This window comes from Peromyscus californicus, unplaced genomic scaffold (assembly GCF_007827085.1).
Source record: "Peromyscus californicus insignis strain IS unplaced genomic scaffold, ASM782708v3 Scaffold_3__1_contigs__length_106647218, whole genome shotgun sequence".
In the NCBI taxonomy this organism is placed as follows: domain Eukaryota; kingdom Metazoa; phylum Chordata; class Mammalia; order Rodentia; family Cricetidae; genus Peromyscus; species Peromyscus californicus.
In genome coordinates, this window is record NW_026294551.1 from 77,112,208 (window position 1) to 77,400,565 (window position 288,358).

Sequence of the window (288,358 nt, forward strand, 5' to 3'; positions counted from 1 at the left end):
CCTAACTAAGACAGAGACCTAATTCTTTTTTTTTCTTTTTGAAAATTTACCTTCTTTACTGATTCTTTGGGAGTTTCACATCATGAACCCCAATTCTGCTCACCTCCTGGTCACCCCATATCCTCCCCTCACCACTGCAGTGACCCCCCACAAAAGAAAATTTAAAAAAGTCAAACCAAAACAAAAAAGCAAGCAAACAAAATAAACAAACAAACAAAACAAGACACTTCTTCACTTCTCTATTTTTCCTGACTCCCCAACATCTCATTTGTCCTGGTGGCATTGGGAGCAGTGTGTCACATAGTGTACCCTTTTGTCCAATCAGCTTTACTAGCAAATGTTCATTGCAATGAGTCACTGTTCTGGTTCAAAGCCTCTGGTTTCTGGAACACCACCATCATTACTGGATCCTCACTGGAACTCCTCTGGGATATCCTGTGACTACCTGGAGTCATGGAGATCCTGCAGGCATTGTTCCACAGGACCAGAAGGGACCTAATTCTTGAGTATGTTCTTCCCCGGTGAAGGCAATGTGAACACGTATGTAGCAATTCTAATGGAAGAGAAGCCCAATGGGAAACACTGAACTTGCTCATTGACCTGGCTTGAGTTGGATATGCATCTCTGATTCTCTCCATCCATGTCTGAGAGACTGGGAAGGCCACCACAGATATTTGTACTCATTACAGAGAGGACAAGCAGGGTATCCAGAATGGGCTGTATAGACCAAACCTTCTCCTAGAAAAGGTCTAGGTCTGCTTGGGGAGGGGAACTCATTCCTCTGTGCTAATTTACACTATGCTCACCCTGGAGCAAAGACAAGAAAAGGTTATCTTTGCCTGAGTCACATAGTATGCATATAGGAAGAGATTGTTGGACTGTTATGACCTAAACATAGGAAGATAATGATGGGTAATCAAAAACTATGGCTATCTACTTTGTTCCTTAAACCATGAAGAAGCAGGGTAGTACAGATGACACTGGCTACAGTTCTAGAAGCCAGATGCTAAAAAGCCACTTCATTAACCCCCACCCCCACAAACTGTTTCTTTTAGGATGTTGAGGATCTCTGTCTTGACTCAACTTTAGACTCATTGGGAGGAAAAAGTGAGATCCTGTATGAGAGAATAGTTTGGAAACTCTTGGCTTCTACCTGTGTGATGGTTAGACCCTGTTGTCAATTTAAATGAGCTTGAAATCCCCTAGGAGATACACCTCAGGAGTGTGTTTTTTGAGGGACTTTCCAGAGAGGTTTGACTGAGGAGACAAGACTCAGCCTGAGTGTGGATCTCACAATCCCCTGTGCCAGGGTTCCAGGCTGAATAGAAAGGGAAAGAACAACTTGAGTACCAGCACTCATCTCTCTTGCTTCACTGCAGATCCAATGTGACTAGCTGCCAAAAGCTTCTGCTGCCATGTGTTTATCACCATGGCAGACTGTATCCCTTCAAACAGTGAGCCCAAATCAACTCTTCCTTCCTTTCTTTTTTCTTTGTCGGTATTTTCTCACAGCAGTAAGAAAAGTGACTAACACATCCTGGAAGTTATTGTCATTGTTTATTATAGCTTTCCAGACAAGTATTCCCTCTCACATATCAGAGTTGTTCAGTAGATTTTTATGAATTGTCTTATCCATGACATGAAGATTCCTGTGCTCTGGGTACTTTTACAAAATCTTATACAAGCAAACTGCCTAGGCAAAATGTTCATTCAACACCACAACAGAAGATTCCAGGAGCCTATGAAACAAACTGTCAGACTCGTGTTGGGTCTCAATTTAAATGTTTTGTCAGGGAAAAATTCCATGGGTAATCCTAGCTCCCTAAACAGGACAGAGACTGCAATATGCCTTAAAACATCATCTCAAGAGACCATAAGCTCCATTAGGCAGGCACCATTGGCATGTCATTGTTTCACTGGACATGCAATGTAGTGGGAAGTTAGGGAATATTTGTCCAGCGATTGAGTTCATTCATGGAACAAATGCAGCAAAAGTCTAGTAGACTAGAAAAGCATATCTAAGTCCATTTTTGTTCTCCTAACTTCTTTCCCCAACCCTCTAGCAACTAAATCCTTCTGGAATTCTGCTGAATAGAGCAGTTGACCAAATATATCCATTTAAGGACACACAATCAATGACTATCTTAAAATAAAATTCACTCATTCTGAGCTATATAAAAAAACACCTTAAAATACAAAAAAAAAATCTCAAGGCTCTGTAATTACTCACTTCTAGAATATTCATTCCAGATGTCCTAACCTTGTGCATCCTGGAATGTCCTAGTGCTTTTCTCTGTTTGAAAACTATGACAGGACTAAGCAGCCCTTCCTGGAAGCACACCCATGACTCAGAAATTGGATTAGAGTGGTTCAGAGGGAGAAGGAGAGTTTGGGGGCGATCCTTCTTCCCCTCTTCCACCTGCATCTCATTTGCATAATGCAGCTCTTAGGGAAATTGAAATGAGTCAGCATGGAGGAAGACAAACTGAAATATGACTTCCATACCAAAGCCAATTACTTCTCCTTTCATTAAAGTGGTCTTTGAAGTAATAGAAATAATTAAAAAAATGTAGACCATAAATACCTGTCATGCTCAGAATTCTTTATTTTTAATAGTGGAAAAACATACATAAAATTTACCTTTTTGACCATTTTTAAGAATATAATTCAGTTAAGTACAACCACATTATTGTGAACCAATCCCAGACCTCTTTTCATCTTATAAAACTAAATCCTGCATCTATTAAACAAAGGAACTCTCCATCACCCTCTCCCCCAGCAACCAGTGTTGTACTTTCAGTCTCTGTGGACTTGACTACCCCAGGCATGTCGCATGATGCAACCACATGCGATTTGTGTTTTTGTGGCTGGCTTAGTTTATGTGGTGTGGCACCCTCAACGTTCAGCCATATTATATAGCACATGTCAGTGTTTCCTTACTTTTTCAGAGTGACTAACATCTTGTTATAAATCCGTACCACATTTCATCTTTCCTATTCATCCATGATTGGACATTTGGGCTATATCCTCGTCCTAGCTATTGTCCTGGGTGTACATATACCTCTTTGGAATCTAAAACAGATTGCATATCCAAACAAAATCCAATATCCCTTCAGGATAAAAACCCTGAAGGAACTTGGGATGGAGGGAATATATCTCAACACCTGAAAGCTATCTATATGTGACAAATAGATCACCACCATTATGTTAAATGGAGAAATAAAAGTCAAGCCTTTCCCCACTAATCAGGAACAAGACAAGGGTGTCCATTCTCACCACTCTTATTCAGTAGAGTACTTGAAGTCCTAGCTAGAGCAACAAGACAAACAAGGAATTAAAAGGGATACAAACAGGAAAGGAAGAAGTCAAAGTATCTCTATTTGTGTATGACATGATTCTATTCCTGAGAGACCTCAGTCTCTACCAGGAAACTCCTAAAGCTTATAAGCACTTTCAGGAAAGTGGCAGGCTACAGAATTAGCACATTCAGTAATCTTCCTAGAGGGAAAGCTATCAAGGAAGCAATCTCATTCACGATTAGCCAAAACAAACAAACACAAAAACACAAAACGAAAGACCTTGGAATAAACCTAACCAAGGAAGTGAAAGATCTATACAATGAAAATTTTAAGTAGGGCAGTGGTGGTGTGTCGAATGCCTTTAATCCCAGCACTTTGGAGCCTGAGGAAGGTAGTTCTCCAAGTTTGAGGCCAGCTTGGTCTCCTGGTGAGTTCCAGGAGAGCCAAGGTTACATAGAGAAACCCTATCTTGGGAAAGAAAGAAAGAAAAAGAAAGAAAGAAAGAAAGAAAAAGAAAGAAAGAAAGAAAGAAAGAAAGAAAGAAAGAAAGAAAGAAAGAAAGAAAGAAAGAAAGAAAGAGAAAGAAAAAGAAAGAAGGGAGGGAGGGAGGGAGGGAGGGAGGGAGGGAGGGAGGGAGGGAGGGAGGGAGGAAGGAATAAGAAGAAAATTTAAAACACTGAAGAAGTTGGTTTGGGTTCTTTTGAGTGTGAACCCCAAAGTAGAATTTCTAGTTCATGTGTTAATTGTTTTTTTCACAAAACTCTACTGCCACATTCCCTGCGTGCTGAGTTTTACAAGGCAATTTTGTGAGTTCAAAGAGACTTAGAACTTCTGTGCCCTCCCTCAGAGGCTGGTTCTTTGTGAGTGGGTCCTCCGGGACACGCCCTGTTTGAGGATAGGTGGCATCTAGTCATCTGGCAAGTCTGTCAACTTCCTGTTTGTTTTTCATTGTCTCCAAAAGATGTTGTACATAACTTGTACATAACTGACACACAAGAAGAATGATTTCCAACATGGAGGCTGGGGGATGAATCGAGATGCTGTATCTTGAATATGTGGCTCAGTATCAAGTAATTATGGTAGATGGTAATTAATTGAGGAGATAATATGATGCTAGAAGTGTAGCTTTGATCCCTATTTTTTTAAGCTTCTTTTTCATTTTAAAGCTACTTTTCCATTTGTAAAATGGGTTTTTTTCTGAGGATAAAGAGATGACCCTATTGGACACGGTGGCACATACCTTTTATCCCAGCACTCAGGAGGCAGGGGCAGGCAGATCTACAAAGCAAGTTTTAGGCTAGCCAGGCTACATAATGAGACTCTCTTACCTGCCTCCAGCCCCCTAAACAGGAGAGCTGACTATGAAGGGCTATTAAACAGCATCATCCTGCACTTGGAAATGTTCAATAGACGGGAACTATCTGTATGATCACTGGGTTGTGACTCATCTTAACTTGGTAGATGAAACATGAAATGCTATTTATCAATTGATTTTTCAGTTTGTGCATGCACTAAAACGCACCCTGTCAAATTACTGATTCATCCTTCATCCACGTCATTGGCAGATCCAGTAATATTTCATTCGCTTTGATGACTTGGCCTCTGATTTTGCTGTTCCATTCTGTGACCTCAGTGCTACTGGAACCTTACTTCTCACTCTGCCCCAGCACAGACCATGCTTTCTGCTGAAGGGCTTGCAGTAGGAGATGGGGGCTACTCTTTCATTCTGCTCCCACCCACCCGATTGGAGTGGAGCTGGGATACCTGGGTGGGTTCCAAGATTCTCTGTACAGCTGCTCTCTTTTCAAGACATGAGTGCTGTGGAGGCTTGGGTGGGAGGGGAGGCAGAACCCTCCTTAAGTCTGTATGTAGCCTTTGGCTTTTAGCATTTAGGCCAGAAAGTGCATGCGGAGTTGTTGTGCTGGGACATTTAGTACCACCCTGACCCTCCACTGTTATTCAGGTTTCTTGGAGTAAGAACAGCTTTAGCTCTCTTGGGCCACACCAGCTGTCTGTCTCCAACTTCACCTAAGTTTGCTCAGTGCTCCCACAGGCAACTCCCAGTTCCTGACACCACCCCCCACCCCCACCCCCCCCCCACCAACCTCTGAGACCCTTACTAGACCTATCATGACCTTTCCTAGGACTCACAGGCTGTGAGGGAAGGCAGTGATGTAATCCCACTCTGTCTGCAGACACACAACACCTGTCTCCTCTTTTGGGCCAGCTACTCAAGAGAACTAGTCACCGGCTTCAACACTCAGATACAGACACCAAATTCAGGAGACTCATGGAGAAATGAAGACTTCCAGGCTCTGTGGGTAGCTCTCCTGGTGCCTTTTTTTTTTTTCAATGATAACACGGAAAATGCAACAAGTCCCAGATTCCTTTTGGGAAGCGAGGGAGCTGTGCACCCTTCTTAGCTTCCCTAGGAGCCTCCACAGTCCAGAACCACCTGTTCCTGCACTGGGGACATGAGTAAGGCCAGTGACAACGGGGAAGAGTACACACAGGCAAGGGAGGATCATTTTACTGTTGTGTGACATTTAGATTGCATTCTGACAATAAAGTTTGTTTTGAATCAGAGGGCAGAGCTAGTCACTAGCTGACCAAATTAACCATAAAGGTTTTGGAAGACTGAGACCAGACAGAGAGACAGAAGATCTCAGCCTTTTTTTTTTTGGATGGAGAAATGGAAGAGGTAGGAGGTCATTGGTGGCTTCTCTGATCATTCAGGTTCTTACACCATATCTGACTCCCAATTTTTTTTTTTTTTTTTTTTTTTTTTGGTTTTTCGAGACAGGGTTTCTCTGTGTAGTTTTGCGCCTTTCCTGGAACTCGCTTTGTAGACCAGGCTGGCCTCAAACTCACGGAGATCCGCCTGCCTCTGCCTCCCGAGTGCTGGGATTAAAGGCGTGCGCCACCACCGCCCGGCTCCAATTTTTTATTGATAAAGAATAATTAGATAAATGCTTCATTTTACCAAAAAGTCTCAACACGTTTTCTGGTCTCCTTCCTTTCCCTCTCTTTCTATATGTTTTTCTATATGAGCTGTGCATTATTCAAGATAACTATCTTATAACTAACTAACTAACTAACCAACCTAACTTACTCATTGTGCACCAAGATCTACCCCTGATGATACTTCCAGCCTGTCCATTAAAGCAGTGGTTTGCAGAAATGAGTCATTGCCTTACCCCCAGGCTGCCCATATCATTATGCTAAAGAAAGAAGGTACAAACAGTTAAAAACAGGAACAGACGTAAAAGAAAAAATGTAAAGGAGAGTTAATGTTTCTAGAGGATGGATAAGGCTTGCATAAACAGCTCAGATCTTATACTGGTTGGTCTGTGAGACTATCAGGGTAACAAAGCTGATATAATTGTAGTATAATGCAGATGAAGCTAGAGGTCTGGAGGCACATAGGGAACTTCCAGGACATACTAAAATCAACACAACAGACACATGTGGTCCTGGAGATGGCGACGGAACCCACTTTGATGATCTTAGAAGTGATGAAGACACTGATGACACCAACCCCCCATCTACACTGTGCTGTAAATTCTCTGAGGTCATTCTACGTAGTCTTTCAAACCATTAAGAGTGAAATTTCACTTAGCTAGAGCACAGTGTGTTGAAGCATTAATTTTTATTTTAAAATATTCTTTGAAAACTGCATGTTAATACTTTGTTCTTTTAGTGTAATGGGATTTAGGGTGAAACATTATAATGAACCCTTTCAAAAGAAAGGGAAAAAGCCTTTCCATCTTTGGCTACTTTCTTTCTGGCAAATGAATGTCTTGAATTAATTGTCTTCCCCAGTTCCAGCAAATCTGCTTACCCAGCTTTAGTTTCTCATCAGTAGATGCTCTTTTGAGATTTTTTTCATCAAGTTTAAGGACAGCATAAATCCACATGTGGAGCCAAAGAAAACAGAACTATTTTCCATATTTATGTAGACTGATTGTTTTTGTACTTTCATATCTTATACATTTATTTTATCGTTTACATCACCCTGTCACCCAAACATATCAAACATTAAGTGTCTAATCATGGGTAGGTATTTTGAGCATGCAAAATTAGTGCTTGCAGAAACTGAACACTGGGCGTTAACCTGTTACCTTGACATTAGAGCCACTGACGTACTAATTGAGAGTATTTTTATTTGATGTTTGCTTTTGTAAGGTATACCTAAAAATAGGACATGAAAACAAGATGAGAAATAAGTATGTTGTTCTAATATTTACACAGAAAACCTTTAAAATACAGTTTTTAATTTTTTCTTTTCTTTTTGTTTGTTTGTTTGAGACGGGGTTTCTCTGTGTAGCTTTGGAGCCTGTCCTGGAACTCATTCTGTAGACCAGGCTGGCCTCGAACTCACTGAGAGCTGCCTGCCTCTACCTCCCGGTTGCTGGGATAAAAGGCATGCACCACCACTGCCCAGCTAAATTTTTTAAAAGATTTTACTTTAAGTGCAAGTGTGTGTGTGTGTGTGTGTGTGTGTGTGTGTGTGTGTGTGTGTGTGTTTGTGTGTACACCACATGTATGCAGGTTTCCACAAAGACATTGCTGATTCCCCTAGAACTTGATTTACAGGTGGTTGTGAACTCCCATGTGGGTGCTGGGAACTGAGTCCAAGCCCTCTGCAAGAGCAACAAGTACTCTTAACCACTAAGCTGTCTCTCCAGCCCTTCACACATTTTAAACATTTGTGTATTTGTCTGTGTGTCGGGGGGACCTGCATGCCATGATGTGCACTTGGGGGTCAGAAGACAACTTGGGGCAGTGGGCTCTCTCCTTTCTCCACGTGGTGTTCCAAGGTTCTAACTCGGGTCATTCCAAGGTTCTAACTTGGGTCATCAGGCTCGGTGACAGGAACCTTTTCCTGCCCAGCCATCTTGCCAGCCCAAGACCATTTTTAATAATGCATTAAATATTTTTCACTTTGCAAAATGGGTTACACAAAGAGGTGCTGGTTTATTTTCAGTGCCATCTGCTGTAACTCTCAGTTTGGGTCTTCATGGTTGATCAAACAGCAATGTAAAAACAAATAGCTGATTTTTATAATAAATTCTATAATCTAAGCTTTTCTCAAAATAAGCTTAGGTTAAGGGAAAATCGGCCAAATCTTAATGAAGTGGTTTCTGAATGAAAGTGTCCCAGAAATAGAAATATAACAAAAACATGTTGGCATTTAAAAAAAAAACAAAACCGAAAAAATTCCCCTTGTTGGTGACAGCCAGGCGCCAGGCTAAAAGAACTGCATGTCCTCACGTCTCCTGAAGATAAGAAAGACCAGAAATAAGTAAGCAGAATTTGTCCTGCTTTAGTGAAAAACCCATAAAGAGAAATGATTCATGGGGAGGTATGGCCTTTGGCTGCCTTTTTCCTTTCTTCTGCCTGTCTGGAATCAAGAGGCAGTGATCACACCCGTAGCCACCGGAGACAGAAGCTGCATACCAAAACTGGAGGCCTCAACCTCTGAGGGCCATGTGCACAGTGTGTGAGCTTGTGTGTGAGATGTGACTAGTTCATAGCCAAGCACTGAGAAGATCCTTCAAAATGGACCAGATAAAGTTACAGCCACGGGATGTCTGTTTGGATTTTAAGGTATTTTGGCAGGAAGAGACATAATTTCTCTCTATGTACATATAGAAGAGATGAGAAACCAATACAATGTATGTCCCTATGGCAACCATTAGAATTAATCTAACATTCTGCCACTTTCGTCTTTTCTGGCAACCTATATTTACCTTGCCAAATACTTCCAGTATCTCCCAAGATTAGTCTCCTATACAAGCACATAGTTGTTATCTTCCATAAGTCCCTACTTTTGATTACTGAACCTTTCCAGTGGATTACATTACTGTTACATTACTTACTTTCCCCTTCTGTGTAGGAGGATAATACTCCCCTGCTGGCTCCAAGGCCCAGGGAACATCATGGAAGGGAGGGCAGAATGAAAGATGGAGAGGAGTGTTATGAAACACTGTCTTCTGATAATGGGGCGGCCATCACAATGAGGAACACTCGCAGCTGTGGCTACATGCACAAGACCTGTGCCAAGAAAAACAAGGTATGGAAGTAGGTGCAGGAGAAGAGTTGGGGAAGAAGGGGGCTCATGAGGGGTGTGAGACAGATAAAGACAATAATGGGGAGTAACGATGATCACAAAACATTGTGTTGTTGTTTGTTTTTGCTCTTTTATGGGGCCCCGCCACCCAGCTCTGAAATAAATCACACACAGAGGCTTATTCTTAATTATAAATGCCCTGCCTTAGCTTGGCTTGTTTCTTGCCAGCTTTCCTGAACTTAAATTATCCCATCTACTTTTTACCTCTGGGCTTTTCCCGTTCTCTTACTTCTGTAAATCTTACTCTTAATTGGCTTACTGTGTAGCTGGGTGGCTGGCCCCTGGAGTGCTCCTCCTTCTCTGGCTCTTTTCCTCTTTTCACTCCTCCATCTCTTTTCTCCTTCTGTATATTCTTTCTGCCTGCCAGCCCCGCCTATCCTTTCTCCTGCCTCGCTATTGGCTATTCAGTTCTTTATTAGAACTTCAGGTGTTTTAGACAGGCAAAGTAACACAGCTTCACAGAGTTAAACAAATGCAACATAAACAAAAGTAACACACCTTAAAATAATATTCTACAACATATGCGTATGAAACTGACAAAAATAGAAAAAAATAATGAACAGCAAAAAAAGATGCTGCACCACCCAGTGGTGAAACTTCTCAAATCACTTCCGAGATTTTGCATTGAGACAATTTGGGGATCAAAATGCCCCCCTCAAGAAAAAGCAGTGATGAGCAAGAAATAAACTCAAACAGACAGTGGTGATTAATGACAGCTTATAATTAGACTACCCCCAGTGTGTTTATAGCAGTTTTGAAGGTAGTACTGAGTCAGAATTTGTACACTGTGTTTGGTTTGACTTTGAAGTCCTTTTCAATCTGGAACAGCATGCTGGGTAGCTTTTGTCATCTTGACACAAATTGGTGAAGAGGGAACCTCAGCTGAAGAACTGTCTCCATCACTTGGGCCTATCTGTGGGAGCATTTTCTCGATTAATGTTCCATGTGGGAGAGCCCAGCCCACTATGGACAGTGCCATCCTGGGCAGGTGGTCCTGGTTTGTGTAAGAAAGCAAACTGAGCCAGGCATGGTGGCACATGCTTTTAATCCCAGCACTCAGGAGGCAGAGGAGGAAGGACCTCTGTGAGTTCGAGGCCAACCTGGTCTACACAGTGAGTTTCAGTTTCAAGACACCTAGAAATACATAGTGAGACCTATAGGGAAGGAAGAAAGCAAACTGAGCAGCAAGCCAGCTTTCCATGTCAGTTCCTGCCTCCAAGTTCCTGCCTTGACTTCCTTTGACACTGGGCTGTAACCTGTAAGTAAAATAACCCCTTTCCTCCCCAAGTTGTTTTGAGTCACGGTGTCTCACCACAACAGTGATAGCCCTGACTAAGATAACTATGACAACTGTATTATTAGAGCACAGGCTTTCTCCCCCAGGCTTTCTCCTGGATATCATGAAGTGAGCTCCATTAGACCCTCCCCCACCACGGTGAACTGAAATCATATGCTGGATAAATTCTTCCTATTTGGGCTTATTTATTACAGCAGCAGGAGTCTAACACAACCAAGAAGAATAAGTGAGACACAAAAAGCTGCATTTTTTTCTCTCATATGTGGACTTTAAAAAATAAGTGTAACTAGAAGAGGAAATAGTAAGGAAAGGAATGGGATCAAGCAGAATATGTGTGATGAATAGGGGAGTATACCGGGGGATGAATATAATCAGAATATGTTACATGCATGTATGAACATGATGTCCATTATTTTGTATGACTGCCACACACTAATAAAAACATTCATAGAACAAATACAGTAGAACATTAGTAATGGCCCGAGTTCCTGGAGACTCCTGTGGTGAATGCTACCTCATTTGTGGCAGAAATCAGAAAAGTAAACACAGTTTTAAGTTCAACTTACAAACCAATAGAAACCTCAGAACCACTACAAAACCACTAAGGATTTGATAGATAAGTGGATGGGAAGAAAGTGGGAGTTTCTGGGCAAGTCATTACTAGGATTTGGTGCACATCTTGACACAAACCTATGGAGTACACCTACCCAATAACTATGGTAACTTACCCTACCATCCTAGTATGCATGCTGAGGTTTTCATCTGGGTTTTTTTTTTTAACTTTTTAAGTCTTAAGAGACGAAACAGGTGTGGCAGAGATGGCTTATTGGTTAAGTGCACTTGCTGCTGTTTCAGAGGACTGGAGTTCAATTCCCTGTACCCACATCTGGGGGTCTCACAAACAACTGTAACTCCAGCTCCAAGGGGCCTCACACCCTCCTCTGGTCTTCTTGAGTACACATGAGTACACAAGCAATAAAAAAAGAAAATCTCGCCGGGCGGTGGTGGCGCACGCCTTTAATCCCAGCACTTGGGAGGCAGAGGCAGGCAGATCTCTGTGAGTTCGAGGCCAGCCTGGTCTCCAAAGTTCCAGGAAAGGCGCAAAGCTACACAGAGAAACCCTGTCTCAAAAAAAAAAAAAAAAAAAAGAAAAAGAAAATCTCTTTTAAAAAGATGCATAGAGAAAATTATTTAAAAGAAAGAAAATGCACTGTTGCCTGGCTCATACTTGAAAAGGTTCTGTAGGAAGCCTGGGACTTGGCAATTTCAAGAGTATCCTCCGATTTTAAGATGTGGAGAAGACTGTGACCTATTGGTTCAATACGTCAGTCAACTCTAACCAACCTTGTGTGTCTGTCATGTTGCACTGACCAGGATCTCCAGTGGCGGTAGGTTTTAGCAAAATCAATGGCACTGGCTTGGTGACTGGCTGAAGGTAGCGAGTGCTCTTGCTTATGACTGTGATTTTCTTTTTTGTGATTAGCAAACAATTTGTGAGACAATACCACCAGATTTGGAGAACATGGCATTTTTTTCACAAATTATAAAAATCAGTTTTAGTATCCATTAGTGATCCACGTTTGAATTATTTCATAGAAAAACCTGATCATCTGAGCCCACCATTCCATATTTGAAGCTAGTCAGCATTCTTCTGTAAAGTGCTTTCCCTCGTCACTTGGCATTGAATTATAACTGAGAAACAAGGCAAATGCCTTGTTTCTTTTAATAACCAATCACCAGGCTGGGCGATGGTGGCACGCCTTTAATCCCAGCACTTGGGAGGCAGAGGCAGGTGGATCTCTGTGAGTTAGAGGCCACCTTGGTCTACAGAATAAGTTCCAGGACAGGCTCCAAAGCTACACAGAAAAACCCTGTCTCGAAAAACAAAAACAAAACAAAAACCAAAGAAATTAGTGTAACAATTACCTCAAACACTATCAAATACAGCTTTCCTTGTTTGGGTATTGTTATGATGTTGTGGGCTTTGACCTTTGCTGTGTGTCATAATCAACCACCGTAGTTCACGCTCGAACCATCTCTAATTTTCCTGGTGGAAGCACTCCTTACAAAGGCTCCTTTTTGTCACATCCTCTTATTACTCTGAATGGTTCTTTCTCTTCTGCTGCAACATGTGTCTCAGCCTCACTTTGCGTTTTCTGTGACACAGCTAACTTGGAGGCAGTTATTGCTTCTAGGAATTTACTCTAACAAGGAGTGGCGTTGGCAACCGAGAACCGACGCTTACTGCTTACAGGGTGCCATTTCATCTGTGTCAACAGGCAGAGCTGGGAAACGCATTTTTAAAATTCATGAGTTCAAGCCTGGGCAGATGGCTCAGTAATTCAAATGCTTGCCAGGCAAGCATAGAGACCCAGGTTCAAATTCCCAGCATTCACTTAACTAGTGGGACATGGAAGTTTATACCTGTAATCCCAGCACTAGGGAGGCAGAGACAGGAGGCTCCCTAAAACTTGCTGGCCACCTAGTCTAGCTGAATCATCGAGAGACAGTCTCAAAATTAGGATGGAAAGGGACTGAGGAGGACACCTGATGTCCACCTCTGACTGCCACGTACACATAAACACAGATGCACACAAGCTCATACACGTACAAAATTACTTTATGTTGATGAGTACAAATTTCATCTAATGGCATATGGCAGGATAGCATGCCTCAGGTATTAGCTACCAGGAAGCCCGAGGAAGGAAGGTCCCACCATGTGGCTTCCAGGGACCAAACTTTTTAAGTCATCACACTTGGTGTCAAGTACCTTTATAGACTGAGCTGTCCTTTCTTTGTTTAAATCACACTTCTTCGGAACAACCAGTACATAAAACTGGAAAAAACAAACAAGGTCAATGGAGGAAAATACAAAACTGTACAGAAGACTGATTTCTATTTTATGTTCCTTGTTTAAACTTACCGAAAAGAATCTGGAAGGCCCTATCCACAGAGCTGTAAAGTGATAATTTAGTGTATTTCAGTCTTTGCAAGGAATTTATAAATGCTATTTAGAAATAATTTGTAAATACTATTTAGAAATAAGAGACAAAAGAGTCACAACTACACTTTCAAACTTGGTCACGAAACGTTTGACAGCTTTGTGGGAGTAATTTGTTCCAGGCTGGAGAACACAGTCCTGGCAACTTGCTGATGTGAAGACAGGAGAGTCGAGAGAGAAGCCTCCACCGTGGCTAGAGCGGCTCCGTCAGCGACAGGAACTTCCGGGGTGGGGCCCGACCAGTGCTTGCCCATGGGGAATGTGGCCTTTCAACGCTGCTGAGATCGGCAGTCGCTTGGCCGCTACTTCCGTTACTTTGAGACGGTTCCTGAGGTTTGGGGGTGACCATGGCCAAGAGCAAGTTTGAGTACGTGCGGGATTTTGAGGCTGACGATACCTGCTTGCCACACTGCTGGGTTGTGGTGCGGCTGGACGGCCGGAATTTCCACCGGTGAGCTGATGGGGCGGGAGACCGCGTGCGGCGCCTGCACTTCCGGGAAATGCGCGGCTCCCAGTTACTGGGGTAACGCAGCAGCCAATGAGCACTCAGCATTGAGCGTCACCGGAAGGGCTTGCTACGGTCAGAATTTGCTGCCCCCTGGCTGGGATACTTAAAAGAAGCCGGATAGTGTAATTAGTGAAGAGCCCTGCTACTTAAGTAGAAACCAGTTTGCAAGAAATTTGTCAGGGGAAAAGTCACTTCCCGGGCCACTACTTTAAACTTCAGCCAAGTGTACAGCCCTTCTGTTTTCTTTGAGGGCTGACTGTTAAGAGGCCTGCGGAAGCCTAGCTGTGGGCAGGAGTTGATAGTATATCCCTTTCTCATTGTCAGCTTCATATTTCATGGACTGACCGCACTACAGTCAGTGGAAAAAAGAGGGAGACAAAGTAAACCAATGGGGAGTTAGTTTCAGAAAAGTGTTACGTTATTGCTAGTTATTATTATTTTCTAACTGTATAAGTCCATATAGCTATAATAATGTGTACCGAGCACTTCATAAGAGCCAGGCATAATTACATCTTGATCTCCTAATCATCAGGACTAATAAGGTAACATCCTCTATTTACCCAGTAAGGTGAACGTCACAGGAAAGTGAATTGAAGCCCAGCAGTTGTATTCCTTTTTGTCAGTTGGTCAAAAGCAAGGAAAAAAAAAAAAAACCTTGCAATTTGTGTGTGTGTGTGTGTGTGTGTGTGTGTGTGTGTGTGTGCGCGCGCGCGCGCGCTTATTTGTATGTAAGTATGTGGTCAGTTTTTGGGTGTCACTCCTTATACCTGTCCACCTTGTCTTTTTTGAGACAGGGTCTCTCATGAACCTTCCTTAGAACTCACCAAGCCTGGTGGTCATCTAGTCCCAGGAATCCTCTTGTCTCCACCTCCCCAGCATTGGGATTACAAGTGGGTGCCAGAAACACCGCCCCCCTTTTATGATTCAGGGATAGAACTTGGTTTTCATATTTATAAAACAGTTTACCTGCTGAGCTATTTCTCCATCTCTGCTGCAGTTCTCAAGGAAATATGTTAAGCTGTAGCCAGCAGCACGCTTGCAGCATCATCCTCTCTTAACTGCTCTGTGAGCTGATGTAGTAATGACCGACTCTTCACTGTCTGTGCCCTTCTCTTTCCTCTATGAAGGTTTGCTGAGAAACACAACTTTACAAAACCTAATGACAGTCGAGCTCTCAATCTGATGACCAAATGTGCCCAGACAGTAATGGAGGAGCTGGAGGACATTGTGATTGCATATGGACAGAGTGATGAGTACAGCTTTGTGTTCAGGCAGAAAAGCAATTGGTTTAAAAGAAGAGCCAGGTGAGTTTCAAAACCAGCCCTCCATTAGGGTGTTTTTTTTCCTGTTCTCTGCTCTTCTGTTTATCTTGGCAACAGTTGAGAGCTTAATATTTTGGGTGATGTTGCATCTACAGAGTGCACATTTTCTATTTTGGCTGTTTCCTTCAACTGAGGTCTGAGCATTCTTGTGCAATCTATTTTTTTCAGATGCTTTCTTTATCTGATTCTTTCCCGTCTGTATCCCGTCAGTCCAGCTCCCAGGCTGACTTACATTGACTATTTAGACTGTAAACAGAGAGTAGAAAAATAGAGTATTAGTGATTCATAGGTAGCTTGGCCAGTGTCATTCTTTCCATGCATTAAAGTATTATTTAAACTTTTTTTTTTTTTTTTTTTTTTCGAGACAGGGTTTCTCTGTGTAGCTTTGCGCCTTTCCTGGAACTCACTTGGTAGTCCAGGCTGGCCTCGAACTCACAGAGATCCGCCTGGCTCTGCCTCCCGAGTGCTGGGATTAAAGGCGTGCGCCACCACCGCCCGGCTTAAACTTTTAACTAAGAAGATAAATTTGATACTTAATTTGGTAGTATGTTAAACTCTTAGATTATTGTCTCTGTGCAATTCAGCTCAGGCTAGAAAAAAAAAAGAAAGAGAGAAAGAAACTCTTAGAGGAATCAAATTATATGATGAATTGGTATGTTTTTAAAATATTGGTTCCCTTTCTTCCAAGACTGAAAACAATACCAAAACCCCAAAAGAAAAACAACAAAATCTTGAACCATAAATTTATACTACATCCTATGGAGGAAAATTTGGAGTGTGCCGGATAGTTTTATGTCAATTTGATCCAAGCTCAAGGCCTCCGAGAAGGAACCTCAATTAAGAAAATGCCTCCAGAAGATCCAGCTGTAGGCAAGCCTGTCAGGCATTTTCTTAGTTAGTGATTGATAGAGCAAGAGCCCAGATCATGTGGGTGGTACCATCCCTGGGCTGGTGATCCTGGATTCTGTAAGAAAGCAGGCTGAACAAGCCATGGTGAGCAAGCCAGTAAGCAGCACCCCTCCATGGCCTTTGCATCAGCCTCTGCCTCTAGGCTCCTACTCTGCATGGGTTCCTGTCCTGGCTTCCTGTCCTGACTTCCTTTGATGATGAACAGTTGTAGATGTAACCAACGGTCTTATTAAATAAGAAACACAGAGCCGATTCAGAGAAGAAAGCCAAGAGGTCAGAGCTAAGAGCCTCACCCTTCCTGATTCAGGGATCCTCTTCAGCCAAGAGAGCTCTCCGAAAAAGGGGCTACTTCCTGTGCGTATGTCTTTATATAGTCTAGCTGTTCTGCCTTCTCATTGGTTGTAAACCCAAACATGTGACTGCCTCATCGCTGCCTGAATGTACTGCCCTCCAGGTCCTTAAAGGCGTGCGCCACCGCCGCCACGCACTTGCTATGGCTCTAATAGCTCTGACCCCCAGGCAACTTTATTTATTAACATACAATTAAAATCACATTTCAGTACAAGTAAAATACCACCACAAACAGTGATATGGAAGTGTAAGCCAAATAAACCCTTTCCTGCCCAAGTTGCTTTTGGTCATGGTGTTTCATTGCAGTAACAGTAGCCCTGACTAAGACAATGAGTAACTTACGTAGAGGCAGGCTACATTCAAAACATACAGCCAGAATGTTCAAAGTTTGTCTTAGCTGAATATCTTTTGTCTTCTGGCTGGTTGGACAGTTTGTGTAATTTCTCTGTTGCATCCACAGGTCCTATCTTGGTGTCGAATTAATATCAAACACTTTCTCTTCCCTTCTTCTACCCGACCTGCCTTGCGTTTGCAAGTAAGTTCATGACTCTCGTGGCCTCCCAGTTCGCCTCCAGTTACGTGTTTTATTGGCCGGATTACTTTGAGGACCAGCCCCTTCTGTATCCCCCAGGATTTGATGGAAGAGTCGTGTTGTATCCTAGCAACCAGACCTTGAAGGACTACCTCAGTTGGCGGCAGGCAGACTGTAAGTGGCACGATGGACACAGTTCAAGTCACACACCAAATCTGTACATTAGAGCTGTGGATCTGATACAAGTTTGGCTCATTGGTACATTGTTTGGAGTCAAGCGTTTAAAAAAAAAAAAAAAAAGGTTCTTTTTTTCTCTTCAGTAGTCTTTCTCTATAGCCCAGGCTGACTTCAAATCCTGCCTTAGCTCTAAAAGGTCTGTGTAATAGTGTGTGTGCCACCACACCCAGCTCGCTCTCATACACTAGTTAACAATATTTGAAAAGTTAGGTGATTTTACAAGGAAATGACCTGTAGTTGTTTGCGCTCTGTGTGTGTGTGTGTGTGTGTGCAAATGAATGTTTCTATGTGAATGTATGTGTGCATGCATGTGCTTACCTTTGCTTGCCTCTACAAGTGTTGTAGAGCCAGAGGAGGAAGTAGGATGTCCTGTTCTGTCACTCTGCTCTGCCTTATTCCTGGAGCAAGTCTGGCAGCCAGCACGCCCAGAGATCCTCCTATCTCCAACAGCTCTGGGGTTCCAGGTGCATGTAGCTGTGCCCAGCTTCTTACACAGGTGCTGGCATCCGAACTCAGGTCCTCTGGCTTGCACAGCAAGACCTCTTACCCATTTAGCCATTTCTCCAGCTCCTGTTTGCTTTTTAAAATCAGAAGATAAGGCAGTCTTGCATTTCCACGCAGTTTATGCAGAGCCTCTGTGGTGGCAGCTACCTTTTTGCTCTGAAACACAAACTCACAGACACACACACATGAAGTCATAAGCTACACAGTCCCTGCTACTCCCTGCCAGTCCCCTGCAGTTACCCACTGCTCTGTGAACTTACAGAGCACCAGTGCCAGCATCAGTGGTATTTGTGTTGTGATGCCTGCTGTACACGACTACAGTGAGGCTGGTAGTTGCATGTTTTTGTTTTGCCAGAAAAATTGGAAACAAAATGGAAATAGTATGAATCCAGTAGCTTGGAAAATGTTTCTAGAATGAACACCTAAGTCAACATATTTGCATAAGGCATTACTGAAATGACCACTGGAAGCTGGCTTCAGGAAATACGTTTTACATGCTTAGCCCTTTCCCCGTCTGTTCCCTGTGTAGGCAGACTGGGCAAGCCACTGAACGTCCCTGAGATCTGTGTACTCTAAAGTGGAGAGAAGCTGGGTTGTGGGTTCCTGGAAGCATAAATAGTCTATATGTAAAACACAGTACATATACTATAATACATAATAATATATGTTTATATATAACTAAGATTCAGTATATATAAATGTTATTTTGTTTTCCTCACAGGTCACATCAATAATCTTTATAATACAGTTTTCTGGGCCCTTATCCAGCAGTCTGGACTAACACCAGTCCAAGCCCAGGAGAGATTAAAGGTATAAAGATCCTATGACAGAAACACAGCTGGTCTCTCATAACATTCCTGGAGGGTTCTCTGTGGTTCCTTAGCTTCCTTTACAGGTCCATTTTGAAAGGCTATAGAGCTCTCCGTGGCAGGAGCTCTTGCCTTGCTTGCTGTCGGCAGGGATTGGTTATTACTCCCCGCTGAGCTGCTGTGACAGCGTGCTTACACTTGGCTACAACTGCGTCTTAGCTCCCCTCTTTAACCGGTGCATGCGCTCTTCTCCATAGTCCTGCGCAGCCTCTTCCCTCATGTCAGGTCCTCTTGGGCTTTTGTTGCTTCTTAGGTTGAGAACCCCTGAGTATAGTGACAGTCAGTGTTCTGGGAATCAAATAACCATACTTCTGTGTATCCTTTCCGCTCAGTACAATTTAGAAGTAATAGTTCTTACCTCATAGGTTTATAGAAAGAACATGCCCTGATGCATTAATCCATGGAGAAGTAAGTGCTGAGTAAGTCCTGGCCTTCTTCTGAGATGACACTGTTGCCTGTGGGGTGACTGGTTCTCCAGTGATTGACGCACTGTGACCGGTCCTGATAGATCTCCTCCTTTGTGATTACTGAGGTGGTTGTCTTTGCTAATACTGTCAGTAGCAGAGACTTCACACCAGTAGGAACGCCAGCAGCCATGTCTAGTTAGAGCCCACCTCAGAGTTTGCTTCCTCTTAGAGGGGTAAAGACAGCCTTCCTCTGCTTGTTCTTCCTGGAAATCAAGTAAGAAACATTAACACCAAGTTTAGATACAGAGTTCTTGTTTACTGTTAGCAAACCCCACATAGTCTGGACAGTGCAACTGGGGTTTACAGCAGAAGGGCACTTGATGAATGTAGACATCTAGATTAGATGAGGATATCAGGGGCTAGTAATAATCCCCACTAGATTAGAATGCCAGGGGCTGGGGTATAGCTCAGCGGTAGACTGACTGGAATTTTAATTCAAATGAAAATCTATTAGTAACAGTACGATGAGCTCTAACAATCCTCCTGGGTGGTGGGAGTGTAGGAGAAAGACCAACTGAGCTTTTCCTCTCTCCACGTTTCCTCAGGGAACTGTGACAGCAGACAAGAATGAGATCCTGTTCTCTGAGTTCCACATCAACTACAATGATGAGCCGCAGATGTACAGGAAAGGGACAGTGTTGGTGTGGCAGAAGGTAAGGCTACATATTCAGAGAAAAATGGTGATCAGAATGTGGGAGCCCTAGTCTCCCCCAGGTAAGGTTTTGCCCACCACCCCATGTGTGGGTACGGTGCTGGTTGCTAATGTGGCATCGATACTTTCCAATAGGAGACTCTGGGGAGGAACAATTTGGATGCTCATTTTTTCAGTCAGCAGTGGCCTGGAATCTCTCAGGGTTGATGTAAACAGTATCACAGAACTTTAAACTAGTCCTTGTTTTCTGTGTCCTCATATCAAATAAACCCTCTTAACGGGCAAAGTATGAGCTGGAGAGATGGCCCAGCAGTTAAGAGCATTTGTTCCTCTCTAGATCGCTTGGGTTCAGTTCCCGGCACCCACATGGTGGCTCACCATCATTTGTAACTCTAGTCCCAGGAGATTGAGTTCCTCCTTCTGACCTCAGGCACAGCATGCATGTGGTATGCCTTTGTACATACACAGAAGCAAAATACTCATAAAGTAAAAATAAGCCAGGCGTGGTGGCGCACATCTTTAATCCCAGCACACAGGAGGCAGAGACAGACAGAACTCTGAGTTTAAGGCCAGCCTGGTCTACATGATGAGTTCTAGGCCAGCCAGGGCTACATAGTGAGACTCTATCTTAAAAAATAAAATAAATATTTTTTAAGGAGTAGACTATAGATCGGAAGAATTTTGCTTTCATAAAACATTTAAAAAAATACTCTTCCCCGTATCATTAAGTGGTCCATCCACTCCAAGCCAGCCAAAGTACTGAGCACTAAGAGATACTATAAAATGGGGATGGAGGGAGCAAAAGAGACTTTGGCTTTCAGCAATTTCCTGAGATTCCCCCAGAAATTCATAACTTGCCTTAGTATTCTTGGATGCCTCTATACTTACTTCCACCAATATTTTCTCTGCTCTCAGCTCATAGGCATACTTATTTCTCTAAACTGATTTCTTTTCATGTTAGTTATTTCTGAATGAGTGCTTTCAAGAACTAAAGGGTACCTTAAGAGCCATCGGCCCCACTGGCAACCTCAGCTCATTTATTAGCTTTTTCTTACATGTTTGTTCTTTGGTACAGCTTTGGATGTTTATGTGGGCAGAGGAAAATGCCTTCAGTTCCATAGTCAGTGATAACTAGGAAATGAGTCCCCTTGGTTCCTAAGTCTGCTGTGGTAGTGGGTGCCTCTGGAGAAACAGAACAATAGGATGAATATAAGTATAAATATGTACTCGTGTGTGTGTGTGTGTGTGTGTGTGTGTGTGTGTGTGTGTGTGTGTGTGTGTGTGTGTGTATTATTAAATCAACTTACACTAACATAGTACAACTGTTGTCTCACACCTAAGAGGATGAGGACCCGTTAGTTACCTGGTTCTTGGGCTAGGTGTCTCAGCAGTTAGAGTTGTCCCTCAGGGCCTGTCTCACACTGGCAAGGGAGAGAACCCTGTAATTGCACAGCTCACTGGGCTGGGTGGCTCAGTAGTCCCACCCCGGCACTGAAAACCTGCAAGGCTCCTGCAAGGCTCCTGGGTTGCTGGTCCCAAGTCAGTGATGGGAGCTGGGTTTGGTATCAGAAAGTGCTTCCCACACTGAGAATCAGGTAAGACAGTCTGGAAAATTCCTCAGTGAGTCTTCCTACTCAGATGATTCTAATTGGTGGCAAGATGACATTAACGCCAGTCATCACAGTCACTTTTCACAATACAGTAAAGTGATCTTTTTACGAGATTTGTTGTTGTTGAAAATTTTGTGTTGCTAAGCATCAACCCAGGGCCTTACATTTGCTAGAGAGGAACTCTACCACAAATCTCCAGCCACAGCCCTAAAAGTACTGTTTCGTTCTGTTTGTTTCTGAGTTAGGGGCTCACTGTGTAGCCCTGGCTAGCCTGAAACGCACTATGCAGGCCTGGCTAGACTTGAACCCATAAAAATCTGTCTGCCTCTCAAGTGCTGGGATTAAAGGTGTATGCTCCATGCCAACCTAATTTGTATTTCTACTTAGAAAGAAAGATGTCTACCTTGTTGATAAAACTCTTAACAGTCAGTGGCATATCAAGTAAAAAGGTGAATTTCTCCCATAATTCTCTTTGTGTCCCTCTCCCACTCACAACACTGTCCCTACTTTTGCCCATAGGTGGATGAAGTCAAGACACAAGAAATTAGGCTACCAGAAGAAATGGAAGGGAAAAAGATGACCATAACACGGACCAGAACCAGGCCGCTGCCCTTGTACTGCGACCTCATTGGGGATGCTTTCTGGAAGGAACACCCAGACATTCTGGAGGAAGGGAACTGACCCTGCACCCTGCAGTTCTTCTGTGCTCAGCCATGCAGGGCTCCCTGAGTCTCCTCTCCTTAGGTGGCTCGAGCATTCCTAGCCCCAAGAACACTGGAAGGAGTGATGTGGCTGGAGCTGGGTGGAGACAGAGAAAGAAGCAATGGACGGGGGCGGTATATCTTACTGTGCTGAAGCAGAATACCTTTTTTTTTTTTTTTTTTACGGTGTTAGAACATGACTTCTTTGGCTCTTTTCAAAATCATGATCCTATTTTTATAAAGGAACTATTCATGCTTTGCTGGCGGAGTCATTTTTAGCTGTGGCATAAGCCTTATAAAAACCTGTCGTCTCTTTTCACCCCTGATAGAAGAGGAGCCCAAACTTTACCCTCACCCACCTTTCTTAACTAGAGAACGTGGTGACTGAAAATTCCACTTCTGACAGCCGTGTACTTGCGCTCATCTTTGGCATGAAGTTAAATATGGGTGCCTGCCTGCACGATGCCTCCAGATTGAGGAATCCCAGGGAACACTTGAGGCTTTGTGCCAGTTCCTCGGGGTGGCAGCTGCAGCCGAACAAATGAGGGGTGGTTTGGGTGTCCTGCACCATTCCAGAATTGATTTTTCTGCAACTGTTAGCATGATCATCATCATCTCTGACCAGGGACATAGTTTCCAGTCACTTAACTCTTCTGAAGAAAAGGTATTTTAGGGAGCTATATGTGTGTGTATGAATGAGGATGGAGAAACAGCTACTCCATGGACACTGGAAGTACTTCAGTTGGAAAAGCTGACTTCGGCTTAGACTTCTGGGCAAGCATTTCCAAATAGCCTCCATGTAGTCAGAACTGTAACATTTGAATTCAGGAGCACCAGGAGGCCTGATACTGTGGTTTAGCCTAATCCCAGTTCTCAGGAGGTTGAGGCAGGAAGAGTAAATGTTTGAAGCCAAGCTGGACTACATGGCAAGACTGTAAAAAGGTGGAGTTGGGGTTGGGGGCTCTACTGATTTCAGAGTTGGTTTTTTTTTTTTTTTCAAGACAGGGTTTTTCTGTGTAGCCTTGGAATTTCAGAGGTTTTAAAATAGCCCCTCCTGCCAGTCGGTGGTGGTGGTGCACACCTTTAATCCCAGCACTCGGGAGGCAGAGGCAGGCGGATCTCTATGAGTTCAAGGCCAGCCTGGTCTCCAAAGCGAGTTCCAGGAAAGGCGCAAAGCTACACAGAGAAACCCTGTCTCAAAAAAAAAAAACTAAAAAAAAAAAAAAAAAAAGCCCTTCCTCCTGCTAATGGTGGGATGGAGTCGGCAAGGGGACAGAGAGTAGTAATGGAAATCATTTGTTGCCGAGGTGTGTTGGATTCAATAGGAAAGTCACGTTTCCTCTTGACCTTGTTTTATATTTTAAAGGAAAAAGATTATTTGCCCCCACCAGGAATTAATTAAAAGACAGCCCATGTCCTGCTTCCTGGTCTGGATTGCAGAATTTACAGCCAAGAAAATGTATTTTTGAAAGTGCAGCGTCTGGCCTCATCCCTCACTAATTGACACCCCATCTGCTGATGCCATTTTTTTCCTTCCTGTTCTCCCCACTCCCCAGGAAGAAGCAAGAGAGCTCATGTTTGGTAACTGCTAAAATCTTTTTAAGGGGAAAAAAAGTATAATAAAGATTTCAACTCCTTGGCCTACTTAATTGGTTTCTACAGAGTGAGTCTAACTTGTGTGTATGTCTTTGAGAAAGTTAGGATGTATGTACCCACATGGCAGACATCCAGAGACTTCTGGGTACATTTTAAGAATATTCGTTTGAATGCTTAATTTTGAAGTGCCAATGTAAGACACCCATGTGGATATTTGGGACTCAGCAATGTGATTTTTTTTTTTAAGCCCAAAGGCTTCTGATACATGGCCGTCAGCATTATAGCATTTTTGGCAAGCAATTCCCTCTGCATACTGATGAAGCAGTGAGATCGTTAGCTCCGATGAGCAAATTTAACTTAATGGTAAGTTGATAGCATTTTATATCAAAGTTGGACAAGTAGGGAATAAAAACCAAGTTTCATGACAACCCCTAGAGAAAGTTTGTGCTTTCAGATACTGGGAAGCCTATCTCTGGACTTGTCCTAAGACAGTCATTTACTGGTAGTTATGTGGCATGGAGGTTTTCACCCTCGAAGGGGATTTTAAAGCAATAAACTAGGTTTAATACCAGTGCCATCAAGAAACGATTACTGGACTGGAGAGATGGCTCAGCAGTTAAGAGCACTGGCTGCTCTTCCAGCGACCTGGGTTCAATTCCCAGCACCCACGTGGCAGCTCACAACTGTCTGTAACTTCAGTTCCAAGGGATCAGATACCCTCACACAGACATACATGCAGGCACACCCCAGTGCACATAACAGTAAATAAATATTTAAAAAAAGGAAACCATCGCTGACCTAATGCTTGATTTTTATTTTGTGTGATTTCATCCCACTGCGTTTCTCATAGTCGCATGTTAATTTTCGTCTTTGTCTTGAAGATATTCAAGTATCCTTTTGGGTCACATTTTCAAACTCAGAAAGTAAATAAAACCCCAAAGCAGCTAGTGTAGCCTTAAGACTGGGTGATACTTTGAGAAGGTGGTGGCGGTGAGGAGAGTGACTTGGGTGATACTCTGAGAAGGTGGTGGCGGTGAGGAGAGTGACTTGTGTGATACTCTGAGAAGGTGGTGGCGGTGAGGAGAGTGACTTGTGTGGCTGGAGATGGCAGGAAATAGGTCGGCCCTGCTGGATTGAGGTACTATTACAGGAGATGCACTTAAAAGAAATTAGTTTGGGACTGGAGAGATGGCTTGGGGTAAGAGCACTGGCTGCTCTTCCAGAGGACTGGGGTTCAATTCCCTGGGCCCACATGGCCACTCACAATCATCAGTAACTCCAGTTCCAGGGGATCTGACACTGGCCTCTGCTGGCACTGATCGCACATGGTGCAGACATACACAGGAGCTATAGCGTGGCTTTGCTGAATTAGAGCTGTCAAATAGTGTCAGTTCGCTCACAGGATCCTTTGGAGTTTGCAGAACCCAGGAAAACGGTGACGGAGTGAATTTCCTTTTCTTTGATACTAAGGGGTCTCCAGTCTTAGTGAGCAGAGAAAGGCGATGAGGATTGGAGTCACCCATCTTTTATAGTGTTTAACCAGCTAACGTGCACCCACTGTGTGCTCTGTACCCTTCCTGTCATATTTCAGATGACAGGAAAAAACCAAAGAGGCTCAATAATTTGAGCCCAGATGAGCTAACTCGGCCCATGTCAGGAGTAGTACTTAACGGTATGGGATATGCCTTGTTGTCCTGTCCTTTGTCTCCAACTCAAGTTGGACAACAGAGAATGTCCTCGGACTTTAAAATGCGGGACTCGGGGTCCAGCCCGCAGCATCAAACGCCCTAAAGCTGTCAGTTAAGTATCAATGAGTTTTTTAAAATAAATGGTCAATTTTTGTACAGCCCCCAGAATGTTGGCTTTGTTTTTGAATAATTTGTCCCTAATTGCGTATTTTGTTGACGTTAGATCTCAAATTCAGAAAAGATAGTAAATGTCAATGGGAGTGGGAAAATGAGAACTAAGAAATAGTATCTACTTCAGTAACAAAACAAAAAGGTCAGAGGACAGCCTCAACCTGTCAGCCATCTGTGGGGGCGGAGCGAGGCCCGGGCAGGTCACGCCTCTCACCACGCCCCCACCCCGCGCCACGCCCCCTGCAGCTCTCCGGAGCTGGTCGATGCTGCCCCCTGGTGGCAGCGGCTGCACAGTGCGTTCTCCCCCGACACACCCCCAAGCCGCGGCTGCGGCTGCGCAGTGCCGCCCTCTGCCGGCCCGGCTCCTTCCTCCCTCCCATCGGCCTCGGCTTGCGGGCCTTTCAAACATGGAGGAGCGCGAGTGGGGGGCGAGGTCGGCTCGCGCCGGCAGCCCAGCCAGCCCGCCCAGCCCGCGGCTGGACGTCAGCTCCTACAGCTTCGACCCGCTGCTGGCCCTGTACTCGCCGCGCCTGCCTCCCATCCCCTACCCCAACGCGCCCTGCTTTAACAACGTGGCGGAGTACGAGAGCTTCCTGAAGGGCGGGCGCACCGGGCGCGGCCGGGCGCGGGGCACGGGGGAGCCGGCCTCGGCGGGAACCTCCACCGGCACCTCCACGGGAGCCGGGACCTCGAGCAGGGCCCGTCGCCGCGCCGCGCCCACCCCAGATCCCGAGCGCATCCAGCGTCTGCGCCGCCTCATGGTGGTCAAGGAGGACGCGGACGGCGCGGCCGGGGCTCGGCGCCAGGGCCCGGGGCGCAGCAAGAAGGCGCCACGCAATGTGCTCACGCGAATGCCCTGTGAGTGCTGCGGCGCGGCGGGAGGTCCAGGGAGGGTTTGCAGAGGTCATCTACGGGGGTCTCGGGGGGGGGGGGGTTTGCGGGGAGGGTGGCACAGAGGCTCTGCACGAGTTGAGGACGAGGGAGAGTGACGACCCCCGGGGGAAGATCTGCAGGGGCCGTTGATGTCTGGAGGAGTGTTCCCAGGTGGAGAGCTGCTGCAGAGGGGCTGCGGGAGTCATGAGGCATGCGGAGCGATCATGGGGCTTTGCAGACAGAGTTTGGGGAGCATTAGAGGTCTACAGAAGTGGTGACAGGTCTTGGGGACCCACTGCAGGGAGGTGAGCAGGAGACGTGTAGAAGTTGTGTTGAAGCACAGGCAGTCTTAAGGTGAATGGGATCTGAGGGTCAGGTGGAGAGTGAGGCGATAGATCTGTTCTCATAGCACGAGAGGCATTTCATATCCCAGCATGGGAAGTGACAGCTCCGCCTGGGGTGCCGTTTGCAAAATTGGCTGCGGGGACTTGATCCACTTATGTTCATATTAACTAAATCACTAGTGTTAGAATGCCGCAGACACAGGATGCCACCAAATCACAGGTGTGGTTTTACAGCCACTGGCTGGGGCAGAATATCTGTCAGGCTCAAGTTGGCCAGTGTGCAGGTTGTTTTAAATTCTGAAGGTGTAAATGGCACAAAGGAATTTCTTGCAGCTTCCTAATCGATCCTCAGGATGAAGCTGTAAACAGCAAAGGTTCTAATGTGCTAGTTAGGTCTTGTATAAATGGAATAAAAACAGCCTAGGGTTATACCAAATAGTTCTGACATGTGCCCTGTGAACACAGTGACCTACTTAGCCAGTCAGAGCTTCTGTAGCCGGCTAATTAAAGCGTTACAATGTTAAAGGGACTTCTTTTGGACGAGAGGAGTGAACTCAGCAGGAGATTTTGTTTTGTCATGTTCCTAGAAATTTGTTTATTAAGAGAGAAACATCCTGAAAAGCTGTGTGCTGCTGCTGGTGCCTTTGTTGGATGACAGACTGTACCAGAGCCTCCCTGCCCAGCTCCGATTTTTCAGAGCCGACTTGCACAGCAGTAGCAGACAGACAGAAAGTGCATGGTTCTGGAACGAGCAGTCACAGTCCCTTCTTTTGCTGTGTGTTTTGCCTCTGTTAGCTTGTTGAATTGCACCCAAGTCGCAAGAATGTAACATTTATTCCCATCGATTCTTCTTACTGCCTTGCTGCCAAGATTGTCGAGGGAAGCACTCAAGAGTGGTTCTCCAGTGTTAGGACTGTGTGAAGACCAGCTTCATCTGGGTTCTCTTAAGTTCATTTCTGGAGTCAAGACCTCGTAGCATTAGCCCTCATCACTGGAAAACCGTGAAGCAGTTGGGAGTACCGTGAGAGATGGGTAGATACCACAAAGAATCACCTTCAGAAAGCGAGTAAATGATTAAAGTCAGCGGATTCTATTTGTTAAGGAGTTTTCCAAGGGTCACCTTTATGATTTGAAGTTAAAGAAGGACGTAGATGAAAACACAGTTTTCAAAACTCAAGTTATTCAGTGTACTTAACATGTAGCAGAGGCCAGAATTTTCACAGATGTATAGTGTTCCCCTTGGTTTGAACGCTGGCTTCATCGACTTCCAGTTGTTGTATTTTAGGGGAGTTACACCATTGGACCTGACGTTTCCAACGTGGTAATGAAAGTAGTGCCGCTCTGTCTGTAAGGGTTAAATTTATCAACACTTTGAAAACATTTGCAACAGTGACATTCTCTAGTAGGGGAGGTTTCTACAATGTCTGCTGTCACTTTCTGTAGGTTCCTGTAGTGGCGGTCATTATTATTTCCAAGTTGACATAATTAAAGGTCAGAACACTTGTGACTGATTGTTGTGTAGAGGGTTGGCTGAACAAATTACTTTCATGCTGTTGAGCCTCTTCGGCCAGAAATTGGAGTGAGATAATTGTGAGCACCAGGAGGACCTTGGGTTAGACAGTACTAGATAAAGCTCACCAGAAAAGCAGGTGAACTTTGTGGTAGGTCTTTGCTGTGAGCATGTCTTAATATTTTGTTTACGTGTGGTGATATTTTATTTGTGCTCTAACAAATAAAACTTATCTGGGGATCAGAGGACAGAGCCAGCCACTAGATTAGACATAGAGGCCGGACAGTGGTGGCACACGCACCTTTAATTCCTGTTCAAGGCCACACAGGGAACAGAGCCAGGCGTGGTGGCACACACCTTTAATCCCAGCACTTGAGATCTCACTGTTGCTTGGAAAGAACACACGCCTTTAATCCCAGGAAGTGATGGCAGGAAGCAGAAAGGTATCTAAGGCGAGAGAACCAGGAACTAGAGGGTTTTGAGCAGCAGTTCAACTGAGACCCTTAGGGGTGAGGACCCAGAGGCTTCCAGTCTGAGGATTCATGGAAACAGGATTGGCTGAGGAGTCGGCGAGGTGAGGTTGGCTGGCTTGTTCTGTTTCTCTGCTTTCACCCCAATGTCTGGCCCCGGGTTTTTTGTTGTTGTTGTTGTTGTTGTTTTTTAAATTAATAAGACCGTTTAGCAATCCGTGTTACATTTACCTTTTTAAATGACTGAAGTTGTGAACGTGTGAGCATTTCAGTCTCTTAATTGGCAGCTGTCAGAACCCTCCCAGCGTCCTTCTGTAGCCCACACTGCCTGGGCAGCCAACCCATCATGTCGGGCAGCGTAGTAGGTCAGATAGGAACTTCTGTTGTTATCTGTGTGGTCCCTAGCCCGGTGATGCTGTGAAGGACCTTGTTGCCACTCCTGAGGCCTACACCAGGGAAGGTGGTGACTGTACTCTTGCTCCAGCACCACCTTCTCAGAAACTCTGGAGCTGTCAATCAACCAGCCACTTGCACAGTTGGAGGACAGTTGTTAGGAACGATGGCTACTTTTCTCCCTCTTTGATACAGTTTCTCTCCATAGCTCTGGCTGTCCTGGAACTCACTCTGTAAACCAGGCTGGCCTCTGACTCACCGAGACCTGCCTGCCTCGGTCTCCTAAGAGTGCTAGGATTAAAGGTGTGCGCCACCGTCCAGCTGGAACTATGGCTACTTTTAATGCCTGGTGTCTGCCCAGCAACACTTTGTTTCAGCCACCTGGGACATGTCACCCCCAGTTGTGGTCAATCTGATCACAGAAATCTCTGTAGCTGTTAGGCCTGTTTGGAGGCCATCATACTGACAGCTGTCACCTTGGTAGACAGGACTTCAGCCCTACAATGTTACTCTATAATGGCTCCAGGAGACACTACTTCAACCCCACAACCTGTCCGGATGACCTCATCCATCTTGCAGATGTCCTCAGACAGGGGAGGATTACCTCCTCTACTCATGACAGCCATAAGTGTGCCCTGTGTGACTGAGTGCGAAGTTAGCGGTTAGCGGTTAGCAGACCGGGGCCCTTGCTGTAGACGGGTCCCTTGCTGTGGACGGGGCCCTTGCTGTGGACAGGGAAATGGCTGGAAAAGAATGTTCAGTCTTAGAATGGAAGGTTCATTTCTGCCTTGATAGCTTGTTTTCATAGGTGGTGCTAATGTTGTATTTTAACCATTTATGGAAAGAAATGAATGCTTCCTGGAACTACAGCTTGTTGAGTCTTTGGAAGAAGAGAAATCAGAAGAACATTACAGATGTAAGAATTAAGATCCCCGAGTTGTTGTTTGCTTAGTTAAGATGCGTGCTTGCTCCCCCTGTCTTAGGAAGCTACAGTAAGGCCCTTTGTTTTGTTCAAATTAGAAAGAGAACTTCCACTTTGTGAAAACACATGCGTAGGAGACAGGACAGTACATATTTGTGTGCAGAGGGTCTAACCGAGACACTGTGATGCGTTTCAATAAGTTGAATTACAGAGACTTATTCCCAAAAGTGATCTAGAAGGTCACTAGTCCAATTTCCTTTTACAAATGAGGAAACTTAAACTTATAAGGAAAAAGTCACTTACCAAGGTTGCTCTGAGTAAGGTCTGAATGCTGCTTACATACCTGATTTCAGAAAGTCTGTGACACACACAAATCTATGTACAGGTGTGTGCATGCACATGCACACATACACACTTAACAAGGGTTCAACGCCATTGCCAAAAGGCACGTCAATGACCAGCAGCATTCTCTGCTTCCTTTCTGAGACCGATGTTTCTATCACTTTGCCTGCGACTGTACTGGGTTACCTCATTTCCAATCTGTCAGTTTTTGCCTGCGACTCTACTGGGTTACCTCATTTCCAATCTGTCACATAGACTCCCACTTTCGTCTGTTGAGTCATTTCCTTCCAAGAGGATTTTCCTTCATTTGTCACAGTATTCATTTCTACGCCAACTCATGAATGAGGAAATCAGTTATCTGAACTGAAGTCCAAGACTGTTCTCTCTTATGCTCCTAGCAATAATGAAGTTTTTATTTAAAAATGTATTGGGGTTCTTTGGGGGAAGTGTCTGTCTGTTTGAATGCTAGAACCAGCAGAGCACAAAAGAGAAGCTGACGTGAAGTAAGAAAAGCCTGTCACTGCCCCAAGCTCTGCAAGAGAATCTCTCACCCTGAAAACTGGGTCTTTCTTGCCCGTTATTCCTCCCTTGCATGGTCACATTGCTGTGTTCACAAGGTGCTTGTTAGGACTCTGAGGAGCCGGATGCTCAGCAGACATCCATTCCCTCCCAGTGTGAAGATGTGCATTGAAATACCAGTAACTTCAGGAGCTCCTACAGGCTACACATCAAAAGGCCATTCCACAACAAAAACAAACAGGATGTCATGTTTGAAACCTAATATTATATATGACAAATGGAAAAATAGAAATTTTAAATTTAAAAAATATATAATTCATCTTAAAGGCAGCCATAACAACGTATTGATTAAAATAAAATAGATAAAATTATAAACATCGAAACAAATTTACATTTTCTGAACCGCTAAACTTGAATTTATAGAGATCTGCCTGCATCTGCCTCCACACCCAGTTTACAACTTTAGACTTTGACGGCACATAATATAAAATTACTCAGATGAACAACTCTCTGCACCCGTAGAAATAACTATAATGGTCATATTTATAAAATAGGTTTTTATTTTTATATTTATTTATTTTTGTTTTTTTGAGGCAGGGTTTCTCTATGTAGCCCTGTCTGTCCTGGAACTTACTCTGTAGACCAGGCTGGCCTTGAACTCAGAGATCCTCCTGCCTCTGACTTCTGGATGCTGGAATTAAAGGTGTGTGCCACCATGCCTGGCTTAAGATACGTTTTTATTTTAATGAATAATATTAAATTCTCCGAAGGCCATTTCCTTTGAGGGGGTAGCATGGATTTAAAGGCATCATGAGGCAGTTTATTGCTTTCAAACACTTGAATTGGCTTTTGGTTCCCAAGAGGATTGACCCAGGGTTACAGTTCACCAGAAGTATCCTGAAAAACACAGGACTCGGAAGAACCCAGCAACTAGTGCGAACATTCCCCTTTATTTCTTTTTTTTGCCTGCAGACATTTTTTAAGAGTGATGGTACATCTTAGAATCACTGTCATCATCAAGTAGAGGAGACATTTATAGATAGTGAAAGATTTAGATCTGAGTTACGCATGTGGCTTTTCCACAGTCTGTTGGAATCTGGCCTCTCTTTGGAGTGTGTTGGCGGTACCAATCCTGCCACTCACAAGGCTTTTGTTGGTGAAAGTGAGGTTGCCTTGGGTGTGCCGAGTGTGGCAGGAGGCCCTGGCTGGTCTGCCAGTGGAGGCAGGTGTTACCCTTCACTGACCAAGGGCTTCTGTTTCAGTGCATGAAGGTAGCCCTCTGGGGGAACTCCACCGCTGTATCCGAGAGGGAGTCAAGGTGAATGTCCACATCCGCACCTTCAAAGGACTTCGGGGTGTCTGCACAGGCTTCCTGGTTGCATTTGACAAGTTCTGGAATATGGTAAGTAGCCTTTCTTAAGTCTCCTATGTGTCTAAAGGGCATGCATAACCTTGTTAATCAAAGCCCTAAGAATAACTTCTCAACTGAAATCTTATACATCTTGACAGTCACCCATGAAAACAGCTTCTCTGCTCCCTTCCCTTAGAGCAGGGGTGTTTGGCCTGGGCAGTTTGGCTCTTCTCTCCCTCCCAGGATCAGGGGACAGTGTATGGAGATTTAATTATCTTTTTAGTAGTCCCGTCTGTGGGAGATGCTGGAATGCTGCCTTATAAACATTGACAGCAGACAAGACAGCCTCCCTCCACCAAACAATGAACTAACTATGGTGTCCTGTGTGCCCTTGGTGCTCAGGTTGAGAAACCTAACCTTAAGGAACGATTATGTCAGCATTCAGTCATTTTGAATAGGCTGACTACCAGCCATTCTTTTTGTTTGTTGGGTTTGGGGTTTTTGTTTGTTTTTTCTCAAGACAGTGTTTCTCTATGTAGTCCTGGCTATGCTGGAACTACTCTCTAAACCAGGCTGTAAATAAAGTCTCGCTATGTACTCCTGGTGGAACTCACCATACAGACTAGGCTGGCCCAGAACTCAGACTTTGGCCCACCTTTGCCTTCTGAGTGCTGCCATTAAAGGCGTGCATCACCCTGCCTGACAGCCATCCTTCTGTTCCTGTCTCCAAAACCAAGAGGAACAGCTTCTGAGGAATGCGACACCCGGGTTTGACTTCTGCCCTCCTTGAGCACACACACCCTGTAGTGGAGCCTGGCCTCAAACTTGCAGCCCGTTCCTCCCCTGTCTCCCTTCCTATCTCTTCATGGATGAGCTGCTAGTTCTACTGTACCTTTTATAGATGAAGACTGAGTCCAGAGAAGTTGGATCCATGCCCGATCTACTGTTAAGAAAGTACCAGGTTCTAGCCTGAGTCTTCATGGCTCCTAAAACCCAAACCTGGCTTTATTATTTGTTTGTTTGTTTGAGACGGGGTCTCTTTATTATGTAGCTCTAGCTGTCCTGGAACTATCGCTGTAGACCATGCTGGCCTCAAACTCACAGAGATCCTCCTGCCTCTGCCTCCCGAGTCCTGGGATTAAAAGCGTGCGTCATCACCATGCCTGGTTTGAAACCCTTCTTTTAATTGTTGTGGAATTTGAATCCTAGAGGTTTCATCATTTGGTAATGCCTCTGAGCCTCAGATTTCTCATTTCAAAAAGTAGGCTAACATCCTGTGGTGATTTTATTGTTGATAAGAGCCAAGTTTCTTTGTCTTTCCGGACAGGATCTCACTCTGTAACCTGGAACCCATTATGCTGCCTAGACTGGCCTTGAATTTACAGCAATCATCCTGCCTCAGTCTCCTGCCTGGGATTACAGGGGTGAGCCACCATATCTGGCCCTGGGGGAAGAATTAAAGAGAATGTATTTATTGACAGTAGTGGTCATAATTACTGTTTCTTTAGATGTGTAGGGTGAGTTTGCATTTTTCAGAGTAAATTGCATAATTTCATTGATCCTGACAGTTATTCTGTGAGGCTGATGCTGATCTTGTTGATGAGAACTACCTGCTCATTTTTCCTGTCACCCTGGTGAACCTCAGACTCACTGAAACTGAGAAGTATAAAGGAGTACTCATGCTTCTTAGCATGTGGTTTATAGCTGTCCTGCAGCAGAACCACCTAGGGTTTCTGTTGAACAGTACACATGGGATCTCTAATAATGGCCTTGGGGCTGATGAGATGACTCGGGCAGGTAAAGTCGCTGGCCACCAAGCCTGAAGACAAGATTTGATCCCCAGATCCCACTGGTGGAAAGCAAGAACTGAGTCCTGATCGTCATCTGACTTCTGTGCCCACCTAGCACATGTGTGTAGGGTAGAAAGCCTGCTTCCAGGGCTTGAAAACCCCCGAGTCCCTGAGATCAAAATCCCACCAATATCTGAGTTCACCCAAGCTCAGGACTTGAAATCTCACCAATGCCCACCCTGGAAATCTCTACCTTGGAAAACTCTACCCCCAAGAAACTCTATATAAGCCTTCCTTGTAGGGTAAAAGGTCCAAGCCCACTTCTTGGTCCCCAAACCCACCAGTCCCTAAGCTCAAAAACTCACCAATCCCTGAGCCCAAAATTCCACCAAGTCTCAATCTGGAAATCTCCATCCTGGAACCGCCCCCCGCAGAAACCCTATATAAAGCCTGCCTCCTGCTCAGTTCCCTGCCGCTTCTGGCCACCCTCTTGTGTCTCTCCCAATGATCTTTTATGTGAGGTGTTGCTAGAGTTTTTCTGCCTGGTCCACAGTCAGGGCAAATCTCTCTCACCCGCCAGTCCCAAGCCGCTCAAACCCGATCAAGTAAACACAGAGACTTATTTTGGTTACAAACTGTATGGCCGTGGCAGGCTTCTTGCTAACTGTTCTTACAGCTTAAATTAATCCATTTCTATTAATCTATACCTTGCCACGTGGCTTGTGGCTTACCGGTACTTTACATCTTCCTTGTCCTGATGGCGGCTGGCAGTGTCTCCTTGACTCAGCCTTCCACTTCCCAGCTCTATTCTCCTCCTTGTCCCGCCTATACTTCCTGCCTGGCCACGGGCCAATCAGTGATTTATTCATTAACCAATCAGCAACACATTTGGCATACAGACCATCCCACAGCACCTCCCCTTTTCTTTTCTTAAAAAGGAAGGTTTTAACCTTTACATATCTCCAAAGTCAGCTTGGTATATTTGGGAATTTGGGCGTAGCTTCTCTTACTACTTCCTGCTGGAGGGGGGCGCTGTATCTTCTGGGGAAACAAATAAAATTTTAGGATCATGGAGTAGTCCGTGAGGCTGTATCGTCTGAGCCAGTTGCCTTGAAACCATTCTGGATGTTGGATCATCTGGGCCTTGGTGTCACCTTTCAGGGGGTCTTGGCTGGTCAAACCTGATGTATCTTAATCTGGAACAAATCCATAGCCTCTGGCTTTCTGTGGAAACAAAAGCAGAGTCTCCTTTCCAAAGTAACATATCCTTATATCCAAATTTTGAAGTCAAGGTACCTTTAAAATATACATTTTGGCATAACTCAACAGCTTTTGTAATCAAATGTTTTTCTTTAGTTACGAATATCAAAGATAACATAATCCAGATTCTCTGTGTGGTAGCCATCTTTACGTGGCTTATTTTTTATATTAATTTTACTGTCTCTTTAAAGACTTTATTTTTTAAAACCATGTATTTGTTTCTATACTGTATATATCACCTTTTTTTGTCTCTTTCAAGCCTACGTATATTTTACACACATTTTAAACTATTACATCTGAATCTGTCTTATTGTGAATCTATTGCTTTAAGCTGCAGCAGCTGTGGCTGCTGGCTCCGCCCACCTCAGCTTCCCAACATGGCGTGGTACTTTACCGCCAGCTCTGGGAGCTATCGTGGGTCTATGCTTTTATCCAAGCAGCGTGTAGCCCAGAAACCTCTTTTTTTGTTTTGTACTAGCAAAGGCTAAATCCACAATGTAGCTTAATGTGCCACTTGCAGAGGCCTCATTCCCGCCATACCGCAGGTTGAGCGCGCACACCAGAAACCCACCAGTAGCTCAAACCGGCAGCTGCCGCTCATTTGAGAGAGACAATTAGGAACTGTTTTTAGCTCCGTTTTAGAATCTTTTCTCAGTTTTTAGGTGGAAACTCTTGCCCCACGTTGGGCGCCAGTGAGGTTTGTTGTGCAGTGTGACTGTGTTGTCTTCCTTGGCTCCCGACTGCCAGGATACCTTTCCTGCAGAGCTGTAACACTTCTGTCAGGAAAGTCTGCCCCTCAGAGCTGTAACACTTCCATTGGGAAAGTCTGCCCCTCAGAGCTGTAACACTTCCATTGGGAAAGTCTGCCCCTCAGAGCTGTAACACTTCCATTGGTTCCGGATAAGCTCTTCTGTGCCTGAGCCACACCCCCCCACCCGGGTCTGCAGCACTGGGACCCTATCCCTCATCTCCAGTCCACCCGCAACACACTCACCCTCCAGCTCACTGATCCCTTGACACCCCATCCACTAGTCTGAAGTTCTCCTTTAGCTTTGTGTAACGGCTACCCTAAGTTCAAGGAAGTGAGTGTTGAGCATCTGACACTCTCCTGGTACTCTTGGAGGCAGAGGTACCCCCAGCCACACTCTTTGAGCTGACCCTCTTCATGTGACCCCCACCCCCACCCCCGACACACACACACACCTTGGAGCTGCATTCCTGCAGTTTCCTTAGGCCCAACTGTGCTGTGGGATGTTCTGTATGTCAAATGTGTTTCTGATTAGTCAATAATTAAATCACTGATTGGCCATTGGCTAGGCAGGAAGTGTAGGCGGGACAAGGAGGAAAATAAAACTGGGAAGTGGAAGGCTGAGTCAGAGAGACACTGCCAGCCGCCACGATGAGAGACAGCATGTGAAGATGCTGGTAAGCCACGAGCCATGTGACAAGGTATAGATTAATGGAGATGGATTAATTTAAGCTGTAAGAACAGTTAGCAAGAAGCCTGCCATGGCCATACAGTTTGTAACCAATATAAGTCTCTATGTTTACTTGGTCGGGTCTGAGCGACTGTGGGACTGGCAGGTGATAGAGATTTGTCCTGACTGTGGGCCAGGCAGGAAAACTCTAGCTACACAACTGGGCTATTGCACCCCTTTCTGTTCCCTCCTTTTCCATCTCTCCCTCGAAGCTGCCTGTAATCACACAGCTTCTCTCGGCCCTCCTGGCTTTTTTGACTTGGTTCTTGATGGTTCCCTGTTGATGAGACCTCATCCCTTAGCTCAGTTTTCTCATTGCTTCTAGGCAAGCCTTCAGGCCTTCTGGAAAGCCCTGGGACTCCTCATCGGGTTGTTAGTCATGATCCCTGTTGAGTGTAGTGATAACCCATAGTCATGACCCCTGTTGAGTGTAGTGATAACCCATGGAATGGCTTGGTCCTCCTTCAATCCTCCCTGAGCCCTGTGGATGTCCTGGACTACAGGCTGCAGTGACCTTTCTTCCTCTCACCCTCACCCCCATCCATGGGAACAGTGTCTTCTATACCCTCTCATTCCCCACCCCACCCCCGCCCTCCCCAACCCTTGGATGCCTTTTTAATAACCTTCAGCCTCTCTCTACACCTGGCACCTGACCTGAAGGCCTTAAACTTGTTCACCTTCACAATCAAATTTGGCCTTAATACCCCTTAGATAATCAGCCCAAATGGCCTCCTAATGGCACCCCAGATTGTAATATATTCTGGACCTTTACAAATACTGAGAGTGATGAGGAAATGGAAAAACATTCCCCATTCCCTGTATTCAAGCTTTCCCTTTTTTCAGCTCTAAGCCCTGTTTGTTTTTGTCTGGTCTCACCCCACACCGTGTAAATGCCCTGTTTTTTTAAGTTACTGTTACCGTGAGTGGGTCTGTAAGTGTGGTGCAAAGTGGGAGCCAGAGCCAGGGAGGAAAGCAAAGGAGTAGGGCAGCTGCAGCATGTACATCCATGCACACACCCTGCACACCCATGCACACACCCTGCATCATCCTCTGTCTGTAGCCAGGGCTCAAAACTTTCCCATCTCTAAGCCTTCTTGGTTCTCAGCTTACAGGGTTCAATTTTTTAGGCATCCAGGTGTCTTTTCGGTATGGGTGGCATTAAACCGTTGTTTTATGCTGTCCCACTTCAATTAAATGCTGGCTCTGGAACTGAGGTTATGGCTCCCTCTCCTTTAGACCCAAGCATGCTTGTTGAAAGGCTTCCTCCAAGATCTCTGTCCCATATCAGGTGAGCCATCTGCTGTGTGACAGAGAAAGGAGAGCAAAACGAAATAAAGAGACAGACCGTTCCCAGTAGAGACTGTTGCTACTCATCTCATACCCTTTGGGTTTTGGTTTAACTCTCTAAAACTTTGGCTGTGGTGTAAATCTTATCTCAAGATTTGTAAGACTGTTGTGCAAACTTTTTGGAGTGTAAGGGCTGGAGATGTTGGTCAGTGGTAAAATGCTTGCCAAGCTGTATGAGGGAAGCCCTGGGCCAGCCCCTCTTGATCCCTCTTCTCATTGTTTTGTGTTTGTTTGTTTCTCTGTGTAGCCCTGGCTGTCCTGGAATTACTTTGTAGACTAGACTGGCCTCCAATTCCGAGATCTGCCTGCCTCTGCCTCCCGAGTTCTGGGGTTAAAGGCATGTGCTACCACAGCCCAGCTGTGTAAACTTTCTGTTCCTCAAGATTTGTAAGCATATTGGGTATGATTAGAAATCTGCAAACTCTGCAACAAAAGGGTTAATTTAACACTTGTAATATTGAGCTGGGCGTGGTGGCGCATGCCTTTAATCTCAGCACCCAGGAGGCAGAGGCAGGCAGATGTCTGTGAGTTCGAGGCCAGCCTGGTCTACAAAGTGAGTTCCAGGCCAGCCAGGGCTGTTACACAGAGAAACCCTGTCTCAAAAAACAACAACAACAAAAACAAAAACAAACAAAAAACAAAAGCCTCGTAACACTGGGGTTGACAGTTAAAAAAATCTATACATAGGTAATCTTAAAGGAAACGTGGCATGCCGCCGTCTTAGCCACTGTCCCCCCACTGGGATGGAGGCAGCCATATGACTGATAGCCATCTTTGCTAGGGTTAGAAAGAATGTATTTTGCCATATGACTTCACTCCTAGATTGATTAAAAGTGACCACCCCACCCCTGGCTTCTTGGGTCTCCCTTTCTCCCTCCTCAGCAATAGGCTGCCACCTAAATCAACCCTCTCACGGTGCCCACTCTCAACTCACTGGCAACCCTTGGTCCTCCCGCTACTCACTTCTGCTCCACTACAGGACCCCCTCTGTCTCCCCTTACCCAGCCTAAACCAGCCACGGCTCTCCCTCTGTGGGACCTTCCTTTACATCTGTTGCATCTGTTGAAAAAATGAGACCACACTGTCCAAGGATGGGCACCTTGTCTGCATTCTGGCTGCAGCCGAGCTTCTTATATTCAAGTCAAAGAAGTTACCCTTTGGGTCACCTAGTACTGTCATCTCTCTACCACCTGTCCCTGCTTCTCCAGACATTACCTCCTTCCTGAGTTCTGTCTCTTCAGGTGGCATTGGTAAAGGATGCCACACTTACCTTTCCGCCATGCCCACGCCTTAGCATTGCAAACTGGCTCTCTTAAGGTGTACACGAGCATTTGTTTCTGCTGGCCTCTGCCACCCACCATACTTGGTTCCAAATTCTAGAGTCTGCCTCTTCAGCTGCTTCTTCCTCCACCTGCTCTAACCATCCATCTCTCCTCCCCTACTCTGTAAGTGTCCTCTCTCTGGCTCCTGGAGCCTGCTAGCCCTCCAGGGCCCCCCACCTCGGGGGCAACTCTCTAGCCTGTTTCCTGGCCTCCTCCCCCAGAAGCTGCCCGCTAAGTCCTGCAGCCTCCCTCCGTAAGCCCTTCTGGGCCTCTGACCTTGTCCCTCCTGTCTCTCTGCTCTTCTGGAAGTCTCACAGCTCCTCTACGCCCTCCTGGGCTTATTCCATGTCTCTCAGCTCTCACTTGGAGCTTGTAGAAACTCCCTCCAGTGGAGTTCGTTTTGCGACCCTTTCTCTCTTTCTCCATGGTCTCAGATTTTATTAAAGTCTCACTCTGTTACTACAAACAGCTTGGCTTCAGTACAGTGCAATGGTCAAAATTGGCATCCTCAATTTTCAGTGAGAGCAGCTTCTGCCACTGCATAAACAGATGATTGGAAAACCTTTTATATCTAAACTTGCTCTCTCCTTCTCTATTTGTTCCCATCTGCATATATCCATGGCAGCTCTTACATGTGACTATTTATCATCCAAGAGACCCCCCCACACACACACACCTCTAACCAATAGCCCATCTTAAGAGGGTCCGGAAATTGCTCTATATCAGGCTGTCAGAGGCGAATTTAGTTCCCTGTAACTCCCTTATCCATCTCCCCTTCTCCAGGACATTCCCATACTTGTTTTCTCTGTTACTGTATGAAAATTCCTGTTCTGAAAACAAAAATCATAAAAACAGGGTTTATGAAAGATAGGGTTTAAGAAACAATGCCTGTTTAATAAGGTATACTCATATATAAGAATGTACCTCGCCGGGCGGTGGTGGCACACGCCTTTAATCCCAGCACTCGGGAGGCAGAGCCAGGCGGATCTCTGTGAGTTCGAGGCCAGCCTGGGCTACAGAGTGAGTTCCAGGAAAGGCGCAAAGCTACACAGAGAAACCCTGTCTCGAAAAACCAAAAAAAAAAAAAAAAAAAAAAAAGAATGTACCTCAACTGGTAGCTGGAATTTGTAATGTAAGAGTCACCTGGGTGGTATTAGTTTTTAAAAATGATATGAAGGGGTCATGGAGAGCAGCTGAGACTTGTCACTCACTGTGTGGCAGGACCGAGGTTCCTAAAGAGAACCCAGAAGAGGCTGTTGGTGAAAATGCAGCCCAGCTGCAATGAGAATCTAAGAAAGTGAATAATGGTCTGAGGATGGGAAAGTTTCAGTAAGTTCTGAGGGTCTAAGAAAGTGTAAAAGATCTGAGGATTCGAAAACTTAGTTTTGAAGGTATAATAAAGTGCATTAAGGTTATAAAAAATATTTCGGTTATCTTTCTCTCCCTCTGCTATTGTTAAGATATCAAAGGCTCAGGAAACCTATATGCAAATGATATGCAGCCCACATACATGGTGGAGTCTGGAGACTGCTCACCAGCAGGTTGCCAGACGGAGATACCAGTCCAATAGAGAACTGGATATTGCCTTTCTTAACTCCCTTTCACCTCCTCCTTTTAATTCTACTGATCGCACCCTGCCTTGTGAACTTTTTGTCTAGATTTCTTCAACAATAGATCCAAAAGATTTCTAAACAGACTTTTAGTCAGCTGCTGTTAACACTATTATTAGCCCCTGGCTACGGAACCAGAGGCCTGTGACCTCAGACTATACCCTGATTGTGAAGGTCAAGTTCACCCCAAGAATTTTTGGTGCCCCCAATCAACAGGAAGTAGTTTAATAATGATGTTGCCCTCTTCTTGACCCCTAATTGTTTATTAATAATAAACAAAAAGGGGGGATATGTAGGGTAAATGAGCTCAGAGTTCCAGGGCTTGAAAAACCCACCAATCCCTGGGCTCTAAAACCTACCAATCACTGAACTTGAAATTCCACCGATCCCCACCCTGGAAATCTCTACCCTGGAAAACTCTGCCCCTAAGAAACCTTTTATAAGCCTGCCTCCACTTGGTTCTCTGCTGCTTCTCTCCTGAGCAGGGGCAGCCACCATCTTGTGTCTTTCTTAATAAATCTCTTGTGTGAGGTTTGTTGTACAGTGTGACTTTGTGGTATTCCTTGGCTCCCAACTGCCAGACTTTCCCCTCTGAGCTGCAACATTTACAACGTGTACCTTCTCCCCACATATAATCAAATGTAAAAAGCTTTTCAGCTGTGTGTTAGTGCACACTTTTAATCCCAGCCCATCAGAGGCAGAGGCAGGCGGACCTCTGTGATTTTGAGACCAGCTCTGTTTACATAGAGAGTTCCAGGGCATCCAGGTCTATATAATGAGATTCTGTCTCAAAAAAAGGTGGGTGGATTGGGGTAGAAGGGAAAAAAACCAAACTAACCAAACGAAAAACCTTACTTTTTTTTCTTTTAAAAGAGCAGCTTTGTGTTTGTATTTTCATAAGCTTCCTGCATACTTATGCACACTGAAATTTCTGAATATCTACCATGGGGTTGTAAAGCCTTGCCGTTGTCAAAGAAGTGCATCTAATACGCTGGAAGAAGCTTGGAAATCCTGGGCAGCCGTGTCAGGCCTTACCATGTTGTGACCACGCTAAGTCACCTGTTCTGCTGTAATGAGATGCTCTCCTGCCTTTTCTCAAAGTCTCTATAAATAACATCCTTTTCCCTTTCTTCCCTTTGGGCTCCTCCAGGCCCTCACCGATGTGGATGAGACTTACCGTAAACCTGTGTTAGGCAAAGCCTATGAACGGGATTCTTCGCTGACTCTCACAAGGGTAGGCAGCTCCCCCTGACCTCCTGGATACCCACCCTGCCTTCTAGCTTAGACGCCATGATCACAAGCCCACTGCCAGGGAGCCAGGTGTCTGGATCAGAGTCTTAGTCCCTCACTGCATGCTTCCAGCAGATCCCAAAAGCACCTGCTTCTTACCTGCATATGTGCCGTTCAGCTTTGTATCACAGAGATAAGGGTACCTTTTCTCTAGTCATAGTTGTCTGAGTCATGTCTGGAAATTGGAAAGTGACCATTATCTTTAAGAAAATGTCAGTGCAAGGAGTTCACAAGATGTAGCTAAGGAATCTGACCTTGTTGTGTATGTTGACAAGAGTTATATTGTAGGCATTACCACAGCTAATAGTTGTCACTGTTTTCCTTATAGCTGTTTGATCGGCTGAAACTTCAAGATTCCTCCAAAAAGGAAGCAGATTCCAAGTCTGCGGTGGAAGACTCCACCCTGTCTAGATACTCGCAGACATCCACTTGGAAGGTGGCTTCAGTGTGGGGACGAGGAGACACTGACCGGGGCTCACACAAGCGCTCCCGCTCCGTCCCTTCCTCCCTGCAGGCTTCTGCAAGGGAGGAGTCCAGGTCTGAGCTGTCACGGACAGAAGGGTCCAGTGCGGGAGGTACCTTCTCCAGGGCCACCACTCTTTCACGGGGCCAGTCCCGAAGGAAAAAGAGAAAGCCCAAGGTGGATTACCAGCAGGTGTTCACGCGACACATAAATCAGATTTTCATTCGAGGCGAGAATGTCCTGCTGGTTCATCTTGCACAGTGACCAGCTCGGCCCCACGTGACCTTCGGGTTTTAGAAATAAAGTGCATGAACTGTTCTTATGCTATATCCTAGTATCCCAATCAAAGTGTGAGTCGCAGTGATTCCCACTGGTCCTGCCCGTACAGAGGACAGAGCTGGCTCACCCTCTGGAAGCCGTGTTGAGGGGAGGACAGGTCAGCAACCCTAACCAGGCAAAAGCCATTCACAGTGCATGCATGTGTCCGACAGGCTGTCATCGTCTGCTCCAGAGTCTCAAGCATAAGCTGCTCCCTTTGACTTAGGGTTGTAGTATGAGTGGAATCTACTCTGTGGAAACTGTAAGAAATGCCTGAGAAAGAAAGATTTCATTTTTTAAAAGCTAGTGCTCTGAGCACCAGGAATTTGATCTATGAGCGACAGTGTAAATTGCCTGAGAGCCCTGCACCCATGTCTTGGAACTGACCTTTGCTCTATCTACATCCTTCTCTCTTGATCAAGAAGTGAAATTTCTCATCCTTGAATCTTAGTAAGGTCTAGGAAAGTTACCGGCTTATGCAGGAGTGAAGCACAGCTCGGTGGTTGCTCTAAGCAGCCCGAGGTGACAGCTCCGTTTTGAGCCCCCTCTTCTCCTGGGCAGGAATGCAGAAGCTTGTCAGTGTTCTCCTCACCAGAGGTGGCCTCTGCACATGGCATACCAGATGGGACTGTGCCGTGCTTGTGGCTTGTCGTCCTCTCTGATTCCTGTGGCATGGTGCTAGTGTGCATGTGCTCTGTGGTATCACCCCATGTGTTATGGGTGAACTGTCCTGATGTGACCTTGGCGTCTGACTTCAGAGAGTTCTGCATTAACTCAGTAATACACATATATCACATGCCTGAGAGTCCCCTTTCTAGGCGGGGCTGGCCTTGTGTAGAAAGTCTCTCAGAATGGTCTTGCTATGAAAGAGGGGTCGTACGCTTTTATTCCCTGTGTCACACCAGTGAGGCTCTTAGAGGTCAAATGGGTGTGTTCTAAGGGCACTTGACTCCCATTTATACTTGAGTACAGGAATACCAAAGGACCCAGGGACGCTCCTACTTGAATTATATCACCGTATGCTTTTCAATCACAATACAGAATGGGCTACATCTTGACATTGACTGTTAGGCAATATTGATTTTCAAAATTTTGTTTATACTTGCTTTATGTTAGATAACTTATGCTCAAAGTAAGAATAAGAAATAGATAATTAGTCCAAGTGTATGTATGAATAGAACATTTTCCCCGCTGGGTTTGTGGATAGTGTGAGTAAGTCTCCTGAGGAGCAGGGTAAATAAAGTTCGGTTAGCTGGACCACTGCCTCATCAGACAATGAAAAGTGAGCAAATGTCCCCCTTTCCCCCATCAGACACCTACCTCACCAGGGCATTGTGGCAGAATTTTAGGAAGATGTCTTACAGCCTCTAAGCATATCTAAATGCCATGAGTAATTTTTCCTTACTCTATTGTATAGCTCTGTAAAAATCCTTTTGTCCTATGAACAAGGCAGGTGCTATATAAGAAAGATATCTTCCCACTGTCATTTGTGGTCTAGTAACCATCATCAGAAGGCTGCGAGAACTTCAGCAGCTGCGTGTCATGGTCTGTTCTTTCCTCCAGAGGGAAGCAGGTCTAAGGAACAGCTTCATTAAGGAGAGAGTGACTCTCTTTGCTGCTCCCCACATCCCGGCCCCTGCTTTTCAGGGGTGTCTGTGGTGGTACTGAAGGGAGAATGTGCAGCTAAAGACAGCGTTGTTCCCAGAGGGGGCTCTGTGGGCTTCCTGTCTGTTTTCTGTTTGCCTGCTCTTGTTTCTAATTGTGTTTAAGTGGGAAGGCAGGGCAGATGCTCTGAGGTCCGGGAGGCTCTGGGTACAGACTCCGGCTCACCACTCTTGTCTTCTAGCCTAAATTCCTGTCTGCCTCCTGTGTCCATCTCCGTTACCCAGTCATCATCAGACTGTACGGCCTCCATCTCCACCGGTGTTCCCTGTGTGCCGTCTTCGCCTGTCTGCCCTTTTGTCCCTTGGCTAGAAGCTGTAATGGATGCTCTTCTTTCCTGACTCTGTAGAAATGTGCAATCAAAAGGAATAGAAAGAATTTCTGTTCATGCTAGTGACCCTCCTGATTTATTTTATACACATGACAGCTTCATGTTGCTGTATAATTCTCCCATATTTCTCTAAGGATTGATTTATAGTTTTCCACTCAACATGACAACTCTAAGCCATGAAAATTGTGTGTGCTGTATCTTTAGCTCCTGTCCATTTATTTGTTTAATTTGGACAGTGATTCCAAAATGAATACTCTCTAGGAAATGTGTAATTTTGTGCAAAGCGTGGTAATTATTTTCAGACAAGTCAATTTAATAAATTATTGCCTTTTCTTTATTATTGGAAAAATTTTCAAAAATAAAGAAAAATAGGTTCCAATAACGTATTGCTGCTCAAAAATGCTATCATGTAGGTCATAATGAGTCACTGTAGTGGCTGGACTGGGCTGGTTGCTTAGTGGTAGGCCCTATGCTTGGTGTTCATGAGACTCTGAGTTCAGTTCCTGGTGTGAATGAGAGTGAAGGAGTCAATCAGTCAATGAAAGTTGCTGTGAAAACAGCTGAAGTTTTCCTTAGGAGAAAGACAGACCCTGGGGAAAGGGGTTGGTGGATTGAGTACTAGAAGACACTAGAAGGCCCCTTCCTTCTGGAGCCCCACAAATAGAGAATGGAGTAGAGCTTCCTCACTGGTATTCTATGGGGATTAGAGTTTTCTTTTAAATAAACACTTTCACTTTTGAATAAACAGCTTTGATTGTTCAAACTCATCTCTAGACACCTGAATAAGTCACAGAATATTCCTGTATTCTTGTTGAGGTCTTTTCAGGAGTATGTGGCTTTATTAGGTGGTAATGTTGCCAGCAATTAGCGTGGCTGGCGATTGGCTTGCTTTTTTTGTTTTTGTTTGTTTGTTTTGCTTTGCTTTGTTGTTTTTTGTTTTGTTTTGGTTTTTTTGTTTTTTGTTGTTTTTTTTGAGACAGAGTCTCAGGCTGGTCTGAAACTCATGATATAAACCAGTCTGGCTTCAAACTCACAGATCTGCCTGCCTCTGCCTGCTGTGGGCTGCAGGTAATGGGTGCCCTACCCCTGGCTCAGCTATTAGTGTTACCAGTTTTGTTTTGGTGGACTTTTGAATAGAAATTACAAGTAGGCAAGCATCAGCATCTGAACAAGGTTGTTAACGGTTCCTGCTCAAGGCTAAGGGAGGTACCATCCAGGACAGGGGTCCTGGGCGATGTCCAAGGACTAAGGTCTACAGCTTAAATAGACAAAGGAAGCCAGGCTCCCACAGGAACAGGCAGCCATGCACAGATGCCAGGATTTCTGCCAAGGTCTCGGCGACTGGCTTCACAGAGTGGTCTGCTCATGTTTGTTGGGTTTGTTTGTGCTCGGCTTGCAGAAGCTGCTGGTGGTGCTCACACCACCTGGGAAGACCACACCTTGGTCAAGGTCAGACATGTTGTGCTGGTAGGTTACAGGAAGCTGGGGAGGGAGCCAGCAGCTTCTGAACCTGGTCGTGGGCGGAAATACTGTTTTGAAAGTAGCAGGCATTAAATGGGCAATGTTAATGTGGAACCAGGGTGCTCTGCTGTGTCACGTGATTAAGAAATGGCTGCCAGAGCCCTGCTGCATGCCATTCTGTGCATGGAGCTATGCTTGTGCTCCACACCAGCACAGCCTTCGCCTGGGTTGTTTGTTTTAGTGTCTGGGAAGCTTGATGGTTTCTTTCTTAGGACAGCAGGCAGCTTGTGAAGTTAGCTTCTGAGGCAGGGGATTTGGAGCAGTCTACACCTTGCTCTTTGTCTGGCTCTTATCAAGGCAAAGAACATTCCATTGTGGGTGAGCCTCGGTCAGATCAGGAGCAGCCCCATCTGTCTTGACAGGGAAAGAGTGCCCCTTCCTCAGCCTCACAGAGATCTGTGCCGACACTTCTACCCTTTAAGAGAAAAGAAGTAGACCCAGCATGATGCGAAGTGGGTGTTTGTGTTTCTGTTTACGCTCTCTCCATGACAGCCACCCAGGCGAAGTCATGAAATACAGTTGGCTCTATTAACTGCTTCTTTAACTGTCCTGTAGGTTTTTCCTGTAGGAAAAAATTAAAATTCAAAGACAGCTAGCTGTCACTGGTGCTCTCCCAAAGCGTTTCATTCCCTTCTGTACTTTTTATGAATGAAATGGTTGCTGTGCGTAGGTCAAGTTAATAGGGAAAAAAGAGTCTGGTGGTATAAATTGAGTAGTTTGAGAGATATTTTTATTTTTCTCTTCCTGAACTACATCTGGAATGCATGCAGCCCGTTGTGAATAACTCTGTTCATCTGTCCATGTTTGTCTTGCCCAGAAGGCTTTTTCTCAGTGGCTGAAAGCAAAGCCATCTCCTCTGGCCTGTGTGGGAAAGTCAGCTGTTACTTTCTGGCAAACTGGTGGATTTAAGATAAGCCTCAGCCTCCAGTCCCAGTTATCTGAAGAAGGGTGGGGCCCCCGTCACTCCCAGTGTTTCAAGGAGTTTTCAGATGTTCGTCATTTCACTCTTCTAATAAAAGTGAAAGCCCTCTGTCAAGAAAGGGCATGGGTGGTCTGAAGATGGGGGCAAGAAAACTCTGGGCACCCGGGACCCGTGGGGTCTTTAAGCTGTCAGAGTCCAGGCTCCATCCAAACACTTTCTGCAAACACAGGGTGTCCCTTAGGAAAGCTGGGAATGTGGTTCCTGGCACATGGAAATCGCTTTTGATTATGAGTCCTTGGGAGCAAATGTCTGATGTGTTTTCAGAGCCCTGAAGGAAATGTCTGGACACTCCCAGGGTCGCTACACGTGACTACCTGGCCGTGTCGTGTGGAGCTGGGTTCCAGAGCAGCTCTTCCCCTCTTTTTCTGTTCTCCCAACAGGAAGGCAGACAGTAAGCTGTATCCTAAACCACTCACACCTGTAAACCCAGCCCTTAGGAGACTGAGGCAGGAGGACCACTGTGATCCAGGCTAGTCTAAGCTACAGAGGGAAAGTGTTTCAAAAATAAACAATAAAAAAAGACAGTAACAAAAAGTGATTTGCTTATTCAGTATGGACGTGTAAAGGCTGTGCCAACTGTGTCCCCGTGCACCGTGACTTGGTGATGGTTTACAGACAGGGCTGACGCTGGATGACTGTGGTTTCCGTGCTCATACGGCAACTGGTAAACCCCGAACTGACCTCCTCTGTACCTTACCCCTTGTTCGGTTAACCGAGACCCTTCCTGTTGAGGGGCCTGCTGCTAGTAACCTCCAGTTGCAATGTGCTGCTTTTGGTATGTGTCGAATGGGAGTCTGGAAACTGTAATAAATATGATTGTATCCATTCGCTTGCTGCTTGGTCTCTGCTAATTTGGGGAGTCCTGGAAAAATCGTGGGTCTCTTACCAAGAGAAGACAGGCATCTAGAAAGTTAAAGTATTTCAAGAGCAGGCTGGAGAGATGGCTCAACAGTTAAGAGCTTCCCAGTCATAAGGACCAGAGTTCAGATCTCAGCACCCACGTAACAAGCCAGGCGTCCCTCATACACCTGTAACCCCAGTTCCGGGGTGGACAGACAGGAGACTTGGGCTGGCTGGCTTCTAGCCTAACTGAGAACAGTTGAGCCCTGGTTCAGGGATGAGACCTCACATGAAAGAGGGAGGCTGGAGAGATGGCTCAGAGGTTAAAAGCACTGGCTGTTCTTCCAGAGGTCCTGAGTTCAATTCCCAGCAACCACATGGTAGCTCACAACCATCTGTAATGAGATCTGATGCCCTCTTCTGGCCTGCAGGTATACATGCAAACAGAGCACTAGATATACAATAAATAAATCTTTAAAAAAAAAAAAAAGAAAGAAAGAGGGAGAGTGAAGGAGGAGGACCACAGTGCCCTGGGCATGTCCACAAATGCATACACATGTACACACACGTGTACGCACAAATAACTAAATAAAATCTTTCTAGCCAAGTGCAGTCCTGTTGCTGGGGTCTTGGGGCCTTTTGATGCCAAAGCTCACATCTGGGTCCCCATCACTGAGAGCTTTGTTCCCCCAAGTTTGACTCTCCCACCCCCAAGCTGTACTAATTGCCTTCTGGATTTCTTCTCCCTGGTCGTCACTGGCATTAATCCAGTCTCCTCACGATCTGCTGATATCACCATTGAGTCTGTTTTACCACACTGGAGTGATAGATCTACACACACTTCCAGAAATCTGTGAATGGAGCACAGCTTCCCTCCATGCATGGAAGGAAACTGAGTGGCCTGATGGCTTGCCATATTGATGACTTATTTTCTCCTCTGTGCTTTCACAGTACCCAGTGGAACAAATAAATATCAGGTTGGCTCAAACATGGCATACGCCTGCCATCCTGGCACTCAGGAGGTGGAGTCAGAAGGGTCAGGAGTTGGAGGCCAGCCTAAGCTACATAGCACGATCTAATCTCTAAAGCTCCAAAGACAGCATGTGCAAAACTCTGGATTCCATCCTTGGCGCGCGCGTGCGCGCGCGCGCGCGCACACACACACACACACACACACACACACACACACACACACACACTCACACACACACACACTGATTCTTTCTCAAATTAACTTGACATGCAATGCCATGCTCTAAAAGAAATGAGTTAACCTGAGCTCAACTGCATTTGTAATTTCCTAACCACCACAAAAGGAGAGAGGGAAGCTGAGCAATGGTGGTGCATGTCTTGATCCCAGCACTCAGGAGGCAGAGGTAGGTGGATCTCTGAGTTTGGGGGCAGCAATGTCTACAGAGTGAGTTCCAGGACAGGTAGGGCTGTTATACAGAGAAACCCTGTCTCAAAAAAAAAAAAAAAAAGGAAAGGTCAAGACCCACAGCTCTAGGTCTGGTTTTTCCCAGTTTTCTTCATACCTCAGAGATTGGCCAGAGTGTAGAAAGCCAGTAAATCTATCTTTACCCAGGCTTGTAAGCAAGAACTGAAAAAACAAAAAAAAAACCCAAAACTTGTCTTCTAGGTCTTGAATAAAACTAAATGTCTTTCTCAGTCTGCTCAACCGCCACTAGGTGGCAGTAGGTTAAAGAAAACTGCTTCACTAGGTCTCAGAAGGACCCACGTCTCCAGCTGCAAGCCATACTTAAATGTGTACAAGCTTTGACATCAAGAAAAAAAAAAAAAATTGTGATCCTCCCTGTGGCAATGTGGATTGCTGTCTTTACCTAATCTAAAGCTCAGACAGCCCAACTGCTGGCAGTCAGCGAGGGAATGAACTTAGAATGAGGAAAGAGGTTCCCCAGTATCCCGCTTCAGGGGGGCTGTCACTGTTCTCAGCTCCCCCTGCTGGCAGGAGATTGGCCCCTGCACTACTGCCTTGAAGCCCTAGTTTCTGGGCGGTGCTGTGTGGAAAGTTCCAGCCGTGCTGTGTGAAAGCCCAGTTGAGAGAGCAGTTGCCACTGTCTTTAGGTTTCTCTCCATCCCCAGAATGGAGCGACCACTGCAGAACGGGATGCAAACATGCTCTCGAGTCAAACAAGCGTTTATAATTTACCAAGGAAAGCTGCGGGTTTAGGGTGGGGGCGGGGGTGTGTGTCAATGCTTATCTACCTCCTAACACATGCCAAGGCCTCCAGAAGACTTCCCTACCCTACCTGAAGCATGATTTACTAGCAACAAACATGGCGAAGAGAAATGTGGTGTGTGAAATAGTAGCTGATTTTGAAAGGAATCACTAAAACCAAGAATACGGTTATGTTTGTTTGCTTTTCATAACTACAAGGAAAAACTCAAGTTGGTCAACTTACAAAGAGGAAGGTTTTTATCTGACTCCTAATTTTGGAGGTTCCTGCCCATAATTGATTAGCCCTGTTGCTTCAGATCTGTAGTGAAGCAGTGTGCCCACAGCAAAGTAAAGCCTTTTCTACTTCACGATGTATTCATTTTCACAATGTGGTGCTCCTGGGAGGATCTTTGACCCTCACTGATTACTTCCAAGCCTTAGCTCCCTCATCTCTAGAACAGGCACACACCGTTTTCATCTTTAAAAGTAGGCAGTAGGGGCTGGAGAGAGGGCTCTGTGGTTAAGGGTGCTTACTAGTCTTCCGAGGACACAACTTCAGACCCCAGAAACCATGGCCGGTGCCTCACAACCGACTGTACCTCCAGCCCCTGGGCATCCGATGGCTACTTGTGGCCTCCTTGAGCTTCTGCAAGTGTGTGGCAGCCACAGCCACAGCCACATAAATAAAATAAATCCTAAAATGTTGGTGACATACCCTGCTAATCTGATAGAGCACACACACCCTTGGCGCCATTTACACTTGAACTTGCTGTGTGATATTTTGCAGTTTCTGCACTCGCCTGTGCTTGTGTCTTAAGACCAGATCCACCACACTGCTGCTGTGTCCTCCTCCTTTCTCCCAGCATGCAGGCGTCCGCGAGGTTTTATCCCTTGGCTCCCCAAACTGTCTGTGCTCCATCAGTTAGCTCTTCCTGGGTTAAACCTTTAGAAGATCCCATCTGCTGCTGACGGAGCTGCATGCTTCCCCAGGAAGGACATTAGACTCCATGGGACATTCATTAGTTGGGGTTGCAAGAGGGCCATGGGGCACTGGAATGGTAATTTCCTACAAGAGACCCCAGTGACCCAGTGCGAGCTAGCTCAGCTGGTCTGAGCATGTGGCTAATGAGGGAAGGGTCATGCTTTCACTCCTGTGTGGGCCAATTAGAGTCACGTGGAAAGTACCCTCTGGAGGCAGCAGGCAGCAGCTCACACATTAGGTGCTGGTTGCCAGGATGGCTTGTCACCAGCTATCACCACAGTCAGAGACCCAACCCAATGCTTACCTCATCTTTCCCGTGACTGCATGGCCCAGTGTGCTCACCACCCAGTTAACTCCGAGCATCTTCACAGTTTCTGTCTTGGTCATGAGCAGACCACCTGCCATATTTTTATTTAGCTACTGTTTCCCTGTACGTTGACTTACTTTTGAACTTTGACTGTAAAGGAAGCTGAGAAAGGAAAATGGAGAAATCTGAATGGGGAGTCTGGCATTGACATATGTAACTATTCAAATTAAAGTGTTTATCTTCGGGCCACCGACAAACAGCTCCTGTGACAGCCACAGCGATCAATGACAACGCATGGCAATAAACGTTGTAGCTGTAGAGTGAGCATGTGCTGTGAAACACTGGACAGTAATCAAATGCCATCTGCAAAGATAGTGTTAGAAAACATTTGCTTCTAAAAAAAATAAAACCAATTTGCCATCGTGGGGGAACGCAGGACCAGTGACCTGGATGTTTCATATTCCATTTTGATAAAACTATTATCCTAGCGGGAATCTCGACACCAAAGGCCTTTCTGGAAACCATAAGTGAGCAGCTATTAAGCTGGAATAAACCCAGGGCTTTATTTACATGCACCTTTTTCTCCAAAGTCACAGATTCTGTCCCCCTCACTCTCCATAACCTTGTGTAACTTCTTATGTAGCCCACCACCCGTTCAATGCTAAAGCACGTGCAACGCGGGTGTTTGCTGCCTGCATAGGCCCTTTCGTTCTTCCAGTCATCATCCAGCTTCTGCCCTCGGCCAACTCATGGTCCTCCTGCCTCGGCCTCCTGAGGGCTTCAATTATAGGCATACACCACACCTAGCCATTTGATTTTCTTCTATGATATTAAGAGTACTTGCCAGGGATGGTGGTGCTCTTTAATCCTAGCTCTATCGAGGCAGAGGCAGACAGATCTCTGTGAGTTCAAGGCCAGAATGGTCTGCAAAATGAGCTCCATGCAAACCAGGGCTACACAAAGAGAGCCTGTTTAGGGGGTGGGGGGAAGGACTGAAGGGTTTTGTTTGTTTGTTTGTTTATTTGTTTTTATCAGCTCTCATATGTGTATCTCAGATCCCCTCCAGTTTATCCCAGTGTTGTAGCTTAAGTTTTCTCTGGTCCTGCCCAGCCCCACAGACCCCGCCGCTGCAGCAGCCACTTATAGAAATCATTCAGAAGCTTATATTAATTAAAATTGCTCAGCCATTAGCTCAGGCTTATTACTAACTAGCTCTTACACTTAAATTAACCCATAATTACTATTTATGTTTAGCCACGTGGATTGGTACCTTTTCTCAGTTCTGCTTTCACATCTTGCTTTGTCTGTGTCTGGCTGGCAACTCCTGACTCAGCCTTCGTCTTCCCAGAATCCTCCTCTCTGCTCATCCCACCCATACTATACTTCCTGCCTGGCCACTGGCCAATCAGCACTTTATTTATCAACCAATCAGAGCAACACATTCACAGCACACAGAGCAATATCACCCATCCCAGTGTGTACTGTGTTTCCTGTGTGTGCTTTGAAGCAGGACCTGGAAGCAATACTCTAACCTCTGCTCTCTCAGGCAGTCTGCAGGATTAGGAGGAACTGGCATGCTTCCACCCACTGGGCATGGGAGACGCTGCTGGCTTTGACTTGGAAAATGAAACCAAATCCTGGTGATGGCTGATGGTATTCACAGTATTCTGTGGCCAAAGTCATCCCACGAGATACTGAAGAAGGGGTGCATATAACTATGCCCGGAGCTTAGGGGACACTCAACAAAGGGCAGTTGCTGTGCCCAGAAACGAGGTAGCTGAACATTGACACGTCCTGTCGGCTGTCTGTCCATGAGACCTCAGCCTTGTCTTCGCCCTCTTGTCTCTTTCCTCCTTCCATGGGGCCACAGTTTAGAAGTTCATCTCTGCTCACCTGGACACTTCAGTGAGCCTTTTCATTTGTCCCTCAAGGGCCTCCATCCTCACTGTTGACCCATATAGCTGTTAAGATGCTCAAGCAGGAGAGCATTCAAGTAAAAGTTATTTCATGCGTTAAGGAGCCCAATTTCTGGCCGAGTGGTGTTGGTACCCACCTTTAATCCCAGGACTTGGGAGGCAGAGGCAGGTGGATCTCTGAGTTCGAGGCCAGCCTTGTCTCCTGAGTGAGTTCCATCTAGGTCTGCTAGGGCTACAGAGAGAAACCCATCCACCCACACCAAAAGAGAGAGAAAGAGAGAGAGAGAGAGAGAGAGAGAGAGAGAGAGAGAGAGAGAGAGAGAAGACGCTTAATTTCCATAGCTAGTTAAAAAACTGAGTAATAAATATAAATACCAGGGTTTGAGTTTAGAGAGTGTATGAATGATATTTTTTGTTTTCTTTGACCTCTACCTCATGGTCTCAGTACAGTTGCTCTAGCTCCAAATATCACCTCTACTTATGATATCATCCAAAGGCATAAAAAAGAGCCCTTTTCTCCCACCAAAAAGAAAAATTCTTCTAGACGCTTCCTAGAATCCTCCAATCACAAGTACCTTAAACCAACCCTAGGCAGGGAATAGAATTACAGTGACTGGCTATCCCTAGGCCTGGATCTATGTTCTCTGAGCATTGTGTTAGCCATATAGCCTAACACAGTCAGGATTCCTGTATCGAGGAATGCATGTTGACTGTTAGATAAACAATTTCAGCCAGTCCTTCTGACACTCTACTGGCAGATTCAACAATATCTTGCTTGGACAAGCCTCACCCAAAGCCTCTTCAGTAAAACCCAGGCTCTCCCTGTAATTAGGTGTTCCCTCTCCATTCTAGCAGACGGGGTCTCATTTGCCGGCACACGTCTTTCCTCCATAACTCCTCGGCCCCTTTTGTAATTATCCAAAGAGGGGACAACATGGCTGACGAGGTCCAGCTACAGAATGAAGTCTCCAAGTGGAGGGATGGATCGATTTTACTTCTCATGAAGCCCAACACTGGGCATAGAAGTTGGACGCAGAAGGTTTTCATCTTTTCTTTCTTCCTTTCCTTCTTCCTTCCTCCCCCCCCATCTCTCCCTCCCTCTCTTTTTCTTTTTATTTGGTGCATGGATGAATGGGTGAATGCATATACTTGCCAGAGGGAGCGAGCAGCGGTGTCAACAGCTAGACATTTAATTTGGCAAGAGCCGGTTTTCACGTGGCTCTGAAAAGAGGTTCAAAGAATTTGGTGCCTGAATATCACCAACATTTTGTTGAAGGGCTGATTGCTGAACCCCCCTGTGCACCGGGGACCATTAGTAATTACGTAGCTATGCAAATTAAAACCCTGATGTATGATTTATAGCTTTAATAACATTCTGAAGGCTCTTAAATTTTAATCACTTGCAACATCCTTTTTAATATTCAATTACTTTATTAACTAATTAGGTCACTTGCTGAAGAGGCACATAAGGCCGGTGCTATTTTAATATCAGCTGAGCCTCACAAAATACCTTTGAAATGGTGCAAATGGTTTATTTATTTTAAACAGATCATTAAGATGCTATAATTAATAAACCAATTATGAAAAAGAGGCTCGATAGTGATAGATGCTGGTGCACAATAGCAGTGTCCGACAGATTAGTCATTTTTATATACGTACATCAAGGGGCAAAATTCAAATGAAACCCCACCATAAAAAGCGCTCTCCTAAATAATTAACTTGCTCAGTGACTGATAACCCTATCGAAGCAAGCCTAACTTGAGGCTTATTCATCACGCAAACCTGGACCGCGTGCTTCCATTTCATCTTATGACAGCTCGGGTAGGGAATCCCCAGCCAGCCAGCGAAACCTGTGCTTCTTGATTACTTACAAGGACCTTCGTTTGCAGGCAGAGCTGGGCTCCTCACTACCAGTGGGCTGGAGCGAGCCCAGCCTCCTCCCAGAGGAGAGTGGGGAAGAGCCACACTCAGGGTCAGCAGCAACCGGGCTTATTGATTTCTCGGTGCCTGCGAAGGGCTTCAAAGCAAACAAAGCGAACAAAGCAAGCAGAGGCCAATCCTGCGGGGAGTTCCAGCCTAGGGTCTTAGAAGTGGCAGGGTGGGGGTGGGGCTGCTAAAGAACACCGATGCTGGACCGTGGCTGGTCGGGAGGGGCAGCTCTCAGCCTCTAGGGAGAATTGTTTTCTGGGGTCAGAGTGAGCCAAGAGGAAGCAAATGCTTTCACTGCGAGAGAAAACTGTCAAATCCTAGGGGCCGGGTCATCTTCCTGGCTAACAACACATGATAATAAAAAGCTAACAGCTTCATTTATTGAGTGCTTGCTGTCTACCGGACTCTGGGTCATCCCCTGAGCTAGTCCTTTTTTTTTTTTTTTTTTTTTTTTGGTTTTTCGAGACAGGGTTTCTCTGTGTAGCTTTGCGCCTTTCCTGGGACTCACTTGGTAGCCCAGGCTGGCCTTGAACTCGCAGAGATCCGCCTGGCTCTGCCTCCCGAGTGCTGGGATTAAAGGCGTGCGCCACCACCGCCCGGCCTGAGCTAGTCCTTTTGCTAGCCTCATGGATCTCAGAATATACCTGACACTTCTCCCTGGGTTCCTTCTGGATAAACTGCAATTCAGTCAGTTCCACATGCCTCTTTTGTCTTCTGTAGTTTAGGGTGCGTATTTTGTACCCTAAACGGGGTGATTTATTAAGCACGGGGACCAGGTCCTGGGTTGGCATCAGAGACACTGGGATACAGAGACGTTGTTTTCATATTGCTTATATTGTCTTGGGACAGATGAACACTCTGCAAGGGAGCAGAGCGTGAGTAAGGATGTTAGCTAGTGTAACGAATTAGGCAGCTAACATTTGAAAAGGAGAGCTATGGACATAGCTCTGCAGGAGGCAAAGGAAACTGTCCCCAAGCCTGAGGACCTGGGATTGGTCCCTGGGATCCACACAGGGGAAGAAGCAACTCCCACAAATCATCCTCTGAGGAGGCAGGAGAGAGCCAGTCGGGTAAGAAAAAGCTGGAGGAAATGGGCTGGGGTTCTGTTAAGTCATGATCATTATCAAGTCTGGGAACTAAGCTGCAGTGAACGTGTGTGTGTGTGTGTGTGTGTGTGTGTGTGTGTGTGTGTGCCATAGAGCATATCTGTGGAGGTCACAGAGGTCAGAGGATGGTTCTTGGGAGTTGGTTCTTTCCTTCCACCTTGTTGAGGTGTGGTCGATCTTATTTCGGCCACTCTCCTTGAGACTAGCTGGCCTGGATGCTTCTGGCACTCTCCTGTGTGCCTCCCATCACACTGGGATTACAAATGTAAGCCACCAACCACATCTGGCCTCTTATGTGGGTTCCCAGGACCCGACTCAGTTCATCAGGTTTTCGAGGTAAGCATTTTTACCTGCCGCGGTAACTCCCCAGCCCCGGGCTATGATTTTTAACACTTCCTGGCTGCAATAGATTCCTGATCAGTCAGTGAGATCTGTACTGTGGGTACCCATGCAACCTCAACAAGTGGATTAGGGAGGGCTCTCCTGCAGACCCCAGCCGATGTGCATTTACCTGGAGGGGTCTCTCTGTCTCCTAGAATGGGACCTGTGACTATGAACTGATGTGTACAGACTCAGTGACATAAAATTATACTTCATTTAAAGACAATTATTACATAAAACTGTATTTTGCTGTTGTTGCTTTGGGGCTTTAAATAAAAGATATATTTTTAAAATTTTTTTATGTGTATCTATGTAAGCCTCAGTGTATGTATGTGAGCCATATTTCTGCAGGAGCTTACAGAGGCCAGAAGAGAGTGTCAGATCCCTTGGAATTGGAGTTTAGGAGGTTGTGATATACCTTGTGGGTGCTGGGAACCGAAACTGGGTCTTCTCAACAGCACCAAGTGCTCTTACACACTGAACTGTCTCTCCAGCCCCTGTTTTTTGTTTTTGTTTTGTTTTTTTTAAATAGGATCTCTTAAATCTAGGTTAGTCTCTAATTCATTAAGTGGCCAGCGATGCCCTTGAATTCCCGATTCTCTTGCTTCCACCTTACAAGTGCTGGGGTCACAGGTATGTGTCACTAAGCCTGCCTTTAACATTGTATATATTGATTGCTACAAAGGATTATGAATACAGAACCACGCAACCACATACAAGTGAAAGGATTTTCTGGGAATTCTGTGTACCGTATCCTAGCTTCTGCAACCAACATCCCCCCTCCAACCTCAAGTTGTTACTTGGCTGAAATGCTAGCCCGAAGGTTAGCAGGAGACTCCATTGGGGTAACTAACATCTGGGACGCGTTCAGCACCATGCCTGGCATGGGGCTGCCAGGGAAGGTTTCACCGTGATTGTAATAGATTTGTTACTGCTTTCCATCTAAAACAGGAACCGTGCACTCTGTCTCATACCAACCCTGTGGTTATTAATGTAATTATGCAGGGGAAGACTGGAAAAGAAGGTCTCCCTTCCCCCAGGGTTACATGGAGAAGGCCGGGTCTTTCTGCCAAAAGGACCTGCCTCTGAGGAAGGATGCCTGTGTGCTCTATCCAGGACTGGCTGAGAGGAACAGAAAGAGGTGCTGTGAGTGAGGCACAGTTTCCTCTGCTTGACTCATGGGAAGGGGACTGGAGGATAAGGGTCTGGAAAGGATTGGCTGCGGTTAGATGTCACTGAGCAGCTGGACTCATGGGGCATGAGAGTCGTTGATAATTTTTGAGCTAGAAGGAGGTAAATATGATATTGAGAGTGAAAGAGAGGCTAGAAACGGGAATGTCATCCAGGAGGCCACTAAGAGAGACCCTCTTCTGAGCTCAGAGGGAATTGGTGGTAGTGGGAAGGAAAGATACCAGTTGATGATTTTATATCATATCTGTATATAAATATAAATATATAATAACTCAACAGAGAAGATTGCATCGTCTTTATTCCCACTCTCAACTGAAACCAACCAAACATCTCATCCATCTTCAAAAGTAAGAAAGAAAGAAAAGAAACAAAGAAATCAAATGTAATATTATAAGAAGGTCTGGGGATGTAGCTCAGAGAGGACTTGCCCATCATGCACAAGGCCTTGAACTCTGCCCCTGCTGCTGCAATATATGAAGGAGGAGGAAAGAGGAGGGAGGAGAGGAGGCAGTGGGGAGGAGGAGGGGGAAGTGAGGAAGGTCATCTTGTAAATATAAAGGAGGGAGGAACATTATTACTTTTATTCCCTGGGTTTAAGCCATGCATTTTCCTAGGTCTAGAATATCCAAGTGGACATGCAAGGTACACCACATTTTTTTCAGAATTTTTTTTTCTTAAAAAGCACATTTAGTTTTGGGATTTTTTACTTGTTGTTTTTTGTTTTGTTTGTTTTCTTTTTAAAATTTATTTATTTATTATGCATACAGCTTGCATGTATGCCTGCATGCCAGAAGAGGGCACCAGATCTCATCATAAATGGTTGCGAGCCACCATGTGGTTGCTGGGAATTGAACTCAAGACCTGTGGAAGAGCATCCAGCGCTCTCTCTTAACCTCTGAGCCACCTCTCCAGCCCTTGTTTTATTTTTTTGAGACAGGGTCTCTCTATGTAGTCCTGGCTATCCTGGAACTTGCCATGTAGACCAGGCTGACTTCAAACTCAGATTTATGCCTGCGCTGCCTCCCGACTAACAGGACTAAAGGCGTGAGCCCCCACACTCAGCACACATTTAGTTCTCCATAATACTTGTGTTGCAGATGACAGAATCTCTAGTGTCTGCCTGAGCATCCCGCTGGAATTCTGTCATGTGACTGCCTCTTCACTCACAGTTAGAGAAGATCACTCCATATCCAATTACAGGATTTCCAATTCTACTATTGTGCAGAATATTGTCTGATTTATTTCCATGAATGGCACAAGGAACCCTTTTCTTCAAAACTACCTTCTTCTGTAACTGAGCCGACCGTCACTTTCTGTTTCTGAGATTTGGCCTTTCATCTAGGACACCTTGGAAGAGGTGGCCATCATGGCAGGGAAGTGGATCTTACATCTCCAGGAGTAGCATACTTAAGACTGAGTGAAGACTCAGGGTGATGTTTTCTTTTATTTAGCATGGGGGCTAGCACACACCTGGCCATTTCTATGCTTTCATGTGGGTGTTTGATGCCATTTCCCCCTAAGACAGTCATAGTGGTCAGCTTGTGAGAGAATGCCACAGCTGCTGTAACGTGGGGTAGCGAATGGATCTTAATCACCGCGCCCCCCCCCCCATGTGGTGCTAGGATTGTCTTGGCCCCTGTGTGTACTACACAAGAGCTCTACCATTAAGCTCAGTCTCAGCCTCCCATTATTTTTGCTTAGTCTCTCATGTGGATTTTCAAGCTGTGAAGTGAGTACGGTTTAGAAGAGAACAAAGTCTGTCTTACTGGGCTTGGCCCTCAGAAAGACCCAGATGCGAATGGAATAGCCAAGGGTCATGCGTCAAGGTAAGAATGACTGAAGGCGAAAACGAGACTACATGACAGTTCTTTAACAATGACACATACTGGCTGTTCAGAGAGCCTGAGACAGCAGCATTAGTGCTCTGAGTTCAAGACTGGTCTCCCATCTAAAACCACAACGAAACAGAGTTATATACGGCACGGTCATTCCACATCTTGGTATGTACTTAACCAAAAGCAGGGAGTCGAACAGACATTTTTACAGCACCTTGACGCATCCTTCTTTGCAATAGCCAGAGTGGAAACAACTCAAGCGCCCACGCACAGATGAACAGTAAATGAAACATGGTGGATACATATACCCAAACAGTAGTCAGCCTTAAAAAAGGCGGTGGTGGCGCATGCCTTTAATCCCAGCACTCGGGAGGCAGAGGCAGGTGGATCTCTGTGAGTTCGAGGTCAGCCTGGGCTACCAAGTGAGTCCCAGGAAAGGGCGCAAAGCTACACAGAGAAACCCTGTCTCGAAAAACCAAAAAAAAAAAAAAAAAAAAAAAAAAAAAGGGTGAAATCCTGATGCATGATACAACATGAGTGCATCCGGAGGACATTGTGCTAAGTGAGATGAACCAGTCACACAGGACAAATACTGTATGACCGAATTGACATGAGACACTTAGAGCACACTCAGAGAGACAGAGCGTGGGATGGTGGCCACCAGCCGCTCAGAGGAGTGAGATGGGGTGGGACGTTAGTGTTTCCCAGATACAGAGTTGGGGAAGATGAAAACCTCAGAGGATGGATGATAGTGACAGCTGGGTGGCAATGAGAGTGTTCCAATGTCACTGAGCTGTCCAGGTTAAAAAAAATGGTAAATGTTACAGTGTTATATACTTATACACACATATTTACCATGTTATACACTTAAGACAAAATACATTTTACCATATGTTGAAGGGTAAGGTGTGCTGGAGAGGTAGTGCAGTTACTAGAGTGGCTGATGAGCCTGTATGAAGCCCTAGGTTTGATACCTAGTGCCTGTGAATAGGGTGTGGCGGTGCAAACATGTGATCCCAGTCTTCATGAAGGGGAGGCAAGAGGGTCAGTTTAAGGTCATCCTCAGGTACATGGGAAGTTTGAGGTCAGTGTGGACTGTATGAGACCATGTCTTTACAAAAAGATTAGTCAAGTGAAATACAGAAGGTCACTGAAAGCGCCTCCGAGAGTCAATGCTCTTCCTCTCATCCCATTGTCTCCCAAACCGCTGAGTACTTTGACGAGAACAGAGCCAAGGGCTCATGTTTGATTGTGAAAGTGCAGTCTCCTAGGCCCCATCTCTCACCTAGGAAATAATCCCAGACCAGGCTTCCAGAAACATGTCTGTCTCACCCAGGGAATGGGAAGCCTGCCCATGAGAACACACGTGTCACATGGAGGCACTACTGACCCTAGGCTTCCACTTATCAACATCCAGGTCATCGCCTACATGCGGAGTGAGGGAGTCCCTCAAAAGGACCCAACGAACGACAGCCCCAGGTTTCTTGTTGTGCACATAGGTTTTACTCTAAGAATTTTCTAGCTCACAGGAAGACACACAAAACCAGTTTGGTGCCGACACACCCCTACCTTTCTCTCGTGGAGATGCCTCCTTCATTTTAGTCTTGGTGATGAGCATGTTACTTAAGAGAACATTTTTTTTTTTTTTAAACACAGACATCGTAAGCTTCCTGTTAGGCGCTCAGGAAGGAACAACGTTGTACATGGAAACACAGCCAGCAGTCTGGCAAGGGTTTTAGAAGCGAGGAGATACAGAGACAGTATGGGATCATTACCCTCTCAAACTCAATTCAATGCGGCAGTGACACTTTGCAGTGCGTTGCGTCCGATCTCATTTGAAGCTGACAAAGATTGGTTCTGCTTTACATCTATTGGTTTATTAATGGTCTGCAGCCTCTCAGGCTGATGAATATTCATTAGGTAGCCAGCTGTTAGGAGGTTCCCAGATGTCGAATATAACTCTCTTGGAACAGTTTTTTTTCCCCCTCCTTATCAGGAAAACAAAGTAATTGAGGCTTTATTAAAGAACTGGTTAATTACTAAAGCGGCACCTTATGGCACCCTTTTATCATTCAAATCCAAGAACTCTTGGGACAACTAAAAACTGGGTGAAGATCCAGTATTTAAAAGCCAACATTTTTATTGCATACACAGATAGGTGCTGTACACAGAGAAACACAATTACACTTTAGAGGAACTAAGAGGATGTGAAAAGTTCTTTTTAAAAAATTATTACACTTTGTTTGTGTGTGGGCATCTATTTTCTGGTCCATGTGTGGAGGTCAGAGAATGACTTGCAGAAGTCAGTTTCCTCTTTCCACCATGTGGGTCACAGGGATCGAACTCAGATCCTCAGACTTGGCGGCTGGGGTCTTTACCTATTACTGAGTGAGCCTTCTCAATGGTCTCTATATGAAAAGTTTGTTTGTTTCAAGACAGAGTTTCTCTGTGCAGATTTGGCTGTCCTGGAACTCATTCTGTAGACCAGGCTGGCCTCAAACTCAGAGATCTTCCTGACTCTGCCTCATGTATGCTGGGGCTGTGCCACCACCGCTCAGTTATGAAAAGTTCTCAACTGTTTTTCTGTTACAATATCCTTTATTGGTTCATTATAGGGATTAGATCTGAAGGACAAAACTAATAAACCAAGTAAACTAAAATCAAAGTACTTTAATATTTCTTTTATTCAATCTTATTACTTTGCTGTAAAAAAAAGGACTTAAAATTTGTATGTGTGTGTATGTGTGTGTAATCCATGCTCAAACTTCATTTTATATTTTCTACCCCCATCCACCAAAAATAAACTCAAGCGGTAATCCAAGTGGTGTTCTCAAATGGTCGAGGGTTGTCTGAATGCTTTTCAAAGCTCTTAATGATGTCCATTCAAACATGGTCTTAGGAACATCCTTACCAGCTCGGCAGTGATGGCACACACCTTTAATCACAGCACTTGGGAGGCAGAGCCAGGGAGTCTCTGAGTTCGAGGCCAGCCTGGTCTACAGAGTGAGATCCAGGACAGCTAGGGCTACACAGAGAAACCCTGTCTCCAACAACAACAACACAACCAGAAAACAAAAGAAGAACCTTACCTGTAGAAATTCCCTATCTAGTTTGATTTGGTGACAGGGCTTCTCAATTCTGTTTCTCAGAGTTAAGAGTCACAGAAGCATACACATGCTTTTGAAACCACTGTGTTCTTTCTGAAATGAATCCCTTCAGACAGCCACCCAATCCCACCCACCTTTCACCTGCAGCTTACTTATGACCTATCATTTGATCATTTGAGGTGCCTTTGAGTTAACTTGCTCTGAATCTGCTGGGTTTTCTGCTTTCTAGATTTGGTTGATGATGATGATGATGATGATGTGTGTGTGTAAGATATATGTCCATGTTGTTGTTTGTTTTTGCTCTTTTGGGGGGCCCACCACCCAGCTCCCAAGTAAATCACACATGGAGGCTTATTCTTAATTGTAAATGCTGGGCCTTAGCTTGGCTTGTTTTTAACCAGCTTTCCTTAACTTAAATTATCCTATCTATCTTTGGCCTCAGGGCTTTTATCTTTCTCTATTCCTGTATACCTTTCTTTGTTTCTTACTCCGTGGCCTGCTGTGTAGCTGTGGCTGGCCCCTGGGTCTTCCTCCTTCTCTGACTACTACTCCCTTTTCTCCCAGATTTCTCCTTCTATTTCTTCTCTTGCCTGCCAGCCCCACCTATCCTTTCTCCTGCCTCACCATTGGCCATTCAGCTCTTTATTAGACCATCAGGTGTTTTAGACAGGCACAGTCGCACAGCTTCACAGAGTTAAACAAATGCAACATAAACAAAAGTAACACACCTTAAAATAATATTCCGCAACATGTCCATTTCTGGAAAACATACAAAAAGGTTTCCCTCTAGAGACTGTGTAAGTTTTTATTTGCTATAAGGCTTATCTCCCACTGCTGACCTATAGAAAATGCAAATAGATGATATGAATATTCCATGCAGGTCTGGTGAGGTAGCTCTGTGGGTAACGTGCTTGCTGCCAAACCTAACAACCTGAGTTTGATCCCCAGAACTCACATGGTCAAAGGAAAGAATTGACTCTCACAAGTTGACCTCTACAAGTATGCTGTGACAGCACGTGCGCGCGCGCACACACACACACGTATTACATAAATTAACAAATATTTACCAGTTGTGTATAGTGTGTAGAGCGTTTGGGGACCAAGTGGTCAGGGGTGTGCAAGAGAAAGTGGACAATCTACCTGTGGCCTGTACAATGCCTGAAATACTAATAAACAAGTAATGAAGGAAAGTGGAATGAACCGGAATGTGAATTCCAGGGACTGGAAGCCATGGCCTTTTCCCTAAAGACTGTTGTAGCTAGAGTTTCCTGCCTGGCCCACAGTCAGGGCAAATCTCTCTCACCTGCCAGTCCCACAGCCGTCAGACCCGACCAAATAAACACAGAGACTTGTATTGGTTTCAAACTGTATGGCCATGGCAGGCTTCTTGCTAACTATTCTTTCAGCTTAAATTAATCCCTTTTTATAAATCTATACCTTGCCACGTGGCTCGTGGCTTACCGGCAACTTCACATGCTGTTTGTCATCATGGCGGCTGGCAGTGTCTCTCTGACTCAGCCTTCCACTTCCCAGCTTTATTCTCCTCCTTGTCCCGCCTACACTTCCTGCCTAGCCAATGGCCAATCAGTGTTTTAATTATTGACTAATCAGCAACACATTTGACATACACAACATCCCACAGCAGACTGTGGCCTCTCAAGTCATGTTTCCTCACCTGAAAAGAAGAGATAATGACTGTCTTACCTTCTTAGCTTGGGGCTGTTATGCAAATCAGAGAAGAAATGACCGTGAACACACTCTTTGACCATAATAGTCACATGAACATTATCATTTGAAATACTCAACTGGCTTTTATAGTGGCCCCTTACATGCAAGTAATCCATACCCTTCATGCACAATTAACTGTCAATGCATTTGTTGTTTAACAGCAAACATGGAAGCATACCATACAAATTCCCACTGGTTTTTAAAGGCCAAGTGAAGTGAGCCTTCTCTCCCTTTGTTAGTGTCTCATGTATTTATTCCAAGCTGGCTTTGAACTTGTATGTAGCCAAGGATGACAATGGACTCTTGTCTTCAGCCTCCTTGCCTGGTTTATGAGGACCAGGGCTTCATGCATTAGGCAAGCACTCTGCCACTGAGCTCCGTCCCCAGCCCACTGTCAGCCCTAGTGACAGGAAGGGGTGGGGGTGGGGATGCTTCCTAATATTCCAGGTTGATAGTCCTCTGGGAGGAACTCCTAAGGAGTGGAGTACTTGCTAAGCCCATCTTATCTCTCTATTCTACTCTTCGGTTGGGCTCTGTCCACATTCACCAAACTCTGGCTGTTGGCTCTCCCTCTGGCGCCTTGTTTCCGGGACCAGCCTCTTGTCTCACTGAGCACAGCTGCCTCCTTGTCATTCAGCTCTTCCTTCTCAGAGCGTTTCCCTAGTTACAATCAGTTCTGCCTGTTACCGTTCTCTGAAGACTGCACCATGACCTCCCTTCATCCCGCGGAACCCTTGCCCGCATGTCCCCTGGTGGTCTGTCTCATGGCCATGTTTCTGTTGCAACGACACAGCCAGCACAGGACTTGAGGTAGGGCAGACACAGGCACATGGTTAAGTCTGAACAAGTACATCTAACAAATGGTGGGTGGTTTTGTGGTTTGGAAGGACCTTACAATACTGCAGTCTTACTTCCTAGTTCAGAAGAATTGGACTTATTCAATTTGTGGTAACTACAAAAGTAAAAATATCATGGGAAAAGTACAACTACTGCGATCTAGTCTACTATATAATTTCAGTTGCATTTAAAAAAGAGAAAAGCGCCAGCGGGGGTGGCACATGCCTTTAATCCCAGCACTTAGGAGGCCGAGGCAGGAGGATCTCTGTGAGTTTGAGGCCAGCCTGGGCTACAGTGAGTTCGAGGAAGCTACACAGAGAAACCCTATCTCGAAAAACCAAAAAAAAAAAAAAAAAAAAAAAAAAAGAAAGAGAAAAGCTGAGTGTGGTGGTATTCACCTTTAATCCCAGCATCTGGGAGGAAGAGGCAGGGCTAGCCTGGTCTACACCTGCACCAACCCCCTCCAAAAAACAATTTAAAACCAAAACAAAACAAGCAACATGCACCTGTAATCCCAGCTCTGGGGAGGTTTAAACAAAAGGATCATGAGTTTCAGGCCAGCCTGGGCAATATAACAAGACATTCAATCTCAAAAATAAGTAAGCCAGGCCTGTAATCCCTGCTCTTTCAGGGCTGAGGCAGGATTGCAGATCCAAGGCCTGCCTCAGCTACAAAGTGAATTCATTAAGATTGGGCAACTTAAGTGAGATCTTGTCTCAAGAAAAATGTTTAATAAAATCTACAGTTTAAGATCTAGAACATTACATTTTTAATGTTCTAATTACCAAAAATGAATTCTGTATCTACACTACAAATTAGTTTCCAAATGAAGCTATGAGATGAGGATTTCCAGGTGGCATTCTCTTTCCAGGGCAAACGCATGGGCAATTGGGTGTATCACAGCTGCCTTTGCTTGGAAGACTCACTTTTTTTCCTTCTTCTGTCTTGCCTATTCTTTATGGTAAGGAGACAGTATTCTACCAGCCTCGAGAATGAAGGGACCCGAGTGGACAAGTGGCTCGGCCCAGAGCACACGTTTTAGTACCACTGGTGAGTGACTGCAGCCGCCGCAGGTAAAGGGTTTTGAGGTCTTCCTTTTTACGGTTTATTGTAGAGGGATCTTGGAACCACATAGCTTCAGATACCACCCTATCTCATTATAAACTAAGAAACACATGTGCCTGGGGTATTTAAAGACTATAGTTTCAAGATGTAAGCTAAAAAAAAAAAAGAAAGAAAAGAAAAGAAAAAGTAAGGTCTCACATTGCCTGAGTTATTTCAAGAAATGAAGCCCATTTTTGCCCATCAGGACTTCAGATTGCCCCCACATTTCTGGGAAGCTAAACGTCAGAATTGTCCAGAGGCCAACCCTCGCCTATGGCCTTAAAGAAAGACAGGAATCATGGCCACAGTGAGTTAGAGGTAAATACAAACTCCTCTTTCATGGGTTTTATTTTCTCCCTTTGATTTTTTGGAACTCACTTGGTAGCCCAGGCTGGCCTCGAACTCACAGAGATCCGCCTGGCTCTGTCTCCCGAGTGCTGGGATTAAAGGTGTGCGCCACCACCGCCCGGCTTCCCTTTGATTTTTATATGTAATCACTTACCTGGATATCAGAAGGGGAAAATCTTGGTAAGCAAAATTCTAAGAATTCAATCAAATAACAGAGCTGCGATCTCTACAGCTAATGAAAGCCAGGGCTGGTGTGGTGGAACACACCTGTGATGCTAACTTGGAGGAGGTTGAGACAGGATGAGTACATGCCCAAGGCTATCCTGGGCTACATAGTGAGTTGGAGACCAGCCTGGGGTACATGCAGGTCTGCCTCAAAAGTAGGTAAACAAGCAGGAAATATTGTGCAGCTCTCTTCCAGACACCTGCATGTCCATGGTAAATACATGCAGAGTCAGTGACAATTCCTTTGACAGTTAAAAAATTTAAAAAGTGCTGTGAAGTTCATGACGGCAGCACAATTCTCAGTCATTACAGAAACCAACCTAAGACAGATACTTGGGCTTTCTGAACAACGTTGCTTTTAGGAATGTTGGGATTTTGCTGTGTCCAGTAAGTGATATCACAGGAGGTGGAAAGGCAGCAAAGAGCAACAGGCTAAACTAGAGTTGGTGTCTGAGACACCTGCCTAAGTAAGGCAGGAGGCAGAGGCACACCCAGAGCAGGCGGGACCCCCAGCCCCTGTGGAGTGGAGTTGTTTTATATCACTAAGAAGCAAGTCTAGGGACTTTATTTTAGAAAAATGAATCCGAGCACAGAAATGCTAGCTTATTATTATTTGTGGCACTAGAGATTGAAACCAGAGCCTCACACCCTCCACCAGCCTTTTTTAACTTTTTGAGATAGAGCCGGGCGGTGGTGGCACACGCCTTTAATCCCAGCACTCGGGAGGCAGAGCCAGGCGGATCTCTGTGAGTTCGAGGCCAGTCTGGACTACCAAGTGAGTTCCAGGAAAAGGCGCAAAGCTACACAGAGAAACCCTGTCTCGAAAAACCAAAAAAAAAAAAAAAAAAACAAAAAAAAAAAAAACAAAAAAAAAAAAAAAACAAAAACAAAAAAAAAAACAAAACTTTTTGAGATAGTAAAGTTGCCAGTCTGGCTTTGACCCTGGACTCTCTTGCCTGTCTCCAGACTAGCTGGGATTACAGGCTTGCACCATCCATCAGAGCCAGCTCCAAGCAAATGGGTCTTCCTATATCACCACGCAGCCACCCAGGAGAGCTGAAACAAGAAGCCAGTTTATTTCTGAGAGCCAGTTTATTCCATTTAACATGTCTCCATGTCCAACACAAATTTTGTTTTACTTCCTACTACCTTAGATATAAAACTGTATCATGATGACTGATCATTATAGACAGTATAAAGACCAGAAAGCATGGAAAGCCGCCAAAGAAATTTATCATTTCATGAGTGTCTGACATGGAAGTAAAGCACTGACCCCTACTTTCAAATGTAAGCTAACTGCAGCGCCCATTTCCTGTGACTACCCCCAAACTAACAGAGCACCAAGGTAATTTAGATGTTTGATTGTATTTTTGGGTATGCTCCTGCCTCTGTGTATGTGCACATGCATGCAGGTACCTGTGGAGGCCAGAAGAGGGCGCCCAATGCCTTGGAACTGGAGTTACAGGTGGCTGTGAGCTGGCCAAGTGTTGAGAACCCAATTCAAGTCCTCTGCAAAAGCAGTTGGAGCTGCTGAGCCATCATCTCTCCACCCCCTAATTCAGAAGTTTTAAACAAAGGGAAGCTGAATGGAGAGTACAGCAAAGAGCACTCCATCCATTTCATGACTTTCAAAAAACTGTATTTCCCCCCCATGATTATATGAGTAATGTGTGTGGGCACCCAGGCCACAGCCCAAGTGTGGAGTCAGTTCTCACCATCTACCTTTAATGTGTTCTGGGGTGGAACTTGTCCACAGGCTGGAGGGACAAGTGCTTTACTAGTCGTCTCACTGGGCTCATATGCGTTTATTACATACATTTATTTTGTATACATGTGAATGAATGTAGGGGTGTGTGTGTGTGTCTGTGTGAAGGTCAGAGGACAACTTGTGGGACTCAGTTCTCTCCTTCCACCATGTGGGCCCTAAGGCCTGAACTTAGTCATCAGGTGTGCCTTTACCCACTGGGCCAACTCACGGGCTCCTCTTTTATGGTTCTTGAAGCTATGAGAGAAGGGAAAACAGATCTAGAGAAAGCCATAAAAATGGACCCTGGAGTGTCTGTGAATCCACTGCTAGGTAACTTTCCTCATTACATAACTTATGGACTAAAGAGATCCAAATCCTTAAGGTAAACAGGTCCCTAGCAGTGTGGTGACATATACCTGTAATCCCATATTCAGGAGGCTAAGATGTTGGAGGCGGGCGGGGGCGGGCGGGGCGATGCAGGGAGACTATCTCAAAAGGAAAAACGAACTGGACAGGCCTTCACTGAGGGAGCACTTAGCCTTTCTCTGTGGTGGGTTTTGAAACAAAAACTACTTTGGAGATGGCAAACTAAGTGTTGAGGCCCAATGAGAAAGGGGAAGGGGTCCTTCATGTCCTCAGAGAAAAAGAAAAGCAGGGGCTGGAGAAATGTGTTGAAGTAAATGCTATCAGAAAAACCAAAACCAAAACCCACAGCAGCAAAAACACACTCAGGTATAAAATATTTACTTCCTTTAAGAACTATATATATTTGAGAAAGTGAAGACATACTTCTCAATTAAAAATAAACTAGGATTACAGGGTTCAAGCGTAAATGAAGACAGCCTACCCCTGTCTTCAGCAGAGGTTGGCTGGATCGCTCTGAAGTAACAACATTTGAAAGCTCCCATTCTTTGAAACTAATTTAAACACACAGAATTGTTGAAAGATTAAAAACCGCAGTCAGCTAATTACACCCTCTCTCATCTCTTATTCAGCAAATGAATCACTTTTCCTTCCCACTTAGCTGAAGTACATGGATTTCTGCCTAATTAGAAATGTTGTAGATGGGACATTAGCAAGAGCAGAGCAGGGCAGGGTGTCTCTGCTGCTTCATGTTTAATTCCTGACAGTAGAGCCTGATAGGAAAGAATAGAGAAGTCATTAAATAATTTTAAATTATTTATAAAAATTACTTTGCCCAAATTATAATTATTTTTCCCCAAATGGCCTTGCATCTAGTGGAGAGAAGAGGCAGTTCCACGTTGATTTTAATGAACGTTTTAATGTTATATATAACAGAACATCATGAATACAATGGAAACAAAGTTGTATCAATTGAATAAAAAAATTTCCAACATAAAGTGGGGAGGTAATAATTTGATACTTATAGTATTTATTTTAAAAAATATTCCCAGCTTGAGGTTGAAACATTTAATTTTGCATTCCAAACTCTAGCATCATGATTTTCATGTGAGCTAAATGCAGAATCACAGCAGGAAAACAAAAAAAATTTAATTAATTTCCTTTATTTGTCACTGAATCAATAAAATCTCTGACTGCTACAGGTCTCCTTTAATAATATATATCGAACTTCTATTGGAACCATATTGCTAATGCCGTATTATAGACACTCGAAACCCAAACAAAACAAATCTGTATAAAATCTAAACGTGAACATTGCTGAGTCATAACATTTATATTTAACTGAAGGTTTTAATGCATTTTTACCTTTCAATTTTTTGAAAAGACACCAGAAAAGATAAAAATAAATATTTTTCTCTTTTGACTGTTTCTGACTTGAACGATGGCTACAAGGGTACGCACGGAAGCAGCTTTGCCAAGTCGATCACTCACTGCGCAGAGAAACCAACCACTGCCCCAGACAAACACCACACACGAGGTCTTCCTTCTCCATCTTTTAAAGGAAACCACAGAGCAGGCCTGAAAAAAAAGGTTTTCCCAGTTCTGCACAGGGTAATAACAGAAGGAGACGTGGGTGAAATCCCAGCTGTTACCAGCTGTGGAGAGAGGGTTCAATTCCATGAAAACTTAGATGGTGTGTCAGCAGTGCTGCTGGAACCTTGGCAAAAGTATGTACATCAGGTTACCTTTGATTTAGCCATAATCACATATGTATGCCTTTTTTTTTTTGGACAAAAATATATATTTTTATAAAAAACTGATCATCCAACTTTAATGATTTCATATATGGACTCGAGAGTGGTACTAAAGGAACAGACCTAGTTATGACAAGGCGATTGAGGGACAGAAAAATCAAGTTCCTCAGGGAAAGCAGAGTATCAAGTTAGAGTGGAGCACACTGACTCAGCCCTGCGCTGGTCCTCCCGCAGACTATCCTGTGACACGGGCTCTCCGCCTCAGGAAGGCCTTCAGGGCTCCTTGCCCCGTCAGTGGCGCACCTTCACTGGGGAAAACGATCCTGACTGCCTCGCCTGAAGTGCTCTTGTGTTGCTTCTCAAACACCAGACACTTCACTTTCTACATCAGACTTTTTGGTTCTTTCTGTGGGCTATTTAATTAACTGATAAAAGAAAAGGGAACTGCTTAGCCTTTTCCATCCCAACATCACCTATTTGCAGCTACACATTCTTCTTCCACTTGCTGCTTTATAATCTTTTATTTGCTAAAGTTGGCAAAGTTTGCAAAGGCATCTTGCTTGGGTTGCACAGTTCCAGAAGGCATGGCCATGTTGGGCATACCCATTCCCATTGTGCCCGTCAGGCCCAGCCCTGTGGCTGACATCCCCATGTTCACGTTCATGCCCACCATGCTCTGGCTCATCACTGGGGTGTTTGCCATAGGGGCCATTCCCATGGTGCCTGTCATCACACTGGGCATGTTCATCGGCATGGGTCCCCCCATCAGAGGGTTAGTTTGTGGCCGGACAGGAAGCATGTTTGATGGAGAACTGAGGTTCACAGCTCCAAAGCTTTGAGTCATCATATTCAGGGGCTGTTGCATATCTACCAGAAGAAAGGAGAAAAACAAATGACTTTAATAAGAGTGAATTCTTAAGGTTCATAGAGCAGAAAAATTAGACTGTCAATACTTCAAAACCCACTAAGCAAAGTCAATTAATTTGTCCTGGTTACATTCAACAGATATTCAGCAGATGTTGCCTTGCTCTCCTAGAGACAAAAACATGACCCCAAACATCCCTACAAAATCCATTGCTGAATCCTATCTTACAACTGTCAAAAGGCAGTGTCTACCCTAAGTCTTAAAGTTTATATTCATTGACTCAAAATATTATATGAAGGAAAAGCAGATGTACAGAATATATACACATTTTTTTATTTATAGTTTTTAAAAAAGTTGAACTTAATTTAAATGAATTGTGCACTGGTATGAGGGGAAAGTCTAAAAATCATTTTTCTCTGAAAATGCTCAACATAGGAAAAACCATCATATTAATGTTAAATGAAAACAGTAAGAAACAAAACAATATAGACATCCAGATTATCACTCAGCACACTGAGAGAAGACAACATCCATGAAGCAGGGGGCCCTGAGCTGGGGTGTTCAGATGGTTTTGTTTGCAAAAACAGCTGTATGGTAATTCTGGAGAAAACAACTTTCTATTTGGATCACTATGGAGAGTCCACTGCTGTAAGGATGCTAGCCAAGAGTTGTACCATTGAGCTGTATCTCAGTGCCGGGTTTTTAACTCAGTCTCGCCATGTAGTTCAGGCAGTCTGTGAATTCCTAAACCTCCTAACTGCTGGGATTAATGGCATGCACTGCACTCAGAAGTATTTTTATTTTAGAGATTAGGGCCTTAGAATTCATAAATCTTATCATATAAGAAGCACAATACAGAGTCAGTGTGCTGGTAGGAGGGGTACCACGTGAACACTAAGCAGATAATCTTAGGTGAATACGGTTATCTTCACATATACCCCCACCTGTCCCCAGTGGACACCATCTGTTTTTATTTTAATGCAAAAGATATGAAATACAGATGAGGCATTAGGTAACTTACTCTGTTGTTGAATCATTGTATTAAGTGATGGCTGCTGGGGCTTGGAAGGCTGCATACCAGGTAGTAAGTTGTCTAGGCTGATGTTGACACTGGGGTCAGACCAAGTAGAGGGCAGGGTTTTGCTGGCCGACTTCTGGACCATATCTGCATTCTGATTATAGAGAGGGTTAGGCTTCTGCAGCACTGCACTAACGTTCTGCAGAGGCTGGAAAAGAAAAGTATGTTCTAGAAATGCTCAGTTATCAGACAACAACATCACATAATATCAAATAACTGGATGCCTTATGTTAATGACTTCAATGCTCTGGGATACTTCCTAAATGGAGCCCTCTGAAGACTTGGGTATTCTCCAGTAACTCAACGCCCAGTTCTCTAGAAGCCACTATCTCTGAAAAATGCCCAGGGCAATCACCAACTTCAGGTTAACATAGCCCCTGACCCCCAGGAAAACAGATTGAGCACACTCCAAAGGGCAGCACCTGGGCGGGCAGCAAAGACCCACCTGCCAGGCTAGGACAACTGAAGGTGGACAGGTGGAAATGTGGCTGTGCAAAAGAGAACGCAGGTCTGTCTGCTCGTGGTATAAAGCCCAAGCTCTGTGCACCTCTCCTGCCTTGAGTGAGCACCACCCGCGGCACTTGATATACACAGGGACCGACAGAGGAATTCAGGAGAAAGAAGCAGAGGTGCATGGTGGCTTCTAAGGAGAATCTTAAAAGGGACAGAAACAAGGACAGGGACGGAGAAGAAGACTACCACGGCCAAGGGTCAGAGAAGGACAACGGGGCAGAAAGCACGCCGCCGGCCCTTTCACAGTCACCTTTCTGCTTCTTTCTTCCCCTCCTTCATCCCAATACCCCAAGGATGAGGATCTACGCATTAAAACAAGTGATTAGCATCAGAAACATAGCAGTAACTCAGTCAAAGCTAGCAAGGTCCAGGTACAACCCAGACACTTTCCCACCTCGGTCTGTTCAAATTCTACTGTTATGCAATTTGTATTTAACGCTTGAAATGTGAATTAAAAAACTCTCGCTGGTTTTCCTTTATGAAAATGAAGGTGGACAATAGTCCCAGGACAGGGGTAACATTCATCATCGAGACGATGATTTTCTACATGAGCAATGATGTACAGAAATACTTTGTTAAAGACAGAACTGGAATTTACTATTTCCTATGGGTCAAACAAAGTATCCGTTCCCCAAAAACAATTTTGTGGACCAACAGATTTCAGCATGTCTTTGTGGCAGGCACCATGCTTGTTATTTTCGGGACGGTAAGTAGGTAAGAAGGCCTTGCCCTTTAGAACACACATAAACAGGCACAGCCCTGACCTCTGTTGTGCAGTCAGGTATCACCTGATGGGGTTTAGGTCCATGGCGGACTATAGGAAGGAGGGTTTCTTGTTGCCTTACATTAACCCATCATCCTATTAGACATCTTAGCAGGTACAGTAACAGTTCCCCAGGGAAGCAGACAACTTACCTGTGATCTTGACATGGGCAAACCAAGCCCCACAGTGTTAGTGCTCATCAGAGAGAAATTCATACTCTGGGAAGACGTCATGGTTGCCTGGGATGAGCCCATAAGATCAAACAAGTCTGAAGAATTTGAGGCAGCAGGAGGGGGGCCTAGAGCTGGCTGTGAGCCACTGATGAGTTCTACCGCAGGCTGTGGGGCACTGCCAAAGAGCTCACTGCCGGAAGCAACAGGGCCTGATGGGGCTTGGTTGAAGGCACTCCAGTCACCAAAGTCTCCATTCCCACTTGTTGCTGTTACCAAGACAGAAAGGAGGCAGGGTAAGGAGCACTCTGAAGTGCACAGAGCGAATGCAAGTTCTACGAACTGCAACTAACTGAAGTTGATAGGAGCCCGCCCAGGTCAGCATCTGTGAGCCCCGTCCCATCTGGACAGCATCCTTCCTCATGAATATTCCAAGAGTCTTAACAAGGCGGCAGAGAAAAGAGTTAGAACTCTCCAAGTAAAACCTACCTCTTGGCAGGTCTGTTCATGATACACAAAAAGCACCATGAAATGACTCCAACCAAGTCTTCAACAGGTAAACATGCGGGACTCAAAAAGGGAGGAAATTCTATACTGGCTAACTTCCTGCTGGGAGTGAGGGCAGCTCCCCAGTCAGAGAGCCCCATCTTTGCTCATCATTTAGAAGGTTCAAAGAGAAATCCAGCTGCAATTAATATCTACCTAACTGCCGAAACTCCAAGTTCATGATATAAAATTTATTAAGAACGAAACAGAAATCATGAGGAATAAAAAGCTAATAAAGCAAAGTGTGGGCATTTAATAAATTTCTGTTAGAAGTTCTGACTCTGTTTTTGTTTCCATGGACAACACAAGGGCTACCACCTAGACTGACCTCCAGCATGCTGACTGCTCAGTGTATGTCACTAATAAGCAAGGGGAAGTCAGGTTAGTCTGAATTTAATGCAATCTGAAGGGGCACATATCAAAGGCTTGGTCTGCAGGCTGAGGCACTAAGAGGTGATAACTGTGCTAAGTTTATCAATGGGCCAGTCCAGTGATGAGTTCATGCAGAGTAGGATATTGGGAGGTGGGGCCTGGCTGGAGGAAGGGTATGCCTTTGAAGGGTATATTCTGTCATGGCCCTTTCCTGGCAGCCTCTCTGCCTCCACTCTAAGGATACCGGCCTTTCTACCACAGACCCACATCAAGAGCAGCTGACCCCGGAGCCTCTGAAGCTGTTAGACAGATAAGCTTCTTCCAAGCAGTCTTCTCAAGTGTCCTCTCACAGTGATGGAAAGCTAACACCTCAAGCTAGCATTAGAAAGTAATAAGAAAGAGTTCACACATTCCAGAGACAAACTAGTAAAAAGCAACTTTAAACCTGAGCTAACCAGCTAGCTCCTCTAGACCTGACTTAAATCTATACTGTAAAGATGGAGTAACAGCATATGCAGCATCATCTGAGGTTGGATAGTATTCTTTTGTAATAACTTGGACAATTCAAATGAGGGCACCACACAGAAATGTTGCATCTGGCTTCTGGAAAAGCTGCATACATAACATTAACTATCTGGAACACACCGATTATACAGGCAAGTCATATTTCAACATTCCTTTGACTAGGCTACACACGACTCCAAGTAAATACACCTGTCCTTTAGGAAGGGACAAGTGCATGAACAGGAGTCGGGGGCAGTTGAGAAAGCAGAAAGTGAAGAGACAGCCATGTAGAGACCATCATCTAGAACTGTAAGAGCACAGCTCCACGGTCTTTACAGTTTGGGGTACATGTCTAGCCTAAAAGGTGACCACCCCAGCAGCACTGTCTCACAATGCTAAGTACAGGAGACCAGTCACATGATGTCTTGAAGACTGCACTCCTCTAATACTGTATTAACATGCAGCATCCTCAGGTGAGAAACCCCAAGCTTGCTGACAGTTTCAGGTAAGAGCAGGCCACTATTCTTTACTTAGGGTTTTACTATAACTTGCTGTTAATCTTTACAAGACACTGTATTAACCATTTTTCCAATTAGCTCTTGATTATTAGATGTTTTAAAACCATTTAAGTAAAGGTGCTGAATGAACATAAACTTTACTCTCATTTTCTATTTGCAGGATCCATTAAGCAGAATATGAGTGGAAATGGGCAAAGCATGTTGCCTATCTGAAAACTCAGCACTGAGATGATTAATCATGCAAGGACAAGATTCAAGTGGTGCAGACACTGTTCAGAAATGATTAATCACTGTTCTGGGTTCAGCCCCTGTGCGGTGGTGATCAGACTGTATTAATCACACATATATGGATAGAGATGTATGAGAAGGCTGAACTAACATATTCAAGTTATTTGCATACTAGACAACTTCATATACATAAAAAGTCAAGGATTACCCAGGGAGCCTGTACAACTAGGCCATGTTTACCTTGTTTCTCTTCCACTTGGATGTGCCCACAGTAAGGTATCAGCCTTGGAAAGGTGCTGCCACACTTCCAGAAGGAAGCAGTTAATTACACAACAACTCTAGTTTTGGGGGAAACACTTGGAATTTATAGAAGGAGGTTGTCAAAATAATGCAAACTACACTCAAAGTTGTGCGCTTTCCTTCCTAAATACTCTATGAACTTACATAGATATTACTCAATATAAAATTTAATCCAGTTTATTATAGCAGCAACAGAGTCTATAAGAACTGAAGAGTAACACTAACTCAGTTACATATCATTTCTCCCCTGCCCCTCATGCTTTTGATTCTTAAAGCTATTTTTTAAGTGCTCGCTCACACTGTGGGCCACCTAGATTCTATGAAAAAAAAAATCACAATTCCTCCACAACCTGCAGGAAAAAGACCTAAGGACCTCAGTCTACACTCTACCTATCTCTACAAACATAATATCTATATAAGGAACCATGATAGGGGGTGTTTATCCTTAGCTTGAGAAAACTGTCCATTTTCATTCCTGGAAAATCAGGTCCGCTAAGGGAAACACTAATTACTGTATTTTTACTCTAAAGTGAGACCCCGTGTACTTACACTCATCCCTGTAAAATTAAACAAGAGTGTGTTATGAATGTGGGTAGTTTTTGTTGGCTGAGCTTGAATAGTATACAACTAAGTTAACTCATCTTGCATACCTAAGACACTGACCCAATTTATCTTGTGGACAAATTGATTGGGAATTATGAATTATAAATACCACCAGGATTAAAAATGCTGACTAGTAGCTGTGTGTGTGAACTTTTCTGATAGTTTTTAACAGCCTTTGGTTATGGACAATCAAATCATCTCATACCTTGGGAAGGGAAATTGCCTGATGCAGCAGCTGAGCCAAAGTCAGCAAATCCCCCGAATAAATCAGTTGATCCTCCTAGAAGGCAAAAATAGGAACAATGTTTAAATGCTCGAGCTGTGGAACAATTATAAGCAATTTCGAGAATCCTTTTCAAGCAATACACAAAAATATGCCAGGGGAGAGGCCCATGACCATCATTCAAGCTGGCCTGCTCACCTGTGGTTCTCCCAGGCACGGTTCTTGGACTCTCAGACTTTGATATTTCTTCCCCCATTTGTTAAAACTTTCTCTCTCTCTCTCTCTCTCTCTCTCTCTCTCTCTCTCTCTCTCTCTCTCTCTCTCTCTCTCTCTCTCTCACACACACACACACACACACACACACACACACACACACACACACTGAAATTAACCGGACCTAATGTCCATGTATCTCAATGAACTTTTATACAGTTAGAAGAGCCATTCTGAATCTGTAGATCTTCACATGGGATTTTGTATCTTTACTATCAGATGTATTTTTATGCATTTAACCACCACCAAAAAGTGAAAATTCCATGTCAGAGTTAAAACCAGAAAAACAATTAACTGTATATCCTCTTTCATAAATGGTACAGAGCAAACCATGAAACAAAGAACTAGACACACTCATGAGGGAAGTCTGTACATTTCAAAGTTAAAATAATGTGTACTTTTATTTATGTGTGTGTGTGTCTATGTGAGTGTCTGCCACATGTATGCAGGTGCCCAAGGAGGTCAGATGAGGGCATCAGATCTCCTTGAAACTGAAGTTGCTGTGGGTGCTGGGAACTGAACTTGGGTCCTCTGTAAGAACAGTGTATGTTCTTAACCACTGAGTCATTTCTCCTGCCCCCATATTTCAATGTTGCTGTTAGTTTTTGTTTTGTTAGTTTTTCTTTTCTTTTTTTTTTTTTTGGTTTTTCGAGACAGGGTTTCTCTGTGTAGCTTTGTGCCTTTCCTGGAACTCACTTGGTAGCCCAGGCTGGCCTCGAACTCACAGAGATCCACCTGGCTCTGCCTCCCGAGTGCTGGGATTAAAGGCGTGCGCCACCACCGCCCGGCGTTTTGTTTGTTTTTCAAGTCAGGGTTTCTCTGTGTGTAGCCCTAGCTGTCCTGGAACTGGCTCTGTAGACCAGGCTGGCCTTGAACTCACAGAAATCCACCTGCCTTTGCCTCCTGAGTGCTGGGATTAAAGGCATGTGCCACCACTGCCTGGCTTATATTTCTATGTTTTAAAACAAAATCTTGAGAAAAAACTTGAAATCTATTTAGACACACAATGGCAGAAAACTCAGTGTGATAATGTTCACTGGGAAGTCGTCTTCTCCCTCTTGCTCACTCCACGAAAGATTAATTTTTTTTTTAAAAAACCACATGGGGAAAAATGAGCTTTTTGCTACTACTTATTCATTGTTGTTGTTATTATTATTATTATTGCGTGTGTGTGTGTGTGTGTGTGTGTGTGTGTGTGTGTATGTGTGTGTGTGTGTATGTCTCATGCACATATGCTCTGGCACACATGCAGAGGTTATAGGTCAGGATGCAGGGACAAATTCAGGTCATCACATCTGTGTAATCTGAGCCAACCTGTCAGCCCTTGTTACTACTGCTAAACTGTTTTTAAAATGGCAAAATCACAGCCACTGAGTCAGTCTCCTTCGCAATTTGTACACTACAAAGGTAAGAGATTTAAGATCTAAAACTTTAAGCTGCTGGCTTTATTTTCGTCCTTAGATTTCACCTCCTAAGAGCCAGAACCTTCAAAGTCTAGAGCGGCATCTCAATGACAGTGCCTTTAGTGTTGTGTGAACACGACACAGGTCACATCACAGCTGCGTAGCCTGCAGTGCCTAGAAGCTAGCCAGGTGGGACTGCAACATCTGGGCAGCACTCAAACACCACCAGGGACAGCTTCCAACATCTGGTGCCATTTCTGAATTGCTTTATCGCTGCGAGACATTCTAGCCCATCTGCTACACTCAGCTGGGTTAATTAAAGTATAACCCCCACCCCTTCTAAGATGGCCAGCGCAATAAAGGGAAGAGTCAGTTTCTGATACAAGTGTGCTGCTCTTTCTTTTGAACGTACATTTACTGTAGCAGGCATAACTAATTCCACCTTCCTTCCCCACACTGCACCATCACACACACTCACAGATACATCCTCACAGCAGCCAGCTAGTGCCCACCACAGGCTCTCCACTCCTACCAACACAACAGCTCACGTGACTATTTTAACATTCATCCAAAAGACAGTATCAAAGTGATTTGGTTTTTTGTTTTTCTTTCCTTATAGGTATATGGGACAAGATAAAATGCTATGAGCATAAAGAGCAGCGAGCTAAATGTGCATGCTTACAGACAAGCACATATTAATAAAAGTTAGCAAGGAAATGAATGTTGCAAAGAGTTGATGTTTAATATTCATGTTTGTTTTCTATGTTCCTTCATGTTAAACATTTTGATCAAAGTGTACTGCTAGCAGAATAATTTCTATTAACAGTAAGGGATTTCAAAACAGATTATTTTAATTTGCTTCATGTAAGCAATGAATAAACACTAGTGAGTAATTTTTAAGCTAAGCAAGTAGAGACCATCAAATCTGAACTAGTCTACGGTTACAAAGAAAAATTCATGCTGCAGATAAAAGCAGTGAAGAGCACAGATTTTAAGAAACTTTTCCTGAATGTGGTATTTCAGGTGTATTGGTTCTTCCTCTTCTCCCACCTACATGAAAACTATACACAGCAACTCCTACATGCTCCACTCACTCAGGTGTGCCTTGGTTTCTACAAGACTTGAGGAAGGAGCAGTGAGAATGGGCACATAAGCTCCCTGGCATGGGCCTGACCTTTTGTGATACACCACAAAACCACCTTTAAGAAGTGTTTCAGAAATTAAAACCCTGTTTCTTTAGGGGCAGGTTTCTCCTAGCAGGGAGGAGCATGGTGAGGCTCTCACAGCACAAGTGCCTATGTTCTAGCACTTCCGCATCACCTCTAAGGAAATACAGGGAAGACTCTCTCTAAGAGTCCTACATGAGGAAGGCCTGCTGCTTCTCAAAATGTCATTCCTGAAGATTCCCACATGAGAGCTATCATCATAAATGAATCATATCCTTCTGCCTTCCCAGGGCTGCAAGGAGGTTATTTACAATCACCAGCTGGGAACATGAATTTTCCAGAGCAATACTGGGAACAAGAAAAACATGGTCAGACAGTGCTTAAACTACAAATGAAAGATTAAATAAAGAGTTGAATCCAAATGCATTACAAACTGCAGAGCTTTAATACATATAAAGTAACTAATGAAAAACTTTTAAATAATCAGTAAGAATGAATATCTCCACTAGAGAGAAAAAAAAAAGAAGCCTAGACCATCAATAGGCAAAGTCACAAGTGGCCTGTAAAACACAATGTGCTACTCAAAATGAAGATTCTGCAAGGTGTAAACGGACTCTGTTGGGAACACAGAAGGATTTAGAGAACCTCAGGCTAAGAACCCTGAAATACAGAAAACAGATCATCAGGTTAAATACCTTACAGACAATGGTGTGAGCACAGCCAGTGCTGCTCAAAAAGGTCAGGAGACGAGCTGACTGAATTCCACCCATCTGACTGAATACGCACAAAGAACACTGGGGGAGGCAGCGTGCACCTATCACCCGAGCACCGGGAGGCCAGTGTAGAGGGACCAGGTGTGCAGCCACTCTGGGCTGCCCGGCAAAGCCTCATCTTGAAAACAAAGAATACTCACCAAAAATTTTTATAGCTACCTTTCTATATTTAATTGGGTGCAAATCAGTTGTTTTCCACATTTAAAAAGCGAGCATAATCATCATCATCACCATCAGTGAAAAACTCACTAACAATAACTTTTAGTAAACCCAGCTTAAAGACAATATCCACTCAATGAAGCTGATGTGCTGAGGCTGCCCCACAGAGCTTCCAATTCACAGAAAATGCAATTAGGGTCAAATGGTAGTGGAAAATTTGGACTTGACACATTTTGTTTTGTTCTTTACTTGAGAAAAGGAATTTAGATTATATTAAGTCCTATTAACACAGTTTTTTAGTTGTTCTGGTGACATGTTTCTCTCCACTATCAAGAGAAATACATCTTATGGAACAATAAGTTAAGACCTAAATTCCTTAATCACAGAGATACAAAGCCCACAGGGTATACTAAAAGAGAAATGGAATGGTTTTAGCATTCTGTTTTTAGTTGGCTTAGTTTCTAATTTTAATACCAATTTTCTAGCATAGACTTAGGAAAATGCTCCCTTAGAAATGAGTTGTTGTGCAGGAGGCACAGAAACATCACCCTAGGAGACTGTAATGGAAGATCACAAGAGGACACTTAGTGAAACAATCTCAAGAACAAGCTGACAGCCTAGGTTTTGCATGTGCAGTTTTAAATTTGGTCAGATAGTCTACAGTGATTTTAGCAGACACTCTTTTAAAATGCTAGCATCGAAGATGTAAAGACACACACATACACACACACACACACACACACACACACACACACACACACACACACACACACACATGCGCGCGTGGAAGGAGGCAGGGGAAGGGAAGGACAGAGACCGTGACTGTGGCTAGTGCAGACACTCATCTGATGAGTGGTACAGATGTTGACCTGCTTACCTCACGTCTGTGGTATGTTACTGGCATAGCAGTCCTATGATAAGTACAGGACATCTGGCACATCCTTACACACTCTCCTGTTCAAGTGCCAAGATTTAAACCTCATTTCCTTCTGTGGCAAAACTTCACTTAAGATCTATAGTTAAATATACTACTCAAACGGAATTATTAAAAAGTAATTCTGATGTCAAACCATGTTCAGCTGCTTTTGAGATAATATTAAGATACATTTTAAGGGCAAGAAACCTTCCAGATCTCATTTAAACCCTGCCTCAGTTTATTAACTGCTATTCGGATACAATTAGTCTACCATTTACAGCAGAGAAAAAACCACTTGAAGGTTTCTTTCTGCTCAAAGTAATCTTGGATCACGGAGGAGAACATCCCATCCACACAGCTGACTTCCTAGTTAGTTCTTCTTTGACTGCTCTACAAACGTGCAAAGGGGCCTTTCGGTAGATACTTCATGCCAGGCAGTCCAAACTAATTGAAACTCGGTGACACTATATCTACATTCGATGGCTGTATGCTAACTACCAGTTCAACCTATAGTTCAAATCTTAAATATACAGAGACAGCATATCAGTTGTTAAACAACCAAGGCAGCAGTTTACCACTGAGAGCACTGCAGTCTCACCAAGTTACAGCAATTTCAGGACCGTTAGAGAAGAGACTGGTAAGAAACTGAAGACTCTCAGAACTGGGTCAAACGAGATGTCTTGCAAGCTTATTCCCAGGCCAGTAATTTTATGACAGCAGGCAATAAAGAAGAGACAATAACTGGTGGTTCTGTATTAATCACACGTACTAATCTATCAGTGAAAAGTAATTTGTACTGTGGACTTACGCTTAAAGCAAACAAGCAAGTTTAAAAACAATTTTGCTTTTGAGAATTATCACACACGATTTAGAAAACAGCTGCACTCTGCACATTAGTCCTGATCTACATGTTAATGTAATGAACTTTAAACAGCCTTAGAAAAGGTATCCTTAAAAAGCTAATTTTAAGTTGTTTTTACTTGGAGTACAGTAGTTTATTAAGACTATAATCATCAAGTGTAATTCTACGATATCAATTTACTTGAAATCAATTTATTAGGAGTTACTCAAAATACAGCACAGGTTGGAGATCATAATGAAGATATCCTCCATCTCATCCATGAGAAAGGACTGGTCTGCTGTTCATTGTGATGTTTTCCCCTCTCTCTCTCCTGACAGCTCTGTGTATGCTGCCCAGGTTGCTCTGAAACTCGTCAGGCCAGGTGAGCCCCCCCACCCCCCAACCTCTGCCTGCCAAGAATTGTAATTATAGGCATGTGCATTCCACCCTGGACAAACTCTCTTACAATATGCTTGATGGGGAGTTATATACATATTCATATAATGTCCCCTTTCCTCCAAAGCACCCAGCATGTTTATAACTAGGTAATTACAGTCAATTACTGCCCTTTGACTAATGATTACTTCCACCATTTGACTTTTCCAAGAGCCTAAGAATTTCATTTTAAGCACCCAACCAGTGTCTGGGTCAGCAAATGCTTACTGACAGATGAACAAGAAGGTAATGAACACAAGGCACATCTGCTTTGACAACCACAATGAAGGTTTAGGGAAAGCCACGAAAATGTGAAGAGTAACACATCTTTTTATGAAAAGAAATTTTAAAATGTCAATTTTAATGTAATTTTCACATCTGCAAATTGTTCTTAAGAGCTTAAAAATGCAAACTACAAAGTCTCCAAAATCTTGGTGGAAAATTTCCTAAGTATATTAAACTCTGAAGGAGGCAGCAGTACGGAGTGGAAGCCCTGCAAGCTAAGACATGTTAGGATGCTCTGAGGACATTTCCATCTACTACCTTTGCTGATTACCACAGACAAGGTATTTTCGCTCAAGGCACAAAGGTCAGAAAAAAGTAGAAAGCCGAGTGAGAGACTTTTCAAAGAAAGCTTTGAGAAATGTGTGTATGCATGTTAGATGAAAACAGCAATAGTAATAACCCCACAGAAAGACTCACAAAGGCTGTAGGCACTGAAGACAATGGGAGAGGCTACCAAATGATCCTCTTCCCCGTCAGGCAGCTATGGGATTCCCTCCAAACAGCACTGAGTGCTCCTTAATGTCCTATTAGCAAATCCTGAAGTATCTTTTGCAGGACTGGAGAGACAGTCCAGAATCACACAAATGCTTGGCAACTGCTCTACCAATGAGCTATAGTCCCAGACCCCTTTCTAAATTTTATTTTGAGACAAAGTCTCTTTAGGTTGCCCAAGCTGGCCTTAAATTTGTAACCTTTGCTGCCATAGCCTCCTGAGTACCAGCAACTACAGGTCTGCATAACCAGACTTGGTTAATTGTTTAGAGACAGGATCTCGCTACATAACCCTGGCTGTCCTGGTACCCACTATGTGAATCAGGTTGCCCTTGAACTCTGAGATCCACTTGCCTCTGCTTCCTAAGTGCTGGGATTAAAGGTGTGCACTACCACACCGGCTAGAATTTTTATTTTATTCCATCTTTCATATAACATTAAAAAGAAAATAGCAGAAACCACACAGTTGCTGGAAAGAAGAAGCCAATGTGCAGCTTACCTGCTGATTGGCTGTTTCCATCAAACAGGTCCACGAGGTCCCCGGATGACTTGCTACTCGGCACTGACGGCTGAAACAGTGGAACAGTCAGCTAGCTTACAAAGGACTCTAGCACCAACCCCCAGTTTGGACAGAAATTCTGTAATCATCTAAACAAGGCTAAACTTAGATTTCTAAAAGAAGTAACAGGCCTTGAATTCTTAAAGAGGAAGAGCAAGCATCAATTACTCTCTATATAATAAGCATTGTGAGGTCCTAACACAAGTCTCTTTTCCCCTAGATAGGCTGCCCCCTCCCCCAGTCTTAGACAATTTTATTAAGGAAGTATGTATGTGTGTATGTCAATGGACACATGAGTGCAGGTGACACAGAGTACAGAAGGGAGGATTAGATCTCCTCCTGGAGCTGGAATACTGTAAAGTGGTTATGAGCTGCCTGATGTGGGCCAGCAAAAGCAGTACACCATCTCTCTAGCCTCCACAATACATGGTCTTGCTATGTAGTCCAGGTTGGTATTGAACGCAATCCCATTGCCTTAGCTTCTCAAGTGCTGGAATTACAGGCATGTATGACCAAACCAAGTTCTAATATCTGAATTTTAACTCTCCTTTCTTCATATTGCATTTCAATCTGGAAACCACTGCACTTCACACCCACCACGTTACAGCACCAGCCGGCTCTTTTATCATTTCTCCAAATATACCCATGCTTTCCCTAGTGAATGTGGTTGAGACTGGTGATGCTGGAGGTATGAGATGGGTGCAGATGGGCTACACTGGGATTGACAACCTCCCTCTGTGAATGAGTGTCATTTCTACCTCATAGAAAAAGTCATTCAGCACTGGAAGAAGTTTCTTATCCCAAAGAGATCTCTTGTTATTAATGACTGAATAGGGCATGCCTGACGATCTATAACTGATACGACTGATGAAAAGGCCCCAGCTTACTAAGGCAGGAATTCTGAAAGCAGTTTACGAAAATAAGGCACACATGCTATGTAGACCCGTGTTGCCGCACCTTCGCTGAAGACTGAGGCGTGTGGGTTGAAGCGTTCTGATCCGGGCTGGCTTTGTCCCCTGTGTAATGTGCTGCTGCTCCGAGATCAATGGTTTTGGAAGGGTTTGCTGTGCGCTTGTGCCGGGTTGTGGTGGTCTCCGTGGCCTGTGTGATATGGATGTGCTTCGTCGTCACCGTTTCCTCTTCGTCTTTGAATTCACCCTTGGGGGATCTGCCTCTTCTTGCTTTCTTTTCTTCATCGCTGTCGCTAAAAGATATTAAAAATGAAACAGCATAATAAGACTTGGGAATACTGTAAGAAGGCGTCCTTAGTGATTTGAGTGAAAGAATTTCAAATGCACTAATTCCAAAATTCCACACTTTGACTGTTTGACATGATCAACACAGTGTTATTTAGGCTGCCGAAAAATGATGCGTATGTACTAGGGAGGGGAAGGAAGACCGTGCACAGTTTCCTTGTTAAGTCTAAAACACCCCTACAAAGGGGGAGGGGGAATTTTCAAAAATGTGCCTGAGCAAAAGAATGTCTAAACTACCTTAGTGTTTGTTACAGATTTAAAACTTAACTAGTAGATAAAATAGCAGCATGTCAGAACCAGCTGCTGGACCCTAGTATCTCAGGTAACACAACATTCACAGTCTCAAAATATACTGTGCAAATGTCTACAATTTCATTTTTTCTTTTTTTAAAGATTATTACCAACTTTCTTAAAAGACAGAGGGTCATGCAGTCTTAGATGGTCTCTATCTCACCATATAGCCAAAGATGAGGATGAACTCCTGATCTTTCTGCTTCCACCTCCCAAGTTGGGGTTAAAGGCTGTGATGCCATACCAAGCTTTTACAGCTCTATTTTAAGAGCTCAGTTTGTTAGCGATTCTCATGCACTAATTTAAGGAACATAATGAAGAGTGACTAAGGTGAGGTGTGGGGTGCACCCTGGAACCTAACACTTGGGAGAAAAGTCAGGAGCTTAAGGTTAGCCTTGGCTATACAAGGAGTTTGAAGCCAGCCTGAGCTACTAGAGACTGCCTGGGATGGAAGTAAACAATAAAACTTCAAAGGTCAGCTTAAAGCAGTATGCCCTGCCAACTGTCCCCTGAAAAAGAATACAAATATGAAACAATCTTTTTTGTAACTGTTCTTCATTTTGTTACTCTGTTAATATCACATTACCTGTCAACTGTGCTTTGTAGGAACTTAGTTATAGTTAAAATATTTCTGAAACAATTATTTTACTCATGTTAACACTGCAAGTCAACCAATCAAAACCCTCACAAAAGCAAACCCTAGAAAGCAGGAAACCAGGATTTTCATCTGTTGGGAATGAAGAGTCGACTCTAATATCAAGCCATTGAGTTTTTGTCTGGGTGCAAGCAGGAGGGAGGAAGAGAGCACCATGAGAACCCAAAATAAGTTTCATTACCTATATTGCTTAATTGTAGAGTAGGCAGTTTAATTTGTAAATATCCTGGAGCAAAACACTTGGATTTCTCCCTTGAACTACGACTATTACTGATGAAATGTAACTGTAATCTAAAGCAACCACAACTTAAACACAAGTCAAGGATCAAAGAGCACATGGGCTGGCAAGAGGCCTGGGGATAAAGCTCTGAAGAAAGATGGAAAGAGAGAACCAACTCCACAAGTGGTCCTCTGACCCCTCTATGTTCCATGGCATGTGTGGACTCACATCACACACATTCATAGTAAAAAAAAAAAAAAAAAAAAAAAAAAAAAGAATGGCTTCCTATGCAGAGCAAAAGAGTTTAAATATATATTTTAAACAGAAGGACCTTAAAGAACATACAAGTTCTATTAAATACAAATAAAGCAAACAATCAAATGACCTCAAGGTTATATCAATAACCTTGTAAGTAAAACTGATGTTTGACATCTAATTTTATTTCAATGCAAGATAATACATTTCGAACATCCAAGAATTCCTGACTCTACTAATGAATTAACAGACATGATTCTGGTCACACACAACTCTGTCTAAAATATACTGTTTTCTCACCAGTACTCTTAAAATGCAATGTACCTGGTATTTTAGACCTTTAAACCCGAATACCCTGGATGAAAGGTGTAGGAACTCTTGGTCCACCCCGCCTCAGTGGGAATGTAACCAATAGCACCACCCAGGCCAGAACCACCCAGGCAAACATGGGAGGCAAAAAAGAGCAGAGACCAAGGAAGAGAAGCAACCCCCCCACTCCCCACTCCCTTCCCCAGAGGACGGGAGGTCAGGAGGAAGAAACAGTATGAGATTACACATCACTATATAACAAAGACCCTACCTTGCTTCCACTTCAGAAACAGCAACAAGATATACAGCTGCTATGTTTTTCAAGTCAGATAAAAAACTTTATACACAGGCCATAAGAGCCTGTGTATAAAATTAGTAAGTGAAGATAGGAGAGTACTCACTGTTTCTCAAAGTTCAGTGTTTAGAATTAAAACATGCAGGTCTTTAGGAAAAAGCAGAATGCATCTATTACTGACATAAACTCTGTCCCTTCAAGACCATGTTCCTACAAGTCTTGAAAAGGGCATTCTAGAGATTTAATGACTCTGGAAGGACACTGAAAACACATTAGAAGCTGCTATTTTAAAAGCTACTTCAAAATCAGATTATGGTTTTATCTGAACTTCATTTCTATGACACCCTAAACCAAACTACTATGAATTTATGGGTAGGAAAAAAAAGCAAACACCAAACAAAAACCTCATTTTACACAGGTCTACACAGTCTGGACGGGCCTCTGTTTCACTTCTACTGTCTGATCTAAGTTCAATATAATCACCCACATCAGAAAATAATGTTTGTAAATGCAGGCCTGTACTACAACTCTAGGTGCCAACTACACAGGATTCTGGTCATGTGGGCATGGGATGGTAATGCAATGTCTCAGGTAGTTAAATTTCAGCCCTTAACTTGCTCTAAAACTTAGTGTGCAGATGTCATTTCCCTGACATTGTTTTGAAAGACCCTAACCCTTCAGGCTTACACCCGCAAGCCCCAGGAAATAAGGAACTAAAAAGAAAACTAGTTCCAAGGGCAACCTGACTCAGTCACTACTCAATCACCCCTGTAACAATGTAAAAAGATTTTTGTTAAGAGATGTGCTCAACTGTAACTGGGATAGTTACAGGTGTTCCAGGAAGGACCACTGTGACCTTTGTGTAAACTCCACTCCCGCCCTGATACCCTTGAGGTTTCAGGAAGAATGTGCATGCGGATGTGACTGTACCCACTCTGTGATCACCCTGTGATCAGGCCATGAAATTGTATGGGAATTGTAATCTTGTGGGTTTTGTGGGTTTTTCCCTTTAAAAGCCCTTATGGGGCTGCAGTAAGATGTGACTCTTGCTCTTGGGAGCAAAGGAGCCCTTCTATATAGAAGCTTAATAAATCCTCGTGCTGTTGCATCAACTGGACTGGAGTCTGGGTTCTTGGGGCGCCCACTTGAGACCCTAAACTTTGGGGTCCAACAGTTTTAGACCATGAAACCATATTGTGCACAAATATAAAATGATAAATAAGAATATTATTAGGGATAAAAAATGTCAGGGCAAGACTAAGATACCTGAGGAAAAATGCAGAAACAGGAGAAGATCACTACAGAAGCAGACAGATGTGGACAGTGTGGAAGAAGTGTTAACATCAACACCACCGTCCTGACCTAGTGTCAAGAAACACGGTTTTTATGTGGAGGTGACTAGCAACTTCATGAATGGTTCTCTATTTTTTTGTACAGGGCATTTCCAGGGAGTTGACATTACTGGAGAATACAGCACATTCACCAAATTGCACATCAATACTGGTTTTCAATTAACAAATGTATCAAATTAACACATTATCTTGAAACTTGGGCAAAGGAGAGGGAATATGTAGCAGCTTTCTGTACTTTATGACCAAGTTTCATGTGTCCTTAAGACTCCTCTAAGCTGGGTGGTGGTACATGCTTGTAATTCCAGCACTAGAGAGGCAGGCAGATCTCTGTGAGTTCCAGGACAGCCTGGTCTACAGAGCAAGTTCCAGGACAGCCAGAGGTGTTACACAGAGCAACCCTGTCTTGAGAAAAAAAAAAAAGCTAAACTTCACATAGCAGGAATACCTCAAAATAAGACCAAAGCAGGGGCTGGAGAGGTGGCTCACAGGTTAAGAGCACTGACTGCTCTTCCAGAGGTCCTGAGTTCAATTCCCAGCAACCACATAGTGGCTCACAACGATCTATAATGAGATCTGGCGCCCTCTTCTGACCTGCAGTCATACATGCTGTATACATAATAAATAAATAAATAAATAAATAAATAAATAAATAAGTCTTAAATAAAAAATCCTTTAAAAAAAAAAGAAAAGAAAAAAAAAGAAGAAAAAGAAGAAGCAACGCAAAAGACCAAAGCAAAGCCAACAGCTGCATAAATGCCCCCCCCCTCCAGGGAGCCTGAGCGGCAGGCAGTGAAGGCAGCATACCTGCAGCGTTCTGGAGAGTCCTCCCGGTCTTTCCTCCGAAACTTGCTGATGGTGTCGTCGATTGTGCTTCCGATCTTATCGCTCAGCTCACCTAACTTATCACTGAATGGAAAAGCGCTCTTGTTTTTATCCCACTCTTCATCCCATTTGGACTTGGGTTCAGGATCGTATCTTTCATCTGTGTGAATAATAAAGAAACAACTAAGGATATTAAGTTTGGAAAGCTCCACAGTCCTTCCTTCTGAAGACTTTCTCATAAAACATTATTTTTAAGAGAAAACAGAAATCTCCCACAGTGCCACACAAGCATGGCATGGTGCAGCACATGCCAATCATTGTCAGGACCGCAGATTCCAAAGCTTTCCCTTTTGGGGACTTCACAGCCTTCCTGGGTGGCAGCAGTCAGGAAGCCCCTGAACCTGTTGTAGAGCGGGAGTGGAAACACCAAATACACACAACACAAGCACGAGACTTCTTGTTTTCAGAAGTCATTTAATGAATCATATTTCATTCTCGTCTCAATGGTGTGTCATTTTTAGAAAACCATGAGCCAACAACAGTGTCTTACACAAATAGAAAGGGAAGCTAGGTGTCGTGGCACAGGCTTGTAATCTCCACATTCAGGAGATGGGCAAGGAGAGCGCAAGTTCTAGGACAGCCCAGGCTACAGCACAACAGGACTTGCTTCCAACAAACCAACAACAAAGGAAGGCAAGGTGGGGGGTGGGGGGACCTGAAGGAGAGAGAGAAGGAACGTGCAAAGACACGGAGGCAAGAGGCTGTACTCTAGACTACTCCAGACTGAACTGAGTGATCACTTGAGACCAAGAGTTCAAGGCCATCAGTGAAATACAACACCTTCTCAAAAACAGATGAAAGAGGAAGGATGGACAGACGGAAGAAAGGAAATCTTAACTGACTGAGCAACCAACCAACCTACTCTAAAAACACTATTTCCCTAAAGGAACTCGAGTCTGACTTCTGTGACTCAATTAGCTAAGAGGATCCCATTCTTTGGTACCAAACTAGAAACACTGTTAACTGATTGGATTTTTTTTTTTTTTCGAGACAGGGTTTCTCTGTGTAGCTTTGCGCCTTTCCTGGGACTCACTTGGTAGCCCAGGCTGGCCTCGAACTCACAGAGATTCGCATGCCTCTGCTTCCCGAGTGCTGGGATTAAAGGCGTGCGCCACCACCGCCCGGCAACTGAATGGATTTTAAGGCCTGGGAAAGAAATCCGTAATTTCCATAAAAAGAATGCTAACCTTCCAAACCTGCGCACTTTAGAACTACAAGTGTGTCTGTCTGTCCAGCAGCTCTGAGCCGTGAGGACCCGTCAGAGTGGTGAGGAACACACCTGGGGAACCTCTGCATGAATCTGGAGCAAATAAAAGATCACAGCGACGCAAACACAAATACCACCATCTGCACCGGGGCTTGTCTGGAGCTCGATGGGAATTGGGACACCAACAGAAACCACCCATTTCCATCTCCAAATTTAACTTAGAAAGTGAAACTGGGATATAGAGATACCACGTGAGGTTTGAAAAAACAGAAATGATACAAATGGAGGCAGGTTGCGAAGTGACAGGAAAGGGCAACGAGAAACCAAACAACCAAGGACAGCAAAAGGGAACTTCGACTCGGACCCTGTTCCCAGGGTGTGATGGCATAGATGCCCTTTAGGAAAGTTCTTAAACCTATTCTGCTGAACTGCCTGCTAGAAGCTCAAGGTTAAATTTTACAGTAAGCGTGTAAGGATTTTAGTATGTGTTGTAGGAGCTGGGAACACAGTTCTGAGAAGGTCCAGGTCACAGGAAGCCCAGTGTTCAAACCCAAATGCTGCAGAATGAATAAATGAAAGAATGGATGAAGGTCACCACCTAATGTCAGAAGTAAAAACCACACAAAACAGCTAAAGCTATTGAGAAATTCAAAAACCATTAATAAAAACAAAGACTATTAAAGAAAACGCAGGCTATTCACTCCACTGTAACACAAGCTGAACCAGCCCACTGTGACTCTGTCTGCAAAGTCACTCAACTTTGAGTTATCAGCTACAGTTCCACACTGCGCTGGTAACCAAAGGGAATCAAGCACAGGGAAGGAGGAAGTAAATTACAAGTGGCAATTAAGTGATGCAGAAAAAGCCAAGGAACAAAAGGACTACTTGGACAAATCCAAAGCCTTTCACACTCTTAGAGAAGCCACTCCAAAACCTAAGTGTTTACTGAAGAGACATACATTCGATCGATTCACGGCCTGGCTTTTATGTGATGTATGAGATAAGAAAGGCTGTTTTCCTGCTGTTAGAAACAACTCTTAATACTAACTAAATGCAGTATTTTTTTCTTTGAGAGCAGGTAAGCAAAAAAACAGAAGAGTGAAGATATTTTACAGGAAATCACAAAATGATAGATTTTATTTTATTTTATTTTAGAGACAAGGTTCACTATATATCCCTGGCTGGCTTGGAACTCCATATGTCAACCAGGCTGGCTTCAAACTCACAGAGATCTGCCTACGTCTAGTGTACACCACCATGCCTGACAATAAGAAATGTCTTTTTACCCATATTCACAACCTCAACAGAATCCAAATGTAAGCAAAGTCAGACACAGGTGCAGGAGCTGGAGAGCCTCACCAAGCGAATGCTAAGGCTACTTACAGCACGGGCCTGCACATGCACACACTGGCCAGGCACTGCCACAGCTCTCAGAAGACAGGACAGGTCCAAGAGACATGCTATCCAAAAGAACTTACATGTACTTCAAGCACCCAATGCACTATTTTCACATTAAGAATAAACATTAGAAACAAACGTTCAAGTTGCCTTCTGGGAGGGAGAGGTGGATGGACAGAGAAACTGGGTCTTGCTGTGTGGCCAGGACTAGTCTCAAACTTACTATCCTGCTTTTGCCTCCCAAGTGCTAAGATTGCAGGTGTGCACTCCTACACCTGGCTTCCAATTGCTCTTCACTGTGTTATGAACAACAAAGAAAGGAACACAAGAAGAGCTGACAATATGGTCAGCCATATTTTCCTGCGCTATACATTGCATAATTAAGGGCAGGATACTGAGGCTTCATGGACTTAAAGAAACATACATGTTTGGATCTACAGCTAAACTGGTTTGAACTAGAAAGATCAACCTCATGATTAAACTGGAAACAGAGGAGCTTCCTTCTCTAAGAATGCCAATCCTAAGAGGAGGGTGTGCGCCTCTTTGTTCTCTGGTTAACTCAAAATGTTTGCACTTATCTAACTAGCCAGCATCAGACAAACCCTATATTTTTGGATCCACAATAAAAAACAAAAGGATTCCGAAGATCCGGGCAAACAGGAGTCAAAATATTACATATATTTTAGAATTCTGTGTATTCCTGGAAAAAAAAAAGCATTTTTTTTTTCTTTTCTTTTTTTGGTATTTCAATGCCTCTTAAAATACACCCAAGGCTAAGTAAGCGGAGGCCCAGGTGGCCATGGCCGGCCCTGATACTCACTGTATCTGAATCCGCCAACGCTGTCAGAGGAGACCCCAACATACTTGTCTTTGTTCTTCTTTGCTTTCTTTCGCTCTTCTCGAAGCCTGTCATCATCCTGTGCGAATTCAACCAGTTCCTTTACTTTCTGTCGAATGTTTATACCTTGATCCTTGCCATGCTCATCTTGAGGACAGGAAAGGAGAAAGCAAACTATAAGACCTCTCTTAGTGTGCACCAAACTGTTGCAGAAAAGAATAGAAATAAAAACAGCTACAAATATAACTTCCAATTTGACTTGATGACCCTAGACAACAGAACTAGACAAGATCAATCCATGATCTACTGAAAGGTTTACAAATGGTGACATACAGAATGCATAGAGCTGAAAAGTGTTTTCTATTGTATTTTAACACTTTCTGTATTTAACAAATAAAAAAGGAACCACTCATTTTTAACATTCTGAAGGCCTAAAAGCACCCCAAGTATCTTGATTTCCCCAAGTTTGGGAACACTAGCTAGGACTTAGTGTGGCTAAACCCTGACGTTTTACAGTCATTATAACTAAGGCAAGCTACAAAATGAAACGCTAGCCGTCCTCTGCCGTGTTCACATTCAGAACGCACTCTGGCCTCGCTGTCGAGGCCCAGGAAATACTATCTGGAGGGAGGGGCCAGCTTCAAACAGATGTGTGTGTTTTGGAGCTCTAACCTTCCCTTCCCACATGATTAAAGCTATTCCTTTCTGGACACCACAGGGGACCAGTCTCCAGTGCATATTTTAATATAAACCCAACACTCATGTTGTGTTGGTTCTGTTGTTATTAGCCAGTCCTTTCTGCAAGCTCCTGTCTTCACTAATTAATACTCTAGGGCCCCATGCCTTGGATTCTGCACTCGTCACACAACCAGCAAGAGTCACATGCTAATTAGAGCAGAGACGCTTCCAAGCTGGATCAGGTGACTGACAACCCCAACTACTGTTTTAATTTGCTTATGAGGGTTTTCTATTGCTCACCTACAAAGTGGTAATTTTCCAGGGATCGCAAATCATAAATGTGCTCTCTGGCGCTTGTAACAACTCGCTCCGATCCATTTCTTATGAGGTAAGCTAGGAGCAGCAACGACTGTGGAAACATAAAGCACCAAATGACTTAATGGAAAAAGCTCTGGAAGAGCTTTGGTACACAGCTAAACACAAACACAAAACTCCAACCTTACTAGATGGAAAAACTTCATGGTAGTGGTGAGGAGTATGTCCTTCTCTTTCTGCCAGACCAAAATACACAGTTTGAACTTCAACCTGAAGTTCCTCTGATATCTAGTACAATATATAATTCCAAACTATCGTGACCACTTTAAATCAAGATTTAAAAGAACAAACCAACCCAGTAATTCTGACACTCAACACTAAGAGTGTGATTCAAATGAACCACAGGATTTGGGGGATGGCCTAGCTTTGACTGTAGGCATTACAGAGCTGAAATACTAGGAATTTGAGCAGAGCATTCTGTCACTACAGGACCCTGCACCATTGTCCTCAGATAAAAATCTCATTCTGATGCTAATGAGTTTTCAAAAAAAAAAAAAGAGACAACAAAAAAACTGAGCGTTTCAGAAAACTTGGCTAACACGTCAACTTCAAGGGTGCTAAGGGGCATGGCTTGTTATGCCGTGCTGTGCTGGCCGGGTGCTGCATTAGGCAGCGGTGACACTTGCAGTTTTGTGAACACAGTAGGAACTCCTCATCGCTTTCCCACTGGAACTTCATTTCCCAGTGACTCATGTCTGAGGGTCTCTGCAGGGTGGCGAAACCAAGAAAACACAGACTTGCATTTTACTAGGAGCTGAGTTTTGGGGGTTGCTTTTGAGACAGGGTCTTACCGCAGCCCAGATAGCCTCTAGCTCACAGTAATGCTCCTGCCTCAGCCTCCAAAGTGCTGAGGTTATAACCCTGTGCCACCATACTCAGATTTCCTAATTTTTTTGAAAAAGTAGTACAACAATATTTAAAAGCCCTCATTTTAGAAAAATTTATACAATTTATAGAAACACCAGAGAATATTTTAGGAACCAAACATCATAAAAAACAGAATTTGTTGGATATAACGGCACATGCCTTTAATTCAAGTACTTGGGAGGCAGAGGCAGACAGATCTCTATGAGTTCAAGGCCAACCAGGGCTACACAGAGAGAAACCTTGTTGTTCCCCGTCCCACCCCAAAATTCACAGAATTGGTAAGGGTGGATCAAGTATTCACCATGCAAACCCGGGAACAGAAGCTCAGATCCCCATCACCCACATAAAAAGCTGGGCAGTCCTGGCTGCCACCTGCAATCCTAGTGCTCAGGAGACAGGGGTCCCATGGCAAGCTGGCTCCACTAGCTGATTCAGAAAGCTCTGAGTTCAGTGAGCCCCTGCTCAGAAGATAATGTGGAAGGCCTGAGGAAGACACAGGAGGCAAAGCTCTGGCCTCCACACACATTCAAGTGCACTCATGCACACCACTCATACACACTCAACAACAACACAAACCTCCGGCTAAAACAGGTTTTTAATCCCGAGAGTCGAAATATCTCGTCGCCAAGGTGAGTACTGCTTTGGCATTCAGCATGTTAGCATAAATCCTATTTGACACACAGCACGCTTTGGAAATAAATTTTGAGGAGCAGGAAAACATGGTGAAAGAGAAAGACCATGGCCTTGTTTTAGAAATACAGAATCAAAATGAAATGAAAGGAATCTGACAACAAGTACGTTCACAGAGGAGAATGTCAGGAAGTCTACTACTTCACAGTCCCAGCCAGTACACTGTGTTGTCCTGACTGTCATGATACTACAATTACAATTTTACACGGCAGTGACAGACGTGAGACTGGTCTACATCTCAAATGCTCATGGAGTAAACATGCAGATGACTAGAGAGTCAATACTCAGAAGCATCCAAATAACTGAGTAGGAAAAAACTGAAGAAATAATAAAAATCTTCAATATTTAAAAGAACACAAGCATGCAAAACCTCTGTAGTATGAGGAGCTGCTTATGACGGAATACAGAAAGCAGCCACAGCCACCTCTCGTGTGTCTCGGGAAAGTCTAGGACTTAGAGGACGTGGACAACAGCCACTTTGACGCTGTCAACACTCACTCCGTGGCTCCCACCGTACCTTATAAACTCTTCTCCAATTCTTTTTGTTGTCTTTTAGCATTCGGGACCAAAGCATGTTCATAAGTTCCGGGAACTGTTCGTACATAAAGGTAGCCCTGAAAGAAAGGCATTTATTTCCTTAAGCATTTGTAGTAGGTTAACTTTGACAGTAGATGGCAGGCTTGCTCTAGGTCCTCCAGACTTCCCAACTAGCTTAAAAAACAAGCCTAATCCAATTTTAATGACATTCTTCCTAAAATACGCCTCCTCTTATTTTGTGCAGCACATCTGTAAGGCCAGGAATTACTGTGCCATTCTGCAAGCTTTTCATTCATGGCCTCAGTGCCCCACATTATCACCAAGAAAAACTTTTATAACTTTTACTTCAAATATTTTATATATATTCTTCAAAATTTGCATGAAAACTATAGTGAGCCTCTAAACTTGACTGACACATTTTTAAAAGCTAATTGTTAATGGGAATGGAATCTACATAGAACTCTCCACACTATGATCAAAATGGATTATGCAGAATGTATGGTTGTAGTTAAACAGTCTAAAACTGAGAGCAAACTTCATTTTCTGTGTAAAGACACTTGGATTCTTTCTGCACTGTTGAGTCAAATTACCACTTACTTGGCAATCTCTCCCATGAGCTGCCCAGAAGGTCCCCAAGGATCATCATTCGTTGCTTCTCGAACTTTAGACTCAATCTCTGAATAATTCATAACCACATTGGTGCTGTAGAGAAAAAAAATGCACGTGTGTGCGCACACACACATACATATAGATACACAAAGATTAGCATCAAAACTGCACAATACATGAAAACTTAATCACGATACTAGGGTTATGTCCTAATGAGCTGCCTCTATGGGGTGGGGTGGAGGGTAGCTCTGTGCACAGGCCACCCCAAGGACACCACATTACAGGATTACGCTATCCTAAGAAGATTTTAGCTTTCAAGAATACAGAAGAGAGATTCCGTCAGCCTCGGATCAAATCTCAAAGACAACTGAACATGCTAGAGTCTATCATGGAACCTAGACGTCAGTTTTCTCCCCAGTCATGCTTTACGAGAGTTCAGTTTCGTGGTTACAGGAATTCTACTCTCTTACACTAGATTATAGGGGACTCTGATCTATGTGACATTTAAAAAAGAAATGATATGAAGATAAGATTCTACAACTGTTTAAAACTATTACCAACATTTTCTTATAAACCCGTTTTTCTCTATCCAACAAACTCTAAGTTACTAGACAGTTACTGTAAAGCCCACACCTTTACTGGCTACATAATATTTTCTTGGGAAACTGTATTTAGCTTTTCCTTCAGACTTCCAGTTTGTTGACAAGAATATGGGAGTCAGTGACCGGACTTCAATCCCATTTTGTGCTCTTTGGTGAACTGTTTTGTCTTCATCTCAGTCTGCTCAACTGTACTTCAGGAAGAGGTTATATACCTCAAAGGACAGCACAGCAAAGAGTGCTGAGCTTGGTGTGGGACATATGGGAAGCGCTCAGGAAACGCTAGGTCTAACTATGGAACAGAATAACCATCTTATAGCAATAATGCTTTCAAAGAGTAAGACACGAGGCAGCAAAATAGTCCATTTTTTGAGAACACTGCATCATGTGTATGGGATCTGAAGGAACAAAAGCCATAAAAATGTGACACCATCTAGTGCTCATTTGGTGTCTGTAGATGAACATGGCAATTCAAATCTTCCGCTCAAAATAAAAACTTAGAACTAATGAATACAATCAGATTTAGACAACTACTACTCATATATCCTCCTCTCTTTTGCTATGTGGCTTCCCCCCTCCCAATTTAACTTTTTTATTGATTCTTTGTAGACTTCACATCATGCCTCTCAATCCCACTCATCTCCCCATCCCTTCCCATCCACCCTCTACCCTTACCATCTCCCCACAGGATAAAACAAAATAAAATTTAAAAGAGAAGAAAAAAAAAAAAAGAAAAAATCTCATCATGAAAGCTGGTGTGTGATAGAGTAAGTCACACAGTATACCCTTTGGTAAGTATCATTACTTGCAAGTGTTCTTTGCAATGAGTCACTGGTCTGGTTGAGGCCTCTGGTTTTTGCTACACCATAGATACTGGGCCCTCCCAGGGGCTCCTCTTGGATATCCTGTTGTTGTCCTGTGTCATGGAGATCCTGCAGGGCTGGCCCCTTATGTGCTCCAGCAGATCAATGATGGGGTAGATGGTGGGATGGATCAACTCATAGCCCTGGTTCTAGGTCTGGGTAGTTGCTGGGTTGGTCAGGCCGCCAGCTCTCCCTCATCCTCAATGCTCCGGCACCTGGTTGGCTAGCTCACCCTATGTAGCAAGCAGCAAGGGGCGGGGCTGGTTCTCCCGCTCACCTGTGCCCCCCCCCCCACTCCCATCAATGGTGTCTGCTCTACTGTGGTGCCCAGGTGAGGTGCAGGCCCAGCTCTTCCACTCGGATGACCCAAGGGCCGACTCTCACATCTGCCACAGGCAGGGAGGGGCAAAGGGGAAGGGGAAGCATCTCTCCTCTGCCCGCTATGTGGCTTTTTACAAAAATCATCAAAAAGTTGTTTTCTAAGTCTAGCAGTGGTGGCACATGTCTTTAATCCTGGCACTCAGGAGGCAAAGGCAGGCAGATCTCTGAGTTTGAGGCCAGCCTGGTCTATAGACTAAGTTCCAGGACAGCCAGGGCTACATAGAGAAATCTTGTCTCGAAAAACAAAACAAAACAAAACAAAGAGTTGTTTCCTAAATAAGGAAGGATTGAAGTTGCTACTCAGACCTTTTAAACCATTCACTCCTTCAAGTACTTTAGCTTAGGTAAGACACCATTAAACAGATCCATGTCAGAACTTAGTCATACACACATACGACTGGTCAAGTCACTGAACACTGTGCTGGCTTCTAGATGGACACCCAGAGCACTGCTCTACCAGGAAAACTGAAATCCTCGGGTGTTCTCTTAAGTCCTGGGACACTTGTTCCGAGAGCACCAACTCCTGTGATAGTGTGGCCAGAAGTTATCTAGAACACTACTCTCCTTGAGAGCCCACAACTCCTGCTGCCGTTGAAGACTATTAACGGATTTTCCTAACTCCAGTGATGATTCTGTTGATAACAATTTATGAATAAATAGTAGTGTCTGGCGTCCAACGTGGTGGCAAGAGTTTCCACCTAAAACCTGAAAAAAAAGATTCTAAAACGGAGCTAAAAACAGCTTCCTAATTGTCTCTCTCAAATGAGCGGCAGCTGCCGGTTTGAGCTACTGGTGGGTTCCTAGTGTGCGCGGCTCGACCTGCCTCCATATGGCGGGAATGAAGCCTCTGCAAGTGGCACATTAAGCTGCATTGTGGATTTAGCCTTTGCTAGTACAAAACAAAAAAAAAAGAGGTTTCTGGGCTACATGCTGCTTGGATAAAAGCATAGACCCACGATGGCTCCCAGAGCTGGCGGTAAGCATACTGCCGCCATGTTGGGAAGCTGAGGTGGGCGGAGCCAGCAGCCACAGCTGCTGCAGCTTAAAGCAATAGATTCACAATAAGACAGATTCAGATGTAATAGTTTAAAATGTGTGTAAAATATACGTAGGCTTAAAAGAGACAAAAAAAGGTGATATATACAGTATAGAAACAAATATATGGTTTTAAAAAAAAATAGTCTTTAAAGAGACAGTAAAATTAATATAAAAAATAAGCCACGTAGAGATGACTATTACACAGAGAGTCTGGATTGTGTTGTCTTTGGGATTCTTAACTACAGAGAGATATTTGATTGTAAAGGAAGCTGAGTTAAACCAGTATGTATATTTTAAAGATACTTTGACTTCAAAATTTGGATGTAAGGATATGTTGCTTTGGAAAAGAGTCTCTTTTGTTTCCACAGAAAGCCAGAGGCTATGGATTTGCTCAAGATTAAGACACATCAGGTTTGACCAGCCAAGACCACCTGAAAGGTCTCCGATGACACCATGGCCCAGATGATCCAACATCCAGAACCGTTTCAAGACAACTAGCTCAGATGATACAGCCTCACGGACTACTCCATGATCCTAAAATTTTCTTTGTTTCCCCAGAAGATACAGCGCCCCCCTCCAGCAGGAAGTAGTAAGAGAAGCTACGCCCAAATTCCCAAATATACCAAGCTGACTTTGGAGATGTGTAAAGGTTAAAACCTTCCTTTTTAAGAAAAGAAAAGGGGAGGTGCTGTGGGATGGTCTGTATGTCAAATGTGTTGCTGATTGGTCAATGAATAAATCACTGATTGGCAGTGGCCAGGCAGGAAGTATAGGCGGGACTAACAGAGAGGAAAATTGAGAGAACAGGAAGCTGGGAGGGGAGACACTGCCAGCCGCCATTAGGACAAGGAAGATGTAAAGTACCAGTAAGCCACAAGCCACGTGGCAAGGTATAGATTAATAGAAATGGATTAATTTAAGCTGTAAGAACAGTTAGCAAGAAGCCTGCCACGGCCATACAGTTTGTAACCAATATAAGTGTCTGTGTTTACTTGATCGGGTTTGAGCGGCTTGGGACTGGCGGGTGAGAGAGATTTGTCCTGACTGTGGGCCAGGCAGAAAAACTCTAGCTACAAGTGTCCCTCTTCTCCTTAATTTTATCAACAATAGAAAAACAACAACAAAAAGAGAAAACAAAGGCAAGCCAGCCAAAACCAGATCTGCAATGTAAGATGATACAAAACAATAGATCTTACACCACTTTTGTTTATTGTGGTGGCTGAAGACTGCATGGTTGTGGGTAGTTAAAAGCATCCAAATGCAGCTGGGAAAAGGAACACTACCAATTAGGATCATAATCCACCTTGCATTTGGTTACAGGGATCTCCACTCAAAGCTGAAGGAGCCTCCTGATTGGTGCACGTGAACTATTTTCAGAGTGGTCAGCAGTGCTGAAGTTTTCACAACACTACTTTCCTTGTTCAAGCTACAAAGGCCTGTGGGTCAAATGAGAGCCCTTCAAAGGCTCTTAGCTGAAGGCCTGTATGCTGGAGTGGTGTATGTTTAGGAGAGGTAGCAAAGGGCCAGCAATTTAAGAATTTCCTCATTTCCTTAGCTCAAAAACAATGGGAGCCATTAAAATATACTGTTGGTTATAAAAGCCATCCACAGAAGGATCTTATGCCGTTACTGTGACAATGAAAACCTAATACTTCCACAAGAACATTGTTTTAAAGCTCTTTTCCAATAAAATGGCGGCTGCTTTCAGAAATGAGCAAGAATGAAGCTTTTTTTAAGTTTCACTAACTCAGAAACAACTGTAACTAAAACAAAACAAAGAACACTATGCAGTTCAGCCTCATTCCATAACATTTAAAAGCATCAATTTCTAAAAAGGTAAAAATAACATGTTGACTCTTCGTTACATGAATGGTCTCAATTACTTGGACCTATTCTTAACATCAGTAACTTTTTAAAAGTGGAAACAACTCCCTTCAAAAATAAAAATTAAAAACAACTTTATTTTCAGGTAGCTTACTTCAAAATCTTCCTGGGACTGACAGAGACATAGGTCCCTGACTACTTCAGTCACTAGAGGGGGCCCTCTAATCAGTGTTTGAACACACAAACTCTAGAGAAAGGTCTGAATTTGGCTAAGCTCAAGAGGGGAACAGCAGCTTCCCAGGACCTGGGCAACTGTCAATCAAATAGTTTCTGTGCCTGTAGAAATCTGAACCCAAACTCTGGACTTACAGAGCAGGGCAAGTATCAGCACCATCCTTTGAAGAATACGAGTCTGCAGACAGTGGCCCCACTCTTCATTGAGTAAAACACCACGTTATGTTCCCTGCTTAGTCAGTGCCAGGTTAGAGAGGCAGAACTACCACAGGAAACACTAACACAGGGCTTCTGCTTATAGCCAATGCTGCTTCTGATCCATGTTCAGAAAAACCATCAGGGAAAAGGAGTGGCAACAACAAAACCTGGCACACTCCCATGCTGATATTCTGTAAGGTATTTTCAAGAACATGCTTTACTAAAAAATACACACCAAGAAAAAGTATAGAAAAAACTCAGGACCAACTGTGAATGAATGAACAATGTGGTACCAAGTACTTTTATCACTCTCTCTCTCTTTTTCCAAATGGGGTCAAATGGGTTTGTAGCTTCACAGGGCATCATCCTTTTAGTCTAAGCTTACAGCTTTGCTCACCCCAAGATCATGAAATACTGAGACCTCTACATGTGTTTTGTCGTATTCAAGTGTACAAGTTTAAGACAGAAAGCCAGAAACAGACCCAATAACTTAGATCCAAGCAAGCTTCAAATAATAGTATTTTCATTATACTGTCTCAGATTTTCCCAATTCATGCCCATGAACATTATTTCACTCTAACAAAGGGAAACTAAAAAACGCTACTAAAATGCACATCAAATTCTGTGTCACAGTTGGCAACATTTTAACTATTATAGGTTAGAGACATCAGGATGAGCAAGAGGGATAATGCCTGCACTTCCAATGTTCTTTTACCTGGATAATAAGTGCTGCAAAGCAGCAACCGAAGTATGTCTACCCAGTGTTATACAGTGTACCACTGCACAGACTGAAATACCTATAACTGGAAAAATAGTTTTAAAAGAGGAACTGAGAATTAAGTCTACATCTAAGTCACCTCTTAAAACATCTATGCCAGAAGAACTTCAAAAGGACAATTTGATAAGGAAGTTTTGTGTTAACAGAACTGATAAATATCAATGTTAGGCTGGGTCACACTCCTGCAACATCCACACTTTGGAGACAGAGGCAGCAGGATCAGGATCGATACAGCAGCCTGGGCTGTGCTGTAAGACCGTGCCTCAGAAAACGTCCTTAAGTGTTAATTAACACAAGAAGACATCAAGTACAGGCACTGTATCGCTCAAAGAACGCAATGTTGAAATCACCTTTAAAGACACGTTCAGGTACCGAGCTGTTTTTTTAGCATCTATTAAATACAAAGTGTCTGATAAAGAAGAAAAAAATGGGAGCTAGAAAGATGGCTCAAAGGTTAATAGCACTTTCTGCTCTCGTAGAGGACCAGAGTTCAGTTTCCAGCACTCATGTTGGGCAGTCTACTCACCAAGCTCCTCTAACTCCAGCTACAGGGGACCTGATACTTTTTTGACTTTTTGAGGCACTAAGACACACATATAAATAAATAATAAATCTTTCTTTAAAAAAAAAAAGAGCTAAAAGTAAATTGTCTCCTCTCTTACCCATGTACTCTCTCTGTCTGTGTCACACACACGGAGGTCAGAGCACAACTTGCGGAAGCAGGCTCCTCTTTCCACCAGGGTCCCTAACAATCACTGCAAGGGAGAAAAAAGGTACGGGCAGAACAAAGCCCTAACATACCTGACAGACGAGGACCGTGCCTTCAGTCTGAATGATGCAATGGCTCCAGAGATCCCGGAAGTGGGCTGGGAATACTGCTACCTTCTCAGAACAGGGTGGCCAATATTCACAGCCACCTGCACTCTTACTTGTCAAAACATGCCATTTTTGTGGGCAGAACACTTCACTCACTGACTCCACAGCGCTGCCACAACCTCGTGTGTGTGTGTGTGTGTGTGTGTGTGTGTGTGTGTGTGTGTGTGTCTGTGGAAGCATACTCACTGAGGCCAGAAGAGGGCACTGGATCCTGGAGTAAACTCAAACTCCCTGCAGGCACAGTGCTCTCAACAGCTGAGAGTCATTCTCAGTCCCCAGAGGCGACCTTGAGACAGTTTCCCCAAGGCCCCCAGGTTAGAGGTCACCCTGAGCTGTGAGGTGGAACACAGTAAGAGGCTGGGCTAAGTGCCTTGTTCTCAACCACACACAGCAGATCTGGGTCATTTATATAGAAGTATAAACTATGTTTTTGCTACAAACTTTCTAGTTTGTTAAAATGAAAACTTTGAACAGAAAGTCTAATAAGAAACTACTGTGCTTTAGAATTCATCACAGAGGCAAATGCAGTGTCAAAGAATCATCTGTTAATTTAGCTGATGCGGACGTAACTGATGTTACCATCTAATACTTTCTCTTCTGGTTCTAAACTGTCTTTCTCTACAACTCCCAAGAGTAAAACATAAGCACTCCCAGCTGGACATGCTGACCCATGTCGGTCATTCCAGCACCTACAAGGGCCCCAGGTTGAGAAGGCAGCCTGGACTATGCACTGTAAGATGCTGTCTTAAAGGAGGAAGGGACAGGAAGCATTCTAAAACCTGGAATTTAAATGTGTGAGTTAAAGAAGTATTTGTTGCCCTGCTTAAACCATCACATACCTCACACTCCAGGAAAATTCCCACTAGTCCATGTCAGTTGGAGGAGGCAACACTAACCAAAGCCATGTATACATTTCTGAGATTCATAAAAACCAGTTTATTCATTTCTCAGTCTAAAGCTGTCCTAAAATGTAACTAGAAGCCTGTTTCCACAAGGCACCAACTTTCTGATTGCTGCTAATGGTGATTTACTCTGGCAAGTTTTCAGGAAAATCCTTGAGTAATTTATGAAACGGATGTGCAAAGAAAATGACATGAATGGGACAAGCCAAGAAAAATACCCTGGTGTCAGCAACTAAACCCTGAGCTGTAGGAAGACGCCATTTCCTTTCCTTACACTCCAGGGTGAACAGCACTAAGCAAAACAAGCTACCCAACAGCAGCCCATTCTCAGACTTCACATGGGCCTTGGCTCCAGGAACTACTCCACACACAAGACCTCAGTAAAAGAAGATACCATACATGTATGTGTTTTCATCAAGCTACTTCACCACTGACAGCCATTTTGTGTAAGAGCAGAGCAATATAGATTTACTCCATCAGTGACTCAGTAAGTTACTAAGTGTGAATTTGTCTCTGGTGCGTACCTACTGTTAGGATCTCTAAACAAAAATCACTGGCATGCCTCGGTTTCTTCATTTAAAAAGTCCCCATATGTCACTATTATGGTGACCAAACAACATGTGCGGGCAGTTAGCTGAGTTCTGATATCACTTCCTGTTTTTAGGTTGAGTTTTTTAACCCTAGATATGACTTTGTATGGACTCAATATGAAACACTCTACTGGCTCATGTGTCACCAGCCTAGCCCCTGCTGGTGGCAGTTTTCTAGGAGGTTCTGGAAACTACAGGAGCTAAGGTCTCTCTGGAAGAAGTCAGTCACTGGGAAAGGTCCTCTGCTCTACTGGCTGCTTTATGTGAACCTCTGTGCCCCACCTCCTTGCCACAATGGCCTGGCACTACTGAGACCATGAGCCGAAGAGCCCTTTCCTGTCTGGGCTGTCTGTCAGATAACTGGTCACAAACACAGAGAAACTGATATGAAGTCCCTCATCAGGAGGGCCAGAATACATGTGAATCCTGACTGTCTCAAAGACATAAATGATTAGCAGAGAGCTGGGGAGATGGTTCTCTGGTTCTCTCAGAGGGCTCTCCAGCACCCTCTTGCAGCAACTCACAACTACTTGTAAGTCGTGTTACCGACATCCTCTTTTGGACTTGGTGGGCAACTACACTCACACCCACAGCATATACAGACGTGTATCCACATAACCCAAAGTAAAACTCAATTAAAAAAATAATAATTAGCAGAAGCTGGGAGTGTGATTTGGTGGTACAACACAAAATCCTGGGTTCAATCCCCACCACCAAAACTAACCAACACCCTAACTATTAGGATTCTGAGCTCTTAAAAACATCCAAACCAATGTCCATGTAAGTAATTATGCCACGTGGTGTGTGGCTGAATAAGGGGTTTTAGAAGTGCCAGAAAAGCCCGTTTCCTTTCCAAAAACATAAATTATACTAGGAAATATCTGGATCGTCACTGGGTCTTACTGGTTTGGGAGGAACTCTGCCCACTTCCTAGGAGGGGTACTGCTTTTATGACTTAGGCAAACGTACAGAATAGCCATCACCACAGAGCTGTCTCATGACACGGCACAGTCACTGTTTTCCAGAAAGGCACCACGGCAGCAAAGACCGAGAGATCAAGCTTCTCATGGCTAGCAAAACAGAATAAATTACACACAAGAAGTAGAGTACAAAGTAACTCCCATGTGGGCAAAATTCCAAACCTAAGAAATCCCTTCCCCAGAAAAAGTACTCACAGAACAAAATTATCCGAATGTGTTTAACAACTGTATGAAAACATATGTACATTGAGAAAGACTCAAAAGAACCAAAAACCAAATCAAAGTTCCAAACAAAACAAGACGCCAGTGAGCACAGTGGGGTGACAGATGGCCGCTTTAAAATGTCCAGTATTATCTAGACAATGAAAAAGCAGAGGAGAAGACGGTACCCAGACCTGCCCATCTTCTAGGCAGGTGCTGGCTGGCTCCCTGGTTCAGCAGCGCCTGCGCTCACTGCTCTCATCCTTAGCCAGAACAATTGGCTATCACCAGGACACCAGTCTCTCGGGATGACAGCCACAACCCCGAACCATTTTTCTGTTTTCTGCTTTTTAAAAACTTTCATGTTTCTTAGTGACTTTAAAGATTTTAAATCATTTTATTTTCCTTGAAGCATAATCTAAACAGTTCTATGAAAACTCAGCAAGGACTGACAACAGGTGCTCCCTGAGAAGAGGGTTCTCTGGGGAGCTGGGCAGCGTTGGCTGCAGAAAAACTTCCCAACTGTATTGCTTCTCAGACTTGTCGAGCCTAATGGCTCATCCCAGGGTCCCAGATGGGACAGCACTGTACATTCCTCAAACTTCCCAGACATCTTTTCTTTCCTTCACATCTTGTCTGAGTGTCCTCAAACCCACTTTAATATGACTTTTGTAAATACAAGTGCCTTCAAACCATCAAATACACGTTCACCTCACTATTCTTATTGTCTAATTTCTTCTGAGGGAAGACTTTTCCTTTAGTCCTAATTTTTTTTATTTTTACAACTCTTTGAGAGTACATGATGGCTTACAGGTAAGGGGGCTTGCTGCCAAGCCTGACAACCAGAGTTCAATCCTGGAACCCACATGATGGAAGAAGAACCAAGTTCTGCACATTGTTCCCTGGCACCAAGTGTGTGCCATGGTGTGCTTGTGTGCATACATACACCTATGCACATACATAATAAAAGTAAAAAAAAAAGTATCTCTAACTCTTGGCTCAGATTTCAGCCTTTTAACTTGTCTCAAGTCTCACCTATTTTTGGTGGAGTTTAAAAAAATCAGTTGTTCCTGAGTGTCATTTTCTGTTCCCCACTTGCTAATTTTATGTTCTTACCTTACTTTTTATTGACACAAAACTACACACATGCAGACAGCCTCATGTTTTGGTGCATTTATACACCAGGTAAAACTCAGCACACCCATCATTGTGGTAAGACACTCGGAAGGTCTGTTCTGGCCACTTCAAAGCACCTGGCTCACTGTTAGCCAGTGAACTGCTATGCAAGTGTTCGGCAGAACTTCTTTCTCTGTCTTTCTTTCCTTTTCCTGTATTGTTTACTGTGCTGGGGATCAACCTAGGACCTTCCACATGCTGGGAAGTGCTCTCATCCACACTACCAACACCTCTTTTTCTGAGACACAGTCGTACTGTGTAGCTCAGGCTTATCTGGAACTTGCTACATAGCCCAGGCTGGCCCACCACCTGAGGCTAGGATCACTGGCGTGTGTCACTATGCATAGAGCCCCGAGTACCTTTGTAACAACAAACTCACCTCCTCTTCTTCATTCTTCCTGTTTCCCCAGCCTCTGGTTAACACTATTCCCTCTAGTTTCGCCCTCTGTGGTCAGCTTCTGACTACTGACAGCTGGGGGATCTTCGTACCCAGCTGATTTCCCTTACCAGTCCTCCAGTTTCATCTAGGCTACTGCATACGACAGGAATTCCTCTTCTTATGGCTGGAGAGTATCCCATGGTGGAGATGTGCACTGTCTTCATGGAGTTACTGAAGGATACAGTTGATTGCATGTTTTGGCTGCTGTGAATGCCTCAATAAACATGAGAGTGCTGTTTATCTCCTCAACAGACTATTTCCTTTGGACATAGACCTGTAAGCGGGGCTACTGAGTCATATGGCTGTTCTTTTTTTAAAAATAAGATCTCTTAAAAAAAAAAAAACAAAAAAACTTATGTGTATGGGTGTTTTGCCTGTATGTATATTTGGGTACCATGTGCATGCCTGGTGCCCAAGAAGGCCTAAAGAGGGTGTGAGAACCCCTGAATCTGAAGTTACAGACAGTAGGTGCTAAGAATTGAACCCTGGTCCTCTGGGAAGAGCAGCTGTGCTCTAACCACTGTGCCATCTCTCCATCCCGTTTATGCCTTTCTCTTTACGTCTCCATACTATTCTCTGTATTGGCTGTGCTAGCTTACTTTAAATCTCTTGTTTATTTTTGGGTAAACAGGCCCCTCTTCTTTTTTAACACTGCTGTGAAAAAGGCATTTAACCTTTACTTCAATCCCTTCAAAATTCTTGTATTTTAGCTTTACATTTTAATTTCTAATCTCCACCTTATCGTTTTATGCCAAACACCTTCCCCTTCACTTTGTGCTAATTTTATATGGCACAGCTGAACAGGTAGATAAGTAAGTGCTCAAAGGGATGGATAGATGGCCCCGCCACATGGCCTGACTCTGGACCAGCAGTGCTTCTCTGGGTGCTGCCCCTTCATGAAGAGGTGTAATGCTGCTCACAAATGCCAATTAAAGATGCATGTGATGTTTACAAAAGAATTAACTTCCTCAAATCCCAAGAGTGAAAATGATTATTCTTGTAACCAGAGCTGCTTTTAAGCAAAAGAATGGTATTTTTCTTTGTATTATTTGACAAGGAGGAATATGAGTTCAGGTCAGGGCTCATCAGAAGTCTGGGCAGACTACATGCAATAGTTGGAATGCTTACAGCCTGCCTGCTCACGTCATATTAAGAATATAGGCTATTCCAGTGTGTCCCTTCAGTCATCCTTCTACCATGCAGTGGTGGCCATGTTAACCATGCACACAACCCCTTCCCTCAAACACCATCCTCCTCTGCCATCCATGGGCAAGTCTACCTAAGAATTGAGCTAAGAGCTTGAACGTTGCTGCTGATCACTTCTCACATTCTCCATCCATCAGCCCTTCTCATCCAGGTCTTCTCAATGCCTTTTCCTACATTCTCTACAGCACACGGCTCTGCTTCTTCTGCCCACACTAGCACTATCTTAGTTCAGTCACCTTTTCCTCACCTAGACTGCCAAAAGTCCTCTAACTAGTGTTTCTTCCTTTATTTACAAACTCCTACCAGGCTAGAGTCAAAGGGAACTCTTGTTCACATATAAGTCCTACCTAAGTTAGCAAAGCCTCCTCCCCCACCATTGCTTTCAACTCGAAGCCTTGACATGTCCTTGACATGTCCTACTCATGTCCTTGACATGAAGTAAGGTTCTTGCTGGATAGCAATTTACCTCTCCGGTCTCATCACTCAGCAACCTTTAGGTTGCTTGCTCGGGTTTTCTTGTTTTTGTTTTTAGGTCCTTTGCTCCACAGCTAACTACATCAGCACGTGGTTTTACAAATGCCACTTCCTCCAAGAAACCCTCCTGCAGTGCCCCACACAGGTGGAGCCTGTCTGTCCATATCTGCCTTCTACAAGTGAACTGAAACCAAAACAAGCACCCTGCTGCAGGCCTGCTTCTTTCCCCTGCCCTGGACTTAAGACTATGACACAGGATTGTGCTTATGTAAAGCCCCAAGTCCTGGAACAGGCTTGCTGACAGCAAACATCAAACCTTTACTGAATAGCCCCCAAACGACAACAACAACTACATAAAAAGGCGGCTGTGACTAAGGAGGACGTACGTACGTACCAGGAGATGAAGCAGAGGAGCAAGGGTCAAAGGTGACTGAACTGCCTCTTGGGGACAAAGTGTGCAAGCAGAAGCAGTGAAGGTGGTAAGAATTTCATCTGCAATACCACAGACTGACAGAAGAGCACAGGACATCTCAGTGACCCAAGGGCCGAGAAAGAAAGCTGCTTAGGCAGCTGGTTTAGAATCTTTGGTTCCAACCAAAGTTCTGTCATCTGATACCAAGTGTGCATTAGCTGGAGAAGTTCAAGGAAACACACAAAGATTTGGTTTGACTGTCTCCTCAATTAGTGAAAATGCTAATAAGCTGGAAGATAGCATAAGACACTAGAGATTGTGTCAAGTTCAGCTGCAACCAGAACCACAAAAGATACAAAGAGAAAGAGCAGAGTGCTCTAGCCCAGTGGTTCTCAACCTTCCTAATGCTGCGACCCTTTAACACAGTTCTTCATGTTGTGGTGATCCCCAAGCATCAAATTATTTTTGTTGCTACTTCATAACTGTGATTTTGCTACTGTTATGAATCTTAATGTAAATATTTGATATGCAGGATATCTGATATTTGACTCCTGTGAAAAGGTCATTCAACCCCAAAGGGATCGTAACCCACAGGTTGAGAACCACTGCTCTAGGTCTCTAATGAAAAGTTCTTGACGAGCTCTGATGGCCAGTGCTTCCCATTTCAGATTCTTCTTGGTCACTTTTATGCTTAAATGCAGTCACATAATCTTGGCTCAGGATGGAAAAGCAAGTCTCCCAAGTACACCAGTGAGCATCAGCAGAAATCTGATGCTTTCTGGTTGGGCTTTTAAAGTTGCTGGGTTTTTGTTTGTTTTTGTACCTTTTCTTTCCTTTTGATTCTTCTCTCATATATTACATCCCAAACAGTTTCCCCTCCCTCCCTTCTCTCCCAAGGCTGCTGTTTTTGTAGTTTGCTGTTAATTGTGGGGCAGCAGGTGAGGGTGGAGTGTGGTCCTTATTCTTTGTGGACTCCATATTTGCAAACTGACTAAGACACTAAACTGCAACCCTAAAATCAACAGTCACGTGCTGTCCTGATCTCTTAGGACGTGTGTGCAAAGCAGTGTCCATCACACTGGCTCTCAGCTGAGATGGAAGATAACACTGTGCCCTCTTTCACTCAGTTGTCTATTCAGTACCGTGTTTCCATGATCCTGCTGTTTAAACAGCCCACAAAGGCAGTACAATGCACAAGTGCTTTCCAGTGTTGCTCTAAGTTCAAGAGGGCTGTACAGGGCCTCCCAGAAGTATGTGAGTTACAACGCTGTGGACAGGGGTTCAATGAGATAGATACTACATATAAAATAAGTGTCGGGGCTGGAGAGATGGCTCAGTGGATAAGAGCACTGACTGCTCTTCCAGAGGACCCGGGTTCAATTCCCAGCATTCATATGGCAGTTCACAATTATCTGTAACTCTAGTTTCAGGGGATCCGACACCTTCACACAGACATGCATTCATACAGGCAAAACACTAATGCACATGAAATAAAAGTAAATAAATTATTAAGAAAATAAAAAAGTGTCTTACATCAGGAACACACTTTTAGAAGGTTATGGATCCAATGGAGCAAATGCTATGGCTCAGGTTCACAAAAGCTAACTCTATCTTTTTAGCTAGGAGCAAGCGCTTGGTTCTTGCTAACTCTGTTGATAACTTTACAAAACCTTACAAGGACTGACTGCTGTATCTTATGCACTGGTGACGTAAGGTTCAATTCCTAGCACCAGAAACAGATAAATGGACACTTAAAAACTGACTGGAGAAGTGAATACATAAATGAAATTACGTTATCTTAGACAGGTGGGCTGGAAGGTAAAGAAGGGAGACCAAGAGGAGATTAAAACACACCCACCCAAAGCACACAGAGGATGAATACGTGAATGTCCTAATAAACAGCACTGTATGGGAGGGAGGCGGTTATTGATGCTGCTTTTAAAGACATCATGGAAGTGCTTCAATGCAGGGGTCATTTGGGGCTTGGATGGAATTTGCCCTGTCACCTGAAATTACCTCAGGGACAGGAGCTATGTGTCTCAAAGAAATAACTGAAGAACTAAATTTGAAACCTACCACTTAAAGGGGATACTTGAACATTGAATTAAGCCTCCTCCCTCCTTGTGCTCAATGTTACAAGAGTCAGGCACCACCATGGACATTGTTTAACACGTGGAGAAAAGTCTCCCATGTCTCTTTCCTTGCATGGAAGCTTGTTTACTAACTAAAACACTTCCACGCTAGAACTGTGTTCTCCACATAATCTGTTCCCATGGATAACTGCACAAAGCTGCCATTGCCTGTACAGTGATAAACGACTCTTGGGTTCTCTCCAAAGTACAGCAAATCAACGGCAAGGCACAGCATTCCTGGCTTCACTTTCTCCCCTGTAACATGGCTGTACTTGTTGCTCACGGTTTTGTTTTTAAATATATAAACTTGTTGCTCTTCCAGAGACTAGAGTTCAGTTCCCAGCACCTACATCAGGTGGCAAGGCAGCCAGAAGGAGGTGCTGACACCCACGTGCAGGTACTGTGATGGTGTAAACAAGCATGGCCCCCATAGGCTCATATACATGAATGCTTAGTCATTAGGGAGTGGCACTACTTGAGAGGGATTAGGAGGTATGGCCTTGTTAGAGGAAGTGTGTCACTGGGTGAAGACTTTGAAGTTTCAAGAGCTCAAGCCAGGCTCAGTCTCTCTCCCTGCTGCCTGCAGATCAGGATGTAAAACTCTCAGTTACTTCTTCAGCACCATGTCTACCCGTGTACGCCCATGTTCTCCAACATGATGATAATGGCCTAGACTTCTGAAACTGTAAGCCAGCCCCCAGTTAAATGCTTTCTTTTATAAGAGTTGCTTTGGTCATGGTGTCTCTTCACAGCAATAAAACGGTGACTAAGATGAGTGTTGTGTGTGTGTGTGTGTGTGTGCCTCTGTGTGTGTATACATACACTTACATACAAATAAAAATAATATAAATCTTTAACACATAGAACTCTAACAGACTGGGTAATGGTTTATTTAATCCCTGAAGGCAGGTTTTATTACTATCTCTATTTTACAGAAGGTAAACTGAGGTACAAGGAGGTAAAGTCTCTCACTCATCACACAACCACTAAATGGGTGTGCTGAGGACCCAAGCGCAGGCGGGCAGTGTGGCCTTAGAACCTGTGCTATTCAGTGTTGTCACAGTCACGATTTCAACAACCTTCCCCAACCAATATACAACTCAGCACCAGGAGTAAGGGACACATTTGGGGTCATTTCGCTCCTTTGCTCTTCAAAACCCCTCATGGGTGTCTTACAACATGTAGGCAAATGCAGACTGCACACAAATAATTTACAAATCCCCATAAGCACCTCTCTTCCCTGCTCTGCCACATGATGTCCCTCTGTCTCCACAGAAGCCCTGCCCACTCCCTCCTCTTCAGGTACCCACTTTTTAGTCTTACTGGAAGCACTACATTCTCAGAAGGGAAAGCCCTCATCATCACTCTTTATTCAGCCTCTTCATAACTCTCCTGAATGTCTGCTGTTTCTTAGAATTTCCTTTTATTTATATGTATATGCATGTGCCTGCTTACCTATCTATTCCACGTGTTTGCAGTGCCTACGGTGGCCAGAAGGTGTTGGATCCCCAGCAGAGGAGTTACAGGTGTTTATGAGCCAGCCGACACTGATGGGGTGGCTGGGAACAGCCCAGAGGCTCTGTACGAGCCAGAGCTCTTAACCGCTGAGCCATCGCGCCAGCCCCAACTACTGTTCTCACCTGTGCCTCTACCTGAACAGTTTCACAACTCCAGTACCTGCCTACAAGAGCAACTCCAGTACCTGCCTACAAGAGCAACTCCAGTACCTGCCTACAAGAGCAACTCCAGTACCTGCCTACAAGAGCAACTCCAGTACCTGCCTACAAGAGCAACTCCAGTACCTGCCTACAAGAGCAACTCCAGTACCTGCCTACAAGAGCAACTCCAGTACCTGCCTACAAGAGCAACTCCAGTACCTGCCTACAAGAGCTCCAGGTAAAAGGTAACCGTTCACTCAATAACCTATCCCGTGGTTTCTTGTGGTCCCTATTATAACACTCTGTTCTTTGGAGGTGGGCATTTGCCACGAGACACCTGCCTTTCATCTGATTACTCATCACAGACTACATAAGCACAAAGAAGAAAGTTAAAGGACAGGCTTAGAGGGTAAGATGCTGCTGCTGCGGAGCTGCACAACCTGATTTTAATCCCTGGAACCTACATGGTACAAGGAGAGGACTGAGTCCCACAAGCAAGTACACATACATATACACACAAAAAAAACCAAAACAACAAACAGAAGACCTGTTGTTGTTGTTGTTTAAAAAAGAACAAACTTAAAGGACAGGTTCCATAACAGAATTTTTGTATAGAATATGCAAAGTCCTGGGTTTGTGTACATATGTGTGCAAAGAAAATATTCTTCATATTTTACTCACCATATAACGATTATCTACCAAATGAGCAACACCTGTGGCTCAAGTGCTTTCCCTTAAGACTGTTTTTGAATTGGGGTGGAAGAAGAACACGAACAGCACAGTGCTCCAGTGCAGGCCAGAGGACAACTTCCCAGAGTTAGTGCTCTCCTTCCACCGTTACACAGATTCTGGGGATTAAACCCAGAAAGTCTGCATGACAAGCAGCTTTATCCACTGGGCCATCTTCCCAGCCCAGCTCTTCTGTTCTTTTTGTTTGGTTGGTTTTGTGTGTGTGTGTTTTTTTTTTTTTTTTTTTTTTTTTTCGTTTTTCGAGACAGGGTTTCTCTGTGTAGCTTTGCGCCTTTCCTGGGACTCGCTTGGTAGCCCAGGCTGGCCTCGAACTCACAGAGATCCACCTGGCTCTGCCTCCCGAGTGCTGGGATTAAAGGCGTGCGCCACCAACGCCCGGCTTTTTTTTTTTTTTTTTTGGACAGGGTTTCTCTGTGTAACAGCCCTGGCTGTCCTGGAACTCTCTTTGTATGTAGACAGGCTGGCCTTGAACTCACATAGATCGAACTGCTCTGCCTCCCAAGTGCTGGTATTAAAGGCATGTGCCACTCCGCCAGGCAAGCTCTTCTAGTCTTAATGTTAATGTTGAAATGAAGAAACTGAGGCTAGGGAGATGGCTCCACGCATAAAGTGCTTATTGTTTAGTCACGAAGACCTGAACTCGAGTCCCCAGCACCCAAGTAAAAGCTGGCATCTACGACTATGACCGAACACTGAAGGAGTGGAGACAGGCAGATGGGCTAACTGGCCTTTCACTGAGCCCTTGTCTCAAAGGGGAAAGAAAGTATGGCGTGAATGAGAAAGACATCCCAATACCAAACTCTGGCCCCACAGGCGAAGATACACATGCATATAACATATACACATAGAGGAAAAAAGGAAATTAAGTAACTGTATCTGTGCTGTGTACAGTGGTCCAGACCTATAATCTCAGCACTTGGGAAGCTGGGGTGGAACATTGTTAGTTCAAGGCCAGCCTGGGCTACAAAGTAAGAACTCATGATTCTCCAGCCTCAGCCTCCTGAGTGCTGGCATACAGTTTTAATTAGTGGGAAAATGCTACCCCCAACATATAACCAGTTCCTCTCCAACTTTACTCAAACTGATTCCATATTCCAAATAAGCTGCATGTTTAATTTGGAAGGAAAGCACAGTATATAACCTTAGACTATCTACAAATACACCGTCAATCCTTACTTATACAAACTCCAGGAGCAGCTACTTCACACTTGTAGTTGCTAAATGAAGTGCCAACATCTAGCATTCTAATGAGCACACTGCTGCCGTAATTGAGACTCCTCCTGAGTAATCAGCTAAACTGAAGGAGGCTGGGGTACAACAGGAGTGCGGAGCACAGGTGTGAGCCGGGACAGGAAGTGCTCCTAGCAGGAATGCCTTCTCTGAGAGCCATTTATTGACACACTCAGAACAAATATGCTTTGACTGTTGTCTGTTCGTACTTAATTGATTTAAGGAAAGCAAACTGCATTGCTGTGGGTAAAAAACAACAGATACCTAGATGTGCTCTTAACCTCCGAATCTCTGCTATGCACTTCATAAACCGTGCTCTCTTATTATCTGAAAACAGGAAGCCAGGCTGAGGACGCTGCTTAGCTGGTAGAGTGCTTGTACACACAGGCACTAAAAAAAAAGAGGGGCACGATTTAAGTAACCTCTTTTCATGCAGATCAAAAAGTGTCTGCAGACACACAGGGTGAGGGGGAGGAACACAGACAAGCATGTAAACGCTGGCCACTACGGACAAGGGGTTCAGGAATGCCCCATCATAATTTCTACAACTTTCATTTCAAAAAGCAAAAGTTAGACAGTGTCTTCTAGACATGACAGTTTAGGCTGTACCCACGAGATTAACAGCGTGGTTGCTGAAACAAGACCTGCATGGTGACAACACCTGTTGACACACCAATGTGGACCAGGAAGATTTCACAAGTCCCTACATTACGTGAAGAAATACAGGCATTCAGTGTGCTGAGGGAGGGAGAATTAAGTTTTTTCCAAGGACAAGGAGCGTCCTGGTAGGTTTTCCAAACTTTAGTAGTCAACCTTAAACACATTATGAGCAACACTACACTAAATAGACTTGGGTTATTTTTACATATACACCTACATGTATACATACCTACATATTAGATATGTGACTGTATGTCTAAAAATAATAATTATAGAAAAGGTCATGTATTTAGAAGGGCAAGGGAGGAGCTGGTGGGGAGGGGGTAGGGGTGAAAATTATATAAGTAAAACACTCATACATAAAATTGTAAAAAAAAGAAAAAAGAGGTAGGCTGGAGATTTGGCTCAGTGGTAAAGAACACATCTTGCTCTTGCCAAGGACCTGGATTCAGTTCCTAGCACTACATGGTGGCTCATAACCACCTGTAACTCCAGTTCTAAGGACTCTGACACCTTCTACTGGCCCCTGAGGGTGCAATAAACTCAAGTAAGTGTGTGTGTGTGTGTGTGTGTGTGTGTGTGTGTGTGTGTGTGTGTCACACACACAATACATTTTAAAATTAAAGTTAAATCAGGGGCAATGGATATAGCTTAGTTGGTAGAGTGCTAGTCTAGCATGCAGAGGCCCCAGGCTCTATCCATAGCACTACATAGAAACAGGAGTGCGAGCACACATCTGTCATTCCAGCAGTGGGGAGGCAGGGGACCAAAAGTTCAAGGTCATCCTTGCTGACATATTAAATGTTAGGATAGCCTGGGCTATGTGAGAAAATGCCCTTACTGTCCATGCGGCAATGTGCTACCGAACAGTTTAAAACAATCAGTTTATCTTACATGACCTCTCTCAATAATGCTGTATGCATAGACTAGCTGCTTTTAAGTAAACTCGTTTTTTTGTTTTTGTTTTTTTTTAAAGAAAGGACAGTGTGGTGTTATTCTCACCAGGGGGTATCATACGTTAAACTGTTTTACAAACAGGTCAAATATTCAAGGTACTTTAAAAAATGAGCATAGCCTAAGAATTTTATTTGCATGAGATTCTAATTCTAATTGGAATTACAGACATAATAAAGTAGTCACTAGTAAAATTGCTACATTTAAAATAGGTTAAAATGCTATAAAAATACCATACAGTACTTACTTATTCATTTATAAACAGGGTCTCACTATGTAGCTCTGGCTGGCCTAGAACTGACTGGCCTCAAACTTAGAGACCCACCAGACCCTCCCAAGTGCTGGCATTCAATGTCTGTGCCACCATGCTTGGGTAAATAAATTTTAAATTTCTATGAATTAAAACTAACCTGAAAAATACTTAGTTGTATTTGTAACTTTGGGTTATAACTTTGACAAAATTCTTACGAATCTGTTGGGGGAGGGTTTTAAATGTGGAAGCCAGAAGACAACTTACAGAGGCTGCTTCACTCCTGCTACTTCACAGGTTCCGGGAATTGAACCTGGACTATCAGGCTTGGTGACAAGTGCCTCTGAGCTACCTTGATGACCCTGGGTTATAACTTTTCAAGCTATCTCTCAATGACAAAATTAAAAACAAACAAACAAAACCAAAACCTTGAAGAACAAAAATCTACTGAGAGCACAATGATAAAATCTTTTCCGAATAAATCAGCTCATTTAATCCTCTAACAGATCCAGAGGCAAACTATACCGATTCCACACAGAAGCAGCTGTCTCCCCTTCCAATGACCTCAACCACCACTCATGAAAAAATAAAACTGACATGCAAAGGAATCTGACAAGCTCTGTTACACTCATGATTAGCTATCTTTTTAGGCAGTACCTTACCTAAAACATTTAAGGTAGTTTTAGCAAATGCACTATCTTACTCTAAGGTTGAAAAAAGAAAACCCCAAAGGAAAGCCATATAACAGAATGATCAAACATCCAGCACTTAGGAGGTAGGAAATTCCCTTTGTGGACTTTGATTCTATCGCTTATAAACTGTTGTCACTATTGGCCAATGAATTTCAGATACAGTACCAAATATCCCCTAAATTGGTAGTCTATGACTCGAAAACACTCCCAACAGAAAGACAATAGGAACTATGTATTTCAACAGGGGAATGTCCAGGACACCACCTCTGGAAACACAAACAGGGTCTTGGATAGCTCAGACTAGCCACAAACTTGCTAGTCTGCCAAGGCTGACCCTGAACTCCTGATCTACCTCTCAAGTGCTGGGAGGACAGACGTGTGTCACTGCATCCAGCCTCTTTTTTCATTTTTACCTGTGATTAAACTCATATACATTACTAAATCCTCAAGATTAGGCTTGGCTTTTTTGACATAAAGGCTAACAAGGTAAAACCACAAAATAATTATATTTCAAATTATTGACTTTGGACTATTTAGTGAGGGCAAAAGAGGACTCTCTGTCTTTCCTAACAAACGCACATTGCTGTCCACAGAGGCTGGGAATCACCTGGGAGCAGCTTATCACCAGTGAGGGGGGGTGTCATCTGGCTTTTGGTAGCTCACTTGAATTTCTTTCGGCAGTCATGATTAAACAGCAGGATCTTTATCAGGCTTTGGCTCGGCCTGGTTCTTCCAAGAGTCTGGCTTTGTGTCATACTTGAAGTATCCAAACTGGAAAAGCATCCCCTATTATAGTGTTTCTTTTTCATGTGCAACTTCACAGAGTCCCAGAGTCCACTAGAACCCTAAGGTCTGGCTTCATGTTGTCCAGAACTCTGCAGAGCTCTTTAGAAACTTAGACTTCTAAAAATCTGCTGAATACCAGAAAGCTCTCAACAGTGTATCCAGTTACTATGTAACATTTAAATATCTGGAATGGATTAGAAAAGCACAGTATCTAGACAAGTAGATACAAATCTAAGATGCTATTTCTAAGTGGTCCATTTTGAACATAAGAAACACTAGGAAAAAGTAGATAGTAATCCAATCAGTATGGGAATATCAAAGTAACCATAGTACAAAAACCAAAGGACTGGGAAACTGAAGATTTATGGAAGTTATTCACCAATGATGACTGATTCTACATTGTGATACTTCCCACAAAAGGGACAACATTCTTTGAGACTGATGCCAGAGAATGCCTTCATGACAACAGCGAAAGTTTCCTCTCTCACATATGAAATAGTCTGTTTTTCCCTCCATTTTGGGTCAGGTAATGTAAAGATGGTACATGGGATATTGCAGGAGAACAGTATAATTCTCTTCTGTGGAAGGTGCATTGGGAAAAAAGGCTGTCAAGTTTGATTCTGAGTCTTAATTAGCAAATACGTTTTCCAGGTAAATCTCAATTTGCAAAAGGTATACATGAGTAACTCACCTTTAGGATAATGAATGAGACAAGTTTGTCAGGTGATTTTTAGGAAAAACTAGCAAAGACTTAAGATGTACATCCTAAAGGCAGATGAGATTTTAGCCTAGTCTACTTTCCAGGTCTGTTACCTTAGAATGCACCTAGACTTATGTATCCCATTTTCTTATTAGAACATTAAACTCGAAATACATGGTATACATGTATGAAATTGTCAAACAATAAAAGGTACTTTAAAATGATTTTATTATTTTTTTTAAAGATTAAAAAATAATCTGTGTCCTGCTGAGCAGTGGTGGCACATGCATTTAATCCCAGCACTCAGGAGGCAGAGACAGGATCTCTGTGAGTTCAAGGCCAGCCTGATCTACAGAGTTCCAGGACAGCCAATGCCACACAGAGAAACACTGTCTTAAAAAACCAAACCAAACCAAACAAACAAAAAATCTGTGTGCCTGGAGTTCAGAGGCTAGAAGAGTATTCGATCCCCTAAAATTGGAATTGCACATGGCTGAGCCACCATGTGGGTGCTGGGAACGGAACTCGGGTCTTCTGCAGGAGCAGCAAATGTTCTCAAATACTGCCCCTCTCTCCAGCCCCAAATTTAAAAATATTCATTATTTTAAAAATTTATTTTATGTGAGTGAATGTTTTGCCTGCATGTGTGTATGCCTGGTGCCCCACAGAAGTTATAGGAGGGTTTTGGATCCCCTGGAATGGAGTTATGGATGATTGTGGTTCCCACCTCTATGTGGGTGCTGGGAACTGAACTCAGGTCCACGACAAGAGCAGCAAGTGCTCTTAACTGCTGAGCCATCTGTCCAGGCCCCCCCAAAGATATCTGGAAGGAAGGAAGGAAGGAAGGAAGGAAGGAAGGAAGGCAAAAAGAAAGAAACCTGAACACTGATGGCCATTTACTTGGTACTTAACCAATGATCAGTCATTGTTGACCTTTATTACTAGAAATGTCCTGATTTAAAGGACAGTCTAACAGATATCAAGTTAGCAAGTTTAACAAATTCATTCAAAACCATTTAGGAAGTATCCACTGCACCTCATGATGTTTTAGCATTTAGCAATAAAGAGCAGGAACTAAAACAGACAACTACACATAAACTGAAGGCAGGCAGACATAGGGCCAGTGCGTGAGTGTAGATTCTGAAATACAGAAGCCCAGGGCAGTGGTGAGACATGAGGTCAGAGAGAGTCTGCTCATGGGGCTGAGATGAGAAGCCACTGGAGGATTCTGAGCAGAACTGACTGCTTTTCTGCTCTTATCAGACATACCTTTGCTGCATAGTGCAGACAGCCTGGAACCTTCGATCCTCCATCCAGCCTTAGGCTCCTTAGCACCAGGGTTACAGGGGTGCTACACCATGTGCAGTCTGACTGCTCTACTGCCCTAGGGAGTGTCTTATAAACTCTACTATAGGTGTGCAGAACGTGTGTGTTTGTCAGAGCACACATGCCACAGTACATGAGTGGAGGTCAGAGGACAACTCTGTGGTGTCAGTTCTTGCTTTCTACCTTTACATGGGTTTCATAGATCAAACCCAGGGCTCCAGACTTGGAGAGCAAATGCCTTTACTAACTCAATCACTGAACCATCACACCAGCCCCGATACAAACTTTTATTTGGCTTCATGATAAATGAGCTACATGCCAAAAGCCCATTCAGTACCAAACATGAGCTAAACATGCCAAATTAAGAATATGATTTAAGTGTCTGAAATGCAAGTAAGACATGACTTTATCCAAACAACTATATGTCACCTGAAAATAGACAAATATGAATGATAGCAGACACCATAATCCCAGTACTTGGGGCTGAGGCAGGAGATCACAACCAAGTTTGAAGCTAGCCTGGACATATAATGAGGTTAAAAAACAAGCAAAGACAATAACGAAATCTGAGAAAAATTATAGAAAGCACCAGCAAGCCTGATGTATTATTTTTCAGATTTGCTAAAAATGCATGAAATGTCAAGAAAAATAAGATAAAATAAAACTGAACGTGGCTGGGCATGATGACCATGTCTTTAATTCCAGCACTTGGGAAGCAGAGGCAGGCAGATCTCTGTGAGTTCCAGACAGCCAGGGCTATGTAGAGAGACCCTGTCTCAAAAAATAAAAGAAAACAAAACTTACAATGCATGAACTTACAATGCATGTTTCTACCATGAAAATATAAAGCTCTCTAGATGAGAGATGAATAAAATGTTACAAAAGCATGTGCACAAACTGACCAACCACAGTGAGTGTGTACATATCATCAAACACTGAACTTCGGATGTAAAGTTCCTACCTCGCATACACAGAGCCCTGAGTTCGATCCCTAGCCCTGCACTGTTCAAGTGTGATGGCATTCCTGTCATCCCAGTAGTTGGGAGGTGGAAGCAAGATGATCAGAAGTTCAAGGGAGCACATGGTCAGTGTGGGTTACATGAGACTCTGTCTAAAGAAAACATTATAGTTGGATGTGCTGGTTCATGCCTTTAGTCTCAGCACCCGGGAGGCAAAGGAAGCTGATCTCTGTAAGTTCATCCACAAAGAGTTCTAGGCCAGGCAGGGCCACATAGTGAGACCTTGTTTTTATTTATTTATTTTTTTTTTTAAGAAAAGAAAAAGCGGGGGCTGGAGAGATGGCTCAATGGTTAAGAGCACTGACCGCTCTTCCAAAGGACCCGGGTTCATTTCCCAGCACCCATATGGCAGCTCACAACTGTTTGTTAACTCCAGTTCCAGGGGACCCTTACACAGACATACACACAGACCACCAATACACATAAAATAAAAATAAATTATTAAAAAAAAAAAGAAAAAGCCAGAAAAATTATTTATATTCAAATTATACACAGCATTTAATTGTTCTACGTTAAGAAATTAACAAAAATTAATGTCAAAAGACATTTTAAATAATTAGTTACTAGACTTTGAAGTGAAATACAAAACCTGTTGTCACACACTAACAGAATCATATTAATGATTAATAAATCATTAATTTAATCTACTCAGAAGTAGCTACATTTGGGTCCAACATGAGAATATGTCCTATTCCTTTATCTGTACTCCCACAACTTTCAGAAGAGCCCCAGTGAGTTTAAAAAGACTTCACTGTAAAACTAGAAAGCCCTTTTTCTAACGAGTTTTCTTCACATATGCTACTCATTCACTGTCAAGTGATCATGTATTGGGGATGGAGAGATGGTTCAATACTACTTAAAGCTCTTGCAAAGAACCAGGGTTGGGGCCAGGTGGCGGTGGCCCTTTAATCCCAGCACTCGGGAGGCAGAACCAGGCGGATCTCTGTGAGTTCGAGGCCAGCCTGGTCTACAGAGTGAGATCCAGGACAGGCACCAAAACTACACAGAGAGACCCTGTCTCGACAAAAAAACAAAAAAACAAAAAACAAAAAGAAAAAAAAAGAACCAGATTTGGTTCCCAGCACCACATCAGGTCACAAACACCTGTAATTTCAGTTCCAGGAAACCAATTCCCTCTGACCTCTAAGTGCACATAAATTCATGCAGGCACCACATTCAGATAAATAAAAATTAAATCTTTTAAAAGAGAGAAACTGTGTACTTGTTACCACATATTTGAGTGGTATCTTAGTGCCCAGTTTAAGGATGAAATGGCAGCTCCAATTGACATTCATAAAATCTTTTTATGTTTTAGATAAAATGTTTTACATTGGCAATATTTTTAAAATCTTAGGGAAATACAAAACAAGCTGAACGGCACAGTAGAACTGGCAGGTGCGAACTGCAATATGTCTTTCCAAACACTTCCATCTTCAATATGTTTTCTGAAAGAATACCCTGTAATATGCGTCACAATATTCAAGAAAGAGCATCTATGAGTTGGTAAAAAAATAACACAATACATGCACAGCAGTGTTTAAGACAAAAGGCTGAGCATAGTGGCACACACCTATGATGCTAGCATTCATGGCAGGGGAAGCTGAGGGCAAACGGGTGAGAGTTAGAGACCACCCTGTATCACACAGCCAGTCCTTGTCTAGTGAGATCTTCTCAGAACAAAATAAGAGCTAAAAATAAAAACCAAACAACAAAAGAATGCCACTGAGGGGCTGGAGAGAGGGAGGGCTAGAGGTTAAGAGCACTTGCTGCTCTTGCATAGGACCTGGGTTTGGTTCCCAGCACCCATGTGGCAGTTCACAATAGTCTCTAACTCCAGTTCTAGAGAATCTGCCTCCTCCTTCTGGCCTCCACAGGAACTGCATACAAGCAGTGCACATACATAAATGCAAACACTTATACACATAAGATAAAATACATCTTTTTAAGAAGCCCATTGTAAACAATGAGCTCATCATTAGGACACAGATCTTACATACTAGTAAGTAATCTATTATATCTTTATTCTCTTACTGCACTCAATTTCCTCAGTGTTAGTGATTACTATAACAAAACAGTAACAATATATTTCCCAAGAGGTACTAGATATCAGGGTATTTTTTAAAAAAGGTTTCATGTGTAACACCCATGAACCTGTAAAACAAATAAGCATGTCTTAGTTTACAGTTGGAGGGGTACTGCTCCAACATCCACAACTACTGTTTCTCTGCAGTGGTCCCAAGATTTCAATCCATGTCTTACTTCTGATCCACCAGTGGCATCCAGATTCAGTAAGCACTACCTAGAGACAGCTGAATGTGGTGGGAAGTGTCTTTGGCTAGGAAAGATCAATGAACATTACAGAAAAACTAGGCTAACTAAAGAAATTTCATAGAAAGTGGTAAGAGTATTGTACTCCTAGAAAGTGAAATAACATACAGCTGGGACTAAACGGCCTTAACTCTGTGCACAAGAAACACCAGAAATCATAAAAATGAACTTCTAAACTAGGAAGCAGTCTTGCTCCCTCAGATTGGAGCTTGAACTTATCAACTGACTAGACATAATTGTCATTTTACAGGTGATACAGTGGACAAGAACATTTACACACTACTATGGGATAGAATTTGCAAAATCCTGACTTCGAGAAATGCAAATAACCTAGGCTCACCTGTGGTGGTATTGTGTTCCCCAAAATATTGTGCACCCTAATAAACTTATCTAGGGTCAGAGACAGAACAGCCACTAGATACAAAGGCTAGAAAATGGTGGCACTCACACCTTTAATCCTAGCATTCCAGAGGCAGAAATCCATGTGTTCAAGGATACAGCCAAGCATGGTAACTCACGCCTTTAATCCCAGAAAGCGAGCCTTTAATCCCAGGGAGTGGTGGTAGAAAGCAGAAAGGTATATAAGGCATGAAGACCCGAAACTAGCAGCATTTGGCTGGTTAAGCTTTTAGGTTTTGAGCAGCACAGTTCAGCTGAGAGCCACAGAGGCTTCCAGTCTGAGGAAACAAGATCAGTTGAGAAGTTGGCCAGGTGAGGTTAGCTGTGGCTTGTTCTGTCTCTCTGATCTTCCAGTGTTCACTCCAATACCTGGCTCAGGTTTGATTTTATTAATAAGAACTTTTTAAGATTCATGCTACACTCACCAATAAACAAACAAGTAGGAAGAGATTTAGAAGAAAAAAAAAGATGCAGTCTGACTTACAAAATAAGAGAATCAAGGGAAGATTGGCATGTCTGGCAGTATTACTGAGGAAGCAAGAGGAACTAGGAGATACATCTACCAATCAGAACATTAGAAACAAATTACAGGGCTGGAGAGGTGGGGCTCAGTGGTTAAAAGTGCTTGCAACTCTGTAGAGGACTGGAGCTCTCACAGAGGACCAGCGTTTGGTCTCTAGCACCTGCATTGGAAGGTTCACAACTGACTGTAACTCCAGCTCCAGGAGATCCAACATTCACTTCTGATCTTCAATGGATACTACACTCGCATATGCACACCTCACACACAATAACAAAATGGCCAGGCATGGTGGCAAATTCTATATAGCTATATATATATATATATATATATATATATATATATATATATATATATATATATATATACAGCCAGACTTTGTCTCATTAAAAAAAAAAACCAAAAACAAAAACTAAATAAAAAATAAAAAAGAATCATGAACAGTTAAGAAATATAAGACCAGACATTTGATACCAAGGAATCACCTTCCATTTACGAGGCTGACAATGGTATCATGGTCATGAATGAACTCAGTGACTCCTAGCTGATTATGGGGACTCACACCTTGATCCCAGCACCCTGGGCACTGAAGCAGAAGGCTGTTGCAAGCTAGAAGCCAGTCTGAGCTACACAGGGAGTTCTAGGTCAGCCAGGGCTACACAGCAAGATCCTGCCTCAACAAACAAACACACACGCACACACACAAAAAAAATAAGTAAGACAACTCCTCACGTTTTAGGAATTGGTTCATTTATAGAATGGATAAAATGATACGATATCTGTGATTTTCTCTAAAATGCCATTTATCCTAGGTTACACAGACTGTGTCCCACCTAGCCGCCCCTCAAAAGAAAACAGGCATGCATGAATACAGGCAGCATAAAGAACTTTTAAAATATTCTAGAAGCTTTATTTTACTTTTCATATCTAGATCTTTGATGCTGGCACTTATTTTTAGCTTTTATTATACCAAATTTCAAATATGGCTTCCTGAATACTAAGCACTTTACCAACTAAGCTGCATCCTCATTTTTCCTTTTCTTAAAGGGATTATTAAAGATCATAAAAGAGTATGAAAAATAATACAGGAGCGTGTACACACACACAGACAACTGTGAAGCCATACTGTTAAAAGCAGGAGTATGACTAGTACACTCTTGCTTAAAATAAAAATGGCTGAGTACCTGTAGTGGACATATTAGTAAACATACAAAAGCCACCTGTAAACTAACACCAAAGCGCATACCAAGAGGTACGGGGCAGGTAAAGGCTTTTAAGAGGCACCCTGGGAGTAGCACTAAGCTCGCTCACGGAAGCTCCTGAAAATTACCCACGAAATACTGGCAGAAAGGAAACTAACTCATCTTTCTCTGGAATTAAATTCTTAATACCTACTGTGTCCTGTTACCAGAAGAAAAGGAGGATAATTAATTCATTGTCTCAGTGGCAACAATTCTCAACAACTGGTTCGGAGCAGTTGTTCTCAGAAGATCAGAGCTGACAACCACCTTCTCATCTTTGATTTCAAGTTCCAGGAACTGAATGAAGAAGACTTACTGGCCAGATGGAGATAAACAAGAGTGGGGGATGAAAGAAAAGCAAACCCAAGGCTGTCCCCGTGGCAGTGGAGTGCAGCAAAGTTCTCTCTCTGCCAAGTATGGAGCGCACTGCACAGGTCCCACAGCACTAATCTAAGACAACAAATGCATATCTGTTCAAATAACTGAAGAAGAGACTCTCTCTGAAGAGCAAAGTTTCCCATGGAGGCAGTCGGACAAGAGCAGTGCACACAGCTCTATCACAACAGCTAAACATCTAGGAACCGAAAACGAGCAATGTACGGCAAGGAAAATAACTAAGGGGTAGAGGAGATCTCTAATCAAGAGAATAACTTAAAACCGACTGTCTGCTGCAGATGCCTTGACCTTAACAGCCAGGGCTGTTTAAACAACTATGCTAAGAAAGGGCTGCTGGTGGAACACATGGCTCCCTGGACGGAAAGAGAAGGGTTAGCTGGCTTGCAGAGTCAGCAGCAGCTTCTCTGTACCCGAACCATGCATGTCACTTTTGCCACATTCCCCAAATGCCCAGAGAAAAATGCTACAGAGCTACAGAACTTTCACTTCATACCTCGTGTAGGATTACGAATAATAAACGGGTTCAATTTATTACAGTTTTGAATTCAGGTCACAGATAACAAGGCCTAGCTAGCTGCGGCTGGAAGTTTCTTCACTTATCCTTTCCCGCCACAGCTGGCCCTGTAAGCAACTAGACAAGACAGGGAAATGGCTGTCCTGGACTCTGGCTGGCCTATGTGGCCTCCTTTGCTTTCCTGCCGTTTTATAATGTTCCACTCTAGACCCATTTCATTCCACCAGGAGGTGCAGCCAGAGGGGCACTCGACCCTGACTTCCCAGAAGAAGGCGTCAGACTATCAAGGGCCAGCGTTTGAAACCCCTCCTTACTTTTGAGCATCGCCACAGCACAGAACCCAAGGGGTGCTCTGGGGAGCGGAAATATTCGGAAAGAATACATTTCTCTTTTTGAAATAAGTCACATTTGCTAGCGGGTATATGCTAAAGTAAGTTTTCCTGAGTCATGAGCTGTACTTATTGATTGCTTCAAACATTTAAATATAACTTTATTGGCCATATTTTTTGGTTATCCTTTGCAGTACTCAGTACTTCCACATATCAGGCAAGCACTCTACTACTGAGCTATAGTCCTCATTTTCTTTTTCTTTGAGACAGGGTCTCCCTTAGTCCAGCTGGCCTCCAAGGGGCTGTGTAGCAGAGTGACCCTGAACTGATCTTGTTTCTCCTGCCCACGTGCTGGGATTACAGGTATGTGCCTCCATCCGGAGCTTTTAAGAAAATGTACTTGCTGCCCCTAGCACTGGAACTGAACCAAGCAGAGCTCGGCCATTGAGTTATAGCCTCAACCTTTGATTATCATTAAATAAGTAAAGAAACATTTATTTCATTGTCAGCTCTGTGTGTCTGTGTGTTTGTGTCTGTCTGTCTTTCTGTCTGTGGGGGGTGGGGATTGGCACACGATCATGAAGGCCAGAGGCTTCAGATTGATTGTGAGCTGCTTGATGTAGGTGCTGGGAATTATTCTGGTCCTCCAGAAAGGCAATACATACTCTTTTTTTGTTTGTTTGTTTGTTTTTTTGAGACAGGGTTTCTCTGTGTAGTTTTGGTGCCTGTCCTGGAACTCACTCTGTAGACCAGGCTGGCCTCGAACTCACAGAGATCCGCCTGGTTCTGCCTCCCGAGTGCGCCACTGCTGCCCGGCACAATACATACTCTTAATAGATGAGCCATCTATCTCTCCAGGCCTCTTTGATTACCATTAAAATAATAATAATAATAATAATAATAATAATAATAATAATAATAGTAGTAGTAGTAGTAGTAATAATAATAATAAACATTCTTTTCAAACTAAATTGCCTCTGGAGGACCACGATTTTCCAAAATTTGCTTGCTAATGTGAAATGCTAGTTTTAGTTATTGTTTTCTTTGATGGAGATTTATTTCGTTAAGTACCCAATGAAGTTGAAGTTGCACCTAGACTATGACCATCATTTTACAAATAAGAAATCTGAAGTTTGGTGTCATTCTGCCTTAAATTATATACAGGGCTGGTTAGAGGCAGTGCCAGAACCTGAACTCCTTATTCCTATCATAGTCTGGTAATCTAGCTACCAGAGCGGCCATATTAATCACTTGACCATTTCCTCCTCTGCCAGTAACCTCATCCCTCTAATAAACCAATCAGCCATTCTATGGATGTGTTTCATCCCCATCATAGTTTTTTGAAGCATACAGTTCTGTACCATGGTTCTGTATGATGCTTATATTTTAAAGAATTTTTCGTCCTGCCAGTTAAAAGACAAAGATCAAATGCTGAGCACTCATCAGTAAGACTGCCTCCTGTCTTAATCTCAGTGTGTCAGGTCCACAGGAGAACTTCGGGAAGTTCTTAGTGACAACATTCTTACACATCCTTGAGTAAGTTGGCTCAAGGCTGCAATCCACACTGGGCAGAAGCAAGAAAGAAGACTTCAAACTCTGCAGCATCACACATTTGGCTGGGGGTAGGGTGGCGGTGGGTGTCTTAGTTATTTTCTTCAGCTATCCTCTGACTTTGAAGCAGAGGTACAGCAGTTTTATAGAGACTTCTTTCAACTTTTAAACTAAGTTGGATTCTACTTCATATATGACACCCTGAAAACAACCATGGATCTGGAAAAGACATGATTTTTCTCTTTGGTAAACCAAAACAGAGTTTACAAATGGCGAAATGGCCCCATATAAATTTCTGAACACTTAATGGAAACATGAACAATAAGACCACTAAAACAAACTCTTTTCCAACTTGCAGCTTCTCAGTGAGGTTTATCTCACTTCAAAGTCAGGAGCACACTGACATGAACATGTTTTGCTATAAAGAATCAGATGAAATGGAAGCCCTTAGCTCTACATCCTCACAGCTTAACCGGGGCATAATTATCTTCATTCTGAACCAGAGAAGATGGGAGTGCTACAAGGCTAAGAGCCCAGCTCTTTCAGCTGTGAAAACAGTACTCTTGAAACACCCGACCAACTTCTTGGGTGGTGAAGCAAATCTGCACTGTCAAGCTCTGGTTCCATCTGAGGCCTTCTCCAAGTTGCTGCGAAATATGTTGTTTTCTGGGGTCAAGAAGAGCCTCTTCACTTCCTGGTTTTAGGTTAGGAGGATGGCTCAAACTGTTTTCTTACCACACTAATTGCATAATCACAAAAACTCAAAAGGAAGAGGGCTGGTTAAATATTTAAACTCTTGTTTCCTGGTGACCTAGAAGACCTACTGTTCTATTCGATATGCTCAACTTAGGGGTTAAGGGTTTCTCAGCATACTAAGGACACTGGAGTTATTTCTGTCTAAAAGGAGTTAAAAGCAGGTCAACAGGCTATCCACACTTGGCCTTTCTTTTTTAGAGAAATTTTTATTGAAATGATGTCTTAATGAAAACGAATGGAACAAGCGACCCGCTCAAAACTAAGAGTAGTGGGAAAGTTAGAGGGAAACAATCAAGAAAAGTTGTCTGGTCATCTGCTTTCACTCAGTGTGAAAAACCAGAAGGGCGAGTCTCCTCTTCGGCAACTCCAGCCTGCCCACAATGACCACTTGTTACACCTCCCACCCAGTCCACTGTGGGTTCACTGGCAATTAAAAGGACTCTAAGGGGCAAACCCGGCCAGGCCTAAGGTGTCTCTGGGTTATATATACCCTGAGGGGGACGGTGGACGGGGTGCATCGCGTCCCCTCGCCCCCAAGCCCGGCCTGGTGTCCAGGAGGCCAAACTCTAGGTTGGGTACGATCAAAGAATCCGCCTGCCGGGAGAGGGGTAGGGGCGCGGCGAGGACGTCCCGGGGAGCAGGGATACGAGTGGGAAGGGAAGGTTTGCACTACGGGAGGATCAGGAACCGAGGCCCAGGCCCGCAGCGGCCGCCGCCATCACCAGGCCGCGGGGCGGGGGGCGTGCCTCGCGCCCCCGCGCGCCGGACCACCGTGCGCAAGCTCCCCGCCCCCGCCGCGGCCCCGGCCGCAACTGCCCCCCGCTACTCACGCTTTGTCCACCAGCTCCCGCACTTTCCACATGTTCAGCATCGCGCCCCGCGCGGCCCGGCCCGCTGCCGCCCGCCGCCGCTCCCCACGGACCCCGGGACGCCTCCGCGCCGGGGCTGGTCCAGGCCCGGGTCGCCGCCGCCACCCGCCGCCGCGAACTCTCCCTCGCTGGAGCTCCTTCTCCCAGCTACAGCCACGGCGCCTCCGGTGACACGTCGAGACGCGGCCGCACCGGCGCTGCGTGGAGCGGAAGTGGCCGGCTTTCCGCCCGCGCCGCGCGCCGCACGCCGGGAATTGTAGTCCGCGCCTAGCGCTCCAGAAGCGCGGGAGGACTAAGGTTGCCGTGGTTTGGGGACCTCTGACAGAGCCTTCAGGTGATTGTCATCACAGTGACAGTTGCAGGACTTACTCACGTTCACCTTCTTCAGATGCACAGCGCGGATGCTAAGCTTAACTGCTCAGGTGTGCTCGGCGTGCGTGTTCTTCCTTTACGCACGTGTCTCTGCATTTGCTTCCAAACATCCAGATGTCTATACTTCACTGAGCCTGGGATTCCAGCTCTGACCAGTGAAGAATTTTATTCTAAATTCTTTTCCACTCTAGTTCTATGTTCTACAATGATTTTATATGTAGACAGTTACCTGGTACCCTTGTTGGATACTTTGTTACAAGCCTCAGAAACTCAGCTCATAATCGTTGGGAAACCAGAAAGCCAGCACTAAATATACACAGCATACCTTTGTGTATTTTATGTGATGCACCCAAGGACTTTGTAGTTTTAATTTCTAAAAGCATACATACACACTGCTCGCTGAGATCTGCTTAAGTAATTGCCATTGATCATGTTTCCACTTATTTATGTCAGTCAAAGCAGATGATGAAACCTGAAGTCACCTTAAATTTCGTTGTAGGCAACTCCTTCAATTTTATAGGTTTGCTCGCCCTGGTGGCGCACTGCTTCAGTCCCAGCGCTTGGGAGGCAGAGGCAGAGGAATCTTGATGAGTTTGAGGACAGTCTGGTTTACATAGGAACTTCTAGGTCAGACAGAGTTACACAATAAGACCTTGTTTTTAAAATTATAATTTAAAAATTAATTATTTATTTATGAAAATGTAAAAATATTAGATAAAATTATATATATTTTTTAACTTTAAAAAAAAATCTGCCACTCTTTATTGAGCATCTTCAGGATGGTACAAGTGAAGACTACAGCTGGGACTCCAGTTCCTTGAAGCTTAAAGGTCATTGGAGGAGGAATATAACAATAAAAAAAACCCATTTAATTAGAGAGAATAAATGCTTGTTAAAGAACAATGTTATAGACAATGATGCCAGAGGAAAATAACACTAGAGAATATTTAGGGCTCTTTGAGGAGAATGTAAGCGAAAACTGAAACAATACAAAAGAACTGGCTGTAAGAAGATCAAGAAAAGAATATTGGGGGAGGGAACACACACACACACACACACACACACACACACACACACACACAACTCAGATTCACAATGAAGGGAAAAAACGGTGGCTGTAAGGAGCAATGGTCTCAGGTCCTCTAATTCCAGATCCTTCAGTCAAGACACCTGTTCAGTTTGCATTTACTCGGTCATTGGAAGCAGCTCTGAAAGCGCTCCAGTAAGATTCTGAAAAAGAGTAAACTAGACTGAGAAGCACAAAGAGCAGAAATCAAGACAAAGCTGGCTCACATAATCCTTAAGACAGGGGCCCTGGAGATCACACTAAGTAAATTGGAGCGATAGATTGGGGAAGGAAGGCAAACAGGTACAGAGGCAATCAGAGAAATGGAGCTTTCAAAAGTAAAGTTTAATTTCCCTGTTGAAAGCATTGTCCAGCCCAAGGTTCAAAGGATGGAATGTGGCCAGGGCAGATAAGAGAAACTGCTTTGCATAAATAAGAGCTCAGCAAGTTAACTTCCAAACAAGCCAGTCTGGAGGACACCTGCAGAATGGGCTTGGCACACAACAAGCAGCTACCATGCCCTGGACTCTTCACAGCATTGCATAGCCCGGCTTACCATTTACCCGCAAAACACAATGTGAGAATCTCATATTCCCAATTCAACACCAAGTTTGAGTATATCTAGAGTTAATCTGAGTTGTCACCTCTGCCATGTTCAGAGTCCACTGGGGCCAAACAGAACATAATACTAAAACCCTTCTTTCCACTTGTCACTCTAGAGAGCCCCCCAAAAGGGCTCAGAAAGAGTTTGTTTAAAAGGTGGTCTCCTGAGAATAATCATTTGCATATCGGCAGAGTGTTCCATTTTTACCTTTTAATCTTGCAAGTTTGAGAGCAGTTTCCATAGTAACTTCTTTATAGCAAGTTAAATATGTCCATGGTAGAAAAATAAACGAGGAAACACCCCACCAATCCCTCCGCAGGAAAACATTTTTCCCTAAATGAGCTGACGCTTTTGAAGGAAGGCTAACCCAACATGTGCTTTGAAAGACAACATACTCAGCTCTGTTTGGTACGTGCAGTGGACAGTCTAGACAAATGGACACTGCTTAGCTGAGGTGGTTCCTTGGGAGAGCACAGTATGAGAACCATGGGACAACACTTTACCAAAGATCACAGTTAAGGTCTAGGGCTTTCCAGGTTCTTGGCTTCTTATTCCAATAACTGAAATAAAGGCTCACACTGCTTTTCAAAGTAGTAAGGAAACTTTATTTAAAGCAAAGCATAGAAAAGATCAGAATAAAAAAAAATCAGAATCCACTGTGAGGGAGCAGCAGGCCATGTGGGTGAAGATACTCAAGGTCCCTGATTATTGTTTGGGGTTTAAATGGAAGGATTTGGTTCCTAAAGGATGTGATGGGAGTGGTTTTGTGTTTTGATTGATAGATTAGGTCTTAAGATCGTTTTTTATACTGCACATGTCCCTTCCCAATTATGCATAGGCACAAGATGGTAAGTAGAGGACTACCCCTCAAAGGTCACTTGGGGACCTTTTTTCCTTTATTGCTCATGCACTCAAACCCACTTTAGACTGGATTGACATTTCTAGTTGCTATACTGGATATGTTGGGAATATAGTTGGACAGAAATTGTCTGTGTGTGATTGTTATTAGGTAGGGAGAAACATTCCATTGTTCAGAGGGAGAAGATGGGTAACTCGATGTAGGTGGGGGTCTATGGTTTCTAGATGCATTGTTCAGAGAAGGGTTTGTGTCATAGTACCTGAGGTGAAGGAGATAAGCAGTCAAGTGCATTATTAGAAGAGGGGTATGTGCATGACTCAAACCTAGCTGGGTCCCAGGTTATTACACTCTCTTATGCTTGCCTGCTTCAGTACCATCCAGACTTCCAAGAGGACCAGTTGGCTGGGGCATGTTGGCTCAGACCTGTAATCCTATCACCTGAGGACTCAGTCAAGAGGACTAGTGTAGTGGGTAGCCATTCCAATTTTGTTCCGGAAGTTCCAACCCCCATTGAGGCTTTGGTAACTGTCACGCCTACAAGGCGGGGCCAAGAGAGGACCCTGAAGACCCAAGATCCATATGCGCCGTCTCTCTTGGTCTTGGACCCTGGATGCTGGAGGTAGACCGAGCAGAGTTTGCTGTGGGATGGTCTGTATGTCAAATGTGTTGCTGATTGGTCAATGAATAAATCACTGATTGGCAGTGGCCAGGCAGGAAGTATAGGCGGGACTAACAGAGGAAAATTGAGAGAACAGGAAGCTGGAGGGGGAGACACTGCCAGCCGCCATCAGGACAAGGAAGATGTAAAGTACCGGTAAGCCACAAGCCACGTGGCAAGGTATAGATTAATAGAAATGGATTAATTTAAGCTGTAAGAACAGTTAACAAGAAGCCTGCCACGGCCATACAGTTTGTAACCAATATAAGTCTCGGTGTTTACTTGATCGGGTTTGAGCGGCTTGGGACTGGCGGGTGAGAGAGATTTGCCCTGACTGTGGGCCAGGCAGGAAAACTCAAGCAACAAATGGCGTCCAACGTGGTGGCAAGAGTTTCCACCTAAAACCTGAGAAAAAAGATTCTAAAACGGAGCTAAAAACAGCTTCCTAATTGTCTCTCTCAAATGAGCGGCAGCTGCCGGTTTGAGCTACTGGCGGGTTGCTGGCGTGCGCGCTCAACCTGCAGTATGGCGGGAATGAGGCCTCTGCAAGTGGCACATTAAGCTGTGTGGTGAATTTAGCCTTTGCTAGTACAAAACAAAACAAAACAAAAAAAAAGAGGTTTCTGGGCTACACACTGCTTTGATAAAAGCGTAGACCCACTATTTCTGAGACTTGATGGTTCCCAGAGCTGGCGGAACCGCCATGTTGGGAAGCTAAAGTGGGCGGAGCCAGCAGCCACAGTGCCGTTTCAGGCTTAGAAGGCTGCAATTTAAAGCAACAGGTTTACAATAAGACAGATTCAGATGTAATAGTGTAAAATGTGTGTAAAATATACATAGGCTTGAAAGAGACAAAAAAGGTGATATATACAGTTATATAAACAAATACATGGTTTTAAAAAATAAAGTCTTTAAAGAGACAGTAAAATTAATATAAAAAATAAGCCACGTAGAGATGACTATTACACAGAGAGTCTGGATTGTGTTGTCTTTGGGATTCTTAACTACAGAGAGATGTTTGATTGTAAAGGAAACTGAGTTAAACCAGTACGTATATTTTAAAGATACTTTGACTTCAAAATTTGGATGTAAGGATATGTTGCTTTGGAAAAGAGTCTCTTTTGTTTCCACAGAAAGCAAGAGGCTATGGATTTGTTCCAGATTAAGACACATCAGGTTTGACCAGCCAAGACCACCTGAAAGGTCTCCGATGACACCATGGCCCAGATGATCCAACATCCAGAACCGTTTCAAGGCAACTGGCTCAGACGATACAGCCTCACGGACTACTCCATGATCCTAAAATTTTCTTTGTTTCCCCAGAAGAAACAGCGCCCCCCTCCAGCAGGAAGTAGTAAGAGAAGCTACGCCCAAATTCCCAAATATACCAAGCTGACTTTGGAGATGTGTAAAGGTTAAAACCTTCTTTTTTAAGAAAAGAAAAGGGGAGGTGCTGTGGGATGGTCTGTATGTCAAATGTGTTGCTGATTGGTCAATGAATAAATCACTGATTGGCAGTGGCCAGGCAGGAAGTATAGGCGGGACTAACAGAGGAAAATTGAGAGAACAGGAAGCTGGAGGGGGAGACACTGCCAGCCGCCATCAGGACAAGGAAGATGTAAAGTACCGGTAAGCCACAAGCCACGTGGCAAGGTATAGATTAATAGAAATGGATTAATTTAAGCTGTAAGAACAGTTAACAAGAAGCCTGCCACGGCCATACAGTTTGTAACCAATATAAGTCTCGGTGTTTACTTGATCGGGTTTGAGCGGCTTGGGACTGGCGGGTGAGAGAGATTTGCCCTGACTGTGGGCCAGGCAGGAAAACTCTAGCAACAAGAGTTCTCCAGAGAACACCTCCGGACTGCGCCACACCTTTCCTAGACTCTGCAACCTACCTATTCCTTCATTTGTAAGTTATGCCACTAAATAAACCTCCCTTTTAACTATGTGGAGTGGCCTTAATAATTTCACCAATAGACTAGCATGAGTTCTGGGCTAGCATGCCTACATACTTTGTTCCAGGACAGCCTAAGCTACAAAATGACACACTGTTTAAATAGATAGATAGATAGATAGATAGATAGATAGATAGATAGATAGATAGATAAATGAGATGGCTCAGCAGCTAAGAGCATTGGCTGATCTTGCAGAGGACCTGGGCTTGGTTCCAAGCACCCACACGGAGGCTCACAACCCTCTGTAACTTCAGTTCCAGGGCATCCAATGTCAGCTTCTGGCTTCCATGAGCACGAGGCACACAGTGGAGCGCAGATATACGTGCAGACAAAACAGGAAAGGGAAAAAAGTGGCTGGTATGGTAATTCAAAGTGAACAGAAACTGAACAAAGCAAGACAACAGACAAAAAAGAAGCAAAGGACCAACTGCAAGGCGTGTTGTTGACTGGCATCCTCTATGACCTGTCGTCTTCTAGGACCACTTATCCCCAGGCTCGAGGTGGGCCAGCACTGGGATGTCCCACCCAGTTCCTCCACGCCTGGGCAATCAGAGCTTTGCTGCAATGTTGACTCTTGTGCCCACTCTTTATTTTTCCCTCCTCTCCCTTTGCAGGTGGCAGAACTGCCTTGGGGCGTGAAACTCTAGCCACCTGCGCTTGCTCTTGATTCCTTTTTCCCTTCCTATCCACCCCATAAACCTCTCCACCTCTAATTCCATCTTTGCTTCTTGTCTGTGGTACCTAGACAGACCCAGGAAGCAAGACCGCACTTCTTGACTTTCTGTGTTTGGGTCCCGAGTCTTGATTTTTGATCATACCTCAGCGTTCTTTCCTCTTTAGAAGGGAGACTACTTCATTTCTAAATGTATTATGTGGGCTGCCACAAAGGGTCAGGTAGATTATAGATTGTACAACCCCTCGGGCATCATTTATGTAGACGATCATGAATAGGCTCTACAATCAAGTAGGAAGGATGTGGTTAATGTGTGTGGGGTAAGAGTTGTGAGCTAAATAGTCGGGTGTTGTGGTTCACACCTTTAGTCCCAGCACTTAAGAGGTAGGAACTCAATGGATCTCTGTGAGTTCGAGGCCAGCCTGGTCTGCACAGCAAGCTCCAGGCCTGCAAGCGCTATGTAGAGAGAACTTGTCTCAAAATAAAATAAAATGAAGAGTTGTTGACTGATGTTTGAGACTTCGGGCCAAGCTGTCTGGATTTAAAATTTTAATTTTTATTTTGCCACTCACTAGCCATACGATCAAAATTATTCTATCTTTTTTTTTTTTTTTCAAGACAGGGTTTCTCTGTATAGCTTTGGTGCCTGCCCTGGATCTTGATCTCTAGACCAGGCTGGCCTTGAACTCACAGAGATCCACCTGGCTCTGCCTCCCAAGTGCTGGGATTAAAGGTATGCGCCACCACTGCCCGGCTAAATGATTTTACATCTTAATCTCAGTTTTAAGAATAGGGAGAATTAGAGATCTATCATGAAGGCATTTTACAGACAGCGTCTTCTAGAACAAAATTAATATTCAGTAAGTGTTAGCAACAGTACTACCATTCCAAAGTTGCTAATAATAACTATATGAAGCCATGAATGTCATCTGCTACTAAGTATTTAGTGGGTCTTTGTTTCTGACACTGTCCAGGGTGGTGGATATACAATTGTACTTAAATTAGATGTGACAAACAAGTTAATAAAGGTTTGTCAGATAAACAAGGCCCAGGCAAGAATTCTCGCTGTATATCATGTCAAGTCCTGCATGGATAAGTACTCTTTAAATTCTCCCTCATGGGGCTACAGAGCCAACTCTATGGTTAAGAGTGTTTTCAGCTCTTCCAGAGAACTCAAGTTCAGTTCCCAGTTCACAATGGGCACCATCTGTAACTCCAGCTCCAAGGGATTTGATGCTTTCTAGCTTCTTCAGGCAACTGCACACATGGGACACACACACACACACACACACACACACACACACACACACACACAGAGCCCACACACAAATAAATAAAAGTAAAATCTCAAAAAAATAATTTTAGCCAGGCGGCAGCGGCACATGCCTTTAATCCCAGCACTTGGGTGACAGAGGCAGGTGGATCTCTGTGAGTTCGAGGCCAGCCTGGTCTACAGAGCAAGCTCCAAGACAGCCACCAAAACTACAAAGAGAAACCGTGTCTCAAAAAACAAAACAAAAATTTACCTCCTGGGGATGGGTAGACGACTCAGCAGTTAAGAGCACCTGCTTTCTTCCAGAGGACCCCAGTTCACTTCCCAGCACCCATAACCACCTGTAACTTCAGCTCCAGAAGGTCAGCTGCCCTCTGTAGGCACCCACACACACAAAGCCGCACACTCACATAGATGCACATAAACATAAATTTGAAAATTAATAAAAAAAATCCTACCACATTGCTATCAAATCCCTTATATGAATCCAAGCTTTTTTCTTATAAACAAGGGTGTTGGCTTATAGAGTACCCCAAATCAAGCCACCAATCAGCAGTTCATGGACATCTTTCTAAAGTCCAGAGTCTTCTGATTTACCTCTTGAACTTCTGATTTGCTAGGGACATAATCGTCTAAAACCACCTTAGGCAGAATAAAAGGCCTTAAAATGTAGCTCAGGGCTGGAGCTTTTGCCTAATGTGCACAAGGTAAGAAAGTAACATAAACGAAGGAGAGAATGATGGAATGACAAAACCAGTAAATTGTTAACGTTGGAAACGGAGACACTCACTCGCCTTGGAAACTTAGTAAGTATTGCCAGAATTCTCCCTCTGATTTTCATTTTACCTGCATGCAGATAGGCATCTCACAGTGGAGAGGAAGAAGGCCCAGCCCCTCTAGAGGTATAGTTGTCATTTGTTTTCAGTTAACCACCCTTGGGGGAAGAGGTAAGTTTGTCTCATCCAGGAGGCTAACATTAGGACTGATGATTCTGACCGGCCCAGTTTGGAACATGTGTCCATCAAGGCTAATCATCTCCAGGGGAAACTGATGGGTTTGGATTGGATCACATGCCTCCTTCTCACAGCTGAATTTAAGGAGTGGGCAGCCCTAGCAGAGCCACAACTACTCGGGAAGGACGTGTTCTCCGATGCAGGCAAAAGCAAGCTCTGAAGGTGAAGTTCAGGACCCTGAATTCTCAGACCAAACAGAGCCTAATGTAATTTTTGCCAGAGCTGGGAATGCCCTGGACTAGGTTTTACTAGTTTCATTCTTCCTAGTAATCTGAATTCCACAGCCAGCCAGGGTAGGGAAGGTAGAAGTGAAGAGGAGGGCAGAGGAAGAACAGGAAAGAGCCTGTGAAAAACAAAACGTGAAAGGCTTGTAGCTGCTGCTGGTTGCTGTCTAGGCAACAGGTAAGCCGGCTCTCCAGACTACCTTCGCTCACTGTCTGTCTGTTCTGCTGATACTTGGGCCCTTCCTGACTGAAACTCAATCCCCTTTCAGTGTGCTCAGTGGGGCTCAGAGGGGCCTCCTCAGAGAGCCTGGTGGGTGCACTGCAGGGAGATGGGCAGGTCTGAGTTGAGTACAGATGAGATGGTGTGCTCCCTGCCTGTGTGCCTCCCGGCTGCTGCACCTTTGCGTTTCTGAAATAGGAGAGCCTGGGTGGACAAGCTGCCACTAGTCTACTCCTCTTGAAAAGGATGCCATCAGTGTGGCCATGGGAACTTGTTCTGCACAGCTAAGTCAGATGTGGGGCTTGGAGTGGTTGTCAGAAATGATGGGCTAGCTCATTTCCTTTTTAGGTTTATTTTAACATTTTTATGTGTATGAGTTTTTTTTGTCTACGTGCACCATGTGCATGCCTGATGCCTGCAGAGGTAGAAGAGGGTGTTGGATCCCCTGGGACTAGAGCTCTAGACAGTTGTGAGCTGCCATGTGGATGCTGGGAATTGAACCCAGGTCCTCTGACCACTGAGCCAACTCTCTAGCCCTGGCTAACTCATTTTTAAAGAAGGGGTTTCTGAGGCCGGGCGGTTGGTGGCACACGCCCTTAATCTCAGCACTCAGGAGGCAGAGGCAGGTGGATCTCTGAGTTCGAGGCCAGCCTGGTCTACAGAGTGTGTTCCAGGATGGCCAGGACTACACAGAGAAACCCTGTCTCAAACCCCTCCCCCCCGCAAAAAGGAGGGGATTTCTGGAAAGACCAAGTATCCCGAGAGAACCCAGTGAGGCTTCACTAGCTCCTAAACTCTTAGGTCCTCTCAAGAATTATGCTATTGGGTATGAGCTCAGTGCTGTGGAGCAGTGTCTGACGGGAAGGTGACAAACTGATGGACGGCTTGTCTTTAGTAAACAATGTCACCAAAGACTTGGAGTAGGAACAATTGGCCCTAGGAATGTTTTCTTTCTGGAATAGTCAACCTCTATCATTTATCGGGGCATCTGTAATACATGGTGGAACTAAATAGTGACTGTCACCTGAAAAACTTAGTGTAAAGGCGGGCACCCTTACTCTGTACTCTGTTGTCTCTCTGCCCAGGGACCTGTGAATGAGACTGGGGACAGATTGGCAAGGAAGAGTTCCTATGTGTAAGGTGCATCCACACCGGAGTGCTTGGCAATAAGTAACACAGCAGGGCAGTTAGAACCCTGGGCTCATGTACCTAACTCAGTGGGGGAAGAGAACAGGGAGAAAGGCACCCCAGGCAGGAGAAGTGGGCTTTTAGGAGAGCTATGGTAGAAAAGTTTGTAAAGATACTTTTCTATACAGCTGTGACTGGTCTCAGTGTTGTCTTTAGGGTCATAAAACTCCAGCCAGAGAGGGGCTCTATGGTCAATTTATTCTTGGCCTCTGTCCTCGGGGCAGACACCTTCTGGAAAAGGGAATTTACGGCAGTCTTTCTCAGAATTTTCTGTTTTGAGGTCAGGTAAGGGGATTTCCAGAAGGCTTCTTTCTGTACTGGTGAATCTCCAATGTCTTCAGCTGAATTTGTTAGCTGACTCTGGGGTTCTGGTGTGCCCCCGCATTGTCCACTATGGAAGACAGGTGTGGAAACAAAAACTGAAGGGAGATGGATGAGTCAGGGCTGTGTGCCAAGGACAGAAGTATCAGCTGTGTTGCCTGAAAGCCCCTGTGGCACACCTGGTCTCTACGGCAGAGCTGTGTGAATTTATCTAAATGGAACCCCTCAGGTCTCAGCACCCTCACTGTAGAACTGAATCTCAGCCTCATGGGGTTGTTGGGAGAAGTGGATGGATTGGCAGACATTGAACTTCTACCACAGGGGATGAAAAAATGACCAGCAGTTCAGAGGTCCCAAGTCAAGTTCCCAGCACCCAAATCAGGAAGCCCACAATCGTTTAAAGCTTCAGTTACAGAGGATTTGATGCCCTCTTTTGGCCTCCATAGTTAGTTATGCTCACACATTCACAAGAGTGTGTGCACACCCACATACACATATAAACAAAAACAAACAAACTAAAATCTTAAGAAAAAAATTCTCCCATAGCACCTAGCATGGTTTAAGTTCTCATTAAATACAAGGTCTAGTACTGCTAAATTGTTTATATCCAGACATCTCAGTTGATACAGGAGAGGGTGTTGGATGAAGTTCATTAACTCTTGCAATAAATATTTATCTAGGCACTTCTCACTGGAAAAAAAAATGTACAGTGAAAACCACACCTGCTTCCTGTTCTCATGGAGCTTACAGTCTGAGGGAGGGTTCAGATGCTAAACAAATAATGCCATGACTAACCTGTCATCACAAGCTCTGGTGGATGCCATGGAGGAAAGAACAGGCTAGTGTGAGAGAGTACAGTGTGGTACTTCTTCTAGACTGGGTAGGCGTGAGGCCCGGGAAAGACCTTTCTGGCAGAGTGACATTTAAAGTAGAGTGGAAAGATAATTTTAAGGTGAGAGAAGGGAAGAATTGTCCAGGTACAGAGAGCGGTCTGTGTCAAGGCCTCAGGTAGGATGGAGCTTAGTTTGTTCTGGGGCCTGAGAGGAGTTCCTGTGGGGCTGGAAGGAGAGAGGAGGAAGGGCAGCGATGAGCTTGGGGACCTGCTGGTTCTTTGCCTGCTCAACTCATCCTTCTCTTCTGCTGCATGTCTGTCTGGCTTGGGTGGACTTCATGGCCCACAGTATCTTGGCTTCTGACTCCCAGATTCTACCATCTTGGGGAGAGGGGAGCGAAAGATGCGGAGGGGAGAGGGTGGTCTGGCACCATGACTACTTTGGGGCCGTTCTCCTGAAAGGTGTCACTCTTTCACGGTTCTAGCTTTCCCTAACTTTCCTTCCCTTGAGTCTTCAGGCGTTGAATGACAACATCCTGACTCTGATGGTAACCATGCCTGCTTTTCTAAACGGTGGCTTTTCTCACCTTGCCCACCTTACTGAGAATTGCCCCTGTTGGTGTTTTAGCCATGCTCCCAAATTGTGCTGTTACCCCATCTGACTGAAGGAATCCTAACATGGGGTATTTCTAAACCAATTTCTTTTGTTTGTTAAATTGGGAGTATGTGTACATTAGTGCAGTGCCCACAAAGGCCAAATGAGCTGGAGTTACAGACAGCTGTAAGCTGCCTGACATTCGTGCTAGGGATTGAACTTTGGAAGAACAGTACATGCACTTAACTGCTAATCCACATCTCCAGTCCTGGAGACTTTTTAAAGGGCATTTTAATCTATTTTTGTACGTGTGTAATGTGTGTGTATGTGTGGGTGTACTATTATACCACAGTACACACGTGGAAGTCAGAGGATAAGTGGGTTCTCTCCTTCACCCTTTACATGGGTGCCAAGGGTTGAACTCAGGTTGTCAGACTTGAGCGGCAAGCACATACTTTATCTACAGAGCTATCTTGCTTATATCACAGCATGGAGGGTTTTGCATGTCAAATTAAGGACTTGTTATTTTTCGTAATTCTGTGATGCTGGGATTTGAACCCAGGGTTTCAGGCATGATAGGCAGATGTGCTAGCACTGAGCTATGCCCCGAGCACCAATATAGGCTTTATTGAGTGTTACCTTTAGCACAAGGAGAAGGTATAATCATTTCTTGTTACTTCTCTGCTGTGGGATGGTCTGTATGTCAAGTGTGTTGCTGATTGGTCAATAAATAAATCACTGATTGGCCATTGGCTAGGCAGGAAGTATAGGCAGGACAAGGAGGAGAATAAAGCTGGGAAGTGGAAGGCTGAGTCAGAGAGACACTGCCAGCTGCCACGATGACAAACAGCATGTGAAGATGCCGGTAAGCCACGAGCCATGTGGCAAGGTATAGATGAATGGAAATGGATTAATTTAAGCTGTAAGAACAGTTAGCAAGAAGCCTGCCATGGCCATACAGTTTGTAAGCAATATAAGTCTCTGTGTTTACTTGCTCGGGTTTGAGCGGCTGTGGGACTGGCAGGTGAGAGAGATTTGTCCTGACTACGGGCCAGGCAGGAAAACTCTAGCTACACTTCTCTCTGGTGCCACCCACTAGCCTTTTCTCTGAGGCTGCTCTTCTCCTCTTCCTCCTCCTCCTTCAAAGTAGTCCCAGTTGGTACTAAGACCCAAATACTCCTGCTTCAGACCCTTGAGCGCTAGGGTTATGAATATGTAGCCAAAGATGACTTTGAACTTGTGATCCCCCTACCTCTACCTCCCAAGTGCTGGGATTATAGGTTTGCATAAACCTGCCCTGTTGTGCAGTGCTGGAGTTCAAACCCAGGGCTTCATGTACACTAGGCAAGCACTCTACCACTGAGCTATATCCCAGCCTCCTCTGTTTCTTTTAACATCTCCATCATTACTTCCTGAACCACTATGGACCCTACATTCCTTTACAGAAGGGCTCTCCCCATGTATTTCAGACTCCTTGGAAAACTTGTGTTCCTTTCTTGCTACTAGATGAGGGTAGGGAGAGGTGGTTTTGCTTTTCCTCTCTGATGCAGGTATTAACTGTAGTCATCCGTCTAGATTTCTGAAGTATTTGCAAACACCTCTTAGTGTGGGCATCTCTAACCTTTCTTGGATTGTAAATTGTTAATCTTAAAGTTCTTAAAAATCTTTCTTAAAAGTCTTGTTATTTTCCATGACATTTAGCCAAGCTTAACCCCTTAGGTGTTCCTCCCTAGTCCCCAAATCTGGAAAGGCAGAAGCTTCTGTGGTTTTGCTCTGGGTTAGGACTCAAGGCCAGTTCTCAGGACAAGCTCAACAGATGGAGAGTGTGAGTCACCAGCTCAACAGATACCACTACAGTCTGACATCTACATCCTTTTCCTGCATCCATTTTCTTTTACACCCACTTACATTGTATTTATCTTCAGGCAGTACTTCTTGAGACTGTGTCTTCATGCTATCAGTGCTTACTGAGAACATCTTCAGAGTATCAGCTGGATTTTTGTAGCACTTTAGATGGGGAAGTCGCCAAAGCTTGCTTCACACTCCGTGTACACACCCTCCTAGAGGCGAGGCTACTCCTTAATGTGTTGATTTGACTAGTCCCAGGACCTATTCCTTTGTTCTTTTTAATGCTAAGTATGTATTCAGGTGACACCCCATGATTACAGAAGATAAGCATCCAGTGTATGGTCCAGCTTGCCTAGCTCTCGTGTGGTGAAGCTGCTTTTCCAGTGTGCTGGCGGTGTTTCTATTACTTGAGTCTCTCAATGAAACTTATTTTCCCTCAGGCAGTCTTACCATTAGTAATGTCCCTTTTCCATGATTCACCCCAGAGACTGTTGAGTCACGGACCTGGCCAGGAAAGTGAAGATCTCAGAGACCCAAATGCCTACTGGGAGAAAACCAAATAGAAAAAAAAGGTAATTTTATCACATATTACAATAATCAACATTCTTAATAGAGATTGCTCTCCAAATTTCTTGAGACAGGGATGTATGCAGCCCATTCATGCTGGACTGCAACTCCCTATGTAGTTGAGGACCTTGAATTTTTAATATTCCTGCCTCTATCACCTGAATTTTGTGATTAGAGGCAGGTACAGTAACATTCAATTTCTGCATTGTCAATGGAACCTAGGGCTTAATGCATGCTTGGTGAGCCCTCAACAAATTGAACTACAACTTAGCCCTCCTTCTTTTCTCTCTATAAAAGAATCTGTTCATTATCTTTTTTGTTTCTTTCTTTCTTTCAAGATAGAGTTTCTCTGTGTGGCTTTGCGCCTTTCCTGGATCTAGCTCTGTAGACCAGGCTGGCCTCGAACTCACAGAGATCCACCTGGCTCTGCCTCCCGAGTGCTGGGATTAAAGGCGTGCGCCACCACCGCCCGGCTCATTATCTTAATAATAAACACAGCATGCTCATGTGCCCTCTTTTAACGCAGAAATTCAACTCTTTGGTATTTAGCTAGAATGAAAAACTATATAAAAGTTATTATGGAAAAATATTCTTAGCAGCTTTATTCACAATAGCAGAAACCCCAAACCCACCCCAAACATGCATCAGCATGGTTTGGATGAACGGGACGGTTTGCATCATTTGAGTAAACTCAGACTCAGCCAGAGAAATGAATGAATTTCTAAGATAGGCAACAACCTGGGCTAATGAGCAAAAGCAAATGGGCACAAGAAGTTATGCTTCTATTCATTTGAATTACTAGAACAGGAAAAGCTGAGGTGAAAAAAAAATAAGCACTGTGGTTTCCTGAGGTGAGGTATAAAGAATTGTGGGAAAGGAGAATTAAAAGTGAAAGGACCAGTACAGGCACTTTAAAAATGAGAATGATCCAAACCCAGAACAGTTAACGCGTTCTCTCCTTTGGCAATTTTGTTAAAAGCTCCCTTGATTTTCCCACCCTTTATCCTTGTCCACACAGATATAAACAAACCTATCTGCACATAAGTAGGTTTTGAGATCAAGCCATGCATGATGCTTAGTATAAAAAATAATACAGAGCTGGCAAGATGGCTTAGCAGGTAAAGGTGCTTATTGCCAAGTCTAGGTTTCATCTCTAAGACCCCGTGATGGAAGGATAGAACTGACTCTCGAAAGTCTTTATAGCCCAGGCTAGCTCCAGTTCCCAGGGATGGCTTTGAATGTCCCATCCTCCTGCCTCTCTACCTTCTGAGTGTTGTGATTGCTGGGATTATAGATAGGCATATGCCGCCATGCTTGAGTTATGTAGTGTTAGGAATTAAAACCAGGACCTTGTGCGTAATAGGCAAACGTGCTACCACCTAAGCTGTATCAAAACCCCAGTTACTTGTGTTTTTGGTGACACGTCTAAAAATCTGTTGTCTGATCTAAGGCCGATATTTTCTTCCAAGAGTTTCATAGATTTAGTTCTTATATTCAGATGGTCCATTTCAATGACTTTTATTATTATTTCTTCTCCTCCTCCTTCTCCCTCCTCCACCTTCCTCTGTCTTCTCTTCTTCTCCTTCCTCCTCCTCCTTTCTCCTCCTCCTTGACAAGATCTTGCTATGTAGTCTAGGTTGGTCTCAAACTTGAAATCCTCCTGCCTCTGCCTCTAGAATTCTAGATTTATAAGCATGCACTATTACTTCTGGATTTCTGTAGAAGAGGAGTCCCAACTCCATTCTTTTGCTTGGAGCTATCCAGTTGTCCTGACACAATTTACTGAGTATACTTTCCTCTACTGAATTGTTTTGGTGCCTTGCTGAAAATGAATTGAGCATGCACAGAAATGATTCCCAGTGTCAATGATAATAACATGATTGCTGCCTCGTAGCTTATCTCAACACCCTTTGTCCTTTCCACTCTGAGGCCCTTTGTTTCAGAGATTGTTCTGGGATGTGCAATCTTGAGTAACACTGTACCAAACCCATGGAAGCTTTTGAAGGGCACACTTATACAGGGGCATGTGGGTAAATAACTGCGAATTTTCCTTATCTGTTGGGTGGGGAAAATAAAAGTAGTTACACATAGAGTGTTTATGGTGATGGAGTAGGGTTTCAAAGATGCCTTTGAATCATACATTAGGGGGCCAACTGTAAAATATTGTACGATATAAAGAGAGAAAATTCGGTGCTCGGGTAAGATTTGCACTAGGATGCCAGAAAACAAGCTTTGCTCTTTGATTAACTGGCTGAATGACCTTGCCCAGTCGCTTGACTCTCTGCAGCTCAATTTCCTGGTCTACTGAATGCAGGTAATGACGCCAGCTCTAATCACTGCTCTGAATTATTAGATTGAAACTGGGAGTGTGTGTGTGTGTAAATGTGCATCGGAAAATTCGTTATTCTGGGCACCGTGAACAATTTATGAATTACTTTCATTCAAAAAAAAAATCTTTGACTTGTTTATAGTAAGTGATTTGCCCTTTTTGAACAACCACAAGCAATGTTTACTCCAATAAAACATTAACATGAGGTTTCTTACCACTTATCTGGGCAAAGGCCAAGGCCTGGTATTTGGCTCAAAGAAAGTAGTTATACATTGTTTAATAACAACCAGGCCCTTAGGCAACTCTCTATAAAAACTTTTGCTGTCAGGATTAAAATGTAAGTAAGAAGTACCTCACCCACAGTGTTTTATTGATTGCTTTGACTGTGGAGGGAGTATGGAGACGTCCTGGGACTAGATATATGCCTTAAAAAATACTTACCTGACATGCATGAAGCCCTGGGTTTGATGTCCAGCACCACATAAACTTGGCATGGTGGTATATGCTATTGTCCTAGCACTTTGGAGGTGGGCACAGAAGGATCAGAAGTTCAAGGTCATTCTTGAGGAATTTGAGGTGAGCCTAAATTCACGAGACCCTATCTCAGAACAAATATCTGAATAACCTTAATTTACATGATGATGAGCTTAAGACCTAAGCCTTCATCAGCTCCATTTACCACCTCATGGAGTTAAGGGGAGAAAAATGGTGTGCCCGAGGGAACTGGATGTGTAGGAAAGAAGCAGCGAGCCAAATAATAGTAGCAGCCCAAAGTCCTAGCTGCCTCATTGAGAATGAGATACATTGTGCAGCTTTTGGAGATATTTCTCCCCATCCAAACAGGGCTCTGTAGACTTACTGGACTCCGACAGTGTTAATCTCTGTGAGATACAAATATAGCCTAATGGTTACAGACAGACCAGGATGGGGAAAAAAAAAACAAAACCCAGCTCTTTAATTGTTGCTAAATGTCACAGTGGCACCAAGGAAGACAGGCAGCTGGAATACTAACTTCTCTGCCAAGTCTGGGTGTTATTATAAATTGAGCAACTTAATCTTTGAAAAAAAATTTTTCATCCACAAAGAAGACATTTTACCTGGTACTAGAAGAGGGATGGTCATGGGCAAGAACAGTCACTGTACAGAGGACAGAACTTTCCAGAAAGTGGTACAGTGGGCAGAACTCCAGGAGAATGGGAGCAGAGTAACAAGATGAGGATCTGGAGATTTCCAAAAGGGAACTTGCCTTATGAAGGTTTTCTTCTTTGGTTCCTTCCATTTTTAACCACAGAAAGTCACATATTATATAGAGTTTTACACAGTTTATCTCAGATTCTGAAACTGCATTTAGCTTCCCCCTTCAGTCAAGTGTGAACCTAGCTTGATGTGGTGGCATGTGCCTATAGTCTCAGCACTGGGGAAACTGAGGCTAGCTTGTTCTACATATTAAAAGCCAAGGCAGCCGGAGCTACATATTGAGCCTTTCCTTGATTCCTGAAAACAACAAAAATGTGCACACAGCTACTTATTGGCTGGTACCTCTGGTTTCTTACCTGTGAAATGGAGATGATTCTACATTCTAGGGTCGTGATGAGGGTTAAATACATGGGCACAAGCCAAGTATGCTGATGAATATGCACAGTGAGTGGCCACCAGATGAAAGTGCTTATTGTATGTTAGTAATTGTAGCTTTTAGAACCACACCTCTTTCTCCTCTTGTGAGATGTCTTCTTCCAGGCCTTTCAGATACCCAGAGAACCTAGGCCTACTAGTATCTTTTTGAAGCTAATGGAATATTAGCAGCAAGATGACAAGCAGAAGATGTTAGCTCAGTGGTGGACAGCTTGCCTAGACTGGGTGAGATTCTGGATTCCATCCCTAGTCCTGTAAAGTTAAAATAGTTCAAAATAAATAACTTAACCCCAAACCCAGTACAAAGCTCTAGAATTTTGTTCCGGTTGGGGTGCCTCACACCCGTAATCTCAGCATTGAGCAGGCTGGGGTTAGGAATGTCCTTAGGAGTTCGAGGCTAGCCAAGTTACATAGTGACTTTCAGGCCGGCCAAGACTACGGGACTATATAGTGTTGTGATTTTGCTTCAAAGGAAAGGGGGTGGGACTGGCATGCTTTAAACATTTATATGTAAGAAATTAATACTCAAAGTCAAGCAATAAAACAGTGTTATTTGCTGTACCCATCATACACAAATATACCAATAGGACACTCACTATGGGCACATGATCAGAGACTGGAAACATGAATATCTTCCAGATCTGGTATGTCGGCTTATCTTTTTTTTTTTTATGTAACTGCCTGTGGGGAACCTCAGAGACAAATTTAGTCTGAAGGAGAGATCAGACCAAAGTTCTTCTTTCTACTGAATTCTAGGGCCCTGCGCAGTTTGTTAAAGAAAAGAAGGGCTCCCTCTGGCCAGACCCCTCTCTCCACCAACTCCTTTCAGGGCTTCCGAGCAATCCATTACCAGAGAAAGATCAGCTCAAAGAAGTGATGTCAAGATGTTTCTGGAAGGGACAAGCTCTCTTCCTAATGTTGATGAGGGAGGTAAAAATGGAGATGGAGAAGTCACGTTCCAGTAGCCTGGTTAATGAACACCTGGAGTGTCACAGGGGGCCAAGGGCTTCAGCCTCTCGGACTTGCATGTTCTTGTGTTTTGATGGACTCATGATATGGAGTCCACTGCCTTATGGTATTGGAGAGTGGTGAAAAGTAAAACAGAACTAAAACATGCTCTCCAAACAAGAAGAGTCTGTGTTATTTTGAGATACCGTGTGCATTTGAGTCCTGTCTGAGGAGTTTCCCTTTGCTGCAGAAGAGAACCTGGAACCTCAGAGCAGGAGAAGACAGCATGGGCTGGGGAGGTGGCCTGTCATGGTAAGCAGGAGGACACAGGTTACAGTCCCCAGAACCCTTGTAAAGCTAATGGTAACGCACGTCTGCAATCCCATTGTTCCATAGTGAGATGATTTGAGGGTTTGTGAGGACAAGAGATTTTTCCCAAGAAGCTTGTGGACCACCTTGTGTGACGTATGCAATAAGAGACCCTGCCTTCAGTAAGGTTGAGGATGGGCACCTAAGGTTGTCTTCTGATTTCCACACAAACATGCACACCACACACACACACACACACACACACACACACACACACACACACACACACACACACACTCATACACTTTTTTTCTCCCATTCTGTTTAGTTTCCTGCTGACATCATAGCACATCACAGGGCTGAAGGGAAGGTATTCACAGCTGTAAAACTGAACTTTCAGAACAAATGTGACCACAGGTCCTCCACTGGAGGAGGACCTTGTTAAATGCTGAAGCACACTGTGGTGGCACACCCACATAATCCCAGCACTTGAGAGGTGGACCCAGGATGATCAAGAATTTCAGGTCACCCTTGGCTACATGACTTAGAGGATAGTCTGGGCTGCATGAGCTTCCTCCTCCTCCCCTCAATTCTCCCCTCCTCCCTTCCCTCTCCCCTCCCTCCCTCCTTGTATGAGGCTGAGGTTCAGCCTCGGGGTTTAAGTATGTTAGGCCACCTCTCTACCACTAAGCTGTACCCCAGCCTTTGAGGCCGTTCTCTTGACTCAGAAGTCTGCCTTCATTTTACTCCCCTGTTCCTCTCTTTCAACAGGCAGGTTGGAGTGAGAGGAAGGACATACACGGTCCTAGGCTGGTCTGCCTCAGGTCCTTTCCCGCTTGTGCTTTCGACATCTTAAGGACTGGTTCCTCTGAGTAAATGTGACTGCTCTCCTCTCCTCCCTGCTTCTGGACCATGTAAAGATGGAAGGCAGTGGGTATCTGATGACTGTTAGGTCTCAACCCAGGGACAAATGGCTCACTAAGGTGCCTATTGACATATAAAAGAGGACTCTGGCCACCAGGTTCTCCCTGCGTCCCTCAGTCCCTACCTGTTATAGGGTATGGCTGGCATACTTTGCCCCCTTTCCTGAACTCTCCAGCCCAGGGGCTGGGCTGCCCTTCCCCTATAAATTTTCCTTGTAGAATCCAGACATTTGGGCTACATTTGTACCTTTTACACCCTCTGCTCCTTTTTTTTTTTTTTTTACCCTCTTTGCCTCTTTGTTCTCTTTCTGCCCACTTTTGCCCCCCTCCCTTTGCCCACCTTTGCCCCTTTTTGCCCCCTTATCCTTTTTCCCTCTTTGGCCTCTCAGTCTCCAGGCTCTCTCCCCACCACCCCACATGGCCCTGCTCAGTCTGCAGGTCCGTCCACTCTGGACTCTCCCAGATGTCCCTGCCTCTGGCTATGCTCTCTTATATCTACAACAAGCCTCCTCCACCGTACCCAGGAGCAGTCAAGTCCTCCTTTTTATTCTATTCATTCTTTCATTGAGAGACTAGACATAGTCATGGATATGTTGCCAAGTGCCCATCCTCTACACAGGGCTGCTAGCATTCTCTAACAATCTAGTTCTCATTGTGATCCTTCAGTATGCTAGCCTTCCCCATTTGCTGCAGTTCGTTGGGATGCTTGGCTTCAACACTCATTCATCCATGTATTTATAAACTTGGGTGCTTTTGAAATTACATTCATCTTGAGAGATGCTGGGAGAGAGTGTGTGTGTTGGGGCATGCATGGAGGTTGGGGGACAACTTGTAAGAGTTCACCATGTAGGTTCCAGGAAGCAAACTAAGATTGGCAGGCTTTGCAGCAAGCAAGCGCTATTCCCCACTGAATCATCTCAATAGCTTCTTAAAAGCTCTCATTTGTGGAAAATTTCAAATGTGTAATAGAATACAATAATAAATCCCAGTTTACCCATCACTCAGATAGGATCATTAACTCATTGCTGCTCTTGTTTCAAAAATACTTCCATCTCCGTAGCTAAGTCACTTTAAATAAATACTATCTCCTATTGTGCATCTGTAAATATTTTCCATATGGATCTCAAATGAGTGCTCTAGGAAGATACGAGAATGCCATTACTTTGTCTTTAAAAAATTAAGCTGGGCTGCTGGGCACTGGTGCCGCACGCCTTTAATCCCAGCACTTGGGAGGCAGAGACAGTTGGGTCTCTGTGAGTTCAAGGCCAGCCTGGTCTACAGAGCAAGTTCTAGGACAGAGTCCAAAGGTACAGAGAGAGACCCTGTCTTGAAAAAAATAAGTTGGTTTGTAATCTCCTATGGGAGGCTGAGCCAGGAGGGTCACTATTAGTTTCAGGGCAGCCTGAAAAAAACACACACCAAAAGACAACAGCAAAATGCTTGTGTGGCTGAAAGTTAAATCTCAAAAACAAATTATATTTACAACTCTAGTTTTTTCTTATCCCTTCTACCCGGTTCCTCCCTTCCAATGAGGTAGCATTCTGTTTTTAAGGATTTAGTATCATATATGTGGCCATTTAACATACATACATGCATGTACTATATATGTAAGTGCAAATGTGTTTAAACCAACTGGATAAAACCATCTTTATATGTCTTGATTTCTTACTTGATTTGTTACTGTATCTTGAGTACTATAGCGTTCTAAGGACATTTTGGAGTATATACACACACTGTTGTTTATTCAGCCAGCTCCCTACTCATGAACATTTTAATTGTTTCTATTCTTTTGCTATTTAGGCATTTTGTTTGTTTTTGCCAACTTGACACAAGCTATGATCATCTAGGAAGAGGGGATCTCAATTGAGAAAATGCTTCCATCAAATTGGCCTGTAGGCAAGTCTGTGAGGCATTTTCTTGATTGACAAATGACATGGAAGGACCCTGTCCACTGTGGGTGGTACTACCCCTGGGCAAGTGGTCCGGAGTCATATAAGGAGTCAGGCTGAGCAACTCAGTAAGCAGCACTTCTCCATGGACTCTGTTCAGCACCTGCTTCCAGGTTACTGCTTGAGTTTCTGCCCTGATTTCTCTAATGATGGACTGTGGTCAGGCAGAGAAGCCACATAAATGCTTTCCTCCCCACATTGCTTTTGATGAGTGTTTCAGCACAGCAATAAAAAGCAAACTAAGACACCAACCAGTGCCAATTCAGACTTGGCACAGTACATACAACCTTTCCCATCTTTGTATGTGCAGGTTTGGAGTAGATGTTTAGAGTGGGATTTGAAGGTCAAAGAAAAAAAATTGCCAATAAGAATTCTGTATAAGGGCTGGTTCTTTTCTGTAGGAGTTTACCATTTGGATTCTCATCATTGATGCATGCAAGAATCTATTTCTGCACAGTGTTACACAACATGCCAATCTTTTGGATGTTTTGCCAATAATTCTCATTTTCTGTTCCTCTCTTCCCTCTCTTTCTCCCTTGCTCTCCCTCTCTCTCCAATTGCATGAAGTTCAGGCTATCTTTAGGGTCGTTGGGTAATGCAAGCTGGCCTTGAATTCATTATCTTCTGCCTTCTGAGCTGGGATTGCAGGTGTGTGTTGCAATACATGGTTTAAGATTGATAGACCATGTGTTTGGAAGCCATTTGCTTTTCTTTTAAAGCTGACTGTGTATATTTCTCATGTACTTTTTTCTTTAGATGGTTGGCCTGTTTCTCTCCAGTTAGCCCTTTTCAAGGGATGATCAGAGAGGCATCTTCCCATGCAGCTGGATCAATGCCTTCTTGGCTTCTCCCTTCCAGTGCTTGTCAATCACTCAGGGTCCTGGTTCGGTACCACCTCTGCCTTTGATCTTCTTTAATTAGCCCTCTACTGTTAAAATGTGCAAAGCGCCATCTCTTCTACCCAGGTTTTATAGTTACTGCCAGCTGGGGAGTCAGGGTAGGGTCTGCTTACTCCATCTTTTCTGGACATGGCTCAGGGAGTTTGCACTTACTTCCTTCTCTGATTGAAATCCTTTAAGCTGTGGTCCCAGAGCTTGAACCTGGGGCCTTCTACATAGTAGATGAATGCTCTGCTAAGGAGCTGCATCCCTCACACCCAGATGCCTTTGTCCTATCATGTTAATATTGTCTTCAGTGGCCCTTGGCACTCGATGGAATCCCATTGTGTGTGTCCTTACTGGCTTCCCTCTACCCTCTTCTCTACAAAGCAACCATTTTACCAGTATTTAGAACACTGACACTCAGGAAGCATTTACAAATGGATGTTCAGCAAGAGGCAGTAAGCAGCATTGATTAAAATGTGTATGGTGGGCTGGAGGAGCAGGAAGAGGGAAGAAAGGGGGATCTGTAGTTGGTATGTAGAATGAATAAAAGATTCCTTAATTAAAAAAAATGTGTATGGTGGCTTGGCGGTGGTGACGCACGCCTTTAATCCCAGCACTTGGGAGGCAGAGGCAGGTGGATCTCTGTGGGTTCAAGGCCAGCCTGGGCTACAAAGTGAGTTCAGGGACAGCCAAGGCTACACAGAGAAACCTTGTCTCAAAAAAAAAGTGTCTGGTGGCTCAGGAGGTAAATTAGGCACTGCCAATGTGATGACCCCAGTTTGATCCTGTGACCCATGTGGTAGAAGGGAAGAGGCAACTCCTACAAACTGTCCTCTGATCGCCACTTGCAAGCCATGCCACAGGCATGCTCACACACTCACACAAAATGAATAAAAGTACGCAACAGCGAATAAAGGAACATGCACTTGCTGATGGTCTAAGGAGATCTCACTACAGAGGAGGTCACAGTCATGGGGCGTGTGTGTGGGTGACAGTGCCATCCTAGAAGACACGGATAACCCGATGGATGGTCTCACAGTGTAAACGTGAAAGCAAAGGCTGTGTTCTCACCCTGGTTCTGCCAGAGGTCTGCTTTGCCGCTCTGGAAAAGTCCCTTCATCTTTTGGGTTTTCATTTCCTCTTCTTCAGAACACTAGGCTGAGATTTGCTGCTGACTAACGCTTTCCAGTTGCGGCATTTTGGGATCCTCAAGTGTTTTGACTCAACTAGTTGGCATGCCGTAAGGTTTAATTACGTGATCCAAATGATCAGCTATGCCGGCACAACCTGTCTCTCCACTGTACAAAATCTTGCCTTGGCAGGAACAGAAATGCGATAATTATGAAAGAAAAGATCTCCTCGAATTCTGACACCAAAAAGGCCTGCTAGCTTCTGGCAGTGTGCATCCATTTTAACAATTATGTTCTCTAGTTGCCTGCTTAACATTTGTTTACTCGGGATGGGAAGGCCCCATGTGCTTACCACACTTTTTGACTTTAGAAACTGTTGCATGATACATCGCCTAGGGTGTCCCCATTGCAGGGGGAGTTTGTCTGAAAACATGTAACACCACCAACTGTCTCTTCCCTTAAAGCACTTGGCTCAGTAAGGACTCTGGGTTGATCTAGATAAGCCAAGTAACACCTCCCCTTTCCACTGCAGTAAGTGCAGACACACAATTCCTGTTACATTTCGCTTATAGCAGATATCACAGGCCCCTCCAATGTGGCTTAAATATTTTAGTTTCCCTCAAGTTCCTTGAAGATGTATTTGGGAAACATGCAGGCCCATTCCTGATGTGCCAAAAAGCCCCAAAACCCTGTGCCAGGGTTGTGGTGATGTGCAGGGGAATCCAACTTGGCTGTCTGTATTTCTTGCTCTATAATGGGTGTGTGAATCCTCTTCAAGTCGGTTACCACAGTTCAATGAATGGCCCTTTCCAGGAATGTCAAGAGGCTCCCCCCTCTTTCCTCTAGTTTCTCTCACGTTTTCAGCTGTTCCCTGGGTCTTACGTTCATGTGCTCCCTTGACCTTGTGCGATGTCTTGAATCTAGAAAGACCTTCATTTGCTGTGTGCTAGAATCTAGACTGGGATGAAGCTACATGCAAGGAGAGCTTTGTTTTCCTTCTGAGATATTTCAGCCTCTTGCTGCTTTTTCTGTTCTTCCGTCGTCTCTGCAATTGAGTCAAACATGACTCAGTACCAGCGGTTTCCTTAATATAAACTAATAAAATTATCTCTCGGAGAACTTTTAAATGATCTGTGCAATCATCAGGTAGTGTGGAAGCTGGACAGCAGGGTATAATTTCATTTTACCATCTTAAATTATTAAAGTGAAAAAGTTTATAGACTGCAGCTCCTGTTGGGAGGGTTCCTTTTCACTCTGTGGGCTCATGGTGAAGAATGATTAGCGGCCGGGCGGGGTGCTGCCTGCCTTTAATCTCAGTTCTTGGACAGTGCAGGCCAGTGGGACAGCAATCAATGGTCAAACCTCATCATACAGAGAGTTCAGGCCAGTCTGAGAGACCTGAGATGATTTCTTTCAGGAAAAAAAAATGTGAAGATTAAAAGTAGACAATAAGCATAGCTGTTTAAATTCAGAGATGATCAGTATAGTTAAAAACACTGAGTATAGTCTAGTTGTACATCATAACAGAATTAAATAAGCTAAAATTTAGAATAATTTTAGTATAACCACTAAATAATTTTTTAATTATCATATTGCAATTTGTTTATAATCTATTATATAAAAGAATTAGGTTCTGCCAATACATGATCTAGTTTTTAAAAATTCTAAATGAGGCCAGTCACAGTGGATTAAGCCTGTAATGCCATCACTCAGGAGTCTGAGGCATGAAGAGTGTCATGAGTTTGAAGGTAGCCTGGGCCTCATAGTTCCAGGACAGCCTGGGCCACAGAGAAACTGTCTTTAAAAAAAAAATTATAAATGTATTTTTTAAATGTTAAAAATGTAAAGCAATAGGAAAATTATTTACATGGAAATATATTTAAATATGTTCACTAATATGTGTTATATTTTTACATATATTTATATACATGAAAGTGTATGTTCATATTTACCACTTGGAAGAAAATATGAAATTATCTGTAAAAAGTTAATAATTTTTATCTGTTAAGTATGGGTGATTCATTTTTTTGAAATAGTGTCGCTATGTAGTATATGATTAGCCTCTCAGACTATGACTGGAGTGTGTGGATGCGGCTCCTGAGCCTATCATTTGCTGGCCATCTGACCTTTTCCAAATTGCATAATAAAACATGCATCACAGAATAATCAAATCAACAAAATTAACATATCAGTTAGCACCAATATTTATCATTCTTTTATAATAACATTTGAAATCCTTGTGTCACTTTTTTTTTTTTTTTTTTTTGAGACAGGGTCTCTCCACGTAGCTTTGGCTGGCCTAGAACTTGTTAAGGTGGACTAGGCTGGCTTTGAACTCAGAGATCCACATGCCTCTGTCTCTTGTGTGCTGGGATTAAAGGCATGTGCCATGATACCTCGCTTCTTGCAACTATTTTGAAATAGATAGTACATAATTACTGGATTGCTATACTTTGTATAGACACATCCTTTTTTTTTGTAGCATAAAGGTTTGAACTAGCAAAAAGACATGATAATAATGTACTTTAGGTTTCTAAAATAGGTTGTTCTGTCAGGTGTATTATCAGATGTAAGAGGAGAATGAAGTCTCCTAACTGTGTTGTCAAACTTTGACACACATCATTATCAGCTGGAGGGCTTACAAAGACGGATTACTGGGTCCCACCCCAGGACAGTCTGATTCAGCAGGTCTGGGTGGAGCTGGAGAATCTGTATCTCTCCGGTAAGTTTGCTTCTGCTGACTCAGGACCACCCCGTAACACCCACTGACTTACAACATCTAGTGCCACCATCATAGACCTAGGAAAGACTGAGTATTCATCATCCCCGGCCTTTAAATCATACTACTAGACCTTATCTCCTTCCCTTTCTTCCTCCCATAAACATGCATGGACCACCTGTCATTGGTCAGGCACTGTTTGGTGCTAGAGACAAAAAAAAAAAAAAACAAAAAACAAGTTTCTATCAGGGAGTTTATGGACTCTTGAGTGATTTACTATATGCTGGTAGCACAGCTCGGAAAAGAAGAGTTTGGTCACTAACTTTTTTTTTGATACAGGGTCTTACTTTTTTGATACAGACTACTTACTTTGTAGTCTGTGTTGCCATCAAACTCAGCACTCAGGAGGAGCTAGGGTGGGATTCTTGGAATGCATCATACAACACCATGCCCAACATATTACTTTGTGTGTGTGTGTGTGTGTGTGTGTGTGTGTGTGGACTGTTTTGCCTGTATGTGCGTATGTGCACTCTGTGCATGCTTGGCGCCTGTCAGAAGAGGGCATCACATCCCCTAGAACTGGAGTTATGGATAGTTGGGATCTGTCATGTGGGTGCTAGTAAGCAAACCCAGGTCCTCTGTTAGAGTAGCAAGTGCTCTTAACTGCTGAGCCATCTTTCCAGTCTCAACATGAACGTATTTTAAAGGTAATTACTATACATCCACTGCCCAAAGCTCTGCATGAAACAAAACAGAAGTTTATTATACTGTTTCCAGTATGTCAAGTATTGCCATAAGCGTTCTTTCAGTGAAGTCTCACACCAGACAATTACCCACGAGTAACCTTATTGGCAAACAAATGAACCAAACCACAGAGTTGAGGGTTTGTCTTATCTACACAGTGGGTAAGAAAGACTTGAACTTAATTCCTTATTTCCTATCCTGTCATTGATCTGAATTTATAGAGGGGACCGGAGAGATGGCTCAGCAGTTTGAGCACTGGCTGCTCTTCCGGAGGACCCAGATCTGATTCTCAGCTCCCACATGGCAGCTCACAATCATCTCTAACACCAGTCCTGGGGGATTTGATGCCCTTTGATGGCCTCTGTGGGCAACAAGCACATATATAGTCCAGAGATACATGCAGGCAAAACCCCACATACATTCAATAAATACAAATGAATTTATAGAGAACTAAATTTTCTCTAAGGTCCCTTTTTCTTTCAGTGATGTTGTGATATTGGTTGAATTAAATGCTCATTTGCACCTATTTTTTTTTTTTTTTTGTTTTTTTTTTTTGAGACAGGGTTTCTCTGTGTAGCTTTGGAGCCTGTCCTGGAACTCAGTTTGTAGACCAGGCTGGCCTCGAACTCACAGAGATCCGCCTGCCTCTGTCTCCCGAGTGCTGGGATTAAAGGGCTGCACCATCATCGCCCATCGGTGCAGCTATTATTTTAAGGATATATTTGATACTTAAAAAAAAAAGCCTTTAAACATTGTTAATTCCTTATTTTGGGAGTGTGAGTGAGTGCAGGTGTGTGCATGCCAGTGTCTGTGTGGAGTTCAGAGGACAACTTTGTGGAGCTGGTTCTCTCCTCCTATCCTGGGTGCTGGGGATCAAACTGAGGTCATCAGGCATGCACAGGAAGCACCTTTATCTGCTGAGTCACCCCGCTGCCCCTCTCCATGTATAGTACTTTCAGGTAAGCATTGAAAACTCATTTACAATTAGCAGCAAGTGCAAACCTAAAAACACTATTGTCCAATAAAAGTGATGTACTGAAGTTTATCTATTTATATAAATTGGAACATAATACAATTATATAAAACTATAAATGTCAACACACACATGCATGCGTGCACACACACACACATGAATGGAAAATGCAGACCTGCACCATGACAGGGACTACATTCAGATTGCCTGGGGTCCTGGGGAACAACTGTGAGGACACAAAGCCAGTCTGGGGAAAAAGGATTAGGGACTGTTTCCCAAGAGTGCTCAGGGCTCATTTGGGTTTTGTGTGAGGTGAATGGTTCGCATAGGTCGGAGAGCAAGTGATCCTGCTATCGGGACTCAGACACACAAGTAGGATGTCTCTAGGCATTTTATGCTCTCTGATTGACTCACAGTACGCTGTGTGGCTTACAGAAGAAGCCTAGAGAGGTGGGTGGACTGGACCAGGGAGGTGCTGGCAGGGCACATTTGGATAGAGGTAGCATGTGGGAGGAAGACTGAATCATAGAAGGTCAAACTTCAGCTTTGGAGCCACTGTATCCTTGAATTTTGCTCTTTGGCTGAATAATCAGTGATCCTGGACAATTGCGTGTGATTTCTCTATGTGGAGAATGCGGATGATAATGGCGACTTCAGTAGGTTGCTGTGAGACTGAAATAAGGTAATGAATGCATGCCTAACTCTAGACACAGTGCTTATGTTGGGGCTCAGGAGAGAGTACCCCAAAGCGAAGGTTTCCTAGAGTGTCTGGCTTTCTGTCCTCTGTCACCCACTGTTACACCTAGCCCACATAAAATCACAAACATTTGTTGCCAAGTTACAGTTACAATTTTACTAATCAGGGTTTAGAGATTAGTGGCGTCCTTAAATGTCCCATCATTGTCAATCAATATACAAAGCAAGCCTTTCCGTCCAACCAATCAGATTCATTTGTTCCTTCCATTGATGGGAACAGCCATAATTTTTTTAGAGAACTAAAGATGCATAGCAACTACTTCTATGGTTTTTGGGAGGAGGTTGATCAGCTATTGGAAAGTTCTCAGCTCCCTTAGGGCTTGCAAACCTGAACTTCATTTCACCCTTCAGGTAAAATGGAGTCTAGAGTCAAAATGGCAGTACTCAGGCCCAGGTGCTTTTGCCTGCTCCCTTCACTTCCATCGTTCTCCCCAATGGGAAGCCATTGACACCAGAATTCCTCTTCCCCCAGACAGTTCATAGAAATCAGAAAATCCCTCTTCCCTCAGTCAACTGCAAAACCCCAAATTACTATTCTGACCTTTGTCTAGCCTTCCTGTGTTAAGAGCTGGCCATCAAGATCTTACATATTGGGCCGGAGATGCAGCTCCGTTGGCAGAGTGTTAGCCTAGTGTTAAATTTCAAACCTGGAGCCAACAGCTGAGGTGCATATTTAAAATAGCAAAGCAGACCTGGTCACCAGGTTCTCCCAGCATCCCTCAGTCCCTACCCGTTACAGGGTATGGCTGGCATATGCACCTCAACCCTAAGCTCTCCAGCCCAAAGGCTGGGCTGCCCTTCCCCCAGAGGCTCTTCCCTATCTAATCCAGATGTTTTGGATACCTGCCCTTTTTGTATCTTTGACCCTCCTGGCTGCTGCACCTGGTTCCTCCCTCTTCCCCTCCCCCCACATGGCCTAGCTCAGTCTGGTCATGTCCACTCTGGACACCCTCAAATGTCCATGTCTCTGCCTATACTCTCCCTTTTATCTACAATAAACTTCCTCCTCCACCATACCTAGGGGCAGTCATGTCCTGCCCTTTCCTTTTTATTTTTTTTTCCCTCATTCACCTAGTACACATAAAAACCCCAGCACTGCATAAACCGGGCACATCTGTAATCTTAGCAGCTGGGGAGAAGAGGCAGAAGGATCAAGAGTTCAAAGTCATCCTTGGCTACATAGTGAGTTCAAGGCTGTGCTGTGCTACAGAGACTGGTCTCAAAAACCAAAACAAAACCAAAAAAGAACTTCAACCCACTTTACATGATAATGGGTCATATGACCCACATGCTAAGGAATGCAGCAACTGAGGATTTGAGAAACACGTGAAGAGGGTCAGCCTTGGCTGGGTTTTCCCTGTCTTTTTCCTTCAGATCTTCCCGTTGTCCAAATCACATTTCTAACAAGGCTGTTGTTGTTTCATAAATCTGCTAACTTCCTCTGGCTCTTGGAGTCTTCCATCTCAGGACTCCTGTATCATATAGAGCTGAAATCAAATACTTTCTATGACTTTCTCTCGCTGTCCTGTCCTTTAACATAGCTCTGTGACCCATCATGAAGGGTGGCCCCTCCTACACTTCCACAAAATAAACTCCCAACAAATGATAGTCTATAATAATGCTGCTGATGGTGATTGGGGTGAGGTGGGGCGTCATCATCAATGACAGCCTCGTGGTGTGTGATGTTGTGTGTTTCAGAGAAAGCATGGGTGATGAATCCTGGGGCATTCACTGTCAGTGTGGGCTTGGACAAACTGGGCTGAGCACCTTTCCAGTTCTGTGCCTATGCAGAAAGGTCGACTAAAATGGAGGAGGGAGAAACAGGCGTGGTTCTGTATCTAGCAGCCTGTGCTTTGCTCTATGCGTTATGGTAGAATTGGGGTCAAAGACCGAATGGCTAGGTTTTCCATTCTGAAGCCAGGAAAGGCAAGCTGTGTGGAGCTGTGGATTCCTCTGATCTATAGACACGCTGGCTTCTGTTTTCTTTGTTGCTTTCCTTGGTGCTGCAACTAAACACGAGACAAACACAAGGAAGGAAGGCAGGAAGGGGAGGGTCTATTTTGGTTCAGTTCGATGGTACCCTCTCCTGTGGTGGTGGAGTTATGGTGGCAGGGGCTTGAGGCAACTGCTCATGTATCAGGAAGCGGAGTGGTGAATGCTGGTGCTCAACTTGCTTCCTCTTTATATACAGTACCCCGCCCCAACCTATGGAATGGTACGTCCTACAGTTAGGGGAGTCTTCCCACCCAAACGTAGGAAATCCTTCCTAGGTAAGTCTAAAGGACTTGTCTCTTCGGTGACTCTAGGTCCTGTTACATCGACCATCAATAGGAACCATTACACCTGTCTTCCTTGTCGAAGTGAGAAAGGAATTAAGATAATTGACTTCTGGGTAGAGTGCCCCAAATCTAGGCTGCTGCTTGTATAATACACTTTAAGCGTGCCAGAGAGTGGTTATGTTAGTGAGTGCTCCTAGGAAGAGGGAGCCAGTTCTTACATAGCCCAGGGACCTCAGGGAAGGTAGGTTGAAGGAGACCACAGCCAGCACCAACATTTGAGGGACCAGCTCTCTCATCCATTGCCTGTAATGGATGGAGCGGTGGAACACAGGAAATAATGAAACCATAGTAATGGTGATAAGCTGCCTGCCAGAAGTTTCCCTTCCATTTTCCCATGACTGCATCAGAATTCACATTCTGAGAGCAGGAGACGCCAAAGGAAGGCGGGGGTGGGGGTGTGGGGTGTGTGTGTGTGGGGTGACACACGACCAACAGCTGCTGGGTCTCTCTCACCTCAGTGTCTCAGTGTGTCGGGCTAGAAGGTGGAATTAGAAAGCTTGGGAAATTGCTTAGGCCTGGAGTACCCGGTCACAATTTCTCTTGTTAACTCAACATCCTTACAGATGTCAGATTCCAAATCACAGGCTGAAGAAATCTGCCATGGAGAACCGTCTCCATAGCAAACCATCATAGCCTGCCTGATTCTGAGCACTGGTGACTTTCTGATGCCCTTCTTTCTCTCAGTCCCCAAAGTCCCTTGTACATTGGCACGGTCCCCGGGCGTGGAAGGGCATGCCTCCGTCTTGAATGGCCTCCTCTCAAAGGCTGCCAGCCCTCTGTGGTTGTATTTTTGGATGATGGTCAGGATGTTTCAGCTGGCCCTCCTGTCTTCAGCTATGAATGGTTCCTCAGCTTTGGGCTGAACTCCACCACGGCTGAAGTTCACCTCTGCCGCCTTCGCACCCAGAGTCTTGGCAAGCAAATGTCTCTCCGACCTCTCCACCACTCCCATCCACCCACACCGCACCCCGCTCTCTTCATAAAGGTCTCCACGGATGGGGCTTTCCACCTGCACAGCTCCACAGGCTTGACTGGTTTTTCCTGCTAAGGCTCCTTCAGGAGCGATGACCCACAGAGACCTGTGTGGTTAGCAGACAGGACCGGGAAAAAAAAAAAAAAAAAAACACCTTCAAGTTTGCCAGGCAAACAGTAAAATAGGTCTTTTCAAGTGATTCTGAGAACCTGAAAAGTGACTTTGTTGTAAAACCTGTGATTTTCCTTTCTCCTTTCGAATGAGTTGAGTTTTTGAACTATACTTAGTATTCAGAGCTCAAAGCGTTCTCTGTTCTCCTGGATTGAGAGTGAACCCTTTCTCCCAGTTAGGGGTAGGGCTTTTTGAAGAACCCTGCTGCTGGCCTTCAGATAGCAAGCCGATTTGACGCACTTGAACTGACCATCATCCCACCAGATTCTAAATCCATTTCCGAGGGAGGAAAAGGGGAAAACTACCCTCTTACTCTTAACAATATACAAAAGTTACTCATTAAATTCAGCCCTCTCCAGCTAGGAGCTGGTTGCTGTAGAAGGGAGGTAAGAAAGCGACGTTGGCTGTAGAACCTACCCTGTGTTCCACACACATGCAGTTTAACCTTCCAGCAGGCTAGCTGGGACAGATGGCCCTCGGTGTCTGGCAGGCTCTCACTAATTAACATGGCGGCTGCTCTAGGAAAACCATGTCAGAAAGTACAGGGCTTAATTGCATTATCCTGGATTGCTTCCTCCCTGGTCTGTTGCTGTAAGCAATTGCTAAGATGAAGCCAGAGTCAAGAATTGGGGAAGTAGAGTCCATTGGTGTGCATACAAAGGCTGGCCACATCAACTGAGGTTACCCTGTCAGATCTACGGCAGGAGACCCTAATCAAAAGGAGAAATAAGAGCTGGCCTGTCCCTAGTTCCAAATAAATAATATATTTTTTTATTTTAATGATTTTTTTGAGTCAGGGTCTCATGTAGCTTAGGTTGGGCTTGAACTTGCGATTGAATTGTTGACTTCCCTGCCTCCACCATCTCAAGTTCTGAGATTACAGGAATGTACTATCTCACCTGGTTTGTGGGGTATTGGAAATCTAATTCAGCACTTTATTTATGCTGGGCATCTGCTCTAACACCGCGCCCCCCCCCCAGCTCCTGTGTAGTATGTGTGTGTATATGTGTATATGTGTATGTATAGATGGATGGATGGATTCAGGATTTCACCCTTAGCCCAGCCTGACCTTGAACTTTTCTTTTCTTCCTTCCTTCCCTCCCTCCCTCCTTTCCTCTCTCTCTCTCCCTTCCTTCCTTTTTTCCTTTCTTTCCTTCCTTCCTCTCTCTTTCTCTCTTTCTTTCTTTCCTCTTGCTTGCTCTCTGATTTTGTTTTCCAAGACAAGTTTTTTTCTATATAACAGTCCTGCCTGTCTTGGAACTTGCTCTGTAGACCAGGCTGGCCTCGAACTCTCAGAGAACCGCCTGCCTTTGCCTTCTGAGTGCTGGGATTAAAGACGTGCATGACCATTGCCGGCAGAGCTTGAACTTTCCATTCTCCTGCTTCTGAGTTCCTGCGTTATAGGCATGCACCACTACACCCAGCTAAAAAGAGTGACACTAAATGACACGAAGTGGTCTGAGCTGCACAGTGTATCATTATCGTAGAGGTATGGATTTTCACTATATAAATAAACAGCAGAGGTTTCTGTTGGCTGGCATGACATGCAAAATGAATTAGGCAGATTTCATCAGAGTTAGAGGGCATGGTTGCAACGGTCAGACAGAGGATAGGCAGAATCTATTTGGTATGCATGTGACTCACTGAGAAAAGCTCGAGGGAAGTACTTCACTGGATCAACAGAGGCCCATAGATTGCAGGCTGGGAGGGTGTGCCAAAGGATGGAGAAAAACCAACTGGTTTCAGATATGAACTCCAAGTTGAAAGGCTTTCAGTTCCTGGGTCAGTGGGGAAAGTGCTTGCTGGACAGGCACAAGGACCTGAGTTCCCAGAACCCATGGAAAGCTAGACACAGTGACACCCTCTGTAGTCTCAGGGCTCCTTGGTGAAAAGGAAGATGGAGACCAGAGCATCCCCAGAAGCTCACAGGGTAGCTAGCCCTGCACATGCAGCAGCAACACAAGAGACCATCTCAGACAAGGTGGAAGGTGAAGACTGACATCAGATGTTGACCTCTTACCTTCATGTAGCATCTGCTGGGTCCTCACTTTTACACACACACACACACACACACACACACACACACACACACACACACAAAGAGAGAAAGATTGAAAGGGTGTGTGTGTGTGTGTGTGTGTGTGTGTGTGTGTGTGTGTGTGTGTGTGTATGTATGTATGTGTATGTGTATGCATGCGCTAGAGACATGGCTCAGCAGTTAAGAGTGCTTGCAGCTCTTCCAGAGATCTCTAACTGGGTTCCCAGGTTCCCAGCACCCATGTTGAGTGGCTCACAACCATCTGTGACTCCAGCTCCAGGGGACCTGGACTGGCCTCTTTGGACACTGCCTTACTTATGGTTTCTATTGCTGTCACAAAACACCACAACCGGCCAGGTGGTAGTGGCGCACGCCTTTAATCCCAGCACGCAGGAGGCAGAGGCAGGTGGATCTCTGTGACTTCAAGGCCAGTTTGGGCCACAGAGTGAGTTCCAGCATAGGCACCAAAGCTACAACAAAAACCACCATGTCCAAAAGCAACTTGGGGAGGAAAGGATTTACTTTAGGTTACAATGAGAGAAATCAGGGACTCAAGGCAGGGACCTGGAGTCCGGGACTGATGCAGAGGCCATGGAGGGGTGCTGCTTATTGGCTTGCTCATCACGGCTTAGTCAGCCTGCTTTTCCTTCTTTCTTTTCTATCTAGGAGCTTCTTTTTTTATTTTTATTTTATGTTCATTTGTGTTTGTATGTATGTATGTGTGTGGGTGTCAGAAGCCCTGGAACTGGAATTGCAGACAGATGTGAGCCACCACGTGGTGCTGGGAATTGAACCTGGGTCCTCTGGAAGAGCAACCAGTGCTCTTTACCACTGAACCATCTCAGTCACTTTCTTACAGAAGCCAGGACCACCAGCCTTAGGAGGGCACTACTCACAGTGAGCTGGGTCCTTCTGTATCAATAATCAATTGATAAGAGGTACCACAGGCTTGCCCATGAGCCAATCTAGTGGGGGACTCTTCTCATATGCGGTTCATCTTCCAAAATGACTCTGCTTTGTGTCCAGTTGACATAGAACGAGCCAGCACAGGCTCCCACACACGTGTAACACCCACAAGTGAAAAGAAGGCCGAAGGGGTGAAGGCTTCCAATGGCCGGTGTTGACATGCAGCTAAGTTTCTTGCTATCTGAATGAGTAACGGCTCTGCTTTATTTATCTAACAATGGTTAATGATTCTCCCGAATGCACCAGGCAGACATACTAGCTGTTAGCATCGATGACTATTTCCCAATCTCTAGAAGCTTTAGTTTTCTGACAGTTGACATGATGCACTGGACTTTGCCTTTCCAGGAGGTTTCCTTCTCAGAAGGACCTTGCCGTTCTTGTTTCCTGAGGACACCTTCAGAAATGCAGCCAAGGAAGCACCATGGCTATTAGTGTAATGGTCCTGGCTGGAAGAAGGTATTCTAAAGAGACGCCTGTGCCCCTGTATTTGCTTATCAGATTATTGAAACAATGGTCCCCAAGATACTGGAATTCCCTCCAGGAATCTCATGCTGGGAGAAGGGAAAGGCTAAATGAAGCTTGGGGCTAGACAGAGAGGAACTTGTCCCCTAGGAAGGGGTTTTATGAAGTTGTGACAGCTTACCAGACCACCTTGCAGGACTAACTGAGCCCTAGACATTGATGGGCCAGTGGTGGGTGTGACCAGATGTGGATCCAGAATTGCTTACATACATATACATATACATATAGTCTTCTATTTAAAACCAAACCTCATGTCAGTACCTTGAAGATGGACATGGGTGGGTGGGTAGCGAAGGGTAGGCACTGGACCTCTTTATTTGTTCTTTCTGATGTGGGCACATTGGATACATTTCCTTCTCACTGTTGATCTATCCAACCAGTTGACCTATTAGGGATGGGTAGCTGAGCCTAGCTTTAAGAAAGCTCTGACCCTAAACTCAGTAACAAGCAGGGGAGGAAGGAAAAGCAGCCTCTAAACTTACTATGTGTAAAACAGAGGGGCAATGACATCACACTGGAATCAACCTTGCTTTCACCATCCCAGCGATGGACCCTCTCATGCTTCCCGCCCACCATAGGCAGCAGCTGTCTGGATGTCTCTCAAATCTAGCCACTATCCTTCAGCTGTCCTGCTCTTATAACAGACTCATCACCTTCCAGCTAGGGGAAAGATACAGCTTTTCTAGAGTTCATATTTGATCTTGTTACTTCTCCTTTTTAACGATGTATTATTTTATCGTGTGTGTCCGTCCCCATCCACAGATGCCAGAGATGTCTGGTCCCTTTGAGTGGAGTTACAGGTGTGTGTGAGCTGCTTAGTGTTGGTGCTGGGATCTGAACCCTGGTCCTCTGATAGAGTAGAAAGTGCTCTTAACCACAAAAGCCATCTCTCCAGCCCCCATCCTACCATAGAACATCTAGGCTCCTGAGCATCTGGGCATGACAAACAAAACTTCATGATTGGACTTAACTTCTCTCCATTCTTCTTTGCTGCTTTTCTCCCTGAAGGCAAGAACACATGTGCCAAGAGCACGCAAAGGGAGTGAGCCAGCAAGAGAGAACAGCAGTCTCCTTGTGTGTTTGTATGCCTTCCTTAAAGATTATGTAGCCTCTCCCATTAGGGGTTGATTCTGTTTCCTGACCCTCGACTCTGGGATGGCCCTATGACATGTTTCATTCATTAAGGATACTTGACATGGTTTTGTATCAACTCTGAGCCTAGACTTAGAGACATGGAGGGTGTCTGCTGGCTCTTGGAACCCGTTACTGCTGTGTATACAGGGCCAGGCTAACCTGCCAGAGGATAGGGACTTATTTGGAAGAGAGACTGTTTATTACATCCAAGGCTGTTGTAAGCCAATCTGCAGCTGGCTAATGCCCAGACACACAAGAGGAGAGAGCTATCTGTGGAATGTCTGCTGACTGTGGTGCTGTCATTTCAGCTGACCCTGGGTTCATGAGCGAAAACAATGCTGTTAAGACCGTGTACCTGGTCCATGTATGTGTGTGTGTACACATTCATAGGAGTGTGCCTGTGTATGAATGTGTATGTGTGGAGGTAGGAGTCGGTTTGGGGCTGTCTTTCTCAATTGCTCTTGACCTTTTGTGTTCATTTTTGTTTTGCGTGTGTGTGTGTGTGTGTGTGTACACATGTTCGAGTGCATGCATGTGCATGTGGACACACACAGGCCATGATGCACGTGTGGAGATTAGAAGACCGCTTTCAGGAATTGGTTCTTCTGCCGTGTATGTCCTGGGAATCAAACTCGGGCCATCAGACTTGGCAGCAGGCTCTTTTGCTGGCTGAGTCTCTTGCTGGCCCTTGGACGTTTTTTTTTGAGATAGGGTCTTACTTTAAACTCTGAGCTCACCAGCTCAGATACGCTAGCTGGTCAGTGAGCTCCTTGGATCCTCTGCCTCCAACCACTTTACAGATCACAGATGTGGGCTGCCATACTTGGATTTTATGTGGGTGCTAGGGACCCAAACTCAGGTCCTCAGCTTGTGCAGCAAGCCCCTTTCCTCTCTTCAACTCTTGCTATTATGACTTTAAGTCATAAAGATTTGATACAGTTTGCTACACAGCAACTGCTAGTTGATATATCTACCCCTTGCTGTTTTGTATATATATGCCATCTTAATTCTCAATTTTTGTTTTAAGTAACACTGCCTGAGCCTGGGTCAGTTCCTGTGCCTGAGAGGCTCCTATCTTAAGAATATTCATATTTTAAGTCTTTTTGTAGATTGCTTTTCTTTTGATAGGCTTTCCCTACCCCTCACATGATGAGGATGGCTGTCACTATTGACGAAGACTTCTTGACCTTACTTTGGTCAAATGCTTCTAAGCACTCTAGGCCTGGACCTTCAGTATATGTCCTGGTGAGACCCGTATCTCCAAGACTTAATAAGAATACTGTTAGTCAGTTTAGGAGGAATTCCCAACTGGAAGATCACTCTTACCTGCTTTTAGCAAGAATCGAGTGAAATAAGCTTACCCAGAATTATTCTGAACTCTTGTAATCTTCTGGTGCCTGCACTCCCTTCTGAGTTATAAATCTCGAGTCTTCCTTATTATATTTGGAGTTGTGCCTAGTCTTTCTTGCCTGTTGCAAAACCCTATGCAGTAGCCTTTTCCTTATCGTCTCTGGCAAGTGCCAGAATAAATCCATTTCTTCCTTCTTCCTTTCCCCCTTTCTCCCCCCTCCTTTTCCCCCTTCCTCCTCCTCCCTTTTTTTAAATAAAAAATTAGGTTTATTTATTTTATATATATATGAGCGCCCCCCCCCCCCCCCATGTATGTATGCATACTACGTGCATGCCTAGAGTCCGCGGAGGTCAGAAGAGAGCTTTGGATCCCCTGGAACTAGAGATGGTTGTGAAACCACCATGTGGATCCTTGGAACCAAACCCAGGTCCTCAGGCAAGAGTAAAAAATGCTTTTAACTGCCAAACCATTTCTCAGCCCCTCTTTGCTCTTTCTTGGCAGGGTCTCAGGTAGCCTTGGCTGGCTTCAAACTTGCCATGTAGCTGAGACTGACCTTGAACTCATGATCCTCCTGCCTCCAGCTCTCACGTGTTGGGATTCCAGGTGTGAAGCTCTGTATGGCTTAGTTTGTTTCTGTTCAACACAGCCACATTGTCCTTTCTCGACCTGTCTTTGCTAGACACTTGTTCCACTGAGGTGTAAGTGCTCATTCACTCAACTCACCTTATACTCTCCTGTGTGTTTGCTGAAGGCAGGCCTGGTTTTTGTCTTAAGTAACATTGTAGGAACCCAGCAGAGTATTTAGAAAGTAGTAAGGACACAATGTACCTTTGTCAGTGGGAGGGTGGAAGATGACGGATGGATGGATGGATGAAGTTACTCTGTTTCTCTGGGCTTCAGCTTTCCCACACATAGAATGTGTGGAATGGAAGGATTCTGGGATGTGGCTAAGTCTTGTTTTTGTATGCCGACTCTAACAGTCCCCCTGGATGTTAGCAGTTCTTTCCTGATGAGGACTCTGCCTGTTGTGATTGGAGTTAAGGGGAAGGAATGTCATGATTAATTAGCGATGTTTGCCATGGTCAGGAAATGGGAAATGACAGCCGACCTGCCAGAAACGGACCAATTCTAGGGAAAGATGATTGCTCTGCCTCCTGTGGCTATCAATCAATCTTGCTCAACCCAGCCATGTCTGCATTACACATGGTGCCAATGAAGGGCAAGACCAAATGTGGAGCTGACTAGATGCCAGCGTTAATGGTGCTTGCTGTGGTAGAGACCAGGTGCTTACTAATCCATTTTCCCTTCCCCTGGGCATGCTCATGGAGCTGGACTGTATTTTTCCAGCCCCACACCATTAAGTTTGTGCCAGAGACCAGTTTCCACAGATGCAACATAAGCTCAAGTGCTGGAGGCCCCTCTGCTAAGTCCGTAGGGCCCTCTGTGTGAATCCAAAACTACCTTCCTGACTTGCTATCCTCCTCCTACTTCTTCCCCTCCCCTCTCCCTCCCCTCTCCCTCCCCCCTCCTCTCCCTCCCCTCTCCTCTCCCTCCCCTCTCCTCTTCTTCCCCCTCTCCTCTCTCTCCCCCTCTCCTCTCCTTCCCCCTCTCCTCTCTCTCCCCCTCTCCCTCCCTTCCCCTCTCCCTCTCCTCTCCTTCCCCCTCCTCTCCCTCTCCTCTCCTTCCCCCTCCTCTCCTTCCCCCTCTCCTTCTCCTCTCCCCCCTCCCCTTCCCTTCCCCTCTCCCTCCCCTCCCCTTCCCTTCCCCTTTCCCTCTCCTCCCCTTCCCCTCTCCTTCCCCCTCCCTCTCCTCTCCCTCCCCTCCCCTTCCCTTCCCCTCTCCCTCCCCTCCCCTTCCCTTCCCCTTTCCCTCTCCTCCCCTTCCCCTCTCCTTCCCCCTCCCTCTCCTCTCCCTCCCCTCCCCTTCCCTTCCCCTCTCCCTCCCCTCCCCTTCCCCTCTCTCCCCTCCCCTTCCCCTCTCCCTCTCCCTCCCCTTCCCCTCTCTCCCCTCCCCTTCCCCTCTCCCTCTCCCTCCCCTCCCCTCTCCTTCCCCTCCCCTCCCCTCTCCTTCCCCTCCCCTCTCCTTCCCCCTACCCTCTCCTTCCCCCTCCCCTCTCCCTCCCCCTCCCTTCCCTCTCCCTCCTCTCTCCTCTATCTTCTCTCTCTCCCTCCCTCTCCTTCTCTCCTCCCCTGTAGCTCTTTGAGTTGGAGGCATTGGGAAGTAGAGGCTAATACATGGCATTCATGGACACCAACAAGAATGACATTTGAGGAGATAGGGAAAGGACTCACTCCATAGGGTGCCTACCTTGCAAACAGAAACAGAAGGACCTGGGTTCTAGCTCCAAGATCTATGTAAAAAAAAAAAGCTTGCTGTGTTGGTACATAAGTCACTCTAGTACTGGGGAAACTGAGTCAGTTGCAGCCCCGGGGCTTGATGGTCAGAAATTTAGTTAACTAGGTCAGTGAGAGATACTCTCACTTATAAAAAAAAGTACTCTAAGATTTTATTTTTATTTTTAATAATCTGTATTTTGTCTGTGTGGGTTTGGGCATGTGAGTATGGTACCTTCAGAAACCAAATCCCCTTGGAACTAGAGTTACAGGGAGTTGTGAGCCTCCTTCCTCCCTCTTGCAGGTGCTGGGTACTGAGCTCTGGTCATATGCAAGAGCAGTCAGTGTTGTTCATCACTGAGCCACCTCTCCGGTCCCTTAGTTACTGTATGTGTATGTGTGGGTGCACAAGTACCAGGATACAGTGACTAGAACGCAGCTTTTGTGGGTCAGTTCTTGCCTTCTCCCCAAGAGGCAGAATCTCTTATTGTTTCTGCTGCTCTTCTAGTACTCCAGGACCCCACAAGTTTTCAGATCCTCTTCCTGTCTCACCTCCCATCTTACTGGAGGAGTGTTGGGGTTAGAGCTGTCTGCTGCCTCATCCAGCTTCTTGTGTTTATTACAGGGATGAAACACTGGTGGTCAGATGTGTGTGGTAGTTCCTTTAACCACTGAGCCATCTCCTAGGCCCTGGAGAGACCCATTTCAAAAAAAGATAGCAGCTGAGGCTGTCCTCCAGCCTTCATGTGCACACACACAAGTGTGCATGTATGTGTGCCTATCTAGCCACACCCAGCTGCTCCCACATGACAAATTACATTTTGATACTTCAAATGTTCTAGCCAACAGAGAGTAATGACTGCAGAAGCCTGTGGCGGTTCTGTCTGCGTTGATTACTGCTCACTTCCAGCCTGTGGGTTCTTTTCCCCACAGAAGGTGACCCACCACAGGGCATAATAAAAAATGCCACATGCGTCATTCTCTGCCCTTTGTCCTTGATTTCAGTCTTTTGGCAGTCCCTGCAGCAGGAAAAACTTTATTCTTCAAGTTCAAGAATGTATGTGTTCTCTCCACAAACTTACTACCTTCCGCAAATTGATTGCCAAAGTTGTCGAGCTCATGACAGCTACAGAAAACACAGATTTAAAATATTCACGCCTCTGTCTGCAGCAGTGCAGGACATGAATATGCATATCCAGGCAAACAGCTGCTGCAGGGAAGCAGGTCCCAGGCTGCATGGTGACAAGTGGGAGAAGCTGACCTTTCCGTGTCTGCCCTAGACCCCTGGCCATTTCACCTTCTCAGTTCCTAGCTGTGAGCCCTCATTTGTCCCCAAGGACTTACGGCTCCTCCCAGAGCTGCTTACTTTTCACGCAGTGACATGTTTTGTCCCTAGGGTCCCATCAAAACGTTTCTATCCCCAATGTCGTTAAGTGACAGAGTGCTTGCCTGGTACTCATGAAGCCTTGGGTACCATCCCCAGCACTGTATCATCCCAGTGTTTGGGGGGTAGAGACAAGAGAAGCCAAGTTCAAAGTCATCCTCAGCTACTTGGTGAATTGGGGGCTAGCCTGAGATACATAGGACCTCTGTCTCAAAAGAAACTCAATTTCCCCACCCAAGGCCTTGGCCTCTCCCTCCTCTCCTTTTGTGAGTGTGCCAATTTGATGAGTTTTGTGAACTGGTGGCTTTACTTCACATCCCTAAAAAAGGAAGTGAGCAGCTTTCCTTTGTTGCCTTGTCATGGATGGCCACCTCTCAGCCTGTGGACGGACAGCGTTGCCTCCATGGGAGGTTTGGGACTGCTAAGGACAGAAGAACGGCTCTGCAGCAGAGCAGTGCAGTGAGAGCCTCTGATCTGCCAGTTCCCAGGGCTGGTCCAGTGTGGATGCAGTGATGGAGAGCAGGGCACAGAAGCAGTGGGAGGCGGGATGTTAACACTGAGTCAGTGCCTGCGGGAGGGTTGCCAGAGGAGTGAAGGCCAGTGGGGTGGTGGAGCTTTCTGATAACAAAACAGGAAGAAAGTTGGTTGTGTTGGCACAAGCCTGAACTCCCAGCATTGGGGAGGTAGAGGGATCAGGAGTTTAAGGTCATGCTTGATTACAAAGCAAGGTCAAAGCCAACATGGACTATATATAAAAGACCCTGACTCAAACAAACAAACAAACAAAAACCCCTTTTAATTTATTTTATTGTTTGTTTTGGTTTTTAATTTAAAAAGTCCCCCAGAGGTTCAGGGAATGTTGTCAAGATGGAGCAGAAAGAATGGAAAAAGAGCCCCAGAGGATGGGGAGGTGTGTCTCAAAAAGACATCTTCTGGACATGACCTTGGCCATTACACTTTTGAATTGACCGTAGCTGTGGTTTCCTGTACACGCTTGCAGAAGGTTGAGCCTGTCAACACTTCATCATGGAAAGGGGGAGGGCATGGGGCACCACCCCTCCCTGGGGGACTACTGAGAGCTAATGGTGGCTGGGAGAAGGGGTGTCAGTTTGTGATGTCGCCACTCATAAGTTGCCCTTTAGTAAATAACCCCCCTCATGTCCATGCAAGCAATCTTAGTTCACCCCAAACAGGCATGAAAGGAGGAGGGTGTGGGAGGAAGAATTTTAATGGGGGGGGAATAAGAGTATAATGGGGTGACCATGACTAAAATCCATTATATGTATAAAACCGTCAAAGAACAAATAAAAATGGGACCAGAGAGATCGCTCAGCGGTTAAAAGCACTGGCTGCTCTTGCAGAGGAGGACCTAGGTTCAGTTCCCAGCACCTACATGGGGGCTAACTACTGTGACTGCCATTCCGGAAGACCCAGCCCCCTCTTGTGGCCTCTGTGAGCACTGCACATTCATACATGCAGACAGACATCAGGCAAAGGCACCTACGCACACAAAATAAAAACAAAAAAAATTAAAAATGAAAACAGGGCAGGAGGGACTAGGGAAAGATAAAGGTTTTATAATGGAAAAAAGGCCAGTGAGAGATCAGGACATGTCACAGGGTTTTGTGGTTTTGCTGTTCATTTTTGTGGGTGCCATTGAGTAGGACGACATTGCCACTACCATTCTTCAAGGTTGCATTGGCTGCGGGCTCAGCACATATTAGTGGTTCATTTATTGCCCAAGTCTACTCAAAACATTATCTCACACATATCCATGAAGAAACTAGTTAAAAAATAACTTTATAGACGGTTACAAAGTTAGCCAAGTGACAGAGATAAGAGCCTTGTTCTTAAGTGCCACACCTGACTGTTGCACTCCAGGAAGGTTAGTGGGTGTCCTGCAGCTCTTACAGGACCTGGTCTGTCCCACTGTTGCCAAGTGCAGAGCAGAGACTTTGGAGAGCACCTGCTGAAGTCTCCAGGCTCTTCTGTGAATGAAAGGAGGTGGGGGTGGGGGTGGGGAGGAAAGGACATGACTGCTCCTACATAGGGTGGAGGAGAAGGTTTATTATAGATACATGGGAGAGCATAGCCCGAGGCCGCGACATGTGGGAGAGTTCAGAGTGAACATGACCAGACTGAGCTGGACCATGTGTGGAGACGGGAGAGCCAAACCAAGAGGGGCAGCCTGGGCCAAGAGACAAAAAGACCAGTAACCAAAATGGCTGGATGATATAGGGAAGGGCAGCCCAGACCCTGGGCTAGATAGAGAGTTCGGGCTAGCGGGTGTGGTATGCCACCCATACCCTTTAACAGGTAGGGACTGAAGGGCTCGAAGAACCTGGCAGCCAGGTCTGCTTTGATTTGCTAAATTAGCACCTCAGCCATTTGTCCTAGGGTCTGAGACTTAGCATTCTGCCCTTGGAAGAAGAGTCACACTAGGCAGATACCCCAGGATGCCTGGCTACAAAAAAGAAACAGATATGGCTTATTAAGAAAAGGAAAGTATTTCTGAGAATTGGAGTGAGCTCGTGAGCTGAGGAAAGGCCCCAAATCACTGGACCAAAAAGGCTCATGACCCTTCATAGGATATCTACACAGAACCTGCTCCTTCTCTCCCACTTTTGTATATTGCAAGCTGCCCCCGCCCCACAAGCATGTAGCCCAGGTAGGGAAGGGTTCCCAGTCTTTCTATCAGATGACTTCTTTAGTTGTGAATTGTGATGTCCATCTCTCTAGTCTCCATCTCATGAGATACCACTTTCTTCACGAAACGTTAGAGGAAAGCCAAAAAGAGGGAGATGGCAGTGGCAATCTGTGCTGTTGGGCTGTGGTCCCACCAGCCACCAGAATCTCTGGCTGGCCACATTCCCTTAGGGGAGGTCTTCACAAGTGTCCTTTGGCTAATGTGAGAGAGCAGGCTGCCAGCTCTAATGTGGTACAGCCTCATCAGTGTAAGAGTGGGAAGCATCAAAATGAATGCCCTTGAGAGGAGCATCCAGGGCCATCGTAGACCTGTCAGGCAGAGAGAACCTCACAACGGCAGATCTCCGGCCATCGGTGGCCCCAGAGGAGGCCGATGGACTGCCCTTCAGAGAGTCAAGGTGACGACAACAGACACACATAACCAGACATCAGAAGCAGAAAAATGTATCCTGACAAGGGACTATTTTTCCGTCACCACATGCGCTTGGCCACGTGGCTGGAACTTGCCCACTACAGACAGCCCTGCACATCTGGAGAAGTCAGGCATGGGGTGTGGGCATGAGGAAAGCAGCTTAGCAATCAGATCTTTCAAAATCCATTTAGTTCATGCTCCAAAGTCCTGGGCTGGAACTGACAGCAACTTCCTCCCTGGTTTCTGAAGTGGCCTGATAATAGTGCAGAGCCATTAAACCCTTTTGAGGCCAAGACTCGGCTTCAGGGGGACCCTCAAGAAAAGTCTGCAAGGAGACTTGATTCCATTGTAGCCCTTTTCTTCCCAGAACTGTGAATAGTTAGCAGCACAATACCTACCCGTGGTACCTGGAGTTTCAGGATAGTGATCTGAAGTGGAGAAATATTTAAGAGGCCGACCCTTTAAAGGCAGAGCAAGTAATAATCCCTGTCCACCTTCTCTGTTCTAAGAACCGAGGCTAAGGATAATGAACTCTGCTGGGTGGGTACCGGCCAATTAGTCCGAAGTCTGTAAAGCTCCCGAGCCTTATCAGGGATTTAATGTGGGTAGAGTGTGAGCAGCCCATTCGGGTGACTTTGCACATGAAACTAATTGCCCTAGAAATGCTGGGAATTTGATCTTCCATCAAATCTGCCAGCCCTTCAGATCCCTCGACAATCTTTGACAATTTGCATCTCAAGGTTAAAACAGGCTGTTGCTTTCTGGATGCTAATCAGTTGTGAAAACTTTTGATCTTCCCTGGAAACACACACACACACACACACACACACACACACACACACACACACACAAACACCACACCCCTGCCTCCCACCTCCCTCTGCAATGGATTTCTTTAGAGAGCTAAGCATGGGAAGGTGGCTTTGCTGGAAGAACGTTGTGTTGAGCTGTTTTCATTCCTTCTTAGGGCTCTGTGGGAGCCTGGAATATCTTCTAATATCAAACGTCGTCTGGATTGTGTCATAGCTCCCTCTGGGAGGGATGGCGGTGATGGTGTTTCATTATGATAACATGCTAGTTTCAAACCGGGCCTAGAACTCAATGGGGACAATTTTGCATTGTATGGGCAAGGCCCCCGTGTTCTACCCTCATGCTGCAAAACAAGTGACAAGTTCAAACGAATGACCCTCGCCCCCGCAAGAGTTCCCCAGAATGCTCTAGTTCTTAGTAGTTCGTAGATTTAAATTAAAGGTTTGCAAACACATTTTCAAAGGTGATGGGGGTGGGGGTGGTTGGGAGTCCTGTAGGTATATAGAGGAAGCTTTAGCTTTAGCTTTAGTTTAATGACACTTGATTTTTGTTGGTAGGGCCCGGGGGCAAGTGTCCTGTTGCTGAGCTGAAGCCCTAGCTGGATGTGGGATACTTTGCAGTGATACCATCTTACTAGGAGAGGGTCTTGCTGTGTGGCCCAGGCTCTCTCTTCAAACTTGCCACCTTCCTGGTGCCATCATTGCTGCTGCTTTTCCTCCCCCTTTTCAGCTTTTACCCTTCACTCTTTTCTCCTCATCCTTCCCTTTCGGGAATGGAGTCTAATGTAGCCCAGGTTGGCCTCAGTTTGCTATGTAGCCAAGGATGATCCTGAGTTGCTGATCTTCCTTTTTCTATCTCCCAAGGGCAAGGGGAAATTCGAGTTCCTGTCAGGTTCTTAGTCTCATAAATACGAAGATGTAAAAGCAGACTCAGAACGGAGTCTAGGCACAATTAGAGATGGAGGGAAAAGCGACGGGGTAAACAGGTGTAAATGTCAGCAGCTGCTGGAGGAAGGGAGAGAGAAGAGCAGAGAACATCATGCCCTTTTGAGTTAGGGTCTGAGAGAGCTGGCGTGTTCAGTGATGCAGGTCTGCATATAGCTGTATGGTGGCTGGAGAAGGGCTTCAGAGAACTCCTGCCGGAGAAGGGCTTCAGAGAACTCCTGCCCAAGTCCAGAGTGCCAGGGCAAGCACGCTTAGGCTTTTAGCCAGCATCCAAAAGAGGTGAAAGAAGAAACGTGCTTAGTGCAGGGCTGCAGATCTGAGTTTAGAGGGCATCTAATACCAGGCTTTTGTGTTCCAGGATAGGGACTGATTGCGTCAAGGATGTGTGGTTAGAAACAGAAATACAGTTTAAGAAGGGAAACCACTTGCCGGAATAGAAGTGGGCTAGTGAGCGGAGAGAAAAAGCCTAAACAGCATTGGGCCATGAGGTGTAGAGCCTGTCATAGGGCATTTCTATTGCCCCGCCTCTTCTGTTTGTATAGCAATGGCTTGTCTCAGGCATTAGATGAAGCCTAGGTTAGGAAGGGTGTCCAGTCTTTCTCTGTAGCTGGCCTGAGCACACTGCATTTCTTTGGTGACCCCCAGGTGGGGGAAGGCTTCATCTTGCTCTGTGAACTTGCTGCTTTAGATGTTCATCTCGATGTTTCAGCCTCTGGTCCCTTCTCTCCTGCCACACAAATATTGAGGACACAGGCATGTGTTACCACACCTGTCTTCAGTAGAGCGAGTTTCCTTTATGATCTGATTGAGGTTTTGTGTGTTTGCATTACAGAGGCTAGAACCCAGGACCTCCCACATGCAAAACGAGTGCCCTAACAGTGAGCTAAGCCTCCTGCATCTCCGCCTCACTTTCCTGAATGCTGGGATTATAGATCAGTACCACCCCTCATTTAAATCTGAGTTCCTTGATGGCAGCATTATTAATATTCAGAGCTGGGTTACTCTGGGCTGATTCTGCCTTGCGGTGTCTCTGGCCTTTATTTACTAGAAACCAGTTAATTTTCAATAGTGAAAAAACCTGTCCCGATATTGCCACATACTCCCTGGGTAAGGTAAGGTTGCCAATTTAGCAATTATAAACAGAGGGTGCTTAATTAAATTTGAGTCTCAGGTAAACAACAAAATTTCTATAACTTTAAATTGAGTGGAATGTACTCTATAGACTGAGGGAGTCTACTGGGATAGTGTGTGCAAAATTTCTCCCTAGTTGAGAAACTGTTCTTCTAGACAAAGATTTTCAGGCACAAATGATCTCCTGTTACCAACCACTTCATGCTTGCCATTCTGTCCCCCGCCCCGCCCTGCCCTGTTGTCTTTTTTTCACACTATTGGCCTTTCAATTCCAGCCCTCATGATAAGTCCATCCCACCGTCAGTCCTCACGACCCTCACCTCTGAGCATTACTGTCAGATGCAAGAAGAAGTAGAGCCATTTAAAATAAAAGATGATAAAGTGAGAATTAGTCACAAACCCAAACCAGGCAAGGCAACACAGGCTGATGCCTATGCAAGCAGTGGCCTTCCGTGAATGACGAAGGACTGAGTCAGATAAACATCGGAGGAAGAGAAACTCTGTGTTCCTCTCAGATCTCCCCGGACCCTTTGGAAGTCAGACCCAGAAGCTACCATGAGGTTGGCATCTTGCCAGGTGATCATGAGATATTTCTGGGCAGTGGCTATGGCAGCCAGGGGCTAGCAATGTAATAAGGAAAAGGCTCAGTCCTGTGCCTGTGAGAAGCAAGTTGGACCTCCATGAAGAGATGCTTGCTGATAACAGGTAGTGTACACTCAGGGGCTATTAAGGAACTGGTGAGAATCAAGTGACCATGGGCGGAGTGGGAGGCTGAAAGCCTTTGTAGGTAGGGGAGGAGGTTGGAAGGAAGCGTAGAGTTTGGGTTGGAGCTCGGCTGGTTGCAACCAGTGAGTGCTGGCGGAAGATAAATAATTGGGTGTTCAAAGCAGGGTGGCGGAGGGGGTGACCCTTTCCTTTGACAGTCCTGAAATACTTGTTGACTATTTGTTGACTGTTTAGAGGAGAGCAGAGCATGCTTGGGAGAAGGACAAGAAGGAAGCTTGCTTTCTGTGTCTTTGCTTTCTTCCTTATTGTTCCCAATCATTTATTACACTCCACTCTGCAAACAAGCTAATCAGATTGAAACAGGGCTCAGCCTGCTTCTTCCAAAAAGTGCTGACTCTTTACTTGATCCCACAGGTGTCTCATGGGTGACTGAAAGCTGGGCCTCTCCGTCTTCATTTCCTGTCATTGGCTGGCTTGAACTTTGGGTTAGAGTCCTGCTTGACTCTTCGTGAGGGCGTATTTAATCTAAACGTCGCAATCCCCAACCCCTGATTCCAGTCTAAGGCTGATACACATTCAGCAGATTATCAACCTTCAGTTCTTAAGCCTTCTTCCAGATTACTGAAGGGTGCCTAGAAGCTGCCAGTCATTGACCTTAATCCGAAAGCCTTACTGACTCCATCTTGCTGGCCTGACTTCTTGCTGGTCTGGGTTGTCGTTTCTCTGAGTCATTCTTCCCTGGAGTTATCTTACATTCCAGGAACAGGCCTCATCAATAAACATCTTATGATGAGAGGAAACTGTCTCTAGGCAGCAGCTACTGGCTTATTGCAGACAAGACTGGAGACTCGGCAGAACCGGCCTGAGATAAGGATGACCCAGCCCACAGTTTGAAAGACGGTTTGACTCTGCATGCTTTCCTGACCACAAGGCTGTTCCTCTCTACAGAAGTCTGACTTCTTATCAGCACTCTGAAGACTGCAGCAGGGAACTCTCTGTCCTCCTGTCCCTCCCCAGGATGACTACACCAAATACAAAGCCTTCTTGCTTCACTAGGGCTGCTTATCATTTGGTCAGTTGAGCTGCATTGAGTAACTGAGCCTGGTCCACCTTTGAGCCCACCGTATCAGGCCTCTCGCCTAGGGATCCAATAGCAAGACTCATACCTTAAAGATGACAGAGCCTTGTGGGTTGATGCGTGCCCCGAATCTCAACACTGTGGAGGCTGATGCAGGAGAAGTCTGAGTTCAGGCCAGCCTGGGATACGTAGAGGGATCCTATGCCAATTTTTAAAAAAATAAAATATGAAAGTCTGTATGTTGGTACTGGGCCTGTTACATGGAATGACCTTCATTCCCCCACAACCTATGCAAGCTTTTTTATTTTATATTTCTTTTAATTCCCTATGTTACTCTTCCCAGGACAATTCTTCATTTTCTTGCATTCACTGTTTCGTTTGGTTGTGCTTTATGGATTATTGTACTGATTCCTTACTCAACTATGCTCCCCCCTCGACTTTTTTATATTTGCCTTTAAAAAAATTACTTTTTGAGACAGGTGGAAGCCAACCTGGGATACATGAGACCCTCACTATGCAGTCAAGGATGACTTGAATCAATCAACCTCCCTACCTATTACCTTCCTTCCTCTCTTTTCTTTTCCTTCCTTCCTGACATGCTGGCCTGCAACTTTATATCCTCCTGCCTCCTGAGTGCTGGGATTGCAGGCATATGGCACCATATAAGGAACTCTCAGGTTCGTAGATTGACGTTACTTCTAAGGCCTTACAGTGTTGTAATAGTATACATTAAAATTTTTTATTACCAAACGGGGTGATATAATAGAAAGCAAATAAAACCAAACCAAATATTATAAACTAAGTTAAAGGGAAAGTTGTAGGCCATGTGAAAATAGTTGTTAATGTTTACCTAAAACATGCTCAAAAGATGAACTTGAAAATCAGAAGAAGAGAGTAAGAGCTTCACACAAATGGAATCACGTGGTACTGCGTGGCTTTTTTACTAATTGTAATCATTTTGAGACTCATGCTGTATGTATTGGTAGTGGTTCCTTTTCCTTATTAAACAGTAGTTTATTAGATGGGTTTCCAGTTTATATGTTGAGGGCAAATAGGATTATTTCCAGTATTGAGGTATTCCAAGGAAAGCTACTGTGAACATTGTATGTAAGTCCTTTTGAGAATGTAAGCTTTTGTTGCAGGGTATTGTGTATATGGACTTGAGAGAGGAAGGGAGAAATCATTGTATGGTAGGTGTGTTTTTGACTTTTTTTTCTTTTTACAAAGTTTACAAACCATTTTTGAAGAGCTGCTATGATTTTGCATGTTCACTTACATGGCACACATGTTTCAGGTGATACACATTCACCAGTGCTTGGTATTGTCAGCCTGATACCTGGTTGTTCTGAGGGTCTGGTGAGGACGGCTCTCTCTGCCCTGACTGACTCTTCTGTAGTTAGCGGCTCTGCAGCAGATCTTTGTGCGCTTGTTTGCTGTCTTTATTTTTTGACGAAAAGTCTTCATTTTTTAAAATATCCTATTTTGTGTGGGGTAGATGAGAGTGTGAGGGTGCATGTGTGACGGAATCCGTGTCAGGTGTCTTCCTCCATTGCTCTCCACTTTATTTTTGAGACAAGGCCTCTCACTAAGCCTGAACCTCACTGTAAGTTCAGGTGTTTTCCTGACTCTGCCTCCCCAGCACTAGGGTCATAGGTTTGTGCGACTCTGACGGACTTTTTGTGTGGATACTGGGACCTGAACTCAAGTCCTCGTGTTTGCGCTTTACTGACTGAGTTGGCTCCCCAGCCCCTATTTTACTCATTTTATAATTAGGCTCCTAGTTCTCTTATTATAGAGAATAAATTTCCTGTTACTCTGTCTGCTTATTTACTTACTTACTTACAAACAGGTCTCCATTTCTCGGGTGCTGGGATCACAGTGTATACCACCCCACCTGGCTTGATTTTGAGCTTTTTTTTTAATAAGGTGTAAAGTTAGGATAAAGTTTTTCTATACTGTTTTTGGGAGAGATGATCCTTTCCCCATTGATCTGCCTCGGCAGCTTCAATTTAAGTGAGTGAATATGTCCATAGAGCTGGCTTTGGTATCTCCCACTTTGTTCCATTATTGATGATGGTGTCTTTTGATACCACAGTCTCTTGTTGATGATAGCTTTATGATAACTGCTGTACTCAGGCAGTGTGAATTACTTTAAATTGTTCTTTAAAAAATAGTTTTGCCTTTTTTGTTCTTGTTGTTAGTGCTAGGAAGTGGACCCAGAACCTTGTGGATGGTAGGCAAGTGCTTTACCCCTGAGCTGTACCTCCAACCTTGGTTCTGTTTTTTCAACAATGTTATGTGTCCTTTACAGTTCTATGTACAATGTAACATTAACATGTCAATTTCTATAATAAGTTCTGGATTTTCCAAGGGCTTATGCTGATCCCATAGAGGAATTTGAGAGAGAAGCAATATAGTCTACTTTTTTTTTTGTTTTGAAATGGGCTCACTATGTAGATGAGATGGGCCTTCAATTTCCCAGCAATCCTCCTGCCTCAGCCTTCCAAGTGGTAGGACTAGAAATGTATGCCCCCATTGCTAGTGAACACTGACATCTTTATATTGAAAGTTCACTTCATATTGATTTGCTTTTTTTTTTTTTTTTTTTTTTTTTTTGGTTTTTCGAGACAGGGTTTCTCTGTGCAGCTTTGCGCCTTTCCTGGGACTCACTTGGTAGCCCAGGCTGGCCTCGAACTCACAGAGATCCGCCTGGCTCTGCCTCCCGAGTTGATTTGCTTTTTATACAACAGGATAGTGGACTTTTCTGAACAAGTGTATCATGTTGACAAGGGATACGTTCAGGAATCGCTCGGCAGCCAATCAGCTGGGGCCACCACTGACCTCAGCAACACAGCATTGAGAACAGCCGCTCCTTAGCTCCATTCAGACAGAATTTGTTTGTTGTAAATTAACTCATACTTTCGCATAGTACAAAAAAAAATAGATGTCTGTAGTATCTGGTTAGTAGAGGATATCTAAGTACTGAGGCAACTGGGAATCACAAACGTGTGACAAACCCGTCCTCCTTTAGATATCAGTCTTCACTTTCCACCTTGTTCACGACATGGTTTCTTAGTCATTAGCAGCTGCTTCCAGTGGGCTAGTGGCTCTTGAGTTTCTGGTGATCCTCCTGTCTCCACCTCCCCTGTCTTGCTGTCTCAAGAGCACTGAGATTACATACCCATGCAACCATGCTCTGATTCATGTGGGTTCTGGGGATTTGAACTCAGCTCCTCATGCTTGCATGAGATGTATTTAACTCACTGCGTCATCTCCCTAGCTCCCTGCCACTTAAAAATAAATTAATGGCACCATTCAATAAGTTTGGCTTTCCTCTAGTAAAGGGAACCTTGCCACCATGACCAGGTGCTTGAGTTGACTGGCAAGCATCCTTATGCTGGCTTGAGATATGAAGTGGTAGGATGCATTGGTAGAAAGAGATGCAGGCTGGGCACTTGGGAAAAGGTCAACATCAGCCACATGGGTTACCAAGACATCTTCATGGAGGTACTTGAGTAAGAAGGAATGGCAGATTGAGTTTTCCAGTTGGAAACCAACAGAGATACAGCCTGAGGAGTACTTCCATTTGAGGGACCAAAAGAAAATGATGGCAAGCCAATAGAGGAGGTTGAAAAGAATCAGTGATAAGAAAACCAGCCCTGGTATATTGAAACCCTTCCCAGGTTCTGCCTGATTGCGCACACTGCCCGCAACTTGACACAGTTGTTCAACAAACTTTTATTGAATAACTAAATGAAGGCTGTGAGGGTTAATATTGATAATAAAATTTACAGGATCTAGAATCACTAGAAGCAAGCTTCAAGGTATGCTCCTGAGGGATCATCTAGATACAGTTAACATCTGGACATGCTTTTTGAGGAATTGCCTACATTGGGTTAATTGAGGTGGGAAGATACAACTCAACCATGGGCGGCACTATTCCATAGGCTGAGGTTCAACTGTGGGTGGCACTATTCCATAGGCTGAGGTTCAACTGTGGGCAGCACTATTCCGTAGGCTGAGGTTCAACTGTGGGTGGCACTATTCTACAGGCTGAGGTTCAACTGTTGGCAGCACTATTCTGTAGGCTGAGGTTCTGGACTGAATAAAAAGGAGAAAGTGAGATTAACAGCAGCACTTTACCACTCTACTTCCTGAGCATGGGTGCAATGTGACCAGCCACCTTCCCCACTTGATGGGCTGTATCCCCCTGGACCTTTGAACCAGAATAAACCCTTTCTTCTTCTGTACCTTCCTTCACTTATGTGAGGTGCTTGGTTATAGTAATGACTACAAGGACTGCCTGCAGATTTTTTTGTCTTTTCTTCAGAAGCTTATGATAAACAGTCTCCAATGTTGTAGACTTGGAATGAATGAGGGAAGGTTTCTCTGAGAGAACAGGGTTTTGAATTTTGGGCAAATGAAATTACTACTGACCTCACTGAATGACAATGAGGACATGGCCATACCTAGGTGTGGTTGAGGAGAAGCGTTTTATTGTAGATATGAGGGAGAGAACACCAGAGGCATCTGGAAGAGTCCAGGCTGAACATAGCCAGCAGAATGAACTAGGTCATGAGAGAGAGGCGGGGGAGAGGAAGAGGGGAAGAGAAGAGAGGGCAAAGAGGCCAAGAGTGAGACAGTCAGGAGTCAAGAGAGCATGTAGCCAAAAGGGCTGAGTGATACAGGAGTCCTGGGGGAAGGGAAGTGGAGCCCAGTCACAGGGCTGGAGAGGTATGGGGAGGGGGCGGGGTGGGAAGTGCTGGGAGGAGCCACAGGTACCGAGTGAGACTTCTTCTAGATTTCTTTGGAATCTGACACTCCAGACTTTCCTTGATAAGGTTTTAACTCATCACCTCACACAAAAGATCGTGGGAGCCTATAAAATACAAAACATAAAACTCAGTCTAGGGGTTGGGTTCAGCAACACAGCCCTAAGCCTTGTTAAGTACTTGGCTTGGTTCCTAGCACAGAGTAAAACACTCATTCATGAAACATACTTATGAGTGTGTGGCAAGGGGAGGAGGGTTAATGGTTGTGGGCAGAAGAGTGAGCGAGACAGACAGGGTTTGTGCTTTCATAGATCTGACATTCATCATGAGGTGAGACAGGTAAATAAGGACGTCTGAGTGATAGACGCTACATGGAAATTAAGGGATGGTGGGTGATTTGATAGTGATGGCATGGCTATGATTGGTGGGCTGGACAGGTCAGGCCCCGAACTACAAGAAAAGCTGTTATGGACCTGACCATTGCTGTGTTTATTCTTTTTTAAAAATTTATTATTTTTATTTGCATTGGTGTTTTGCCTATATACGTGTCTGTGTGACGGTGCCAGATCTTGGAGTTACAGACAGTTGTGAGCTGCCATGTGGGTGCTTCGAAGTGAACCTGGGTCTTCTGGAAGAACAGTCAGTGCTCTTAACTGCTTAGCCATCTCTCAAGCCCCGATGTTTATTCTTTTTGTCTCAATTTTTTTTTTTTTTTGAGACCAGGGTTTCTCTGTGTAGTTTTGGTGCCTGTCCTGGATCTTGCTCTGTAGACCAGGCTGGCCTCGACCTCACAGAGATCCATCTGCCTCTGCCTCCTGAGTGCTGGGATTAAAGGCATGTGCCATGACCGCCCGGCTTCTTTTTGCCTCAATCTTGACAACACTTTTATTATTATGTGTGTATATGGTGGTGAAGTCAGACACGTGATGTGGTGGTCAGAGGGCAATTTTAAGGAGTCGGTTTCCTCCTTCAACCTTGATGAGATTCCAGGGATTTGAACTTGTGCGGTCAGACTTGTGCCGCAAGCCCCTCTAGCCCACTGAGCCATCTCACCAGTCCTTCTTTTTAATTTGAGATTCTTTTCTTTCTGCCTTACCTGCCACATACATCATGACATTTCACATTCCTGTCCAAAACCCTTCCACATCTCTCTGAGTGACTTTGCCAATTATCTCCAGGCAGACAGTAGAAAAGTGTGGTTCCCGCATTCAAAACTGTAGCATGCTGCTCAGTGTGGGGGGCTGGAAAAAGAGGTGTCCTTGCCTGAGGCAAAGGCATTTAGACCTTCCAGGGAGTTACATGATTAGAGAAAGCAGGCGCAGTGGAGGGGTGAGAGAAGGCTAACTGGAACTCAATCTATTAGGAGAAGAAAGGCCTTTGAAAGGTGAATTAACAATATTTATCGAGGTATCAGGTGAGTAGCTGGTGAGAGCTTGCTGATAATGAGACCAAGGTTGAAGTGAATTACCGTATGGACCAGAGAGCTTGGTGGAGAGAAAATACACTACTTGTTAACTGTCTATGAGACTTAAGAAAACAGAACTAACTGCGTTGAACTAAGCTTAGTTCCTTAGTCGAAGACAGGGGCTGGCCTCCTATCTGCGTGCTTCACAGGAGTGATATGAGGAGCAAATGGGAAGGGATAATAAAGTGCTTTATGAAATCGTGTTCCATGAACATGACCTAGTGTTGCCTGTATTTTAATGGTCAATGTACTCCCCTTTTACTGTGCATCAGCTGGCTATATCTTGTCGTAGAGGTTCAACCACATTGCACATGATAGCTTATTAATACTCTGTGGTCTTTCAGTGATTCAGTGTATTGATTCCCAGTCAGGAAGATTATTTCTGTAGCATGAATATAACCTATCCTGTGTGAGTGTCCGTGCAAGCATATGGTCACTTATGTGTGCATGAGAAGGTCAGAGGACAGAGAACAACCCTGGGTTCTATTCCTCAGGTACTGTGTACATTTTTTTTTTTTAAAGATGTGATCTGTCCTTGGCCTGGACTTCACCAACTAGTTGAGGTTGCTTAGTGAATGATCCCCAGGGACTCCCCTGTCTCTGCCTTCCCGGTGCTGGGATTACAAGCATGCATGAATGTTCCATCTCCCCAACCAGCACCCTGTATTTTTCAGTGTTAAGGATGGGCCTCATGTTGTCAGTAGTTCCAGGGAAACCTTTCTCTGGCTAAATCTTTTCTTTTGAAAAGGTTTTAAAATTATCTTTTATGTTTCTTTTGTGTTCTAGTGTGCCCGTGTGTAGGCCTGTGTGTGCTGGGATGCATGTATGAAGTCAGAACAACTTTCAGGAGTCAGTTTTCTTCTACCCTGTGGGTCCCAGAGATGAAATTCACATTATGTGGCTTGGCAGCAGGGACCCTTACCTACTGAGCTCTCTTCCAAGCACGCTTTACTCAACTGTAGTGTTCCTAACTACTGACACTAGGGTAGATCTCCCCTTTTCTCTGCGTGAACGAGTCTAGGCTGAGTGACCTTTGAACCTTCTCTCTGCCTGAACTCTAGAGAAGTAGATATCAGGTAGTTTTAGCATCCATGGCCGTGTGACACATAACCCCAATCAAATTCCCTGCTTATCACGGCACTGGGTATTGACCATTGCTTACTCACAGGAGCTGATAATGTAGTATCCAGTGTCTGCTGCAGCTGCTAAGTATTTAAAATGGGGCCTGTCTGAATTCAGGCCTGCTGTGTGCACATTGGACACACTAGATTGAAGAACCAGCATGTGAGAAAAAGAATACAATAATTTTGTTATATTGTTTAGCAGTTGGAATGCTACTTTAGGCAAATTAAAGTTTTGCTAAAATGAATTTTACCTGCTTTTTAGCATTTTGGAAGTAGGTACTAGAAAACAAAGCTCTGTATGTAGTTTCCACTTGTGGCTTATATTTCTGCAGGTGGCAGGTGCAGTTTTCAAATACCTAAGGTTATAGGCAGTAGATGCATAAAGACATAAAGACAGTAATATTCTATGGAAGAGGGAAGGGGAGTCTGTACATTTTGGCTTTTACATCTTAAAGTGGGAGGAAAACCAGCAAAAGAGAAGGAAACCCACTAAGACAACAGCAAGCACCAGCTGAAGAACTTCAGAGTTTATCCAGCTTTTTGGTTCGGAAACCTGCCTATGTTTTAGAAACTGCTAGAACCATGCTATTTCATGAACTTCGAGGTTCTACACCCTGGATGTGATGGTTTCATAGGTCTAGGATGGGACGTTGGACTAACTATCTTTTATTTATTTAATTTTGAGACCAGGACTCACTAAATACCTCTTGATTGGCCTGGAAGTAGATATACGGACCAGGCTGGTTTGAACTCCAAGTTCTGTATAGGATTAAAGTGATGGGGATTAAAGGCATGCACCACATTCCTGGCACTGGACGGTGTGTTTTTAGAAACATCTCTTAAAGTTGATATTTACTTTTTTTAGATGTAGTTATTTTATATGTATGTGCACCGTGTGTGTGCATTGCCATAGAAGGTCAGGAAGAGGGTGTTGGATCCCATGGAACTGGAGTTAGGGATGGGTGTGAGCTACCCCATAGATGCTGGGAACTTCACCTGCGTCTTCTGCAAAAGCAACAGGTACCCTAACCACTGAACCATCTCTCTAGGCTCTACACTATGTATTTTTTAATAAGCAGCACAGTAGTTTAGTTCAGTGGTATAACAGTCATCTAATACGTGGATGAATAACTAAGTAGATAAATAATGAATAATTAAAAACCATACAAGCTGGTTTTAGTGGCTGGGTGTGGGCAGTACAATCAAGAGTTTGAAAGCCATCCATTGGTTACATAGTGAGTTCTAGGTCAACCTGGGGCATATAGACCCTGTCTCAAAAAAAAAAAAAAATGAAAGCCAAACAAATGAATAAAAACAAACAGCCCAGTGGTTTCTGGTGTGCAGCCAGATTTGAGAACCCTTAGCTAGAATTTTTTTTTTTATACATTTCCTTGCATGGACTTTCCTGGGGAGATAAGTTGTTACTGGCAAAGGGCCACAGAACATGCTGGCCTTGGAGTGTATTTCATGTTACAGATCTCCAGCATTTTTTTTTTGTTCCATTTGGCCTCAGAAACCTGAAAAACTTCTCAGAACTCAGGGTAGGGAGGAGCCAGGCAGTCTGCGTTTGGCTCAGCAGCCCCCTCTGCTGTCAGAAATCCAACGCTGAGTTTAGCAGAGCTGGGGAGTCAATGCTGAAGACCTTGTGGGTGATAACAATAGCCAGGGCAATGAAACCTACGGACACCTTGAACGGGACAGAAGGACAGATGGCAGACCAAGAGGCTTAGCGCCAAGGGAGCTGTGGAGATCGTTGGGTCCCTGAATCCTCTTCTAGAGATCTGAGGCATTTGGACCATTTCTTCCACTTCTTGGACCTCGGTTCCCTCATCTGAGCAAGGAAACAATGATGCACTGTCATCTCTCCACACTGAAGACTGTCGCAGTCTTGAAGTAGAACAAGGGAAGTGCTTATGTCTGGCCAATGCTGCCAGACAGAGACACAACCACTTGTTGAGGGAACTCTGATATTTAATTGTTTGTTTGTTTGTTTATTTATTTATATCCATTTTACATACCAACCACAGATCCCCCTCTCATCCCTCCTCTTGCCTTCCATCCTTCCCCTCCTGACCCCCGCCTCCAATCACCTCCTTCAAAAGTGTAAGGCCTCCCACGGGAAGTCAGCAAAGCCTGGGACATTCAGTTGAGGCAGGTCCAAGGCCCTCCCCCTGCATCAAGGCTGTGAAAGGTGTCCCACCATATGTAATGGTCTCCAGAAAGTCCAGCTCATGTGCCAGGGATAGATCCTGATCCCACTGCCAGGGGCCCCTCAAACAGACTAAGCTACACAACTGTCTCCTATATACAGAAGGCCTAGTCTGGTCCCATGCAGGCTCCACAGTTGTTCAGTCTAAGGTTCATGAGTTCCCACAAGTTTGGTTTGGTTGTCTCTGTAGATTTCCCCATCATGATCTTGATGCCCCTTGCTCAAAGATTCCCTCTTCTCTCTCTTCGACTGGACTCCTGGAGCTCGGCCTGGTGTTTGGCTGTGGTTCTCTGCATCTGCTTCCATCAGTTACTAGATGAAGGCTCTATAATGACAGTTAGGGTATTCACCAATGTGATAACCAGGGTAGGCCAGTTCAGGCACCCTCTCCACTGTTGCTAGTAGTCTAAGGTGGGGTCATCCTTGTGGATTCCTGGGAACTTCCTGAGCACCAGGTTTCTCCATATCCCCATGATGTCTCCCTCTATCAAGATATCTCTTTCATTGCTCTCCCACTCTGTCCCTCCCCTAGCTCGATCATCCTGTTCCCTTATCTTCTCATCCTCCATCCTCTAACCCTCTATTGCCCTGCCTCACCCCCAGTTTACTCCAGAGATCTTATCTATTTCCCTTTCCCTGGGTGATCTGTGCATCCCTCTTAGAATCCTCCTTGTTAACTAGGAGCTCCGGTCTCTTAATTGAGGCAGATCAACCTCACCAAACAAAGGAGAGGTGTGTTCCCCTGCTTCCAGAATAGAAAGGGCCAAGTGTGCAAGAGTGGTGGAAGTTGGTTTTGTGTCGGGATGAATTAAAGTTAGGTGCTTGTGTTCTTAGAACTCGTCCATTCTCTCTTGTATTCAGCTATTTTTTTTTTTTTTTTTTTTTTTTTGGTTTTTCGAGACAGGGTTTCTCTGTGTAGCTTTGCGCCTTTCCTGGGACTCACTTGGTAGCCCAGGCTGGCCTCGAACTCACAGAGATCCGCCTGGCTCTGCCTCCCGAGTGCTGGGATTAAAGGTGTGCGCCACCACCGCCCGGCTGTATTCAGCTAATTTTTAAAGGGAGATGGCATGAGGAAAGGTGGGTTGGCCTCAAACTCATCTTGTGGCTGAGGATGACCTTGAACTTGTGATTCATCTCTCTGTACTTCCTGAGGGCTGGGATTACAGGTGTGTGCCACTACACCAGTTTGTAAAGTGCTGTTGAATGAACTCAGGGTGTCACGCCTGTTAGCCAAACTCCACTGCCCGAGCTACCTCCCCAGCCCACAATTTGCTTTACTTTTATTAAGCACCTCTGACGTGACTGAAGTTGTATGGGAAGGGATGTTCAGTCAAATTAGATGCTCTTGTTTTGCCTTTGGCCCTGGCTGTGTCTTGTGTGTTTTCATCGGCAGAGATGTTTTCAGTTAGGTATTGTGGTATGTGATACCATAATGAGGGGGCATGCTGGGAGTTAGTTACGTGTCAGACACTTCTTGTGTGCTATCTTGTTCAACAATCAGTGCAGAGGAGGAAATAGATCTGAGGTGACAGCACAGGAAGTGGTGGTGGTGTGTACCTGCCTCCCCTTTAACCCACATGGAAAAATTACTTGTTTTTGTTAGAGGCATTCAGCAGTTATAGAGTTCTAGGGAAAATACACCTACTGTGTGTGTGGTCATTAGCACTGCTTATGACAGTGAAAATGACTCCAGGAGACAAAATACATGTAAGTGCATAGCTACACACTTAAAAAAAATTATGTGTGTCTGAGTGTGGGTTTGTGCACGTAAATGTGCCTGCAGTGCCTGCAGAGACCAGAAGAGGGCATCAATTTCCCCTGGAATGTGCTGTTGGGTGCTGGGAATCAAATCTGGGTCCTCTGCAAGAGCAGTGTGTTCTCGTAACTGCCGAGCCATCTAGCCTTGCAACACATTATTTTTGAAGAATAATGTCACTTCATAGTCAGAAGACACAGTAGGAAGAAAGATGAGAGTGGTTATTAGCTATTTTTTAATTTTTATTTAATTTTCTATTCATTTTACATACCAACCACAGATCCCTCTCTCCTTCCTCCTCCCCACATCCCAGCCTTTCCCCGCAACCCACCCCCAATTTCCTTCTCCTCCAAGGCAAGTCCTCCCATAGGGAGTCAGCAGAGCCTGGTTCATTCAGTTGAGGCAGCTCCAAGCCTCCCCCCCCCCCCCCCCCCCCGTACCAAGGCCGGGGTACTACCTATTTTATTGTTGAACAGTTTTCATCGTGCTAGAGAGAGTCTTGTTTCCTTTGTGTTTTCAATTTTTTTAAAAATTTATTTATTTATTTATTATGTATACAGTGTTCTGTCTGCATATACACCTGCAGGCCAGAAGAGGGCACCAGATCCCATTATAGATGGTTGTGAGCCACTATGTGGTTGCTGGGAATTGAACTCAGGACCTCTAGAAAGAGTTGCCAGTGCTCTTGACCGCTAAGCCATCTCTCCAACCGTGTTTTCAATTTTTTAAACATTCCCTATTGACAGTTTGTGTGCGTGTGTGTGTGTGTGTGTGTGTGTGTGTGTGTGTCTGGGCAGGCCAGAGGAGACTTCAGGTATCACTCCTTAGATACCATACCCTTTTTTTTGTTTGTTTGTTTTGAGACAGGGTCTCTCACTGGCTTGGGACTTGCCACTTAGGCATGGAAGATGGCTTAGAGTATGGAGCAATTGCTGTGCAACCATGAGGACCGACCGGAGTTTAAATCCTCCGTAAAGCTGGTGTGGTGGGACACTTCTGTCTGCACTCCCAATTCTCCTAGAGTGGGGTGGGAGATGGAGACAGGAGAATTCTGAAAGCTTGCTGGCTCTCTAGACTGGCTTAAGAAGCAGTGAACATAAAAGAGAACAAAACCTGTCTCAAGGTGGAAGGCAAGGACCAAGGCATGAGGTGTTCTTTGGTTTCCACATGTACACGTCATAAAGACGTGCATGTGCGCACACACAGACGTGGACACACATGTACATGGACACACACACACACACACACACACACAGACATACACAGAAAGACACACACAGAGACACACAAACATACATACACACCCAGACACATACACAAACATACACAGACACACAGACACACACACACACACACACACACACACACACACACACAAACATACATAGACACACACCCAGACACACCCAGACACACACACACACACACCCAGACACACACACACACCCAGACACACACACCCAGACACACACACACACACCCAGACACACACACCCAGACACACACAAACACACATACATACACGCATGTACACAAGATCAAACAGATGCAGCCCATCTCAGCTGGCTTTTTTATTTTTTTTAAATGTGGGTTCTGGGGATCGAACTCAGGTCTTCACACTTGCGTGGCAAGCACTTTGCAAACTGTGCTCCCTTCTACCACCAGCTGCAGTTTTATTTTTGACAATTTCTAAACACACAGAGAACTTGAAAGTAGGTCACAGCCTGAAGGCATCAAGCGCAGTGAAGAGCCGTTGGCTGTTGGTGGCCTGAAGAAATGTTACTGTGAGAACAGATGTTAGGGCTAAAAGGGTGAAGTTAATAACAGTGTGGAAGGAAAGTAAGACTCGCAGCTGGGGATGAGATAGCCAAGCTGACTAGATAAGACACAGGGCAGGGTTCAGGGAAGGCAAGGTCGATGGCTTTAAACACTGGCTGGCTGGCTCCCATGACGTTACGCAAGGCTCTTTTTGCCCTTTCTCAAATCTTGTTTCTTATTCAGCTAAGTGCACAACAGGCTAAACACTAAGTAAGGTTGACAACTGACAAGAACTTTCCAGGCCGCTCCAAAGATAGGTAGAGATGGCGCTGCATCTGATGTAATCACCGAAGACGGCAGCTCCATCTTGGCGACTATGATAAGAGTTAGCTCCCTGCCAAAGTAGAATCACAAGCTAGCTGGTCGTGCAAACATGAGAACAGAGAGGACATAGTTTAGCTAAGGGCAAAATCTGTGCCCAGCAACACTTCAAGGTCAGGGAGTGATGGGGCTCACTGGATTGAATGGCCAGAAGACAGCCAAAGTCAACAGCTATCAAAGCAAGTCAGAGACAAAGGACTTCAAAGCGTGACCACTGCCCTAACTGCATGAGCAGCTTGTGTACAGCACGTGATCACGGTCCCGGTTGGGCCAGCGGGTAGGTGTTTTGAGCCTGTGGGCTCCCTGTTGGCTCGACATTCAAGGTGCTCAGAGAACAAACCAGTCTTTTTTTTTTTTTTTTTAAGGAAACTTCAGTTGATAGTATTTTTTAAAATTTATTTATTTCTATTTTAGATGCATTGGTGTTTTGCCATGGGTGTTGGATCCCCTGGAACTGGAATTACAGACAGTTGTGAGCTGCCATGTGGGTGCTGGGGATTGAACCCAGGTCCTCTGGAAGAGCAGTCAGTGCTTTTAACCCCTGGGCCATCTCTCTAGCCCCGAACAAACCAGTCTTAAGAGAAGTCATCCTAGGCTTTGTTCAGTTTCTGCCATAAGTCCTGTACAAATCCTTAGACAAGGAAGGCCTGTTTTGGGCCCCCTCCTGGTACTGCGGAACCATAACTTTTCTCACAAACCTTCCTTGGTCCTCCTTCTGGAGCTTCACTTGATGTCTGTCACCCCCAAATCCTTTGTTGAACCTTCTCTCTAGAATAAAAGCTCCTTTTTAGGGCCTAGAGAGCTGGGTAAGCAGTTGAGTTCTTGCTGCTCTAGTAGAAGACCTGGGTTCAGTTCCCAAAACCCACATGGCTGCTCACAACCATCTTTAATTCCAGTTCCACAGGATCTAAAACTCTCTTCTGGCCCCTGACAGTATCAGCCATGAACATGGTCCACAAAACTATGTGAGGATAAAGCACTTAAATATGGAAAAGAAAGGAAAAGAGAAATAAAACAATAGCCCCCAAATTCTTTAAAAATGCATCCTGTTTGTGGATGTGAATTCCCTTCTTTAAGATTGTGAGAGAAAACTGGAAGTGAACTGTTGACTCAGTAGACATTTTGTGTGATGGTGAGTATCTGGCACGCTGACTTGTGCTATGTACACCTGAGACAAAAGTCACTTTCACACTCAAAGACATCGGTTTCTCCAATTTCAGAAAGGTCCGGGGCTACTGAGAGACCATAGAGTGTAGTAAGGAGGATGTGAGCATGGAGTCGGACGAGGGCTTAGGCTCACATCCAGACAAGTCCCTCTTCTTGCTCTTCGTTTTGGGCAAGTGTGCTCATCTCTGCTCACCGCAAGCATCTGTCCCTGCTGAATGAAGATATCTCCTTTGTGCTCTTGACTTATTTTAAACTAGATGAAGTCACGGGCATCATTGTTTGTACAAGTGCCTGGTCACCCTTTCATTTTGGAGTTGGTAGCAGTGCCCATCTGAGATACCTGGGTTTTTAATTTTCCAGTCAGAGCACAGAGCAGACTGACTTCCAATTTCGCCCTATCCTGTATCACTCAAAGGAAGGGGCATCTATGTCACACATCTGCTGGGACCACACGGCTTGTGGGTTTTCAAAAGCTGTGATCAAGAGAACAGAAGCATGCTCTCCAGGAGACCTGTGGGAGGGAGACTTGTCTCTTGAACTCTTTAACATTCACCAGCAAAAGCAGTAGCTATGAAATCCACGTTGTCAGTCACTTAGCTTTATCACGGAGCTGTTCATTGCACTGGACTCAGGCTCTCCCCAGGCTTAGGCATTCGCTTCCTTGAAATACATATGTTACCCATAAAGGGATTTTTCTGTGTCCATCTCCTGCATGGAAACTTTCCTCCATTGTTCTGAGTTACTGGATGGCAACTTATTTTCCCAAAACTGCATGATCTCCATCATGTTGAAGACAACAGATGCCTCAGTCATGATAACTTAACTCAGTCAGTGCCTTCCAGGGCTGCTCACTAGACATTTCATGGCAGTAGCATGCTTGTCTGCTTCATTTTACATGAAGAAGTTTTGGAAGGAGGCATGGTTAAAGAGATGGCTTCGTGGTTAAGAGCACTGGCTTCTCTTCCGGAGGACTGGAGTTTGAGTCCCAGCAACCACACGGCAGCTAACAACTGTCTGTTACTCTAATTCCAGGGCACCAGATGCTCTCTTCTGGCCTCTGCAGGCCCTGTGTGCACGTGGTGCACAGGAAAACATGCAGGCAAAACATCTAAATACATGAAATGCAATAAATAAATAAATCTTAATTTGTTCATAAAACTAACAATTAAGAATTTAGACTACTTTCAAACCTTTGTTGGTCTGTAGATACTCAGTAATCTTTTGGAGGTGATTTGACTAGATAAGGGGACAAGAAAAAATTTTGTTTTTATTTGTGTAGGTATGTATGTACACATGCATGCATATGTGTTCTGCCAGAGGATAATGTTCAATGACTTTCTCTCAATTGCTCTCCACCTTATCTATTTATTTATTATTTTTTGAGACAAGGTCTCTCACTGAATCCAGATCCCACTGATTGGGCTAGATTGGTTGGCCAGCACACAAACTCCAGGGATCCTCCTGTCTCTGACTCCCCATTGATAGATTATAGATGCTCTGCAATTTTTTTTTTTTGTGTGTATTTGTTGGGGATCAAACTCAGGTCCTCATGCTTGTATACTAAATATTTTACAAACTGAGCCAGCTACCAGCTTGAATTTTCTCTTGCCCCTGACCTGAATTTCTATAAAAGTCTCCTCTCTCTGCATGCTGTACTGCTGTACCACTCCCAGACTTTGCAAAGGACCACTCCTAAGTTAATCAGATCTCCCTCTTCCTGGCTATCATGAATCAGGGAATACACACATTACATGATCCTTGGGAAGGCTATCTTCACTGAAGTTTTACTTCAGACTCATTCAAAAAGTCATGAATGCCTTGTGAGCAAGCCTTTTAGGAATTTCTTGAGTTTTCTGACGTGTCTCATGGTGTAGAAGACCAAGATGACTTTAGGATTCTGTGAAGACAAACACTGGCTCCACCTTTCCATGTCCATTTTATAGGGCCAGGGTTCACTTTGGACTAGAAGGAACGTGCTATCAAGCTCTGTTTCATCAAAGCATGGAAAACATGGAAGAAACACTGTTGTTTTGTCTGGTTTTCAGACAGGAACTTACTATATAGTCCAGACTAACCTGGAAGTCCAGACCAGGCTGGCCAGACTAGGCTGGCCCGAAGCTCACGACCCTCCCGCCTTGGCCTCTTGAGTGCTGAGATTACAAACATACACCGGCAAGGCTTGCTTTGTTGCTTTGTTGATTCTTATGCTTTCCAACACGAGTTTGTTTTAGAGCCTTTGCTGCTGTAAAGAAATTCTTTGAAAGCAAAATGTAAGAGAGCTTTGTTTATAGAAAAACCCTTTCACTCCTCGTCTGAGGCTTCTTTGTTCACTTGCTGTTTCTACTACTTCTGCTTTGTTTATACGACAAAGTCAATATTGTACTCCACTTACTCTCACTTACTGTGGTAGGGAAGATGCTCGATTTGTAAACTGTGGCCCCAAAGGCAACTGCGGTGTAATAGAAGCACCCAGAATTCAGTCTCCTAATGTGAAATCAAGGCTTGAGTGTCTTCTCAGATCTTTGAAATCAGTCACGTCAAAGAGAGAGATTGAGATTTCAGTAGATGAGATATTTGATGCCGTAAGCCTCTGGCAGAGTCTAGCTGTAGTTGACATGAACGTGTGTTTTACTCAACACCTTCTTTCTTAAGAGGTAGAGAGAGAAAGCTGGACTCCTCAAAAGCATGAGCTAAATGGCTACCGAAAGAAGGGGTTTATGGGAAGAATGGCACACTCCTGAAGAAACACACCAGGCAGCTCTGTTCCTGAAGGCTGTGCAGCAGGTGATGTGGTTGAAATGTGGATTTTGAATAGAGATTGGGGCTTCAGGCTCTGCTCCATTGCTTTAGTGGTATCCATGTAAGGTAGTTGATAAGAGCGTTAAGTCTTTCTTCTGACATTGTTGTGAGGCTCACATGAGCTACTACAGTAGAGTCAGCATAGTGACCCAAGTTTCCTCTAGGGGGGTCCATAACTGATCCTGAGAGAGCTGGGCTAGAGCACTGGAGGATGCAATTAGCTAGGCATTCTGAAGGTGCCTGTGTCTGCTGACACTGAAGAGGGCGTTATTTGGGATTGCTAACTCTCCTCACAATTGGACTTTTCTAATTACAGATTAGTACTGACAATAAGCCCATTGAAGAGATTAGCTGTAACTGGTGCTTAGTTGGTGCTTTAGGGTAAACGTTGACCCATTCACTCTGAGGCCATTAGGTTTTGACTCCCCCCCCTTTTTTTCCTCTTCCCTTACATTTCTTTTCCTTTTCCTTTTATTTTTTTTTGAGACAGGTTCTTTCTATTACGTAACTCTGGCTGTCCTGGAAATCAGTATTTGACTAGGCTGGTCTCGGACTCACAGAGATCCACCTGCCTCTGCCCCTATTGGGATTAAAGGCATGAGCCACCATGCCTGGCTTAGGTTTTGGATCTTAAATGACCCAGAAAGGATCAAATACTAAAGGCTTGGTGGCTAGCCTATAGTACTCTTGGAAAGAGGCATCTAATGGAAAGATGGACCATTAAGTCACTAGGGTATGTCCTTAAAGGAGACACTGAGATTCTGGGTCCTCCCCTCTTTGTTTCCTGCCTAGCTGCTGTGAGGTGAGGAATGCCCTTCCTATAATCCCTTACTATGATGTGTACAGCATCATCATAGGGACAAATAATCAGTGATTGACACCTCTGAAACCAGGAGCCCGAATAAATCATTGCTCTTCACAAAGTGATAATGTTGGATACTTTGTCAAAGCAATAGAAAGCTTCTAACCATACAAGGCTAAGCTGTCTAGAGTTTGCTCAAAGGATTGATGAGGAAAAAATAAACTCACATTCTGATTGTTGGGTATGTGGAAAGCCTGTTCAATCTGTCTGGTTCCCTCTATGAGCCAGTAAAGTATTTTTGGTACTGTGTGGATACCAGTGTTGTGCCCAGGTTTGTAGTGTGTGTGGTTGAGATAGAGAGAATGTATATTTGAGTTTAAGGTCATGTTGTAGACAAATCAGGATATAGAAACTTAGAAAAACAAACCAATAAAAATCCCAAGTAGACGTCTGCTTGCTTAACTGGTCTCATATGTATTTGTGTAACTTGAAAAGCTCAGTAAGCTGGGCACAGTGGGACATGTCTGCAATCCTAGCACTTAAGAGGCAGAGGCAGGAGGAACAGGAATTTGGCTATACAATGAGTCAAGGCCAGCCCAGGCTCTATGAGGTCTGTCTCAAAAAGTCTAAAACCAAAAGGGGATGTAATTATTTTCATTTATGAGCATGGCCCATCATACATTCTAATAATATAAAGAATAATTTTTATATTACATGGATGAGTATTTTGCCTGCTTGTATAAGTGTATATGCATGCACCAGGCATGCCTGGACCCAATGGAGGCCAGAAGGAAACACTGAATCCTGTTCCCTGGACCCGGAGTTACAGAGTTACAGAGCTGCTGTGTGTTAGGAATTAAACCTGGGTCCTCTGGGAGAGCAGCAAGCACTCTTAACAACCGAGCCATCTCTGCAGCCCCAAATTCTAATTTCTGTGCATTCCAGGCTGGTCTTAAACTTGAATCTTATTGTTTCCCCAGGGTTGGAATTTCAGGCACAAATGCCACTATACATAGTGAGAAACACTCCTATGAATTCTCCCCATCTCTCCATCCCTCCTTACTTCCCTCCTTCCCTCCCATGAGGCACATTGAACATGGCTGCTTTGTGTTAGAAATGAAATATAAGGAATAAAAACTGTCTTTGAAACAGCAGACAAGGCCCCTCAGGACCTGGCTGACATTTCCTCTTTCTGTCTAGCCTCACCTCTCATCATTCTCGCTCTTAATCTTCAAGCCACCTGAAAGTTTTCACTCCTCTAACTTTCAGAGACGCTGTGGCCTCTTAGCCCCGACTGGTCTCCTTCTGAAGCCAGCCTCCTTCTTCCCTTGTTCTTCGCCTTTGTTTCGCGACTCCCGCTCAACCTTCAGTTTAGAGGTGACATCTTTAGATTGATTTTCCTTGACCTCTCATTCTGAGTGTCCGTCCCCTTGCCAGACTGCTGTTTCGTGACCACTTCCCACCTCTCTCCTTTATCCGAGCACAGACTTCAGGAGAGGCTCATGTGGTGGCGGGGGCTGTGTCTTTTTTGTGCATTCGTCCCTTACCTTCTAACAGACGGGCACTCTGCCTGCAGGCCAAATTTACCTCAGTCAGCCTTTTCTACCTCACCATTTGTTTTAATTGCACAGTTGTACATGACCGAGCAAACGGCAGACAGGTACCTGTAATCAAACAGTCCGGAGAATTTAAACACTTTTGTTCATTCCTGGAGCAATCAGTGAGCCTTGACAATAGGTAATTTAAATTCTGGACAACGAGTTTTCAAGCTGCTTCATTGGCTACATTTGGAGGAGAGCGGAAAAACGCTGGCCCTTTGATAATTAGACTGAATCAGTTTTCATAATTCTACTTTACTCACTAGAGTGGTTAGCAAACTTCATTATCGGAAGCTTGATTGGAACACTTTATGTATGTAATATAGATCTGGTAAGTAATTTCTCTTTGCGAGGAGGCTGAGGCCGCGGCATACAGAAATGCTTCTGAGAGGCGATAGCCTTACAGTTTCGTCATTGTAAATAATTTCAAAGTGGCTACAAGAAAATCATACAGTTAGCATCTTGTCTGTGTGTGTTTGATCCAGGGAAGGGACAGTGGACTGTCACAGATAAAAGCCACCGTAGAGCGGTGTAACCTAGGAAGCCTGCATCTGCTGAAATTGTAAATTGATATCTCTTCTTTTGCTCTGGGTATCTGGAACATTGCCAGAAACTTGAGGATGCTCCATAATTAAGGGGAACATATCTTTAAGAAATTTCCAGAAGAAGGCTTGTGGTTTATCTGTCAAGCACTCAAAGCAGATTCGGCTTCCCCTCTTTGTAACAGCTGTAAATTACTCTCTGTATATCTCTCTAACCCATAATAGCCTGCAAGCTCTGTCAAGGCAGAGATGATTTCTGTCTCTGCTACTGAACTCTCAGCATGCACAAGAGGCGTATTGTTGGCTGGGTAATTGATTGACATGGATGAATCCAGTTTTGGAGTGATACATATTCAAGTGTTGTCTTTGGCACTCAGTCTGACTCTGTTCTGAGTTAGAAACCTGTGGTTTATCTGAGACCTTGCTTCACACTCTGGTTCATTTACTATGGTTATGAGATAAAGTACCTCAAAACTGAGTGTGTTGTGTGTATGTATGCGTGCATGCATGTGGGCTGTGGCCCACATGTGGAGGCCAGAGGACAACTTGAAGGAATCAATTTTCTCCTTATATCAGGTGGGTCCCAGGATTCAAACTCAGGACATCAGTCTGGGCAGCAAGCGCCTTTATATGCTGAGTCATCTTGGTGATCCCGTGTTTGCTCTTGTTGGTCATAGCTGGCAGCTTGGAGGCTGAAGGGTAGGCATGGAATTATTCTAGCCTAGGAACCCTGAACATCGTGGGCCGGGTCAACTGGCCTTAGATACCTCTTCCTAGCTGGACTCTTCTAGTTGCCTCTTGAGCACATTGGCCTCAGGGTAAATTAAATTTCTTATGTGACAGCTCAGAGCTCCAGTATTGTTTCCTAAGAGGAAAAATCATGTAGAATTTGTACTGAATTTTATAACCCCGCCTCATAACTCTCAAGGTTGCGCTACCTCTGAATTCTGTCCCTGAACTCTGATTTTGAGCAAGATAAAAATTTGCGTGGAGAAGTAAACTCAGGATGTGATTGTCCCTCCTTATAAGAATAAGGATGTGTGTTAGCCGGGCGGTGGTGGCGCACGCCTTTAATCCCAGCACTCGGGAGGCAGAGCCAGGCGGATCTCTGTGAGTTCGAGGCCAGCCTGGTCTCCAAAGCGAGTTCCAGGAAAGGCGCAAAGCTACACAGAGAAACCCTGTCTCGAAAAACCAAAAAAAAAAAAAAAAGAATAAGGATGTGTGGTCTCAATAAGGCCCTTCCTCTCACCCTGTCAGACAAACATTGCGGCTCCTCCAAATGGAAACGTTGGGAGGTCAATTTTTGTTGTTGAATGGATGCAAGGGGGTAATGTCTCAAAAAGGGGAGGGGGGGTCAACCTTCGATGTCAGAAGTACTGTTAGACATGCCCTTTCATGGATCTACATTGGTGGCCTCTGAATTCTGGCTTGTTTCTCTGGAATAGGCTTCGGGAGCCTGATGGTGACTTTGCCGCAATCCTTTCTTTTCTAACTTCTTCCTCTGTTGTATAAGTGTCTATAATACATTCAATAAACGTCAAATTCCATGTTGCTGAGAGTGTTTGCTAGCTAGCAAGGGAGGATTCGACCATGAAACTACCAGAGCTGATTGTTATCTGATGGAATTACAACTAGCAGCATATCATATTATTAAAAATTCTTAACATTGTCATACATAGCTTGAATAGTTGTGACTTGGAATGTGAAGCCTCAATGAAGATGTGGCCTATAAACCATGGATATGGAATTTAAAAAGTCTCTGGTGTTCCTGTGACATATTGTATTAACGTCTAGTAAGATACAATCTAAAGGTAGACAAATTGTAGGTTAATAATAATAATATGTAGTGTAATATATGTGGTTTTCTTTTTGCTAGACTAGGGACTGGAGAATTTTTTAAATTTTCTAAGATAGTAAACATTTTAGATTTTGATGGTCTTTCTTGGAAAGAACCCAGTCCCAGTGTGCCATTTTAATTCTAAAATAGTCACAGGGGCTGGTGAGATGGCTCAGAGGTAAAGGCATTTGCTGTAAAAGCCTGGGAATCTGTGTTCAAGCCCCAGACTTGACATAAAGGTGGAAGGAGAGAACCAACCCACAGTTGTCCTCTGACCTCCACACATGCACCATGGCACATCATACACTAACACACACCAATACACAACGAACAGCCAGCCAGTCACAGACAATACATGAGTAAAAGGTGGTGCTCTCTTCCAATGAAACTTTCTGTATGGATACAGGTGGTAGGCAGTGTTGGGTCCTTGGGTCTCAGTCTGCCAACTCATGTTCAAAAGCCAACAGGCAGCCTCTAAATGTGGACCTGAGGGAAGGATGTTGTATAAAGAAAATAAAGATGCCGGAAGAGGAGAGGAGACAGGGCTAAACGGGCAAGGGATAGAAGAGATGAGAGATGCCAGAAATACAGTGCATGAGGTCGGAAGAACACCAAACACAGGAAGAGTAAAAAGGGTAAGTGGCTCTGAAATGCTCTAAAATAGGCCCTGCTGGACTTGACACTCAGGGACTTAGTGGACAGCACATGTAGAGGAGGGGCTTGCTCTGACCTTCCTTTTCCTGCCTAAAGCCAATCTTCTGAAAAGACCCAATAGTCACAAATCTCCTCCTCAGGGATCTCGTCCAGCAAGGAGGAATAGATCATGGTACATGAGGGGGAGACTGGAGAGCACCATCCGTAGGCAGACTGTCACAGACAGAGTCCCCATTCCTTCTGAGAGCCCACTCATTGCTTCCTCAAATCTCTTACTTTCCTTGTATTAGTGTTTCTTTACTGTGCTGAAGTCATTCAGAGCTTTTAAAAGGAGAAAGTTGCTTCCTTTGACTCTGGTTTCAGTCTGTGGTTGGTTGGTCTTGTGGCTTTGTGCCTGTGGCTAGGCAGGTCATCCTGGTGAAGGGCAAGTGGTGACTCTAATCTAATCTAATCTAATCTAATCTAATCGTCTTGCTTTGGTCAGGAAACAAAGAAGGGGGAAGGGAGGGGAGGAGGGAGGGGGAGAGGCAGGGAGGGAGGGGGGAGAGAGAGAGAGAGAGAGAGAGAGAGAGAGAGAGAGAGAGAGAGAGAGAGAGAGAGAGGAATACATGTATGCATCCACCAGGATCCCAATATTCTCTCCAGGAGCCCCCATCCCTGACTTAAGTTCCTTTGCTAAACCACATCTCTGAAAGGTTCTACTATCTCCACAAATTCCATAGGCCAGAGACCAAGCCTTTAGCATATGAACTACTGGGGAATGTTCAAGATCTAAACTATAACATCCCCCTAAATTGCTTCCATTTCTCTTTCCCAAACCCTTTGAATAGAGTATGTAAGATTCCAGAGGCTACTGGGCTGGCTGGCTATCTATCTATCTATCTATCTATCTATCTATCTATCTATCTATCTGCTACTAGTTTTATCTAGTTTCAGTTTATTTTACAGACTCAGCTATTAAACCTTTAGAAATAGAAGGAAGGTCTTTTGTCTATGATAGAGAAATGGCTACTATTGAAGAAATGGAGGCTTAGGTTGAATTGTACCTGTTTCTGTGTGGTAAAGGAAGCTTTTCATAAAAGGCAGATGTTTTACATCATTCAAAAAATATTGAATGCAGCTCAGGCTCTTATTTGACAAGGTTGATAACATCAACAATGCCAGCCATTTGTGCAACTTGAAATCCTACATCTTACGTAGTCAGGAAAACAGTAATGATGGTTGATACTCACAGCAAATGACCCTGGTACCCAGGCCTACTTGCGGGATGTTTGAGAAGTCTCTGGAAGAATCCAGGCTTCAGCACTGGAACCCACTTTACTCTCCTTCAGTCTTCCAACTATCAGCTTATTTCCAGTCACCCTCAAAGACCAATGTGCCAAGCAGCTAGTCCTCTTCATTCTCCAACAGCCTAGCTAGCTGCAAGTAGTTGCTTCTAGAATGTTCTGCCTAGACGTGCTTTGGGCAGCTAACTGAATATTTATGGCTCTGTCTAATAAGAGCCTATCTCCGCTTAAGGCCTGACCTCTAGGGTAATTCATTCAGGAATGTGGGGATCTATGTAAGCAAGAAGGGTTCTCCCTCCCTGTTTCTGGAAGCTTTGCTTTGTGGCCTTAGCACAAAGACTTGCTGGGGGGGGAATAAATACTACCCATTCCTTCCTAGACAAGTAGAGATAGATGAGTAGATTATCCTGCTGCGTGGTACACTCAATAAATATTCATGCCGCATATGTAAAATACCTTTTGCTGCTAAACAAACCCACGGGAGGAACAAATGAAACAGCCCAGGAGAAAGTTGGCTTGCTTTTATTTTCCCAGTGTGTGTAGGGCATGTTTCATGGACACAGACATATATTTCCTTGGTGCAGGAGGTGTTCACAGTCTAAAATGAGGAGAGAGAAAATGAGACTTTTTTTCTTAATTGGTTTTAGTATAGGAGGAGGTGGGGGAGGAAATGCTTTTGCAGATCTGAGTTTGCTGGCTTGGCTTTTTGTTGCTTCTTCTTTGAACTTCTAATTATGACGAGTTTCTTCAAGTCCCTGAAAAGTGGGTCAGCTGTTTGTAAAGCAATCATGACTGTATTTCTGGATCCCGGTCATCTCCAAAAGGGACGAAGGAGCTGCTGGGATGATGCCACACATTTGTCATTCTTTGTTAGTTCAGTTAACACGACTAGACCAAGCCCGGCTGCCATCTGTACATCCTCCAGATGTGATGGTGCTGGGTAGGGCTGTTTTGAATTTAAGTGCTGGAGCTGGGAAGATGACCAAGAGGGTAAGATTACTTCCTGTTCAAGCACAGGGCCCTAAGTTCAAATCCCCCTGTAAAATTCCAGTAGTGGTGAAGTCCATGCTTGCAGCTTGTCAAGGGCAGAGACAGGATTGCTGGGGCTTGCTGGCCACCAGCCTAGCTCCACATTCAGTGAGGGTCTCCCAAGGGAATAAAGTTGATAGAACAAGATATCTGGCATCCTCTTCTCTCAGCTCTGTGCACGTGCATGCACCCCCCCCACTCAATATACACACAAATTACAAAGGAATATGTTAGGATATTTTCCTCCTAGCTCTCTCCTTAATTGTATAAGCTTTTGCCAAGGTCCATAAACCATAGGCTCCTTTTCTCTAAATAGAGGTGATGAGAGTGTCTCTCTGTGGGGTCAAGGGTAGTACAGAGAGGAGTAGTAAAGAACATGAACATGGGATGGATTGAGTAGTCCTGTGTTTTCATCTCTGCTGCCTACCAGCTCTAGGAGCGCACTTATGGAGAACGGAGCCCACCAGGACCTGGCTTGTAGGGTTGTAATAGTTTAGCAAGTGGTAAACCATTACAGTTAGTGTAGGGGATCCAGCAAGCCTGGGAAGCAGGCTGGGAGTGGCGTGGCTGTGTACCACCAGAGCTGGGGATTTTCTGTGGCAGTGGTAGACAGCTTAGCATGTTGCTGTTTCACAATCTGCTAAACCGTTTTCATGCCGTGACCAGAGTTAAATCTTTGGATTGTTTATCATCTTCGCACATGAAACAATCAAAATGAGCCATACCATAGAGTTGCTGTCCTATAAACACAGTTCTTGCCCAGAATAAAATGCCAGTCAATCAGAATTGCTATGATTCAGTCCTTGGTTTGCATGGTAAGTGCCCCAAATAGGGCAGATACCATAGAAAGTCACATGATTTAGCATCTCCAGGTGGGCTATTCTGCCATGCCTTGTCCCTGCTGCTCTCTTTCACTGAACTCAGTAAATTGCTGTTTTTCTATTCTGATCTGATGTGGTGAATTCTTGCACCTCACTTAAGGCAAGGCTTACTACTTAGCAGAACTCAAAGTATCAGTCCTGTGTGTTATTGGAAACAGAAATGAAATTGGGGAAGTCAATGTGAAAAAAATTTTTGGTGGGACTTCAGGAGAACAATCGTCACAATAGAAGGAGAGGAAATTCAAGATACAAGACGATTTTGTATGGCATCTTGTGTTCTTTGCTTAGAAAAGTTCCTTGGATGGGGATCTATATTGCCTATGCAGACTGATAGTCATTAGAGAATAGACTTGTTAAGATAATGTGTTTTGGTTATTTATTGCCAAATTCACTGATCAAAATAACAGTTCTTTGGGGTAACTGGGCAGTTTTGCTTCACATGATATTGATGAGATGTGCTGTCATCTGGGGGAGAGGTCGAGAGGGTCATCTAGCATGGCAGGCAATTTGTACTAGCTATTGACAGGGAGCTTAGCTGGGACAGCCCACCCTCAACTCTTTCTTCCACATATTTTCTCTATGTGGTTAATGGCTCATAGCACATGCTTAGGTTCTAAGAGAAAGGGGGTGGAACGGCCAATTTTCCTAAGAAAGACCCAGGCTCAGAATTTCAGAACGTCCAGGTTTAGAACTGGAGACAAGTTGGCATGAGCAAAGTCAAAGGTTTCTCATGCTATGTTAAAAATATCAGGGCATACTTTCATATGAGAAATGAAGATAATATAACAGAATCTGGAAGTGATTGGCCTAGCTGACTCCTCATTATAGATTCATTGACTGTGTATGGTAATGGAACTGTGTGAATGCAGCTTGAATTCAAATGACTGTACATATATATCTATATCTTCTATAGAGGTATAGATGGCCTATATTTTATAGGCAGCTATTGAAGACTGTCAATCATACTTAATTTTGGTTGGAATATTTCAGTAGCATGTGAAAGACATTATTAAAAAAGTCACATTTGGCTCTGGCATGTATTAATTAGAAACAAAAGCAATTTGTGTTGAATTTAATGGTAGTGGGAGGTTCATTGCACACCATTGTTTGGTTATATGCAATGCAGTGAAGGATTTCTGTGCAGATTTTCTCTTTATATCTTTTGTCTTTCATAGTCATGGTTGAGGAGGTTTTCTGGAGATTGTGACTCTCCTTTTTGAAAGACAAATTTTTAAAATTATGTGTATTTTGTGGATCTGTAGGCATGCATACATGCCATAGTGCACATGTAGAGCCAGAGGATAACCTGTGGGAGGTGATTCTCTCCAGTGTGGCTTCTGGAGATTAAACTCAGTTTATCAGCACTGATGCCAAGTGCCTTTACTGGCGACGTCATGTTGCCAGCCCTCTCTGCTCTTTTCATTTGATTTTCCCCCCTCTGTAGTCACTGTTGTATTTGGGATTTTTTTCTTTTCATCTGATGTGCTTTTTGCACTGTGTAACTATGCTTTTTGTGTTCTCTTTTTGGAGGGCCAGTCAATCCCACCTCATTTCAAGGGTTGGCAGCCCCATGACTGGGTCACTGTGCCTTTGTGGTTTTATTTTTCTCTCTTAGAATCCCCAAATTACTAATATGTCATTGGGATACTGATCCACAGGAGGAGAAAATACAACTTGAATTCTTAAAAGTTGCTAAACTTTGAGAAAAAAGTTGATGGATTGTTAGTGAGGGAATGATTTGAAACCTGGGCCAGTAAGACTCAACTTTGATTGTCAATAGAACTAGATATTGGAGCAATGGTGACCAGAGTACAAAATGCTTTTTTATTTTGTAGGTCTTAAATGGTCTCATTATTTAAAAAAATATTTTATTGATTATGATCGTGTGTGTATGATATATGTGAGTGTGGACATATGTGTGCCACACAGCATACTTGTGGAGGTCAGAGGATAGCTTTGTAGAGTTGGTTCTCTCCTTCCACCATGGGATCTGGGAACTGAACTCTGGTTATTAGGCACTTTTACTCAGTATGAATAATTTCACGTGTTTTTTATTATTATTATTGTGGGGAGGGATGCAGGGATTGAACTCAGGTTCAATCAAGCTCCTTCTTTATGAGTCAGGCTCTCACTATAGCCCAGGTTGGCCAGGAACTCACTGTGTAGTCCATGCTAGCTAGCCTCATACAGCAATTCTCCTGCCCCAGCTTCCCCAGGCTGGAATTATAGATGTGAGCCAGAATTACTCCAGTTTGATTTTGTTTTTTAACTTTGTCTATTGGAGCCTAGTTCATGAGCCTCGTTTAACAAAATGGCCTCCTGTAATTTTTACTTAATAATTTTTATGTGGATTAGTAAAAATTTCTAGTACTAGTCTTTTGAGGAAAGGCTAATAGTATTTAGAAGACAAACGCAGTTTAGGGTAAAACGTGTTGTTTGGAAGTAATTCCAGGTGTTCAGGGCCCTGAAGTTCTTTTAGAAAGCTGTAAGAGAAAAGTTTTCTTGTAAATGGGCCTAAGGGGCACTCAGACTACAACTCTTGGGGCAGCTTATTTTCTCTTTTAGGAGAGAGCAAACAAGCTCTCTCTTTGGTGAGAAATGGAGGCAGAAGTATAACTTTGGGTCCCAGGATGTGAGTAACACAAGTGGTTCACTACTCTAAAACAATACTGATAACTTTCTTACTACCCAGACATTTTGCCTGGATTATTGTACTTTGTTCTTGCAAAAACTTCATGAGATAGTAAAGTTACCTGTTTTATAAGCAGGGCAATTGAGAAAGACATTTAATCTGCCCATCCATAGTTGGTTGTGGGCAGGAGATGATCTCTAGAACCTTTTTTCTTTTGTGATTTGTTTTATTTTTAATTATGTATGTGGGTGTGTGTCTGTGCATTTGAGTTCATGGAGATCAAAAGGGGGCATCAAATGGTTGTGAGTCACCTGACATGAGTTCTGGGAACTGAAATTCTGGTCCCCTGTAAGGCCAATAAGCAACCTTAGCCTATCTGTCTGTCTGTCTATTTATCTATCTATCTATCTATCTATCTATCTATCTATCTATCTATCTATCTATCTATCTATCTATCTATCTATGAATGACAGGGTCTCATGTAGCCCAGGCTGGCCTCAAATTCACTGTGTAGCTAAGGATGGTCTTTAACTTCCTACTTCCACCTTCTGAATGCTGGGATTGCAGGTGTTCAGCACTACCTCTGGTTTTATGCGGGGCTGGTCATTGAACTTACGGCCGGCCCTGTGTATGCTAGGCAAGCACTCTATTGGCTTAGTCACACCCAACCTTGTTTTTCTCCCACTTCTCAGTTTCATGGTTTCTCTGGGCCTGTTGGATTGTTTCTTTCTGCAAAAAGGAAACTTGTGATTGTTTCTGACACATTTCTCTTATTGGAGATGGCCGAAGGGATATTAAAAGAACAGTGTTTTGAAGATGTTAAAGAAGCAGGAAAAATACAACCAGTTTTTAAGATGGGCAGTCTGAAATAAAGGTAGTGAAAGGGGAGCTCCCTGGAGTGAACCTGGACACTGACCTTCAGCAAAAGGGCTGTTGCGCTTACCTCGAGAGGTCAAGCTGGGGACGTGGGTCTCTTTCCTGCAGCTGTCAGAATGCCAGGGGCAGGGCACAGATGCCAGGCCTGGGCATCCGGGCATGAGTGGAAAGGCTCCCTGAACTGCATCTGTGGATAGAAGTGGTGAATGTTTGACATTTTAAATGCAAAACACTTGTCAGGATGCCAAGTGCTACAGCCAGGGCTGGGGCAGTGAGGAGCATTGTGTTGTGGCTGCCCCGGGATGCACAGGGTCTGTTGGGTGAGAAATGGCTTCTGCTGAAGTTACACTTGGAAACTGGAATCCTGTACTATCTGACTGGTATCTCTCAGTTTTCAAGAAGCATGCCTACATTTTTTTTTTATTACTTACTTACTTACATACTTAATTTAGCAGGAGGGTTCCACATGCCCAAGCTGGCTTTGATGTAACAGAGGATGACCTGAACTTGCTGGGCTGCACAAGCCCTTGCCTCTACCTTCCAAGTACTGAGATTACAAGTGTTCACCACCATACTAGACATGATCTCATTTCATAAATGTGTAGCCTTTTGTAATATGCATTACAGAGGGGTGATGTAGGTGTGTTGCATCTACCGTCTGACTATAAAACTGTATGGTACACTTAAGCAAGTGTTTTAAAGTTGAATTTTTCTTTCCATCTCCACCTCAATTCTGAATAATCTCTTGGGGCTGGGGAAGAGTGCTGGCTTATTTGATTGGGAATCATTATTATAAATACATAGTATTTGTACAGAACTATCTCAGGTGACTCACTTGTACAAGAGATCTGTGTGCAAAATACAACTGTGATGGTTTAGAAAGTTGTTGTTGGCGTGAAAGACTTTCTTTAGGTCAGGAGGCAAAGGCTCCTAGCACAGGTTAGTGATTTTAAGTTATGTGTCACAGCCATTGAGCTGTTCTGCTGCTTATGAGGCCACAGCAGTGTTTGAATGGTTATGAGGTAGACTGTAAAATGACGAGTGATCTCTCCCATCCTGGATTACATTCCCCATCACCCCTTGACTTTGCTTCTCTTTTCTTTTATCAGTGGAGGCTGGGGCTGGAGAGATGATGGTTCAGAGGCCAAGAGTACTTACTACTGTATCAGAGGGCTGGGATTTGGCTCCCAGTATCTCTAGTATGGGGCTCACCAAGTCTTGTAACTCCAGTTCCAAGGGATTTAATGCTCTCTTTCTGGCCTCTGTGATCAGTTGCACACACAGGTGCATATGCCTCCTTATGGACACATAGACATGGAGAACATACAGACACAGAGAACATACAGATGCAGATGACACACAGATATACATACAGACACAGACACAGACACATGAGCGCGTGCACGCGTGTGCACACACACACACACACACACACACACACACACACACAAATCTTAAAAAAAAAAAAAAAAGAAATGGAATCTGCCTAGGCTTGGTAATCCCAACACTGAGAAGGTGGACGCAGGATGCTCAGGAGGCTGCATGATGACCTTGAGACCTACCTGAGCTACATAGACTCCACCTCAGAAAAAAGCCCCCAAAGAAAAAAAGAGTCAGTTCTGCACTTTTTGAGTGTACTTTTAGTCATGTGACTGCTTTGTTGAAAGAAAGGAGAGCAGAGACTTGAGCAGTGCCTGCCTGTGAGCTGCCCTGTCCTGTTGTTACTGCCCTTCGTCCCTGTGTGTGAAGGTTTAGATTACTCTGCCACACACGAGAAGACTTGCGAAGCCGAAGCCAAGCTTGGCAGGCCTGGATGAGGCCCTAGAGGACCTTTTCTAGAAAGCTCTAGGGAGGGAGAGTGCAGTCAGCTCGCATGCCCCTATTCCTGGAGACTGCCAGCTGGTCCAGACAGGGACTGCCCCACAGACTGACGCATGTGCACTGCTTTGTGCCGCTAGGTTTTATTTTGTTATATGACAATGAACTGAATCAGACTCCATCAGATGTGTTTTTCTCCCCCAGCCTAAATTAAGGTCCCTGGGTTGGTTCTCTGTGTTTGTCAGCAAGCTTGTGGGACATGGTTGATTCATTCTGTGTTTTCTATGGGCCTTTGAGAAATGACTGAGTATGGGTGGTGAAGGTCATCTGTCTTTCAAAGACTGAACTCCTTACGATCTGGCCGTTTGAGAAATGGTGTGGAGCAGGTCAGTGAGGTGGTCAGCAGGTCAAGGGCTGGTCTCACAAGTTTGAGGCCCAAGCTCCATGCCTAGAACCCACTTAAGGTGGAAGGAGAGAACCAAAGTTGTCTTCTGACCTCATCATGTGTGATGTGGCACATGAGTGAACTGCCCCCCCCCAACTACAATAATAATACTAAATTTTAAATGACAAGTGTCCCAGCCCCGACGGTAACTTGCTCATATATCTGTAATTGTCATGTGGGAGTTCCTGAGGCAAACTCCTCGCCAGGCACATGCATGGGCAGCACTTTCTCAGTTTGTCATGTCTTTCCTTACAGTTCTCTTTTGATGAATACTTTCTTAATTTTTAAATAGCCAAATTGATAAATCTGTTTTTCATAGTTAATGCTTTTCATGCCTTAAAAAGAAACCATCCCTACTACAAGGTTAAGAAAAACTACTTAAATGTTCTTTTTCAAAATAGAAGTTTTGTTTTGGCATTTATGTCCTTAATGCATCTGGAGTTGGGTTCGGGTTATGATGTGAGGGAGAAATTCAATTCTTCTTTTGCTACAATTACATTTTTTATTGCTCCACTTATTTTTATTTTTAAATTTAATTTTATGTTATGTCTATGACTGTTTTGCCTGCATGCATGTCTGTACATCATGTGCAGGACTGGTTCCCATGGAGGCCAAATGAGGCCATCAGATCTCTGGAACTGGCATTAGAGACAGTTGTGAGCTGCCATGTGGGTGCTGGGAAATGAACATGGCTCCCTGGAAGAGCAGCCTGTACTTCTGTCCACTGAGCCATCTCTCTGGCTCTATTGCTTCATTTATTGAAGTGATTTTTTCCCCATTGACAGGAGGTGCCACCTCTGTCATTTCTATGACTTAAAGGTGTTAGAAAACTTTATCCCCAGTGCAACAGTGCCAAGAGGTGGGGACTTGTTATTTTTTTTAAATAAAATTTAGTTGTCATTTTTAAATAATGTGTACATGTGCAAAGATGTCTATGGAGTTCCAAGGCTTCAGACTCCCTGGAGCTGGAGTCTCAGGCAGTTGTGAGTTACCCACCAAGGGGGTTAGGAACCAAACTTTGGTCTTCTACAAGAGCAGTATACACTCTTTCAAAAACAAGATTTATTATTACTTAATTATGTGTGTGTACACACACACACACACACACACACACACACACACACACACACATACACACACACGCCAGTGTGTAGGTGCCAGCAGAAGCTAGGCATTGGATTCCCCACCATAGCAGAAGTTGCAGGAGGTTCTGAGCTGTCTGATACGGGTGCTAGGACCTGAACTTGGGTCCTCTGCAAGATCAATGTGTTTTTCAACTGCTGAGCCAACTATCCAGCCCAACATACTATTTTGTGTAGAGATTCTTTTCAAGTCATCTTTTAACTCATTCTTAATCATACAGTTAACTACATACTGTTTTCTCTTTCAGTTTCTAAGACTTTAGTTTCCTTTCAGTAGTTTTATCTGTGCTGACCATCACAATATGGACAGAAATAGTGCTGGGGAAATCCTAGCCTGTGGTTATTTTTTACAAAGAATGTTTCCAGAATTTTTCACTTAGAATAAATGTTCAATTTGGGTCATTTATTAGCATGTTGGTTTGCTGTTATATCTTCAATACTCTATGTGCCCTTCTTTCTTTACTTTCTACAGATAAATAAGTGCCAGGTGGATCTCTACTTGGTTTTAGAGCCAGGCTTTTCTCTCCAAAGAGGCTTGATAAGTAAGAGAATGGCAATTTGGGTACCAGGCATACTCACTCTTACTAGAATGTCAGGCTTGAATTCTCTATTAGTGGACAGAATGGAGACAGAAACACACATGTATATTTATTTCTTTTTCGCCTTTTTATATATTATGAACTATGAACACACATCAATATGACCAGTTCAATAGCCACATTTACACTTGCCATTTTCTTTTCCATATTTATAACTCTTTCCCCAACGAGAGCATGATTTTTTGATCCTTCATGTAGTTAGTTATATACTTCCTAATATATAACCAGACTCATTCAATATTGGCCAAAAGTACAAGAAATGGGTGCACCTTGGTCGTTGTACTTTGCTGTGAAGAGACACCATGATTGTGGCAACTCTTAGGAAAGAAAGCATTTAATTGGGTTTGCTTACAGTTTCAGAGATTTAGTCCATTATCATCATGGTGGAGAGCATGGTAGACATGGTCTTGGAGATATAGTTGACAGTTCTACCTTTGGATCCATAGTCAGCAGGAAGAGACACTGGGCCTGGCTTGGGCTTTTGAAACCTTAAAGCCTACCCCCAGTGATACACTTCCTCCAACAAGACCACACCTCCTAATCCTTCTCAAGTAGTGCCACTCCTTGACGACTAAGCATTCAAATATATGAGCCTGTGGGGTCCATTCTTACTTAAACCATCACGGGGTGTGGTAGGGAAAGAAAAGGCAATACGGAAAGGTAGGTAAGTAGGGGACAAGGTTTTGAGTAATTTTGTCTTGTTTTTTTAGAATCACCTCTTCTCTCTAATAAAACAAGGGCAGAAGGGCAGTGGAGGGGAATGCGCCCCATGGAAAACAGACCACATGATATCTGCAGTGTGGAGGGGTGCGAAATGGCTGGTAGGAGACTGAACCAGTTGCCCTGTCCTCTAGCCTCTCAGGTGGCTCCTGGCAGCTTTTTTATTTGTTTATTTACTTGTTAAAAACAATAGTGGGGATTGAACTCAACATCTGGCTCAAGCTAGGCAAATACTATACTGTTGAGCTGGGTCCCCAGTTCCCTGGTAGCCTTTTAACATCAAACTCCTTGGTTATTATAAAAGACAAAATGAAACAAAGCAACACAAAACAAAACAACCAGAGATGGACAGTAAAGTAGTGGAAATAGATTTAACTTAGGAGTATAATAATAGGAGAAAAGAGGTCTTGGTATAGAATTGGGCCTGATTTTAAATAACATGAACAAGTGGGGATTCACAACCGTAGAGCAGTCTGAGATAGGGTCAATGGATGAAGACTAAGGAAGAGAAAATGTCAAGGTAACAGAAGCTCTGGCTAAACTGAGCTAGGAATCTTGCTGAAGGTAAGCCAAGATGATCCACATCATTTAAGGGATGGTAGAAAAAGAAGAACCTGAATAGATACCAAGGGTGATATGGAGGAGGGGACTTCTAGTGAAAATGACCTAGCATGATTCTTGAAAAACTGAACAGTATGAAAAAGATTGTGAGATTCCAAAAATCAGGTCTTTGTAAAAATGTCTGCGTTGAGTTTGGTTATGTCTCTATTTTGGAAAGTGCTGCTTTGGGAGGCTGTGAAGATGCAAAGCATGATTTGTCACTGAGCTGCTTGGAGAGACCAGGGTAAGAGTTTGCATCCCTTCACTGTTGGCTGCACAAAGCTCTGGCCCTGGGTACCATATGTGCACAGCAACACCATCTCTTGTTCAGCTGACAGCTGTCCAGGCTAAGACTCGTCTCCAATTCAAATTCAGGCATCATCTCCTTGGGTTCCTTGTAGACTAAAATCTTCATATTTCACACAGAACTGTAGCAGGTGTGGCTTGGCCTCTCTAGTATTTATTTTTATTTTTATTTTTTTTGAGACAGAGTCTCATGTAGTCTAGGTTGGCCTTGAACTCACTTAGCTGGAAGACATGTACAAAGGCTAGGGATTCCTTAGCTATGGTCCCTCGTCAGGTCAGAGCAAGAAGGCGGTGCTTTCATTGCAAGTGACAATCCACAGTGCTTTCCTCAGTGCTCAGTCTCAACACTTTCTTTTTATTTTTTTTTGGTTTTTCGAGACAGGGTTTCTCTGTGTAGCTTTCTTATTCAAGTTGTCACGAATCTTAAATAAGGGGCTGCGGAGGTGGCTCGGTGCTCAGTGGATGTAGCACCGGCTGTGCAAGCTTGAGGACTGGAGTTTGGGTTCCTAGAGCCCATGATGGTGTGGAGACTGCCGGGACCTCCAGGGCAAGCTGGCTGGTCAGAACAGCCCCGAGTGGCAGTCTCTGGGTTTCATTTGAGAGATCCCGAATTAGTGAATGATTGAGGGAAACACCTGCCTATGTGAACACCCTCACAGATCAGACAGACAGACAGACAGACAGACAGACAGACACACACACACACACACACACACACACACACACACACACACACACACACACGCGAATCCTAAATAGCAATTTCTTTGTGTTTACTCATAAGCTGTAAGTATCGACACTGACTTGAGTAGAAATTATATCCATACAATGCTTTTTCTTAACCCTTTGTCATACCTAGTTTGGAAAGCTGTGGGAATTTTAAACTTATTTTTATGCATTTCCTTTAAAAGTTGTATTCCTATTACAGCTTGTGCCTATAAAACAAAATGACTTCATGTAAGCAAAATTAGCGATGCTATTCTTTTTTTTTTTTTTTTTTTTTTGGTTTTTCGAGACAGGGTTTCTCTGTGTAGCTTTGCGCCTTTTCCTGGAACTTACTTGGTAGCCCAGGCTGGCCTCGAACTCACAGAGATCCGCCTGGCTCTGCCTCCCGAGTGCTGGGATTAAAGGCGTGCGCCACCACCGCCCGGCCTAGCGATGCTATTCTTAAGAGGAAGTTTAAGTTTTTTTAATGTCTCATATGTTTTGACATTGTTTCTTTTTTTTTTTTTTTTTTTTTGGATTGCGAACTTGAGTCAGAAACCAACCGAGGTCCTCACATTGTGACTGGTTATGTCTTGTAAGTCTGTTTTAATTCACAAACTTCCACTCTGTCTCTTTTGTAGCTCACTTTGTGAGGAATTCAAGTTGCTCTTGGTTTTTGCTGATTTTAATCCCATCGGTGATTGTCAACCAATGGGTCATGACCCCAAGACCACTGGAAAGCACAGATATTTACATCATGATTCAAGACAGTAGCAAAATTACAGTTATGAAGTAGCAACAAAAATAATATTATGGTTGAGGGTCACCACAACATGAGGAACTGTATTGAAGGGTCACAGCATTTAGAAAGGTTGAGAACCACTGCTTAGATCGGTTCTCTAAGAGAGAGGAGCCTCTCTCTATTGCCTGTATGTGAACAGACAGGTCATGAGGTCTGATTGGAATCAGATGTGATCTCTTCATAGCTAAGAGAGTCTGTTCTCTGAGAGGTGAGGCTTGCAGCAGCTGCCTGGGTCTTGTTTGTGGTTCCTGTAGTCTCTGGTGTTTCCCTAGCAAGTTGGTGGGAGCTGCTGATGTGGAGTTAGGAGGCTGCTGTCTTAACTCCTGCTTTCTGCTTTGCTCTGACCTCTAGTGGAACTGACTTGTTAAGACATACAGACCAAATGCCTCCGCCTTTGGTTGGGAGCCCACACTGCATCAGGAAACCTGCAGGTCCTCAGTTCTTCCTCAGATTTCTAGGACTGAGGAGGAGTCAGAATTTCAGATAATGCCCTGGAGTGATCAGGTGGATTTTGACCACCGAACCTTTCTTACATAAGTAGAAGAACAATTCTTTGGAGTGGCTGGAAGCAACTGTCCTTCCCTTGGCACTGCAAGTGACCACGAAATTCAGCTTGCTCAGCGCGAGCATTATTACATCCTTTTGGTTCAGAAAGTAGTTCCTGACCCAGCCAGGAGAAGATGGGAGGTTAAGCATGTCCCTGTTGGCAGCATCTAGAGTTACAAGTTTTTTGTGTCTGTGGTCACATGGCGAGACAGGCTGCCTGGGAATGAAATCAACACCAGTGACAAAAGGTCTTTGGAGCCATGATTAAGTTGTATTTCCTGGTTGTGCCTAGTGGGTTTCTGTCACTTGGCCCTTGTGAAAGCAGTTGACGTGCAATCGTGTTAGCTATGACTATTTTTAGGAGTAGAGAATCAAAAGCAAGCATGAAACAGACCACAGCACTCTCATTTCTGATATTCAGCACATTTGTGATTACCGAGTGGTCTGAGTACCTGTTTTGAAATGTCAGTCTCTACACATGAAGGCAGGAAGCAGGTGGGTGTATTCAACTCATCTCTTTCACTCACTGGCTAAGGATAAGTCTTCGGTAAATATTGATGGAACTCATAAGTAGCTGTGTGACGGTGTTTACTGGTATGGGAATAAAGTCTCCATCATCTGGTACTAGTTAACTGATCAGGGGAGTTGCTTTTTCTGAGTTATGCTGTAGGTAGTAGGGCAGAGTAGGATAAAACTTAGAGTTTGGCTCAGAGAGAGTGTGTGTCTTAGTGTGTGCATGGGCTGAGAGAGAAAGCAAATTCTGCTGAATGTTTAACTGCTGCTGAAATTGTGTGGCAGCTAGAGGAATGCTCATTGTTTAAATTCTTACCATTTCTATGTTTAAGAATAACCAAAATGAAAAGTTACCAAAAGAAAAATGGTTACCGATATCTAGTGGGTACTTCATGTTTATCCAACCTTAAACAAACTTTCAGTTCCTGAATCACAGGGTGAACATCAGATAAAACCACCCACTTACAAAGTAAGTATTCATTTTCTATAAACATAAATTTCCCTAAGTCGTCTTTAAGTGTTAGAAAGTTAGCCCCAGCTACTGGGAAACCTGGGATAAGAGAATTATTTGGACTCTGGAGTTTGAGGCCTGCCTGGGCAACATACCAGACCCTCATCTCAAAGAGAAAGGAACAATAAAACAGTAAGAGTAATTAAAATGATGCAGAAAGGCCTGGAGAGGTGGTTCAGTGGTTAAGAGCACTGATGCTCTTCCAGAGGACTCAGGTTCAGTTCCCAGCACCCACACGACAACTTACAATTTTCTGTGACTCTAGTTTGGGGGATCTATGCTCTCTTCTGGCTTCTGTGGGCGTGAGACATGCTTGAGGTACACAGACATAAATGCAGATAAAGCTCTCTCACACAGAAACAAACAATAAAACATTTTAAGATGGCCCGGTAAAGAGACGGAATTCCGCTGTAGAGGAAACTGAAATTAGCTTGTCCTTCCTTCCTCCCTCCCTCCCTCCCTTCCTTTCTTCCGTCTGCCTGCCCTTCTCCTTTACTTTGCCAAGATAAAGATGCTTTCAGATTATAAAATAATTGCTGAATTTGGGACCACAAAGAAGACTTATCTATGATGTGATCACCTAACAGTAGTGGTCAACATGACTCAAAAGTCCTCACCCTTCAGCTACACTGGCAAGTTGAAGCTTCACTGACAACCCTGGGGAGAAACTCCTTCTGTCAGCACGTTTCACTGACAAGGAAGCCGACCACAACGGCTAAAGGAAATTTTTTTTGCAGAGCAAATGCCAGTTCCACCTAAGAGCCACTGGGGAGTCTGAACTTAAACACAAGAATAAACAAGTAGTTTATTCTCATCAGCACTTTCCATTTTTGATTTCACATGGTCCAGCCTGACTGGGGAAATTGCTCTTTGAAGCCACTGTTAACTGTCCATTCATACAGTTGAAACACTGTGGCTCAGTGACTGAGTGCTTGCCTGACTATGTGCTAGGCCCTGAGTTGGATTCCCAGAATGGCAAAATCCCCTCAAAATCCTTTCATATTGCTATCTGCACAATTATTCACAGCAGTGCGTGCGCGTGTGCGTGTGCGCGCGTGCGCGCGCACACAAGCACACACACACACACACACACACACAGAATAACCACACACGTGATCATATACACACACATACCACATGCACAAAGTACACAGTTGACAAAATAACTTTATTCATTGTGTTTTATAGCCTATTTGAAAAATACATACAAAGGGCTGGGCATGGTGGTACACTCCTTTAATTCCAGCAATTGAGAGGCAGGAGCTGGAGGTTCTCTGTGAGTTTGAGGCCATCCTAGTTTACATAGAGAGTTCCAGGTTAGCCATGGCTACATAGAGAGACCCAGTCTCAAACAAATGAAACAAAACCCCCAAACAACAATTATAAAACTATATGCAAAAGGGGCTGGACAGATTGCTCAGTGGTTAGAGTGCATACTGTTCTTGCAGAGGACCCAAACTTGGTCCCCATACCTACATAGGGCAACTCAAAACTGCCTGTCACTTAAGCTCTAGGGTACCCGACAACCTCTCTGGCCTCTGTGGACACTTGTACTCATGTATTACGCCCCCTCCCACATACATACATAATTAAAATTAAAAACAAAAGGAAAATACATACAGAAAACTAGGCAGGCCTGTTGTGGAGTATTTGTTCACAATATAAAGATGTGTCTCTGCCTAAGGTGCCTTCTGATTGGTTTAACAAAAACCTAAATGGTCAATAGCTAGGCAGGAGACAGTTGGTGGGATTTCTGGGCAGAGCGAAAAACTGGAAGGAGGAATCTAAGTGCATGATTTCCTCAGCAGACTTTGAGCAAGTCAGATGCACTGTAATAGAAGAGGTAACTGAGCCATGTGGAAGAACATAGATAAAAAAAAATGGATTAATTTAAGTTATAAGAGCTAGTGGGACAAGCCTAAGTTAAGGCCAAGCTTTCATAATTAATAAGTGTCCAGGTCATTATTTGCAGGCTGGTGGTCCAAAGATAGTTTGACAAGAAAGCTTGCTACACAGGCCAGTACAATGTCCTCAACACTAATTCAACAACAATCACCCCAGAATATTGCTTCATCCCTAACCCTACCTTCTTTCTCTGTAGATTAGGTTTTAATATGATTTACTTTGAAATCATTTCAAATTTTTAAGCATTGTAGACTATCCAAATTCCCTTTATCTAACTTCACTAATTTGCATCTTGTGTATTAATCTCTTGTCTGGTTGGCAAAGTGTTTTTTTTTCTCATTTTATTCTATTGACTGTTTTCTTTGATGTCCAGAAGCTTTTTTTTTTTTTTTTTTGAGATAGGGTTTCTCCATGTAGTTTTGGTGCCTGTCCTGGATCTCACTCTGTGGACCAGGCTGGCCTCAAACTCAGAGATCTGCCTGGCTCTGCCTCCTGAGTGCTGGAATTAAAGGCATGCGCCACCACTGCCTGGCCCAGAAGCTTCTTAAAATGAGATCTCTGGGCCTGTGGTGATGGCTTGGCTGGTGAAGGCATGCTCTGTAGGACTATGACCCAAGCTGGATCCCTAGGACCCACATACAATATTGGGTGTGGGGCATATGTGTGTGATCTCTGCGTTGATGAGGTGGAGAGAGTAGGATATGAGGGACTTGAGAAATCCTGTCTCAGGAAACAAAAAACAAACAATAAATAAAAACAGGTGTTTGGCTCTCTAGGAATGAGACCTGAGGTGGTTGTTTGGCCCATAAGCACACTGTATATAAGCGTGTAAAGATATATAAGCATATAAAAGATAATAGTGTCTTTGCAGATGTAAACAAATTAAGGTGAAGTTTTGTAATATACACTCTAATATTGCTAGTATCTTTTAAAGAAAAGGATGATACCACTTGCAGAAAGACATACAACAGCCGTGGGAGAATAAACTCAAATGGTTTTCTGCAACTCAATTCGTGGTACTTTGTTATAGTGGAAAACCAAATAAAACTTCCAATTCCCTTTTAGGGTGCCTGAGAATAATTCTAAGGATCGGAAAGCCATTAGCTTTTTATAACTACCTTTTTTCTTTGTTTGCCCCCTCTGTGGTTTCCCACTCCCCGTGCAGGGTTTCCCACTCCCCGTGCAGGGTTTCCCACTCCCCGTGCAGGGTTTCCCACTCCCCGTGCAGGGTTTCCCACTCCCCGTGCAGGGTTTCCCACTCCCCGTGCAGGGTTTCCCACATAGAGCTGCACGTGTGTTCTGCAGGTGCTTTACTGAATCTTTCTGCACTATTTTGACTCTGTGTAATTTACCTCTTAGGAGATTACAAAGCACACCCCTCATCATCTTTGCATTATGTTTTTTTTTCTTTCTTTCTGTATTTTCTCTTCTGTGGGCAGTTTATTTTGGAATGCTTTACTTAAACCTCTGCCAACTTTTGGATGGTCTTGGATAGAGTTCTGGTGGATTTATAGCTGTTTTAAAATGCAGTTCTCAGTAGAGTTACTCTGGAACTATTGATTGCCCTTTCCCTGGGCATGGATGCTGAACTTCTATCAATGAGATCAACTTTTGTTGCTACTGTTAAGGTGGTCATTTAACTAAATGCCACATCCCTTTCCTATTTGAATGTAGAGATTCCAAACCATACTTACCTCTTTTAATACCTGTCTTTAACTGCAGGATGTCACATTGCTCATATAATTTACCACTCCCCACCCAATCTCCCCCTTGTTCTTCCTCAACTTGATGAAAAAGTCTTGCTTCTGTGAGAGCACTTTCCCTGCTGAGGCTGTTTCTTGTGGATGTAATAAGAAAAGTAATGGCTTGGCCTTTTTGGCCTGATTCCTTTAGGTTGACTATGTGTTTATATGCAGGCGTGGTGGTGGTGGTGGTGGTGGTGGTGGTGGTGGTGGTGGTGGTGGTGGTGTGTGTATGAGTAAGTGTGTGTGTGTGCGCGCGCGCGCGTATGTGCATGTGCATGCATCTCCCACTCCCATCTGTTTGTGAGGCCAGTGCCAGAGCTTTCTTTGCTGCTGTTTTGCATGCTGCCTTCCCTTTGGTGCCTTCTGTTTCTCTCCCCTCCCCCCACCTTCTCTTTCTTCTCCTGATCCTCTTTCTTTTTTTTTCTTGCATCAAAGGGTCAATGTGAGTTTAATTTTATCAGAAACAACCAATGTTTTTCTTGTGTGATATTATCATTTTAAATGTCCACCAGAACTGTATTAAAATTGCAGTTTTTTCTGTTTAAAATTTTAGTATTTCTAATGGATGTGTGGTGGTGCAACACTGTGATCTTTTTTCTCTTTCCCAGTTTAAAAATTCTTTGACAGTTTCATACAAGTATATACTGAGGTGTGGGCATTTCATCCCCATGCCCTCTCTCATCTTTCTTCTCTCCCACTGAAGCCCTTTTTTCCACAACTCCCCTCCTGCTTTGATCCATCTCTGTCCCCCACACTCTCACTGTGAGTGTGTGAGTATTTGAATGTGTGAGTGTGTGAATGTGTGAGTATGTGAATGTGTGAATGTGTGTGTGTGTGTGTGTGTGTGTGTGTGTGTGTGTGTGTGTATCTGTGAGTATGACAGTGTCTCATTTTGCAGCCCAGGCTGGCCTGGAACCTGCTATGTTGACCAGCCTGGCATTGAACTCACAGCGATCCTCCTGCTTCTGCCTCCTAAGTGCTAGGATTAAAGGCTTGTGCCCCCATGCCCAGCTGACACTCCTCCATAGACTCTGAGTGAGGAGTGGAGACTCCTGAGTCCTTCCTCCATTTCCTGTTGAAATGCTGAGCGATATGCAAGTCTTGTGAATGCAACTACACCTGCAGGGAGTTCATGGGTGCCTTGGCTGTTTCCAGGGAACAGTGTTTCACAGCACTCCTACTGACCTCTGGCTCTTACATTGTTTTTTGTCCCTCTTGTGTGATGTTTCCTGTGCCCTCTTTGTGTTTCTTGAGAAGGCTTTAGTCACAATGTTTTAAAGGAGGCTTATACTTTCTGAGGATATGAATCTTTTAGGAATAATTATGTCATAAAAGTATATTTATATGAGAGAGACTGATGATGACATCATTAACATACTAGATATTACTGACAATCTTTCTGAAATGGAAATCAAAGGACATGAATTGAAACCTGTGCAAGTGGACTGTTGCAGTAAATGTGTTGACAGCATTTCCCAAGTCCTCTGCCCTCTGGTGTCCAAACATGGTCACGATTCCAAGATTAATGGGCTCTACCTACTAAACATTTTCCTCCCCTCTGCAGCCCTCAGTCACTGATAACCAGCAATCCTTCATTCTGTTGCTATGGATTTATCCATTTTGGAGATTTCTTGTGGATGAACTCACATAGCATGTGTTTTCTGTGGCTTGCTTCTGCTTGGTGTAATGCTTTGGAACTTCATCTATGGTATGGCATGTGTCAGTATTTCATTCCTTCTACAAATGTATAATAATTCAGTGTGTGTTTGCTTATGCAGTCATCTATTGATGGTCATTTATGAAACTTCCATTTCTTGGCTGTTATGAATAGTGCAGCTATGAATATGCATATATGTTTAGTATTACTTAAACTAGTTTTGAATCTAGGGCTTTGTACATGCTAGGCAAGTGCTGTACCACTGAGCTGTTACTCTCCCAGTCATTAGCATTGTTTTATAAACTATGACCTTTAAGAGTAGAAAACATGGAACTGAAGAGGGATGGCTGAGTGATTAAGAGCACTTGCTGTTTTTGCAAAGGACCTGGGTTCAGTCCCCAGCACCCTCATGATGGCCTATAATCATTTATAATCCAGTTCTAGGGGATCTGACACCCTGTTCTGTTCTCTGTGGGTACCAGGCACACACACACACACACACACACACACACACACACACACACACACACACACAATGTACTTATACTCAGGCAGACAAACACTTATATACACAAAAATAAATCTTAAGAATAGAAAATATGACTATTATTTTTATAGAAAAATTTTATTTGGTCGATTATGCTGTTTATAAGTGGACTGCTATTTATGGAAAAGATACTTACCTTCTCTGTGCTGTGCTCTCATTTCTGGGACATATTCAGGATGAGTACATCCTCATTGTCGTCATTTATTTTGATACATTATGTTATCCACATGGACCTTGAACTCACCATCCTTTTGCCTCTGTCTGTTGAGTGCTGGGCTCATAGGCAGCATGCAGCACTATACCCAACAGTCCCAATCTTTTCTGAGTCAGGGTCTCATGTAGTCCAGGCTGGCTTCAAACTTGCTTTGTAGCAGAGGGTGATTTTGAATTACTGATCCTCTCGCCTCCATCTCCTGAGGTTAGGGTTTACAGATGTGTGCCACCATGCCCAGTTTATGCAGGGGATAAAAACCCAGGGCTTTATGTATGCTAAACAAGCACTCTGCCAGCTGAGCCACATCCCCACCCATTTAGAACCCTCTTGGTGGGGGCAATGCTATCTACCACTTGAGGGTTTATTTTGTAATATATACTAGTTATTATCCTCATTTTGCAGATGGGGAAACTGAGGCTTATAAAACACAAAGCATCTTTGCCAAGTTATATGCCAGTAAGTGGTAGACTATAAGCTAAGCATCCTGTGACTCCAAAGCTTGAATTATTGTGACAATTATGTGCCCATATTCAAAGTTTTTTCCCCTTCTAATTTCATTGAATAGTTAGTATCAATAAATCACTCATGATATTACTGCATCAGAGTGGATGGAGTATATCATGTGGTAGGGTTATGATTTTTTTTTTGAGACAGGGATTCTCTGTGTAACAACCCTTGCTATCCTGGAATTAGCTCTGTAGACCAGGCTGGCCTCATACTCAGAGATGTGCCTGCCTCTGCCTTGTGAGTGCGGGGATTAAAGACAAGTGCCACCACCACCTAGCTTAATCATAACCTTAAGCTAGCTTAAGGTTATGATTAAGGTTATCAGTTTTATGAAACTGATTTATGTGTATGCACATACATATGTATCTGCATTGCGTCATGATGCAGTATGTATTATTGTGTGCTGAAGTCAAAAGCTGCCAGTGCACTGCTCTGAGCTGCTTGTGTGTATGCATGTATGTGTGTCCAACTTTGAACGTGTATATGCCTTTAGTGGTTCTTTCTTGCTTTTCTGTTATTAAGTAGGCAAAAGTAGTTCTTATCCATGGAATTCACAAGTCAGAAATCCCTCTTTCCCAAGCATGACTTCTCTTTTCCTTTTCATAACCACCATTATCCCCACCGCTACAGGCTTTCATCAAACATTCGTTTGGTGAGAGCCCAATGTCTTTGAAGTTCATTTCCGTCTCAATTATTAAACGACAATAGTGCACTTTTCATAGGCGATAGCCCACATCATCTCATTCAACACAGCAGACCAGTAGTGCTCAATTGTCAGTTACTAGCTCCCACATCAGAAAGAGGGGCCTCGGGAGGCGATGCAAGAGAGAGACATCTTCCTCCTAGAATGTTAGTCCCCAAGGAACTTCAGCAAAGGGCCCCCATGGCTGTACCAGTGATGATTTTATGTGGTGAACATTGGGTTTTCTGCACATCAGTTGCTGTCTGAAGCAGTTCTCTAGGGAGCCCTTCAAAAGCCAGTTTGAAAATGTGTTCTGCAAAACATAGATTTTTATTATTAATAACGAGAATGTATTAAAGTTGCCAAGTTGTTGGTGGGCATACTCCAAAGTGGCCTTTTAGTAAACTTGAGTGAATTATAGTCTAAGTCTACAAAACATGATTAGAACTTTGAGTTTTTACTTATTTATTTTAGATTTAAGAGCTGTGTCATTGAAACGGTTTAGAAAAAGTCAGAATGTCCAAGGGCTCTCAAAAATGTTTTCATATACATCTTTATTTTTATTTAAAATGTTTAATTGTTAATTTGTGTGTGTGTGTGTGTGTGTGTGTGTGTGTGTGTGTGTGTGTGTGTGTGTGTGTGAATTCCATAGGCATATGGGAGGTCAGAGGAAAACTGGTGGGAGTTGGTTCTCACCTTCCACCATGTACATCTCAGGGATGGAACTCAGTTTGTCAACCTTTTTGTCAAGTGTCTTCACTCATGGAGATCTCTCTCCGGCTCAGAATTTCTTTCTTGATGATTGAATAATTGTGTGTCTGTATGTTGCTCACGTTCTTTATCCATTAACCTATGGATGAGTGTGCAGGTTATTTTTATATTTCACCTATTGTGAGGTATCTGTGAATGAACACAGAGTGTGAACGTCTCTGTAAAACCCCAATGTCATTTCACTGGACTTCATTCACTAGATCACAGGACATGCAAGAAATTACTCTTTCCCACCATTCCTGTATTGGCTGCTTTCCTCCCCACAGTGTGCCAATGTGGCCTTTCGCTACATCCTTATCACCATTTCTTACTGCTTGCTGTTTGAGACAGGGCCTCACCCTCTAATCCCTGGATAGCCTTGAACTTGAGGCAATCTTCTTGCCTCAGTTTCTTGAGTTGCTGAGATCACAGGCATCAGCCAACCAACTTGCTTAACTCTCTCTCTGAGTGTGTGTGTCTGTGTATTACAATTTTAAAAAATAGGCTATTTGTCTATTTCAAAAGTAGGTTATTTTTCTTGCTTTTATCTTTAAAAAATACTTCTCGTATCCCTTGTTAATTAGTTTGCAAATATTTTCTGATTCTTTAAGTTGATTGTCACTCGGTTGATTGACTCCTTTGTTGTATAGAAGCTTCTTAGTTTGAAATGATCTCACTGGTTTACTCCATTTTAGTTATTGAGGCATTGGGGAACTTGTTAAATATTATTGCCCATGTCAATGTCTTGAAGCAGTTCCCCTTTGTTGTCTTCAAGCAGTTTCAGGATTTATATGTCGGTGATACATTTAAAGTAGATATTTATATCCGGGCAATGGTGGCACACACCTTTAATCCCAGCACTTGGGAGACAGAGCCAGGCGGATCTCTGAGTTCCAGGACAACCTGTTCTACAGAGTGAGTTCCAGGACAGCCAGGGCAACACAGAGAAGTCCTGTCTCAAAACAACAAAAATTGCTATTTATACATAGTGAGAGATATGAGTCTAGTTTCATTCATGGATATAGATTCAAATTTCCCAGAATCACTCATTGAAGAAACTGTCCCTTTGGCAATGTGTGTTTTCGCTTCTTTGTCAAAGAGAAGGTCTGATGTAGATGTATGTATTTGTTCCTGTATGTTCTGTTTGTGCCATTCCTGTGTCTGTTTTAATGGTAGTGTTGTATATCTTGAGTGCTGTACCTTCATGAATGTGTTTTCTGTATACATGTGTGTATGTATGTGGTATGTCAGTGTGTGCATGCATATTTGCATGTGTGTGGGTACACATGTACATGTGAATGCACAAGCATGTAGAGGTCTGACCTGGAGATTCATCCTCCATCATTCTACTTCATTCACTGAGGCAGGGTCTCCATCAAATCCAGAGCTCATCGATATGGCTAGTCCCCCCTAGCCAGCTTGCTCTGGAATACCATGTCTCTCTGCCTTCCAAGGCTGGAATTTCAGGTGTGCTGCCTCACCCACCCAGACTTTAAGTAGGTTCTGGGGACTCAACCTCCGGTCTTCACGTTTGTGTAGCAGGCAGTTTAATTCCTGAGCTATCTCCCCAGTCTCGCTTGTGGTGTGTTTGAACGTCAGGTATGGGGATGTTTCTGGCTGTATTCTGTTCCCTCAAGATCGCTTTGGCTCTTTGTATCTTTTGTACTTCTATAGGCATTTCAGATTTTTTTCTGTTCTGTGAAAAATGCCATTTGGGACTCTTCAATTGGCAAATTGTTTTGGGTAGTATAGAATGTGGACAGTACTAAATGTTGCTATTCATGAATGTAGGATGTCTTTGTAATCTTCTTGTATCCTCTTCCATTTTACCAATGTTTTATCATTTTTTATGGTAGAGGACATTTCACTTTCTTGACTAAGTTTACTCTTAGATATTTTATTTCATTTTTTTCCTATCTTTTCTTCCCCTTTGGTTCATCTCACTATATAGTCAGGTTGAACTTGAACAACCTTGAACTTGTGATCCTCTAGCCTGAGCCTCCTGAGGACCGAGGTTATAGAAACATGCCACCACATTTTATATCTACTATGAATGAAATGACTTTCCTAATTGTTTGGCAGTTTGTTACTGGCATATAAAATAGTGTCAAGTTTTCCATGTTGATTTTGTATCCTGCAATGCTACTAGATTTATATATCAGCTCCAACAGTTTTTTTAATAGAGTCTAGATTTATTTGTTTATTTTCAAGTAATTATGTAATCTGGAAGCAAGGATAACTTGACTTGGCTCTTTGCCTATTGGGATACCCTATTGATTGCTCATGCCTGCTGGCTCTGCCCAAGACTTTTCATACTGTACTGAATACTAGTGGTGAAACTGAGTGTCCTTTCTTGCTTCTGATTTTAGAGGAAATGCTTCCTTTTTTTCCCCTGCATTTAGCATGCTGTTGGCTGGGGACTGCAACCAGGGCCTTGCACTTGCTAGGCAAGTACTCTACCACTGAACTAAATTTTCAGCCCCATTGACTTGCTTGCTGAATTTTGGAAATTAGTATTTTTTCATCCTTTGAGATGATTATAGCTTGTACTTCATTTTATGGATAGGATATGTTATGCTTCCTGATTTGTGTGCTGAATCATCTTTGCATCTAGATGAATGTCGTATATGTGGAAATTTAAATCAAATTTAAAAATGGATTGTTCTTTCTTCTCTCCTCCACCCCACTACTGCTTCTTTCTCCTTCTCTTCCTCTTCCCTCTCCTCTATTTCCCTTTCTTCTCCTTCACTTTTGCCTCCCTCCTTTCCTCTTCCCAATTCCTTCTTTGAGCCTCCAGAATTGCCTTTGGTATAAATAACTAGTGAACCCCTCACACAGGGAGGGTCAGACCTGAGCACTCACCCTTGTTGACGAGTAACAACTTTGACTACTGTCTTAGTGGTTTTGAGGGCTGGGAGGGTCTTCTGGCAGAGGTAGCATCTTTGAGCACCACATATCCTCTCTTAAAGCTGTAAGAAAGCCCACCAATTCCATATGAGCTTTTGAGATAGTTTTAAGGTATTTTTCATGAATACCCTTTCTTTCTTTCTTTGTAATTTCGCTCTTAGAAAATCAGTTTTAACTGATGAATGGGATTAAGAGTGAATTAATGAGTGACTGACTATATACCTCCCCTATTCCCACCCTACTCACATGCTGTGATGGTTTGATTAGGACTGGCCCCCACTGGCTCATATATTTGAATAATTGGTCACTAGGGAGAGGTGCTGCTTGACAGGGATTAGCAGGTGAGACCTTGTTGGAGGAAATGTGTCACTGGGGATGGGCTTTGGGGTTTCAAATGCTCAAGCCAGGCCCAGTGTCTCTTCTTGCTGCCTGCTGATCTGGATGTAGAGCTCTCAGTTACCTCTTAAGCACCATGTCTGCCAGTGTACCACCAAGCTCCCCATCATGAGGATAATGAACTAAACCTCTGAACCTGTAAGCCAGCCCCAGTTAAATGCTTTCCTTTATAAGAAAAAAAATTAGTTTTAATGCAAGCACATACTGCTTCATGAAGGAGACCTTTTCGGAGAAACATGTCAGGTGATCACGTGAGCATTTTGGAGTACATTTAAACTAAGATAGCGATGACATCACCAAATGATATAATCTCTTGGGACACAGGTTATATATGCAGTTGGTCATTGGATTAAAATCTCATTATGTGACATAACTAGTTTTGTAAATTATAGCAGACATGGCTGTATGCTAGACTGAAGAGCAATAGAATGAGGCCAGACAAAAACTAAGCAGACCATGTTTTCCTGGAACTGGAGGCAGAGGGAGCCAACTAGCTGCACAGGGAGCTTCTGGGAATGATGGATTGTTTTATGTCTTGATTGTGGTAGTAGATACACTGGAATATATTGTTTCTGAAATTTATTGCAGTGTCACATCAAAATGTATGTATATTATTGTATATTAATTTGACTTCAATAAAATTGATTTGAAAAAAAGCAGCAGAATACAAAATTTTATGTGAAAGGACAAATTTTCCAATAAAACACAAATCTTTATGTTGTCTAGCAGCTTGTAAGTACTTCCACTGTAGGACACAGTGTCTTCACAGTACAGATAAAAAGTGACAATAAACATTTGTCAAAGTCAACACACTGACTGGCTTACTGACTCAAAGTTCATGGGAAAGGGGCTGTGAAGTGGCTCATGGGGTGAAGTGCTCACAGTGCGAGCATGAGGACCTGGGTTTGGATCTTCAGTATCCATGTAGAAGCTGGGAGTGGTGGTGTGTGTCTGCAGCCCACGTGTTCTCAACCATGGTTGTGGAGGCAGGAGATGGGGTGGTTTGAATGTAATTGGGAATCATTTCTCATAATCTCATAAGGAGTGGCACTATTAGGAGGTGTAGACTTGTTGGAGTAGGTGTGGTCTTGTTGGAGGAAATGTGTCACTGTAGGGGCAGGCTTTGAGGTTTCCTATGCTTGGAATAATGCCCAGTGAGTCAGTCAACTTCCTGTTGCCTACAAGATGTAGGACTCTCAGCTACTCCTCCAGCACCATGTCTGTCTACATGCCGCCATGCTCCCCGCCATGTTGATAAAAGACTGAATCTCTGAAACTGTAATCGAGCTACCCTCAATGAAATGTTTTATGTACAAGAGTTGCTGTGGTCATGGTGTCTCTTCATAGTGATAGAAACCTAAGTAAGACAGGCGAAATCCTGCGGCTTGTCAATGAGCCAACCAAGTTGATGAGTTCCAAGTTCAGTGAGAGATTCCATGTTAAAACTTAAGGTTGGGGGGCAGGAGAGGAGGTGGGGGGTTAGGAAGAGGGGAGGGAGGGAAAGCTTTGGTTAAGATGTAAAAACAAGAAAATAAATAAATAAATTAAAAAAGCAAAGAAATATGAAAAACAATCAAGCAAGCAAGCAAACAAACAAGCTCCATAAGGTCAGTGTAGTAGAGGAAGACACCTGACATCAGCTTCTGGTCTCCAAGTGTGTGCACACACACTTGCACGGACACTCCTGTGCACACACATGCATACGCATGAACAAGTTGCACTTGTGTACGTACACATACAAGAAACTCTGCAGCACTTTGTGTTTCTCTGAAATAGGATCTCTCTGTGTAGCTTGGTCTGGCCCTGAACTCATCAACTTCTTCTCAAGGTGCTGAAGAACTGTTAGAGGTATTGATCATCATTCCTGGCTCTGGTGAACGTGTAGAGCAACCTTTCTTTCTTAGTGTCTTCTGTTAGGGTCCTGTAGCCAAACTCTTAGGAGATCTCTGTCTTTAGAACTCCGTTTCTTCCCATCCCAACAAGCTGAGTGGGGACTGCTCAGACTTGGTTGTGCATGCAGATCACCTGAATATTAATTAAGATGCTGTTTGATTATAGACCCTTTAGCTGCCTCCCCTTCTCTGTCTCTCAAAAGTCAGACCACACCTCCCTGAAGCATATGTTATTTAGAATAAAGAACTGCCAGGCCTCTGATACGTCTGGTTAGATCATTCAGCCTTCAGGGCAGGAAAGCCAAGCTCAATCTCCCCACTCTGCTGCCCAGGACAAAGGCAGCTTTAAAGTCTGATCCTACCTAGTGTACACTGCCCCCAAGCGAGGAGTGATGTGGGCTAGGCTGTGTAGTTTGAAGCTTGCCTATCCACTCTGGATACTTAAGAGTCAGAAACTCCCGCCTTTATTTTGGAAACCTGAAAGGAATGCTCTCTCCCTCTCTCTTCAAGTTCTATCGTACTGTTTGTGGCATGACATTCTCTCCCTTCTAATGTTCTCCCTCTTTAAGGCTGGCCATGGTTCCCAGGGTCACAAGGCTCTCTCTCCTACTAAAGTTCTTCTGAGGGTAATCTTATGTCAGCTCCTTTTATTAACCTGCATTTCATTTCAATCAGGTGCTTGCTCTGACTCAGTAGATCTGAGTGTGGCCCAAGATTCCATGTTTCTAGCAAGCTCATAGGCAACAGCATTGCTGCTGTTTGTGAGTTATACTTTGGAGTATCAGGGAGAGATCTCTGCTTTTAATTCATCTTATCCCTCCCCCTCTCCACCCTGCTCTTAGGTGTTGGAAGTCAGGGTTGATGGAGAGAGCTCCCACCATTGGGCATATCCTGCGCTTTAAACTCTGGTGTCATTTCCTATTGTCTTTCCCTTCCCATCTTACCTATAATTTATATTTTGGGCTCTTCCTTCATCCTTGTGGGTCCTCTAGCTCTCAAAAGAGCTGGGATTATACCACTGAAAGAAGGTGGCACATAGAATTCCACGTGATGACGGACTCATTTGTTGTAATGCAGTTAGTAATGGCCATGGCTTGTTTCTAGTCTGGGATGGCAGCATGGAAGATGCTATTGAAATCAGTGAGAAAAATATTAATAGTGAAAAATATAATTAAGACAGGCCTGCTGCTGAGCAAAATCCCATTGTGTGGCACATGTGTTATGCCAGACAGAGGCAACAGTAGCCATTGTTCCAGCACTCATTTGCTGCCTGTCACCCGTGTTGATTTCTGCCTAATGACATCAATTACAATTCCTCAAAGGTCCATTTTTTCCCCATGGTACTGAAAAAAAGTCCTGGCGGTCTAACATAGAGTCGCTAAACATAGTAGTGAGGGACCTTGAGTTGATCACTGAAGCTCCCATTAGTGCAAGAGGTGGAACCTTTGGAAATAGGAATTACTGTAAATGGACATAGGAGTCAGGGGGATAATTGACTGACGAAGTCATAAGCATGTTTGGGGAAAGGAAAAGCCACAAAACCATATTGTATGCCTTCACCCATTAGCCCTTCAACATAACTGAGTGGCAATTGCTGGTTATCCATCTTGGACCAAGAGCAGAGATCTTTAGGATGTCAAATCATGTAGAAATTATAACTTAATGAAGATGCACACACTTATTGAATCTGGAAGACTGTGTCTTCATGAGTTGGGTTCTTTTCCAAGAAACTGTATTCAACTTACCTTGAATCTCCTGTGACTGAACTATCTTAGTAGCACTCCCTGGCGGGAGGGAGTCCCCTAGGGATTCTTTGAGAGTACTCTCCTCTTTTACTGCTAAGTTTGAAACTTCGCTTTGCCTGATGGCCGAAAATTTGAAATGTAGATGTTTATGCCACCCAATGGTACCTCTGCTGCCTGCTGAGGGCTGGAGACCATGGAGTGTCCTGTTGGGAAGCCAATTCCAGTAAACTCTTGTGTTCACACATGGATTCCAGGTTCTGTGGTCTGCATGTGTGTCTGTCTCAGGTTCTTTCAATCTTGTCATTGGTGGAAGTGATATTGGTGGAGTTCGCTAGACTTGCCAGAGTGGAGTCATGTCCCTGTTGTAAACAGGCACTTATGTTTACATGTTTCTATGGTTTTGATGATTAGGCATCTTCATTTAGAGCAGGCAGGGGCCTGATGATTGAACAGAGAATGACAATTTATTATTGTTCCACAAAACCCTTGGACATCAAAACTTTTTTACTACATAAAAAAATTAAAACAACCCACCCAAACCAATGACCTCCACATCAGCTAGCATGAAGTATCAAAGAGGAACTCTTCCAACATTGAATAATTGGAACCCAGATGCAGCATGCCTCCCATGGGGGGCTGGTGCTTAGACCATTCCCTGAGATCCATGAACATGAACACAAATGCACCTAAAAAAACAAAACTACATTGATTTCATGAGGAAATAGAGCAGATTATTTATAACACATACCACACCAGAGGCAGCTAACAGAAGTCCTATTCCCATTCTACCCCCTCCCAGTCACACCCTGCCTTCCTTCAGACAGCCCTGGAGACTCCTCTATTATCTAGGCTAAAACAGCATGTGTCCTTCTCACTCCATCTGGCTAAACCAAACCTTGGGATTGTCCCTGAACCATTATCCTGTACCTTTTTTTTTTTTTTTTTGGTTTTTCGAGACAGGGTTTCTCTGTGTAGCTTTGCGCCTTTCCTGGAACTCGCTTTGGAGACCAGGCTGGCCTCGAACTCACAGAGATCCGCCTGGCTCTGCCTCCCGAGTGCTGGGATTAAAGGCGTGCGCCACCACCGCCCGGCTTATCCTGTACCTTTTGGAGATAATCTCCTTCCAGAGCTTTGGAGTTAGCTGTGCATGGTGGTAAATGTCTGTACTACTAGCATTAGGGAGGCTGAGGCAGGAGGATTGTGAGTTAGAGGTCAGACACTGTCTCAAAAAGAAACAAAAGAACACTAAGCTTCTGGTGTAGTTTACCCTCAATTAGAACGTCACTGAGAGCTGTTGGCGTCCTCTGTTGAATAAAGACTATTTCTGTTTTGTTAACTACCTTGCCTACTTTTTTTTTTGAGACTGGGTTTCTCTGTGTAGCTCTAGAGCCTGTCCCGGAACTCACTTTGTAGCTAGGCTGGCCTCAAACTCACAGAGGTCCGCCTGCCTCTGCCTCCCGAGTGCTGGGATTAAAGGCATATGTCACCATTGCCTGGCATTACCTTGCCTACTTTTACAAAGAACTGTGAACCCCTTTTTATTGGTAGAATTATTTGTAAAAATAAACAAGAATGTTTAAAGTGTGTAGTCTTTTTTAAAAAATTCATTTTATTTCTATGTGTATGGGTGTTTTGCCTGGATGTATGTCTGCGCACCATGTGCATGAATGGCCTGTGGAGGCCAGAAGAGGGCGTTGGATTCTCCTGGAACTGGAGTTTTACAGATTTGAGCTGCTCTGTGTGTGTGCTGGATCTTCTGGAAGAGAAGCCAGTGTCCCTAACCAGTGAGCCATCTCTCCAGCCTCTAAACTGTACAGTCTCATTATGAGATATCATTTGGATTGTTACTGATCATCCTGCTGTGGTCTAGTCTCTGCCTTCAGTGACTATGAGAAGGAAAAACTGGTTTTGTGTTTCTCCATATCCTTTTTCAATGTCTTGGCAGGCCCCTTGATCTTCCGCCCCTATATCACAATCTTGTTCTTTCTGGAAGCCCTCCCTTAGATTCTCTCGCTCTTTGCATTTCTCTGCCTTCTCTGTTTCTGTTACACTTGAAAGGTGTTGATGAATGGCAGTAATGCGATGTGCCTGTTTACAGGGTTAGCTGAATGCCAGTGGGACCACTCCGTTTGCAGTCTGAACCCCAGCGAGTACTCTCCTGGGGGAGACTTCAGTCACTGATTAGGCCAGGGAGACCAGCATTTGGCAGTGTGTAGCCAACCTCATATACAAATGCCCCTGTGCCAGGGTCAGGATTAAGTGCATGTTGAGATAAGCAGATGAATGAGAACTGAAAACATACACTTGACATTGCAGTTGAGTTCTGTCTAGTGGCTTGATTGAGCTCCTCTATAACCACACAACATGATTATAGTCACACACTTTTGGCTACCTGGCTTGCTGTGATTTCCCTCATAGTTTGAATCGTGTCTTTCACATGATAAATACTGAATAATTATCTGTGAAGTAAGCAGATCAGTGGACAGATGGATGGTTTATTTTTCCAATGTTCACTTACCTGTTCTTCACGTATTGGGACGGAAAATGTCTTTCTCTTGCAACTTCTCACCTGAGAGTTACCTGTGAATTCAGAGGGATTTTCCAGGTCTCCAATGAGAGGAAAACCTGGGATAACTACATATATATATTTTTGAACCTGCCTTTTCCTTCTTGCTGCCAGAGGGTGTCGCTGGTGAAGCTGCATTCTGGCTTAGCCCAACAGGCTCCTTCATCTGGGAGTCTGTGCCAGAGAAGCTGTTTCCATCCCTGCAAATACCCGGGTGGTCCTCTAGGGACCGCATTCCACTCCTTCAGTGCTAGGTGGGGTCAGGGATGGTCAGAGTGCTGGGTGCCAAGACTGCAGACTTGAGCACATCTCTGTGTCCCTGTGCTCTGCTACATCCTGGACAATAAGCTTACCCAGGAGTCTGCTAGAAGGCCAGTTCCAGCTTCATGCACTCACACACACACAGGACTTTGATCCTCCTTTTATAGAGAGCTCTCTTCCAAGAAGGCAGTTTCGGGGACTCCAAAGGATTGTTGTCGACCCTGCCTTATAGTGTGACATGGCTGAAGATGTTCTGGCTAAGCAGAACTTAGTAAATGGTGGTGGCAAATGTGGATATAATGCCAGTTATGTCAAGTTAGGTACAATGTAGAACTTCAGTTATTCACCAAATCCTCTATTAGATATCCTCATTATATTTACCATAGAGAAGAGAAAAATATCTGAGTGTATTCAAAACCACATTAAATTATTTAATCAAGGCTTATATTTTAGAGAAGGGTAACATAATGATTAAAATTCAGACTGCCTGTCTTCAAAGTATATGTCCTTAATCACACCACAGTTACTCTCAAAGCAGTCTTTTGAGGACCTAGTATCAAGTCCATTTAACAGGTGAGGACACTGAGGCTTGATGGTTTTGAAGCATTCTGAAAACAGAGTTTGCCCTTGGACAACACAAAGTGGTGAAGGGTTGATTCTTCCTTCTAGTGGCTAGGAACCCTGAGGCTCTAGTCCTTAAATTCCTGTCCCTAGAATTCTACAATACCAATTCACTTATTTTACGATGCAAAGCCATACAGATGTCCCATTTGAGACCTCTTCTCTGCCCCCTGCTTCAGAAGTTCTATGAGACAAAAACAATCCCACTTAATCTCTTATAAAAAGCAAAGCCATTCAGGCGTGACAGTGCAGCCCTGTAATTCCAGATTGCCATTCCAATATTCAGAGGGTTGAAGCAGGAGTTTGTGGTCAGTTTGAGATATGTATTAAGTTCTAGGTTAGCCTAGACTATAGAATCAAGTCAAAACAAAGTAATATGAACAAAAAAAAATTAGCAAAAATCTCTATCCAGCCACACTGAGGCCCAGTAGGCATACATCAGACCTCACATTTCCTTAGAGAAACATTATAAGAACATTCCAAATTCAGTGTTTTCTGTTCCTTAAATCAAAATCTAATTCTCCCTCCTATGTCTATAATTTGAGGTTAGTTTAAAACTGAGCCAAGTCTTTGGGGGCAATGTGAGACGATTTCTTTGTTCAAAGAGAGGGAACATTACATCTTGAAGTGAACATTCAAAGCTTTGTCTCTTGAAGGACCCCTGATAGGGCTCTAACCTGTGTGTGTGTGTGTGTGTGTGTGTGTGTGTGTGTGTGTGTGCGTGCGTGCGTGCGTGCGTGCGTGCGTGCGTGTGTGTGTGTGTGTGTGTGTGTGTGTGTGTGTGTGTGGAGTGATTTCTTAGTCTTTAGGAATAATATCCCTCATTGGAAAGTGTGCATAAAATCCTCCCACCAGTTCTGATCCAATGGTGCTGATGTGCCCGTGGGGAATCATGTCCCCTTTAAGAGTAGCTTCATTTTCTCTATATGTCCCTAAGCAAGAGAATTGGGTTGAGCTTTATTATTAGAAATTTGTCTTAGGAAAGCATTTGGTTTTCTTTTCTTTTCTAAATGGAGTGTATTAACCTATCAGAGATTAATTTACCGCTAGTGGTTAAAGTTGGACTTTTTTTTTGTTTTTAAAGAGAATCTTTGTGAGGTTACAAATAATGTTTAAAGAATTTCACTCCAGTGCTTGGCCTATTGTGAGCATTTTGGAAATACAAGTTGATATTGTGATTGCTGTTATGACCGCTCTTATAAGTGGGGCCACTTCCTGCCTGTGTAACCAGTCCCAGTTACAGGATCTTCATTGTAGGGGAGAAATGGCATTCGCTGACAGCTAATATATAGAAAGTGCTTGGTGTAGTCTTTGGCACCTCGTGAGCAGTTAGCAAATTCAAACAAGTTTCTAAAGTGTGAATCTAGCATGGTAGATTTAGCTGTGGCAATAGATGGTAAAATCAATGACACAGAGAGAAATGAATTTATTTCTGAATGTGCTACAGTACCAGGTGAGTGTTTTAAGGGATGGTGGAAACTTTGGGACAAATGGGCTGTGAGCACGTACCAAGGTTCTATCAGAATTGTGAGTATAAGCAAAATGGACCTGGGACAGCCACTTCCCAAATTCACATTTGGTAGGAACCTTTTATGGAGTGGAGCCAGTGTGGAGACAGTTAGATGGTCCTTGTCAGATGCAGAAAGGAAAGTCTGGTTAAGGGTCAGTAGACCCTTGACTGACAGTTGACAATTTCGTGTGTGGGTAATTGGACGTGTGGGTAATTGGCTTCCCAGAGCAAACCTTAGTCCCATTAAAGTTCACAGAAAATTGCTTAAGCATTCTATCAGGAATGCTAACTTCTCAGGAGGCTATTAAGCAAAAACAATTCTCTCTGGTCAGATTTTAAACACTATTTAGTATGTGTAGGACTTGGTCACTCTGTCTTACTCAGGTCATTCAGGAGACCCTGGTGGATGGCAGCTCTGCCATTGTATATACGGCATGTGTGATTTCAACTTGGTTACGGTCACTGTCGTTAACCAGTGAGGATGGCAGAAAGAATAGAATTGGCAGCAACAAAGATTTCGTCAGCGTATGAGTGAGAAGTTGGACATACAGCTTGTGTTACACGCCAAGAAGAGGTTAGTCAAATGGCTCACAAACATCAAAGAGGGCTTCAAAATGCAACCCGTGAATCCCAAGTCAGTGCTTGCATCCAATGTCTAGCTGTAAGTATTTTACTATGGGCAAGTAATGGAGTTTGGAGACAGCCTGTGGTCTGTGTCACAGTGAGGGAGTGCCTAGCCCTCCTGTACCTATCACATCCTAGAGCAGAGTTGATAAACTATGGGCCTTGACCAAACCCATCTATTGTCTGTATTGTAAATAAAGTTTTATTAGAAAACAAACATACTCATAAATACATCTGTTATCTGAGGCCAACTTCACACTACCATAATAACAGAATTGTTATTGGCAGAGACTACGTGGGCTGATGATCATAAAGAATTTGTTACTTTGACCTTTATAGGAAAAGTTTACTGATGTTTGTAACACAAAGCGTTCTGAACGGCCTACAGAAGTAAAATGTCTGAATCAAGGGGTACATGCACATAGAACTTCAGTCAGTATTGCCCCTTATGCTAGTGATGTATGAGGTTACCTGTGGCTGCCCAGCCTTTTCTCCCACACAGACTATCAAACTTGTGCATGTGGAGCAGGAGGTGCTAGCACACACCTGTAATCCCAGAACTCTTGAAGCTGAGGCAGAAGCGAATAGAGCAGGGTACGTTTGTCTCAGACAAAGAAACAAATGCAGCTTTTATATGTGCAGAGTTTGACAGGTGAAAAGTGGTATTTCATTACAGCTTTAACCACACTTGTGTTAAGATTGAGCTTGTCTTACAAATGAAACTGATAATGTTTGTTTCAGTGTTTTGAGACAGGGTTTTTCTGGGTAGCCCTGGGTGTCTTGGAACTTGCTTTGTAGATGAGGCTGGTCTGGAACTTAGAGATCTGCTTGCCTTTGCTTCCCTAGTGCTGGGATTAAATGCCAGCCATCATACCCAGCAGAACTTTAAAAATTCTTTAAGCTTGCTATTTTGTGGACCATCTGCTTGTATCTGTAGTGGGTAGCTTTGATCTGGAAGTTCCAACCCCCATTGAGACTTTGGCAACTGTCACGCCTACAAGGCAGGGCCAAGGGAGGTGCCTGGAGACCTGAGATCTGGATGGGCTGCGCACTCACTCTGTTCCGGGACCCTGGACGGAGGAGGTGGGCCAAGCAGAGCTCCAGAGAACACCGCTAGACTGCGATACACCTTCCCCAGACCCCGTGACCTACCTATCCCTTAATTTGTAAGTTACGCCAATAAATAAATCTCATTTTAACTCCACAGAGTGGCCTTAATAATTTCACCAATATGTATCCACCAAGTTATTGGGTTTGCATAGTCCTTAGGAGCCCTTTATGGACTAGGAAGTAGATTCTTGTTTTACCCATCATGTATTCTTTTGAGTTTGCCTGTGAAAGTCTTTGATATGCAAGACTTAATTCGTGTGTGTGTGTGTGTGTGTGTGTGTGTGTGTGTGTGTGTGTGTCTATTCAAATTTGGGAGTGGTTTCTTATACCTAGGTGTGTTGGTGCACACTTAGAATCCCAGTACTTTGGAAACAGAGACAGGAGGATGGCAAGTTCCACTCCAGCCTGTGCTATGTATATCCTGTCTCAAACCAAACCAAAAGTGTTTTTCTTCGTTGACTCCTGACTTAGATGTCATGGTCAGGAGGCCTTCTCCAACTCTAAGATTGGACAAGAATTTTCTCCATTGTTTTCTAGAAGATTTTGTGGTTTTCCTATGTTACATCTAAATATTTGTTCCATCTGTGATTTATTTTGCATTATGGTTAGAGGAATGGATTTGATTTTTTCCTCTCCAAATGGCTACCCACTGTGTGCATGGCATTTTAGAAAATAATACCTCTTTATCATATATTAAGTTTCGATACACTTTTAGATTCCACTGGCATGTATATTTATGGCCCAGTATTATGTTGCTTTAATTAATGTAACTTTATATTTTCATATCTGTTGGAGCTAATTTACCCGCATCCCTTTTATTATTTTAAGACAAAATTTTTCATAGTATAAAATCGTAGATTTATTTATCTAATTTCCTATAAGAAATATTTAAAAAACATTACTACTAATTTTTATTTTAATTGCATTGCATTTCTCTATTAACTTGGCAGAGTCAACATCTTTCTTCATGGTGTTGCTGTTCTTAAGCACAGCCATGGTCCCTTTCCTTTGAGGGACTTCTGCTGGGTCTAACTCTGGTGGCTGGCTGCTTTTTTTCTGACAGTGACATATTTCTGAGGCTGGTCCATTTCTTGATTGCTTTTGTTGCTGAAATGGGACTTTCTCCCCAAGTTTAGAAGATTTAGAAGCTAAAGACTTGCTTGAGCAATGATGCCCATGGTTCAAAATCACTTCATAGTAGCAAAGGTTGTGTTTGCTGATTTTGCCATTACCTTGTTGTCTGAAGTGTCTGGAAGGGATTGTCTTACAGAATAGAAGCAGCATAACCATGACACAGAGAAGGACAAGTTCTGGAAAAGCGTCCGTTTGTACTGGTGAATCTGCAAAATTTTTTTTAGTTTGTGTTTCTAGGAAGCACGGTCTGAACTAGGACTTGAGAGTCAGTCAGGCAATAAAAGGAAGGAAGGAAGACAGGAAGGGAAAAGGAAGGCATGTGTGTGTTCTTGAGTGGCTGACTCCCCCCAAACAGGCTCAGCCCTCCCTCTTGGAAAAAGTGTGGAACATATCCCAGAGTGGTCACACTCTTGGGTTAAGGCCTCTGGGGCATTCCAGAGTTCCCATCTGGGCTTGATTGAAGAGAGTCCCTCAGTGCCATCATCTCTCACCCATCTGTGCCTTATCTTGAAGTAAGGGTTGGCTTATGTGCCTACAAGAACAGAAGCTGCAGGCAGAGTCCTGGTTGTGCCGGACAGGGAAGTGGTCAGTCTGCCCTAGAACAAAGGAGGCTTTCTTCTGCAGCCTCAAACACAGTTAATGGCCCTTGTAGGAACCAACTGGGGATGTTAATACTTGCACCTGCTGAACCTTCTAAATGCCTTGGTTAGGAAATGTTGCCTTTCTCTTCACCTGAGCAGGCATGTCACTGTGCTGTGCCTTAAAACTCACCCAGCCATTCATTCCCACCACATGAATTGTGATATTTGTTAAGAAGTCTATGGACTTTTCAATAATCTATGATTTGTTATTGGAATTTGTTTCAATTTAAATGAGCAGGCCAGGTCCAACTTCTGGCTTAGAGATAGGGATTTGAGAAACAGTGTTGCCAGCTACCAGCTCAAGTTAGAATTAAAATGATAATATGTAAAGAGAACAATACGGGATGATTGTATTCAAGGAGAAAGTGTGTGTGTGTGTGTGTGTGTGTGTGTGTGTGTGTGTGTGTGTGTGTGTATGTGCGCATGCACGTGTAACCAAGTGAGTATGTAGGGAGAGGGTCAACCATCAACTTCAGATATTTAAGAGCTGCCATTGTTATTCTTTAGACAAGGTTTCTGACTGGCTGAGAGGCAGGAGGACTCTCCAAGTAGGCTGGGTTGGGGGACTAGCCAGGGACTAGTATATGCCCACATGCCCAGCTTTATGGATTCTGGGGCTGGAACTTCACGCTTGTACTTGCAAACACTTTACCTGCTGGCCAAGAATTGTAAACTCATTATATAGTCTGGATAATAACCCTCTGTTGGGTGAACGGCTGGAAAGACGTTCTCCCGCTCTGTCATTTATGTCCTCAATTGTTCCTTTTTCTGTGTCGAGTCTTTCAATTTGATGCTGTCCTATTAGATGGTGCTTAATATTTCCTGAGCTAATGGAATCCTCCTTAGAAGGCCATTCCCCATGCCCATATCTTGAAGAGTTTCCCCCTCCATCTTCCTCTATTTGCAAAGATTACTGCCAGACGTTCAGGTATTTGATCACTTTTAAACTTGATTTTTGTATGTTGGGAGAGATTGAGTTTCCTTCTTCTACGTGTGGCCATTCGCTTTCCCAGCACCATTTGAAGAGGCTGTTGTTTTTCCAACATATGCTGTTGGCACTTTCATGAGGAGTCAGGTGGCTCTTACTGTTGGGGTTTAGTTCTGAGTCCCCTGTTCATTCCCTGGATCTACATGAATATCACTGCACCATTGCAAGCATGCACTGCTACTATGCCTAGCTCCAGAGCTGCTGCTTCCATTACCTTTTCTAAATCCTGCTTCAAATTTTCTTGCTTTCCCATGAGGAATTCTTAATCTTTACAGTACCACCCTTCCCCTTTCCCTGACTAATAGGAGAGAGCTACTACCATCCTGCTGCCTCTGTCCTTTGACTTGCAGATCCTACCATTCTCTATTCCTTCTTCCTCAGCTGGGTTTGGGAGATGCTGATCTGCCAGTTTCCTTCCTGAGGCCACTGCTGCCTGCTGCCGTGAAAGGCTCCAAGAAGACAAAATCCAGAGAAAATGTTCGCTCATTAAGTGGAAGAGGCTTGTCTTTCCCAGAACAGGGAGCGATAGCATCATGCAGCACACCCTGTAAAGAAGATGCATTTTCACCCTCTCAAGAAAAGAGAAAACCTGATTAATCTTTTATAGTCTTAAGCCTTCTGTTTCATAAATGGGTCTTGACAGTAAGGAGTTTAGAGGGAGGAAGCATTAGCAAATTTGCTTTAATGAAAGTTGATGGGACCCTCTCACCTGGAGTTTTCCCAGCTGAAGCTGCCTTGAGACACAGCTTTATCTGCCATCCATAGAAGCAGGTCAACGATCAAGGAAAACCTGACAGAAACAAGTGGACACCCTCACTCAACCCAATCACACAATCATCTGCCTATAATCAAGCTACCTTAAATACATGCTTCGGTGACACTCTGGAGAGGTTTATTGGTAATTTTCCATGCTAGGAGCTGGCATCATGGAGTAACTAAAACAGACACGTTCCTGTCCTCGGAAAACAGAGTCCATGGGGGGGGAGGGGATGATAAAAGTGTAGTTGTGAACATGACCAGTATTATCAAGGGGAGGGGCATGGGAACAGGTTGGAGCAGGCCTCGCCCAGGAACAGTTGGAACCCAACCTGAATACCATTTGGCAGAGGGTGGGCACGAGTCTGCTTTCAACTGTTTCTCTGGCACCAAGTATCATCTCAGCCCTTTCTACACCCTCCCCCCCCTCCCCCATCATCTCCTTGGTGTTAGAATGCAATACTGACTTTAAAAAGTCTCTTTCCACATATTAGAAATACAATGAAGGGAATAATAAACTTGATTTTCCTTTTCATCAAGCTGAATTGTCTTTGAGTCATAGTAAAACTCGTGATTCCAGATTTGGAAGTGGGAAAGAGGGAATAAGAGATCTTCATTAGGAGACAATGAAGGTCAGGTGTCTAAGTTGTTATTGTTGTTATTTTCTAGATGGCATCTGTGAAAAGTCAACAGCGCTGAGAACCACAGGGAGCTGAGCCCTGGCTTGGAATCCAGTGCAGTCTCGGGTGGGGAGTTTGTCTCTAGACCCATTCATTACTAGTGAAGTGTGACGTTCTTGAATCCAAATTCTGGGATACCTGGCTTATCGTTCATCTATTCCGGGAGATGCAAGCTCTGTGCTTATATCCCTCCTTAAGAGCTGTCAGGGGGCAGAGGGCAGGAAAATTGGAATTGGCCTTCATTGATTTGCAAGTGAGTCTTGAAGCCCCCTGTGTGCCAAGCCCTGTTCTCGGCATTAGAGCAGAGCTCGGAAGAAGAGTGTGTGTCAGCCACCTGCTCTGCTTCCTCCATGGGAGGGTTTGGATAAAAGGACTTGGAGGTCAAAATAAGATGTTAGAAACAGGTCTCCCACTCACTTTATTGTCTAGTTACCACCAATCGATGTGTGAATGAAGGCCTTTATTTTTAAAATGAGATCAATCATGTGCTCTTAGTTGGAGACAGAGTTCTGTAGGAGCAGAGACATTTTAATGGCAGGAACTTGGGACAGTGGGTGCTGTCCTGGAGGATGCATGGATGAGCCATTACAGCTGGAGGCCAGGGGAGTGCAAGGCTGTGGGGCTGGTTTTAGGCAGAGAAGTGTTCATCATCTTGGGCCTGCTAGTTTTGGCCATGGCTGGCCCTGAAGTTACTGGTCATATCATAGTGCTATTTCTATAAATGTGGGGTGGCTGTGTGTATATGGCAAAGGCAGTCATGATTTATCATTCTGAAGCAACAGATCTGGGCAGAGGCCCAGTGCTACTGAAAGGCCCTTTTTACCATGCATAGGCCAGTCTCTTCACTTCTCTAAGCCATCAGAGAGGTGACTGGGCTGACTTTAAAACATGGATCCTTTCAAATGACATGCAAGTCCCATGATTTACAGTCCCCAAAGTTTATCTTGCTCTGGGAAAAAAAGGAGAACTTGGAACTCAAGCTTTACATTTAAAAGCCAACAAAAACATCTTAAAATAACGTCCCTCCCCCCCTCCTCCATAATGAGAATTGGAATGATTTAGCAAGAGGCGGGGGCTTTGGGTAGAACTCTGGCAATCACTAACAATTGAGCTTCAAGGTCCAGGGACTTTGTTGTGGGTACCGGAACCCTAATGATTTATAATTAACTCCAACCAGAAAACCCAAATGCCAGGCACTCTCCTAACAGAGCTACAAAAATAACCACATTCACAGTGTTTGCAAAATTGGAAACAAATGTCCCAAGAAGCGTAAGCACTCCATGCTGTCCCCGCTCCCCAAGCTTGGGAGAAAGAAAAACACTGGCACCCCAGCAGGACCACAAGTGATGAGCCAATGTTGCTTGTCATGGGAAATTCATCTAGGCACAATCACATTGCACCATTAGCCCTCAGTGACTCTGAGAAATAACCAAACTGAAATGCCTCAAATGAAAAGCAGCCAAGGGCTGGATTTAGCGTTCTCTCGCCTTCCACAACTGAGTTTTGGTTCTTGAGCCCCTTTTAATCCATAGAAGAGCTGAGGGTGGTGGGGGAAATGTTGAGTTACGTTTTTATTCCAGAAACAGCTTCCACCCATGTGGTTCTTTCATTTTTATTTATTTATTTTTTTGTGTGTATGCATGTGTGGTATGTGTGCATGTGTGTATGTATGTTTGCACGTATGTGGGCTTACATCTGTGCAAGCGAATGCTCATGCATACTCTCTCACATGCACATGCATGTGCCTGTCATGCTGGCATGTAGGATTTCCTCCTTGATTGCTCGACACCTTTTTTGGTGAGACAAGAGCAAGTCTGTCTAGGCAACCGGCTTCAGGGACCTGCTGTCTCCACTTCCTGAGCTCTGGAGTTACAGGAAGGCTCTCTGCCTACCCAAGCATGAACTTAATTGCTGGGACTCAGAACTCCGGTCTTCAAGCTTGCATAGTGAGCAGTTTACCTGCTGAGCCATTTCCCCCATGTGGTTATTACTTATTTAAAAATTGGTTTGAGGCCGGGCGGTGGTGGCGCACGCCTTTAATCCCAGCACTCGGGAGGCAGAGCCAGGCGGATCTCTGTGAGTTCGAGGCCAGCCTGGGCTACCAAGTGAGTCCCAGGAAAGGCGCAAAGCTACACAGAGAAACCCTGTCTCGAAAAACCAAAAAAAAAAAAAAAATTGGTTTGAGAGACGGGGTCTACAATGTAGTCATGGCTGACTTCAAACTCATGGATCCACCTGCCTCTGCTTCCTCCTGAATGCTGTGATTGAAGGCATGTGCCACCACATCCGGCTCCATGTAGTTGTTTTGAAAAGTGTGTACAGAAAGGGTGATAGCCACGGGCACTGAGGTGGTACAGAAGGACGTGAGGATGTAAGTAGAAGGACTGTAATGGGAGGTCGGTGATTTGGCTATTGGATTAATAACTATAGCTACATTTTTTTAACATATAAATGTGAATCCCACCCTATGGATTTCCTTAGTTTTTATGCTGACATGGAACATGAGAATGATTATATTAAATTTACTCAGGAGCAATTACTTACGGGACTTTTTTGGATGCTATTGAATCCCAAAGCCACACAGCAAAGGACAGCATTCCAAAACGAAGATGAACTGAGTCTGGGCATTATGGTGAATGCATTAGAGGCTCCTCTGTTCATTTTCATAACCTTGTGAAAAAGTTTTTTGACTCCCATTTCACAGATGAGAACATAAGGCCTCTGAAGGTCTCCATCACTTGCATAATTTTAATTAGTGAGCAGAGCTGGGACAATATCCAATTACTTTTTAACTCCAAAGCCTATGCACTATGCCAACTCTCAGGAGGGGAGAGTTCTATGCATTGTCCTCCATTAGGATGACATTTCCCAATCACTTTAGAAGGGATGTGGAAATATTTTGGATAACTTTGTCAGTATCTGCCTGTCAGAGGGGGGGAGAACAGAACCTTTCCACTCTCATATCCCATAGTCTGTGTTTGATTCTATGAATTAGCATTGTGCCTCTTCCTCAGGGGACCCAGAGCAGTACTGGTATTGGAAAAAGAAGAAACATAGATGACGAACTTTTCAAACCAACCACCTTATAGGTAGCAACAATAAATTGTGGACTTGAAAAGAGTGTGGGAATAGATTTTCTGGCCATTGTCAGTCTATGTAAACTGTGTGCAATGAATATGTAAATTGCCTACATATATTCATGTTCACACACTTCTAACAGACCTGGATATAGCCTCTTGGGAAAGTGCTGGTTTAAGCTTTTCTGTAAAAGTCACCTATGGGACTAAAAATTTCTACTGTTTCTGTCCAAAACATGGGACTAATTGAAGAAATTCTTTTTTTTTTTTTTTGCCGGAGAGAAATTAATTCTTCCTATGGGAAATACTTTTAATGTTCTAAAACTATCTGAACTTTGGGAACTTGAGCCTTGCATTGCAGCTGCCTTCTGCCTCTAAGGAATATAATCCACCTAAGCCATTAAATTGTTGTGAGTACCAATGATGGGCCATTTTTATCAGGTTACGGATATACAACAAAAGCTCTTAGATGACTGTGTGTATTTGCTAACATTAAAAACTAAAACACTTCAAACGTCTTTAGATTTACAGAATTATTTATAATAAAACTCTTGAACTTCTGGAGTCAACTGGCTTTGGGGGATCCTTCTCAGGCTGTGGTCTTTATAGTCCTATGTGTGGTTACCTTGTCCTGGTCCTTCGTGTGTGTGTGTGTGTGTGTGTGTGTGTGTGTGTGTTTGTGTGCACACATGTGTGTGTGTGTGGGTTTGTGCACGTGTACATGTGGAGACCAGAAGTTGGTGACACATTTTCTTCCATCACCCCCTACCCTCAACATACACACACACACACACACACACACACACACACACACACACACACACACACACACACACACACTTACTTTGTTTTTGAGACAGGGTCTCTCAGAGAACTCAGCGCTTGCCTATTTGACTTGACTGGCTAGCCAGCCAGCTGCTGGGATTTGCCATCAGTGTTTCACAAGGCCAATGTTCTCAGTTTTAGGTGCATACTCTGGGTTTGAACTCGACTTCTTACACTTGTTCAGCAAGCATTTTACCCCAGTGAGCCTTCTTCTGTTCTGGTTCGTTCTTTCTTTCTTTCTTTTTCTTTCTTTCTTTCTTTCTTTCTTTCTTTCTTTCTTTCTTTCTTTCTTTCTTTCTTTCTCCTTCTCTTGCTCTTTTGGCTTGAACTTAGCCTTAAAATAAAATGTTAAATTCGTTTGTAAAGCTCTAATGGTAAAAAAAAAAAAAAAAATCTGCAAATGGCACCCAGGAGGCAGAAGCAGGCAGATAGCTGTGCATTTGAGGCTTTCCTGTTCTATCTGGTGAGTTCTAGCTCAGAGCTACACAGGGAAACCCTGTCTCAATCAATCAATCAATTAAACAAAGAAAAAAACATAAGCAAATCTGTGAATGAGAATACAGTTGGAAGGTAACACTAAATCAAGCAGTCAGAATTTATCTCCTTAAAAATTCCCGCTAATTAGGATACATATTCTAAATCATAAGCACATGCAGAATTGCTTGTTTAATTCCAGCAGGATTTTTTTTTGAGGCAGGATCTAATTATGTATGAGACCCTTGGCTGGCCAAGAACTCACTCGGTAGACCACGTTGGCCTGGAACTCATAGAAATCTGCCTGCCTCGGTCTCCCAAGTGCTAAGATTAAAGGCGTGCGCTACTGTGCCTGGCTTCCAGCAGCTTGTGGTAACTTGAATGTTCAGTTTTTCAGGAGTTCTAGTGGGCAATAGCAAAAAATCGTATTTTAAAAATATCTTCTTCACAAACAGTAGTATAAAAGAAAGAACCAGGGAAAGTTAAAGCCGGTCAGAACTCAAATGTCATTTACGTATTTCTATTCTTTATTTAAGGTCAGGAAACAGGTGATATTCAGAAGCCTGACCTGAGGCAGATAGCTTCATACCTCTATTTCTATAGGTTCATGATGTGAGTTCATGAGTTCTTTATTGAGATGGAACATTTTTCTGCTGGGAATAGTCATTATAGAAAACTCTTAGGATTATCGATTAAAATTTTCTGCTCTCACACTGTTCTATCCTTTACCAAGGGAGATCCTGTGTCTCTGAAAGCAGAACTGAATTACACAAGTTTACACTGGTAGAAAGAGGTGGAGGAGGCATCTGAAGTGAGAATTCTGCCCCCGTTCTGTTACAAGGCACTCCTCTGTACTTTGTCGAATGCAGAGATGATGTGTGGCTGCCGCTGAGGTGATTTCTAGGTATATATAGTTTTATTGTGGAAGGATTAGGTTGAAGACTTTGTAAAGGCCCTTGAAGGTGATCACTAAAAGTGAGCAGCAAATTAGGAGTGTGGAAAAGAAGGCAAAGAATTGATGTAATCACCCTACAAAAACCAAGAATTTTGTTTGCTTTGTACTGTATTCCATTGACACCCCCAACAGTGGCCCCTTACCTATAAGACACATCCAAGAACCCAACTGTTTGAACAGTGCATGGTACTGTGAACCTTACATTTACTTTCCCTCTCTCTCTCTCTCTCTCTCTCTCTCTATATATATATATATATATATATATATATGTATATATGTATGTATATGTATATATATGTATATGTATATATATACACACACATATAATAATAAATTATAGTTAGGAATATTAAAGGAATAAGAACAATAAAATAAAATATAATAATAGCTAGGCATAGGGAAGGAGTAAGAACAATAAAATATAACAATTATAATATTCAATAATAAAATTTATATGGATATATCATATCCTCTCTGTGTTGTACTATGCATAGTAATGAATGGATAGCATACACAAATGATACCTTGGACAAAAGGGTGATTCATATCCTGTGCAGAACAGAACAGGATGGCCTGAGATGTCATTCTGTTACTCGGCATGGAACATAGTTTAAATGTATGAATTGTTTTTTCTAGAATTTTCTGTCTGGTATTTTCGTAGTATGGTTGACTGGATGACTGAAACCAGGGACAGTGATGGTGAGGGTGGAGGGGTGACTGGATGGTGGCTTCTGTTTTCATTGAGTTCACCCTTCAGAGTCTCTCATGACCACCATTTTGTTGGGACTTTGTGCTTCTTTGGTTGGGAGCAAGCACTCATTACACGGATATTTGGTAATTTTGGAGTTGTCCTGAGTAGTTATCCATGTAGACACTTCATATTGGGCAGCCTCAAATCCAGTAAGATTTTTATCAGCTTACAGTTGAGGTAAATCGAGACATCAGTTGTTGGCGAAGAAGTAACCCACAGCCTTCAGTGTTTAGTCACCTTGCAGCAGGCTAACAGTGTGTACCAGGGGATTTATTAGGATTGGATTCTTACTCTCTCCTAAGAAGTTTTTGCTTGTGGACATTTGCTTTTCCAAAGAAACTGTACTTAACAGTTCTTCAGTGCTTGGGTGGTCCCTCTTCCAACCCTTTGTTGAAACTTCTGCAGCTGCTGGCTAGAGCTGTGAAGTGGCCACTCTCGCTCATGCCTCTCCAGGCCTCACTGAGTGTGTCCTTCCCTTGGTACCCTTGCAAAATGAGGGTGGTGGGGGGTCCAGCCAGGAAAAAAGAATGGCTAGGGCATGGCCTGTGAGCATATGATAGGTTCTGGGAAGCTGTCGCCGGACCAAGCAATACACACAGCTCTTTTGTTGTATCAGGCCTGTATTTCCATCATGAAAGATCTGTCACCCCTCTGATTCACAAAAGCATTTTATTTCTTTTCAAATATGGAGAAATCGTGCTCTAATTGAATTAGCATCTTCATATGAATTAGGACATTTCTTTGATTCTGAGATGTATCCCCCCCGACCCACAACCACATTTTACCACTTAGGAAACACTCCATTAGAATATAATGTATGTTCTTGATGTGATGTTTCATTGCTACTTTTTTGGAAGGCTGTTTTGAAACTATTGATTCATTTGTAAGGGGATGACATCTTAGAATTGGAAAGATACCCTGGCTTCTTTAGCTAATTCATAACTTTGACATAAAATTGTGTTACCACAAGACAGTGATGGTAGTGATGGCTGAGGGGAGAGGATAGTCAGGCAGAGTTTTGAAAGGGACCAAAGGACAGTGCTGCCTATTTATTTTTTTTATCTGGGATAATGGTGTTGACCCCTGGTTGGTTGTCTTTAGTTGGACATATTTCATTCCTGGTTTTAGATGGACTCCCAGATTTTCTTCATTTGCAATTTGGCTGTGTGTTTGCTGCAACAGCCTTGATTGTTTTGAGATGGCATGTCAACATTGGTGTCACTTGTTAACTTGACATACCTAAGAAGAGGGGACCTCATCTGAGGTGTCGCCTCCACTGGCTTGGCCTGTGGGCAGGTCTATGGAGGCATTTTCTTAATTGCTAATGGATGAGGGAGAACCAGCTCACTGTGTGTGGGGCCACCTCGCATGGGCAGTGCCATCTCTGAGCCAGTGGGCCCGGCCTTTGTAAGTAATGTAGCTGACCTTGAGCAAAGGAGCAAGTCAGTCAGCAGGGTGTACATCCATGGCCTCTGCTCCAGTTCCTGCTCCATGTTCCTGCCCTGACTTCCCTCAGTGATGGACTGCGACATGGAAGTGTGTGGCAAATAAGCCCTTTTCGTCCTGACCTGGTTTGGTCAGCAACAGGAAATCAAACTAGGACATGTCATGATCCTCTATTGGGTTTTAATAAAATCCTCAGATTTTTATTATATAGGGAAGCTGAATTTTGTCAAAAGTTTTCATGTGACCTTTTCCCTTCTTTTATTTATGTGCTACATGATATTTATTGATTTATGTTCTTTGAGCTATCCTTGCATCCCTGGAGTGAAATTAACTTGATCATGGTGCATGGTTTTTACTTTTTAAATTTTTATTAATTTTTTTTTGAGATAATGCTATACTCCGTAGCTCAGCTCTGCCTCAAGTCAAATGCACAATTCTTTTTCTTCTGTCTCCCAGGAGCCAGGACTGCATATGAGGCCACAATACCTGGCTTGGTGTATGATCTTTTTGACATATTGATCCAATTTGCATGTATTTTGTTGAAGGTTTTGTATCTCTGTTCATCAGATGTGGGCTATAGTTTTGCCTCCTCTTTCTTTCCCCTATCCCTCCCTCCCTCCCACCCTCTGTCCTTCCCTCCCTCCCTCCCTCCCTCTCTCCTTCCCTCCCCTCTCTCCCTCCCCCTCCTCTCTCTCCTCTCTCTCCTCCTCTTCCTCCTCCTTCATCTCTTCTCCTCTTTTCCCTACCTGGTTTTGAGATCAAGCTAATATTTTCTTTATGTGAGTGTGGAAGCATTCCTTCCACACTTTATGGAATGGTTTGAAGACCATTGGTATGAGTATGCTTTTGATTTAGTAAAATTCAGCAACATCTCTGCCCAGTCCTGGGCTTTTGTCTGCTGGGAGACTTAACTATTACACTGATCCCCCTACTTCTTACTGACTTGGTTAGGATTTTTAGGTTCTCTTGATTCAATTTTGGCAGGCTGTATAGACTAGAAACTTGTCAAGTATAGGTTTTCTAATTTACTAAAGCATACATTTTCAAAGGAATCCCTAAAAGGCCTCTGGATTTCAGTAGTTACCTGTTTTAAGCAGCCCCCTTTTCATTCCTAATTCTATTAATTCGAGTCTTCTTTCCCTCTCTACTTAGCTAATTTTGAGTTGTCCTGGCAGGAACAAAGGTGTTGTAAAGAGAGACACTGTGTCCCTCCCTTTCACTTATGAGACTCTTGAAAATATGGACTCCAGGAATTGGAATTTCCCTAGGAATGTCATGCTAGGAGAAGGGAGATGAACTCACAGTGCTTGTGACAGCATGCGTAAGACAGACGACATTCCAGCATGGATGGAGGTGGTGGGCGCAAAGCCCTACCCCCAGCTAAGGAGCTATTGGCAATTGCTAGCTACTGGGAGAGGGAGCATTGGTTTTCTTTAAGAGTGATGCCCCTGTAGGTTGACCATGTCCCGGTGTACCAAGAGTATATATGCAGCACAGACTGGGCTTAATGAGTTACCAGAAGGAAAAAAGATACACAGTTGAGGAAGTAGGAAGAGGGAGCGGGTCTGGGAGGAGTTGAGGAGGGGAGCTGATAGGATCAAAACACATTGTATGAATTTCTCAAAAAACAAGAGAGAGGAATAAAAATGATGATAGTAATAAATAAAAAAAGAATAATTTACCTGGCCAGACATAGTAGCTCTAAACAGTAGTCTTACCACTTGAATGTTTGAGGCCAGAGAATCCCGTGAGTATAGCATTTACAGCATGACTATGGTAGCAAGACTCTATCTTGAAGAAAAGAACTTACCTGATAGATGGGAGAAAAGACTTATGCAAAATATAAAAATATATGGGAAATGGCTCAGAGGGTAATGTTGGCCAAGCATGAGGACGTAAGGTCAGACCACCAGTATCCACAAAAAGGTGGTCTATACCTGTAACCTCAGTGCTGCAGAGTGAAGACAGCTGCATCTTGGCTTGTTGACCAGGCGGCCTAGTCAACTTTGTGAGTTCCAAATTCGGTGTGAGACCCTGACCCCCAAAATAAAGTGCAGAGTGACTGAATCAGGCACCTGACATTGACTTCTGGCCTTTGCATGTGCCACACACCCCAAAGTTCACACGTAAAAATACACAGATACCTCATAGATACATACCAGTATATATACATATATAAAAATATAGATCCCGGGGGGCGGGGGGCTAGAGAGATGGCTCAGAGGTTAAGGGCATTGGCTGCTCTTCCAGAGGACCTGGGTTCAATTCTGAGTACCCACATGGCAACTCACAACTGTTTATAACTCCTGTGCTAGGGGACCTGACATCCTCACATAGACAAACATGTAGGCAAAACACCAATGCACATGAAATAAAATAAAAATTAAAAAAATAGAGATCCCAAATATTTTCTTACCCTCTGGAAGTTGATGATTGAGTCAACAATTTAAGAACTTGTGTATATCTTTAGATAAAATAATAAAAAGAAAATATCTTTATAAAAAGGCTAGATGCCTGCTAGAGAGGAGGAACCTATCTCTCAGGAAGTGATTTCATATGATGTAGACAATTTACCAGACCACCTTGTGTGACCAGAGTTGATACAACAGTGGGCCAGTGATGGGCAGGAGCACACCCTGACTAAGACTGCTTAATCATACCTCTTCCCTTCTATTTAAACCTAAACCTCATGTTAGTTCCCTGAGGATGGACTTGGGCAGGGGCACAGAATATGTCCTGAAGTGCTTACATTGAATAGAGACCCTTTCTCTTGTTTAGGCTATTAATTATATGTTTAATTGGCTTATTGAGGGCTGGTTGGCCAAGCCAAGCTTGTTAGGGGTGTCAGGGCCCAGGCTTTGGCCCTAACACTACTTAATAGTTTGTTGATCCTGTTTACCTTCTCAAAGAACCTACTTGTGGTTGCACTGATCCTTTTATCAATATTTTAGGCTTCGTTTCATTCATTTTAACTGTGATACTTGTTATTACTTTCATTTTCTTTACAGGTTTGGCTTGTACATGTTTTTCCAAGACTCCAATGTACATCATTAATTTATTCATTTGAGATCTCACTCAGTTTTACATGCAAACACCCACATCAAAGCCATAAACTCTGCTCCTCTTAGAGCAAACTGCCTTCGCTCTATCCCACAGAACCTGATATCCCGTGTTTCCGCTTTTATACAATTCTAGGAATTCTTAAATTTCCCCATTGTCTTCAATGACACTCTGACTCTTCCAATGTGAGCTATTCACTCCCTACATTGTTTTCTTTAGTCAAACTCTTCGCAGCGGGTGCATGTAGGACAAACTCTGAGTAACCTTGAAGCATACTTGTGCCTAGGACCACCTTGCTTAGAGGAAATCCACAAGCAAGATTCATCTCTGTCTCCTTGGGTTCAGGGCCCCTGATTAAATGACCCCCTCCTCCTCATAGATCTTTTCCAGTTTCACACACTTAAGTTCCAAGGTTCTGGGGCACCTGGACTCTTTGTTCTTATTATCCCCAGATGGTCCCTGACTAATTCCAGAAGTTTTGTCACTACTATGGTGTCACAAACCATTTTACAACAGACTCCCTTTATTTTTTTAACATTTATTTATCTGTTTGTTTATACATTTGTGTTGTGTGCATGTGGGGTGTGTGCACGTGGGGTGTGTGTGAGTATGTTGTGTATGTGGGAGTCAGAAGATAACCTGCAGGACTTTGTTATTCTCTTCCACCACGTTAGTCCTGGGCACTAAACACCAATCATCAGACTTGGTGGCAAGCACCTTTACTGGCTGAGCCATCTAGCTGGCCCTACAACAAATTTCTTGAACTTTTATTTTGTGTAGTAGACTGTACTAGGTGTTTTTGGAGAATGAAGCAGTTAAGATGTGAAATTGAGAAATCATAGTATTGTGGGGCTGTGTGGGTATATGTCACAGAGGCAAGCATTTTACACGGTGAAAGAGGTTGGAGCTCCCATCTGGTAGCAATGGCCTATTATATTTTAAAATATTCAACAGATGACTGCAATAGATGATTCATAGTCTCTTCATTGTTTGAACAGAGGCAATAAAGGTTGTTAGAGTTTCAGCCATTTGCTTAAAATTGTTAATGGGTTTGTGCAAAGTCAGGTTGGAGTCTAAAGTCAGGAATGCCCCCTTCCACCGAATATGAGATTGTATGGATTGAGCATTTTAACTGAAGTTCAAGGCTATGCATTCTGTTCTGTAGTTTTTCAAATGCATTGCCAGTCTTGTTTAGCTGTACCAGGCTTTTTTTTTTCTAGGCCACCAATCAGCTCCTAAATCATGATAATAATATTGTCTCTGGACTTAATATTAGTTTTAAATGCTTGGCCTAGCTTAGGCACATTTCTGACTAGTTCTTTTAACTTAAATCAACCTTTTCCTCTTTATCTACCTTTTGCCTTGGGACTTACTACCTTTCTTACTTCTGTACATCTTACTTTAACTGCTTCTCTATGTCTGGTGTCTGCCTGGCTTCTTGTCCCGGGCATGTCTCTTGTTCTCTATTTTCCAAGACTAGATTTCTCCTATTTATTCTCTCTCCCTGCCAGCCCCATCTATCCTTTTCCTGTCTAGCTATTGGCTGTTCAGCTTTTTATTAGACCAATCAGGCGCCTTAGGCAGGCAAGGTGAAACAAATGCAACACATCTTTACATAATTAAACAAATACAGCACAAACAAAAGTAACACACCTCTACACAGTTAAAGCAATATTCTGCTTAAACAAATGTAACACATCTTTGCCTAGTTAAAATAGTCCTCCACAACAGTCTAGCTACTTATCTATGTTGGCGTGTTTAGCAGGTAGCACACAATACATTACTATTTTCAGCTCAAATAAAGGTGTCGGGACTGTAGAGTATTTCTGTAGAGATGGCTGAAGGCAGCCCTTATTCTCTAGCTTTGGGCTTTGTTCTGGCTTTCTCAATAAGTTAATGTTTGTTCCCACTCATGTTTCCAGATCATGGGCACAAATACATGGAAAGTCCTGGATAACAACAAGCGTGAGACTAATGAGACGAACAGGTGGGTGGATTATTCCGTGTGCTACTGATATATGTATCTGCTAGGCAGTTACTAGCGCACTCAAGGTCTTGGAGGATGCATATGTGATAGGCATTTACCCGCACACAGACTGGGTTTGCTGACTTCTGATTACCCAGTATGCTTTGTCCAGGTTAGTAGGTTTTTATGTCCAGGGACAAGGCCTTGGTTCTGAGATAATGGACAAGTATTTCTGCTGAAAATAAAGAACAGAGGAGCTACTGTTTTTATTCCCGGTACTTAGGGTGATAAATGACAATGAACAGGCTTTTTTTTCCCCTGGGGGAGGGGGCTGGCTGTTTCTGACCATCAGACTTTTTATGCGGTCAAATACTTTCTATGTTCTTCTCTATTGATTCACAGCCTTGAGGTGTAAATCAATGGGAGTTTGTACTGTGAAAGGCAGTTCTGAAAGGACTCATAGCATCCAGTAATATCATTGCCAAATATGGTTTCTCCTACCTATTTCTGTTTATTCCACAAGATGGAGGATGAGAAACATATAGCTCATTAGATAATGGAGTTCTGAAAATGGTTCTATTTTTCTTGAAATCATAATGCAGAGTTAGAGGCTAATTTTTATGAAAATAACTGGGTGGAAATGTCTCCAGTATACCATCATTAAAATTTACATATATGCACTGTATATGAATACAAAATATTTAACCAACTATCTCCCCTCTTATTCCTAGGATTTAAAATTTTTGGATTAGATTTTGTGTGTTTTGTGTGTGTGTGTGTGTGTGTGTGTGTGTGTGTGTGTGTGACATTTTTCTTTTATTGAACAAATATTTTTTTCATAAACTATATTCTGATTATGGTTTCCCCCTCCCCTCCTGGATCCTCTCCACTTCCCCTCCCATCCAAACCCACATCCTTTCCAACAGGTACCTGAAAAAAAAAATCAAATAAGATAAAACAAAACTAAACCAGAATAGGTCAAAACAAACAGAAGGAAAAGAGCCAAAAAAGACACTATTTATACAAATACAGAGAAACTGTATTAAAAATACTTCTAATTGAGAAGCTTTGGCTAAAACATGAGTCCCATTATATAAAACAGACCACTACAGAACAGCTCAACATTGTGGAATAAATTATCCTATGATATGATGATTTAAATCATATAACATTAACCTTTTAGTGGAATTTCTGTGACCATCAGAAATATCTGTCAGGTTCTAGCCACTACTACTCATCTCAAAATGCTGTCCATTATGTGCTGCACATAAAGAGAGTCATGGTCTTTTATTTATGAATTAATAATCAGCTTGCTAGGATAAGAATCTGTAATAGATGATCAACTCCAGGTATCAACAGACATTGCATTGTAGAAAGCTGACATTGGGCTAGATATGGCAACACACCATGGCTGAGCAGACTGGAGATCATGCTTGATGCTCTGTATCTCTGGGGCTCTGAAATCCAACACTGAGCTCAATACTTACTCATTGCCCGTGGGTCAATATCAAGTCTAATCTCTGTGTTCTTATAGGCGTACATAATGGAGCAGGCTGTCCTGTTCAGATCGCATATCACATCCTCTGTTCATGTTCCCTTTGGGGTAGGACCCATGGAAGACTGTGATGTCATAATTCAAGTATCATCATTATTATTAGTTTTTGGTTTAGTTCACTTTCTTGAAAGAAAGGGCTTTTCTCAAAAAGAGGAATGTGTAGGACACATGCCAGAGAGCAGCACGATGGAGTAGTGGGAGTGATGGGACCGGAAGTTAGGCCATCTGAGTGAGTTCTGGACTAATATTTCCTGAGGGACGTTGATCAGGAAAACACACTTCTGTTAGCATCGATTATCTCATGAACAATGGAAAAAATCTGTGCCAACTGCCTCTTTTGCTGTCGTAAGGGTCGAATAAGATAATGCAGACTGAGTTTTAGGTTTTCCGAGTGGACACTCAGCAAGGTTAAAAATGAAACAAAAACACCAAAACCTGGCCGGGCGGTGGTGGCGCACGCCTTTAATCCCAGCACTCGGGAGGCAGAGCCAGGCGGATCTCTGTGAGTTCGAGGCCAGCCTGGGCTACCAAGTGAGTCCCAGGAAAGGCGCAAAGCTGCACAGAGAAACCCTGTCTCGAAAAACCAAAAAAAAAAAAAAACCTTAAGCGTTATTAAAATTTCAAAAACTGGCCGGGCGGTGGTGGCGCACGCCTTTAATCCCAGCACTCGGGAGGCAGAGGCAGGCGGATCTCTGTGAGTTCGAGGCCAGCCTGGTCTACAGCGCGAGATCCAGGAAAGGCGCAAAGCTACACAGAGAAACCCTGTCTCGAAAAACCAAAAAAAAAAAAAAAAAATTTCAAAAACTACAAAAACCCAGAAAGGATGCTGCAGGCCATTATTGTTCTTTTCTGATGTGCTTACCACCCTACTGCTTATCCTTCCAGACTTCCTAATGGAAGGCCTAAAAAATACACCATCAGGGGTCTGCAGATATAGCTTAATAGTTAATAGTGCTTGTTGCTCCTGCACAGGATTGAAATTTGGTTCCCAGCATCCATGCCAGGAGGCTCACAGCGACCTGTTAACTCCAGCTCCATAGGATCTGTCACTGTCTTCTGGCCTCTTCAGGCATTACATTCATGTGCATACCCTTCCCCCCACCCCCGCAAACCCCCCACCATAGATACATGCAAATACACAATTAAAAATAAAACAAGTGCTATAAAAAACAAAATCAGGATATGCCTATGCTCCTCTGAATGATGCTTCCCTGGGTTCCCCAATCCTACCCAGTACAGGGTACCCAGGGCCAGCCTAGCCCCAAGATTGGCATTGCTCAGAAGAGGACCAGAGAGTGCTTCTCTTGGATACAACATCGTAGGTGGTTGTTGGATTTCAGAGCACTGCACAGTGATCAAGTGCTCCTGGACATTGCAGGCACTTAAAAATTAATAACAGATATTGGCGCTGTTATAAATCAGCAAGCAGGGATCATCATAGCAATCACATTCTTGGAATCTGAGTCCTGTCACTGAAGATTGGTGTGCTGGAGCAGGAGCTGCCTGCCCTTGGCTTCACCTTGGGCTATTAACTAACACATCCATTATTAGCTGGTGGTAATGACCAATTTTCAAGAGATGATTGCTTAAATATCACCCACCTTGAAAAGAGAATTATTACTCAACCGAGAACTGAACTCTTTATTTTCGAGTTGGTGGAGCTAATGATGTTATCTCACTCCGCCGTGTCTCCCCCAAACCCCTCCTCTCATCGGCTCTCCTCTTGCCTGGGTGGTATGTAGGACACTGCCTGGTTACGTAACTGCCCTCTCTCAGCCTCTGTGACTTGTGAGAGTCCAGGAAAGGTTCCATACTTGCTATTTATTCAAGCAGTGGTAGATGAAGACAGATGGTAATGAAATCAGTCTTGCTGAGAGTGACCACAATAATAATAGATCCTTTATGACGTCCAGGAATTCTGGACTCCCGTCTCTGCTTAAATGCACATTGGCGCCAATTCTGTCGTCGTATGCTTTAGTGTTACTGTCATCCTCCTGACCTCTCCTTAGACCGGAGCAAGCAAGCTGTGCTCAGAGCATCAATCTGTCTTTCTCCTCATATAAATGCTTTACACACCTACAGCTGCAAATGATTCATCAGAAGAGAAGTTAAATGAAGGAGTGCCTTTAGAGCTAGAGGGTTGAGCTGGCTGGATACTCTTGTGGGGCCTGGTTTTGGTGGAGTAGCCCACTGCCTGGGACTGGTTTCTGCAAAGAGCTCCAGTTACCTTGTTGGGTTTGCTGGAGATTACAGAGTCTACTCCCATCCCCCAGTGACTTTATTGGCCTTGGATGGAAGTGGGAGAGAGTCAGCTCTCTCTCCAACGATGGAGAAGAGGAGGGAGAGAGGGAAGGAGGAGATGAAACTTAAGTTGCTGTGGCCCTGTCAAATGAATGAACTCAGCTGATTGCACTGTAGATAGCTGGGCCCCAGGTCAGGTGCAGTGTTCTGAAGCCGTCTGGCAGCCCCTTTTAGTACTCAGAGGTAAATCACTCTGACATCCCTTGCTATTCGAGGCATTAATCATGTTGAACTCCTTTGTTATGCTGGGGTCCAGATCAAGTGTAATTCCATTGGAATGCCATGGTAATCTAGTATCAATTAATTTCCTAGTTGCAGAATAGTGCCTCTTCTTGGCACGAGAACCTGGGTATACTTGTTACTAACTTGGTTAGTACCCAGCCTCTCTCTCTCAATCTTGGAAAGGGTCATTTTCTTTGGTGGGAACCAGGGCTGCTCACACCTTACACTCAAGCTTGGTGAGATGTGGGGAGGGGACCTGTTGATCAGAGGGTTGCTAAGATTCCCGGGGGAGGCAGAAAAACCCGGGGTTTGAACTTCGGCTCTGCTCTTGGCCAGATGTGTCACTTGGGGATCAGTTGTCTAATTTTACTTCCCTCATTTGCAAAACAGAACTTATTGTAGTTCCTACAACCAGAGTTTAAGGAACATTAAAACAACAGCAGCAAACAGCCTCACCCCTCAAAAACAACCCCCCCACATGAACTAGACCCAAAGACTCTGAACTTCAATGTAGTTTGAGTAGGCACTCTGAAGTTGCCAAGCTTCATGCTAGATTTCACACTTTTACCTTTTCTGTTTGCAAGCAAATATTTTGTATCATGAAGCTTATAAAATTAAAAAGAACAGAACAATTGATAATCCAGTGAGGACAAAGGGTGGCGGTGATGAGGCATGGGTTCCTGGGGTCACAGGTGGCACTGCAGAAATCTTGCTTCTGGGATGTGGAGTGCCAGAGTGATGCGGCAGTTTGCTTTCAACTCCAACATTTCGAGGGTTTGTAGAAAGTGCATGTTACCGGCTCCAGGAAGCACTTGCCAGCCTCTCGACTCTTCCCAGAATATGCCTAAGCAATAATAGAAGGTCAGAGGCCAGGAGCCTTGGTTTTCCAGTGGTAAATAATGAATGTTGCACCAGCTGCTTGCACACTCTGAAGCCTTCTGTGTCGAGAGGCAGAAAAAAAAAATCAACAAACAATAAAAAAGCACCAAATAAACATTAATCTGATCTGTCATCCACAAATAGCTCCCTTCAGATTTCAAAAGAGATACCTCCATCCTCTCTCCCGTCTGGCCCTCCGTGTCCTGCCACAAAACAGAACTCTTGGCCCTAGATTTTGACCTAGTATAAAAAGCAGTATATTTTTATGGCCTGGTAACAGTCACATTTCTCCTCCATAAAATATTAAAGAAGGCGATGCAGTGCCTTCAAGATCTTTGCGGCAGGTGCAATCAAAACGTGTCCCTTTATTATTTATTTATTTGGCTCTCTGTATGGCAAGGCTTAAATGCTTTTCAGGCCAAATAATTAAATTCCATTATGGAAAGTGGGGATACTTGGCAAAATGTACTCACTATTAGACCCTAGGGTCTCAGGGGAGTTCCATGGAAAGGGTAAAAAAGGGGGGGAGGGTGTTTATGGCAAGATGCGCAGTATGACTTATATTGGGCCCACAGGAGTGCCGGACGTTAAAGTCGGAAATTAAGTGTGGAGAGAGGAGGGAGGTGTCAGTGGACACTCTCCTAGAGTAGGACTCTGCCTACTTTGCTTTTGAGCCAAATCCAGCCCACTGCTAGTTTTTACACATTCTACAAGCAAGCTATGGCTTTCAAAAGAGATTTTGTAGCACGGGGAACTATTTGAAATTAAACTTTTTGGTCCATGAAAATGTGATGTGGACACAGCCCTCATTTCTTTACATGTGGACTGCTGCTGCATTTGTGTCACTACAATTTGAGTGTTGTGACAGACGCCGTAGGGCTCCAAAGCCAACGAAGCTTGCTATGTGGTCCTCACAGCAAGAGCTTGCTGATGGCCCTTGTTCTAGACCTGTGGTTTTCAACCTGTGGGCCGCAAACCCTTTTGGGGGTCCAATTACCCTTTCGCAGGGGTTTCCTAAGACTGTAGCTAGAGTTTTCCTGCCTGGCCCACAGTCAGGACAAATCTCTCTCACCTGCCAGTTCCACAGCTGCTCAGACCCGACCAAGTAAACACAGAGATTTATATTGCTTACAAACTGTATGGCCGTGGCAGGCTTCTTGCTAACTTTTCTTAAATTAATCCATTTCTATTAATCTATACCTTGCCACGTGGCTTGTGGCTTACCGGCATCTTCACATGCTGTTTGTCATCGTGGCAGCTGGCAGTGTCTCTCTGACTCAGCCTTCCACTTCCTAGCTTTATTCTCCTCCTTGTCCCGCCTATACTTCCTGCCTGGCCACTGGCCAATCAGTGATTTATTTATTGACCAATCAGCAACACACTTGACATACAGACCATCCCACAGCATAAGACCATTAGAAAATACAGATATTTACATTATGATTCATAACAGTAGCAGCATTACAGTTATGAGATAGTCATGAAAATAATTTTATGGTTGGGGGTTATCACAACAAGAGGAACGGTATTAAAGGGTCACAGCAGTAGGAAGGTTGAGAACCACTGTTCTAAATAAGTTTGAACTTGGGCTCTGGAAATGATATGACACTGGAGCCAAAAGAGTTTTTGCTTCTCTCTCTCTCTCTCTCTCTCTCTCTGTATGTAAGTCTGGCATCCTATGTGGGTGCTGGGAATCTGAACTCAGGTCCTCAATGTTTGTGTGACAATTGCTTTACTGCCTGAGCTATCTTCCCTATCCCAAGTTCAAGGTTCTTACACTGTTGATACAATCGAGTATGGATTTGATGCTGGTGAATCTGGCTGTTTTCTGAAGTGTACCAATGGGCAAGTTAAGGGATGAGGACAGCCACACCCTAAAGCAGCTTTTGGATCCCATAACCTCTTCCAAATGCTCTGTCTGGGTGGTACCCTTCTGCTCTGGCTCTGGTGTCTCTGTATCTTCTCACTGTCTCTTACTTTTTTTTTAACTAGCAAAGACTAAATCTACCACACAGTGTAATGTGCTGCTTGAAGTTGCCTCATTCCCACCATACTGTAGCTCAAGCGTGCATGCTAGGAACCCGCCATAGTAGCTCAAACCCACAGGCTGCTGTTACCAAAGTTGAAGGTCCGAGCATTGCCTCTTGGCTTTTGGGAAAATCTTCTGAGCAGTCTGTTTCCATGGCAGACAATCAACAGTGTATCCTCCACATGAAACTTCCATTGACGCTTTCAAACACAGTGTAGATTTTTGTATGGGCATCTTCCCCACTTCGTTCAAGTCTGTTCAAATGACATCTAGGGAAGGCTTTCCTTTGGATAGCAGCCCCCACCTCACCCCATCACTGTTTAGTTTGCCATTCCTTTGTATTATTGTCCCAGCATTTGACAGTGTTTGACTTTACCTGGTTTGGTTTACTGGATTTCACATGTTTTCCCCCACCAGATAGGAAGCCCTTTAAGAACTGGTACCTTCACTGTTTCATTAGAGTTTTTGTCTGACATCTGACATGAAGACTCAAGAAAAGTTTGTTGCACGAGTAATAAGACATGAGCCTCCGTGTTCGAACTCATTATAGTTTTGACATCAAACTCTTATTGTCTGATTCTCCAGTGCTATGATGAGTTTATAGCCATGTTCTTGCTTTCAAAGAGAAGTCTGTCTCCTTCTTAGATTCTGCTCTATTGTAAGTTAGCCTGGTTGTTTTAGGGGAACCCACTGTGTTGGTTAGTGTTAACTTGGCAGAATCTAGAATCACTAAAGAAATGGGCCTATGGTCATGACTGTGAGGATGGTCTCAATTATGTTATTTAATGTGGGAAGACCCACCCACTGTGGGTATCACTATTCCCTGGCTGAGTCCTGGACTGTATATGTGGAGAAAAGAGCAGAGCTGCAGTGTGCGTCCATTGCTCTCTTGTTTCCTGTCTGTGGGTGCAATGTGACCTGCTGCTTCAGGCTCCTGCTTGACTTCCTGCCATGATGGACTGCACCTTGAAGGATGAGAAAAAGTCTTGTATAATATTAGAGGGACCAGCCTTAATATTATACATCCCAGGGGCTCAGGAGAGAGAACTACTAATGGCAAGGACTATTTTCAGGAAATAGAATCTCAGCACACCGAGCTCTATAGTCCACTTGCTTTAATTCCTCTGGCATAACGTCCTTCATACACAGCTTCAGTTCTGTTCTCATGTCTAGCTCCTTTCTTGCCTGATTTCTCTCCAAATTTATCTACTGCTTCCTCTAAATTCTATCTTAATTCTCTCGTCTTAACTCTGCCTCATCTAGGTCCTTTTCATCTTGTTCTTACCCAGCTAGTACTTCCCCATCTGACTCTTCCTCATCTTCCATCTCGTTCCTCTGGTACTCTCCTCTAGCCCTACAACCTAGTTCTTCCCCATCTCAGTTTGTTCCTCTCAAGTTCTTACCCATCTAGTTCTTCCATACTCTTTTCTCTTTTCCGTCCCATGCCCTGGAAGTCCTGGTATATAAAGCCAGGCTTCCAGGGTCAAACGGAGGGGTGATAAGAATCACATTGAGAGGCAATAACTTAATTATCATTTGCAACCCCAAAGGGAAGTGACCAATGGGGAAATGAATTAACTAAAGGCTAAATTCGGGTAATATCTAAGAAGAGGAATCTTATGTGTTCAACTATTAAACTCTTAAACGTGATTAGTAGAAAATGTTAAGAATCTATAAGTTGCTAGGTCAATGGGAGAAAATAAAACTGTCTTCTTTTTTCCTGTGGCTCCTATCTGTCCAAGCTATCTGCCGTCTTTCTGCAGGGTGGGGGAAAGTGTACTCAGTCGCTAGGCAAACTGTGTACAGCTAGATACCTCTGGTGATAGTTAAAGGGAGATCTGGAACTAGAGGTAAGGTTTAGGAAAGCAGGAAGTAAAGCTTAATTGGCACATCCACTAGGCCTTCTCAAATGGGTAGCCTGGATGCTTAAGTCTGTTCTTAGAAAGTACAGAGGTATCTCTGATAAGGTACTTTCCTCCATCTGGGGATGGACCTGGCCGGATGCTGCCAATGATGATAATTACAGGGAGGCTTGAACTGGGGTTCTGGCTGAGCATAGCTGTCAGCCCAGAAGGTTCCTAGAAGTGGTTAGGTAAGGAGTTAGTGGTCTGTAAAGTTAGTAAGGCTGTAAGAAAGGAGGGTCCGAGCTGAATTGTGTAAAGCTATTACTTAACGTCCACCTGACCTAGGTGGTGTCTCCTTGTGGAATTTACTTTAAATCAGGAGACTTGCATGAGGACTGTTATTACTGCTAGTCCTTGAAAGTGGCCAAGGGAGATATCTGATTCCAGAGAAAGCCTTTCCTGAGGCTGTTCTCCAAACACCTGGAATGTGTATGTCTAGAGAGTGATCAGTCCACACTGTTAGCCCTTCTTAGGGAAAAGTCAATTGGGAAAACTGTGAAGGTACACATGATTTTCGTAACAGAAGACAGCTGATATATAACAAGCCAAGTAACACCAAAAACTCCTTGGGATTTGGCTTCCTCTGGAGGAATTCCCTGATCCCTCCAGGTAGTGACTTTGCCATAACCAGCTGAGTTCTTATGATATATTCCTGTGGCCCGCAGCAAAAAAGAAGACCTTTCTCTCTCAAGTTGCTTTGGTTGGGGTATTTTTTCATAGCCACAGGGAAAGAAACTAAGCCACCCACTGCAGGTGTCTGTTTGCAGCCTCCTGTTTGTAGCAGACCCTACGAGGCTCCTTGCAGGTCCCTCTGGATCTATTTCCCATCCCCTCTTCTGATGGTTTTTGACTCTATGACCTGCTTCCACCTGTCTTTTGAAGGATTCTATTTGGCTCCTGGAGTGACTTTGCCCAAATTCTCAGTTAGTCATATACAGTCTTTATTAACCGGAAGCAACTTTTTGTAAACAATGAACTGACTTGACAGGAATACAGAAGGCTGGCTCCCTTGCTTGCAGTGGAGAGAGACTTGGGAGCAGATAGTTACATTCTAGATTCCCTGAGGAATCAGCTCAAGTGCCTCTCCATGGGAATTTGGGGGGGGGGGACTTTGCCAGAAATCAGACATCAGCTTCCTTTTTCCTGAATCTGCCTTAGCAATTTCTCCTGGGGACAGGTCCTTAGCAAATCCCTCACTCGTAATCTTCCTCTGTGGCCCTATCTTTGCCTTCTCTGCTAATAAACCTACTACACCATGTTCCCATATTAGAGAGTTCAAGAGAGAATACAGTGTGAACAGCAGCACACTGTATTTATATTTTGGTGGGTAGGTGGCATGGGGCATAAGGCAGAGGGGTTTTGGAGGACCCTGCATTTTAAACTATGCTGGTTAAAATTTTTTATTTTGATAATATATGTAGCTCATTCTTAGGAAAGGAATCACACAAAAGGAGGAAGCTAAGAATGCCCTTATGTGGGGGAAAAATGCAAGCACAAGGGCTGGAGAAATGGCTCAGCTGGAAAGTGCTTGCCTGGCGAGCAAGAGGTCCCGAATCTGATCCCTAGAACCCACATACAAAAGGCTGTGTGTGTGGGAGAGTGTGCACTTGTCATCCTAGCGCTGGAGAAGCAGAGACAGCGGGATCCCTGGGGCCAATCTTGCCCACTTGGCAAACGCAACGCCAGAGAGAGATACTGTTTTAAAAAATAAAAAAGCAGATGGCATCTGAAGAATGGCACCCAGGGTTGTACTCTGGCTCCCACACCCTGTGCGTACAGCTATGCACCCATAAACACATGTGAGTGTAAGCCTGTATTTGTTTCTCAGGCTGCACACGGGTCTAGATGCAAGGGACAAGTTTACACATATTAAGTTCAACTTTAAGTTCCATTCTGGCAGATGTGCTAAAGTCCCCTGAAGTCATCACCAACATGCCACCAATCCTTTGGATCCCACACAGGCTGGCAGCTTCTCTAAGATCATCACACCCCAGATGGCACAGATTTTGTCCTCTATCAGAAGATTCAATTAGTTAAGATTCTTCCTGCCCGGCATATTCAAGCTAGCCAACCCTTCAAAGCTGGGTGGGGATTGTGAGAGCAACATATTTACCCACCCTCAAGGCATCAGGGTTATTGCTTTCTGATGGGTCCCTGAAGGGATGGAGAAGGCTGCCAATGTGGTCCGTGCACTGGGGTATGCCAACAACAGAACGAAGTGGGGAGAGGAGCTTGCTTTCTGTCACACTGTCTGGAATGAATGACCCATGAAGGAGTCGGAATGGAGGATGCTTTTCTGCTGGTGCCCAGCCCCGACACCCTCAAAGTCACACCGTAACACTGCTTTCAGTGCCTTAGTATCTGGGTGTCACCTGGATGCCTTTACTCCCTAGATACATGGAATTAGTTCCACATACCTTCCCTCACAATTAGCATATTAATGTGGCAGATTGATAATACTGTGAGGATGGCTGCTTGAGCACACTGGCTGCTGCTTTGAGGGTGCTGGAATAGCTTCTCTTTCTCTAGTGAACCTCAGCACATTGCCACCACGTCACGGGACTGAAACTGTAAAAGGCACCGTCTCTTTGACCTCCTCATTCCTCCTGAAGAAAAGGAGGGCTTTGATCTGACTCAAGTGAGGTTCAGTGGTCTCACGGACTGATAGACCGATGGAAAGAAACATTTTAGAAAATTTTATTAAAGTATTTTTTTTCCATAGATGGTGTGTGTGCATGTGTATTCTCATGTGCGGACACACCTGTGTGGGTATATGCACATGTACAGTGTGTGGAGACCAGAGGCTGGTGTCTTCCTTGCTTGCCTATCACTGTATGTGCTGAGGCCAAGTGTCTCATTTGAACCCAGAACTAGCCAATTTGGCTAATTGAGCTAGCTAGCTTGCTCCAGGAACCCACTGTTTTTGTCTTCCAAGTGCTGGCATACTGGTGGCTGCCATGTTTTTGGCATTTAAGTGGGTATTGGGGATCAGAACCCTGGTTCTCATGTTCTCAGAGTATGTGCTTTACTCTTTCAGCCAAACTTAGGTAGCAATTGCTTTGTGCACTGAGACATCCCTTCCATCCCCTGTACTTTAAATCACCCTCTCATAAGAGGCTAGTTGGTGGTGGCAGGAAAATGGAGACAAGTCTGTACTTTCTGGCCAACAGACGTGGGTTCAAATCTTGGCTTTTCTAGTGGGTGTTATTTGGGTCAAATGTTGAAGATCTCCAAGCATTCAGTTTTGAGAACTTGGGTAGACATAACTTCTTGGGAAAGAAATTTTATTTAAAAACAATCTGTAAGAAGAGCTTAATATAGAGCATGCCGCTAGTGGCAGCAGCTGTTCAAATGCCCCATGCCCTTTCTGCTCCTAAGGATGCACAGCTGCTGGATGGCCATGCTGGTCTCCAGGTCCATTGGCTTCTGGTTTAGTGTTCCTGCCCCTGCTTGGACTCCTTGATTCAGGACACCTCTCTCTCTGAAATCGGTTGCAGAATAGCCTGTAGACTTTTAAAAATTAGGGTTATGATACAGGTATTAAAAATCACTGCCAAACAAGACCCAGAATGCAGTCTGGTTTACAAGGGCAGTATGAGGACACGGGGTGGTTTATGTCAGATAATTGAGCAACAAGGAAGGGTAGAATTGATGCTGATCACTTAATAAATTGGGCGGATTTCATGAGGCATCTGTGTTAATCAGATACCAAAGGAAATGCTGATGTGAACAAAATCGATCCAGTCTCTGTGCATCGCTCAGTGGGGTGGAGTCAGGGGAACCTCTTGTGTAAACCCTGACTCACCTGTACTTGTCCTGGCTTGAGCAACATCACTGGGATGGATGCAGTCAACTGTCAGCTAAGGGAGGAAGCCCAGGAGGGCATGGATTAGAACCAGAAGACCGCGGCACTCAGGACAACAAACGCTGAAAATGGAGCTTTTGTTTTGTTCTCTTTTTCAGACAGGGTCTTGTTGTAGAGCCCAGACTAGCCTTGAGTTTACTGTGTAGTGGAGGCTGGCCTCCAACTTGCTGTAATCTTCTTGCCCTTAGCCTGTTAAGTGCTGCGATTACAGCCGTGCATCACTCTACCTGACTGAAAATGGAGCTTCTTTTGGTTTTCACTTCAAAGTTCTACAGCTTTACAATGATTAGTGAGTCTGTAAAATGGAGCGTTTTTTTTTGTTTTGTTTTGTTTTGTTTTGTTTTTTCGAGACAGGGTTTCTCTGTGTAGTTTTGCACCTTTCCTGGGACTCACTTGGTAGCCCAGGCTGGCCTCGAACTCACAGAGATCCGCCTGGCTCTGCCTCCCGAGTGCTGGGATTAAAGGCGTGCGCCACCACCGCCCGGCAAAATGGAGCGTTTTACAAATATTTAGGGAAAGCTATTGATGATAGTTAGCTGGTGAATTATAAGAACAAAGAAGGGCTTTTAATTTAAAGGTTGTCATTTTTTTGAGAGAGGGTCTCAAATAACCTAGGATGGCTGTGAACTCTGTTTCTGAGGATGACCTTGAACCTCCTGCTACCACTTCCCAAGTTCTGACATTACAGGTATGTTCCACAGTACTTAGTTTTATGCAGAACTAGGATCAGACTCAGGGTGTCCTAGGTGAGCAATCTAGCATCCTCCCCCCTCTTCGTCCTGTGTCGTTCTCTCTCTTTGTTTCTCTCTCTCCTCTCTCTTATTTTTTTTTTCTTTTTGATGCAGGAAATCTTTCTACCACAGAACTACATTCCCAGCTGAAGAAGGACATGATGGGGGATCTTTCCAATGTTGGGGGGTTGATGTCGGAGCAGAAACCTGTTTCTGAACTAATAGTTTCAGCAATAGGATGCAGCAAGGATAGTCTCCATTAGTGAATCCTTTCTAAGCACCAGTTGTATGCTGCCTGCTTCAAATGTATGGCCTCAATGTTCTTGTTATTTTTAATCATGTGTATGTGTTTGTGTCTGGATGTATGCAAGTGAGTGCAGGTACCAGCAGAAGCTGGATCTATATCTATATATATCTATATACATCTATATATATCCAGGAGCTAGAGTTATAGGTGGCTGTGAACTGCCCGATGTAGGTGCTTGGAATCGAACTCGGGTCCTCTGGAAGAGCAGTACTTGCTCTTAATTGCTGAACCATATTTACAAACCAGGGAGATAAGCTTCAATATCACTGCTTGAACCAGGGCCTTGTGGATAAGCCTCAGGGTCTTGATTCAAGCAGTCCAATTTCCAGAGCTCTCTTAGTTGCTTTTCCATGGCTGTGGTAATATACCACGATCAAGACAGCCTGTAGAAGCAAGAGTTTAATTTGAGATTATAGCCAATGACTGCCATGGCAGGGAGCATGGCAGTAGGCAGGAGAACATGGTGCTTGAACAGTAGTTGAGAACTGCTTGAAACAACACCCAGGAGGCAAAGAAATCTCAAAGCTCACTCCCATTGACACACCTCCTCCAATAAGGCCACCTCCTAATCATTCCCAAACAGTTCCACCAGCTGAGGACTAAGCATTCAAATATATGAGCCTATGGAAGCCATTCTCATTCAAGCCACCACAAGAGCCCTGGACATCAAACACTTCTCAGCTTGCTTTATGGGGAGACACAGTTGGTAGGCTTAGCTCTGTGGCTCACAACTGTGCAACTTGGGCAATTATTGGATAGTACTGTGGTTTGGTTTCCCTTGGCTGTACAATGGGTCGTGTCCCAGGTTTTCCTAAGGATCAGATTAGAAAATATTCACCAAAGAGCTGTGTTGGAGCTGGGGAGATGGTACAGTGAATAAGAAAGTTAGGTGTACCAGCATAACTTGAATTGGGATCCCCAGCATCTGTGTAAAAAGCAGGGGCTAGCTGCATGTACTTCTATGCCTAGCATTTGAGGGTGGAGACAGGCAGATTTGGGATTTCACTGACCATCCAGCCTAGCAGAAACAGCAAGCTTCAGGAAGACACCCAACACCCTCCTTTGGTCTCTGAAACACACACACACACACACACACACACACACACACACACACACGTTTATGTGTATGGATATTTTGCCTACATATATGCCTATATACCACTTGCATGCCTGGTGCCCCCAGAGGCCAAAAAAACAGCACAAGATCCCCTGGAACTGGAGTTAGAGATAATTGTGAACCACCATGTAGGTGTTGGGAATCAAATCTAGGTCCTCTGGAAGAGCAGTCAGTGTTCTTAACCACCGAGTCATCTATTCAGTTCCCTTCTCACACACATAATTTTCTCAAAAGTACATGTTGATCTGCTAGAGTGGTAGGTGATCAACTCTTCCTGCTTTTTCCAGAGATGTTCCCATTTTTTTTTCAAATTTTTTTAGCATGGTGCTTCCTGCAGCCTTGTACTTCCTTAGTTCCAGGCGGTCAGGCACCTCCATGTGGGTCCCAGTACAAACTACAGGATATTTGGTCACGGTGGTAACAGATTCGGGGGAAGAGGAAGCTGTTCTGGGAGGTAAATGATTTCAGCTGGTGCTGGAGCCGCTGTCAACTCCGTGGGCTGGGAGTCTTCAGGGTGAGACTGATAATGCCTGTGAGAAAAGTGGGGGAGTGAGAGCAGAGATTGGGAAACAGGATGCTGGTCAAGCAGTGAAGCTGTGCATTGTGTCTGTAAGCCTCCATGCACAGCTCTGAGGGGATGCTCAGGGGCTCAGGAGGAGTTTCTGAGTTCAAGAGTGGGAAGGAGAATCTAGATGGCAAACAGACACATTTGACATTTTGAGGCATAGCTTTCCCTCCGTTTTTCAAGCGTGTGCGCGCGTGCGTGCGTGCATGTCTGTGTCCGTGTGTCTATGTTGGCAGGGGATGGATGCCATGTGCATGCCACTATGTGCCTGTGGAGAGCAGAAGGTAACTTTGTGGAGTTGGTTCTCCACTTCTACTATGTGGGTCTTGGGGATCACACTCAAGTCATTAGACTTAGCTGCAGAGGCCTTTACCTGGGAAGCCATCTCACCAGCCCCAACTTTCTCCTTTTGTAGGGCAGATTTTAGTGGATTTCACTTGACCTTTGCCATTCATGATATGATACTGGATTAGCCATTTGACTTCTTTAACTCTTATTCACCACATACATAGAGGGGGAATAGTGACAATCCAAACTTGCTGTGATGGAGTTAGGATTAAGAAATGTGTGACACAGGGGAAACATTCAGTAATTGCTGGTTACTGTTGTTGTCACTGTTATTAATATACTATTCCTATTATTACTATATTAGGCAGTGTAGTTAGATTGTTGAAATAAAAATACAAGATACCAAGTTAAATGTGAATTATTTTTAAATTTATTATTTTATGTGTTTGAGTGTTTTGCTTGCATGATTGTCTGTGCTCCATGTGTGTGTCTGGTACCTGCAGAGGTCAGAAGAAGGCATCAGATCCTTTGGGACTGGAGTTAGGGACAGTTGTGAGCTGCCATGTGGATTCCAGGAATCTAACCCTGGTCCTCTGTAAGAACAGTAAGTGCTGTTAACTGCTGAGCCATCTCTTCAGTCCTTAAACAAGGATTTTAGACAGGTAATAGTTCATTTTTATTTAGACAGGGTCTAAGTGCTATGTTGCCCTGGTTATCCTAGAACTCACTATGTCTACCAGGCTGGCCTCCAGCTTGTGATGGCCTTTCTGCCTCCCGAGTTCTGGGATCACAGCTGTGTGCCAGCATGCCTAGATTAACTCTAACAATGGATCAGGGAATACTTGTACTAAAGGTTACTCGTTATTTATCTGAAGTTCCAGTTCACCTTTGCATTCTGCATTTTATCTGGCAACCTTACACTACTATTAACAACCACCCAGTTAACTGGGATTTTTGGGCATCTGTACCATGTAGGACTTCCAGGGGAAACCGGGATGGTCACAAGCCGATGGCTGTGACTGGTCACCCTGTGAAAGCAGCAACCTAGAAGCTGAAATGCAGACGCTGCATGCTCTCATGTGGAAGCAATGATTTGAATATATCTGAAGGGATTTCTCGGATTGTTTTTAGCCTGTCCATAAATTCCTGGTTAAGAGTATGGGCTCTGAGAAACCATCTGGGCCTGTCAAGTTTGAATTGTTAAGATTTAGAGTGCCTCTAATTTGATATGACAGGGGCAGTTGTGTAGTTGATGAAAAAATGGCTATATCATGGTATCATAAAAAACACATTTATAATTTTATTCTGACCTAAGACACACAAAGTATGGGTTCATTTACACATCCAGTGTCTGCCCAAGGTCTTTCCTTGGGCAGGCACTCCATGATCTGTGACAATTAGTTTTTATTTTATTTTTTAATCACAGTATTAATTTAAATGAACGTTGGGAAGGACTCTGAATCTAGATTCCTTCCAAAGGTTTACTGCCATCCACTTACCTTTACAATTTTTATTTTTTATTAGATTCTTATGAAATGTATTTTGAATATATTAATTCTAAATCCCCATCCCCCTGCCAACTCCTCTCAGATCCATTCCTACCTCTTTAGCCCTCTCAATCTTCTTGTTCTCTTAAAACAACAACAACAACAAAAAAAACAACCCATGGGATCCAATTTGTACTGCCTGTATACTCCTGGATGCAGGGCCAGCCACTGAATCATGGTCAACCTACCAGTAACCACATCCTTAAATAAAACCGACTCCTCCCTCCTCCTGAAGCTTCCAAGTGTCCATAGCTGCTCAGTTCATGAGTGGTGGGGCTCATGAACCTCTTCACATTCCATGTCACAGGCCTTGAGCATGTGTAGGCAGCCATATCTGCTGTAAGTTCATGCATGTAACGATCGTGTTAGAAAAAAACTGTTTTGCTCGGATCCTCCCTGACTTCTGGGTCTTAAAAATCTTTCTTCTTTCTCTTCTGCCATGGTCTCTGAGCCTTGGGGGAGGGGTATGATATAGATGTCTCTTTGTGCCTGACACTGTGCCCTTGGATGAGTTGCCAATGTCTGCCTAAGCCACCACTCACTGAACAAAGAAACTTCTCTGATGAGGTTTGAAAGCTGCACTCATCTTTATTGGACAGTTGGATGCTGTGTCCATTTAGCAGAATGATAGGAGTATGTTCACCCCTGGGGCTCCTGGGCTTGACAACCGTGGGTCTCAGCTAGGTTTACCCTCCCAGGCATGTATTTCTCATGCTTAGATCAAATGAGAAAGCAAGTGTTACTTCCACATCCCCTTACCATTTATTCTGATCTCCTCCCCCGACACCAAGATCAAACCTAAGGGACATTTCTCTTTTAAGTGTACTTTTATTGAGTTGGTGCTAAGCATTCAACTAAGCTATGATAGGAATTAGAGCTGGAATCTTACACTTTCATTCTGTTAGTGTGTTATGAACTAAGTTACACGATCACACTAGCAGTACAACTGTCACACTCAAGGCTGGGGTAACTGGTGCTGGGAAAGCAGTCAGTTATATGAAGTGCAAGGTCATGGGTAGCAATGCTGAACCAAGAGGGTCTGTTGAAAGAAGTCATTGGCTATGGGGTCTACGTTGGCTTGCTGGAGAACATGTGTTATTTTTTTTCTCTCAAACATCGGGTACTTTCTGAGAAGTTTCAACCAGAGGAAAGATTTGAACTTCCTGCCTGGATCCCTTAGTAGCATTTTTCCTCTGGACTTGGGAGCCAGCTAATGGAGAGATGAGCCTAAACTCCAGGAAAACACAGGCATTTCTAGGAGATGTAAAACTTTCCCCACAACCTAAGGATTGGAATGTTGAGGCAATTCTACTTAGATCACAGAGGCTTGAGACATCCCAGATGATGTTATAAAGAAATAAAGGCCTTTAGGGGGTCTTGGATGTTGATTTGAAGGAGATTCTTTGGTATCCCATAGATGTTTGCATGGTACAAGATGCAAAGGCCAAGTGACTTTACCAGTGGTGTTGCCCATAGTCCATCACTTCTCTCCTTGGCTTTCTCTATAGTCACTCTGTCTGGGACTTGACCTAGCTTAGGGGCTTAGGCAGAACTGTAGGACACACTGTCCTGGTGTGTGACTCCTATACTGGTGAAGTTCATGCCTTGCATTTATGGGTCATCTTCCAGTTGGCAACTGAACCGGAACCCCAGCTGTAACCACTTAGCATTGTTATTTTAGTCACTCTGGAGGCAGGCCTACTGTCACACTTGCTTATAGGAGTACAAAAAGCCTGTTTAAATCTAGATTTGAATGAAGACACAACCTCCTTTGGTCCTTGAAATATTTTTGAAGAAATTAAATCCCCAGACTAGTGAGAAGGCAGCGAAGTCTCAAGCGACGGGAACATTCAGCAGGTTTAAACGGGAGGCAGGAGTGTCATCTGAAGGTTCAGAGGGCCTAAAGTTACTTCAGACAGAACATAACTTACTTTGAGACCATGGGCATGGAAAGGACAACATGAAATATTAGATGTCCAGCCAGGAGGATATACTCTAATATAGCAGCAAAGAGATTAACAAAAGGCCAAACAGGGACCTAGGTCTCCACAGCTGTGTCTGGTGCTCTGGTCTAACTCTTTGTTTCCCCTGGAAGATTTTACTTGGGTAATTTTGCTTGGCTCCTTTTTGTTCTCTGGAACAACTGTTAGCTGCCCTTGCCCAGCTCCTTTCACGTGTAAGCCTATAGGATAGTGGCCTCCATTTTCCTTGAGCACAAGAAAGTTCTGCCTCTTGGGGCAGAGAAGGGCAAATCTGTATTTACTTTGGATTGGGCCAAGTCTGGAGTGGCCACACGCTGGCACCGGGTCTGTTGTTCTTTTTTAAATGTATGTTCTATTGATGAAGTCACTGGGTAGATGTTGATTTAGCTGCTTTCATTATTCGGGTTCTGAATTCCCAGGGTGCCTGGGCTGTTTCCCATTAATAACAATGATTTTTATTTTAAAGACTAACCTCCAGTTAGGTTCTTACTGTGAATAAGCATAGATACACTTTATGCTGGATCTCCCAGAATCTCTCTGATAAAACTGAGAGATGGGGGCTGAGGCTTCTTAAGTAAGAAAGAGCAGGGGGCAGAGCCTTGATTTCAACTTGGTCTATTCCATATGAAAGCTGGTGCCCTTGACAGCCAGGTGGAGACACTGGCTCCTGAGTCCTCAGAGGATAGATTTATGCTCTGGAGAGCTCCCAGAGGGCCACTTTCTCACCCATTCTGCACACTTGCCTCAGCTGAGCTCTTATCAGCTGAGAAGCTCTCATCTGGCTGCCTTCTAGTATGCGAGGAATGTGTTGACCCCTGTTCCATCTCTGGTTCATAGTGTCCCCATCAGAGAAACAGGAATGGCCAAACATCCTGAGTCTAAAGACACTGTCAAGTGTAGGCCTTTCTAGGTCAAAGTTGTGGTAGTCATAGCAACAGTGCAAACAGGAATGACCATCGGCTGAAAGCCACCCAAGAGCTATGAAAGAAAACAAACAAAAATCCAAACAGGGAAAAGAGATTTTTTTTGGGGGTGTGTGTGTATATGGGGAGGCAGTATTGTACTTTCTAGAGAATTCTAATGTAGCAGCAGCTTTTAGTCTGATGTATTTAAGAAACTTTTTTTTTTTTTCTTCAAAACAACTCAAGGCCTCATATCCCTGTTAGGCTAGAATTTGAATCCTGCTTAGTCCTTGAGAGTCTCTCTCTCTATCTCCAGAAGCATTAAGGGGATCTGCAACAGAGTCACAGGACTTGGGAGGGCCCTAGCGTAAAGACCATCAGTGTGCCTTGACTGCTTAAGATGTCCATCAATGCAGATCATCTGGTATGGTTCCTGCTTTCTTGTATTTTGAGCCACAATGGAAACAAGAAAGTCACTGTCAAAGCAGAGACCTCCATTGCCATTCTTGGCTCAAGTTGTACCATCTCTGTGGAACTGCCAGTCCGGTTGGCCTTCTGCTCTCATTGGCTCCAAAGGTCTCTTATCGTCTCTTCTTAGTCTCTAGGACCTTCTTAGTCTTTAGAGACTTTCTCTTCTTGGTTTCATTAGAGCGATTTTGCCATCTACTCCCATCTCTTCAGGACTCTTGGTATACTGTCCTCCGTAGGGTAAGGCCAAGAATTGCAAACCCAAATGGCTGTGGAGGTTAGGTAGGTGTGAGTCATGCAGTTAGGTAGGAGCTGAATGCACTAGAGAACATTTGGTCTGACTAGAGGAGGCTATAATTTCTGGCATATGCCATCCATGTTGCTTTGGGTTGTTGGATCTTCTAATTTTTCAAGAAAAATCCAGATTTTTATGAGTAATCTCCCATGGGTCAAATGCTGGTTCAAATATTTAAAATTATTTGGAGGAGTCCAAAACGAAGTAGCCACATGCTAACAGTTTCCATTACCAGTGGAGGTGTTTGAAGACAAAGTCCAGAGAAGAGTCAGTTTTAAAATTACTTGAGCAAGAAAGCACAGAGCTTGGTATTTGAATACAGAGGAGGGAAAGGGGAAAAACATGAGGTGAATTTCTCTAGGGTCCTACTGTCCCATAAAGGAAGATGTCTTAGCGTTTGCTTTTCTCAACTTAGTTGCTTTGGGGCTAACAAATTAGCTTCCTTTTGATCCAACTTGCTCATCAAGTCATGTTCTTCAGTGACCTCATAGAATGGACAGAGAAGGAATGGATACCTATTGGGTGCTGAGGTCAACATTATGCCTTACATGGTTGGAGTCAAGTTTGTGGGGTTTGTTTGGCTTAATCTCAGGTTTTGCTGTAAGCTTTTGTTCATTTTGTTCTTTGGGGAATACTATCCACTCTGGAGAGATGTTTCTCAGGTATAATAAATGGAGGAGAGTGCATATAGTCAGTAACTGCAATTAATAATACAAGCACTTGATTTGGCTGAAAAGGAGACATCTCTAATAAAGACCAGATTAAAAAGAGAAGGAACTTGCATGGAAAAAGAAACATTTTTCTTCCATGGTTTGCTTCATAACTGTCATGACCACCAGCTCAACAGATGTCACAAGGACTTGGTTTCTTTCCATTTTTCATATCTGCCTCTTGTCTTGCTGGCTTTATTCCCAGGTTCCTTATGATGGCCTGTGTCCTACTTAGCATTATCAACTTGACGCCTGCTAAAATCAGGAGAGTGGAGTTTCATCTGATTACCATCTTTATCACATTGTTCTGTAGGCATGTCTGTGGGGAGATTGTCTTGACTGTTAATTTGATGCAGTAGTCCTAGCCCACTGTGGGCATCACCATCATTAGGCAGGTGGTCCTTGGCTGTGTAAGAAAGCAAGCTAAGCATGTGCCTGTGAGGAAGCGAGAGAGAGAGAGAGAGAGAGAGAGAGAGAGAGAGAGAGAGAGAGAGAGAGAGAGAGAGAGAGAACAAGCAATGTTCCTCTATAGTTTCTTTCAAGCTTTTGATTGAGTTTCTCCCCTGACTTCTCTCAATGATGGACAGTGTGCTGAATGTGTAAGCCAAATATACCTTTTCCTCCCCTAAATTGCTTTTGGCTAGAGGGTTTTATCACTGCAACAGAAAGGAAACCAGAACATCCTGGAAACTCCTTACTGATATCCAACCAAACAGAAATCATGACGGTGTTTTCTTACCAGCCTCAGACAAACCTTCAATATTCTGATCTCCCAACCAATTGCTTAGATTAGAGAATCCCTTGTTTGATTGGCCATGCCTAAGTCAACATTAGTTGTCTCTACACTCTCTGATCACAGCCTGGAGTAGAATCAATTCTCTTCAAAGCATGTTCACCGAGAATTGGAGGCTCCAGAGTAAAGCTGTAATGCTGATAAGTACAGAAGGATGTCTGGATGGCAGGCGGAAAACACCGAGTGTCTGTGGCAAGCTCTTACTCAGAGTGGACAGTGCATAATTTCACATCTAATCCTAATCAGCTTGGATACTCTTTGGAATTCCTAACTAATGTTTTGATGGTAAATAATGTTAACATTGAGCAGTGGAAATAGGGCTTTTGGAAATCAAGTGTGAGGGGGAAAGTTGACTACTGTGGAGGTGAGGACAATAACTCGACAAGTGTCCACATCTTGTCTAAACAAGAAAATTAAACGCTCCATGAAGGTGAGAACAGTGTCTCATCCTGCTTAGCTTTACTCACAAATTCAGGACATCAGAAATACAAAACGGTCTGAACCAATGAGAAGTTCACGACACAAAAAACAATTCCAGGACACTGTGCCCATTGCCAGTCAGACTTGGTTTGAAATTGTGTGACATTAGCAAATTGTCAGTTATTCCAAACATCATCTCTTCAGTGGGACTAACGGAATTTTTGGGCTAGGTTGTTGCAAAACATAAGCATAAGCATTCTATAGAAGACTTGACACAGTCTGCACTCAAACACTAGGATTTATTTCTGTATTTTCGTATTTATTGATTCTGGGCATTGGACACAGGCCTTGCACATGATACCCACTGTACCACTGAACTGCATCTCCTGTTCTTGTAGTAGCATTACATTATGAACCTTTTCCATTATCATATTTTATTCTTACAACATGTCTGTAAGGAAAATGCTATCATAGACTCCATTTTACCAATAAAAAAGGAAGGCTAGAATGTCTAACCTTCTGAACCAGTATCATATGTAAGGAAAGGGTGGAGATGGAATTTAAGCCCAGTTTTCCGGACTCCAAATGTCATCTCCCTATTACCATTCCATTCTTCCTTTCTATCCTTTAATATACTAACTGAGAAGACATGAGGTCACCAAAGCCCTGGATTTCTGTTTCTGTGTGGGTGGGTGAGGCAAACCAGTGGGAATGTGGGAAGAAACCAGAGAAGCCCTTGCCTTCTGTAATCTATTTATCTTTTCCCACACAGTGCAGTTCTGAAGAGTCCTAATACCAAGACTTTGCTAATAAATGCCAGTAGATGTGCAGAATTAGCCTACTCTTTAGCTAGACTAGAGCCTCTGAGAGATGCCCTGGTCTCAAACATGTAGATGGGGATGGGTGTGTGGTTCATCTTAAAGCTGTGATTGATGATAAGGGCGGCACTCATAAACCCTCTTTTTCACAGTCATGGGTACTCAGTGGGGATTTGAACTCTATTCTTTGAAGTCTTGGGTACTGGGTGGAGATTTCATTCAGCATGTACAGATCACTCCTGATTTCAGGCACTGCTCTAGGCATCTGAGATATACCAGATTTTCTTGTGTGATCCTCACTAGTGACCCCACAGGGCAGATGTTGTTACTATCATCCCCCTATTGCAGACAAGGACAAGATGAAGAATCTTGCCACAGTGTTACCCAGATGGCCACTGGTAGGTCTAAGATTTGAACCCACCCTGCTTAATCTCAGCAAGTAAACCTATCTGCTAAGGATCCAAGATGTCACTGGCAAGTCCTGTATTGCTTAGCAATGCTTAACTCTTCCTTTGCTTGTAAAACTTAAAATTACATGACCCCTGCTTAATGGGGTCATATTTTTCAGCCCCTAACATTTGAAAGGAATCTCTGTTTTTAAATTAACTTGATTGTCTTATCTGATGAATGCTGGTCTCTTTTGCTGACCTATAAATTCCATTATGTTGTAAATTCTGCCTGTAAACTCCAGGATGTACTTGTTTTTCATTTTTTTTTTGTGTGTGTATGTGTTTGGGCGTGTGTGTGTTTGTGTGTGTATGTTTGTGTTTGTGTGGTGTAGGTATGCATGTTCAGGTGTGTGAGCATGTGTGTGTGTGCATGTTTTCTTCAATTGTTCTCTACATATTTTGGGGGACTGGTTCTTACCTTGAACTTAAAGCTGACTGATTTGCCTAGGCTGGCTGCCCAGTGAGTTCCTGACCTCTGCCTGTCTCCACCTCCCCAGAGCTGGAATGAGCTGCTGTACCCAGCTCTTCAAACGGGTGCTGGGGATCCAAACTCAGGCCCTTATGTCTGCATGGTAAGTCCTGTCCTGACTGAACTGTCTCCTTAGCCCCAGCTGTTCAGTTTTTATGCGATGGCTTTACTGGATACCAGGGTATAACTTGTATCCAGTAATGAACCTAGTTTGGACATTTTGGAAGGAAGCCTTTAGATACACCACTGGATACAAAACATTAGCTCAGAGTCCACCTGGGGATTGGCTCTTGGCAACTGGGGTCAATGTCATTGGATATGTGGTCTTCTCTTCCACATCTGTTTCTGGACTGATCTGATGTGTTGGCCCTCATGGTCAGTGTTCTTTCTTTCCACACCTCTTCCACCTGTTCACACTTGACCTTCCTCCCAGCCTGGGGCCCTGTTTCTCCAGCAGTGTCCCACTCTAAACAGCCTTGCCCAGAGTGGCTTCTGTCATTTCTCACCCAAACCCATCTGTGTTTAGGAGGAGCGTCCAAGCGCTACACATGGTTTTCTCTGAGTGTGAAATGTTGACTACAGCACTTAGCCAAGGTTCCCTTCCCCCTCAGTAGAAAAGGACAAAGAGAGAAGAGGCCAGAGGAAACACGTACATTTCTGTGTGAAACTGAGAAGACATCCTGTTCCACTCTGGCCCTCATAAACATTAAACTTTTTTTATGGTGACATTTTTAGCCCATTCTGAAATGTATTGATTTTTTCCCTCTGTGAGTCATTGCCTATTTATCCTTCCTATGGTAAAAAAAAAAAACATATTAAATATCAATGTGATAAAAAATATATATGTGCACGTGTGGGTGGGTAGATGAGAGTGTGAGGGGAATGTTTTTACAAACTCTCAGAAGGGAAATAGCTTTCTTACAGATTCCCACACCATCAATCAACTCCTCACATCCCCAACCTACTGAAACAAAACCAAATAATCACTTCTGGTTTGAAATCGAGAAGAAAAAAAACCCAAACTGAAAGTGTTGGAGGTGTCCTGCCATTTTGCGGGCTACGTATATACTTTTATTTATTTATTTATGTATATCAGCAGTTTGCTATGGGGAGGGAGTCAGGCTGCTGTTTCTACTCTGGGCAGTAGAGGGCAGATGTTTCCTCTCCTGCCTGGTTGATATTACCCAGGCAACAACATTATGTTTATGCAAACAGCCTTTGACATAATAGCTTTGAAACAGCTGAAAATTGGATTGTGCCTTCAGGCCAAACAGCTAGACCACCGCCTTTGTTACATTCCTCTGCTGCAGTAAATTGCGTACCCTTGGCTCTGGGAGCTACTTTCCTCCTGGATTCCAGGCCCAAGATAACTTTGCTTTAGAAGAAAGACAAATGCTATTTCCTCACACAAATGGTCCTTAGGTGTTTACCTCCAGCTCTCAACCGAGGGGCTGGAAATCGCGGCGTGCGTTTCTCCAGCCCACTGAAGAAAGACAATAGAAAGAAAACCCAAGACCGACAACAATATCCATCGAATTCTAGAATCTCTGTGGGTTTCCACAGCTTTTTAGCTTTTCCACTTGATCTAATTAGGACTTCGCCTCCCGAAATAAATACCTAATAAAGAATGAACCTATTAACAGACTAAATTTACTACACACCCATTTGTGCGAGCCCTTGGCGCGTTTTCTTGAAGCGGTAATGCAGATGAAATTGAACGTTGTTTGAGTGGGTAATGGCCTCCCGCTGTAAGACGGATCACAGAAAATCAAGGCGGGGCGGGGGGAAGCAGGTCGCTTTATTGAATTCCACCGACGATAATGGTGTCACCTGAAATAGCTGTCTGAAAAGAGCTTAGATGCGAGAGAAACAGCAGCCTCTATAGCCAATGTGCAACGGGGGGGGGAGCAGTTGATTTTCTTGGGAGTAATCTTACTCTGTTTTGGGTTCATTGTCCTGGCTTGGGGAGGGGTTGTTGGAAGGTAGATTTAAAAATATTTTTAATTAAGGGGTGTGTGTGTGTGTGTGTGTGTGTGTGTGTGTGTGTGTGTGCGCGTGCGCGCGCGCTTGTGCACATGTGAGTACAGGTTCTTGCAGAGATCAGTAGTGTCAGATCCCTATGAACCGTAATTATAAGTAGTTGTGAGCCACCTTACCTGGGTGCTGGGAACTGATCTGGGATCCTTTGCAAGTATGCACTTTTCTTGTTGTTGTTGTGGAATATTTTTTTTTTTAAATTTAACTTTTTATTGATTCTTTGTGTATGCATCTCGATCCCACTCATCTCCCAGACCCTTCCCATCTGCCCTCTACACTCGAAACCCCACCCACCCCCAGGATGAAACAAGACAAAATTTAAAAGAAAAGAAAAAAAATCTCATTGTGGAAGCTGTAGTGTGACACAGTGAGTCACACAGTCCTTTAGTCCATATGTTATTACTTGCAAGTATTCAATGCATTGAGTTGTTGGTCTGGTTTGAGGTCTCTATTTTTTTGCTACATCATCAATACTGGGCCCTCACTGGGACTCCTCTTGGATATCCTGTTGTTATCTGTGTCATGGAGATCCTGTAACTTTGGGTCTGTAGGACCAGCCCCTTCACATGCTGGTGGGGTGGACAATGAGATAGGCCAACTCATAGCTCGGGGTCTGGGTCTGGGTGGTCAGCCTGCCAGCTCTCCTTTATCCTCAATGCCAGGGTAAGCTCTCCAATATTGTCCTGGCTAGGTCACCTTATGTAGTAAGCAGCAAGGGGCAGGGTTGATTCTCTTGCTCTCATATCCTTGGGTTGACTTGCCCACACCAATACCACCAGGGCCAGCTCTGTGTTGCCTAGTGGAAGTGTCGGGGCCACTCTAGCTAGTGCTACAGCTGGTGAGAGGCAGGGCAAGCTCTCTCACTCTAGTGACCTCAGGGATGGCTCCCCCACCTACCACAGGCCTCGAGGAGCATGGAGGGGGCTTCTCTTTCTTGCCCACACCATCATATGGTAGGTGAGAGGCAGGATTCTGTCTCTTACACTCACATTCTCAGAGCCAGCTCCTCCATGCCTCCATCAATGAGGTCAACTTTACTGCATTGTTTAGGCAAGGTGCAGGGTCCACTCTTCCTAGTTTGGTATCTAGTGAGGGGCAGGGTCAACTCTCTCATCTGCTTCAGCTAGCAAGGAGCTAGGGGAGAGGGAATCTTTATCTCTCCCTCACTACCACATGGCAGACAAGGGGTGCAGGGCTAGGTATCCCACTCTTACGATCTCAGGGCAGGCTCACCTGTGCCCTCACTCAGCAGGGTTGATATTACCATGGTACCCAGGTGAGGTACAGGGCCTGCTGTCCTGAGTTCTGTAGGTAGCAAGGGGTGAGAGGGTAAGGGAGACATCCATTTCCTGCTCATGCTGCATGATAGATGAGAAGTGGGGCTAGCTCCCCCACACTTATGCCCTTGGGGTCAGCTCACCTGCACCATCACCAGCAGGGTCAACTCCACTGTGTCACCCAGGTGAGGTGCAGGGCCTGCTTTCCCAAGTGCTGCTCCCGGTGAGATGCTGGGCCAGCTCACACCTTCTCCTGACCTCAGGGCCAGCTTTCCCACAAATCACAGGTGGTGAAGGGTATGAGAGGGGAGGATATCTCGCCCCTGTTCACAGCACAATATAGCAGATGAGGAGCAGGGCCAGCTCTCCCACGCACACATCCCTGTCAACAGGGTCAACTCCACTGTGCTGCCTAGGTGAGG

General features: G+C 44.0%; 3 protein-coding genes and 1 long non-coding RNA gene across 5 annotated transcripts; 2 read left to right on the forward strand and 2 right to left on the reverse strand.

Moving 5' to 3' along the window:
* Positions 1 to 13,331: 13,331 nt before the first annotated feature.
* LOC128122696 (uncharacterized) lies at positions 13,332 to 13,764 on the reverse strand. The gene is made up of 2 exons (XR_008222468.1): positions 13,653 to 13,764; positions 13,332 to 13,565 (listed from the first exon to the last, which is right to left on the reverse strand). It is a non-coding gene; the product is annotated as an uncharacterized LOC128122696 (long non-coding RNA).
* A 118-nt stretch (positions 13,765 to 13,882) lies between these two features.
* On the forward strand, positions 13,883 to 24,041 carry Thg1l (tRNA-histidine guanylyltransferase 1 like). The gene is given in 7 exon segments (XM_052758362.1): positions 13,883 to 14,064; positions 14,066 to 14,181; positions 15,366 to 15,542; positions 17,357 to 17,526; positions 18,815 to 18,903; positions 19,975 to 20,082; positions 22,211 to 24,041. Coding segments are annotated over 7 exon segments (897 nt in total). The 5' UTR covers positions 13,883 to 13,989; the 3' UTR covers positions 22,373 to 24,041.
* A 2,150-nt stretch (positions 24,042 to 26,191) lies between these two features.
* On the forward strand, positions 26,192 to 48,773 carry Lsm11 (LSM11, U7 small nuclear RNA associated). Its single transcript, XM_052758363.1, has 4 exons — positions 26,192 to 26,705; positions 32,483 to 32,622; positions 42,529 to 42,612; positions 42,997 to 48,773. Exons 1-4 carry the CDS (start codon positions 26,255 to 26,257, stop codon positions 43,393 to 43,395), a joined length of 1,074 nt encoding a protein of 357 aa, XP_052614323.1. The 5' UTR covers positions 26,192 to 26,254; the 3' UTR covers positions 43,396 to 48,773.
* A 22,196-nt stretch (positions 48,774 to 70,969) lies between these two features.
* Clint1 (clathrin interactor 1) lies at positions 70,970 to 132,856 on the reverse strand. Of its 2 annotated transcripts, none has more exons than XM_052758370.1 (12): positions 132,716 to 132,856; positions 98,512 to 98,616; positions 97,895 to 97,991; positions 95,746 to 95,854; positions 94,750 to 94,914; positions 91,247 to 91,424; positions 86,767 to 87,013; positions 85,750 to 85,819; positions 78,490 to 78,564; positions 75,196 to 75,482; positions 73,711 to 73,861; positions 70,970 to 72,691 (listed from the first exon to the last, which is right to left on the reverse strand). In XM_052758370.1, the coding sequence occupies exons 1-12, from the start codon at positions 132,754 to 132,756 to the stop codon at positions 72,345 to 72,347; spliced, it is 1,872 nt and encodes a 623-aa protein (XP_052614330.1). In that variant the 5' UTR covers positions 132,757 to 132,856; the 3' UTR covers positions 70,970 to 72,344. The 2 variants fall into 2 exon arrangements, with proteins under 2 accessions (XP_052614330.1, XP_052614329.1); XM_052758369.1 differs by having other exon boundaries at positions 73,711 to 73,915.
* Between the last annotated feature and the right edge of the window lie 155,502 nt (positions 132,857 to 288,358).

Coding starts and splice junctions, on each gene's coding strand:
- Lsm11 (XM_052758363.1), top strand. CDS start 26,255: ATGGAGGAGCGCGAGTGGGGGGCGAGGTCGGCTCGCGCCGGCAGCCCA. Junction 32,623..42,528: donor TTGACAAGTTCTGGAATATG/GTAAGTAGCCTT, acceptor GGGCTCCTCCAG/GCCCTCACCGATGTGGATGA. Junction 42,613..42,996: donor CTTCGCTGACTCTCACAAGG/GTAGGCAGCTCC, acceptor TTTTCCTTATAG/CTGTTTGATCGGCTGAAACT.
- Clint1 (XM_052758369.1), bottom strand. CDS start 132,756: ATGCTGAACATGTGGAAAGTGCGGGAGCTGGTGGACAAAGC. Junction 95,855..97,894: donor ATTGGAGAAGAGTTTATAAG/GTACGGTGGGAG, acceptor ATGTTTCCACAG/TCGTTGCTGCTCCTAGCTTA. Junction 72,692..73,710: donor TACAATGATTCAACAACAGA/GTAAGTTACCTA, acceptor TTCTTCTGGTAG/ATATGCAACAGCCCCTGAAT.